General features: G+C 43.2%; 7 protein-coding genes across 15 annotated transcripts in view; 4 read left to right on the top strand and 3 right to left on the bottom strand.

The window, feature by feature from the left end:
* The window catches only part of SERPINA1 (serpin family A member 1), an 11,711-nt gene extending 8,076 nt beyond the window's left edge, over window positions 1–3,635 (top strand). For both annotated transcript variants that reach the window (XM_005896206.3, XM_005896205.3), the window contains exons 2-5: window positions 1–290; window positions 1,148–1,418; window positions 2,412–2,559; window positions 3,374–3,635. The exon at window positions 1–290 is cut by the window's left edge and continues 354 nt beyond it. In XM_005896206.3, the coding sequence (XP_005896268.2) occupies window positions 1–290; window positions 1,148–1,418; window positions 2,412–2,559; window positions 3,374–3,565 (901 nt within the window). In that variant the 3' untranslated portion in view covers window positions 3,566–3,635. The remainder of the gene's footprint in view (window positions 291–1,147; window positions 1,419–2,411; window positions 2,560–3,373) is intronic.
* Window positions 3,636–52,186: 48,551 nt separating this feature from the next.
* On the top strand, window positions 52,187–64,795 carry SERPINA6 (serpin family A member 6). Its single transcript, XM_005896204.3, has 4 exons — window positions 52,187–52,796; window positions 57,859–58,129; window positions 62,885–63,032; window positions 64,610–64,795. The coding sequence occupies exons 1-4, from the start codon at window positions 52,187–52,189 to the stop codon at window positions 64,793–64,795; spliced, it is 1,215 nt and encodes a 404-aa protein (XP_005896266.2).
* A 10,596-nt stretch (window positions 64,796–75,391) lies between these two features.
* SERPINA10 (serpin family A member 10) lies at window positions 75,392–89,221 on the top strand. The gene is made up of 5 exons (XM_005896203.3): window positions 75,392–75,454; window positions 78,408–79,186; window positions 81,008–81,281; window positions 83,506–83,656; window positions 85,496–89,221. Exons 2-5 carry the CDS (start codon window positions 78,445–78,447, stop codon window positions 85,685–85,687), a joined length of 1,359 nt encoding a protein of 452 aa, XP_005896265.1. The 5' UTR covers window positions 75,392–75,454; window positions 78,408–78,444; the 3' UTR covers window positions 85,688–89,221.
* Window positions 89,222–89,307: 86 nt separating this feature from the next.
* PPP4R4 (protein phosphatase 4 regulatory subunit 4) lies at window positions 89,308–193,231 on the bottom strand. Of its 6 annotated transcripts, none has more exons than XM_070357889.1 (25): window positions 192,934–193,231; window positions 191,353–191,426; window positions 153,328–153,430; window positions 139,719–139,866; window positions 139,154–139,227; window positions 137,314–137,420; window positions 136,067–136,174; window positions 135,058–135,179; window positions 132,306–132,428; window positions 131,014–131,183; window positions 130,051–130,170; window positions 127,214–127,291; window positions 126,285–126,368; window positions 125,511–125,693; window positions 119,740–119,845; window positions 118,123–118,270; window positions 112,764–112,908; window positions 108,661–108,702; window positions 108,486–108,560; window positions 102,254–102,323; window positions 101,595–101,690; window positions 101,201–101,297; window positions 100,021–100,091; window positions 93,401–93,548; window positions 89,308–90,415 (listed from the first exon to the last, which is right to left on the bottom strand). In XM_070357889.1, exons 1-25 carry the CDS (start codon window positions 193,057–193,059, stop codon window positions 90,391–90,393), a joined length of 2,643 nt encoding a protein of 880 aa, XP_070213990.1. In that variant the 5' UTR covers window positions 193,060–193,231; the 3' UTR covers window positions 89,308–90,390. The 6 variants fall into 6 exon arrangements, with proteins under 6 accessions (XP_070213990.1, XP_070213991.1, XP_070213992.1 ...); XM_070357890.1 differs by having other exon boundaries at window positions 101,595–101,678; XM_070357891.1 differs by lacking the exon at window positions 108,486–108,560.
* A 48,871-nt stretch (window positions 193,232–242,102) lies between these two features.
* On the top strand, window positions 242,103–244,287 carry LOC102282919 (interferon alpha-inducible protein 27-like protein 2). The gene is made up of 4 exons (XM_070358474.1): window positions 242,103–242,199; window positions 242,335–242,364; window positions 243,127–243,288; window positions 244,067–244,287. Exons 1-4 carry the CDS (start codon window positions 242,193–242,195, stop codon window positions 244,267–244,269), a joined length of 402 nt encoding a protein of 133 aa, XP_070214575.1. The 5' UTR covers window positions 242,103–242,192; the 3' UTR covers window positions 244,270–244,287.
* A 9,678-nt stretch (window positions 244,288–253,965) lies between these two features.
* Window positions 253,966–260,253, bottom strand: LOC102279357 (interferon alpha-inducible protein 27, mitochondrial). The gene is made up of 6 exons (XM_005896201.3): window positions 260,096–260,253; window positions 259,101–259,250; window positions 257,506–257,634; window positions 255,656–255,685; window positions 254,702–254,863; window positions 253,966–254,216 (listed from the first exon to the last, which is right to left on the bottom strand). The coding sequence occupies exons 2-6, from the start codon at window positions 259,222–259,224 to the stop codon at window positions 254,134–254,136; spliced, it is 528 nt and encodes a 175-aa protein (XP_005896263.2). The 5' UTR covers window positions 259,225–259,250; window positions 260,096–260,253; the 3' UTR covers window positions 253,966–254,133.
* Window positions 260,254–268,664: 8,411 nt separating this feature from the next.
* Window positions 268,665–280,016, bottom strand: LOC102279077 (interferon alpha-inducible protein 27-like protein 2A). 3 transcript variants are annotated; one of them, XM_070358472.1, is made up of 6 exons: window positions 279,907–280,016; window positions 279,156–279,281; window positions 278,652–278,789; window positions 270,654–270,683; window positions 269,444–269,605; window positions 268,665–268,908 (listed from the first exon to the last, which is right to left on the bottom strand). In XM_070358472.1, the coding sequence occupies exons 2-6, from the start codon at window positions 279,226–279,228 to the stop codon at window positions 268,799–268,801; spliced, it is 513 nt and encodes a 170-aa protein (XP_070214573.1). In that variant the 5' UTR covers window positions 279,229–279,281; window positions 279,907–280,016; the 3' UTR covers window positions 268,665–268,798. The 3 variants fall into 3 exon arrangements, with proteins under 3 accessions (XP_070214573.1, XP_005896262.2, XP_070214574.1); XM_005896200.3 differs by having other exon boundaries at window positions 279,156–279,277; window positions 279,907–280,015; XM_070358473.1 differs by having other exon boundaries at window positions 279,156–279,407; window positions 279,907–279,974.
* Between the last annotated feature and the right edge of the window lie 8,342 nt (window positions 280,017–288,358).

Here is a 288,358-nt window from a genome sequence, read left to right as displayed (position 1 = left end):
CTTTCAGCATCTTCTCCACACCCTGAACCAGCCAAACCACCAGCTGCAACTGACCACTGGCAATGGTCTGTTCATCAATGAGAGTGCAAAGCTAGTGGATACGTTTTTGGAGGATGTCAAGAACCTGTATCACTCTGAAGCCTTCTCCATCAACTTCAGGGATGCTGAGGAGGCCAAGAAGAAGATCAACGATTATGTAGAGAAGGGAAGCCATGGAAAAATTGTGGATTTGGTAAAGGTTCTTGACCCAAACACAGTTTTTGCTCTGGTGAATTACATTTCCTTTAAAGGTAAGGTTGTGTAACCAGTCTGAGCTTTTTCACACAGAAATACCCCCAAAATATTCTCAAACACTCAGTTCTTAACTTTCCTGGCAGCACAGAATGGGATATAGCCGTGCATCTCTGCATGTGTTATTCAATTTTCCACACATGACCACTAAAACTTCCTGTAATCAAATAGGGTTAGGGAATTATGGATTAAACAAAGTACCTTCATCTCTGCAGGACTTTTCAGAGCCCTAAATGTCCTAACATGCATGGCAAATTCCTACGTTGGAGAGGTGTATGATATGCAGTGCCTCCCAAAATAGAGTCAGAAAAACAAATCCCGAACCACACTTCTGACAACTGCAGTGCAGAGAAAGTAGTGACACCTTTGGAGTCAGGAAGACCAAGATTTAAATTCTTCCTCTACCACATGAGACTCCACGAAATTGAAATTCTGGATCCTATACCAGCCTTGCATTATTCTCCCCCAAAGTCTTTTCTGTAGACTGCTGGTTCACTTTAGACCCATTTTACAGATGGTAAAACTGAGGTTTGGGGCTTCCCAGGTGGCTCAGGGGTAAAGAATCCACCTGCCAATGCAGAAGCACAGGAGATGCGGGTTTGATCCCTGGGTCAGGAAGCTCCCTTGAAGTAGGAAATGGCAAACCCCTCTAGTATTCTTGCCTGGGAAATCCCATGGACAGAGGAGCCTGGTGAGCTACAGTCCATGGGGTCGCAAAGCGTCGGACACAAGCACACACGCAAACCTGAGGCTCAGAGAGAAGTACCTCACCAGGAGGCTCAGGGCTCCTTTATTTCCCCACTGTTACTAAACCTTCTCCCACCCTTGGCTGATGTCCGCTATCTCTTCTCTCCAGGAAAATGGGAGAAGCCCTTCGAGATGAAGCACACCACAGAGAGGGACTTCCATGTGGACGAGCAAACCACTGTGAAGGTGCCCATGATGAACCGCCTGGGCATGTTTGACCTCCACTACTGCGACAAGCTCGCCAGCTGGGTGCTGCTGTTGGACTACGTGGGCAACGTCACCGCCTGCTTCATCCTGCCTGACCTGGGGAAACTGCAGCAGCTGGAGGACAAGCTCAACAACGAACTCCTCGCCAAGTTCCTGGAAAAGAAATATGCAAGGTGATCTCCCAGACAGACCGACCCGGGAGCTGCCACATCTGGTTCAGTCAGAGGGTGGGGGGATAGACCCACCGACCACGGCCATGACCGCTGTGTGTCTGCTTCCAACAGAGGCCAGAATGCATGCACGTGGTACCAGGCAGACTCCATGGGAGGGCTGGTGCCCAGGGGTGAGGAGTGAAAGTCCTGTCCTTGAGGACGTCCTCCCCAGCCTGGACACTGCCCGTTCCTGGTGCACAGGGAAAGCAATGTCAAATTCATGTTGTTGGCAAACCCAGAAAGAAGAGGATGGACTTTTTGGCAAAGGTGGCATTTGAATGTAGATTACAGGATAGAGTGTGGATTACAGGCTAAAAAGTCCACGGCAGGATGGGGGCGGGGGAGGGGAGGATAATGCTTGGAGCATTATCCAAGATAATGCTGAAAAAGCCAACGCCCAGAGCAGGAAACTCCAGCACCTGTTTGAGGCTGGTTCTGATTCCTCTGTCATTAGATGAGTGTGGTTCGACCAGGTCCCCATCATGCACTCCATATCAGTACCTGTCTCTGTGTTTGTAAATATGCCCAGGCCCGGATGAGCAATTTTATCATGTATAACATAAAACAAAGATGAAAATACAGAAAAGTACTCCTCACGCCCTCAACAGATGTCACTCAGGACCTACCACCACACCCCACAGTCCCCTGGGATCCTGGCCCTGGGGGAGTCCCAGTCTAGCGGGTGTGATGAAACCCTACAGGGAAGTAGTGAGTACAGTCCTTCCAGAAGACACCCCAGATCTCCAGGAGGCCTTCTCAGAGGAGGTGGCCCTTGAGAGGCTCTGCAGGACAAGAGGATGGCCCTGATTCTAATATCCTCTGACCCTGGGCATAGAGGAACTAAAAGTGGAATAAACCAAAGTGTGAGAGCAGGGGGAGAGGGCACCAACTGGAAAGAACAACCAGAAAAGGAAGCTCTTTCAACTCTGTGACTTTTTTTTTTTTTCACGACAGTTCTGCCAATTTACATTTGCCCAAACTGTCCATTTCTGAAACGTACGATCTGAAAACTGTCCTGGGCGATGTGGGCATCACCGAGGTCTTCAGCGATAGGGCTGACCTCTCAGGGATCACCAAGGAACAGCCTCTGAAGGTGTCCAAGGTGAGTGTGTCCCTGACGTCTGTAGGTCAGAATGCATGCGGGGCCACAGCTCTGGGGCGAGGCTGAGGAAGGGGCAGAGGGACGCAGGCACGCCAGCAGACCAAGGCCCCTGAGGAATGCCATCGCTCCACAACGACGGCAGTGTGGTCAGCTGACAGAGGGGAGGAGGTGGCCTCACGTGCTTGGAAGTTGTGGCACTTACTCTCCGTCTCATCCTTGTCCAGGGACTTCCCTTTTTTGGGCCCCTATAACCCCCTACTTACAGAGAGAGACTTAGGCTCGGGGATTGCCAAGACCTTTTGGCCCCTGCATCTGAGACTCCGGGAACTACTGGCGAATCACCGAGTCAGTGGTTTCAACCAAAGATGCCGTTTATTCAGGGGAATTACAGGTGCCCAAGAAAACAACTGCGGTTCAGTGTTTGTGAACAGAGTACTTGGGTGGGGACAAGGCACATGAAAGCACCCCTCAAAGTCCTGCTCCCCAAGGAGCTTAGTATCTGGTTCCACAAATAAGAGGGGAGCCAAGGAAACAGAAGGCAGGAAAATCTCTCCCTGAGGTGATGGGTTGTTTCCCAGGAAGGCTGGGGAGGAAGAGGCTGGGGTACCCTCGTGGATCAGACAGAGGCCTTGCGAGCATCCCTCGTGTGTCCCCTGCAGGGCCAGGTAGACAGCGATGGGGAAAGACAGGAGGCGAGGAGAGAGGCCAGAGGGTGCCCCACCCTGGGCGAGGCACTCCTCCCTGCCTGGCTCCCAGGCCTGGGTGGGGGCCTGTCTCCACTCCCATGTGACCTCGTTGCTCTCCCGCCTTCCAGGCGCTCCACAAGGCTGCACTGACCATCGATGAGAAAGGGACAGAAGCTGTCGGGTCCACGTTTCTGGAAGCCATCCCCATGTCCCTTCCCCCAGACGTCGAGTTCAACAGACCCTTCCTCTGCATCCTCTACGACAGAAACACCAAATCTCCCCTCTTCGTGGGAAAGGTGGTGAATCCCACCCAAGCCTAACTGCCTCTCGGAGTTCAGCCTTCCCCTCCCAGGCCAGGTCCCCCCACTCCCTCCATGGCATTAAAGGATGACTGACCTAGCCCGAGCTTGCATGTGGCGTGTCAACCCTTCGTCCTCTTGCATCTGAGTCTTTCTTTGCATCCCCAGGATGTGTGTGGAATCTGGGCCATGGCCCTCCTTCATGTGTCCACTGCATTAAGATGCCTTAGCATTTACGCTGCCCAACCCCGTGCTCGGCCAGGCTGAAAGGTCGGCTGAATCCCACAGCTTCCTGCCTCTCCCCCAGTCACTACGGAAAAGCTCCAGGCTTTCCGGTCTCCTCTGGGGTCCCCAGGGGGAAACCCCACAGGCTCAGAATCCAGCCCATGGCCCCCACCTCCATCCAGCATCCACCGGGTCCTCCTGCTCAGCCTCATCCCCACTGGTCTCACTGTGGCCCCCACTTAGAGCTCCTCAGCTGCAGGCTGCCACTGCTTCCAGAGCCTTCAGCTCACACGGGGACACTGGGCTGCAGCGTCTCCAGCAGCAGAGATAGGAATCGGGTCCTCTCCTTGTCCCACATCGTCACCTGAGCCAGGCTTGGACACTGACCGCTCACAGGTCTCTCCTGCCAAAGGCTCTGGTTGGTGTTTGCAGGGGCCCTTTCCCATGAGGCTGGACTGGGAACACATATTTCTGTCCTTGTCACTCCATCTCTGCGCCAGGACCCTCAAACATGCCATTCCTAGAGGCAGGTCTCATCTCCCCGTGAAGAGAAGGTCCCAGTCTATATCACTTGTTCAAACTCCCCCAGGACGTCAGCCATCCCCCCGCAAGATCACTTACCCTATGCCCTCTTGTAATCCCTAATCACCTGGCCAAGTTGCCCTGGATGGCTCTGGAAAGTCCTGACAATGATTCCGAAGTCACAGGAGGGGAAATAGAGCAGATCATCGACCCCCAGTCCCCCTGCCCCTGCCCTCCCTTAGCTAAGCTGTGTCAGGGGCCGTATTTCCACCAGTCTTGCTCCTGTGTTCCTGCCCCGGAGCCCTTCCTGTGGTCTCTGGCTGGAAACCACAGCTCCCAGGCCACAGTTAAAGGATGTCTCAGGAGCAGACCCTTTCACTGAGGGCCACATGGCTCCTTCCCACCCCCCAAGGCCCTGCAAGAGGGCTGCTGCAGTCAGAAGGCCTGGCTGGACCCCAGCGTGAAGGAGCCAGCTCCCCAGACTCTCATGGGAATACACTTGTCCCGGAGAAGTACGGCCCCATCCTACACACATCCAGTGATCACCATCTAGCTTCTCATTGGGATGAGCGCACAACTAAAGAACAGGCTTGAGTCACATCAAATGTATACCATGCAAGTCAAAAGGGCCACATCTGTGCAGTTTCACAGAACTGAACATAATGGATGAAGATGAGACCATTTCCCAAATAAGCCTCACATCTCTTGAGTTTTCTCTGCCTAGAGACTTCCAACTTCCACAAATTCAATTAATGACATGACTATCACCCAGCACCCAGAATGAGGCCAAACCTGAGGGTCTAAAGAACTTGGATCAAGTCCAGACTCTGCCACTTCCCGACTGTGTGATTTTAGCAGTCATCAAACCTCTCTCAATATCCTCCTCAAATCATATTTTGAGGTGCTGTGAGGTTCACATCAGAGTACTAAAACAGCTTTTTAAAGGACAACAGAGGAGGGCGCTGGTGTAAGGGACAAGGTTTGCTGACTCTGAGCTCCTTCGCTAAGCCTGGCTCCCTGGGAGGAGCCGTGCACACACTTTCCTGCTGAATCCTCACGGCAGTCCTGTGATGCTGAGAGTGGAGTTGCTCTGCTCTTCTGTGCGGCTCTGTGTGCAGATGAAGAAACTGAGGCTCAGAGAGGCTCGTCATCTCTTTCAAGGTCATGGCAAGTGGCAAAGTCAGCTTTAGAGGCTCTCCCTATTCCTCCAAACCCCACCACATCATACCAGATGGACTACACAGGACCTGTTCAGTCACTCAGTCCTGCCTGACTCTGCAACCCCATGGACTGCAGCACACCAGGCTTCCCTGTCCTTCACTATCTCTTGGAGTTTGCTAAAACTCATGTCCATTGCGTTGGTGATGCCATTCAACCATCTCATCCTCTGTCATCCCCTTCTCCTGCCCTCAATCTTTCCCAGCATCAGGGTCTTTTCCAATGAGTCAGCTCTTCGCATCAGGTGGCCAAAGGATTGGAGTTTCAGCTTCAGCATCAGTCCTTTCAATGAACACCCAGGACTGATCTCCTTTAGGATGGACTTGTTGGATATCCTTTTAGTCCAAGGGACTCTCAAGAGTCTTCTCCAACACCACAGTTCAAAAGCATCAATTCTTCAGCGCTCAGCCTTCTTCATAGTCCAACTCTCACATCCATACATGACCACTGGAAAAACCGTAGCCTTGACTAGACGGACCTTTGTTGGCAAAGTAATGTCTCTGCATTTCAATATGCTCTCTGGGTTGGTCATAACTTTCCTTCCAAGGAGTAAGCGTCTTTTAATTTCATGGCTGCAATCACCGTCTGCAGTGATTTTGGAGCCCAGAAAAATAAAGTCTGCCACTGTTTCCACTGTTTCCCCATCTATTTGCCATGAAGGGATGGGACCAGATGCCATGATCTTAGTTTTCTGAATGTTGCGCTAAATTCCTCCTCAAACCATGAGGGGTGCTGGGGCCCACGGCACTTGCGTAGGAGGCCTCTGCAAGGAAAAGAGCTCCAGGATCTGCTGGAATTCTTCCCACCAAAGGTTAAAGAGCTCACAGCTTTGAGCAAGCAATGTGGCATGCTTCCCAACACTGATGTTCTGGGAGAGTACAGGCTACTTGGAGTTCCTGAGAGTCCAGGGAATTCACCTAAGATACAGTCATTTCACAAAAAAAGTGGCCCGTCATTACATAAGTCTGGACTCTGGTTGACAGAGACCCAGTTCAAACTAGCTTAAAACCCCAGAGCAGATTTCACTGGTGCATATGGGAACCAACAAGGTCCACTCCCTGGGGGCAGGGGAAGGGGCACCTCCACAGGGCCAAAGGTCAGGGCAACCTTGTCACAGGGGGGACAAAACTGTGCCACAAGCCAAGCAGGATAGTCGTACGCCTCAGCGTTGCCTATTCTTTAGAGCTTTTAGATGTAATCACCGCCTAGTCTGATCCTCAGAATTGGTCCTTGAAGGATGCAGCTGGGACTCCTTGTCCCCAAGGTATAGATGGGGAAATGTGATCCAGCATGTTGGAAGACCTGCCCAGCACAGGCTTGAAGGCAGGTCCCTCCCTCTTCAGCTGGGGCTGCCCTAATGCCGTCTGTTCCCCAGTGCATCTCAGACCTTAGGAAGAATTCCAACCTGCCGGTCTATGCAGGGTCCAGCTCACTGCCCTAGCACCAGCTAAAACACAGCTGCTGGGGGTTCTAGACTGCTCTGCACCCCCAGGCAGGGACTCAGCTCTGCCCTGAGATGGATGGGAGGGAAAGACACAAGCATGGGCTCAGACAGAGCCAACGTGGAAGGGACATTGACACCTCCCCATCAGTGGCAGGGGAAAAGAAAGTAAACCCATTATATTTTCATCATAAATACATGAGCCTTTAAGGTTAAGTGCTAGATCTGCCCCCTCTGATGGGGTCATCTGAGCCTCATTCATAAAATGAAGATGAAAACGATGCGTCTGCCTTCTCACACATGTGTGCTAGTCTAGAAATGGAGAATACTGATTACATGTTGATTTCCATTCCAGGAGATCTCCTGATCCTCTCCACAAGCCCATGGGGTGGGCATGAGCTCTATAAGAAAAAGCAAACCTTTTCTGGATATCTGTGCTCCCTGGGACAGGAGGAGACCCAGACCTCACCTTCAAAACATGCTGGTCTATGGCTGTGGATAATGGGTGATGAATGAGGTTGTGACATTATGATTAATACAAATAAATATGTGTATTTCATCTTCATGCCAGTTCTGGCACAGAGATCCTAAAACCCTTGGATTTTCCTAACTGATGAGCGCCAGAAAGGTGTTTTTTGTTATATTAATAAGGTGACATTTGGAAAAACCCCTAGGTCACCTAAGGATGGGGGTTGGGGCCATGGAAAACTAACCCCTAATCTCAGGGATGGGGAACAGGATTGGGGATCCAGTTCAAACAACAAAAGTCACACTGGGGCTCTGAAATAACCTAGAGGGGTGGGAATGGGCAGGAGGTGGGAGGGAGATTTAAGAGGGAGGGAACATGTGTACACTTATGGTTCAGTTCAGTTCAGTCACTCAGTTGTGCCCAATTCTTTGTGACCCCATGGACTGCAGCATGCCAGGCTTCCCTGTCCATCACCAACTCCCAGAGTTTGCTCAAACTCATGTCCTTCGAGTCGGTGATGCCATCTAACCATCTCATCCTTTGCCGTCCACTTCTCCTCCTGCCTTCAATCTTTCCCAACATCAAGGTCTTTTCCAATGAGTCAGTTCTTTGCATCAGGTGGCCAAAGACTGGAGTTTTAGCTTTAGCATCAGTCTTTCCAATGAGTATTCAGGACTGATTTCCTTTAGGATTGACTGGTTAGATCTCCTTGCAGTCCAAGTTACTCTCAGGAGTCTCCTCCAACACCAGAGTTCAAAAGCATCAGTTCTTCGGTGCTCAGCTTTCTTTATAGTCCAACTCTCACATCCATACATGACTACTGGAAAAACCATAGCTTTGACCAGACGGACCTTTGTTGGCAATGTCTCTGCTTTTTAATATGCTGTCTAGGTCGGTCATAGTTTTTCTTTCAAGGAGCAAGCACCTGTGGGTAATTCATGTTGACATATGACAGAAATCAAACCAATGTTGTAAAGCAATCACCAATCAATTAAACATAAATAAATATTCTTTAAAAAGTCAGTGAGACTGCCTTTTAATAGGCAAGGGTGTGTGCCAGCATGGGACAGTCTATGGGGTGAGTCCAGCTCAGCAAACCTCCTGGAGGAAGAGAGAATTTCCATTTCCTGCATGAGTAGCTCTCCATCAGCCCATCCTGAGCTGACACAGTGAGTGAAGCTGGCCCACCTTGACAGAGAAGGAAACTGAGGCACAGACAGGTTTGACTTCGATTTGCCAGGGTCAGCATTTGAAGGCAGGCAGTTGAGGCTTTGCAGTTCTGCCTAGCACGGTCGGTGGAGAGGGTGGATTGACATGGTTTTCTAGAGTCTTTTCCTGTGTAGGTTATTACAGAATATTGAGCTGAGTTCTCTGTGCTATACTGTAGGTTTTTGTTGATTATCTATTTTATGTATGTGTGCTGTGTTAAGTCTATTTGGTTGTATCTGACTCTTTGTGACCCTAGGGACTGTAGCCCACCAGGCTCCTCTGTCCATGGGATTCTCCAGGCAAGGATACTGGAGCGGGTTGTCCTTTCCTTCTTCAAACGAACTTCCTGACCCAGAGTCAAACCACCTGTGTCTTGTCTCCTGCATTGGCACACGGATTCTTTACCGCTGAGCCACCAGGGAACTCAGTGTCTTATATATAGGGGTGTGTACACATTGGGCCTCCCAGGCAGCTCACTGATAAAGAATCTGCCTGCCAAGCAGGAGACACAGGTTCAATCCCTGGATCGGGAAGATCCCCTAGAAGGAAATGGCAACCCACTCTAGTATTCTTGCCTGGGAAATCCCATGGACAGAAGAGCCTGGCAGGTTCCTGTCCATGGGGTCTCAAAAGAGTCGGACACAACTTAGTGACTGAAGGAGAGCAACAATAAGTGTCTATATGTGAATTCCAAATATCATTGTACACTTTAAACTTCTGTAATATTGTAAGTCATTTATATCTCAATAAAGTCGAGGTAGAGGAAGTAAATGTAATAAAATAGTTAAAGGCAAAAAATGTAGCCACAAACAACTTGATGAAAATATAGCTGAATATTTAACTGAAAAATAAAAAAGGGTCCCAGCACACAGGAGGCCCCTGTAATAACCAGGCTGGTGGGAAGCACTGTTTCAGGGTTACAGTTCTCCTTCTCCGGCACTCCCCAGGCTACTCCTGTAGCCTCAGTGGTCTTCACCCACGTGTCTCCCCTGCAGAAGGCGGGCACGAGGCCCCTTGGAAGGGCCCCCACTCCCATGCCACATTCTCTAAAACACTTCTCTGTCTCAGGAAATTTTCCTTTCTTCTTTTTTTGTTTGTTTGTTTTCATTTGTGTTCTGAGACAAATAACATTATTTTCCTTTTCTTTGTGTTTTTTTTTTTTTTTTTGAGAAGATTCTTCTTCCTTACCTTGTTCTTTTAAACTCCAGCCAGAGCCAGAGTTCTGGACCTCGCCTTGTAGATTTCACGCTCCCCTTTAACCCAGCTAGCTCACTGGAGAAAGGAGATGCCCTTTCATCCCCTTTCCCCCTGGATAGCCTGTCCCCCAGATTTTTCAGAGGACATCCCAAGGTCTCCCCCTCTGCTCCCCAGCCCCACCTCCTGCTCTGTGGACCCTGGCCTTGATCTCGCTCTTGGAACCCCTCCTCTGAAAGGTGGAGGTGTATTCATTAACTCCTCAGATAACCCTGCTAGCTTTTCTGTCACCTCCTCCCCTTTCTTATCTGGGTTCAAGGGCCTGTCTTCTATCTGCTTGCCCCTTGTTGATCCTAAAAGCTTTAGTTTGCAAAACCCACCACCCCCTACCCCCAGGAAGCTCAGGAAAGACTTCTCTCTGGGGGCTGGGGTTGCATGTGACTGTTTAGTTTGAGCAGCCTTGACACTCAGGGGCTGTTGTCAGTAAGTCTTAAAGGTCGTGGTCATCAGGCTCCTGGAAGCCCAAGGACCACAGAGGCATCTGAGCGCCTAAGGTGATAGATAAAGAGATTTTTGTATGGTCTCTCAAACCTGTTGCAACAGAACCTGGGATCCCTTGACAAGCCCCCCAATGGTGACTGCAGCCATGAAATTAAAAGATGCTTACTCCTTGGAAGAAAAGTTATAACCAACCTAGACAGCGTATTGAAAAGCAGAGACATTACTTTGTCAACAAAGGACTATCTAGTCAATGCTATGGTTTTTCCAGTGGTCATGTATGGATGTGAGAGTTGGACTATAAAGAAAGCTGAGCACTGAAGAATTGATGCTTTTGAACTGTGGTGTTGGAAAAGACTCTTGAGAATCCTTGGACTGCAAGGAGATCCAACCAGTCCATCCTAAAGGAAATCAGTCCTGAATATTCATTGGTAGGACTGATGCTGAAGCTGAAACTCCAATACTTTGGCTACCTGATGCGAAGAGCTGACTCATTTGAAAAGACTTTGATGCTGGGAAAAATTGAGGGCATGAGGAGAACGGGATGACAGAGGATGAGATGGTTGGATGACATCACCAACTCAATGGACATGGGTTTGGGTGGACTCCGGGAGTTGGTGATGGACAGAAGCCTGGCGTGCTGTGGTTCATGGGGTCACAAAGAGTTGGACACAACTGAGCGACTGAACTGAACTGAAGAAGAATGAACACCCCAAACTAACTGAGTCCATTAAACACTTTGGCCCCAGTGTGCAAATTCAGTTGGGAATCGCTTGGCCCAAGCCCATTCTGAAATGAGAAAAGTCTCTTCAACCAGGATGAAGGAGGCCTCCCAAGTGGGTCTCGTGCTCCAAGCCCTCCCTCCCTGCACAGAGCCCCCCACCTCCCCAGGGGCACTCTGACCCCAGGGGACCCTGGGCAATGCCTGGATGATTTTGATTGTCATACCTGGGGCTGGGGAGGGGTTACTGGAATCTAGTTTTATCCAGGGTGCTGCTAAACACCCAACAATGCACAGAACAGTGCTTCACAGAATAGAATTTTCCAACTCATAACTAGTACTGAGCTGGAGACCCCTAACTCCCTGTGGCCCCAGCCCTTAGAAGCAGCCAAGCTCCCCCTTCAGGAGGCAGTTATCAAATGAATGGCCCCTTATACACAGAGCTGCAGACCAGAAATATAGAGATCTGTCTGTCTCAGCTCTGTTTGACCAACTGTGTAACCCTGAGCATGTTAATGACCATTTCTGAACTTCACTTTTCACATCCTGTAAAATGAAGATAACAAAAACTTGAGACAAAATTAATGTCTATGAGTGCCACATGGTTGAGGATTCTCATGTGATCTATTTCAACAGCCTTCTCCTGGCCTAGAACATTTTAGAATCTGAGGACCATCAGCTCCATGCTCTAGGGGCTTATAAAGTGAGGGCTGTAAGAGTTGCAAGAAAAATGGGAGATGGAGGAAGTGTGTGGAGTTAGGGAGAATCTGGGCTGGAATCAGGGAAGACAGATTTCTCACCGCTCTTCTGTGTTCTGGCTGTGTGTCATTTGGCAAGATCCCTCCTACTCTTGAGAAGCAGCCTCCCTGTCCATTAAAAAACAGGGTTCAGTGGAAGTCCTCCTAGGTCTGCTCCAGATCCAATCATCCTTGAGCCTGATTTGGCCTGCTTCCTGAGTAATCATCCACTTCCTGAGTTCCAGTTTCCTCTTTGAAAACTAGGGACTGTAGCACTTACACTTTGGGGTCATTGTGGATGTTAACAGAGTCATCAAGTGTGTGGACCCGGACGACTGGAGGTGTGATTCTGATCCTGCTACTCATCTGGAACCTTGGACAAGTGACTTAACCTCTAGAAGCCCTGTCTCCTCATCTGTAAGACCAGGGTTGTCTCATGACCTGCAATACAGGGATGTTCCCAGAGCGTGGTGAGATGAGACAACGAAGGACTCAGGATGGACCTTGGTGTGTGGTAAGGGTTTCCCTGGTGGCTCCGACTGTAAAGAATCTGCCTGCCACTTAGGAGATCGGGGTTTGATCTCTGGGTGAGAAAGACCCCCTGGAGAAGGGAATGGCTACCCACTCCAGTATTCTTGCCTGGAGAATTCCATGGATGGGGAACCTGGTGGGCCACAGTCCATGGGGCCTCAGAGTAGGACACAACTGAGTGACCAACACACTACAAGGGCCATAGTCTCTGCTGTTGTTCTGAGTCCTTCAGTGATGCTGATGTAGGAGAGTGCTTGGCACACAGATGCTCAGTGAACTGTGGTTACTTTGACCTGGCACCAATCAGTGGCCAAGGGACTCATTGTATGGTCTGACCCAGGCAAGGTACCCTTGTCTGTCCTGACGGACAAAGACATTCTCTTTCCCGTGGGGCCTCTTCCTGCTGGCAGGTCTGTGTGGTCAGGTCCTTGGCACCATCTGTCAATTGAGCCCTAATACTTACAATGTCCCACACTTCTCCAAATTCACCTTCAACCTGTTCCATAAACTGGCCCTTCAGTCCAATGACATCATCTTCTCCCCAGTGAGCATCAGATAGTCTTTGCGATGTCTCCCTATGAACCAAAGATGATACTCACACACATATCCTGAATGGCATAGGCTCAAAGTTTAAGAAGGTACCTAAGGCTGAACTATGGATGGAGGTTCGTGACATTGTACAGGAGACAGGGATCAAGACCATCCCCATGGAAAAGAAATGCAAAAAAGCAAAATGGCTGCCTGAGGAGGATTTACAAATAGCTGTGAAAAGAAGAGAAGCAAAAAGCAAAGGAGAAAAGGAAAGATATAAGCACCTGAATGCAGAGTTCCAAAGAATAGCAAGGAGAAATAAGAAAGTCTTCCTCAGCAATCAATACAAATAAATAGAGGAAAACAACAGAATGGAAAAGACTAGACATCTCTTCAAGACAATTAGAGATATCAAGGGAACATTTCATGCAAAGATGGGCTCAATAAAGGACAGAAATGGTATGGACCTAACAGAAGCAGAAGATAGTAAGAAGAGGTGGCAAGAATACACAGAAGAACTGTACAAAAAAGAGCTTCATGACCCAGATAATCACAATGGTGTGATCATTCACCTAGGGCCAGACATCCTGAAATGTGAAGTCAAGTGGGCCTTAGAAAGCATCACTACCAACAAAGCTAGTGGAGTTGATGGAATTCCAGCTGAGCTACTTCAAATCCTGAAAAATGATGCTGTGAAAGTGCTCACTCAATATGCCAGCAAACTTGGAAAACTCAGCAGTGGCCACAGGACTGGAAAAGGTCAGTTTTCATTCCAATCCCAAAGAAAGGCAATGCCAAAGAATGCTCAAACTACCGCACAATTGCACTCATCACACACGCTAGTAAAGTAATGCTAAAATTCTCCAAGCCAGGCTTCAGCAGTACGTGAACCATGAACTTCCAGATGTTCAAGCTGGTTTTAGAAAAGGCAGAGGAACCAGAGATCAAATTGCCAACATCTGCTGGATCATGGAAAAAGCAAGAGAGTTCCAGGAAAACATCTATTTCTGCTTTATTGACTATGTCAAAGCCTTTGACTGTGCGGATCATGATAAACTGTGATCCTGAAAAGAGATCTGAAAGAAAATTCTGAAAGAGATGGGAATACCAGACCACCTGATCTGCCTCTTGAGAAATTTGTATGCAGGTCAGGAAGCAACAGTTAGAACTGGACATGGAACAACAGACTGGTTCCAAATAGGAAAAGGAGTATGTCAAGGCTGTATATTATCACCCTGCTTATTTAACTTATATGCAGTGTACATCATGAGAAACGCTGGACTGGAAGAAGCACAAGCTGGAATCAAGATTGCCAGGAGAAATATCAATAACCTCAGATATGCAGATGACACCATCCTTATGGCAGAAAGTGAAGAGGAACTTTAAGCCTCTTGGTGAAAGTGAAAGAGGAGAGTGAAAAAGTTGGCTTAAAGCTCAACATTCAGAAAACAAAGATCATGGCATCTGGTCCCATCACTTCATGGCAAATAGATGGGGCAACAGTGGAAACAGTGGCAGACTTTATTTTTTTGGGCTCCAAAATCACTGCAGATGGTGATTGCAGCCATGAAATTAAAAGACGCTTACTCCTTGGAAGGAAAGTTATGACCAACCTAGATAGTATATTAAAAGCAGAGACATTACTTTGCCAACAAAGGTCCGTCTAGTCAAGGCTATGGTTTTTCCAGTGGTCATGTATGGATGTGAAAGTTGGACTATGAAGAAAGCTGAGCACTGAAGAATTGATGCTTTTGAACTGTGGTGTTGGAGAAGACTCTTGAGAGTCCCTTGGACTAAAAGGAGATCCAACAAGTCCATCCTAAAGGAGATCAGTCCTGGGTGTTCTTTGGAAGAAGAAGAAATGCTGAAGCTGAAACTCCAGTACTTTGGCCACCTCATGTGAAGAGTTCACTCATTGGAAAAGACCCTGATGCTGGGAGGGATTGGGGGCAGGAGGAGAAGGGGATGACAGAGGATGAGATGGTTGGATGGCATCACCGACGCAATGGACATGAGTTTGAGTAGGCTCCGGAAGTTGGTGATGGACAGGGAGGCCTGGCATGCTGCAATTCATGGGGTTGCAAAGAGTCGGACACAACTGATTGACTGAACTGACTGAGGTAGGTGCCCAAGGAAACACCAACTGGGCTCCCAGGGAGCGCTAGTGATAAGGAACCCATGTGCCAGTGCAGTAGATGTAAGAGACGTGAGCTCGATCCCTGGTTTGGGAAGATCCCCTGGAGAAGGGCATGGCAACCCACTGCAGTATCCTTACCTCAAGATCCCATGGACAGAGGAGCCTGGAGGGCTATTGTCTGTAGGGTCACAAAGAGTCAGACACGACTGAAGTGACTTAACACATAAGGAAACAACTGCAGTTCAGTGACTGTGAACAGAGTGCCTGGGTGGGGATTAGGCGTGTGAAAGTCCCCATCAAAGTCCTGTTCCTCAAGGAGCTTAGAACCTGGTTCTACAAATAAGAGGGGAGCCAAGGAGATAGAGTGCAAAAAAAACTTCTCTCTCCCAAGGTGGTGGGCTGCTTCCCTGGGACGCTGAGGAGGCTGGTGAGGAAGAGGCAGGGTGCACTTGTGGGTCAGACAGAGGCCTTGGGAGCATGCCTTGTGTGTCCCCTGCAGGGAGGGGTAGCCAGGGATGGGGAAGGGCAGGACACATCATAAGAGAGGCATGAGTGTGGTGTTCAAGGACGGAGAAGGGACCAGTCCTTTGGACAGAGAAGGGTTCAGAAGAGGAGTGTGGGATGGTGTTGAGTAAGTAGGTGTGACCAGTTGATGGAGTCTTATAATCACCAGATGAAGATCTTGATTTTGATGTCCTTATTCACACACACACACACACACACACATATGTATATACCTCCCAGACACGTACACACATTTATTAAGCACTACACTGAGTGAACGTCCTCACAGGAAGTACCATAGTGGCCCTGGGTTGTACTACCCCATAGCGCTGAGTTTTCTGTTTAGAAAATTGAGGTTTCAAGAATAGCCTCCTCCTTGAAGTGACAGTGTTAGTTAGCAGGGGAAACTGGATTCGAACCCAGATTCTTGAGATGGAAAGTTGTGTTCATTCCACTACACCATGGTGATGCAGTGATGAGTCTTGTGGTTCTCTATTTAAAATACTCTGGAGAGAGCGCCTCCTTGAGTCCCAGGACAGCTCTTACCAAACCAAGCCTTGCTCCCAGGTCTGGGTGAGGGGTGGTGCAGCCTGTCTCTGCCTCAGACAATCCTCTGTCCCCTCTCTCCTCCAGGTTGTTCATAGGCCTCAAGACCATCAGTGAAAATGGGACAGAGCACCTCTCAAGAGGGAGTACCTGGTATGAGCAAGAAAAAGAAATAAAAGACTCCCAGATTAGAAAAAGAAGTAAAACTATCCGTGTTCAAAGACAACACAATCTTCTATGTTGCAAATTCTAAAGATTACACACACACTCACACACAAAGCTGTTAAAACTAATAAATGCATTCAGCAAAGTTTCAGGAGTCAAAATCAACAGGCAAAAGCCAGTTGCATTTCATACACTAAATTTCCAAAGGAAATTTCAAGAACAATTCCATGTATAATAGCATCAAAAAGAATAAAATACCAAGGAATAAATTTTCATCAAGGAGGCAAAAGACTTGTACGTTGAAAACTACAAAGCATTGCTGAAAAAATTAAAGAAGAACAAATAAATTGAAAGACATTTCATGTTCATGGATTGGAAAACTTAATATTGTTACAATGTCAATACCACCCATACCAATCTAGAGATTTATTCAATCCCTAATGAATCAATCCCAAAGACATCTTAGTAGAAATAGAAAAATCCATCCTAAAGTTCACATAGAGTCTCAAGGAACCCAAATATCTGAAACAATCATGAAAGAGAAGAGCAAGTTGTGGATTTCATATTTCCTAATCTCACAGCTACAGAAATCAAAGTAGTGTGATGCTGGCTTAAAAACAAACATACATGTCTCTTTTGAAGCAGTTCTAATGAGGTGGATGAAACTGGAGCCTATTATACAGAGTGAAGTAAGCCAGAAAGAAAAACACCAATACAGTATACTAACACATATACATGGAATTTAGAAAGATGGTAACAATAACCCTGTGTATGAGACAGCAAAAGAGACACTGATGTATAGAACAGTCTTATGGACTCTATGGGAGAGGGAAAGGGTGGGAAGATTTGGGAGAATGGCACTGAAACATGTAAAATATCATGTATGAAACAAGTCGCCAGTCCAGGTTCAATGCATGATACTGGATGCTTGGGGCTGGTGCACTGGGACGACCCAGAGGGATGGTATGGGGAGGGAGGAGGGAGGAGGGTTCAGGATGGGGAACACATGTATACCTGTGGCGGATTCATTTTGATATTTGGCAAAACTAATACAATTTTGTAAAGTTTAAAAATAAAAAAATAAAAATAAATAAAAAATAAAAACAAACATACAGACCAGTGAAATAGAATAGAGAGGCCAGGAAAAAACCCTCACATATATGGTAAAATGATATGAGACAAAGATTCTAAGACTATTCAATGGAAGAAAGACAGTTTTCAACAAATGGTGTTGGGAAAACCAGATAACCACATGTAAAACAATAAGTTGGATTCTTACATTATATCATATACAAAAAATAAATATAAATTGGATCAAAAACCTAAATGAAACTTGGAAGAAAACATAGAAGAATGTTTCAAGCATTGATTTAGCAATGATTTCTTGGATATGAAACCAAAAACACAGGCAACAAAAGTTAAAATAGATTAATTGTACTATATCAAAATTAAAAACATCTGTGCATCAAAGGACATAATTAACAAAATGAGAAGGCAACCTATAGAATGGAAGAAAATACATGCAAATCACATATCTAACCAGGAGTAAATATTTAGAAACATAAAAAACTCTTGCAACTCAGTAATAGCAAAAAACAACCCAACAAAAATACAATCCAATTAAAAATGTATCAAGAACCTAAGTAGACATTTTTCCAGGAATATATAAACGGCCAAGAAGTACATGAAAAGATGTTCAATGTCATTAATCATTAAGAGAATTACAAATCAAAACTACAGTGAGACATCACCCTACACCATTAGGATGATTAGTGTTTAAGAAAGAAGAAGAAAAGAAAAAGTGTTGGCCAGGATGTGCAGAAATTGGAACTCACATGCATTGTTGGGAAGAACGCAAAGTGGGGCAGCCGCTAAGGAAACAGGATGGCAATTCCTCAAAAGAACTAAAATTGAATAACAGTGTAATCCAAGAGCTTCCCTGGTGGCTCAGATAGTAAAAGAATTTGCCTGAAAATCAAGAGACCTGGGTTTGATCCCTGAGTTGGAAAGATCCTCCAGAGAAGGAAAGGGCTGCCCACTCCGGGACTCTTTTGGGGAGAGTCCAGTGGACAGAGGAGCCTGGCGGGCTATCATCCACGGGGTTGCAGAGCCGGACACAACTGAGGGACAAAGCATGCCAAACGTGTCATGATCCAAAACTTTCATTTCTGAATATATATCCAAAAGAACTGAAAGCAGGCTAAAGGAGATATTTGTATATTCATGTTCATAGCGGCATTATTCACAGTAGACAAAAGATGGAAGCAATCCAGATGTTCATCAACAGCTGCATAAACAAAATGTGGTCTACAAACACAATGGAATATTATTCAGCCTTTAAAAGGAAGAAGGTCCATGATACAACATGAATAAGCTAAGACATTATGCTAAGTGAAATAAACCAGTCACAAAAGAGAAAATACTATATGATTCCACTTACATGAGGTACCCAGAGTAACTGAATTTATAGAGGAGGAAGTCAGAACAGTGGTGCCAGGGGCTGTGGGAGAAGGAATGGGAGTTGGTGTTTAATGAGTATAAAGCTGGAGATCGGTTGCATGACCATGTGAACATTCTTAATTCTATTAAACTGAACACACGAAAAGTTGGGATTAACATATACACACTATTATATATAAAATAGATAACCAAGAAGGATTATAGCACCGTGTCCTATACAGCTCAGGAAACTCTGCTCAATACTCTGTAATAACCCATATGGGAAATAGAATCTCCAAAAAGAACAGATATATGTGTATTTATAACTGAATCACTTTACACTTGAAACTAACAGAACATTGTAAATCAACTATACTCCAGTATAATTTTTTTTTTAATTTTTTCATGGCAAAATAAATAAAATAAATGTTATTCTATAGTAAGTGGGCATAAGTGTTAGTAGCTCAGTCATGTCCAACTCTTAGCATACCATGGACTGTAGCTCGCCAGGCTTCTCAGTCTATGAAATTCTCCAGGCAAGAATACTGGAGTAGGTAGCCATTCCCTTCTCCAGGGGATCTTCCCAACCCAGGGATTGAACCCAGGTCTCCGGCACTGCAAGCAGGTTCTCTTACTATGGGAATAAACACCACTAATAAAAAGTAATAAACTTTTCTTTTGAATTGCATGAAAAAAACTGGTAAGACAGTAAATTTTATATATATTTTCCATAATTAAAAACAAAATAGCAGGTTATTTTTAAATGTAATAATAATAATAATTGTATAGTCAATACTTTCTAAAGAAGCCAGTGAAATTTCTGACATTTTGAGTTACAACTCATAATCCTATGATTTTAATGATAGTTTCCCATCAATTAGTTTAAAAATGGGCCTTCCCTGACGGCTCAGGTAGTAAAGAATCTGCCTGCAATGTGGGAAACCCAGGTTCAGTCTCTGGGTCAGGAAGATCCCCTGGAGAAGGGAAAGGCCACCCCCTCCAGTATTCTTGCCTGGAGGATTCCATAGGCAGAGGAGCCTGGTGCGCCACAAAGTTCACGGGGTCACAAAGAACTGGACACGACTGAGTGACTAACACACTCAGTCCAAAGATATATGTCAAAAATGCCATAAACAAAGTTAGAGAACAAACTGAGAAGTTATATACCAGATATGACAAAGAGAACTATTTTAATTGGCGGATTCATGCTGATATATGGCAAAACCAATACAATATTGTAAAGTTAAAAAAAAAGAATAAAAAAAGAAAAAAAATAAAGAACTCATTTAAATCTATGAGGAGACAGTAAGTAATCCAGTAGAATAATGGGCAAAGGATTTAAGCAGGCACACTACAAAAAAAATAAATACAAATGGCCAGTGAAAATATGAAAGAATTCTCAACCCATTCATTATTTTAAAAATACAAGTCAGAGTGTCACTTCTGACCAATCAGATTGGCATAAATATATGAGTTTATTTGCAGAAATTCTCACTGCTGATTTACATGTGAGGAAATAGATATTCAAACAGTAAGTTGGGGAATATAAATTTGTGCAACCTCTTGGAAGAAAATTTTGTAACATCTACTAAAGTTAAAAAAAACAAAACAAATTTTGACTCAGAAAGTCCACTACTAGGAATTGATCCCATAGAAATATATACAAACAGCAAATGTTTAAAAAAATTGTCTTCTTTTCAACTACAGCATTGTTAGAAGAACAAAAACTCTTCAATGTTCATAATAATAGGGAATTAATTATGTTAAATTAGATATCCCTAAAATAGAGTATCATGCAGATTTTTTAAAGTATAAGGCCCGTTCTGCATAGGCTGATGGGGAAAAGCTCATATATATAAATGTATACATATTTGCTTATATATATGAAAAATACAGAACAGTGTACACAGCACAATTTCTGAATGTAATTTCTGAATGAATGTAAACACACATTCATTTCTCTCGGTTACTTACTGAGCATCTACTAGGTGCCAGCACTGGCTGTGCAGCTATGAACAAGACAGACAAAGTCCCCATCCACAGGAGCTCAGTGCGGGATGCAGGAGATAATCTGGATAAATCAATACCATGTATAGAATAGGAGAAGGCAATGAGTTTGTCAACAAAAAAAGTAATTCAGAGACAGGGGATAGGGGGTGCTAGGGTGTGAAACACACTCGAACAGAGCGGTCAGGGAAGTCCTCACTGAGAATGTGGAATCTGAAACCCAAGGCAGGTGTGAGAAGAAGCTGGGTGGGCATCTAAGAAAAGAGTAGTCAGGCAGAGAACAGGAGGTGTGAAGACCCTGGGGCAGGAATGGGTCTGGCTTGTTCAAGGGAAGCAAGAAGGAGGCAGGTGCCTGTTGCAGTAGAGACAAGGAGAGGGAGAGAGAAGCAGAAGAGTCCAGAGGTGCGACTGCAGCACCTGGTTTCCCGAGGGCAGGGGCCTGGGGGAAGTTGTACATCATACATGTGTATGGACTGGCTTCTGTTCTGAGTGACCAGAAGCCCAAAAAGGGTATCCAGCAGAGGCTCGATATGATTTCTACTTTGACAGAATCACATAAAGACTTGGTCTTTATAGACAGCACCACACACTGCTGTCCAGAAACCCAGCCCACCAGCCTCCTCCCTGGACATTAACTGGAGGGCAGCTGAGGTGCAACTATCAAAGATGATAAACAGGATCAACAGCTGGGGAGGAGGTGGCCAGGCCCTGATTATGCAAGCTCGCATCACCTTGGGCCTGTTAATATTAACTCACTCTCCAGCCAGGGGAGCACCAAAAATCCCCGAAGTCACTGCCCTGATAAACGTTGTTTTGCTCAAGTTGTTGGCTAAATCTTCAATGATACTCACTTGGACTTAGATTATGATCTTGCTGAGTCCCTCACAAATGTGTAGCTTTCATCTCCTGAGACTATATGTTGGGGAACATTTCTCCCATGGGACAGAGCAATACCAGGTGGAGGACCAAATATGAGCAGAAACCCAGCAGCAGCGACATGAATGGTCAACCAACAGCCTTCAGGGCAATTGCAACTTTGAACTGTTTCAATAATTGAGCCATCCGAGCTCCTTCTTAGAAGAAAGGATTTCTTCCTAGTAGGCACTCCCTGTCTTTGGAGTCTGGATAGTTTTTTAATTCCTAGTCATTGCTCAATAAACTAAGCTTATGAGGAAGTAGCTTCAGTCAATCAGTCTTTCATTCAGTCATCTTGTACTAAGTGCCAACCACATGCCAGTCCTGGGCTACACATTTTGCTAGGGCTGAGTTCCATGTTAGTTTGGAGAATAATTCTGAACTACAAACTTATTTGTTAAAAAAGGCCAAGGGCCTTGTAGAGACTCTGCTTCCCTGCTGTTTCTTTCAGGGGATTTCTTTGGGGTCAATAAGGACAGTGGTACAGGTTGCACACTGCACAAGGGCACTGGCAGAGATAGTGTGGGGCCTGAAATCCACCCCAGCTACACTCCCCAAGTGGCGAACCCTGACAGGTGGTGTCATCCACCTGGTTAAAAGATGTTCTCTTTAATTTGCCCAAAGATGAATGCCCAAAAATAAATTCCAGAGAGCACGTGATAAAATGAGCATACTAAAATGTTAATGGGGAATCTAGACGGTAAAGCAGAGAAGGCAACGGCACCCCACTCCGGTACTCTTGCCTGGAAAATCCTATGGACGGAGGAGCCTGGTAGGCTGCAGTCCATGGGGTCGCAAGGAGTCGGACACGACTGCGCGACTTCACTTTCACTTTTCACTTTCACGCATTGGAGAAGGAAATGGCAATCCACTCCAGTGGTAAAGTGTCTACTGTAAAAATTTTTCCACTTTGCTCTATGTTTTAAAATTGTCACAGAGAGGGAGGTTTAATAGGGAGGGGACATGTGTATACCTATGGCTGATTCACCTTGATGTATGGAGAAAACCAACACAACATTGGAAAGCAATTACCCTTCAATTAAAAATGAATAAAACTGTCACAATAAAATGGAGGTTGGGGTTAGAACACAATTCCTCATGAGTTATGTACAAGAAAAAGAGATGCTATTATGGGTTGAATTGTGTCCCTTCCAAAATTTGTACACTGATTCTCAGCACTTCATTTGGAGATAGCCTTAATGTGCAACATAGATACATGCTTAGTTGCTCAGCCGTGTCTGACTCTTTGCGACTCCATGGACTGTAGCCTGCCAGGCTCCTCTGTCCGTGGGATTTTCAGGCAAGAGTACTGGAGCAGGTTGCCATTTTCCTCCTCCAGAGGATCTTCCAGACTCAGGGATTAAAACCAAGTCTCCTGTGTCTCCTGCATTGCAGGTGAATTCTTTACCCACTGAGCCATAGGGGAAGCCCAGAGTCCTTATAGAGGTCATAAACTTAAAATGAGGTCTAGGCTGGGCCTTAATCCAATATGAGATTGGATATAAGAAAGGGGAAATGTGGGCACAGAGATATGAACCAAGAGGGAAGATGATATGAAAACAAGACGACACTGAGTGAGCATGGTCAGTTATAACCCAAACACCAAGGAGAAAGGCCTGGAACAGACACTTCCCTCACAGCCCTCAGAAAGAATCAACCTTGTCAACTGCTCAATTTGAAATCAAGCTGGAGACTCCAGCTTCCAGAACTGTGGGAAAATAAATTTCAGTTGTTTAAGGCACCTAGCTGGTGGCACTCAGTTACAGCAGCCCTAATGCAGATGCTTTTCCCTATTCTGCACAGAGAGAGGCACCCTGAGGGCTGGCGGTGTCCAGTTCCACTTCCTTGAACTCCCGGAGTGTACACAAATGTAAGGAAGGTGTTTGACAGTGTTTTAGAAGAGAGACTCTCTACTGAAAAGTTTGAGAAGCTGGGAACTGACCACAGGCTAATGCTTGCCTAAGGAAGAAAAGTCATTGCCCATCAGGATTTAAAAGCCAGCTCATGTCCAACTATGGAATACAAGCAAAGAGCTTTTGCCACTCTTGACTTTTGAAACCCGGTGATATTCTACAAATAAAGACAGAAGACAAGATTGTTTAAAAATACACAGGAACCCAAGTAGCCAGGAACGGCAAAAGAGTGGTTGGAGTCTGGGTTCTGTTGCTGGCGCTAACTACTCACGAGCTGCGTCATCTTGGGTGAGTCATTTGAACTCAACCTTCTCATTCACAAATCCACTGGTTGCTGGGAGGATTAAGTATGGAGTGACATGTAAAGCTCTAAGCACACAGTAGGTGCTCAAGAAATGGGAGCAAAAATCCAGAGACAAGATAAGCCTCATGAGTGCTAATAAACAGGCTCAAAGGCTTGTTTGTTCAACAAACAAATAGTTGCAGGTGAAGGTCAGCAGGACCTGTGATCTCAAAATCAATACTCAGCTGGTGTCAGGTGTTTATTCCCTTCAGACACTGTGAAAATTGGCAATGATTTCTTAGTAATCCTAAGAAAGCATACAGTGAAGTACAAAGACATGCTCATGAGGCAAGACAAAGGATTCTAATTCTCACTTTGTCCCAGTGTGTGCACCCTTACTGAGTTCCTGTTATCTCTCCTAACCTCTGCTTCCTCATCTATAAAATGAGAACTTGGACTAGACTAAAAATGGCAAACATGTGGCCATACGCAATTCCTTCCAATCTCACATCCACAGCAGACATCACCAATCAACCATGACCTTATTCTCATCTCCATTCAGGCATGGCCTCAGAATCCACATGATGGATCTAAGATGGCAGCTTGGATGGAAACCATTTACTAGATGGTGCTATCCTAGATGATCTCTAAAATGCCTCACAGTTCCTATGTTTTCTGGGCCTGATTCCTCTCTCAGCTAAACATGACTTCATTTTGCATCCTTCAAGACTTTCATGGGGTAATTATTTGGGATATTTTACTATTTGGGGTCTTACATTTTTAGTTGTCCTACTGCACCATATCCTCTTCTCCCAGAACAGATGCTCAACATTTTCACTAGTGTCCTAAATTTTGGTAACTCCATTATTTTAAATAACCTGGCTTCCTCTGTTCATGCCCAAGACAGTCATGGATAATGATTTAAGGCACTCTTACACAGAAAGATGGAGTCTCAGACTTTTTTTTTTTTTTTTTTTTTTTTTTGGCCACGCCATCAAGGCTTGCAGGATCTCAGTTCCCCGACCAGGATCAAACCCAGGTCCACAGCAGTGAAAGTGCTGAGTCCTAACCACTGGACCACCACCAAGGAATTCTCTCAAATGCCATTTCAACTCAGTCTTCCCAGGCAGCCTTTACCAATAACTTGAAATTAATGTATCAGATAAAAACTTCTGGCCATTTCATCCCAATAAAGTGCATCCAAAGAAACTCTAGAACAAATTATGGAAGCAAGAAGAAACTAGCTGTGTGTGTGTCTATGGGTCTTTATAGAAATCAGTTTTAAACCAGTGCTAGATGAATAATTTCATTTCCAACACTGATTCTCCAAACTACTCTCTCACTTCTCCTCTGTAGCAACCTCAGAATGTGCCCATTCCCCAGAAGTCACGTGGTACAGTAGAATACAGATCTGGATGCCACAAAGCCTTGCATGCCAAACCTGCCTCAATCCCTACAAACTGTTTGCTTTTGAACAAGTTACTCAATCTTTTCTGGGCTCATCTGCGAGATAGGTCTAATGCCTTCTCATAAGGTCATTTTAGGAGATAGCACATGTCCTATCACCTGGAAGACAGTCAACAAATACATAAGATTAGCTGTTATCCTTGCATATATTACTACCATGATTATTACTACTTCTGTATTAATCTGTTGGTCCTTGGGCTTTTGCATAGAGAAATATATCTGAGGAAGTGCCAAAGGGGATTAAAAAAGGATAACAAACCGGAGGAATACTGGGTGATCACAATGGACCGTGAGTCTACTTGGGGCACTGCTCAGAGGTTGCTTAGCCCAAATTTTGCCCATCCTTCAGAACTCAGCTCAAGTCCACATCCTTACAAGAGCCCCACTGATGTTCAAACCTCTACTCTGCCTGGTATGTGTCAGTCACTCAGCTCTATCGGACTCTTTGAGACCCCATGCACTGTAGCCTACCAGGCTCCTCTGTCCATGGAGTTCTCCAGGCAAGAATACTGGAGTGGGTTGCTATTCTCTTCTCCAGGGATCTTCCCAACCCAGGCATTGAACCCAGGTCTCCGGCATTGCAAGCAGATTCTTTGCCATTCTTTACCAGAGCCATTAGGGAAGACCACTCTGTCAGGTGGAGGAAGCTTACTCGTTAACTCTAACTGAATTCTGTTCATTCATCATAAACTTTGCCAGCTCAGGATTATTTCAGTCAGTTCAGGGTTTCCACACTCCATTACCCATTCCTGAGGTAAGTATGTGGAAAATAGCACCCATGGCCTCAGAAGAAGTATGCTTCATGAAGGCAGTGATACAATTACTCTAAATCTGCCCTCAATGCCCATAAGCATATAGTAAGTGCTTCAGAGGTTTCCCTATGGCACAGACAGTAAAAAATCTTCCAGCAATGCAGGAGACCTGGGTTCAATCCCTGGGTCGGGAAGATCCCCTGGAGAAGGGAATGGCGACCCATGCCAGTATTCTTGCCTGGAGGATCTCATGGACAGAGGAGCCTGGTGGGCTACAGTCCATGGGGTCACAGAGAGTCGGATAGGACTGAGGGACTAAGCACTTACACACACACAAGTGTTTCAGAAGTGGATGAATGGTTGGGAAGATGAATGGATGGGAGGATGAATGGGTGAGAGAGTGGGAAAATACTTTCCCTGCTGAAAGGATATCTGTCCTTTCTCCTCAGCATAGTGAGGCCAACCTACTTAGTCAGGTCAGGTCAGCTGTTCCTCTCCTCTTGTTCCTAGTACACCGTACACTCTGTACCCAAATCATGCAGGCACAGTGGGCTGAGAGCTGGAACAGGGTACAACCTGGGGAGGCATGAAAAAAGTTACTCTTAAAAGGCCTAAATTATTAGAGGGTTATGCCAGAGTTCAGTTTAGTTCAGTTCAGTCACTCAGTCGTGTCCGACTCTTTGCGACCCCATGAATCGCAGCACGCCAGGCCTCCCTGTCCATCACCAACTCCCGGAATTCACTCAGACTCACGTCCATCGAGTCAGTGATGCCATCCAGCAATCTCATCCTCTGTCCTCCCCTTCTCCTCCTGCCCCCAATCCCTCCCAGCATCAGAGTCTTTTCCAATGAGTCAACCCTTCACATGAGGTGGCCAAAGTACTGGAGTTTCAGCTTTAGCGTCATTCCTTCCAAAGAAATCCCAGGGCCGATCTCCTTCAGAATGGACTGGTTGGATCTCCTTGCAGTCCAAGGGACTCTCAAGAGTCTTCTCCAACACCACACTTCAAAAGCATCAATTCTTCCATGTTTAGAAAGAGACACATTTGCCCTTAAATTAATTGTTGCTATTTGTGTCTGACTCTTTGCAACCCCATGGACTGCAGCATGCCAGGCTTCTCTGTCCTTCACCATCTTCCAGAGCTTGTTCAAATTAATAGTTCTTATTGAAATCCCATCTGGATTTTTTCAATTTGGTATATTGATTCGAAAATTCATCTGACATGGAATAAATCCACGAAAAAGTTGAGATTTTTGAAAAAGAAAAACAAATTGTCTTGCAAATGACTTGCCTTGCAAAAATATACATTTTAAAGTATTTCAAAATGTATTTTTAAAACTACTACAATTAAAACAGTATGGCACTGGCAGGAAAAAAGGCAAGTATATGCATGAGACCATATAAAATGTCTAGAAGAATCTATGATAAATTAATTTTATATATGACAATGGTATTTTTTCATATCCATGGGGACATTTTGGTTTAATTCATACAGCTGGTAAAGAATCTGCCTGCAATGCAGGAGACCCTGGATCAATTCCTGGGTTGGGAAGATCTGCTGGAGAAGGGATAGGCTGAATTTTTACTTTACATTGTAAATATTATATTTTAAATAGAACTTATTATTATTATAACTAAAATCTAAGCACACCTAGAAGATGTAGTTAGGCCTTTTCTTCTACACCTGTGTGTTTATTGAATATCTATTGCATTTTTCCCACCATGTTCCCACATCAAGCCTCACACAGTTCCAGAGTCAGAGTCTGCCTGACTCCAAAGCTGGAGCCTTACCCAGTGTTCCCTTTGAATTCCCCACTAAAGCTGCCCCGGGCAGTCAATGGAGGAGGAGAGCTGCAGGAAGTGTTTTGAGCGTCCTGTGTGGCTGGCTGGGCTGGTTGAGGGTATTCTGTATCAGTTCATCCAGAATGGATGAACCAAAGGACTTCTGACCGGGAAAATTAACCAACCCCAATGACCCTGTCGGCCTCCGCAGCCTCCCTGAAGGACCCCCACTTTGCCTTCAGCCTGTACTGGTAGATGATATCCACACTCCAGGGAGGAATACCATCTTCTCCCTGGTGAGTATCTCCATTCCCCTCACCCTTCCAGGTCTCCAGGCCAGGGCAGCAGTGCACACCCAGGGCCTGGAGGGTCTGGGATTCAGCCTGGCCCAAATCCCAGACAAAGCGTTCCATGGACACTACAGTCAATTCCTCTGCGCCCTCCTGCCACCCCCAGGGCATGCCAGCCAGACAACATGCTGTTTGGGGCCAAAGAAAGTATGAAGTATGAGTCACTCGATCATGTCCAATTATAGCCCACCAGGCTCCTCTGTCCATGAGAGTCTCCAGGCAAGAATACTAGAGTGGGAAGCCATTCCCTTCTCCAGGGGAATCTCCCTAACCCAGGGATTGAACCCGGGTCTCCCACATTACGGGCAGATTTTTTTACCCTCTGAGCCACCAGGGAAGCCTGTACAGGGAGGGAAGCAGCATACTCATACAGAAGTTTGTTGATAACGCCCAGAAATTGTACGACACTGAAGTCTTCCTCACCCACTTTGAGAAGGATCAGGTAGCCAGGGGGCAGATAGCTCCCTTCACTTCAAGACTGAGAAACTTGCCCTGGAGTTGAGCCCAGACACTATCGGTTATATTTTCTTTAACGGTAACTAATCCTTTAAGGATTGTTTAGGTCCCATTGCAGTTTATTAAAAAGGTGATCCACCTTTTGTCTAAGATGTGATCAGGTCATATCACACTCCCTACTGCCTCAGCAAGACTTCATTTATTGACTAACTCCTGTCTTCCATACCTCCAACCTTTCTTCTAGAACCTTCACCTGAACATTCAAACTCCAATTCCTTCTCCAGCCACAGTCCCAGCTCCCTCCTTCCTGCCACAACCAAACTTCTAGGACCTGCTACATAATTTGTAGGTCTCAGTGCAAATGAGTATGTGGGGCCCTTGTTCAGAAATCACATTTCAATGTGGTGACAGCCAAGCATTAAACCACATTCCGGACCTTTTAAGAGCCCAGGTGGCACCTCCTGGAAGCCAGCCCTGCCCACAGAAGACATCCCAAATTGCTGTCCATTCCACCAAACACAAGTCTTGCTTCTGGGCTCATGACCTAAATTGTTTAATCAAGCTACCTGCCCAAAAGAAGCCCCTTATTTAGCAGGGGAGCCTCTTCCTTGTGTCCTCCTAGCTTTGTGACATTTACCTGTTTTGTTAGCCTCTCCTCAACACCCTCCTATCTGGGCTCAGCGTGGCTTTCCTGATTCTCCTTCCACCCTACCTCCTTTGCACACATTGATCCCATTAAATATTTACATTCCATAGAGCTCCTCTCAGCACCCATCTTTTCTTATTCTTCATTCTCCCTCGGGTGAGCTTGGCCCCCTCAGTGACCTCCAAACCTCCTATGCGCTGAAGACTCTCAACTCCTTTTGTCCAGCCCCACTTCCCATGAGCTCCAGACCCATTTCCTTACCAGTCATCTGGTCACCTCTGTCCAAATGTCCAAGAAGGTCCTCATATTTAGCATATTCAAAAAAAGATGCATTTCTTCCCACTCTGTCCTCCACCCCCAAAGAAATTCCCCTCTTCCTGTTCCTTTCCTCTAAGTCTCAGTAAATTGTCCCTGATTCTATGCATTGCCCAAACCAGAAAGCTTGAGGTCAGTCACCTTGGTCCCTTGCAAGCAGTGCACAGATCATGGCTGACTGTGGATGAGACAGGAGCAGAAGAGGAGGACACCACAAGCCCGGTGCCTTTCCCAAATCCCATATGCACAAGTTTCATGCTGACAGGCTTTTCCTGCTGTTAGTTTTTTGAGGAAGGCAGCCACCACCTTCTCTGCATGGGGAAAATGATGATCCTATGCTAAAGTCAAAGTCAGGTTGGAAGAAAGTGTGCCTCCTCCTTCCTGCCATGCCTGCCAGGCTGTCAGATGCTCTGGGCTCTTGACGAAGAGGCTGCCAGGCTGTCAGATGCTCTGGGCTCTTGACGAAGAGGCTGCCAGGCTGTCAGATGCTCTGGGCTCTTGAAGAAAAAGGAAAGCCATGACTGAAGATATGAGCCAAAGTAGAGTGTCTTTGCACAAGATCACTCAGAGTTATTGGACCCATTTCACAGTTTAGCAAACCAAGACCCACAACAACTGTACAATTATAAATCAAACTCGTTGGCCCAGCATGAGCGTTCCTGGGAGGACCTCTTGACCCACCTCACTCTCATGACCTTCCACCAGCTTCATATCCTCTGTTGGTTTCTGGATTTTTCTTCTCTTTCCAGTTTCCTTGCCATCTGGACAAGGTGTGCTCAGCTCAATGAAGCAGCAGGTGACAACCTTGGGTGAGGGCATTTGGGTGCCCCTGGGAAGGCAGTCCCCTGGCAGGACTTGGGAAATCCGCACTGAGTGTGGCCTGGGAGTCTGTGTGTGTGACATAAAAGAGAGTGGGACTGTCCTGTCATCACTGCCTGTTGGCACCCAACAGGCCCAGGGGGTTACAAGGCACAGCCAGGTCTCAGGTCCCCTCCACAAGTGGCTGAGAAGGAAAGCCTCTCAGGGTCTCTTTGATAAGAAAACCTACACAATGTTCATTTGTGTCTGTGTTCGGAAGCATTGGCATGCCTCAGCCATGCCCCTGCAAAGGATGACCCAGCACCAACACTCCTGATGAGGGAATCTTCCTGTGAAAAAGACTTGCAGGGCAGGGACTGAGCTCTTCCCAAGTCTCCATCTGACTTTCAACCCTGTGCATTAAGTGAGCAAGCATCCACTGAGTACCAGATGTGTGCCCGCGTGGTCCCAAGGCAGAAAGGATACAGAGGAGGAGATAGTCCCATCCTCAAAGAGCTCTAGGTGGAGCCATGCACAGCACCTGTCATACTACAACTACTCCTGGTATGGGAGTAAATTTCACTACAAACAAGATACATGTTCTTACTGGGAGTGTGTCAGATGGAATTTTAAGCTGAATGGGCAAGGAGCCCAGTGCTGACAGAATGAATCACTGTGAAGGAGAAGGGTGTAGCCTGACATCAAATTGGTGCCAGGGAACAGCTGTAGGTTGATAAGAATCCATGGGAACTTTGTTCTCACAGTCATCCCATGCACACCATCATTGCAATCACCCCTTCACACACTCAAGTATTCCACCCTCTGAATCCCACAACCCCCAGGAATGCACCATCCATGGATCCTACTAGTTTTCACCTCCCTCTGTTCCCTCAGGTCCTTGTTTCCTCCTTGTCCAGCTTAAGTTCCATGATCAATCATACCCTGAGTTCCTTTGCCCTTGTCTGCCTCTATCATAGCTTCATGACAAAACCCTCTAATTCTAACCCTATTTCACAGCTACACTCAGACTTTTGGATGTAGCTAGAAGAAAACACAACCCATTGACGGATCTCGTTTTAAATTCATGATCACTGAACCTCAAGACAGCCCTTGATCCTTGGCAGCAATCAGTCTCTGTTCCAGCCCTTTCATGCTTCCTATCTTAAGTAAGTACGTCATACCTTCACATTACAGCAAACCTCTGACACCTCCTGCCCTGAATCACCCCGAGCAAGGGAACTTACTTCCTTTCGCTGGCAAAATGTAGGTAACCGTCTTCCTACAGAACTGCAGTTCTGCTCATGTGTCTATTCCCCCCCTGTTATAATGGAGCACCTGACCTAGCTGAAGCCACCCCTCCACCTACACCCTTGGTTATATTTTATCTCAGGCCCTCAAGGACATCAAACCAGTAACCCTGCCTCTATCATCTCCTCAATCACAAATCTTCACTATCTACTACACATTTTCTGCCAGGACGCAATTTCTTCCATGTTAATGTAGATGGATGAATGGGTGGATGGATGGATGATAGATAGGTAGAAAAATAAAGATAGATAAAAGAGAGAGATAAAGACAGAGTATCTCCTCCTCTAGCTGATACCATTGCTTGAAAAAATTATTCTCCTGTCTCCAAATTAGGATGATGAGCCATCCAGTTTGCCTGGGGATGAAAAATAAATTGGACTCCACTTACATAAAATGTTTATGCTTCAAAAGACGTTGTTAAAGAGTGAAAAGATAAGCCATAAGTTTCTTACAAAATTGAATGTGATCTTTTCATATGATTCAGCAATCATGCTCCTACATATTTCCCCAGCCAATATGAAAACTTTGTCCACACAAAAAACCCACATTTAAATATTTATAGCAACTTTATTCATAGCTGCCAAAACTGGAAGCAACCAAGGTGTCCTTCAATGGTGGTGATATAGTTATGAAATAGTGTCTAACTCTGCAACTCCATGGACTGTAGCCTGCCAGGCTCCTCTGTCCGTGGGATTATCATGGCAAGAATATTGGAGTGGGAAGCCATTTCCTTCTCCAAGGGGTCTCCCCAACCCAGGAATTGAACTCACGTCTCCTGCATTGCAGGCAGATTCTTTACTGCTGAGCCACCAGGACTTCTATATTAAAATATGACTCAACTATAAAAAAAAAAAAAAGTGAAATTCTACCATTGGCAACAACATAGACAGACTTAGAAGGCACTTCAGTTCAGTTCAGTTCAGTCGCTCAGTCGTATCCAACTGTTTTCGACCCCATGAATCGCAGCACGCCAGGCCTCCCTGTCCAGCACCAAATCCCGGAGTTCACTCAAACTCAAGTCTGCTGCTGCTAAGTCACTTCAGTCGTGTCTGACTCTGTGTGACCACATAGATGGCAGCCCACCAGGCTCCTCCGTCCCTGGGATTCTCCAGGCAAGAACACTGGAGTGGGTTGCCATTTCCTTCTCCAATGCATGAAAGTGAAAAGTGAAAGTGAAATCGCTCAGTCGTGTCCGACTCTTAGTGACCCCATGGACTGCAGCCCACCAGGCTCCTCCATCCATGGGATTTTCCAGGCAAGAGTACTCTAGGTGTGGTGAAATAAGTCAAACAGAGAAAGAGAAACACTGTATGCCGTAAGTAACGCTTGGAATCTAAAAAATTAAACAAATGAATGAATACAATAAAACAGAAACAGACACACAGGTACACTGGTTACCAGTGGCAAGCGGGAAGGAGAGGACTTGCAAGATAGGGGCATCGGATGAACAGCCACAAACTGCTCTGCAGCACAGAAAACAGGCAATGCCTTACAATAATTTAAGTGGAGTACAATTATAAAAGTATTGGATCACTATGCTGAATACCTGAAACTAATATAACCTTGTAAATCAGCTACACTTCAATTAAAAAAGTGGAAAAGAGAAGAAACATACGCCATTACTATTTATCTAAAGGACAAATAAAACAATGCTATGAAAACTTCATACACATAAATTTTAAAAGCTAGATTAAGTGAGAAAATTTTCTTCTCAAAAAATATTGCTTAAAGAAATAGAAAATGTTTATAGTTCTCTATAAGAGAAATTAAATCCATAAATAAAAAATTCCTTCCAAAGATAACTCCAAGCCCAAAGGATTTCTCTGGCACATTCTGCCAAGCATTCAAGGAAAAAAATAATAATAATAATGTCAAGCTTACACACTTTTCCAGATTTTAGAATAACAGACCATTCTTCCCAACCTGTTAAATGAGGCCCTCATGACACGGACACCCATACCTGGCAAGAGCAGTAGTAAAGAGGTGATAAAATAAAATTACTTTAAAGCAGAACAAGAACATGTTTAAAGATAAAATTCTCTCTGCCCATTTAAGCCACAACCCGCACCCCCTCCCTTTAGTGTGTATCTGTATTACATATTAACTGGATCCCCTCGAAAGACAGAGGAATGCTTACCCACCACAAAAAGGAAAAACATGTCACCAGCAAGGTAAATCCTTAGGAGATAAGGTTCCTTTCTCAATCCTGTAAGGGGTCACAATGACTCATTACTCGCCTTGGACTATGTAAAGGTCAGTATGTTACTTTGATGTACTTCGTCGCAAAAACTTGCACAACCGTGCCTTGACCTCTCTCAGGTGGAACAGTCCCGGGAGTTTTCTGAAAGGCTGTCTCTTGACTTATAATCCTCAGTTTGGCTCAAATAAAATCTTCCATTTCTTTCTTAGATTGGCTATTGATTAATTTTTCGTTGACAAAAGAAACTCACCAACCACCGTGTGTTAAACACATTACATTAATTGTTTTCACTCATCACCAGGAAAATGCTCTCAAGGTGGGCACGACCCTTCACCTCACTTAATGAACCAGAAAACTGAGGTTGGCGGAGAGTAGAGAATGCGCCTGAATCACACAGCCAGCAATCGGCTGGAGCGATACTGGAGACAAGCCTAACAGACACGAAGCCTTCTCTCTTAGGGTCTGGACTCTAATCTCCTGCCTCCTCTGTCTTCAGGGAAGCTGGGAAGCTAGGAAGGTGAGCCTCAGAGAAGTCAAGCGACTTCTCCAAGCTCACAGAACACTTCGGTGACAGAGCAAGAGGCAGGGCTGGGACTCAGCCCGGCTCCTCCTAGCGTCTCCTGAGGATACCTGCACAGCTTGCCTGTCCGACCCCACATTTCTCAAACTTTCTCAGACTACTGCCCACTGTGGATCTGGAGACGATGGCTGGACCAAGAGGGGCATGCACATCACCATCACACCCTGACCCAATGTGCCCATCAGCCCCCTGGGCCCAGAACGGCACTGCAGAACTGCTCGATATTAAGACAAGAGCACCTGTAACTTCTGTTTTGATGTGGGATGAGACAGGGAAGGAGTAAGGGAAGACAGAGGCAGTGGAACTTCAGTAAGGGCTTTAGCTAAGGTGTGTGGGCCCCGATTCTGATTCCTCTGCTTGTTGCTGTGACTTTAGGGAAGTCTTTTTGCAACAGAGGACAAACCTGACTCCATATTGGATCTATTCCGTAGCTCTAACAGCCCTGCTCTGTTGCCTGTGCTCAGCCATGCTGGCTCTGCACCTTCGGTAAAAGAAAGTTGCCTACAGCCTGATATATGCATGATAGTTCATGCTCAAGGCTCTGCTTACCAGGCTTGACCTTTAAAAGTACAATACTTTTACGGAAAATAAGATTTGTCTTGGAGGTTTACAGGAACATCATGAGAGAGGGAGGTGGACAGCCGCAAAAGCAAAGGAGCAGAAACAAAGAAGTATCACATTCCCTCTAGGAGCCTGACCAGAACCAAGAAGTTTGCCACAACAAGCCACATGGCCGATTTCTGACTCTGGGAGATGGTTCTTTAGGACCATCGTCTCATTCTGCTGGCTTTCCAAATAAAGTCACTATTCCTTGCCCCAGCATCTTGTCCATGGATTCCTTGGCCTGTGGTATGGCAAGCAGAAATGAACTTGGACCTGGTAACATTCGAGCTTCTCCCTGCCAGTTTCCCAGTTGCTAAATGAGACTAGCAACAACAGGCATACCTCGGAGGTATTGAGGGTTTGGTCCCAGACCACTGCAATAAGGCAAATATTGCAATAAAGCAAGTCACACATATAGTTTTTTTTGTTTCCCAGGGCATATAAAAATTGTTTATACTATACTGTGGTCTCTTAAGTATGCAATAACATTCTGTCTAAAAAGGCAATGAACATACCTTAATTTAAACATACTTTATTGCCAAAAGATATTAACCACCATCTGAGCCTTCAGCAAGTCAAAATCTTTTTGCAATAGCAATACCAAAGATCACTGGTCACAAATCACCATAACATATATAACAGTAAGACATTTCAAATACTGCAAGAATTACCAAAATGTGACCCAAAGACATGAAGTGAGCAAATACTGTTGGGAAAATGGCTCATACAGACTTGCAGGACACAGGGTTGCCACAAACCTTTCATTTGTAAAAAACACAATATCTGAGGGACTCCCTTGGTGGTCCGGTGGCTAAGACTTCACGCTCCCAAGGCAGGCAGCCTGGGTTCAATCCCTAGTCAGCAAACTAGATCCCACGTGCTGCAGCTAGGCCCAGGACAGCCCAATAAACAAGCAAATAACCACAGTATCTGCAAAGCGCGGTAAAGCAAAGTGCGATAAACAAGTATACCAGCAATCATTAGCATTCATATGGCACTTAGAATACATCGGGCACTGTTCTGTGCTCTTTCTACATATGCAATCTTCACAACAACCTAGAGTGATTCTAGGAGCTCCATTTCTCAGCTGAGGCACAGAGGGCTTAGTAACTTCCCTGATATCATACAGCTAAGGTCTAAAGTCAAACCCAGAGTCCCTGCTCTCGACTGCTATGTTACCCTAGATGATAGTAATACCTGCCTGGTTAAGTTCATGTGAGGGTCAAATAGGTCAGTACCCACAAAACACCAGAGCTGGTACCCAGCAGCAGCTCAATAAATACCAGTTACTACCCTCACTACGTACGTACCGGACTCAATGCCCAGTGCCTTACTTTAGGCTGTGATGTCAGGGCAGAGCAGGAAATGGCAGGGAAATGAGAAAGCAGATAAAAGGGGTGAGCCAGTCAATGCAGAACCTTATTAGCAAAGTAATGGTGCCTCTGGGCTGTGTTCCTACCTGTCCAGGAGAAGGGGGGTGGGGGTGTGGCGGGGATTAGATTCTTGCTTGGTCCGGGAATTGCCCAAAGGCTGAGCCTGCAGATAGGACAGGTGACCCGAGCAATGTAGGCTTACAGGAGAAGAAACCAGGAAGTCTTCTTGACCCACAATAGCGACAGGCCCTAGGACCAGTGAGGGTCAGCTCAGGTCCAGCCTCTGGGCATGTGATTTAACCCAACCTACCCACGCCACCCCCTTGCTGGCCACAAGTACAGATTGGCATCCTTTTTGCCAACACAGTTCATGATCCCTCGAATAAACAGCCGACCAGGGCTCAGCAAAGGCCATCGAAGGCTCCTCCCTGGCGAGTCTCATCACTGCAGGTCTCTGGCTTGATGTGACCATGTCTTTTTTTTCCTGGAGACCTGATTCCAGATAGCAGGTAGCCTCACAGCTGGAGAAGTTAGGAGGAAGCCTCCCTGTCAGAGCTTCTGTGATTGGCAGAGTTGGGAAAGAGGGACTCAGAGCAACACATCTAGGAGATGGTCGTTCTTAGAGGGCTTCAGCCAAAAGCTCCTCCCTGGATTTGGAGTGAATCCTGAAAAGCGGGTACATCTTTCAAGTGAGACCCAGGTGCAGCCACAACTAGCCCAGGGGGAACAACGGAAGCGGACCTCCTGGTAATCGGGGAACAGGTTGCACTCACCTCCAAGCCACTAGCCAGGGCCTGGTGGACATAGACCAGTGGTTCAGGGAACACACAGTAAACCGATGGACTTCTGACTCAACAATGCTTCTGAAAAAATCTTCTTCTACGTTTTAAAATTATTTTTCTATTATAAGGGGCAAAGAGATTGATAATTAAAGAGAAAGCCTTCTAATCAGGTACTGTCTAAGCACCATCCAGCACTTAGTGGATACCAGGGGAGATAAAATAACAGTTCTAGCAATGGGTCTCTTGACAGGCCTTACCTTGATCCCTCTGCCATGCTAGGTTTATGGTACCATCCAGTCCTCACAGCAACCCCATGTATGTATCCACATATAAGCATATACATGTATGGGTATGTATACATATATAGTTTTTAAAACTATAAGTTTTATATATCACGATCTTTTACCTTTAAACACTTCGATGTATATTCCTAAGAATTTGGGGTATTGTTTTTTCAGTAAAGCTATTAACTTCAGGAAATTTACCACTGGTACAATACTCTTCTCTCACATACAGTCATATTCCAGTTCTGTCCCTTTTTCCACTAATGTCCCTCAAAGTACATGTTTCCTGCAGTTAAGGACCTCAGCACCACATTAAGTCAAGGATAATGATTTATTGATCTTTCTGGAGTCACTCCAACCCTTTCAAGGAGCTTCTTGCTAAAGCCCTATAAGAATTGGAGACCACTTTCTCCTCAGAAATCCCACCACTGCAAACATCATGCCTCTTCAATCTCCTCCAAGAGGTAACATATCGTGTCTTCTTTGACCTTGACATGTTTAAAAAGCACACTTCCTGTCATCAGTAAATGGTGTCAGCGTGCATATGGAAAAAGATAAATTTGACCTTTTCTTCACACCATACTCAAAAATAAATAGATAAAGCGATAGAAGCTTCATAAGAAAATGTTTCACAACGTTGAAATGGACAATGATTTCTTAAGTAGGACATAAACTATCTGTGGAAAAATAAATAGAAGGATTGGACTTCGTTGCAAACTATGTTCATCAAAAGATTCGGTAAAAGAGAGTAAAAGGCCACAAACTTAGAGAAGCTATCTTGCAGTATATGATACATCTAACAGGCAGGTCTCCCAGTGACTAAGAAAAAGACAATCTGACAGAAACAATTTTACTAAAACAGGCATTTCTCAAAAGGTAAAATCATTGCCTATGAAGGAGAAACTGTGCTCTGTTTTGTTTTGACCCAGAAAGTCCTGGCTCTTTTATAGGAAACAAAAAAATATAAGCTTATCTATCTCCTCTCACATTTTACTGTAAATAGCAGGAAGAAACCGGAGCATACTTTCTCAACAGTCTGCCTGGGTATCTCATTAGCCACCAGTTCATTTGTTACATTCTCTGTCTTCATGTTTCCAGAGATGACAGTGTTACTTCACTTTCCCCCACCCTTCCTCCAGCTTCCCACAACCTGATCTTCACTTTCCTTTAAGCCCTCCCATCGAGGACCACCAGGCATCCACGAACAGTCTTCAGAAGGCCTTTCCAACTCCCATTTTCCAACTGATCCCAAAACCACTGCCATATATTCAGGTTTTTTGTTATGAAGCATTCCATTTCCAGGAACCAAAATCTGGGCTTGGTAATGTGGCCTCATAAACTATCCAAAAATGTAGTAGCTCAAAACAGCCATTTATTACACTCTTGGGTTCTGTGGACAGGAATTCAGACCAGGCACAGCAGGGATGGCTCGTCTCTGCTCCTTGATAGCTAGGATCTTAGCTGAAGGTTTTTGGTGTTTTTAGTAAAGGGAGACCATCATAAGGCCAAAAATAGAATGAGTATCTTTTGAACCCGTGGGAGAAAATTCAACCTTTTCAACGCAAAGAAGTAAAAGACACAAAAAGAAAAAGAATATATAGTAAATGAAAAATATGAGATGAAGTGGTATGTCAGTCCTAAAACAACCATAATTAAAATAAAATGTAATAGGTTAATTTCGCCAACTGAAAGACAAAGAGACTTTCACTGTCGGAAAATAAAAAATAAATCCAGCAAAACGTTGTGTATATGAGACGCTCTTAAAACAAGAAAGCATAGATAGCTTGTAAATGAAAAGGTGTAATATATCAAGCAAGAATGAACCAAAACAGTTGGGAAACCAATCTTACTAAATAAAATAGAATTTCAGACAAAAATGTGCCACATAAAGACAAGATAAAAGAAAAATGAACAATAGAGAGAAATGATATAATAATCAAAAGTTGCATACGTTTTAATGGTCTTAAAGTATATCAACCAACAACTGACAGAGAAGTAAATAAATGAACAGTTATGAGTGGAGATTTTAACATTTCCTATTAAGCTTAAAATACTGATATGACACAGATTTGAAAAACAGTAAATTCCTAGTTATATTTATATATTTATATTTATATACTTATAACTATTCCTAGTTATAAATTCTATAATTGGCTTAATAAAAAATCTTGAAAAGCCCAATAACTATTAATAAAACTGAAGTGCCCTCAAAACCTCCACTGAGTTGCCGGCCTCAGGGGAACATCTCCCCACTTCCCTGAAAGGTAGTAATAGCAGCACCAGGCCAGCAGAGGGCACAGTACCCTGATTCACAGTTCACAATGTTGTATTCTGCACACTATATCCAAGGATGGGCAATCATGTCCTTTGGGGGACTGATATGAACACTGAAAAAAAGTGAGTCTCTCTCCTTCTGATATCATATTACCAGTTAGAACCAAGTAACCTGCAGCTGCAGTGCCCACATTTTCCCCACCATAAAGAAACTAAAGCAGGAAAGAAGAAAGCGGAGCAAAAAAAGAATTTTTTAAAAAGAGAGAGAGAGAGAGATTAATTTAATGACCACCTTGGAACTCCTGGATCCAGCCAGGCCTGAAGCCCTCCCACTTCAGAATTATCCTTCAAGAGACCTGGTATAAATTCTTTCCTGCTTTAAAGCTGTTTGAGTTGGGTCTGTCATCTGCAGCCAAAAGAGAGCTGATGAATAAAAATGTAGGGAAGAGGGAAGGGAAGGTGCTAGGTTTCAGAGTTGCATGGTCTTGGATTTGAATCTCAAGAGCAGCTCCCTTAAGCTTCATGCGCCTCAGTTTCCTCGTCTAGAGAATAGTAATAATAATAGTATCGTTTCCCAGAGTCATGAGGATTAAATGAGATAATCCACGGGAAGCACTCCACTGCTTTTATTCCACATCTATCTTCCCCTCACACTATTGCCCCCCTGAAGGTAAGACCTTCTGGGCTGGACTCATTCCCAGATGAAGCTCAGCACCTGGTTCTTCACAGGTGTGAGCACCATCATGCTAATTAAGGACACCTGTGGCTTCTGCGCCCACTGCCACCCAGGCAACCACAAACCCTGACGTAACTCCAGCCGCATTTTGCTATTAAAAAATCAAACCTCAGGGAATTGAATGCAGAAGAAAGTTAATTTGCAGCATTGCTGTGTTTACTTAAATTTCCTGGAAAAGGCTCCCATTGGTTAATGACTGGGGGGAGGGGACCACCAAATGGTGAAGGCCACTGGCCCCCCTCTAACCATTAACCAGCTGGGAAGCTGACCAACAGGATTTAGCAGCAGCAGCCCCGCTGGCTTACTGTACACATGACATGATCCAGGACAGCAGGACCAAGCCAGCAGTTGCAGCCTGAGCCCACTGCTGACCGTGAGTAACAGCTGCCCGGCCTCCAGAACCAAGCCATGACTGCGTCTTGCTCACCTGAATTTTTTTTTTTTTTAAATGGGGCATGGAGCCTTAGGGCAACCAGCAGTGACAGGAGACAACCCTAGAGAGGGTTTTTCAGAGTCTGTGGGCCACCCACAGGGGTTTTGATTTTTCCTGGGCTCCTGTCTTGCAGGAGTTGACTCGGCTCTAAAAGCCATTCCCAGCTATCACACAATGCCCCTAAGGCCAGCCAGACAGCCATTAACGGCCTCTGAGATGGAGTCTGAGAGCTGGGATGGATCGGCACAATAGAGCGCCCCTGCCGGGGGACACAGGCAGGGGAGGACAGTGCCCAGGTGACCCAGCACAGACTGTACCCTACAGAGCTGCACACACCTCCTCCCTGGATGACCTGGGGCAAGGATCCTGCAGACAGAACGGAACTACCAGCATTACAGCACACAGTCTGAGGTTAAATGCACAGGGCCTGGGACTGTGCCTGACTTGTACAGAGCATCTAGAAAAATAGAGAACACAGTGGGTGTGTACTGCATGTGTATGACTTCAAAAATGAGGGACAAGGAAGACATACATGAAATGAAATCCATGGATGATATTGATATTCTGCATTTTTACGTTGCTGGGTTTTCACTCTAGAGAAAGGCAGAACACAAGCTATGTAGTCAGACCGCTAGGCTTGGGATTTCAGCCCTCACTCCCTGGGCCTCAGTTTCATCATCTGTACAATGGACCCAGGATGACCCAGGAAGTGAGGTCATTAAAGAAAGCACTGTTAACAGCTGTGACTGATATTCACAACAGTCTTGTGAGGTGGGTAGAGTTTTAATCCCCATCTTGGAGGATTAGTACAGGAGGGGATTAGCACAGGAGGGTATGAGGCATGAAATCTCAGAGACAGCAGGAAGAGAAGGGAAGAGAGAAGAATTTCTACTGGGGGCAAGCCCATCCCATTCCAGGCTGTGAACTGCATCAGGTCCTTGCCCAAGAAGGGGCCAAAGATGAGCATGGAGATGGCCAGGACTGAAGCAAAGATCTCACTAAAGTCTGACAGGGGCAGTGACAGAGAGAAGCACAGAGGAGGGCTTCCTGGAGGAGGTAAGGAAGTGATCCAGGCATGACAGGGAGGGGACAGGCCAACAGAGTGCAGAGAGTGGAGCCACATGGGGAAGGACTGGAACTGGCCCATCTTTGTCTCCAGTTCTCAGGCCAGAGCCAGGCTTTGCAAACATTGGAGAATGGAATGACCTCCCTGGCCTGACCCAGGCAGAAGGATGAAAGTCTGGTACGTGCTTGGAGGACACCCCAAGAGACACAGTGTTGCTATGACTGAGATTTCAACAGGCCAAATTTGGGGTTGGGGGTTGAGGCAGGACTCTCTGGGCAATGTGAGTGAGGATCAGCCCTGCCTGGGAGCAATGGGAGTCCCTGACAGCTTTTCTGCAGGAGGCTGGCCCATCTGCTTGATTCTGGAAACATGCCCTGGCTGCAGAGGAAAGAAAGGTTGGCAGGAGGTGAGCAAGAGGCATGGAGATCAGGTCGGGGAGGAGGGGCAACTGGGAGGGATGCCAAGTCCCAATTTTGGGCTGTGTCCTAGAACTGGAGAAGAAGACAGACCCCAGAAAGGTGGACAGTCAAATGGGCCAGGCCAGGGGTAGGTGTTGTTAGCAACTCTACTTTATATCAAGGAAACAGGCAGAGTTTGAACAGTGCACCCAGATCATCTGGGTCATAAGATAGTGCTGAGATCTCCATCTGACTTGGTCTGCCGTGAAACCTGGGAAAATGGAGATTGTCTGTAAGCCAGGAAACTGGGCAGGGACGGGGTGAGGCTCTTATCAAAGCCAAGAAGCCAGGAACAGGAATTGTATTTCCACCACGTGGAGGGAGGCAGGCAGGGGGCTTGAGAGGGGCTCAAAGAGAGGTTCTCGTGAAGTTCTGGGTTTGCAGTGGGCCAGGAAAGGGCCTCAGGGTGTGTTCCGGAGCAGACTACTGACTCCCACCTTCAGTGTGCATGCATTCTCCTGAGGGACTGGTTTCACTGTGGGTTCCCAGCCCCATCCCAGCATAGCTAGTCCTGCAGGTGGGGTGGTGCAGGGGGACCTGCTTCTCCTATAAGCATCCTTCCTTTATAGGAATACGGGGGCGTTCCATAAAGCACAGGGCTTGGGACCACTGGCCTTGCAGGCAGAGTGTCTGCTTACTGATTCTGACCTTGGCTATATTTTTTGGAATCATTTTATCAAACCTTTTTAATGGCTTATCATTAATTTTTTATTGTGGTAAGATATATAAAGATTGAGCCTTTCAACCAGGTTTAAGAGTGCAGTTCTCTGGTATCAGGTACATTCACATTGTTCTGTAACCATCACCACCATCCATTTGCAGGACTTTTTCATCATCACAAACTGAAACTCTACCCATTAAACCCTAACTCTCCATTTCCTCCCTCCCCACCCCCAGTGCTGATAACTACTAACCTTCCTTGGGTTTCTATGAACTTGACTGTTGTAGGGCTCTCATGTGGCTCAGTCAGTAAAGAATCTGCCTGCAATGCAGGAGACATACTGATCTCTGCCCCCTGGTTCCTAGCACCAAGTTCCTAAAACCCTTGTAATTCCCTAAGTGATAAGAATGCGAGAAGCATCTTTTGCTCGAGTATTTGGTCTTTGACCCTGCTTCCTGAGGCAGAGCTCCAAAATCCCTTGGCATTTCCTGGGTGACAGCAGTGTCCTTTGCTCTAATGAGGAGATCCTGGATAGCCTCAGGATGGGGGCTGGTCACCTGAAAGATCAAGTCATGACTGGAACTTGGAACTTTCAGCCCCATCCTGCAGGAAAGGGCGAGGGGTTAGAGATTAAGTTCATGATCAATTCCACCTATGTGATGAAGTCTCCATAAGCATGCCAAAGGTGTGGGGTTCAGAGAGCTTCTGAATGTACATGGCGAGAGGGTGGTGTATATACAAGCCACAGGGACAAGAGCCCCTGTGTTTAAGACCCCTCTAGACCTTGCCTTACTCTCTTTATCTGACTGTTCATCGTTATTATACCCTTTACTTTTTATTTATCTTAAATTTTTAGTGGAGTATAGTTGATTTACAATGGTGTGTTGATTTCTGCTGTATAGCAAAGTGAATCAGTTATACATACACAAGTATTCACTCTTTTTTTAGTTTCTTTTCCCATGTAGTTCACTATGAAGTATTGAGTAGAGTTTCCTATGCTATACAGTAGGCTCTTCTTAGTTATTTTATAATAGTAGTGTATGTATATTAATCCCAATCTCCCCATTTATCCCTTCTCCCTCACTTTTCCCCGGGTAACCATAAGTGTGTTTTCTGTATCTGTGATCCTATGTAAGCTCATTTGTAACTTTTTTTTTAGATTCCATATATAAGGAATACCATATGATATTTGTCTGTGTCTGATTTACTTCACTCAGTATGGCAGTCTGTTGGTCCATCCATGTTGAAGCAAATGGCCTTATTTCAGTCTTTTTATGGCTGAGTGATATCCCATTGTATATATGTACCACATCTTTATCCATTCCTCTCTCAAAGGACATGTCCTGACGACTGTAAATAGTGCTGCAGTGAATGTTGGGGTATGCATCTTTTTGAATTATGGTTTTCTCTGGATATATGGTCAGGAATGGGATTTCTGCATCATATGGGAGCTCTATTTGTAGTTTTTTAAGGAATCTCCATACTGTTCTCCATAGAGTCTGGACCAATTTACATTCCCACCAACACTGTAGGAGGGTTGCTTTTCTCCACACCCTCGCCAACATTTATTGTTTGTAGATTTCTTCATGATGGCCATTCTGATCTTGCATTCTAGGAATTAATCCCACTTTGACATAGTGTAAAATCCTTCTACTACGCTGCTGAATGCTGTTTGTTAACATTTTGTTGAGGGTTTTTGCATCAATGTTCATAAACAATTGTCTGTAGTTTCCTTTTCTTATAGTGTCTTTGTCTGCCTTTGGTATCAGGGCAATGAATGAGTTAAGAAACATTCCCTCCTCTTCAGTTATTTTGGAAAGTTTGAGGAGAATTTGTGCCAATTCTTCTTTAAGTATTTGGTAGAATTCAAAACTGAAGCTGTATAATCCAGGTTTTTCTTTGTTGGGAGGTTTTCAATTACTGATTCAATTTCCTGACTACTTAAAGGTCTATTCAGATTTTCTGTCTCTTTGTGGTTTAATTGTGGTATGTTTTGTGTTTCTATAAATTTTACATTTCATCTAGGTTATCCAATTTTTTGGTGTAGAACTTCTAATTTTTTCATAGTATTCTCATAATTTTTAAAAAATTTCTGTGCTATAGGTAGTAACAAACCATGTGCTCACCAGGACCTGTGGTGAGTGTCTGAGTGTCTCCTATGGAGGTATGGGTAAGCAGTGGACTGCTGCAGGGACAGGGGCTCTGGGTGCAGTAGACCTGGGTATGGCATAAACCCTCTTGGAGGAGGTCACCGTTAACCCCACCATAAAGCTGCCAAAACTTACATAGGACTGGGGAAACACACTCTTGGAGGGCACAAACAAAACCTTGTGCACACCAGGACCCAGGAGAAAGGAGCAATGATCCCACAAGAGACTGCCCCAGACTTGCCTGTGAATGTCCAGGAGTCTCTGGTGGAGGTGTGGGTCGGCAGTGGCCTGCTGCAGGGTAGGGGGCACTGAACGAAGCAGTGCCTGCATGGGAACTTTGGAAGGAGGTCTCCATTATCTTCATTACCGCCACCATAGTTTGGCCTCAGGTCAAATAACAGGGAGGGAACATAGCCCCACCCATCAACAGAAAATTGGATTAAAGATTTATTGAGCATGGCCCCACCCATCAGAACAAGACCCAGTTTCCCCTCCAGTCAGTCTCTCCCATCAGGAAGCTTCCATAAGCTTCTTATCCTTCTCCATCAGAGGGCAGACAGAATGAAAAACAGAATCACAGAAAACTAACCAATCTGCTCACATGGACCACAGCCTTGTCTAACTCAATGAAACTATGAGCCACGCCATGTAGGGCCACCCAAGACAGATAGGTCAAGGTGGAGAGTTCTGACAAAACGTGGTCCACTGGAGAAGGGAATGGCAAACCACATCAGTATTCTTGCTTTGAGAACCCCATGAATAGTATGAAAAGGCAAAAAGATAAGACACTGAAAGATGAACACCCCAGGTCAGTAGGTGCCCAATATGCTACTGGAGATCAGTGGAGAAATAACTCCAGAAAAAATGAAGAAATGGAGTCAAAGTAAAAACAACACCCAGTTGTGGGTGTGATGGGTGATGGGAATAAAGTCTGATGTTGTAAAGAGCAATACTGCATAGGAATCTGGAATGTTAAGTCCATGAGTCAAGGCAAATTGGAAGTGGTCAAACAGGAGATGGCAAGAGTGAATATCAACATTTTAGGAATCAGTGAACTAAAGTTGACTGGAATGGGTGAATTTAACTCAGATGACCATTATATCTACTATTATGGGCAAGAATTCCTTAGAAGAAATGGAGTAGCCATCATAGTCAACAAACGAGTCTGAAATGCAGTACTCGGATGCAATCTCAAAATGACAATGATCTTGGTTGGTTTCCAAGGCAAACCATTCAATATCACAGTCATCCAAGTCTATGCCCCGACCAGTAATGCTGAAGAAGCTGAAGTTGAATAGTTCTATGAAGACGTACAAGACCTTCTAGAACTAACAGCGAAAAAGATATCTTTTTCATTATAGGGAACTGGAATGCAAAAGTAGGAAGTCAAGAGATACCTGGAGTAACAGGCACATTTGACCTTGGAATAGAGAATGAAGCAGGGCAAAGGCTAATAAAGAGTTTTGCCAATAGAACGCACTGGTCATAGCAAACACCCTCTTCCAACAACACAAGAGAAGACTCTACACATGGACATCACCAGATGGTCAACACCGAAATCAGATTGATTATATTCTTTGCAGCCAAAGATGGAGAAGCTCTATACAGTGAGCAAATACAAGACCAGGAGATGACTGTGGTTCAGATCATGAACTCCTTATTGCCAAATTCAGACTTAAATTCAAGAAACTAGGGAAAACCACCAGACCATTCAGGTATCAGTTCAGTTCAGTTCAGTTCAGTCGCTCAGTCATGTCCAACTCTTTGCAACCCCATGGACTGCAGCACACCATGCCTCTGTGTCCATCATCAACTCCTGGAGCTTACTCAAACTCATGTATATTGAGCCATCCAACCATCTCATCCTCTGTCATCCCCTTCTCCAGCAGCCTTCAATCTTTCCCAGCATCAGGGTCTTTTTCAAATGAGTCAGTTTTTCAAATCAGATGGCCAAAATATTGGAGTTTCAGCTTCAGCATCAGTTCTTCCAATGAATATTCAGGACTGATTTCCTTTAGGATGGACTGGTTGGATCTCCTTGCTGTCCAAGGAACTCTCAAGAGTATTCTCCAACTCCATAGTTTAAAAGCATCAATTTTTCAGTGCTCAGCTTTCTTTATAGTCCAAGTCTCACATCCATACATGACTACTGGAAAAACCATACCTTTGAATAGACAGATCTTTGTTGGAAAAGTAATAGCTCTGCTTTTTAATATGCGTCTAGATTGGTCATAACTTTTCTCCCAAGGAGCAAGCATCTTTTAATTTCATGGCTGCAGTCACCATCGGCAGTAATGTTGGAGCCCAAAAAACTAAAGTCTGTCATTCTTTCCACTCTTTCCTCTTCTATTTTCCATGAAGTGATGGGACCAGATGCCATGATCTTAGTCTGAATTTTTAGTTTAAAGCCAACTTTTTCACTCTCCTCTTTCACTTTCATCAAGAGGATCTTTAGCTCTTCTCTGCTTTCTGCCATAAGTGGTGTCATCTACATATCTGTGGTTTTTTATATTTCTCCTGGCAATCTTGATTCCAGCTTGTGCTTCATCTAGTCCAGCACTTCTCATGATGTACTCTGCATATAAGTTAAATAAGCAGGGTGACAATATACAGCCTTGACATACTCCTTTCCCAATTTGAAACCAGTCTGTTGCTCCATGTCCAGTTCTAACTGTTGCTTCTTAACCTACATACAGATTTCTCAGGAGGCAGTTCAGGTGATCTGGTATTCCCATCTCATGAAGAATTTTCCACAGTTTGTTCTGATTCACACAGTCAAAGGCTTTAGCATAGTCAATAAAGGTATTATTATACAGTGAAAGTGACATAGCTTCAAGGGGTTAGATCTGATAGACAGAATGCCTGAAGAACTATGGATGGAGGTTCGTGATATTGTACAGGAGTCAGTGATCAAGACCATTCCCAAGAAAAAGAAATGCAAAAAAGGCAAAATGGTTGTCTGAGGAGGCCTTACAAATAGCTGTGAAAAGAAGAGAAGTGAAAGACAAAGGAGAAAAGGAAAGATATACTCATCTGGATGCAGAGTTCCAAAGAATAGCAAGGAGAGATAAGAAAGCCTTCCTCAGGGATCATTGCAAAGAATAGAGGAAAACAACAGAATGGGAAAGACTAGAGATCTCTTCAAGAAAATTAGAGATATCAAGGGAACATTTCATGCAAAGATGGGCACAATAAAAGACAGAAATGGTATGGGCCTAACAGAAGCAGAAGATATTAAGAAGAGGTGGCAAGAATACACAGAACTATACCAAAAAAATCTTCATGACCCAGATAACTATGATGGTATGATCATTCACTTAGAGCCAGACATCCTGGAATGTGAAGTCAATGTGAAGCCTTAGGCAGCATCACTATGAACAAAGCTAATGGAGGTGATGGAATTCCAGTTGAGTTATTTCAAATCATAAAAGATGATGCTGTAAAAGTGGTGCACTCAATATGCCAGCATATTTGGAAAACTCAGCAATGGCCACAGGACTGGAAAAAGTCAGTTTTCATTCCAATCCTGAAGAAAGGCAATGCCAAAGAACGCTCAAACTACTGCACAATTGCACTCATCTCACATGATAGCAAAGTAATGCTCAACATTTTCCAAGCCAGGCTTCAACAGTATGTGAACCATGAACTTCCAGATGTTCAGGCTGGATTTAGAAAAGGCAGAGGAACCAAAGATCAAATTGCCAACATCCATTGGATCATCAAAACAGCAAGAGAGTACCAGAAAAATATCTATTTCTGCTTTATTGACTATGCCAAAGCCTTTGACTGTGTGCATCACAACAAACTGTGGAAAATTCTTCAAGAGATGGGAATACCAGACCTCCTGACCTGCCTCCTGAGAAATCTGTATGCAGATCAAGAAGGAACAGTTAGAACTGGACATTCTTCAACAGACTGCTTCCAAATTGGGAAAGGGGTATGCCAAGGCTGTAAAGTGTCACCCTGCTTATTTAACTTATATGCAGAGTATGTCATGAGAAATGCCAGGCTGGATGAAGCACAAGCTGGAATCAAGATTGCCAAGAGAAATATCAAAAACCACAGATGTGTAGATGACACCACACATATGGTAGAAAGTGAAGAAGAACTAAAGAGCCTCTTGATGAAAGTGAAAGAGGAGAGTGAAAAAGTTGGCTTAAAACTCAACATGCAGAAGACTAAGATCATGGCATCTGGTCCCATTACTTCATGTCAAATAGATGGGGAAACAGTGGAAAGAGTGACAGACTTTAGTTTTTTGGGCTCCAACATTACTGCCGATGGTGACTGCAGCCATGAAATTAAAAGACGCTTGCTCCTTGGAAGAAAAGTTATGACCAACCTAGACAGAATATTAAAAAGCAGAGACATTACTTACCCAGCAAAGATCCATCTAGTCAAAGCTGTGTTTTTTCCAGTAGTCATGTATGGATGTGAGATTTGGACTATAAAGAAAGCTGAGCACTGATGAATTGCTGCTTTTGAACTGTGGAGTTAGAGAGTCCCTTGGACAGTAAGGAGATCCAACCAGTCCATCCTAAAGGAAATCAATCCTGAATTTTCACTGGAAGAACTGATGCTGAAGTTGGAACTCCCATACTTTGACCACCTGATGTGAAGATCTGACTCATTTGAAAAAGACCCTGATGCTGGGAGAGATTGAAGGCGGGAGGAGAAAGGGACAGAAGATGAGATGGTTGGATGGCATCACTGACTCAATAGACATGAGTTTGAATAAACTCCAGGAGTTGGTGATGGACAGGGAAGCCTGGCGTGCTGCAGTCCTTGGGGTTGCAAAGAGTCAGACATGAACTGAGCAACTGAACTGAACTGAACTGAACTGATAAGTAATACTGCCCCTACTTTCACTTCTGCTTTTGGTAATCTGAGTCTTCTCTCTCTTTGTCGAATTAGTCTAGCTAAAGGCTTATCAATTTTATTAATCCTTTTGAAGATTAGATTTTATTATAATTATATCCTAATATATGGTTATGCTATTCTATGCTAAGTTATTTCAGTCGTGTCCGACTCTGTGCGACCCCATAGATGGCAGCACACCAGGCTCCTCCGTCCCTGGGATTCTCCAGGCAAGAACACTGGAGTGGGTTGCCATTTCCTTCTCCAATGCATCAAAGTGAAAAGTGAAAGTGGTGAGGTGAAGTTGCTCAATCTCTGACTCTTAGTGACCCCATGCTTGCAGCCTAACAGGCTCCTCCATCCGTGGGATTTTCCAAGCAAGAGTACTGGAGTGGGGTGCCATTGCCTTCTCCGAATATATGGTTATAATACTACACAATATCATATTTTGGCTTCATTGATTTTCTCTAACTTCTATTTATTTATCTGTGCTCTAATTTTTATTGTTTCCTTTCTTCTGCTAGCTGTACTCCCTTTTGGTTCCTATTTACATGGATTATCTTTTTCCATTCTTTCATTTTCATATATGTGCCTTTGGATCTAAAGTGAATCTTTTGTAGTGAGCATATAGTTGTTTCTTTTTTTAAAATCCATTCTGTCAATCTCTGTCTTTTGACTGGAGAATTGTATCCATTTACATTAATTACTCATATGGAGGAACTACTCGGTCATTTTCCTATTTGTTTTCTATATGCCTTATAGTTTTTTTGTCCTTTATTTCCTGCATTACTAATATATTTTTGTGTGTTTAGTTGATTTTCTGAATTACATGGGAAGATTTATATTCCTTAATACAAAGGAAGGAGTTTAATTACCTTCCACTTCCCTCTGTGCATGTGCTGTGTGGTGCTCAGTCATGTCCAACTCCTTGTGACCCTATGGACTGTGTAGCCTGCCAGGTTCCTCTGTCCATGGGATCCTTCAGGCAAGAATACTGGTGTGAGTTGCCATGCCCTCCTTCAGGGGATCTTCCCAACCCAGAGATTGAACCCAGGTCTCCCACATTGCAGACAGATTCTTTACCATCCGAGCTACCAGGGAAGCCCAAGAATACTCGAATGGGTAGTGTATCCCTTCTCCAGCAGGTCTTCCTGACCCAGGAATCGAACTGGGGTCTTCTGCATTGCAGGCATATTCTTTACCAGCTGAGCTAGCAGGAAAGCTCATCTCTGTGCACACTCTATATCTTTTCAGGTTTTAATGGAAATTGCATTTAATATGGTAAAGTTATAACACTGTCATTTGACTTTATGCCAGATCATCTTCAATAACATACAAAACTGCTCTTATATAGTTCCATTCCCATATCTTTTCAGTTATATGTCACAAATTACATCTTTATTCATTGTGTGTCCAAAAAGATACATGAATAATTATATTTTATGTGTCACTCTTTTAAATCATATATAAAACATAAACAAGTGGAATTACAAGTCAAAATTATGCTAGTTTTTATACTAACTCATGTATTTACCTTTTGCAGAGATCTTTACTTCTTCTTACAGAATCTATTTACTTTCTATGGTTCTTTCATTTTAACCAGAAGTACACCCTCTAGCATTTCTCATAGGAGAGGTCTAGTGGTAAGCTACCTCAGCTTTTGTTTATCTGGAAATGTCTTAGTTTCTTCCTCACTTTTGAAGGACAGTTTTGACTGATAGAGTATTCTTGGTTGATAGTTTTTTCTTTCAGTACTTTGAATGTATTAACTGAGTGGGTAGTTAACCTTTCTAAGCATCTATTCTGCCCACCTAAAATCAAAATAATCCTTTATACTTTGTTGTTGTCACCTGAAGCCATATTTTGGGCACATGGTTTGGTATTTGAAAATCACAGCAGGTGCAATTCATACTTTCAGGAGAGGAAATCAAGGCCCAGAGTTCTGACTTGCCCCAGGCCACACAGCCAATGTAAAAGAAGAAATTGGAGCTTGAGTGGGGTCTTTGCTAGGGCTTCTGCCTACTGCTTACCATGCCCACTGCCTCGGAGGACCCACATCATCTAATGAGCATTTCTGATTTTGCAGGACCTGGCCATCCTGGACAATGCTACCCACCCTGTACACCTGTCTCCTCTGGCTGTCTACCAGTGGGCTCTGGACCGTCCAGGCTAAGGGCTCTGACACTGACATGAGCACAAGGAACCCTCACCGGGACTTGGCTCCAAACAATGTTGACTTTGCCTTTACCCTGTATAAGCACCTAGTGGCCTCAGCTCCCGGCAAGAATGTCTTCATCTCCCCTGTGAGCATCTCCACGGCCTTAGCTATGCTGTCCCTGGGCGCCAGAGGCTACACACGGGAGCAGCTTCTCCAAGGCCTGGGCTTCAACCTTACTGAGATGTCCGAAGCTGAGATCCACCGGGCCTTCCGGCATCTCCACCACCTCCTCAGGGAGTCAAACACCACCTTGGACATGACCATGGGCAATGCCTTGTTCCTTGACCACAGCCTGGAGCTTCTGGAGTCATTCTCAGCAGACACCAAGCACTACTACGAGCTGGAGGCCTTGACCACAGATTTTCAGGACTGGGCAGGAGCCAGCAGACAAATCAACGAGTATATCAAGAATAAGACACAAGGGAACATTGTGGACTTGTTCTCGGAGTCAGACAGCTCAGCCACACTCATCCTGGTCAACTACATCTTTTTTAAAGGTACCCCTCACCCATCCCATTCAGTTAAAGCCATCAAAGCCCAGAGTGTACTCTTAGGCAAAGTCTTTGATCTTATAAAGCACATGCATGTCTGAAGAGTCTCCATCTTCACCATGATCCTATTAGAAAAGTGAATTACATCACCCTCACCAAGGATCAAAATGACACTCAGAAGAACAGCTTGCCCATGCTCTTGCAGGTTGGTTTAAGGCCCACATGTAACCATGAACCCTCTGAGTGCCTCATGGTCTACAGATATTGGCCAACTTCTGACTGAGATTCAGGTACTTGGTCAGGGGCTGAAAATACAGTCTAGAACCAGACAGATAGCCCACACTCTCAGGAACTTCCAGACAGCCTATTAAACACTTCCCAAGCCAGCTGTGACCAAGACCCCTCTCAGTCAAACCGCAGCCCCTCCTCACCAACTTGGAGCAAAATTTTCCAAAGTGCGTATCCATAAAAATCACCATGGAGACCTGTTAAAATGACAGATCCTGGTGTCCATGCCAGATCTACTGGAGTAAAACTGCAGCAAGAATGTTCTAGAATTTGTATTTTTAACAAGGGCCCCTCCCCCAATCATTTTTATGAACAGGTAGCTTGGGGATATACTAAACTTTGGTAGCTTAAACAGCACAAATTTTAGGCTTGTTACTTGTGTGTGTGTTTTGAGAATTTCAACATCTGGTCTCTTAACAACTTTTAAGTTTATGTTAGTGTTAGTGTGCTAGTCACTCAGTCATGTACGACTCTTTGCGACCCCATGGACTGTAGCCTGTCGGGCACCTCTGCCCATGGGATTCTCCAGGCAAGAATACTGGAGTGGGTTGCCATTCCCTTCTCCAGGGGATCTTCCCGACTCAGGGATCAAACCTGGGTCTCCTGCATTGCAGGCAGATTCTTTACCAACTGAGCCACCAGGGAAGCCCCAAAAGTGTTATTAACTGTAGTCACCAAGCTGTACATTAGATTCCTGAAACTTACTCATTTTGTAACTGGAAGTTTGTACCTGTGACCATCTTCACCCATTTCTCCCCTCATTCTATTCCCTGTTTCTGTAAGTTCTGTGTTTTTAGAGTCCACATACAAGTGACAGCGTAATATTTAACTTTCTCTGTCTGATTTATTTCACTGAGTGTAATGCCTTCAAGATTCATCCATGCTGTCACAAATGGCAACGTTTCCTTCTTTGAAGGGCTGAATAATATTCCAGTCAGTGTGTGTGTGTGTGTGTGTGTGTGTGCGAATATAAATGTACTTTTCTTTATTCATTCATCAGTGGATACTTAAATTGTTTCCATATCTTGGCTATTGTGAATAATGCTTCAGTGAGCATGGGAGAGCAGGTATCTCCTCAATATAGTGGGTTCATTTCCTTCTGATAATTCCTAGAAATGGAGTTGCTGGATCATGTGGTAGTTCTAGTTTTAATTTTTTGAGGAACCTCCATAATGTTTTCCATAAGGGCTGCACCAATTTACATTCCCACCAACAAGGCACGAGGGTTCCCCACATCCTTTTCCCCATATCCTCACCAGCACTTGCTTTCTTTTTAATAATAGTCATCCTGACAGGTGTGATGCAATATCTCATTGTGATTTTGATTTGCATTTCCCTGGTGATTAGTGGTGTTAAGCACATTTCCTTGTACTTATTGGCCATTTACATTTTATCTTCTTTGGGGGAAAAATATCCATTCAAGTCCTCTACTCAGTTTTAAATTTGATTATTTGAGGCTTCTTTTGATATTGAGTTGGATGAGTTTCTCACTTTTTTTTTTTTTGGATATTACTCCCCTTATCTAATATATGTTTTGCAAATATTTAATTCCATTCCATAGGTTGCCTTTTTTCTTTGTTGACTATATCCTATGTAGAAGCTTTTTGGTTTGATGTGATCCCATTGGTTTATTTTTCTCTCTGTTGCTGTGCTTTTGCTATCTTACCCCCCCTCCAAAAAAAATCATAGCTAAGATTAACATCAAAAAGCTTCTTTTCCCCTAAATTTTCTTCTAGGAGTTTTATGGTTTCAGGTCTTCTGTTTAAGACTTTAACACATTTCAAGTTAGTTTTTGTGAATGATGTAAGATAGGCATTCAATTTCATTCTTTTGTACATGAATATCCTTTTCTCAGCTCCATTTATTGAAGGGATTATTTTTTCCCCCTGAGTATTCTTGGTTCCCTTGTCATATATTAGCTGACTATATATGTGAAGGGTTATTTTAGGCTTTCAGTTCTGTTCCATTGGTTGATGTGTCTGTTTTTATGCCTGTACCATACAGTTCTGATTGCTATAACTTTATAATATGGTTTGAAATCAGGAGGTGTGATGCTTCCAGCTTTCTCTTCTTTCTCAGTATGGTTTTGGCTATTCAGGATCCTTTGTGATCCCAATCAAAAGACAGTATTCTTTACACCTGCCCATGGGAGGACCAAGGAGTCTAGGAATGTTTGCCTGGAAATGTTCCTGGATGCTCCCGTGAATTCTCCAGGCCATGTCTCCCACTAGACTATGCACTCTCGTGCATGGCATCCTCAGCTCGTTGGGCACCCTAGTGTCTTTGCATGGTGCTTGGCACATGCAAGGAACTCAGCAGTGGTTGCATAGAAGTTCTGCAACACTGGTAGAGGGAGGACCCTCTTGAGCCTAAGGGAGACTGAGAGACGGCTGGCAGGACAGGGGCTGACAGGGTATCATTTGACACAGGGCTTTGCTCTCACAATTTCTAAGCATTCTCATGACCACAATGGGGCTGAGTTCATAGGAAATAATATTTCCTGGTAATAAAATCAGAAAGAGTTTGAACATCTGAAAGAAGAGCAGACATTGACAGGAGCGTGGGTTGCTTGATTATACACAGATGTTCTATGATAAAGCAAAGCTAATTAATAAGGCCCTGTTTAAGCTTCAAGATACTTTGAAATGTTTCCAGCAAGCCAGGATAATAATACAAATGAAGAATGGTGCAGCTCTCATCACTAAATTTAGGACATGGACGGTGTCCCTGGCGTGTTTCTTACTTAGTGAATTGTCTTAACAGCTCTTTTTCAGAGAACATTAGAAATATTGTTAAAAGATCTTCCAAGGATTCATCCTTGCTGTCTCCAATTTCCCTTCATAAATTCCTAAGAATTTTCAAGAAGAAAAATCCCTTAAAGTAGAAGTTAGATGGCATTCTAAATTTGGTTTTCTACCAAGCTGGATATACGATACACTTGCTTCTAGAAAAGAAATACTCGGTAAAAAGCACACAGCAAACTTTTAAGTATGGAAAACCTAGCACTAAAAAATATTTCATCCACAATTTTTTGGCTGTGAGTTGGAGCCATTGGCCACAAAACACACACCCCTTTAGTTCTGAGGAGTCCAGACTTCCTTTGTTTTGGTTTAGTCACTAAGTCATGTCTGACTCTTGCAACCCCATGGACTGTAGCCCGCCAGGCTACTCTGTCCATGGGATTTCCCAGGCAAGAATACTGGAGTGGTTTGCCATTTCTTTCTCCAGGGGATCTACTGGACCCAGGGATCAAACCCATGTCTCCTGCATTGGCAGGCAGATTCTTTACCACTGAATCATCAAGTAAGCCCAGAGGATGGCTTGAGAGCGCATAAACTATCTCGTGTGCTGTGAGACAGCCTCAGTCATGGAGATGGACCAGGCGCAGTCCCTGAGTCTCCAGGATCTGTATCCATTGCTCGTTACCCTGCATCCTCTGGCTTCTGCCTGTCATCTCCCTTAGAAGCCCTTCCAGGGTGCTGAGGCTGCCTCAGAACCAAGAGTTTTTGCCCATGGTCCAGAGATCCCACAGGTGGATGGATGGAGAATGTCTGCTTGGAGCTATGCTCTGGCCACCTTCAGGCAGCCTCAGTTGGCAAAAGTAACCTCACAAGGGTTTCTGGGTTGGAGGTCAAGGGAAGCCAGAACACTTGGGATCTTCTGGACTCAGGGTCCTCATTCATCTCCAGACCTGGGGAGACAGCCTAGAGCCAAGGAGGCCCTGGTGAGACTCAACCCATGTTTAAATATCCAAAAACCTGTCATCTCCAAGAGGACTTGGAGTTGCTTGGAATAAACTCAAGGGCTGAACAGGCTCAGCAGGCAGGTATTACCAACAGGCAGGCTTTGGCTTCCTCTAAGGAGCAACTCCGGTGGCTCAGATGTAAAGAATCCACCTTCAATGCGGGAGATTTGGGTTCAGTCCCTGGGTTGGGAAGATTCCCCTGGAGAAGGGAACAGTTATCCACTCCAGTACACTTGCCTGGAGAATTCCATAGACAGAAGAGCCTGGTGAGCTACAGTCCATAGGGTCGCAAAAAGTCGGACATGACTGAGTGACTTTCACAAGGAGCAACTTCCTTCCCACCAGTATTAACCAGTAATGGAAAGTCCCATCAATTACAGTAGTGAGTTCCCCATCACAAGAGGAACAAACAGATTGCATGATGCTGTTGTGGAATGTGGTGAAGGGAATATGAGTCCAGGTGGGGATGGGAGTCTGAGACCTTGAAGGACTCATCTCACCCTGATCCTGTCTCTAGGAAATGTGCTGTGGCCCTTGGGGCCACTCAGGAGGGGAGGAGGGGCCTGCAGGAAAGTGGGTACGACTGACTGGGTGACCAGGCTGCCTGCTGTGCTTCTGTGGCCAGGACATCAGGGGGTGAGGATGGAATGGTTGATCAGTTCCCCCAGCACTACTTCCAGAGCCCTCCAAGCCAAGATCCACTCGATCCAAAGTCTAGTGTACTGAATCCCACTCCCAAATCCCAGGACTGGCATTCTCTGTTTTCTCTCTCTCCTTCCATTTTTAGAAGTCAGTCTCAGAAAGCATACTAATCCTCAGTGTATCCCAAAGGAGGATGGAGCAGGCTTTACACCTCTGGGAGTTTCACATCCTAGCACAAAATTGCAGCAGCTCTGGTGAGGACCTTCCAGGTGGAGGAGGCCACTGAGTAATTTGTTTGGTGGTCAGCCCTGGTGCTCTGATGCCACCCAAGCTGTGCTTTCCTCCTGCTCTCACGGGCCTGTTTTCTCCCCTCCCCGTCCCTCCTGTCCCCAGGCATGTGGGCGCACTCCTTCGACCTGGAAAGCACCAGAGAAGAAAACTTCCATGTGAACGAGGCAACCACGGTGCAGGTGCCCATGATGTTCCAGTCGAACACCATCAAGTACCTGAACGACTCGGTGCTCCCCTGCCAGCTGGTACAGCTGGACTATACAGGCAATGAGACTGTCTTCTTCGTGCTCCCAGTCAAGGGGAAGATGGACTCGGTCATCACCGCGCTGAGCCGGGACACCATTCAGAGGTGGTCCAAGTCCCTAACCATGAGGTAAGCCCTTAGCCAACTGAGTTTCTGCAGTTCCCAGAAAGTGGGGTGAGTAGAAAAGGGACCCATCTAGCTATCCTTCTACCCCTACACTTGCCCTCCAGGGCTTATTGTTTCCCTGTGTGCTGGGTTCTCTGACCTAAAGTCACACTTGTTTATCCACCTGTTGATTGACACTGGGATGCTCTGGGGCATTCCACAAAGGGAGGTCCTTCTCAATCAGGAAGTTGATAGCTATCCCCTGTATTATCACATCTTTCATCTTTTTCTTAAACTGAGTTCACAAGCCCACACTGATCCATTCTGTTACCTTGCTTACCTGCCACCAAGCACTGCTAAAGATTCCTGAGAGACCATAAAAATACATAATGATATGTATACATTTTGATATTTGGCAAAACTAATACAATTATGTAAAGTTTAAAAATAAAATAAAATTAGGAAAAAAAAAATACATAATGAAACTACTGACCACGGTACCCGCCCTGGAACCAATGCAAAGCCTGAAAGTGAAAGTCCCTCAGTTGTGTCCAGTCCTTTGCGACCCCATGGACTGTCCATGGAATTCTCCAGGCCAGAATACTGCAGTAGGCAGCCTTTCTCTTCTGCAGGGGATCTTCCCAACCAGGGATTGAACCCAGGCCTCCCGCATTGCAGGTGGATTCTTTACCAGCTGAGCCACAAGGGAAGCCCAAGAATACTGGAGTGGGTAGCTATCCCTTCTTCAGCAGATCTTCCTGACCCAGGAATCGAACCAGGGTCTCCTGCATTGCAGGTGGATTCTTTACCAACTGAGCTATCAGGGAAACACACAAAGCCTATGAATGGTTAAATCACTTGAGGGATCTAATGCTTCTTCCATCAATCAACCAATCAGTAAACAAGTAAGAAAGTAAGGACATAAGTACATAATAAACTCATTTTTCCCAGGAACCCCTGAGCTAGAGGGAAATCAAAATTACAGTCAAGCTTGTGTCCAGCCCTGATCCTCACCTTGGAGGAGGGAGCAGATGTTCTCGAGAAGACGGTCTTCACTCTTGGGAGACGGGGGTTTTGTCTGTGCATGAACCAATCAACAGGAGAACTGGTGGGGGAGAGTATGCAGACTCAAGGGGGAGAGGGGCTGTAGGAGAAGGAGGCTACCCTTGGATCTAGAGTCTCTCGAGAAGGCTCGTGGGGCAGGCACCACATCATTCATTCATCCATCCATTCATTCAGTATCCATATGTGGAAGCAACTGCTATGTACGATGCGCTAGGCTAAGCAGAAGGGATGTACTCTAGAGAAGAAAGAAGATTCTAGTGGAATTATTAGTGGTACAGTGACGTAAGCTCTGTCAGGGCAAGAGAGGGAAGGAGAGGCATAACGTATAAAACTTGGGAGAGGGTAGGAAACTGGACTCTACCCCAGGAAACTGGGGAAGGGGCTGCAGAGCAGAAGGCTTTCACTTTGAACTGAGCCTTAAGCCTGAGTAGAAGTTCAGTCAGCATGAAGCACCCAGGATCGCGGGTGGAAGGGGTAACAGCACCAGCCAAGTCAGGGAGGCCAGGACCCGAGCACCATCAGCAGCAGAGGATAAGCCAAATCCCTCTCAGATGAACTTGGTAATCCAAGAATTTTGCAGGCAGAAAAATCTAGAAAGAAGCTCTTCTACTTTGTTATGGACATAGGCTTTGTGTTCCATGGTTTGGGGTTCTTTTTATTATAAATGATCCTCTTGGAGAGCTGCTGAGTGCTGGTGCTTCTGGAGAGGTTAATCCAGTTCCAGAGTGGACAGGAGGTCCTAGGGCATTCTCCTTCAGGAAAGAGAGCTATGGTCAGCTCTGTGTTCCAGAGAGATCCCCAGAGCCACATGGGGGCCATGGAAGGCATTCTTAGTGATCTTGGACCAACCATCCCTCCCTCCAGGGTGTGTGCATGTGAGCCCGTGTTTGGTCCATCCGTCCACCCATCCATCATGTGCTCAGTCGTGTCTGACTCTTTGCAACCCCCTGAATGCCAGGTTCCTCTGTCCATGGGATTTTCCAGCCAAGAATACTGGAGTGGCTTGCCATTTCCTCCTCCAGGGGATCGTCCCAACACAAGGATCAAACCCATGTCTTCTGCATTGCAAGTGGATTCTTTACTGCTTGAGCCATTGGGGAAACCCCATGTTTGGTCAATAGTAGGGACCCATTTGCCAGTTTTTCTGGTCAACCGTCCCATCCCTACCTCACCCTCACCCCTCGAAGGGACCCTGCAATTCAGGTACAGCCCCACCAGGTGGTGATAATGCTCTGATTCAAATTCTAAACCCTGATGTATTGAAAATGAGACAAAGGATACCCTTTCTCTTTACTCCAAAAATAATCTCTAAACTAAAATATTTAAAACAACATTCACCAGTAACATGTGCCATTTTCGTCTAGATTTTTAAAAAATAAACATTCAAGATAAAACTTTGCACCTTTAGACATCATATGTGATTGGGCATCTACTTTATCCCAATGATGTCACCCACAGCTCCTCACCTTCACACTCACGCGGTCACTTCTCACCACTCCCAGCATCACCGCCCCTTCCCCACCATGCTCTCCAACGGATCTGAGCTCAGCATCCTTCAGAGCCCAGCTGACACCCCACCTCCCACTGGAAGCCCCTGGGCCCTACTCACAAGGTGCTCTCTCGAGAGCCTTCCCCCGGTGTCCCCTTGCTCAGCTGTCACCTTCCTGCTGCCGGCAGGTCATGGGGACAGCTCTCGGGTAGGGCGATGGGGCTCCAAGGCAACAAGTCCTGAAGAATCATAGTCCTGCTGCTTCCCAGGGGTGTGACTTTGGAGAAATTCCTCAGTCTCTCTTTGAGATTCAGTCTCAATCTGGAAATTGACGATGTTGACTCCACTTTGTAAGGTTGCGCAGCTTAGGCGAGGTAAAGGAGGTCAGGAAGGTGAACCAGGAGCTGCCCGGTATGGGTCTGCCTCCCTTACCTTCTGTTGCCATTGCTCATCTAGATAAGTCCCACATCTCATTGGCCTTGGACTCCGCCTCAGTTCCCCAGGTTGGCAGCCTCCAGGCCTCCCCAGGGTGGCTTGTGCTCAGTGCAGAGCAGCTCTCCAGCCTTCCCTCCCGCAATGGACAGTGCGTGCCTTAGCACTGACTTCAGGGTTTCAGGCATCTTCTCTCCCCCATGTGGTGTAGATGAGGACAAGCTCAGAGAGGGATGGGACTTGGCTAAAGCCACACAGCATTAGCAGCACGGCTGGGGCCAGGACCGCTGCTCCCAGCTGCCTGTTCCCTCCACTCCTCCATTTCTCCCAGGGGATGCTTGAGGTTCCACAGGTCTTTTTTTTTTCTTTTTAAAATTAAAGTACAGTTGATACACAATATTGTGTTAGTTTCAGGTGTATAGCAAAGTGATTCAGTTATATATATCCTTTTATTGTTCTTTTCCATTATAGGTTATTATAAGATAATGAATACAGTTCCTGTGCTATACAGTAAATCCTTGTTGTTCATCTAATTTATATATGGCAGTGTGTATCTGTTAATCCCATACTCCTAATTTATCCCCCTACCCCTTCCCTTTTGGTAACAGTGTTTGTTTCCTAGGTCTGTGAGACTCTTTCTGCCTTATAAATAAATTCATTTGTATTATTTTTTAGATTCCACATATAAATGATATCGTATAGTATTTGCCTTTTGCTCTCTGACTTATTTCACTTGATGTTCACTTCACTTATTTCACTATGATGTTCTCTAGGTCCATCCATGTTGCTGAAAATGGCATTAATTCTTTCTTTTTCATGGCTGACTAATATTCCATTGTATATATACACCACACCTTCTTTATCCATTCATCTGTTGAAGGACACTTAGGGTGTGTTGTCTACTGTAAAGAGTGCTGCAATGAACATAGAGGTACAGCTATCCTTTCAAATTAAGAGTTTTCTCTGGATATATGCCCAGGGGTGGGATTGTTGGATCATATGATAAATTTTTAGTTTTTTAAGGCAACTCCATACTGTTTTCCATAGTGGCTGGACCAATTTATATTCCCACCAACACTGTAGGAAGGTTTCCTCTTCTCCATGCCCTCTCTAGCATTTATAAACTTATTATATATAGACTTTTTAAATGAAGGCCATTCTGACTAGTGTGTGGTGATGTCTCAGTGTGATTTTGATTTGCATATCTCTAATAATTAGCAATGTTGAGCATCTTTTCATGTGCTTATTAGCCATCTGTATGTCTTTTTTGGGAAAATGTCTATATAGGTCTTCTGCCCATTTTTTTGATTGAGTTATTTGGTTTTTTGATATTGAGTTGTATGAGCTGTTTGTATATTTTGGAAATTAAGCCCTTGTTGGTAGCACGATTTGCAAATATTGGCTCCCACTCCATAGGTTCATTTTGTTTATGGTTTCCATTGCTGTGCAAAAACTTCTGTTTTATTTGATCCTATTTTTTATTTTCACTTTTATTTCTCTTGTCCACAAGGACTTCTTTAGGGATTCTTTCCTTCAGGGTCCAGGAGTTTAGCTGGATTGAGTGGAATCAGCTCCAAGAAAGAGCTGAGAAGAAAGGACTTTGCAATTCAGAGGCCCAAAGAAGAAGCTGCTTGTGTGTTGCAGGGAGAGGCAGATGCTGCCGCCTGCCCTGTCCCCTCCCCTATCCCCAAAGAGCAGGTCCATCAGGGAGGCAGGGCCTCCCAGGGGAAAGGGGAGTCTGGCTGACCAGGCCCAGCCCAGGAAAGTCTAACCCCATCTGCTTACCCGAGCAGCCAGGTGGACCTGTACATCCCAAAGATCTCCATCTCTGGAGCCTACGACCTTGGGGGCATCATGGGGGACATGGGCATTGCAGACTTGCTCAGCAACCGGACACATTTCTCAGGCATCACCCAAGAGGCCCTGCCGAAGGTGTCAAAGGTAGGTGTCTTTACAGCCCCTCCTTCCCCCTCTACCAAAATTCACAGTACAAACAATAATAAGCAACACAGAGCCCATCCATGAACAGGTCACTAGAGCCCAGGCTGAGAGGTCTTCTCCAAGCCTCCAGTTTACAACAGGCTAAACGGAGGCTCAGCAAGAACGTGACCTCCCTAAGGTCACACAGGAAGCTGGAGACAAAGCAGTAGCACAGTCCAGTGTCCACCTGTTCTGCCAGGCCACACAGAGGGGCTCTGTGGAAGACAAAGTCATCACGGCAGGACTGCCAGCAAAAGGAAGGGTCTGCATGAGATCACACTGAATCGCCACCCTTCAGCTTTAGGTTCTGTCGCTCAGAAAATATTACTAAACATGTTCCATGTGCCCCCACCTGTGCTAGATACTAGGGATGCCTCAGACAAGGCCCTGCCCTCACAGGATCTTACCATCCTATGGATGACAAAAAAAAAAGAGAGGGGACAGGAGAGTGAGAGTAGCCCCTGCCCTCACGCTCACAGATCTTGACCACTGTGATGTCTGGCACATGGTGTGCGCTCAACATTGCCTGTGTGTGAAGGACTCAGTCAAACTGCTACCTCCTTACAAGGTGGCTGCAACCCCAGTTTCTCAGAGGAGGAATCTCTGGGAGAGTGAAGGTCACAGAGGCAGTAAATAGAATAACATATGACTCAAAACCTCACATTCCCAGGACACACTGCAGGGGTTCCTAGTCCAGCTCAGCTTCTCCCTAGCCATGTGGGGCTCGTTACAGAGTGTGCTGAGCCTCTGATTCCCAGCTGCTCCATCCAGGAGAGTCCTGTCCCTTCGTTGCTGTTGTTTACTTGCTAAGTTATGTCTGACCCCTTGCAGCCCCATGGAGCCCGCTAGGTTCCTCTGCCCACGGGATTCTCCAGGCAAGAATACTGGAGTGGGTTGCCATTTTCTTCTCCAGGGGCTCTTCCCCACCCAGGGATCAAACCTGCATCTCCTGCATTGGCAGGCAGATTCTTTACCACTGAGCCACCAGGGAAGCCATCCTATCCCATAGGTAGTGTTATTTAATCAGCCAGTTCTGATCTGTCCAAGGCTTTTAATACAAGCCACTCAAGAGTTTTACTGGCTTGAGAATATCTTCTAATTTTGATTATAACTAGGGATGTTTGAGAAGTCACAGATGACCCTTTCCCCTACAGAGTGGGTACAAACCTTTTGCACAAATCGAACCCTCGTATTTACTGGCAAAATGAAGAGGGAACGAGGTCTCCGTCCACCAGCCCAGGACCCAGTAAGGGACGCCCAATATGGATGCTGAACTCCAGTTTAAGCCCCAAGTCCTTTTATCTCCGTTGGTGGGCGCCACCTGCCGGTTTTCTAGGGAGGCAGCCTAGGTGTGACCTGGGTCCGGGAGGTGGACAGATTCCGGTGCTGGTCCGGGGCTGCCGCATAGATGAGCTATCACTAAGTGCCCGTCTCTGAGCCTCAGCTTCGCAGTCCAGAAAACTGAGGGTGGGAGGAGCTCAGAAAGCTCCGCCCACGCAGCAGGTGCTCATCCTCCACGCCGGGTCTGTTCCCACCAGGTGGTCCATAAGGCAGCACTGCAGGTCGATGAGAAGGGCTTGGAGGCAGATGCCCCGACCCGGGTCAGCCTGAGCGCAGCGCCCAGGCCGCTCACCCTCCGCTTCAACCGGCCCTTCATCATCATGATCTTCGACGACTTCACGTGGAGCAGCCTCTTCCTGGGCAAGGTTGTGAATCCGACCTAAGGGTGCACTCCCAGGAGCCAAGCTGCGTCTGACTCGGGCACCCAGACCCCACAGAAAGGGGTGGGAGGGCTCCCCCTAATCCTCCCCAGGTTCCCCTCTTGTAATAAATCACTGTCATTGCTACTGGTGACAAGCGTGGTTGAACGGGAAGAGGGGGACGACCGATACATTGAGTAATATCAATGTAATACTGTGCTGATGCAATTTTCTGGTTTTGATCCTTGTCCTACGGGTATGTGATATGTGGAAGCACCGTGAAAGGTCTATGGAAACATTACTATTTTTGTAAACTTTTGTCAGTTTGAAATTATTTCTAAGTAAAAACTTGAAAAAAGAAGGAATCATCCAAGTCAAAACACAACAGAAAGATGTATTTAAAGTGCTGGGGGTTGGGGGCGGGGATGTCATATCATTCAGAAAGCAAAAAAACAAAAAAATCCTTCAAAATTGAAGACAAAACAAAGGGATATTTCAGAGAAATAAGAGCTGAGGAAGCTTACCACCTTTACTAAAAAATTTTAAGTAGTTCTTTACAGAGAAATAAGATGCTTCTAGATGGAAAGTAGGATGGACACAAAAGAATGAAGAGCACTGGAAAGGGTACACATGTGGACAAAGAAAAAATATGTTTAAACACATTTAAAGTATCACTGAAGATGGTGACTGCAGCCATGAATTAAAAGATGCTTACTCCTTGGAAGGAAAGTTATGACCAACCTAGACAGCATACTCAAAAGCAGAGACATTACTTTGCCAACAAAGGTCTGTCTAGTCGAGGCTATTGTTTTTCCAGTGGTCATGGATGGATGTGAGAGTTGGACTGTGAAGAAGGCTGAGCGCCGAAGAATTGATGCTTTTGAACTGTGGTGTTGGAGAAGACTCTTGAGAGTCCCTTGGACTGCAAGGAGATCCAACCAGTCCATTCTGAAGATCAGCCCTGAGATTTCTTTGGAAGGAATGATGCTAAAGCTGAAACTCCAGTACTTTGGCCACCTCATGCAAAGAGTTGACTCATTGGAAAAGACTCTGATGCGGAGAGGGATTGGGGGCAGGAGGAGAAGGGGATGACAGAGGATGAGATGGCTGGATGGCATCACTGACTCAATGGACGTTGAGTCTGGGTGAACTCCGGGAGTTGGTGATAGACAGGGAGGCCTGGCGTGCTGCGATTCATGGGGTCGCAAAGAGTTGGACACGACTGAGCTACTGAACAACAACAGCATATGTCTTGAGAGAAAGGAACTGAGGGATACTTTAGTGATTCGGAAGGTAAAGAACCTGCCTGCAATACAGGAGACACTGGGTTTGTTCCCTGGGTCGGGAAGACCCCCTGGAAAGGGGAATGGTACCCACGCCAGTATTCTTGCCTGGAAAATTCCATGGACAGAGGACAATGGCAGGCTACAGTTCATGGGGTCACAAAGAGTTGGACACGACTGAGTGACTTTCCCTTTCTTTAAATATACATATTTTTATACTCCTTATTGCCAAATTCAGACTTAAATTGAAGAAAGTAGGGAAAACCACTAGACCATTCAGGTATGACCTAAATCAAATCCCTTATGATTATACAGTGGAAGTGAGAAATAGATTTAAGGGCCTAGATCTGATAGATAGAGTGCCTGATGAACTATGGAATGAGGTTCGTGACATTGTACAGGAGACAGGGATCAAGACCTCCCCATGGAAAAGAAATGCAAAAAAGCAAAATGGCTGTCTGGGGAGGCCTTACAAATAGCTGTGAAAAGAAGAGAAGCGAAAAGCAAAGGAGAAAAGGAAAGATATAAACATCTGAATGCAGAGCTTCAAAGAATAGCAAGGAGAGATAAGAAAGCCTTCTTCAGCGATCAATGCAAAGAAATAGAGGAAAACAACAGAATGGGAAAGACTAGAGATCTCTTCAAGAAAATTAGAGATACCAAAGGAACATTTCATGCAAAGATGGGCTCAATAAAGGACAGAAATTGTATGGACCTAACAGAAGCAGAAGATATTAAGAAGAGATGGCAAGAATACACAGAAGAACTGTACAAAAAAGATCTTCATGACCCAGATAATCATGATGGTGTGATCACTGACCTAGAGCCAGACATCCTGGAATGTGAAGTCAAGTGGGCCTTAGAAAGCATCACTACAAACAAAGCTAGTGGAGGTGATGGAATTCCAGTTGAGCTATTCCAAATCCTGAAAGATGATGCTGTGAAAGTGCTACACTCAATGTGCCAGCAAATTTGGAAAACTCAGCAGTGGCCACAGGACTGGAAAAGGTCAGTTTTCATTCCAGTCCCAAAGAAAGGCAATGCCAAAGAATGCTCAAACTACCGCACAATTGCACTCATCTCACACGCTAGTAAAGTAATGTTCAAAATTCTCCAAGCCAGGCTTCAGCAATATGTGAACCGTGAACTTCCTGATGTTCAAGCTGGTTTTAGAAAAGGCAGAGGAACCAGTGATCAAATTGCCAACATCCGCTGGATCATGGAAAAAGCAAGAGAGTTCCAGAAAAACGTCTATTTCTGCTTTATTGACTATGCCAAAGCCTTTGACTGTGTGGATCACAATAAACTGTGGAAAATTCTGAAAGAGATGGGAATACCAGACCACCTGATCTGCCTCTTGAGAAATTTGTATGCAGGTCAGGAAGCAACAGTTAGAACTGGACATGGAACAACAGATTGGTTCCAAATAGGAAAAGGAGTATGTCAGGGCTGCATACTGTCTCCCTGCTTCTTTAACTTATATGCAGAGTACATCATAAGAAACGCTGGACTGGAAGAAGCACAAGCTGGAATCAAGATTGCTGGGAGAAATATCAATAACCTCAGATATGCAGATGACACCACCCTTATGGCAGAAAGTGAAGAGGAACTAAAAAGCCTCTTGATGAAAGTGAAAGTGGAGAGTGAAAAAGTTGGCTTAAAGCTCAACATTCAGAAAATGAAGATCATGGCATCCGGTCCCATCACTTCATGGCAAATAGATGGGGAAACAGTGGAAACAGTGTCAGAATTTATTTTTCTGGGCTCCAAAATCACTGCAGATGGTGACTGCAGCCATGAAATTAAAAGATGCTTACTCCTTGGAAGGAAAGTTATGACCAACCTAGATAGCATATTCAAAAGCAGAGACATTCCTTTGCCAACAAAGGTCCGTCTAGTCAAGGCTATGGTTTTTCCTGTGGTCATGTATGGATGTGAGAGTTGGACTGTGAAGAAGGCTGAGCACCAAAGAATTGATGCTTTTGAACTGTGGTGTTGGAGAAGATTCTTGAGAGTCCCTTGGACTGCAAGGAGATCCAACCAGTCCATTCTGAAGGAGATCAGCCCTGGGATTTTTTTGGAAGGAATGATGCTAAAGCTGAAACTCCAGTACTTTGGCCACCTCATGCGAAAGTTGACTCATTGGAAAAGACTCTGATTCTGGGAGGGATTGGGGGCAGGAGGAGAAGGGGACGACAGAGGATGAGATGGCTGGATGGCATCACCAACTCAATGGACGTGAGTTTGAGTGAACTCCAGGAGTTGGTGATGAACAGGGAGGCCTGGCGTGCTGCAATTCATGGGGTCGCAAAGAGTTGGACACTACTGAGCGACTGATCTGATCTGATCTGATACCTTTCTAAATCAGTATCTTTTTTTATTGGAGTATAATTGCTTTACAATGTTGTGTTAGTTTCTGCTGAACAACCAAGTGAATCAACTATGTGAAATTCGCTCAGTCGTGCGACCCCCATGGACTACATGATCCTTGGAATTCTCCAGGCCACAGAATTGGTGTGGGTAACCTTTCCCTTCTCCAGGAGATCTTCCAAAACCAGGGATTGAACCCAGGTCTCCCTCATTACAGGCGGATTCTTTACCAGCTGAGCCACAAGCAGATCAACCATATGCATACATATATCCCCTTTCTCTTGAACCTCCCTCCCACCCCCACCGCCCCCCATCCCACCTCTGGGTCACCACAGAGCACCAAGCTGAGCTCCTTGTGCTGTTTAGCAGCTTCCCACTAGCTATCTGTTTTCACATGGTAGTACATATATGTCAGTCTACTCTCAATTCATCCCACTCCGCTTCCCCCAGCTCTGTGCTCACATGTCTGTTCTCTATGCCTGTCTCTCAATTCCTGCCCTGCAAATAGGTTTATCTATACTATTTTTGTAGATTCCATATATATGTGTAAAGTCAGCATTTTAATAAGAAAACACTAAATGCATTCCCACTAAGATCAAGAGTAAGACACGGCTACTCGTTATATTCATTACCATTTCACATTGGGGGTGTTAGACTATGCAATTAGACAAGAGGGAGCAGAGACATAGAATTGTAAACTCTTTCTATTTGCAGATGACATGTAATGTACTTGCATAACTGAAGCAAATCAATGATAAAACAAACTCAATAAAAGATTTCAGCAAGATACCAGAATACAGAGTTAACACACAAAAGCAATGCCTTCATATATACAAACAACAACCAATTAGAACACACAATGGAAGAGAAAATCCAAAAAAATCAAAAAGATATTGCACTTAGAAATAAACAAGAAATGTGCAGAACTGATACAGAGAAAATTAGAAAATATTCCTTAAAGATACAAAATTATAGTTCATATAGTTATAGTTCAGTCACTCAGTCGTGTCCGACTCTTTGCAACCCCATGAACTACAGCACGCCAGGCCTCCCTGTCCATCACCAACTCCCGGAGTGCACTCAAACTCACGTCCATCGAGTCAGTGATGCCATCCAGCCATCTCATCCTCTGTCATCCCCTTCTCCTCCTGCCCTCAATCCCTCCCAGCATCAGGGTCCTTTCCAATGAGTCAACCCTTCGCATGAGGTGGCCAAAGTACTGGAGTTTCAGCTTTAGCATCATTCCTTCCAAAGAACACCCAGGACTGATCTCCTTTAGAATGGACTGGTTGGATCTCCTTGCAGTCCAAGGGACTCTCAAGAGTCTTCTCCAACACCACAGTTCAAAAGCATCAATTCTTCGGCGCTCAGCTTTCTTCACAGTCCAACTCTCACATCCATCCATGACCACTGGAAAAACCATAGCCTTGACTAAACTGACCTTTGTTGGCAAAGGAATGTCTCTGCTTTTGAATATGCTATCTAGGTTGGTCATAACTTTCCTTCCAAGGAGTAAGCGTCTTTAAATTTCATGGCTGCAGTCACCATCTGCAGTGATTTTGGAGCCCAGAAAAATAAAGTCTGACACTGTTTCCACTGTTTCCCCATCTATTTGCCATGAAGTGATGGGACCAGATGCCATGATCTTCGTTTTCTGAATGTTGAGCTTTAAGCCAACTTTTTCACTCTTTCACTTTCATCAAGAGGCTTTTTAGTTCCTCTTCACTTTCTGCCATACGGGTGGTTCAGACTTCAACAAATGCAAAAATATTCCTTATTGAATAAGATGTTCAACCTCATCTAGATGTCAGTTTTCCCTAAGTTATCAACTTAATTGTATTCCAATACAAATACTAGCAAATGTTTTTTTCTGGAGATAGACAAAATGATGCCAAAGTCTGTACAGAAGAATAAACCTTCAAGAGTAGCCAGGAAAACACGGAAAAGAGAAAAGATGTGGGGGCAGGGGGTGGAGGATTGGGGACCAGCCCAATCAGATGTCAACTCAGACTGCACAGACACTGTAATTAAATCTCTGGTACTGGAATATGAATAGATAGGAAGACCAATGAAATAGGTTAGAAAGTCTATCAATACAAATACAAATGGAAATTCAATATTTGATAAAGACTTTTAAGTAAATAATATTGGGACAACTGAATAGCCATTTGGAAAGAATACAATTAGACTCATTCTTCACACATAAGAATAAACTAAGAATCAGAGACCTAAATGAAAAATAAGAAAGAACTATATAAGTACTAGAAGAGAACACAGGTAAATTTCTCTGTAATTTAGGTAGAGAAAAAGTCTTCCCTACCATGACTAAAAGTCTGTATTAAATTTTTTAAAGGACTGAGAAGTTTGACCATATAAAATATTTTTAATTGCTTGGTCAAAAATTCATAAACAAAGTCAACAGAAGTGAAAATCTGAGAGAAGATACTTGCAAGAAACGTCACTGATAAAGAGCTAATATCCCTAATAAGTGGTGCTTCAACATATGAAAATATGTTCAACCTCATTGATAAGAAAAATGCAAATTAAGACTACATTGAGATTACCATTTGGATGAAGACTACCATTTCCTATTCATCAGGTTGGCAAAAATGTGAGAGCTTTACAGGACACTCTACTGGTTGTACAGAAACAGTCATCTTCATATGTTCCTAGTGTGAATGCCAGTGGGTCCTTGTAAAAAAAAAGGATAAACTAAAAACTAATTAAATGGTTACCTGCAGGGGAGGGAGGAGGACAGAATGGAAGAGATTGGGGGGTAGGATATAGCACTTCTCTTCACCGACCTTTTTATATGGTTTAGACTTTTAGAATAATGTTAATATTCTGTATATTCAAAAATAAAATTAAATGAACAAATGAGGAAAGCCCTAAAACCACGTGAAAAGAAAACAAGTGAATTCAAACATACTTCAAACAGATAATATAACTGCGTTAAAGGGGAGAAGAAGAATCAGTCCAAGGAACTTTTCAACATAATAGTTGGGCAATATGCTTCATCACCTACTAGCATGCATGTATATGCATGTCTGTGCACACACACACTACCGTATGATGAACGGTTGGAGATGACAAGGTAATCCCAAGAACAAGAGGATTCTCTTCTGTAAATAGTATTGAATTCTCAAATCCAAAAAATTTAATACAGTCGCAATACCTGAAGCTACTATATATAAAGAGAAGAGAATGGTAAAACATGTGGGAAATGTTTTAAAATTAGTGAACCTGGGTTAAGGGTTTACAGCAGTTTTTTGTAACTATTCTTGCGATTTTAAAGTTTGAAATGATTTAAAGATAATCTTTTAAATTAAAACAAACAAATGAGTAATGAACCCCAGCACAAAAGCAAAAGGGAAAGGACGTGACCTCCCAGGCAGAAGGACCATCTCAGTGAAAACCTGTTGCCACACTAGGTGGCTGTACTGGTTAGCTGCCTTGGAACCCAGAGGTCTGGGTTCAAATTCAAGCTCTGTGTTCTTGAACAAGTTTACTGACCTCTCTGATCATCTGTTTCTTTATACTAAGGAAAACTTACTACCATGTCCTTCTGACTCAGATGTCCTTTGCCCTGAACCAAAGAGAAAGCCCATCTCAAGGAAAGAAAGCTAGGTTAGTTAACCTGTCATGCTAGGCAGATGCAAGTGCTATCCAGGCAAGCCTCTAGTTACCCAGAAGTTATCCCCACCTCGCTGATCACAGTAGCACACTTGCCTGGACCATCAGCTTTCTAGCACTGGGGACAGAGGATGAATCTGCCATCTTGTTAGATGTCACTGGAGCCGGGGGAGCCGGGGTGGAGGCAGCCTGGAGCGGGAGCAGGGAGACAGAAGGCCAGTGGGGAGGGAGAGAGAGGCCGCTTTGCAAACAGTGAACCATTTGCCCCACGCGTCTGCATGTCGCAAGGATTTCGGAAGCTTTTTGTTTTCTATCTCTGTACCCCACACTCGCCCAGGCTTTCCTCTTGATCTAATCCACACTGAGCGGACGAACTGCGATTCTCTGGTTCCTGAAGCCTGATTCTGCCAATACCTAGCTCTGGTTGTTTTTCAGACATTCAGCCCTTTGGGTCCTAGGACAGATTTGCTTTAGAAGCCCCTGGATCTCACCCTCCAGGGTGGCTCCCAGAAGCACTGTGCTGCCTGCCTACTGAGCTGTTCCAGGAAAGACTGTACTGTCTCCTCTGAGTTGATTCTGATCACCACACACCTTCCCATCAGATGTTTCCCAATCTCTCTCTGCAGAGGCTGGTGAATGAAATGCAGATGGGAAATCAGGTGGCCTGGCTGTATTCCGGCACCACCAAAGGCAGGAAGGGCCTTAATGAGTACAGGTGTGCATTTTCTGGGCTTCCCTGGTGTCTCTACCAGAGAGTAAAGAATCTACCTGCAATGCAGGAGACCCAGGCACGATCCCTGGGTGGAGAAGGGAATGGCTACCCACTCCAGTATTCTTGCCTGCAGAATCCTATAGATTGAGGAGCCTGGTGGGCTACAGTCCATGGGGGTCACAAAGAGTCAGACACCACTGAACGACTAACATTGACCTTTTTTTTCCCCTGGCATCTTCTCCTCTGTCAAGTCCAAATCCAGGGTCTGGGCTTACCATTGAGGTTCATTCTGGCTCTGAAATTATACCACAAATACCATTCATTAGCTCTTCCTACCAAGTAGCAAGCTCTTTACAGGCACTGCTTCATTTAAGCCTCACTGCAGTCCTAACAGCTCAGCCCTGGGAGTCCCATTACAGATCAGGAAACTGAGGCAAGAAGAGGTTAAGGAGCTTATTCAGGGCCACACAGCTGGTGAAAGAGCTCACAGTTACAGGGGCCAGTGTTGACCTTGACCTGCTGGGAGCGGTGCAGGACTCATCTTTGCTGAAGGTGGAGAACTTCCTGGCCACCCTTCCTAGGGGTCGGGACCCACCACCTTAGAAGCAATGCTGCCCACAGACTTCCTGGTTCCTGGGTGCTGCTGCGATATTCATGGGCCAGGCACAGTTTTGGCTGCTTTATGGAGAAGGAAAAGCAAGTTCACAAGTTAGGTTACATTCCTAAGGTCCGGCAGCCAGGAATTTGGAAGACTTGAGATTCAAGCCCAGGGAGTCTGACAGAGGCCTTTACACTCTTTCCAATACATTCTGCCACATTCCTTATAAAGATCAGTTTCTGAAATTCCCGCAGACGTTTTAAGAGACTCCCAAATGGTCAAGTGCTCCATGATGACTTTTATGGCACCTCTGAATCCCCTGTGATCGCTGTGCTCCACACCCTCCATGCTCACTAGCTCCTCCCAGGCCTTTGCCCCAAGCAGAAGCCAGCAGACCCTGCCTCCTGGTTGCCAGCCGCCCCTCAGCTGCAGAACTCCAGGGGCCGGAAGCAGAGGCTGGCTCCTGTGCTGAGCCTAGAACCCTGGCCCAGCCTCATCTGCCGGCACCCTTCACTTTGGCCTCTTCAGGCAGCCATTCTCAACAGAGCAGGTACTTCCCCAGAGGAACACTCCGGAAACTTGCTGGGGCACTTCTGATTTCCACAACCATTTGGAGCAGCGCTTCTGGGTTCCCGTGACTGCGGGCCGGACATACCAGATATACTGGAAACACACCCGCCTGTCCCCCACAGTGAAGTGGTGTCACGTGACTGCAACGTCCCGCTGCAAGTCCATGTGGGTGGAACACTTGAAAACCTACTTATAAATGATCTGAGCCCAGACTCTCACAGGGCCACAGGTATTTTAGCTCAACTGAAAACGCCATCCCCCCACCACCAATTTTTAATTCCCATGTAATTTTCTATGAAAGTAAATCAGAGGAAGATTTCTATTTCGTTTCTGGGGAACTGAATGTGACTCACCATTGCAGAAAGCCGCATCGCTGGTAGTGATCGTGACTTTGGTGGGGAAGGGCCAATGCAACAGGTGTGCAGCAGAGAGCACTCCCACCTGGTCCCGCATCTGACAGTACCACTGCCACTTCAAGTGTAGTCACGGCAGAGCATTTACATTCTTAAAGAAACGTTATCTTCTTATAGTTTCCTTTTCCCTCCATATTGTAAAGCATTATTATTATTTTTTAAATTTTGTGGGTTGATTCTCTTAACTACAAATTTCACTTGAGTAGTAAAGGGCACATAAAATATTTATATTATTAAAAAGAGTCTAACAGTCTGAGAGTTTTTGTCTTAAAGGGTCTACATCAGCCTTGACTTTCAGTGTTTGAGGATTTTAGTCTTAGAAGTCCGTCTGCCTGGGGAAGCAGAGAGTTGACCTTGAAATAGGCTTTTATGGCTGGTGGGGATTAAAGGGTCTGTCTCTCCCACTGGCAGGGCTTCCCCAGGTGGCACTGTGGTAAAGAATCTGCCTGCCAATGCAGGATATGGAACAGACGTGGGTTCAATCCCTGGGTGGGGAAGATACCTTGGAGAAGGAAATGGTAACCCATTCCAGTATTCTTGCCTGGAGAATGCCCAAGCATGAAAGAGCCTGGTGAGCTACAATCCATGGGGTTGCAAAGAGTTGGACATGACTTAGCAACTAAACAACGACAGCTCTCCCAGTGGACTGAAAAGTTTCCCTGGGAGGTGTTGGGAGCAGGTCTTACTCATTTCTGCCTTCCCTCCTCACACAGAGCCCAGCTTTGAGTTGGGGACCCAGGAGGCCTCTGTGGGATCCAGCCCTTCCTTCCTGCGAAGTGTTCAGTGCCTGCAGCAACTATGTCCCACGAGGACCTGGATGTCACTGGGGTGCTGCCTGGGTTGAGAAGCAGATGCTCTCATGGAGGAATTGCCCAAGAGTCAGGAGTGCAGGATTGCAGGGGATTATGGGAAGCCTCTCTCTCCATTGAGGCTTTCCCAGAAACGCCACCATCTCCAAGCAGGATGTTAATCAGTAACAGCCCCCCGAGGGGGATCACACTTTGGAATAGCAAATATTTACTGCAGGCTTTCGGCTGCAAGCCCTAACCTTCTGTCTTTGCCCTGAATGAAGGACCTTCCCAGGCATTGGGTGGCCACTCACTGGTAAGAACAGTGGACCAAAGGGAGGCTTCACAGTGTCTGCCTAATGAAGGATAGGGAGAGAAGACCTTCTGTCCTCTCTGGGTGGGTTCCCCGGCGGGGGGTAGCAACCTGGGCTGTGCTGAGCCCTCATTCCTGGACTGGATGGGGCGGGCAAGGAGGTGGGGGTGGTAAGAGGCTTGTCGTAGACACAGGAGGCTTCCTCCACAGAGAGGAGGCCAGTGGAAGAGGCTTTGAAGGCTTGAGATATCATGCCCACAACACTCCGTGCAAGCCCCACATAGCTCCCTGGCCTTCTTCCCAGAGACCTGTCTGCCCAAGCAAGTGAGTCCCTGCTGCTTCCAGATTTGGGAGTGGGTTTGCAGCTGCAGGTACATTCAAGGCTGAGAAGTGGTGAGTGAGTGGTTAATTTCTTACTAGTCAGGTTCTATTTAGAGTGCTGCATCTCTGTGTCATCCTTAAACCAAAAAAAAATTTCTTTTAATTTTATTTATTTTTGGCTGTGTTGGGTCTTCATTACTGCACGGACTTCTCTCCAGTTGTGGCAACCAGTTTGCAGTCCATGGACGTCTCATTGCCGTGGCTTCTCGTTGTGGAGTACGGGCTCCAGATGGGCAGGTTTCAGTGATTGTGGCTTATGGGCTTTGCTCCATGGCATACGGGATCTTCCCGGAGCAGGGATTGAACCCATGTCTCCTCCATTGGCAGGCGGATTCTTCACCACTGAGCCACATAGGAAGCCCTTAGAAAGTGAAAGTGTTAGTCACTCAGTCGTGTCCGACTCTTTGCAACCCCATGGACTGTAGCCCGCCAGGCTCCTCTATTCATGGGATTCTCCAGGCAAGAATACTGGAGTGAGTAGCCATTTTCTTCTCCAGGAGATCTTCCTGACCCAGGGATTGAACCTGGGTCTCCCACATTGCAGGCAGATTCTTTACCATCTGAGCCACCAGGGAAGCCCCTTAAACAAAATTAGTGGCAATTACAATGAAGTGAAGATGAATAGATTCAGGAATAGCAGAGGAATTGCAATTCGGGACAAACTGGCAAACCAGAGGCAATTCTCAAAGAGACAAAGACAGGCTGGCTTTTATTCGGTTCTGGGAGGAAGCTGGGGAGGGTTGCTTTGAACAAAAGCTCATTGGAGGAGAATGAGAGTTCAGAGTTATGGCAATTTCTTGTTGGAACCAAGTGGTGGGTAGTTTGCTGTTGCTAAGGTATGTGAAAATCTTCTTTCTTCCTGCTGATCATGAATACTGAGATGAGTGGGAATGTGTGAGAACCCACCCTGCCATCTCCTTCTTCAGGGGTATCTTCACAACCCAGGAATCAAACCAACATCTCCTACATTGGCAGGCAGATTCTTTACTACTAGCACCACCTGGAAACCATCACAGACAGAAGTTACTCTGAATTTAAGGGTATCGCTGTGGGATTAATTTACAAAGGGGTGCTAAAGCCTGTGATCTAATGAAGGCATGAACCTGGGTACATTTGGCACACTCCAGCAGGTCTTTACCTAGCACATTTATTGCTGGAGTTACCTTTAGAGTGCAGGCTTGCCACTTAGAATTGGGCAAAGCTTCCTAAACGCTCACAGAAAACAGAGGAGTATTTCGCTGAGTAAGGTCATGCCACTCAAGCTATGGAAAGGACGAGGCCCTGGATCCTATGACACTGTTTAGCAAAAGCCAAAAGCAATGTGCTAAGTCCCGGAGCCAGGGGTCATCTTGTAGCCGGCCCAGTGAGGACACAGGCCTCTGCGTCAACAAGAGGCCGGGGAACCTCACCCCGTCAGCACATTTTGCTTCAGGTGGCCTGGCTCAGAGTAAGGGTCTCTGCTGATGGAAACTCTGAGGCCTGTGGCCTCCCTTGCCCTGTGTGCCCTGTGCTGAGTGGTCCTGCGCCACCCAAGCCCTCCTGGGGCAGTGGCTTCAGGAGAGAGTGAGGGTGTATCTCAGTGACCTTCCCAGCCAGCCTCTGGTGGTGTCAGCACCAGGAGCCCCGTGTGCCCATGGGAGTTTACTCAGATGGAAACTACAGGTGATCGGGAGCTAGGCTCTGTGCCCAAGGATGAGAGGGAGGCCAGAGAGGGGGCAGTGGTGGGGAGTGTGGGGTTTGGAGACCCACTGCCCAAGCTGGAGTGGTCTTGGGCTCCGCTAGAACAGGCAGCCTTCGGGTGGGCGGGAGGACGCACTTCACAGGTGAGGGTTAGGTGAGATGGTCCAAGCGGAGCTTAGCCCGGGCAAGTGGTTTGAATTGGTTCATCATCTGTTCCTATCCTGGGGGCTCCAGAGAGAGTGAAGGCAGGAAGTCCTGAGAGGAGCTCTGTGACTGGGCCCCAGGGCTGGGCCAGTGCTGTAGGGAAGGCACAGCGGGGTCTATTGCAGAATCAGGCAAACTCAGCATTCATCCTTGCCCCATGGCCACCCAGACCCTCTAAGTCCCCAACCCAAGGCGTCCCCAGGTCCAAGTCCCCACAGCCCAGCTTGAACAAGCTGCCGTATTGCCCAGCGATCCAGGGCAAATAAAACAAGCAGACAGTAAAAGTTCTGGGAAGACCTTCCGACTCCTGGCGCTGCTGTGACCCACACCCAGTGAGGCCCAGGACCCACACCACATCCCCTCGCATCCCTTCCCCTTTTGGCTTTCTGCCATTCCCCTGGGAGGAACTGGGATGGGTGAGGACAGCTGGGGGAGACCAGGAGCTGCCCGAGGGCCTGATCCCTGATGGAAACTGGAGGAGATTTCTCTCCGTGAAATAAGACACCTCCCCTCCCACGGACTCAGGTGACAAATGTGACCCTACTTGCTCAGGGTCTCCCCAGCCCTGCCTCTGGGAGATAAGCCCCGACCCCCAGGAAAGAAGCAGGGTGACCGGAGGAGACGTACCAGGACCCAGGGAGGAGGTGGGCATCAGACATTAAGGACGATCTCTGCCTTCTTTTCTCCCAAGGAAGCCTTGCTGCTGACCGGGCCTCCACGCTGCCCTGATGTGGGCGGTGCTGAGCCTCCCGCTGGCCTGCCTCCTGGCCCAGGCATGGCTGGTGCCCGGTTCTACCCTTGCTTCCCACTCGCCAGAGGCCCAGGCGGGGTTGGAGACTCTGCTGACCCCCACGGCCCAAAACAAGACCAGCCAGACCAGCGAGAGACAGTGGGCTCCAGAGGAGGAGGAGGAGAGGGAGGAAGACTCCCCCTGGCTGTTGGCCGAGGGGCAGCAGCTCTCCAGGGAGGCCTCCAACTTGGGGTTCAGCCTGCTACGTAAGATCTCCCTGAAGCATGATGGCAACGTGGTCTTCTCCCCACTCGGCCTGGCCTGGGCCATGGCTGCCTTGACTCTGGGGGCCAGGGGGCACAGCAGAGCCCAGCTGGAGGATCTCCTCTTGCAGGCCTGGAACCAGACCTGGCCCGTGGTGAACCAGACCCGACCACCGCGCCTGCCTGCCCTCTTCAAGCAGCTACAAGAGAGCCTCTCCCATAATCCAGAGCTGGGCCTGGCCCAGGGGAGTTTCGCCTTCATCCACAAGGACTTTGACATCAGAGAGACCTTCCTCAATCTCTCCAAGAGGTATTTCGATATGGAGTGTGTGACTGTGGATTTTCACAACACTTCCCAGGCCAAAAGGCTCATAAATCATTACATGAACCAAGAGACGCAGGGGAAACTTCCCAAACTCTTTGATGAGATTAATCCTGACACCAAATTAATTCTTGTGGATTACATCTTGTTCAAAGGTACTTGGATAACATTCTGCTCTTCCAGAGCCATGGGTCTCTTCACCTGTCTCTTTCTTTCCTGCTGGGCCTGTGTCTGGTTGATGCCAAGGGATTTCCTAGGAACATGTTGTTCTCGGGTTTCACAAACAGATTGAAACATGCATTGAACAGGTAGGATGTACCGGGCACAGTGCCAGACGACGTGTCCATTTGATGCCCCTGCCCTGGGGCCCTCGCGTGCCTGCAGGGCTTACTGCTAGATTTCCAAGCATATCTATACAACTCTCCTCTGACATTCTGACCTGGGGAAACTTCTGGGTTTTTGTTTTGTTTTGTTTTTAAAGCAGATCATCTGAGATATTTAGGGTTGCATCTTTGCTCCTTCACCCTCTACTTCTGTGACCTGGGGCAAGTGACAAAATCCCTTGTCCTTGGATTCTCAGTATAGAAAATGCAGACTCTCCCACCTCCGATAGAGAAGTGAGGCTCAGAGAGGTTGGCTAGATCAAGGTCACACGGTAAACGGCAGAAGCTGAACTCAGATGAGGGGTTCACCCCAGGTCCTTTCCATCCTGCCTTTCTCGTGCAGCACTGGCTTTGCATGGCCACACTGTAGCAGGAAGGTGACACCAGGGGACTTGCAAAGTCTGGGAGGAGGACTTTCATCGAGCCAGGCCGGACAGATGTCTGTGTGTAGAGCTGTGTGCCTGCATGCTGGTGGCAGCCTCTGGGTTGTGTGGCTGCTTGTTGACAAGGCGCCCCTCCCCTCAGAGCCTCAGTGAGCACAGGATAGGTGGGAACGTCATCATTTCTGCCCCAGTGGCCTCTGTTTGCACATTGAGTGCACCAAAGGAGTGGTCAGAGAGCCCTTCCTGCAGACAGGGCTGTGGCCAGGCCCACAGTCTTCTCTAGGTTGGAGCTAACCAACCACAAGGAAGTGAATATAGACAGAAGTGGGTCCTTCGGGCATCATCTGGAATGAGTGACTTTTGTTCACCCTGTGTTTTGTCCTGAACAGTGAAGGAGCCACAGGTGGTTAGGAGACATCTCCTTGCTTCAGTGTGTGATTCCAGCAGGCCTTTGGGTAGATTCGTGTGTGCGTGTGTTTAATGGGCTTCCTTTGTGGCTCAGTTGGTAAAGAATCCACCAGCAATGCAGAAGACCTGGATTCAATCCTAGGTAGGGAAGATCCCCTGGAAAAGGGAAAGGCTACCCACTCCAGTATTCTGGCCTGGAGAATTCCACGGACTGTTTAGTCCGAGGGGTTGCAAAGAGTCGGACACGACTGAGCGACTTTCACCACTTTATTTTTGGCTGTGTTAGGTCTCTGTTTTGTCACGCTCCAGAGTTGTGGCACTCGGGCTTAGTTGCCCCACAGCATGTGGGATCTTCCTGTGTCCCCTGCACTGGACCAGGGATCAAACCTGTGTCCCCGCATTTTAAGGTGGATTCTGAACCACTGGACAATGAGGGAATTATCTGGATTCATTTTTTGCCAGTTTGGAAAGAAGCCTGGGAAAGACTGATCTTTGGGAAACTTATCCTGGCTGCCCGCATCCATGCATGCTAAGTCGCTTTACTCATGTCCAACTTTGTGCAACCACATGGGCTATAGGCCCCTGCCCTTCTGTCCATGGGGATTCTCCAGACAAAAATACAGGAGTGGGTTGCCATGCCTTCCTCCTGACTGCCTGAGCTGTGGTCAAAACAAATCCAGTAAGGATACCTGTCCTCGTTGGGCAGAAAGGGGGACAGAACCCTGGCCCTTTATTACTTTGGCAAGAATGATGCTTTAGGGGAGGATCATTTCTACAATGAGTTTCTTTCTTACCTGTTCAGGGAAATGGCTGATCCCTTTTGACCCTGCTCTTACTGAAATGGACACTTTCTACCTGGACAAGTACAAGGTGGTCAAGGTGCCCATGATGTACAGGTCAGGCAAGTTTGCCTCCACTTTTGATAAGAAGTTTCGTTGCCATGTCCTCAAGCTGCCCTACCGAGGAAATGCCTCCATGCTGGTGGTCCTCATGGAGAGGATAGGTGACCATCTCACCCTTGAAGACTACTTGACCACAGACCTGGTGGACACGTGGCTCAGGAACATGAAAACCAGGTACAGCTCTCCTGTCGCCCTGCTCCAGCTCAGCCTCTCCTTCCCCGTGGGCACTCCCAATTTCATTCTGTGCCTGTCCTGCTCCACGGTGGGCTCCCTGATGGCAGGGGCTGCATTTGTCCTGTTTTCCACTGTCAGCGTCTATCACAGTGCGTGGCTCCTTACTCACTCGGCCAGTCCTTATCAAGGCTCTCCCACTTGTCAGGCATTGTGATGCGTGCACGATGCTAGCCCTCCTCGTGGAGCTCACATTCTACTCAGGTGCCGGTGGGCACCAGGGAAGGCCAGGCCAAGAAGGTAGACGTAAGCCAACACTTAAGATGAAGGAGGGCTGTCAGGGTGACCTGGGAGAGAGAAGAGTTACAGGCACAAGTGTGAAAGTTCTGGGTTAGGAGTGTGCTTGGTGGGTTCAAGGCACAATGAGGTGGCCAGTGAGGCTGTAGCAGTTTGGAGATGAGGTCGCAGGGGAACCAGTAGCTGTCACCCACGACTGTACATTACAGGCCCTGGGAAAGACTTGGGCTTTTTCCAAAAGAGATGGGAAGCCACTGGAGTCAAGCTGAGGAGCAACATGATCTGCGCTTGTTGAGAAAAGACACTGGGGCCATGTGGGAAGAGCAAGGGGACCAGTCACGTGGTCAGTGTAAGCACCCAGATCAGGATGCTCGGCAGGTAGTGGCAGTGGAGGTAAGGAGGAGCAGTGGGTCCTGGATCTGTGAACCTGGAAGTCACAGGATTGGCCCACGGACTAGAATGTGGGTGAGAGAAAAACAGGGGAGTCACAGATGAAGTTTTTGGCCTTAGCAACTGGAAAGATTTGCCACATACTGAAAAGGGAGACTGTGAGACGAACATGCTGAAGGGTATGTGCAAAAGTTCAGTTGGAAAGAGCTGGATCAGAAATACCTATTAGACAGCCCGGGTGGGGATATAAAAAAGGCAACAGCTGGGTATCAAAAGTTGGATCTGGTGTGTGCAGGGCGAGGTCCAGGCTGGGGAGTCAGCAGCACAAAAATGGAAACATGAGACCAAATGTGATGACCTGGGGAAGGGGCTGAGCACAGAGAGCAGGGGTGGGAGCACAGGGCAGGCTTGCAAAAGCTTGTGGAATAAATTAATATACCCATCAGGGTACGAGGAAGTCAGCACCAGTAAGGAGGCCAAGGCTATGCCTCCTGAATCTGTCACTCTAGAATCTGACACAGAGGGAAATCCAGCTAAAGGTCCCAGTGTTCATTTTATCTTCATTCCTCTTCTTCAAATCCTTAGAGCCTAGCAAAAGACTTCAACGTAGTAAGCCCTCAACAAATGTTTAGGCGAATCAATTTATATATCAGTCTTCAAGACCTGTCATGTCTTCAGTTACACTCCAGTGTGAGCCCTGCCCAGCTCTACAAGAGAGGAAGAAAGAAGGGTTGAGGGGGCAAAAGGAAATGAATATTCACTGGGCCTCTACTCTATACCAGACATCGTTCTGGGTGCTTAACACATGTTATGTCATTGACTCCTCTGAAGAACACTGTGAAATCCATATTGGTATCCAGATGAAGACACTGGGACTTCTTTAAGACTCACTTAGTACCAGTCAGTAGTTCACATCCTTTTATTTTTGAGCCACAGAACCCATCTTTCTAAACAAGGGTAAGAACTCCAATGTACATCTTTATAGGTGGCATAGAAAAGACCTGAATGGGCTTTTTGGCCAACCCAATATAGCTAGATAGATATGCAGAGAGAGAGAGACAGATAAACATCAGAGTTTCTCTGGCTGAAAATAAATAGGGGGTTGAAAATTTCCTTTGCTCTCCTCCCCCTGTCCATTCCCAGACTCCCAAGTTTCTCCTGGAATCCTGGGAGTCTGCAGAATAGGGACTGAAAACAGCCATCCTCCAGGAGTCTGCAGGATTCATGGCAGGAGGTATTTGGTTGGGTTGTTTTTAAGACAGGGGGAAATGGATACAAAGTATGGCATCTTTCCCTAAAGAGAATGTGAGTCATTGACTGGGAAATAAAACTGGTTTCCTGAAGCAGAAGTAATACATATTTGATAAGTCAGAACTCTCTTCTCTGAGTCAGACCATTACAAAAGAGCAGAATGAGCTACACTCAACTGAAGGAGACTTGCTACTAGGAATAATCTTGGAGGAAGGTGAAGTGATGTTTTTAGTGTTCAGAATCTAAGGTTTTTGTCTACGGTTCACCATTATATGTACTTGTACCACAGAAAAATGGAAGTTTTCTTTCCAAAGTTCAAGTTAGACCAGAAGTATAAGATGCATGAGCTGCTTAAACAGATGGGAGTCCGAAAAATCTTCTTACCCTGGGCTGACCTAAGTGATCTCATGGTTACTGAAAGAAATCTGAAAGTTTCCAAGGTAAGTCAGGCTCTTTCAGGGGAGTCCAAGAGAACAAGTATTTCTCCATCCCACTGAATGTCGATAAAAGGCCAAGTTGTAGTAGAAAAGTGAAAGTCACTCAGTCCTGTCCAGCTGTTTGCGACCCCATGGAATATACAGTCCATGGAATTCTCCAGGCCAGAATACTGGAGTGAGTAGCCTTTCCCTTCTCCAGGGGATGTTCCCAACCCAGGGATGGAACCCAGGTCTCCTGCACTGTAGGCGGATTCTTCACCAGCTGAGCCACAAGGGAAGCCTTGTAGTAGAAAACTAGATTAAAATTCCCAAAGACTTGAAACAGCGCCCAAGCTGGATGTTTGAAGAACTGGAGCTACTTTATTAAAACATCTGTTTATGTAGCGCTCCCTCTCTTCTTTATCAGTGCTTAAGGAGAAATTTACCCCAAAATGGAACTGGTTCACAGGTTCACTTAGAATTCCATGAAACTGCACCACCTTAGGGTTTTATTCATTTATTTGGGTGGGTGGAGGGGCTGCACTCTGCAGCATGTGGGATCTTCGTTTCCTGACCATGAACTGAACCCATACTCCCTGCAGTGGAAGGGTCATCTTAACCACTTGACTGCCAGTGAAGTCCACTGCTTTGGAGAGGGAAGAAAACCCCAGAGGTTATCTGCCTAACTTCCTGCCTCTTGTGAAAACCCCCTCTGATATATGCCTACAAAACAATCTTCCAGTTTTGTTTTTTAATGTTTGCAGTGACAAGGAACTTATTTGAAAAACAGCTCAATCCACAAATGGCAAAAACTGTTTTTGAGTTTTATTCATATATATATTTTGACCTGTAATTCCCCCGACTTACATTCTTTGTCCCTAGTTCTGCCTCTATAGCATCCAACACATGCATTTCTGCTACAAACACATGAAAGACTGAAGAAACGTGTTTTGGTTTTAGAGCTTAAATTCTAAATTATTGATATTTTCCCTTTGTTTACTCCAGGAAGGGAATTTTCACTCCAGGAACTTAAGAGAATGTCTAGGTATTGTTTTCATTATCTTCTTTTAGAATAATTATACAGGTCCATTACTCACATCACATGTGGTTCTTGGACAAAAGGGCCTCACGAACAGGACAGGTGGCCTATATCCAGGCCACCTGAGTTCAGAAAGACTTCAGGGACCCAGAGGCTTGCTCAGGGGACACCTTAGAGTGGTGCCAGGTTCTAGGAAACCACTACAGAAGAATAACCACATTCCTTCCCCACCTCCCTCCCACCCCCTGCCTGCCAGAAAGAAGGTCAAAGTTCTCAGGGGTTCCAGACAGCTTGAAAACCTTCCAGGAGGAATATCAGCTCAGTTCAAAAATCAGTAACACAGAGACTTCCCTGATGGTCCACTGGTTTAGACTCCACACTCCCAATGCAGGGGGCCTGGGTTCAATCCCTGCTCAGGGAACTAGATTCCACATGCTGCAACTAAGGGTTTGCATGCCATAGCTAAGACCCGGTACAGCCAAATGAATAAATATTTTTAAAAATCAGTAGCACAAAGTGCATGCTCAGTATTTGTTGATTTGATCCACGTGTGTGTGAAATGGCCAGCCACAGAGTCCCCTGGTCCTTGGCCAGAATGAATTTCACAATCGGGTTCCTGGTATCTCCTGCGGCTGTTTGAGGTGCTTCTGCGGCAGTTGCTAGGGCAACCGCAGACCATTCCTCTCTGCAGATGAGCTCTATACCAGTACATCCCGAGAGCACAGCCCCGTGGGTAAGGACCATAACAAAAGTGTTCAGGGAGTCAGTGAATCCCCTTATCTCCATGAGCACACAAATGGTCTTCCACATATTTCCTTTCCTAGGTTTTACAAAGAGCCACGATTGAGGTGGATGAAGAAGGCACAGAGGCAATGGCAGGAACCCTGTTAGAAATCACTGCTTATTACATGCCTCCCATCATCAGAGTGAACCGGCCATTTCTCTTCATCATCTATGAAGAAACCTCCAGAACCGTGCTGTTTCTGGGTCGGGTGGTGGATCCGACCCTCCTGTGATTCCCAGCACGCGTGAGTCCTTGGAGCCACAGCGATGCTGGATCTGAGGTGTCTGAATCCACACGGGACATTGGCAGTGGTGTCCCCCTTGTTCCCAAGTGCTAATCGAGCCATTCTTAGATCTGCATGTGAAATTCAAGCTTATTTTAAGGAGATGTTTGTACGAGCTGGCTGGTATTTTAAGCCTGTTTCTAAGAGCCTATGTTATTAACTGAAACCATCTTGGTATCTGGACTCAGCAGAACTCTATTTCAAGATGAAGTCTTTGGGAAGGCAAGTACGCATTCTCCATGGGTCATGCGCTTCACTCCCTTTACTGCTCCCTGCTGCGAATTAGTGTTTTATTTTAACCTACTATAGAATAATTTCTTGGCAACTAAAATTAGAAAAAAATAGCTGTAGTCAGGCCTGACCACAGCATCTGCTGCCATGTGGCTTTGTCTACTCCATGAAGCCATTAACTGAGCTACAGATCTTCCAGTTCAACCTCTTAATTCTATTATACAAAGCCAAGAAACGGGAAAGTGGAGAAAGGGCCACAGTAAGGCTTTCATGGGGCTTCCCAGCTAGTGCTAGTGGTAAAGAACCCACCTGCCAATGCAAGAGTTACTAAGAGACTCGAGTTCGATCCCTGGGTTGGGAAGATCCCCTGAAGGAAGGCATGGCAACCCACTCCAGTATTCTTGCCTGGAGAATCCCCAGAGGAGCCTGGTGGGCCACAGTCCACAGGGTCACAAAGAGTCGAACACAACTCAGCGACTGAGCACACACGGATGCATGCAAGGCTTTCATGGGCCCCCGGCCCTTTCACCTTTGTGGATTCCTTCTTCCATTTTATACACACACACACACACACACACACACGTGTATATACATATATATATACACACACATATATGTGTGTATAATAAAAGTATTTTATGACTGTATTTGTATAAAGGTGAATATATTCTGGGTTATATCTGTCTTTATACTAATACAAAGCATGGGACTTAACTTAGAGCAAGAAATAAGACATCTTCATGGGTCCCTGAAGGCACTGTGGGCCTGATGTCCTATGCCTACAGCATCTAATGGAGAAATCATACACGGCATCTCGAGGAAGAAAAACCAGTGCATCAGTGGCAGAGTCAGGGCCCTGCCACTCCTGACTGCAGGCCCCGAGCCCATCCCACTCTTTCTTCTTTCTGTCTAAAGCATTTCATGGGGTGCAGTTCAACAGGCGGCGTGTGTTCACGTCTATTACCCGTTGTGATTAAATAGAATGTAAGCATGGACTTTGTCCCAAGGGTCAAAGAAAGATAACAAAACAGCTTCTGAGCCCGTCGTCTTCTGTTATAGAGATAAGAAAATATTTTAGGAGTAAATTCAGAGACTCAGGAGTAAAGTTAACTATTTTTGGAATGTCAACTAGGTTGACTAACCACCTAATTGGATTTTTATGTTTGCTAGCCAATTTAAATATACTTAAATTTGCTGTATTAGTTATTCCTCTTATTACAACTGACAGATTTATGTGAATAGTACCTAATGTGAATAGATAATAATAATAAGCCACAGTCTAGAGACTGACTCTTTATCCTTCTAAAACCTGGATATCAGTTCACTCCTGTATGCCCTCCACACGCACTGACTGACACCGGTGACCCAGGCAACTCTAGAGCCTAGAAAGAAACAAAAATAGAGGACTGACTTCAGTCGACATCTTTAAGCGACTTGTTACTATTCAATTAATGAGGTTCATTTGTAGAAAAATAGCAGAAAGAGAAATAAAAGAGGGCTCAGTCAAATTATTCGTGTTTTTTAGAAATGAAATCTAGAGAAGAAAGCCACAACACCCTCTGAAATAAACCGTGTTTAGAGAACACAATACCCTCTGAGATAAATATGGCCAAACCCGGTGATAAAAAGGTTCATTATTATCAAAGGATTCATAGAACATATACTCAAACTCTTGCCTTCTCTTCATATATTTGCACAAAACGATGATGACACGGGACAATGATATCTAACGCATTACTCTTTAAGGCAGAAAATGGCCCTATTCTCTATAAAGAAATTAGTATTTCCTCACATATGCTTAAGAAGCTCCAAGGATACTAGATTTTCTAAATATGTATGCATGGTGAAAAAATGCAGATCAAGGAGAAATGTAACTGATCTTACAAAAAAAATCAGTGTCAACCGAAGGGGAAAATTCTGAATATTGTAACAACACTTCACTATATTTAAGGGTCAGATTTTAAAAACTGTTCCTACACAGACACATACACACTCATACTCACTTCCTAACACACATGCCACAGCTGAGATCAGATTATTGAATTAACTGAATTCATTTTATCTTCATGGTATAAACCTAGTCAAGCTGAAGAGACTGTTCTATTTCAATTCAAATTATTTCACATATGCCGCTGACTGTAGGTAAAATGGACCCACTCTTCCAGAATAAGGCATCTTTATAAAGCCCAGGAAGTCAAGTAACAGAAATGATTTTTAACCGTGATGAGGTTATGGGAACAAAGCTCTATATGCTCTTCTCTATTAAGTAAAATCTTTTTAGCTCTATTTCTGCCAGTAAGATTGATTCTACAGGTCTGTTTTTTTGCTTATAATGCTGATTAGTGACGTTCTAGACCTATCCTTAAAACTGCAAGTTTCCATAATTAACAGAGATGTCTCTATTTCTCTGCAGCTACAGTTAGAGATGTGTCTTTGTCACACAACTGGTTTAAAGGAACTATTTAATAAGGTGTTAGACTGAGAACTTTTTACAAGAGTATCAATCATTTTTTCCAGTGGAAACTGAGGTACATATGGATATTCATAAATGTCACCAACTGGTTTTTTGCTCTATATATCTATCCTTGGAAGTATATTTTTAACAAATATTTCAACAATTTTAGAAATTATCATGTTCTCTTGGAAAAAAAGAAAACCTCTAAACATAACTTTGATTGACTGTCTTAATTGATAATTTAGTGCCTAAGATAAGACTGCAGCTGACTTCTGTAAATTTCTGAGCAAAATAAGCCTTAGTGACTTCTCTGTCAAATCACTTTCTTCTTCTCCTGCATGCATGCTGAAGAAAAGGTCTAAACTCTGCCAAACTTATTGAACAAATAAACTAAAATTCTGCATTTTATTTAAAGTAACAGAGTCAATGCTATGAACCAAAGTGCTAGAAAAACTGATGCTGCTCTGACATCCATTATGTACCCCCGATGCTCTCTCCTAGATCATAATGTACTCGGTTCCACATTAGTGATGTTAGTAGGAGACATCACTAACATGGTTAAGTGAAATCCACAAAGAATGTATGAACTAACCAGTATTATCAAGCTTCTCATACCTAATCAATGTTTAACTACTGACAAAATGAATGGTTGAACAATTCCATTTACCTGATGGTCCTTCAATGAAAGATATTAAGCATCACTAAAAATAGCCAAAAAAGAGGAGATAGGTAAGGAAAGGGGGAAAACAAACACCATGAAAGCCTCATACTGAGTAGCTGCCCCTGGGTGATTTTAGTTGATGTCTGTGCCCTTTTCTTGTTCATTACTTAAAAATAAACTGTCTTTAATTACAGAATAAAAACTTCAGAAAATATTTAAAACTGTTTTCACAAACACAGGTATCTCATTAACCTATGTTTTATTTTGAGTAAATTCATTATTCATTATTTCACATTATAAAAAGTAACCACACACGCATATGCATTCACAAATTAGATCTTTATCATACATCAATATATTTTTTTAAAAAAACAAATATTTTCAATATCAATATAATTATATGCTGATTGCATTTTGAAATAGAGAAGCTGACAATAGCTTCATACAGTATATCTCAAGAACTGACATTTTTAAAATCAAGAACTGTATAGGTTCCACAGGCAAATTTTGATGGAAATAATAGCATTAGTACAAATAAATGCTGTTGACATAGCTTAAGCATGATAGCTTGGAATAACAGCTGATTCAAACTAGATTCATCATTTCTAATTCAGTAAGGACAAATACAATCTAAAATGTAAACAAAGTATTTATAAAATAAATTCTTCTAGGTAACAAAGGAAATCATCAATCTATTATTTTTAAGGTAGTTGTAGCTAAAAGTTATCAGAAATCTTTGTAGAATTTTCATTGCCAAATTTTAATTTCGGAATGTCCAGGTACAACATCTTGTCACCACAATCGCAGGACTGATATAATTTAGGACAGCTGTTTGTACCCTGTTTCAGTGTGACTTTTCTATTGGGCTTGGAGATTCGTGAGAAAATGCAGTGACTTTTTTACTCCCACGTCCCTGTCCAAGTGATTATCTAGGCGGGGTGATTTCAGTTGATTTGGGCCTTTCGTACAATTTTTAAATGCTAAACTCTAGCACAGTTAAATAGATGGTTTCCTGCACAAGTAAATGCAGACTTATCTCTTTTGTAGCAGTAGTTAAAGCACATACCTAATGTTTTTTTTTTCCTTACACTTCACTATAACATTGGAATTCTGTAACCACATTATTGTTCAAGAAATATATATTATACCTCCTAGGGAATATAATTTCAAATATGGAACGTTTAACAACATCAGCTGCCATTATGTATCTCTCTTTTCCAGTCATCAGCCATTGCTTTAGCTTTTGTTCATCAATCACATTATCTCCAGTTGTCTTTGTTTTGCCTCCTTCTTCAAGGAGATGGCCTAAGGATTGGATTTTCTGGATTTTCTTTGTCAGAAAGGAAGAAAGAAAGAAAGAAGAGAAGGAAGAAAGGGGGTAGGGAGGAGAAGAAAAGAAGAAAAAAGAAAACAAAACATTAAAAAGTTTATCCATATAATACTTACAAAGAAACAGATATAATCTACTTTGAAAAAACCTAATATATGAGAACTGTGATTAAGTAGACAAGTGAATGACACATTAAAGTTTACTTGGAATAACCTTTAATTACTCAAATCTTATATGCATCTAACATAGCATTCAATTCAATTCATACTTTTCCTGTTTTTCATTTCTATAACCATAGCGGAAATTAACACAACCTAAAATTATCAATCATCTGGCCTTGTAAAACGTAACATACAATGTATTCCTAAACTTCCTTTAAGACACTGATGTTTTTAAATGGCAGATGTATCATCTTTATGACAATGGAAAGTTGGAGAATGTACTGCATAGAATTTTTTTAAGCAGCAAAACAGAGATAATTAATACTTTCTGAAATCACTTCACAGGCTTATTTTAAGCAAAAAGGATAGATTTTCATTTGGATATGCCATAGTCCTGAATGGTGGATAAGAGTCCACAGAAACATGACTAATATCTACAGATACCGATCACCTATTGCAGTTATGTGGCAGTATGCATTCATGAGAAAGTCTAAATTAGAACCACATAACATGGAGAGAGCTGTGGACTTGGAGATTCAGTTACACATTAACCAAGCAGCTGTGATACCAATACACCTCTTACTTCCGAATATTCAGAAAAAATACAAACTTCACGTGACTGTTTAGCAGTGTTTGTTTCTAGATTCATTTTTTTAAACAATTATATATGCAACTGATTATATAATTCTATATTATAAATATTGAGCAAATAAAATTTAGTCCATAAAAAGGAAAAGCATGCTCAACAATAAAAGAACACATAAAGAAGTAATCTGAAATATTGATCAGTTGCTCAGCTGTGTCCGACTCTTTGCGGCTGCATGGACTATAGCCCGCCAGATGCCTCTGTCTGTGAGAATTTTGAGGCAGAATACTGGAGTGGGTTGCTATTTCCTCCTCCAGGGGATCTTCCCGACCTAGGGATCGAATTTACCTGCCACTTGTGTCTTCTGCATTGGTAGGTAGATTCTTTACCACTGGTGCCAATAATGGAGAGCTGGTATAAGTAGATTAGATTGCAATGGTCTTTACTTTTAACAATAAATGACTATCGCATTTAGAAAGATGAGAAGAGAATGAATTTCATTCTGATATTATTAAATGTGTTCTTCAGTAGAAGAATTCCAGAGCAGTCTTTTGAGAGGAAGAGGGTCAAAAGTGATCAAGAGGAAGGATTTCAGGATGTCAAAAGGTTAGGTGCCTCAGAGGATGAACTGAGTCTGTCCTGTGCCCCTTCACAGAGGGGCACAGCGAGGACCAGAGTGCTGACATGAACTGCATGTCCAGCTCTGTGGTCTCCATAGATCATTACCCTGTCCTGCCTCTATCTCAAGACTTTAAATGGAGCTTCCACAGTACAGTCATTAGAGCAATAATTGTATGGCCAAGAGATTCTCTGTAGTAACACTACTAACCTGTACCATCAATATTATTTTTTCTATTTACTATCAATTTTTTTCTATTATGTAGTCTTCCCTTGAGCTCTATTCAATAAATACGCTAAGTTTTAAATGAATTTGGAATACATCTGTATTTGTATATACCGATGGCCAATTAGAAATTTAGAACAAATTATAATACAGTTCAGTTCCTAAATGAGACTCCAGTATGGAGTTTCTGATGTGCAAAAAGATGCACGATGGAAACTGTATTAGAAAATATTCATCAAAATATTTATGAATTACCCTGATAGCTCAGTTGGTAAAGAATCCGCCTGCAATGCAGACAGGAGACCCCAGTTGGATTCCTGGGTTGGGAAGATCCCCTGGAGAAGGGAAAGGCTACCCACTCCAGTATTCTGGCCTGGAGAATTCCATGAACTGTATAGTCCATGGGGTTGCAAAGAGTTGGATGTGACTGAGCGACTTTCATTTTCACTTCATTCATGAATTAAGTGAACTATGTTTAAAAGAAAATCTGAATCCTGTTTAAATTCTCTTCTAATCAGAAGAGTCAGGGGTCCCATACGGAAGAGGAAACCTGTAACTGTAGTTTGGGCATCTTGGATGAATTGCTTCTATGTGGATATGACCTCTACTTATGTTGATTTTTTTTCCCCACTACCCTCTTACATGTCTAACCTAAGAGAAACAAAGGTTTCATCAAATAAGATACAACTGGTGCATAAAAAGGAACCACGAAGGGGTTCCTTCTAACTTTAAGGAACAAATGTCAGTAGAAATCTCTATCTTATTGGACCCACAACTCTAGATTATATAGTGCAGTAGTATTTCTTAACTGGCGGCATTACACCCATCCTTCTGAGCACTGGGTGATTAAATACCATGACCTTAAGCTAGTCGTTTGTTTTTGTTGTTGTTTTAGTCTCTTAAGTCATATCTGACTCTTTGCAACCCCATAAACTGCAGCCAGCCAGACCCTCAGTCCATGGGATTTTCCAGGCAAGAATACTGGAGTGGGTTGCCATTTCCTTCTCCAGGAGAATCTTCCTGACGCAGGAATCGAACCCACATCTCCTGCACTGCAGGCAGATCTTTACTGCTGAGCCACCAGGGAAGCCCAAGCTAGTTGTTTAAAGGAATACAAATATTTTGCAGAAAAATACATAGATCTCAGCTATTAATGGGAGCCATTTAAAGTTTCTCATCAATTCCCTAAGGTTACAACGTCTTTGCCATATATAAATTATCTTCTACAAAATATGTAACATAACCAGAGGCATGTGATAAGAACCGTTTTAACTGATAGCATTTTCCCATTACAGACACTTCCTATTCTTTGGAAACTATTTAAGTGGGAAGGAAAGCACACTAAGAAAAAGAACAGAATCAAACACTTGGCAGTCCACCACTGGATTACTTACAAGGTAGCCTTCCGTGGTTGTGTATCTTTACTTCCACTGCTCTTGGGATCAACTGAGTTACCTGTCCCTCGGGAGGTGCTGGGCAGGGAAGTATTAGAAGAAAAGGAACTGGGAGCACTATTGGTGTTACGCATCCGGAATGAGTCATCTGAAAGAACACATGTACAGTCAGCCAGATGGAGTCCACTAGAGAGATGTGAACCTTCAAGAAGGTTCATGAGAGCTGACTTTTCCTCTTCTTTTAAAGCCAACTTTACTAAGGTATAAATTATATACAATAGACTGCACAAATTTAAGGTCCTGAAATTTGTATATACTATGAGGCCATCACCACAATCAAGAATGAACACAACCATCACATTTGCTCCTGCCTCATCATCCCTCTGCTCCCTCTCCAATGCCAGGCAACCACGAACCTGCCTGCTGCTGCTCACTACAGATTAGTCTGCATTTCATGAAATTTCATTTCAGTATACACTCTTTTTTTGTCTGACTTCTTTCATTCAGCACAATTATGTTGCAATTCATCCTCATTTTACATGTCAATACTTTATCCTTTTTATTGCTGACCAGTATTCCTATTGGGAAATGGCATCACACTCCAGTATTTTTGCCTGGAGAATCCCATGGACAGAGGAGCCTGGTGGGTTACAGTCGTTGGGTTGCAGAGTACGACATGACTGAGCGACTGAGAACATTCCTATTGCACGGACATGCCGAAATTTGTCTATCCAGTCTCCTATTGACAGACATCATGATTTCCACCCCCATTATAATCTAATACAAATAAAGCTGCTGTGAATGACAGTGTGCAAGTTTGTATGTGGACATGTGTTTTCTCTTTCGTTAAGTCTTGAATGGAACTGCTGAATAATGTAGTCAGTGTATATTTAATTTCCTAAGAAACTGCCAAATTGCTGTCTGAAGTGATTATACCACTTTGTGTTTCCAGCAGCAATATATGAGACTCCTGGAGGGTTACTCCACATTCTCACACACTTGATATTGTGAGCATTTTTAAACACTAGTGGATGTGATGTGGTATCTCCTTGTGTGTGTGTGGTTTTTTTCTCATTGCATCAACTTTCATTTCTCTAATGTTACTGATCTTAAGCATCTTTTTATTTACTTGTATATCTTCTCTTGTGAAATACCTGTTCAAATCTTTTTCCCATTTTAAAATCAGTTGCCTGATTTGTTTTAAAGATTGTTGTATATTCTAAAAACTAAAAATAGAGCTACCATATGATCTTGCAATCCACTCCTGGGCATATACCCGGAGAAAACCATAATATGAAAAGATAAATGCACCCCAGCATTCATTGCAACACTATTTGTAATAGCCAAGGCATTAGAAGCAAACTAAATGTCCATCAACAAATGAATGGATTAAGATGATTTGGTGGAATATGGAATATTACTCAACCATAAAAATAAAGTAATGCCATTAGCAGCATTTGAATGGACCTATGATAGTAAGTTGTCATACTATATGAAGTAAGCCAGGGAACAATAAATATAACACTTGTATGTGGAATCTAAAAAAAGAAAAAAGGTATAAATGAACTTATTTGCAAAACAGAAAGAGACTCACAGACATATAAAACATAAAGAGGATGGCAGGAGGGATAAATTAGGAGGTTGGGAATAGCTTACACACACTGCTATATATAAAACAGATAGCCAACAAGGATCTATTGAATGGCACAAGGCATGTGTACTCAGTCATGTCTGACTCTCTGTGACCCCATGGACTGTAGCCAGTCAGGCTCCTCTGTCCATGGAATTTTCCAGGCGAGAATACTGGAGTGGGTTGCCATTTCCTTCTCCAGGGAATCTTCTTGACCCAGGGATTGAACCTCCATCTCTTGAGCCTCCTGCATTGGCAGGCAGATTCTTTACCAGCTGAGCCACCGGAGAAGCCAGCACAAGGAACTATACTCAATATTTTGTAATAATCTATAAGGGAAGAGAATCTGAAGAATATATATATAACTGAATCACTGTGCTTGTACACCTGAAACTAACACTATTGTAAATCAACTATACTTCAACTTGAAAAAAAAAAACAACTTGTATATTCTAGATACAAGTCCTTTGTCAGGTATATGTAACACGAATATTTTCTCCTAATCTGTGTCCTGCCTTTTATTTTTTTAACACTCTATTTCAAAGTGTCAAACTTTTAAATTTTAATGAAGTACAGTAAGTTAATATTTTATGGGTCTGGAGAAATTTTTGTCAATTCTAAAAATCACAAAGACTTACTTCTATATTTTCTTCAGAAATGTCACATTTTTAACTTCTGTGTTTAAGTTTACAATACATTTTGAGTTAATTTTGTGTATAGTGTGAGATAAGAATTGAGGTTCAGTTTTTTTGGGTTTATTATGGATATTCAATTGTTTTAGCATCAAAAAATTTTAGTAAAAAAAAATCTTAAAACTCAGCCAACTATGTTTGTCAGTGTAGGTCATACAGTCTTGAGTACTGAAGCTTTAGGAGTAAATGATATCAGGTAATTTTTTTTTTCAAAATACTCAGTTCTGTGTATTTAAATACACAGTAACTTTCAAAAATATTTTTATCAAGATTGCATTGAATCTCTGGCTCAATTTAAAAACAATTGACATCATAACAATATTAAGTTTTCCAATCCATGAACAAGGTATGACTTCCATTTACTTATGTCTAATTTCTTCCAGCAATGTTAGTATCTAGCAAACATTTTGCTAAATTTGATCCCTGAGCATTTAATATTTTTGAGGTTATTTAAAATGTTATCTTCAATATACAATGGATTAAAGACAATCTCTTTAACAAGTGGTGCTGGGAAATCTGGTCAACCACTTGTAAAAGAATGAAACTAGAACACTTTCTAACACCATATACAAAAATAAACTCAAAATGGATTAAAGATCTCAATGTAAGACCAGAAACTATAAAACTCCTAGAGGAGAACATAGGCAACACACTCTCTGACATACATCACAGCAGGATCCTCTATGACCCACCTCCCAGAATATTGGAAATAAAAGCAAAAATAAACAAATGGGACCTAATTAAACTTAAAAGCTTCTGCACATCAAAGGAAACTATTAGCAAGGTGAAAAGACAGCCTTCAGAATGGGAGAAAATAACAGCAAATGAAGCAACCGACAAACAACTAATCTCAAAAATATACAAGCAATTCCTACAGCTCAACTCTAGGAAAATAAATGACCCAATCAAAAAATGGGCCAAAGATCTAAATAGACATTTCTCCAAAGAAGACATACAGATGGCTAACACACACATGAAAAGATGCTCAACATCACTCATTATCAGAGAAATGCAAATCAAAACCACTATGAGATACCATTTCACACCAGTCAGAATGGCTGCGATCCAAAAGTCTACAAATAATAAATGCTGGAGAGGGTGTGGAGAAAAGGGAACCCTCTTACACTGTTGGTGGGAATGCAAACTAGTACAGCCACTATGGAGAACAGTGTGAGATTCCTTAAAAACTGGAAATAGAACTGCCTTATGATCCAGCAATCCCACTGCTGGGCATACACACTGAGGAAACCAGAAGGGAAAGAGACACGTGTACCCCAATGTTCATCGCAGCACTGTTTATAATAGCCAGGACATGGAAACAACCTAGATGTCCATCAGCAGATGAATGGATAAGAAAGCTGTGGTACATATACACAATGGAGTATTACTCAGCCATTAAAAAGAATACATTTGAATCAGTTCTAATGAGGTGGATGAAACTGGAGCCTATTATACAGAGTGAAGTAAGCCAGAAGGACAAACACCAATACAGTATACTAACGCATATATATGGAATTTAGAAAGATGGTAACAATAACCCTGTATACGAGACAGCAAAAGAGACACTGATGTATAGAACAGGCTTATGGACTCTGTGGGAGAGGGAGAGGGTGGGAAGATTTGGGAGAATGGCATTGAAACATGTGAAATGTCATGTATGAAACGAGATGCCAGTCCAGGTTCAATGCATGATGCTGGATGCTTGGGGCTGGTGCACTGGGACGACCCAGAGGGATGGTATGGGGAGGGAGGAGGGTGGAGGGTTCAGGATGGGGAACACATGTATAATTTTTTTTTAATTAAATTGAATAAAAAAAAAAAAAATGTTATCTTCACACACATAACTTTTTAAAGTATTAGGTTTATAGAAAAATTGAGACGGGTATGAAGAATTCCCACCTACCCCCACAGTTCAGTCAGTTCAGTCACTCAGTCATGTCCAACTCTTTGCACCCCCATGGACTGCAGTATGCCAGGCTTCCCTGTCTATCACCAACTCCTGGAGCTTTCTCAGACTCATGTCCATCAAGTCAATGATGTCATCCAACCATCTCGTCCTCTGTTGTCCCCTTCTCCTCCCACCTTCAAATCTTTCCCAAAATCAGGGTCCTTTTTATTAATACCTTACATTTATATACTATACTTGGTACAATCAATGAACCAATGGTAACATGGTATTATTAACAAAAATCCACAGTGTGTTCAGATTTCCTCAGTATCACCCAATGTCTGTTTGTATCTAAGGATACCATTCAGGACACCACAATACACTTACTTGTCAGGTCTCCTTTGCTGGGACAGCTTCTTAGCCTTCCCTTGTTTTTGATGACCTTAACAGTTGTGAGGGGTACTGGTCAAATATTTTGTAGGCTGTGCCTCTACTGGAATCTGTCTGATGCTTTTCTCACAATTAGACTAAGGTTATAGGTTTGAGGTAGGATGACAGAGTTAAAGTAGTATTTTCATCACATCATATCAAGAGTGCACACTGACAAATCTTTTTTTCTGTTTTCTGTTTTTTTTATTTTATACTTCATGACAGATCACTAGATACGGGATTTTTTGAGGAAATATTTTTAAAAACTAGGATTCCTGATGAACTTGACCAAATTGCTCCCAAAAACTTCCACCGATTTTCATATCCACCTGCAATGGATACATTGCAACTTGTTTCCATGAATCCTTACTAGAATTTCCTTTACATTTCCTCCAGCCTGTGGTGCCTACAGAGCTTTGGAATGCTATAATTGATGACTGATGGGTACATGTTAAGTAAATAGTATTAATTTGAGTTTCCACACTGTGTCTTTGACATTTCCATTTTTTATTTAACACTACTCCCCAACCCCACACACACCCTCTCCACACTCCAGCCTGACAGGCTGCTGTTGGTCTCTAAAGACACAATAGTCAGCTTTTACTTCTAACAGGTTCTCTGAATGGGATGGTATTCCATACCCATCTCTGCCTGTCAAAATTCTAGAGCACCTTAAGGTTCATCTCAAATGACAATCATCCTCAAGCCCATCTTCGCTCCCAAAGTAAATACAATCTCTATGTAAACACCTAATATATTTGTTTAGAGATATTTTGCTCCCATTTTCTCATTATAGAGCAGATATGTAATTGTATAGTGATATTTTCCTCAGTCTGAAAGTCAATAAGTAACAGATAATAAGCACATTTTTCTAACCAAGAAACCTAGGAAATACTTCATTTAATTTATTTCCTCTCCCCAAAATAATACTGAAACTTTAAGACAATATTTTTCAAATATTTTAATAAATGATTTACCCTTATGAGAGATATGCTTTTTAGGCCATGGATGTTAAACTTTAGAATCTGCAGACCATACACAGACCTACCTCAATTTATTGCTCTTCATTTTTCAAAACAGATAATGCATTTTTTCTTGTTTTTTTGGTTTTTTTTTTACAAATTGAAAGGTTTGTGACAACACTGCATCCAGAAAGTCTACCAGAACCATTTTTCCAATAGTATTTGCTCACTTCTTGTCTTTGTGTCATATTTGGATAATTCTTGCAATATTTCCAACTGTTTCCTTGTTATTATATTTACGGTGGTGTCTGTGATCAGTAATGTTTGATGTTACTACTGAAATTGTCTTAGGGCACCATGAACCACATCCATATAAGATGGCATACCTAATTGATGAATGTTGTATGTGTTCTAATTGCTTTACTTTCTGGCCATTCCCTGATCGCTATCCCTCTACAGGCCTCCTTTTTCCCTGAAATACAACAATATTGTGTTGAATAAAAGCCACACCTACTTGTTATGTATTGTCTGTGGCTGCTTTTACTCTGCTATACTACAGTTGAGTAATTGTCATAGAAACCAGTTTGGCCAAGAGAATCCAAAATATTTACCATGTGGTCCTTTACAGAGAAGTTTGCTTATCCCTGGTATAAACTTTCAAGTATGTAATACTATAACTGTTTAGCTGCATATGATCCACAGTGAAGCCTTAGTGTTTTTAACTTCCTTAAAAATTAAAACTTTTAGTCTATGCCTGAGCAGGTCTTCAGACTGCAGTAAAACCTATCCTATCATTTTGTACTTTTCCTCTTTTAAAAGTATTGAACTCTGACTCTTGACACAGTGAAAACAAAATAGTATTGTCAAGCATTTTAATTGCTAGGGGAAAGTTTCTTTGCTATTTGATACAGACATAAATTTGGGGACACTGTATCTAGAAATAAAGAAATGAGTCATTTAAAGAAAACTGTATTTTATTAAATTTAATAATTATTTGAAGAGCTCAGATTTCTACTTACCAGTTAGTGAAATCATAGAAGTCTTTGATAAACCTGAGACAGAAGGTGTATATGCTGCTGTAGAACTTTTACTAGAAAAGAACATGATTTAGTTAAAAATACAAGAAAATGTATCTTTCAGCCTCAGCCACTGATCAGAAAATAACACTTGGTCTTTCCTAACTTTTCCTTAATGCTTTCCTCTACTTGTTATGAAACATGCTTACTACTTTTCTCATTTATTTTTTACATTCCACACCTCACAACAATTACTTTAAGTTAAAAGCATTTCCTTAAACTTCTGCTACATCAGAATAACAGTTTTTCTTTTGATACGCAGCCAAAACAGGTAATAGAGATAAAATTTTCCTAGGAATAATACATCTTTAGTTCTATTCTCTTTTGCCCATCTTGAGATCACCCTATTGGCTAGGAACTGTAAATAATTCTACCAATAATGTCCAAAAGCATAGCTGAAACACATCCAGATTAAGCTTTTTTTTTTTCAATTTTTTAATAAAAATGTTTAAAAAAACAAAAGAAAAAACATTTTTTCCATAACATAGTCTTTTTCTTGATAAAGAGTTTTGAAGACATTTACGGTTCCTTAAAATTACTTTGCTTGCTGACTGATTTGCAGCTGTTACATATTTACTATATGTATACTATATATAAGAGTCATGGTCATTTAATTTATACTGATTCTCCCCTAATCTTAACTGTTTATAATTTTGTCTACTGGGCCAAAAGGGAGACTAGATGTACAACCACAGTCAGGAGAACTCTGTTGTGACCATTTTACCACAGAAAGAGGCCAGCGGTTTCTTCATGGACAGAAACAACACAAACAGCAAATGGCTATCACATCTATTCAGTGAATGGGGCATGTCCACACCCATTTAGAAGCTGTGTGGCACATGTGATAGAGCACCACTCTCCTCATAAAACGATATACAGATTCCATGATGTGTTACACAGGATCGGGGAAGCAGTCTTCCTAGAATTCCAGGATAACTGTTCTTATGCAAATTGGTAAGACTATTATTTTCCTTAACATCAAATTTTTATAGATGGTAACTTATTGTTCACCTATGAAAAACCTCAAAATTAATTCCAATTTTATATAATAATGTAAACATCTCACATAAAGATGTGTTAAAATAAAAATTAAGTCAGAATGTGAAGAGCTGACAGATCATACCTAGTAGTACATTTGTCTAAGTTGCCATATTTTGCATGAAAAGCTTGATTATTAAAAGACTGGCTTCGAATCAATTTAGATTTCTTGATTTCTTTACCTAGAGTAACAAACAGAAGGCAAATGCAATTATTTAGTTCATCAGTTCATCCTCAGCTGCCCCAACCCCATTCCCTCTCCAGCTCCCACCACTGTGAGTACCACACTGAGCGGGTGGCTTCCCTGCCTTGGTTTGACCTGACTGGAGTATTTCTTACTTTACTGCCCATTAAGAAGCACCAAACAAAGTAAAAGAAAACTAGAGCTTTTCAAACAATATCTCATATCTCATAGAGTGACTTCCTTGTAATTATCATTTATAAAAGGAAAAAAGCAGACACAAAAACCAGTTTCTTACTTGTGGATGGGGTGGCAGAGGAGGATCCAGGAACAGAAATGGGGATGTTCTTGGGCAGACTTGTTGGTGTCTTAGAGTCTCTACCTAAAACAAACTCTGTTTTAAGTGTTACAAATTCCTCTGATTAATCTCCATACACACAAGACAACACAGAGACTATGAACCACTTTCTCTCACTAAGCAGCACTATTTCCCAAATCTTATTCTTTATATATTTAAATATTTCATTCTTAGTTACTCAGTGATCAATTTCACAATCTTATTGCTATTATCAAACTTCAAACTTTCCTTTGAAGGATCTGAACCTCTGCACTGATCCTCACCATTTATTTATTGGTGAGGATCTGTATCAGTTAGCATCCATTTATGAGAACAACTTTTGATAAACCAAAGAAAGTGATTTTCCACATAAAATTAAAACCTTAGCATAGGGAGGTTCAAGAGGGAGAGGACATATGTATACCTATAGCTGATTCATGTTGATATTTGGCAGAAACTAACAAAATTCTGTAAAGCAATTATCCTTCAATTAAAAAATAAACAAACAAGTACATATTTTAAAAATTAAAAAAAAAAACAACTCAGCATGGCCTTTCAGAATGCTGGGATATAACGTCAATTATGTACCTTGGTGGTGAGGATGTGGCAAAAGTACTTACGTTTCTTTTCAAAGGTTTTATCACTCATGGGCCTTCCATCATTTTGTTGCTTCTCTTTTTCTAATTGCTCCTATTAATAAAACAGCACCTTAGTATTAAAGGTAAGCATAAGTAGGTTTACTTTTTTAAGGTTTCTAAAATAACATTTATTTATTAAAAGTTAACATGTGCATAATAGGCAACCAAAAAAACACAAGAAGCAAAAAGCAAAGTCATTCACAGTCACAAGCAGTTTACCGTTCGACGTGTCCTCCCAGGTCTCATTTGTGTATTTTCATAACTAAGCATCCATTTTTATGTAATTAAGATCATACAGTTATGCATCATGTTGTTTCACACATCATGATTATTCACCATTTCAAAGTCCCAAAGCTATGAATATTTTAATAACCAAGAATACACTACACCAACCAACTCAATCTAGAAGGAAAAAAATGCAATCTTGCCTTTCTTGATGACAAAAATTTCAGAGAAGACAAAAGTGGCAACAGAACTCTAGATAAAGATACTGGCAGAGCTATGATTAAAATACTACATTCCCTTATGTCCAATTAAAAGTGAGACATAAAGCAACAGAGTACGCAAAGTATAATGCTTCTAGGAGGATTCATTATCCGATCTAAACTATTAAAGTATAGCAAGGAGGTATGCTTCCGTTGAATTAATTATTTAACAAGCATAAGTAGATTTAGAAAACTATTCTAATTAGAAATTACTCTAAGCTTTAGAGATATAAAAATACAGTTCACAAAAATACCTAACAGAAGTAATTTTTTTTCAAAATTGGTATCTAAAGAAGTCACAGTTCTTTCAGATTTTTTTTACATCTACGGAATTGTGCCCTTGGAGGGCTGTCAAGATAAAACAATGAATTTGGTATCACTGTTGCAATAAGCCTTTCAGATGGTAGAGAATCTGCCTGCAATGCAGGAGACCCAGGTTTCATCCCTGGGTCGGGAAGACCCCCTGGAGAAGGGAACAGCAAACCACTCCAGTACTCTTGCCTAGAGAATTCCATGGACAGAGCCGCCTGGGGTTTATAGTCCATGGGGTCATAAAGAGTTGGACACGACTGTGTCACAAACACTTTCACTTCACTTTCATTCACTAATTCTCATCAGCAAAATATTGGTACTATTGGCCCTTTCCATTTCTAACTGATAAGTGAAAAAACAACACCCTTCTTTTAAAAGCCTAAGAGAAAAAAAAATTTTGTAGATATTATTTAAATTTTGATTGAAGTATAATACACATAGAGAAAGTACACAAACTGTAAGTATACAGCTCAGTAAATTTTCCCAAAATGAACACACCCATATAATCAGCTCCCAGACCAAGAAACAAAATGTTACGAAGCTCAAAGTCTTCTTTATCCCAACAGAATAACCAAGATAACTCATATCAGTTCTGAACAAACATGACATGACCAACATGTACAGAACACTACAGTCAACAATGGAGAGTACACATTCTTTTCAAGAACAAGTGTAAAATGAAAAGAGAAAACAGACAAAAAATTCCACATAGACTTGGACTGCATAAAAAACTATTAAATAAAAATTATAAAACTGAAAATAAAACATGCAAAGCTGAAAAATATTGCTAAGTGAGCTTAAGAAGTAGTGCCATTTGTTTTATCTTTTCCTCTACTATGTAATCATATTAATCACAATTATCTTGAAGTCCTCGTTGGGTAACTCTAATAGTAGGATCATCTGTGAATCTTTTTCTAGTCTCTGATTTTTGTCTTGGGTTTAGGTTATTAAGTCCTAAAGTTATAAGTTATATAAGTTATTAATAACCAAGTTATATAACTTATTAATAACTTGTATAACTTATAATAAATTACAAGTCCTAAAATTTTTAGAGCCTGTTTACTCTTTGCAACGTCTACCACTGACTATCCTGAGCTCTAATCTTTGTTTTAGACTGCTGAATAACACAATCGCTTTTCAGAGGATTTCCACTTAAGTTTTTAATCTCACAGCACAATTTTTTGTAGAGAAATAGACAATATAATAAAATAAATGGGAATATTATAACTGAAAAACACAGTACTGGAAACTTTAAAACCACTGGATGGTCTCAATAGCCAAATGGAGAAGGCAGGAAAAGAATTGGTGACATTGAAGATGGATCAACAGAGATTATTCACTCTGAGAAGCAGAGTTTAAGGAGGAAAAAAGAGAAAGAATAAAGCCTTACGGACCTGTGGGATGATATCAAAAGATCTAACACGTGTATAATTATTGACCCAGAAATATAAGAGTGAGCAACAGGGGACAGAAGATATATTTAAACAACGGGTCAAACCTTCCCAAATTGGGGAAATGATACATGTTTACAGATTCATGAAGCTCAACAAATCCAAAACAGGATAAATATGAAGCAAATCATGCCTAAAAATATCAAAATCAAACTGCTAAAAAACAAAAAAATACCTTGGAAGTAGTCAGAGACAAACAACATTATACAAAGAACAATAATTCAAATGAGAGCAGATATTTTATCAGATACTAGAGAGACCAGAACAAAGACAGAAATAACTCTTTTAAGTACAGTATGAAAAAAGGCTTGCAAACTTAGTATTCAATAAAAATATCCCTCAAAGAGGAAGGCAAAAATAAGATGAATTTTGATAAAATTTATCAAAAATTTTAGATAAAGGAAAACTAAGATAATCTGTCTAAAAATACTTGCACTCCATTCTTCAGGCTGAAGGGGAAAAAAAACGAGAGGGAAACTTGGGTCTAAGCAATGGATGATGGTTCTATAATAACCTACAAGACCTTCTAGAACTAACACCAAAAAAAGATGTTCTTTTCATCACAGGGGACTGGAATGCAAAAGTAGGAAGTCAAGCGATACCTGGAGTAACAAGCAAGTTTGGCTTTGGAGTACAAAATGAAACAGGGCAAAGGCTAACAGAGCTTTGCCAAGAAAACGCACTGGTCATAGCAAACACACTCTTCCAACAACACAGGAGAAGACTCTACACATGGACATGCCCAGATGGTCAATACTGAAATTAGATTGATTATACTCATTAGAGCTGAAGATGGAGAAGTTCTATGCAGTCAGCAAAAATAAGACCAGGAGATGACTGTGGCTCAGATTATGAAATCCTTATTGCAAAATTCAGAGATTATTCACTCTGAGAAACAGGGAAAACCACTAGACCATTCAGGTATGACCTAAATCAAACCAAATCCCTTACAATTATACAGTGGAAGTGACAAATAAATTCAAGGGATTAGATCTGATGGGCAAAGTGCCTGAAGAATTATGGACGGAGGGTTGTAACATTGTACAGGAGGCAGTGATCAAGACCATCCTCAAGAAAAACAAAAGCAAAAAGGCAAAATGGTTGTCTGAGGAGACCTTACAAATAGCTGAGAAAAGAAGAGAAGCAAAAGGCAAAGGAGAAAAGGAAAGATATCCTCATTTGAATGTAGAGTTCCAAAGAACAGCAAGGAGAGATAAGAAAGCTTTCCTCAAGATGACAAAGAAAGATAAGAAAGCTTTCCTCAGGTAGAATGTCTGATTAAATCTAAAAACCAACTTCTAGAACAAATAAGAAAACAGCATGTCTGCAAAATACAAGGCTGATATACAAAAATCAACAGTATTCTTTTTTTTTTTAATTTTTATTATTATTTTTTTTACTTTACAATATTGTATTGGTTTTGCCATACATCAACATGCATCTGCCATGGGTGTACACGTGTTCCCCATCCTGAACCCCCCTCCCACCTCCCTCCCAATCAACAGTATTCTTAAGCTCCAGCAACAAAAAACTAGAAAGCAAAATTTAAACTTACAATTCCATCCACAATGCCAAGAAACATAATATACTAGAAATAAATCTAACAAAAGACTTCCTTGAACTCTATACTTGAGACTACCAAAACTACTGAGAAGAAAAGTAAAGACTAAATAAACCAATCATGAGAAGACTCATAAAGTTTAGATGGCAATTTTCCAAATTGATCTACAGATCAGTGATAATTAACACAATTCTAACTAAAATTTCAGGCTTTTTAGAAATTGACAAACTGATTCTAAACTTTGTATCAAAATGCAGAAGGCCTCAACTGGCCAAAGCAACTTAAAATAATAAGTTTGAGAACTGACCCTACCTGAGTTTAAGAATTACTACACAGTGTTCAAGGCAGTTTAGAATGCCCAGAAAGACAAACATAAAAATCAGTGGAATGAAATAGTGAGTCCCTAAGCAGAGACACACACACACATATACACACCTATGAACAACTGATTAAAAAAACAAAAAAGGTGCTAAAGCAATTCAATGGGGAAAAGCCAGCTTTCCACAAATGGTGCTAGAATAACTGCTTAGTCAGAAAAAATACACAAAAGTAACTTGGAATGATTCACAGACCTAAATGTAAAACCTAAAACTAAAATTCCTAGAAAAAAACAGGAAAAAGTCTTTATAATTTGGGGATAGACTAAGGGCTTCCTCTGGTGACTCAAAAGGTAAAAGCGTCTGCCTGCAATGCAGGAGACCTGGGTTCAATCCCTGGGTTGAAAAGATCCCCTGGAGAAGGAAATGGCAACCCACTCCAGTATTCTTGCCTGGAGAATCCCATGGATGGAGGAGCCTGATAGACTACAGTCCATGAGGTCGCAACGAGTTGGACATGACTGAATGACTTCACTTTCACTTTCAAAGGATTCTTGGGTACAAAAAAAGCATGAACTATGCTAAGAGAAAACACGGATATAAGTTGCACTTGATCAATATTAAAAATATCTCAGTCGTATCCAACTCTTTGCAACCCCATGGACTGTAGCCTGTCAGGCTCCTCCGTCCATGGGATTTTCCAGGCAAGAGTGCTGGAGTGGATTGCTATTTCCTTCTCCAGGGGATCTTCCCAACCCAGGAAACGAACCCAGGTCTCCCGCATTGCAGGCAGACACTTTACCGTCTGAGCCACCAGGGAAACCCCTTCAAAAGATACCATTAAGTAAATGAAAAAAGAAGCACAGACTCTAAGAAAATATTCATAAAATGTGTATCTGACAAAGGAATTGTATTCAGAGTTTATGAAGAACTCTTACAACTTGATAATAAAAAGAGAAACAACCCACTTTAAAATCTGAAAATAGACTTCATCAACTAAGATATAAGGATGGCCAATACACAAAGGCAAAGATGCTCAGCCTCATTAGGCATCAGGGATATACAATCTGAAATTGCAATGAAATACCATTACACCCTCACTCTAACAAGCATTACAGAGGATATGAGGTAACTGAAGTTCTCCACCACAGTCAGTGGGGGTGTAAAATGGTGCAGTTACTTTGCAAAACAGTCTCTGTTTTTAAGTTAAGCATACTTTAACATATGATCCGTGCATTCAACTCCTAGGTTATTTTCCCAAAGAAATCCAAGTATACATCCACTCAGAGACTTCTTCACTGATATTCCCAAGCTAGAAGTAACCCAAATGTCCATTAAGGAAGGGATATAACACATGGTAAGTGACTTTCCAGGTGGCGCTAGTGGTAAGGAACCTGCCTGCCAATGCAGGAGATGTAAGAGATGCGGGTTTGATCCCTGGGTCGGAAGATCACCTGGAGAAGGGAAAGGCAATCCACTTCAGTATTCTTGCCTGGAGAATCCCATGGACAGAAGAGCCTGGTGGGCTATAGATGGGGTCACCAAGAGTTGGACACAACTGAAGCGACTTAGCATGCATGCAAAAACATGGTGGTATATCCATAGTCTGGCTACTATTTAGAAATAAAAAGGAGTGATCTCTTCATATACACAACAACGTAGAAGAATCTCAAAAGAATTATGCTGATGGAGAGAAGCATGACCCACAAAGTACTAATAAATGATTCAGTTCATTAGTTGTAGATCACAAAGGGGCACAACAAAATTTTTGAGGGAACAGCAATGTTTGGTATTTTATATGCTGGTTTCATGGATATGTCCATGTCAAAATTCACCAAATTGTACACATTAAGCATTTGCAGTTAATCATAAGTCAATATACTTCAAGAAGGTATTTTTTAAAAGGCTTTCAAATGTAGTTTTTCTTCCAGTTCATGAAAGAACATATTTCAAAAGATTAGGACTCTTCTTTAGTTATTTATAGAGAAAGTAAAAGTAGCGTGATACTGAAATAATTTACTAAGTTTAATAACAGCACAGTTAATACTGGTCAGAAAGAAGTAGGTGTGTATGCATGTGAACACATACCATTTCCAAAAGAAGTAGTTCTTCTCTTTCTTTCTCTTGATCCAACAAATCTTTCTCATAAAACTTTTTCTGAAACTAAGTTTAAAGTTTAAAATGAAATTGTGAAACAGTAATGATGAGTCTCTGCCAATTTTTAAAGATTCCTTTCCACACAAGGTAAAGGGAGTATACTTACAGCATCCATGGACATTTCCATTCTGTCCAACTCTAACACGGTCTGCAAAGAAAATGTTTTAAAATAATTCAACAGCAATTAAATCGACTACTCATTTCTCAAAAAGATTCCTTTTCTAGACAGAGGTTCAAAGAAGAGATTTCTCCACTATGTGAAAGGCTAAATTAAAAAACCTTTAAAGTTCTTCTTAACTCTGTGCTGACTTTTAATCAGCCACTATACATTAATACCAGGATTTCCCTGGTGGGTCAGATGGTAAAGCGTCTGCCTACAATGTGGGAGACCCGGCTTGAATCCCTGGGTGGGGAAGATCCCCTGGAGAAGGAAATGGCAACCCACTCCACTACTCTTGCCTGGAAAATCCCATGGGTGGAGGAACCTGGTAGGCTACAGTCCATGGGGCTACAGAGTCGGACACAACTGAGCTACTTCACTTCACATATTAATACCAGGATCAATTTAAACTTTAAAAGTTTTTAACCTTAAGAAAAGCAGGTCTACAGGATTCTTTTAAATACTAAATACATGCAATTTAACTATTTTCTAATAACTCCCTGTGCCACTCTTTCCTGAATGTTCAGAAATATAATTTTTGAAATTAAAAAAATCTTTTGGCTAAATACATATGAAGCTGGCTACCATTTGGTTTAATATTCTTGGTTCCTTTCCACAGAAACTTTTGATCCTTATGACATTCTAATGAATAGAAAATACTTTGCTCTGAAAGCATTCTCTTAATTTATGTCTTTCAGAATACACTGTCTGAAATAAATTATTTCAATCAAACACTGGCCCATCTAATCCAGGGTTCTATCTCTGACAGAAGACAGTACTTCTTTATAGGAATAACTCTGATGGTCAAGATATAAGTACATTTATTCACATGCCCAAAGCTATCGATTGCAAACATAGTATTTATTTGGTTTTATTTTTATGCTGAAATTTATGAAAATGTTGCAATTCACACCATGAAATATCCCTTTTAAATGAAATGATTTTTCATCTTAAAAAAACTGACCAGACTAAGCTATTTCATTTTTATTGCAAGGCTTTGAATAGCTTCCTGAGGGGTTCCCACACCAATACGTCAGTCTGATAAACATTATAGTACAGAATTTTTAGGAGACAGAATGACTTCCTCATGTGCAATGTTCTTAAAATAACTGTAGTCCTGAATAATCCATTCAGTAATCTATTTAATTATAGCATTTTGCCCCAATTTAATGGGATCAGCTTGAGTTATCTCTTCAGTTTATAAATACTCTCAAAAAAGTAACTGGAACTTGCCTGGTGGGTAGGGGTTAAGAATCCCCCTCTGGATGCACGGGACACAAGTTCAGTCTCCGGTCAGGAAACTAAGATCCCACATGCTGCTGGGCGACTAAGCCCACACACCACAGGGGAGATCTTACACGGGCAACTAAGACCCGATGCAGCCAAATTAACTAATTATTTTAAAAAGTAACTGTCTCACGTTTACTATTTTGAAAGTTAACACCATTGCCTATACTTCTGTAATTAAATGGTAAAGACAGAAATATCTGGTAAAAACAAATGTATGTATATCTATGTTTTTAGATTTAGATGTATGTCCAGATTCTGAGTATCTCTGATTATTTCAGTTAATGAAAGGAGAATTTACATTTCAGTAAAATAAAATTATACTAATTAATACTAAGTTATCAAATCACTTTTTAAAAAAGCTTCTTATGCAACATCGCAAGGGTCTCTAGAAAAAAGAAAAGAAAATAAAAGGGTTCTCCTTCCCCTACCCCCCATCACTGACACCAAGTTGCTGATAACATTAATAAATTCATTTCTCTCACTACAAATAAAGGCTCAAAAACTATGTATCCTGAATTCCACATTCAGATTCATAGAAATAACAACTTGACTTAATCTCATAAAAACATTAGGTAAATGTTTGGCAAAAAAGGTTTTAAAGATTGTAAAGTATTTTCAAGTTTGACTTCACTAACCCAAATGTTTACTGTTTCAGTGTTAAACACTGCCAAACAATCCATATAAGATCACAGGCTTAAAAAAACCTAACAAAAAAGCCATAAAACACAATGTTACATAGTTGAAAAGGGGCAGTTCAGTTCAGTTGCTCAGTTGTGTCTGACTCTTTGTGACCCCATGAATAGCAGCACGCCAGGCCTCCCTGCCTATCACCAACTCCCGGAGTTCACCCAGACTCACGTCCATCGAGTCAGTGATACCATCCAGCCATCTCATCCTCTGTCGTCCCCTTCTCCTCCTGCCCCCAATCCCTCCCAGCATCAGGGTCTTTTCCAATGAGTCAACTCTTTGCATGAGGTGGCCAAAGTATCGGAGTTTCAGCTTTAGCATCAGTCCTTCCAAAGAACACCCAGAACTGATCTCCTTTAGAATGGACTGGTTGGATCTCCTTGCAGTCCAAGGGACTCTCAAGAGTCTTCTCCTACACCACAGTTCAAAAACATCAATTCTTCGGCGCTCAGCTTTCTTCACAGTCCAACTCTCACATCCATACATGACCACAGGAAAAACCATAGCCTTGACTAGACAGACCTTTGTTGGCAAAGTAATGTCTCTGCTTTTGAATATGCTATCTAGGTTGGACATAACTTTCCTTCCAAGGAGTAAGCGTCTTTAAATTTCATGGCTGCAGTCACCATCTGCAGTGATTTTGGAGCCCAAAAAAATAAAGTCTGACACTGTTTCCACTGTTTCCCCATCTATTTCCCATGAAGTGAAAAGGGGTAAGGGGTCTCCATTCCAGCCCTGAAGCTGCCACTTACTAATAAGATCTTAAGCTGATACCTAACATTTCTAGGTCCAGAGCTTCTGCAAAGTCAAACAGGTCACTGAAGGCCCTTCTAATCCTTTCATGGCTAAGTTCCTAGCTAGCTGGCTATGCCAGGTCTCAGCTGTGGGATGTGGGTAGTTCCCTGACAGGAAATGAACCCAGGCCCCCTGCATTGGGAGCGTGGATTCTTGGCCACTGGACCACCAGGGAAGTCCCAGGGCTAAGTTTCTATCAAAGGTGACTTTACCAACAAAGTCTTACCAATTATAATCACTTATAAATAGTCTGTGAGTGAAACATTCATTATTAGCTGAAAAGTATTTACAGAGTACCTAAAATGCAAGCTCTCTCTCATAGAGCTTATATTACCAATAATAAAAGCTTAATGTTTCAGCGCCCCCTGTGCTTAGTCACTCAGTCGTGTCCGACTCTTTCTGACCCCATGGACTACAGCCCACAAGGCTCCTCTGTCCATGGGGATTCTTCAGGCAAGAATATTGGAATGGGTTGACATGCCCTTCTCTAGGGGATCTTCCCAAGCTGGAGATCGAACCCAGGTCTCCCATAGTGCAGGTAGATTCTTTACCAGCTGAGCCACCAGGTAAATGCTTTCTAGAAGGAACTTCCCTCTTCAGTTAGAGCACACATCCACCAAATCCTTACTACTCTAGCAATGATTTAAATATTTTAACATACTACTGGTAGCCCATCAAGTTAAAATAGTGAAGCTATGATTCAGTTCAGTTCAGTTGCTCAGTAGTGTCCGACTCTCTGTGACCCCATGAATCGCAGAGTGCCAGGCCTCCCCGTCCATCACCAACTCCTGGAATTCACTCAAACTCACGTCCATCGAGTCAGTGATGCCATCCAGCCATCTCATCCTCTGTCGTCCCCTTCTCCTCCTGCCCCCAATCCCTCCCAGCATCAGAGTCTTTTCCAGTGAGTCAACTCTTCCCATGAGGTGGCCAAAGTACTGGATGCTTTAGCATCATTCCTTCCAAAGAAATCCCAGGGCTGATCTTCAGAATGGACTGGTTGGATCTCCTTGCAGTCCAAGGGACTCTCAAGAGTCTTCTCCAACACCACAGTTCAAAAGCATCAATTCTTCGGTGCTCAGCTTTCTTCACAGTCCAACTCTTGCATCCATACACGACCACTGGAAAAACCATAGCCTTGACTAGAAGGACCTTTGTTGGCAAAGTAATGTCTCTGCTTTTTAATATGCTATCTAGGTTGGTCACAGCTTTCCTTCCAAGGAGTAAGCCCATCTTAACCCAAGAAAGACAAATGCCATTGCAAGAGGGATACTTACTCTTTTTACAATAGCCAGAACATCTTTATCTTTTTCTTGACAGAGGAGTTTTCTCACACACATTTCCAACTGCTGAAGTAGATGCTTATCTGCAGGAATCTTCAGAGTAGATTTCACTTTGGGCAACAAGTAGCAAAGTTTCATTCTATAATAAATTAAAAAGCATTAACCTGTGAGTGAGTTTAATAACCTGGAATAATAGTCACAAGAATTTGAAAGAAAATTCAAGCTTTAGCTAGCTTGAGAGTTTATTATGCAGTAAATATCTATGGAGGGCACATGAGTCAAGCACTCATTACTTTGGGTGCTGAGACATTGCAGTGCATAAAATCAACACAATTCTCTGCTTCCTCACAGAGCTTTCATTCTAGTCCACAGGTAGGGAGAGAGGATAAACAAATGAATAAGCGTTAGTCGCTCAGTCGTGGCTGATTCTCTGCGACCCCACGGACTGTAGCCCGTCAGGCTCCTCTGCCCATGGGATTCTCCAGGCAAGAATTCTGGAGTGGGCTGTCATTTCCTTCTCTAACAAATGAGTAAAATGTCCATCAAACAGCGTAAGTGCTGCAGAAAACAATAAAGCAAGGAAAGAAGGTGAAGGAGTACCAGAGGAGGGGGGTTACAAGTTTCAAACATGTGGTCAGAGAGGGTTTCTGTGAAGCTTTCACTGAAAAAATGACATTTAAGCAAAGACTTAAAGTAAACTGGGGACTAACCCATGTGAATATCTAGAGAAGACTGTTATAGTAAGAGCGAATGCCCTATGAGGGGAGCTTGCCTTAGGAGTTGCCCCAAATTAACAAATTGGCCCAAGCTGGCTAGAGTGGTGAGAACAGAGCAAAAACAAATTTAGCTAGAGGCCTCAGTATGGAAATAGGAGGTCAGATCATCCAGGGCCTTGCAACTACAGATTGGAAACTGGTTTTATTTTGAGAGCAATGAGAAGCCATGGAGGGTTCTGCACATACAAGCAATAAATGCTGGAGAGGGTGTGGAGAAAAGGGAACCCTCTTACACTGTTGGTGGGAATGCAAACTAGTACAGCCACTATGGAGAACAGTGTGGAGATTCCTTAAAAAACTGGAAATAGAACTGCCTTATGATCCAGCAATCCCACTGCTGGGCATATGCACTGAGGAAACCAGAAGGGAAAGAGACACGTGTATCCCAATGTTCATCGCAGCACTGTTTATAATAGCCAGGACATGGAAGCAACCTAGATGTCCATCAGCAGATGAATGGATAAGAAAGCTATGGTACATATACACAATGGAGTATTACTCAGCCATTAAAAAGAATACATTTGAATCAGTTCTAATGAGGTGGATGAAACTGGAGCCTATTATACAGAGTGAAGTAAGCCAGAAAGAAAAACACCAATACAGTATACTAACGCATATATATGGAATTTAGAAAGATGGTAACAATAACCCTGTGTACGAGACAGCAAAAGAGACACTGATGTACAGAACAGCCTTATGGACTCTGTGGGAGAGGGAGAGGGTGGGAAGATTTGGGAGAATGGCATTGAAACATGTATAATATCATGTATGAAACGAGTCGCCAGTCCAGGTTCGATGCACGATACTGGATGCTTGGGGCTGGTGCACTGGGACGACCCAGAGGGATGGTATGGGGAGGGAGGAGGGAGGAGGGTTCAGGATGGGGAACACATGTATACCTGTGGTGGATTCATTTCGATATTTGGCAAAACCAATACAATATTGTAAAGTTTAAAAATAAAATAAAACTAAAAATAAATAAAGGAGCTTGTAATGAAAAAAAAAAAAAAGATTCAACTTAACATTTGGGAAGTATTATCTGGTTACTGTGTTGAGATTAGACTGTAGGTGGACAAGGACAGAAGGGATAGGATAGGGGAGGCTCTTTCAGTAATCCAGGCCAGAATCCAGTAATTCAGTAATCCAGTAAGATGATGGTGGCACCACCATCACTCTGGTTCTTGAACCAGAGAAGCAGCAGTGAGGCGGTGGGAAGTGGCTTGCATCTGAATATTTTATACAAGCAGGAGGATGTGCTGAGGGCCTGGAGGTGGAATGACAAAAAGGAGGTCAAGGCTCTGACCTGAGCAAGTGGCAAGACAAAATGGTTATTTACTGAGATGGAGAAGATGGCAGAAAGAGCAAGTGTGGATGAGGAAGGTGGGGCTTAACTGGATAGATTAACTCTGAGGAGCCTGTTAGGTAGTTGATGGAAATGCAGTGGGCAGTTGCCTTGATGAACCTTCTGTCCAGGGTGGATGCCCATGCTGGAGATGTGCTGTCAGGAATCTTCAGAGCATAGATGCTATGTCAACCAGGAGCCCGGAGAATTACCCAGGCAGCAAATGCAGTTTGAGAAGGAGAGATAAGAGGAGAGTTTCTATGGCACCCCCATGGTCCAGATGGGCTGATAAGGAACCAACAAGCAAACTGAAGAATTCCAGACAGGTAAGAGGAAATCCAGGAGAGTTAAAAAAACAAACAAAAAACCAACCTACCAACGGAACAAACAAACAACCTTCTAGGAAAAAGTGGTGCAGGAAATGTTCTATTTACTAAGCTAAAATTCTATTGCTTTGTCAGGGCTGTTGTCTAATTTGTGGCTGCTGTATTCATTCATTCATTTGTCTCAGCACTCTCCAGATACTATTTTTTTATTTCTATGCCAAAGCTTGAGACAACTAAGTCCCACTCCTGGAGTTCTCAGGATGCTTTCTCAGCTGAGCTTCAGTACAGGATTCCTCATATACAAGAAAATTTGCTTTTTATTTAACCAAAAAGGCAAAAGATGTTTCTTCCCCAGAATTTTCACCTCTGTACATAGCAATAATAGTCTCACACTTATTCAGGACTCACCACAGATACTGCTAAGCATGGTGGTGATGCTTTTTCTAGTTAAGAGGTCCCAATTACCCCAAAGAGAATTGTTTTCATTTCTGGCAGCTGAAGAGAAAGCTCCTCTGAATACCAATAGTCTTTTTCTAGCCTTGATATTGTCCAGACTCGATGAATTTAAATTTTCAACATTCACTTAAGGAAAAGCAGAAACAATCAGCAGTCCATGCACACTTCATTCTTTATAACCCAAGGCACATCTAGAAAACCTACATTCAACAGAAGCTACCCAAGCCTTAGCAATTATTTAACTCGATGAGAATCCTGGGCCCAGGAGATTAGGAAGATTTTGAAATTAAGGGCCACACTTTTCAGGTAAGCTAAACTCTGCATGTACACTATCTCAGGTATTTATTCCTCAGAACACCCCCATGAATTAAGTACCAAGGAAACTGATGCACAGAGAGGTTCTGTAATTTGCCTGGACGCGCAGCTGGTATAGAGGTCAGGAAGTGTGGCTCCAGCTGCTCTCCTTCTAACCTGCATGATCCTGCCTCTCTCGCCTGTGGCGGCCTCCATTCTATCCGGCCATCTCTACAGAGCTGGGCGAAGGCTTTGGCATCCAAGAGTACATGATGTAGCTGGACCCATTTTTTTTGGCTGGCAGCTGCCCAGGCAGGAGAGTCAAAACCAAGACACAGATGATCTCTTACTCAACAAAACCACCAAGACTCACAGAGCAATATTCATCTTCATTTGGTTTTTGAATTGACAGGTTGCTTTCTCTTAGAGTCAATGCTATGCTGCTAGTCACACTGACTTGAGTAGAGATGATTTCATTCCCTTTCAAATAATTTTTGGGAACTGTCTGATAAGGGATAATTCATCACGTTGGAATCTGCTTTTCTAGAATCACAACTTCAATTTGCAAAAGGTTTACAATGTGGTTGAATCCATTAACTATTTACCAAGAGATAAATTCTAAAGAACTGCCATCAGGGTCTTTCAATCTACTTAAAATCACTTTAATTTAAATCTCAAGTCAAGGAAACCTTAGCTCTTGTTTATACAGCACAGGAAAGATGCTGCTGCTGCTGCTGCTGCTAAGTCGCTTCAGTCGTGGCCGACTCTGTGCGACCCCATAGACAGTAGCCCACCAGGCTCCCCTGTCCCTGGGATTCTCCAGGCAAGAACACTGGAGTGGATTGCCATTTCCTTCTCCAATGCATGAAGGTGGAAAGTGAAAGTGAAGTCCCTCAGTCGTGTCCGACTGTAGCGACCCCATGGACTGCAGCCTACCAGGCTCCTCCATCCATGGGATTTTCCAGGCAAGATGCACAAAATACTAAAGCCAATGCTATTATGTTTTCTGTATTTTCTCTACAAAATAAAACCAATATCTAGATTTGTTCCTCCTAAATAATGCTCATAACATTCTCAGGCTGAACTCTTCAACATCTTTTGACAAATCTTGGTATATGTCTTTCTCAACAACTATGCTATTAGTCTATGCTTATTGCCTGGCCAATTCTTCCTGTTAAAAAGTGTTAAATGATTACCCGTTGCCTACAATGCACATCAGTTGTTTATAAAAGATGCACATATGTCACACAGCATGGAACGAGCATGAAGCGTGGCTGGCATGTGAATACTCAGCAGGGAGCTCTGCAGTCCTGTTCAGGAAGTCTTGACTCTGACTGTGTCTCCTACGGATGTGAGTTCCTCAAACGTGGAACACCGACATAGAGCACAAACACAGAAACCTCATGGCTGACAGTTTAAAATTCTCTTTAAATCAGTATGCAATGTACAAATAACTCAAACCCTGTGTGTGTATGTGTGTGTGTGTTTCATGCCACTGAATTGTACAAAATGGTTAAAATGGCATTATGCTATGTATGTTTTACCACTACTTTTTTTTAAAAAATTAATATGCTTATTTGGGGAGAAAAAAAAGCAAAATACAATTTATTCAGTTTTTTCAATTTCCAAGCAAGCCATTTTCAGTCCTGTTTCATTTAACTTCACAGTTAATTAATCAAATCCAATTACCATTTACTGGATTTCAAAACTGTGAGAGCGCTGAACGAAGGAGAAAGAAAAGAAAAAGACTTGGAAACAGCCCTGCTGAGTAAATGGGCTTATAAAAATGGACAGATCTCCAAGCCAACTTTGAACTATTTTTTTCTCTAGGCTTAAAAGATAGATAAGTTAATCATATCTACTCAATCTTCTCCTGGTATCAGTGTGTGTATCCACATGGCTGGAGAAGCCTGCCAGTCTGGCTGTGACTACAGCTGTCAACCCAATAAACTAAAGGCCTCAGACAGTGTTAAAAAATCACACTTTCAAGTCCTACTGAGGCTCAATTAAGACCACCAAGAATTTCAAAATGAGTACAAGTTCTTGATTATTTTCAAGACTAAGAAAACACTTTTGAATAGCTCAGTTTCTTATTCATGAATAAGATACATTAAAAAAAATACAATTTTTTCAAATATATTCTTGGATTAGTATCCTACCTTACATTTGCTACTGGATCATGTGTCAGTTCAATAGCAGGTAGAAAGAAATATTTACAGAAAAATGATTTGGAAAAGATCTCTATAATAAATTCACAGGTATCCAAAAATCGGAGTCTGTTCCAATAACTTTTTCCTTGGCCCAGTTCTAGAAACAACAACAAAAAAGTTTTGTGTTTTAATTTTTCCTACATAAAACGTCCCGTGACAAAAATCACAAAGCCCATGACAGTTTTTTTATACCCACAATTTGCTTAGCAAAAACAAGAGATAAGGGGAAAAAAATCATATTATATACCCCTGAATTAATGAAAGCATAAAAAACAGAAAGAAATTTATTAAATATTACATTTAATTCAATAAGCATTTATTAAATATTAAAGGAACATATTTACTATTTTTTGATTACCTGCTATGTACTAAGTACTGATACATATTATCTCATTAAATCCTGAAAGCCCAATGGGATGGGTATATATTTATTCCTACTAAAAGATAAGAGTACCAAGATTCATAGAGGTTAAAGGAACAGAGCTAGAATTCAAATGCAGGTCTGTATAACTTCAAAATCTTTTGACCAATGAAATTAACTGTTTTCTTCCTCTTGTCTTCTTAAAATGCTTTGAAATAAATCATATATAAACAAAATTATCACTGAAAATAATTCAGGTCAATATTTAAAGGATAATTTTTTTCTCCCTTATTACACACATATTCAAAAGCAAAATTCTTAATGTTTAAAACCAAATATAATCTCCATTCAAAATAAAACATTCTAAAGAGCAGGCCCTACCACTAAAAACTGAAAATTGAATTAAAATACAGTTAAAAAAAAAAAGAAAGATTAAAGTATATTGAGCAAAATTTTTCTTAAACAGAATTTTATGTGCTCTAATTTTTTTTTTAAAGTGGTGATCCATACTTAAAATGGTAAACTATAATAACCAGAAAATCCCATTACCTGTCTATGCTGGATAATAGTTTAATAAAAGCATTAAGGCACTATGGTCAAAGCAAGTACACAATAATTAACAAATTCACTAAGTATATATAGGTGTCTATCACTACTTCAAGAATTAATTCTTTAACAAAAGGTTTTGTCTTGATTTTAGCCCACAGCAAATTAAAATAAATTTGCATTTGTTAACTGACAATTTTTTAAGACATTATAAACCACTTCAGCTCACTAGATTCACATTTGAGTGTACTATCAAATCTATTCAAGAGGACAAAACCCACATTCTGTATTATTTAATATAAGAACACAAAACAAATTATTAGATTCATGGAAAACCTGCTTGTATCTTGTTTTCAAATTGTATTTATCAGAATAGAAACTGAGCTTTCAACAATAAGTATATGTATTTTAACTTCTCAAGTATAGAAATTCATGAAAGGTAGCCTAGAGTAGATGAATTTTTCATTCATCAAAGATCTGATCCTGTAAAAAAATTTCTAAAACAAACAAAAAGAAATTAGCCTATAAAGCTCAAATACAAATATTTAGCAATACTGGCCTAATTATTCGTAGCAATATGATAACATAAGTCAGATCTAACTAAGGCCAACCAGTTTATTTACTTTCTGTTCTCCAAATGAGAGAGAGTGATTACTTACGTTCAATTAATTTTTGAATCACTTCATGTCTCTGTTCCTGTTTACGATTATAACGTAGAAAAATGCATAGCGTTCGTGAAGCCGCCTTTTGGACAGGTAAGACATTCTTAGAGAAATAAGAAAGACAATTAAACAAGTCTAATGGTATATGCTGTAAATAATTTGACCCCACACATCAATTTTAAGTTATAGACTAAAAGTAAAAGCAGTGCTGTCTGCCTCTGAAATCAGTGTGGATGTGTCTTCATCATTTAATGTTATCAGTCAGGCAAATCAACTCAGCTATCACACTGCAAAGTTCAAGTAATCTGGCAGAGTCACTTCCAAATCACCCAGATTTGATTTATATTTGAGTCACATCTCCTTGGCACCTCATTTTAAGTGATATTCTCCCCAAATACACCTCAGCCACTTCTAGACCATGTTACTCATTTATTCAACAAACATTTGCTAGTACACACCCTATGTCAGGTACCTCACCAAAAATGTGCCACTTCTCAAATCCAGAGATCCTATGACCAGGTATACGTCAGATTCCTCTCACTTAGTTCTGCCTCCTCCACCTCAATACTATTCTTTAAGATCCCTGGTCCATGACACAGATGAAGTTTAGAATCCAAGGGACACCATGGCAATTATTCTTACTAGTGTTTTAAACTCTTTGAGCCTTTGGATTTGTGTCACACCAACTGGGCAGAACCTTAATTCTAAGTAAATCCAACCATCCATCTTTACTATGGCTTCAAACTATGCATTAGAGAAAAATCTCTCAACCAGGTATACTGTATCCAGTATGAATTCACATTCACTATCTTGACTTACATATATATATAACATTCAGTTCTTGAAGATTCAGACTATCATGATAGGGATGCTTGAAATTCAAGTAGAAAAAATATACATTGCTCAGAGAGTATTGCCTATTACCTCCTTTCACATTTTATACAAGCTATTTCCATTCTATCTAGTACCATTTTGTGCAGTTTTTTAATCTGTTGAAGGTAAAAAAGAATATTCACTATAAATTAGAACAGAAAATTTAAGAAATGTACATAAACAGAAATATCAGTGGAATTAAGGAAAATGAATGTTAGATAAATGAACTTAAATAAAAGGATGTTACTCTTTTCTTTCATTTTGTATATACTAATAGAATTCCAAATGCATAAACACTAATTGTTTGAAACAGAAATAATATAAAATATGTATATTTTATACCTCACAGTATAAGGTAATACCTTTGGGGCCAGAAATCAAAGACAAAGGTAATTATATTAAAACAAACAAAAGTCAGTTTAAAGAAACTGCGACCACTTGAGCATGTGAATAATGACTGAAATTGATTAAAACATTGTTCAATATAAAAGATGAGTCTAAATGAAAGGAAAAAATAAAAACAAAATTCATTCATCATCACTGGGTTAACTCTGAAAATTGATAGAGGGAAAGAAATAAGAATTAATCCTCTCTTTACATTAGGAAATATATTTTAGGATAAATTAAAAAAAGCATTTATCTGCAAATCAAGACCACTATGAGGTACCATTTCACACCAGTCAGAATGGCTGCGATCCAAAAGTCTACAAATAATAAATGCTGGAGAGGGTGTGGAGAAAAGGGAACCCTCTTACACTGTTGGTGGGAATGCAAACTAGTACAGCCACTATGGAGAACAGTGTGGAGATTCCTTAAAAAACTGGAAATAGAACTGCCTTATGATCCAGCAATCCCACTGCTGGGCATACACACTGAGGAAACCAGAAGGGAAAGAGACACGTGTACCCTAATGTTCATCGCAGCACTGTTTATAATAGCCAGGACATGGAAGCAACCTAGATGTCCATCAGCAGATGAATGGATAAGAAAGCTGTGCTACATATACACAATGGAGTATTACTCAGCCATTAAAAAGAATACATTTGAATCAGTTCTAATGAGGTGGATGAAACTGGAGCCTATTATACAGAGTGAAGTAAGCCAGAAAGAAAAACACCATAACAGTATACTAACGCATATATATGGAATTTAGAAAGATGGTAACAATAACCCTGTGTATGAGACAGCAAAAGAGACACTGATGTACAGAACAGCCTTATGGACTCTGTGGGAGAGGGAGAGGGTGGGAAGATTTGGGAGAATGGCATTGAAACATGTAAAATATCATGTATGAAACGAGATGCCAGTCCAGGTTCAATGCACGATACTGGATGCTTGGGGCTAGTGCACGGGGACGACCCAGAGGGATGGTATGGGGAGGGAGGAGGGAGGAGGGTTCAGGATGGGGAGCACATGTATACCTGTGATGGATTCATTTTGATATTTGGCAAAACTAATACAATTATGTAAAGTTTAAAAATAAAATAAAATTTAAAAAAAAAAAAGCATTTATCCTGAGAAGAATGCCCTCAACAATGTAGAAGAAAAGAGAATTTAAAAGCCACTCTTTTGTAAGTTCTAATGAAACAACTGATTCAGGCAAGGATCATCAATGGATACTAAACTGAAGGGTAAAAGGTTACTGGGAAACTGGGTATTCAGTGTTGAAGTGTCAGCTTCAGATTATGACAGATCACAAGGGAAAAAACACAATTTTGCAGTGAACTAACAGAGATGTCTCTGCCTGCACAAGCACTCCGAGCTCATTTACAAAGGGACAGGCATCCAGATGTGACACAACATAAAACACACAGCAGCACTGATAAAGAATTCTTGCCAAACACATTTTATCTAAGACTCAGCAAGCCCTTATCAAACCTCCAGCTTAAAACAAACATGGAGAAGAGATAAACAAGTAAATCCATGAAGACATTCTACAGGACAACTGACTAAGTCTCTTCCACAATTCAATGTCATGAAAAAGTGGGGGAAGGGCAAAGAGGGACTCTGTTCTGGATTAAAAGCAAACTAAGAAATGTAACCACCTGAGGCTATGTATAGATCTTACTTGGATCCTATATGGAATAAAACAACTATCACACCCATTTGGGGGATAACTGGTAAACTCTGATATGAATTTTAAATGATATTAAAGATAATTGTTCATTTTGTCAAATGTAATAATTGTAACATGATTATATAGGACAATGTCCTTTTCTAGAGATGAATACTGAAATGCTTAGAGATAAAATATGACATCTATAACTTAAACTTTTTAGCACAATGAAATGGAAAAGGCAAATATGGCAAAATGTTAATAACTGTTAAATCAAGGTGATGGGTACGTGAGAGTTCATTGTAGTATTTTCTCTGCCTTCATGTATCTTTAAATTTTTTTCATTATAGAAGTAGGAAAAAAAGTTACTTGATGTCATTCCTCTACTCCAAAACCTTCCAAAACCTTCCCCTGCATAAGAGAATATAATCTCCATTCTACATCATGGCTTTCGAGCACCTGTGTGCTGTGGGCCCAAAGACCCTTCCAGGCTCATCACTAACAACCGCCACACTGGCTTCCTTGCTGGCCCTCATAAAACCAAGCACACCCTGAATCACATCTTTGCATTTACCCTTCCCTTTGTCGGGATCACCTGTGCTTCAGACCTCCACATGGCCACTCCCTTACTTGGTCCAAGCCTCTTGATCAGAGAGGGCTTTTTCCTGACCCCTACATCCACAATACCCTCCATCACTTTCTTCCCCTCTACCCTGTGTTTTAGCTCTTCCTTGTACTTTTCATCCCTGGTGTCCAATGCACTGGGTTGGCCAAAATGTTCATTCGGGGTTTTTTTTTCCGTAACATCTTAAACAGAAACCTGAATGAACATTTTGCCAACCCAATATGTGTGTGTTGTCTGTCTCCAACAGAACTTAAAGTCCCATGAGAACAGATCCTTTATCTTTTCAGTCACTTAACAGTACACGGCACATTGTAAGTGCTCAATAAATTTTATTAAGTGAATGAATGAATGAATATTATGACCATTAGATATGGAACTAAAAATATAAACCTTTTTTTCCAGAAGACACTGAAATGAAATATAAATGTCTTTATTTGATCATGGAAAATGTGCTATAGTAAATCATATATCTTTTTTAAGTGTAGAATTACCTCCTTGCAAAAGAAAACAAAGCAAACCCCTCAAACTTGAAAGTATGTTGTTCACACTATGGTATAAATTATTTCTCTTTCCTGATATGAGAGGAAATATGGAATAATTTTGTATACTTATTATCCAACCAGTCCATTCTGAAGGAGATCAGCCCTGGGATTTCTTTGGAAGGAATGATGCTAAAGCTGAAACTCCAGGACTTTGGCCACCTCATGCGAAGAGCTGACTCATTGGAAAAGACTCTGATGCTGGGAGGGATTGGGGGCAGGAGGAGAAGGGGACGACAGAGGATGAGATAGCTGGATGGCATCACTGACTTGATGGACGTGAGTCTCAGTGAACTCCAGGAGTTGGTGATGGACAGGGAGGCCTGGCCTGCTGCGATTCATGGGGTCACAGAGAGTCGGACACTACTGAGCAACTGATCTGATCTGATCTGATCTGATTAGCTTTATAAACACAAAGATGACTACTTAGTAATCAGGTTGAGACAAACAGTTAAGATCAAGCTTCATAGGACTTATCACCTCCTGTTAATACATTTTATTTTACTATTTATCACTTCCCATACCATCACCTCTTTAGAACTCAAGGTCCATTAGAGCAGGAATCTGTCTTGTTCACACCCAGATCCCCAGCTCTCAGAACAGTGCGTGAAACACAGCAAACAGAAGCTGATTGCAGAATAAAGTCATCAATAAATTCTGCTTGACTTTGTGAAATTTTCTATGTGTTGCATTCATGCATTATCCTCTGATAAGAAGTTATTTTTGCCAGTATCACTTTTTAAGATGACTACACCTATAAAACAACCTTCAACCCCTAGGCTTTGCTTTGATACACAAAACAAACTTCAAGCAGAGGTGCTAGCATAAGATATACACCTACCATTTTTTAGTTAAGTTATAAAATGACATCAGTAATGTCATTTTTTCCCTCTTTTTAACCACTGAAGCTAAAACTGATTTTGGGTTTTTGAGATGGCTACTAGATTTCATTATCTCCCCCCCCCTTTTTTTTTTGAGAACAATGAGAATTCAAAGTACTCTTTAAAAAATAGTTTCTAACACATACACATTATGTGGAACTTTTGTATACTTGAAAAAAAAAAAAGGTAGTAGGATGCCATAGTCAACATATAATCAAACTGCAGGTTAAATGATCCTCTGGGAATTTTAAGGAAAAAAAGGCAGACAATTTACTCTATGGGGAAATTTGAGTACAAGCCTTTCTTTCCCCCTGCTTTTGACTCTAATTTTTAGGCTATCCACAGGAGGGCATCCATGTTTTTTCTATAAATTTTATCTGTTACAAGGTAAAAAAAAAAAGAAACCAAAAAAAGAAAAAGAAAGCAAACTAATATTAAAGGCGTTTAAGGAATACTCTTAGGTAAGGTGAGAGAGCACAGCTGAGGCAATGACACATGGAGGGTGCACATCAGAGCAGAAGTCGCTGTGCAGTTGAGACTCCTACCAGCCTCTCCCTGGAGCACTGTATCAAGCTTGAAGTGAGTGTGTTGACACTCTCCCCCATGCATCCCTCTCTTCAGCTGGGTAGCTGATCAAAAGGAGGACCCAGTGAGGAAGCAAAGGTAACAGCACCTCTCTAGGCAGAAGGGCGTGAACGGAGCTTGCCGTTCTATTTCAAGAATGTGGAGAATTTGGTTAATTCCAAAATGTGCTCCAGTTCAAGAAAAAATCAGATAAGAGGCATTGGGCTCACATTTGTCATCATGATTGTGAACATTCTTTGTAAGAAACGATAATAGATCTGATCACTTGATATGACTTGTGGCAGACAGGCGTATTTCTGGAGCAGCTTCTCATGAGTTCTCCACTTTAAGGACGCTGCAGCTCGCTGCTCAGCAGCTGTGAGAGCTGGAACCAAGTCAGGCAGAGATGATAACTGAAGAAGAAAACACATCAAGAGAATCAAAGATAATTAAATACATCAGCTGCAGCACTCAGCCAAATTATTCAGACTTACAATACACTGGGGAAGGGAAAACTCTTAATCATTTCCGAACTTAGGAGGCATTGCAGTTGTCACAGGGAGGTAACTATTCAGTAAAATCAAATACTTCTAAAAAATCTATAAGTAAAATTTATGATTCCTGGCAACAAAATTTTGAAAGAGACAGATTCATAGCTCTTCCAGTTAAAGTAAAATGTATTCTATTTCACCATCAGCAAACTTTGATATTCTAAATTCCTACCCTTTGTCTTCACTAGTTGCTATTCTTGCAATAACAATTAATGCTAATAAAAACTGAAAATATGAAAGTAAACCCCAAGGACAGTAAATAAAGATTGTGGTAAGAAAGGTAGAGGCAATTCGAGCTGTCATAACTCCAAAAGATTTTTACTGAGCCCTTCTAGGTGGCCAGCACTGTGTTAAGTGTTTTTCATACATTCTTTCATTGATTCCTCTCAACAACTCTGCAGAGTAAGGTCATCCATACAAGATCCAGAAGCTCTTTTGATCCATCGGATTCACCTTATTTTCTTGAACACTGCTCTCCCCACCAGTAGACATCAGTTCCAGAATCTCTGGAAGATGATCTATGAGAGCATCTAGTACCTGTTAACAGAGATACTGATTACCCTTCTTGTAATGGCTGTGTTTTTCTAATCTTAGATCAATTAACTTGCCAATTTCTACACAGAAATAGTGGGTAGTTACCAAAGAGCATTTTGGGGGTTTCTAGTTCTCCTGCTCTATCACCTTTCTGCTGCAAAGTCTTAGAAACATAATCAACTACCTTGGTCAAACTACTTTTGAAAAGAGTTTAGTATGTCTGCCTCTTGATATTATTCAAATAGTTTCGATGCAAGACAGCCTAACAACATCCTTAAAACTGCCTCCCAACTTTTGAAAAACAGTTTAGGGGGTCGGATGACACCCTCAGAGATGTCTCACGTTGAGGAGCTGAGCTTTGGCAAGCCAGCAGTTGTTTGAGTGAATAGGATACACTAGATAAAGCATCAAAATTAAGTGTTCCAGAGGCTCCACAATGCGAAGGGAAATAAAAAGATATAAAATGTGATTGATATAATATATGACCACAATTGTGTAAAACTTAAAAAACCTTTATATAGACAAAAACAAAAATGAAAACATATAAGAAAATATTAAATAGAAATAGTGATTAGAACTAAAAGTACTCTTTTGTCTGTCTACTTTTTGGCATTTCCAAAGTTTCCATAATATAACAAATACATATATTTTTTTTAAAACTTAATATTTTTAATAAAAGACCTTCCCAATCTCTAGTCTATGACACAGTCATTCATCACTTACAAGCTTCCAGGACTAGTCAGCTATTAGAATTCATGAATTCTCAAGAAGCAGGAAAATAAAAAAGGCATTGATATACTCAAACCTGATATAAAAGAAGTAAAAAACAAACAGTAAGAAGATATTACCTCCAATGATTCATCTTGCAACAATGTTATTAGTTCTTTATGTATTAAATATACTCCAGAATTCAGAAGTTTAGACACCTAAAATATAGCAATAAAGTCTCTCAGATTTGAGATTACTAGACATATAAAGGTTATAACAACAATTAAAAAAAAATAATCCCTGCAGATTTACTTCCAAAAGGAGACTTGGTTACAACATAAATATAAAATTAGATTTCTAGAAAAAATTACTTGCACACCTAATAAGCTTTTCAGTCTGCATCCTGACATGCTGGAGTGTATGAGGGTAGGGAAGTGCACAGGTGGGGGTGGGAGGTGTAGAATGGATTTATCCATCTTAAGTTTCCTATCACAAGCAGTAATGAGCCCATGAGTGCCTATAGTTCATATTTTAGTCTTAGAGCAGCCAACAGGGTCTTTCAAGAGAGCGAAGCCAGGGGAGCACTCATCCTGGTTTAGAGCTCCCAGAGGGCACAAGTTCTGCTGAAGGTCAGCAGTCACACAGGGACAGAGCAAACTCCTAAGCTAGCAAAACTTCAAAGACTTTTCCAATCAAAGACTTCAATCAGTAAGAGAGGAGTTGGGAGTTGTTGTTCAGTCGCTAAGTTGTGTCCACCTCTGCAACAGGCCAGGTTCCCCTGTCCTTCACTGTCTCCAGGAGTTTACTCAAACTCATGTCATCCAACCATCTCATCCTTTGTCACCCCCTTCTTCTGCCCTCAATCTTTCCCTGATGCTGGGAAAGCATAATCTTAAGTCTAAACTAATCCAGCTCCTTAACAAACCACTTTTTTCCCCCTCCAGACAAGCAATGGTGAAAATCTACAATGGTAGATTCACCAGGTTCCACTTTACCTTTAAGTATTTTTTAACATACTAGGTTTGAGTAAGCTTTAATTGAAAAGGGAGCTCCTGATAAAGAAGGTATTTCAAAAATCTTTGCTCTACAAGGTTGTTTTTGATTTGAAAGTATTTTGAAAATACTATTTTTCTCAAAAACCAGAATAAACCTGGACCATACTAATTATCAGAATCCAATAATAACACTGTCAGGAAAATTTAAATCCACCAGTAGATTTTCATTATTTAAAAGGACAAACCTACACTAAGCATTCATTTATGGAGTCAAGTATCATCTTAACCCACCACCATGGTATGATTGGGTGAATACAGAAACTAGCCCCCCAGAAAATAGCCAACCCAATGATTTCCAAACTCACTTCTATCAGTGAAATATTCTTGTATATATATTTCAACACGCCTATTTCTATGGTGCTAATACATTATGTCCACTATAAAACATAAATAAAAATAAAATAGTAAAGGCATGAGATAAAAATAAACTTAAGTAGAAACTCTCATATTGTATAAATACTGCTTTCTCAGACTCTAATCTCATGCAACCATCTCATGAACCGATCTAGACAAACACAAGTATGCAGGACAGCAACCAGGCATAAATGCCTTAATACACTTAAGAAATAAGTAGTTCACTCAGCCAGCTAGTGCCCTCTGCCATTTTTCCTCCTCCAAAAGCATATTCCTATATGTGTATTTACAAAGATGACTTAATTGTTCAACAATGAATTATTTTAATTAATTATACCATTTAAAGGGAATCTTTTTTGGACTTTGCACACAGAACATTCATTTAATTCACACCAGAAAAAAACCAGCAATGACTATCATTCAACAGTCAAGAGTCTAAACCAACATTTCTAATGCTGCTATGGATATCCTATATAGTTTTAGCTAATCTAACAATGCTTTGAACACAGTTCAAGGAAGGAGATACAATATTCTCACTGAGAATAAGAATATTACTATAAAGGAAATAAATATTTTATTAAGCCACTAAGATTTTTAAAATTTCTTTTTAAAAATTTTATCTTTTGGCTGCACCCCAAGGCATGTGAGATCTTAGTTCCCCAACTGGGAAATGAACCCATGCCCCCTGCATCGGCAGCATGGAGTCTTAACCACTGGATCATTAAGGAAGTCCCAAGCTACTCAGATATTTTTATATGACAGTCCTGAAGTCGACAAATTATACATGTTATACATGTTTATGGCAATGATGGCACACATGTACTTCCTACAATCACTCAAGAAACATGCCCTAAATTTCAGCCTCAAGGGTTAATAAGTTAATTACATTTATCATAAAATTTAAATTCACTTTTGTGGGACTTCCCTGGTGATCCAGGGGTTAAGACTCTACTTCCACTACAGGGGGCATGAGTTCATTCCCTGGTTGGGAAACTAAGTTTCCCACATGTCCCTCAGCAAGGTAAAAAAAAAAAAAAAAAAATTCACTTTTGCTCTGACACTATGAAGAGTTGTCATAACAGCTAAATATATAAGCTGTGCTCACAAAATATGAACCATGTATGGTAAAAGCCATAAATTTAAATAAATACTCTCTCAATTTTCCATTTGTTCTCAAGTTCTTGATTTTAGGTACAATGCTAAATATAAACATTATAAAGCATTACAAAACTGATTTTACTTCCAGATCTACAACAGCCATATTCATACCACAATGTCTGGCTTAAAGAGATAGTATAATTTAAGACAAGATATACTGAACGAATGGATTAATACATGATAAATGAATGTAACATGTAACATCTATTTGTAAATGAATTCTGTAAACACTCTAAACAGAATTATGAGAATTTTTCCAAATTTAGGATTAGAATATGAAAGAGATATGGAGCCAATATCTTTTAATAAATCTGAAAACAAAAGTGTACAAACAACACATCAGAAAATCATCTAGTACACATAAGTAAAAAACAACAAATGTAAAGTGGTTATCACTTTTCCAGACTTACTTCATAAAAGCAAATAGCAATAGTATATCTGACTGGTACTTCAGGGTCATGACAAAGGCAGAAGAATGTAGAATAGAGTTCCATGTGGAAGTTTTTGGGATCAACAAAAACAATCATGGCCTGGAGGTGGAAGATGAATTTCGAAGAGAAAAACATGCATCAATAACAATATCATAGTCATTTCACTTAAATTGAAATCATGTTCTCTGAATCATAATTTAGTTAGAAATCATATTTGGAAGATCCAAATACATGCAGATAAATCTAACATATATGCTGCTACTGCTGCTGCTAAGTCGCTTCAGTCGTGTCCGACTCTGTGCGACCCCATAGACGGCAGCCCACCAGGCTCCCCCGTCCCTGGGATTCTCCAGGCAAGAACACTGGAGTGGGTTGCCATTTCCTTCTCCAATGCATGAAAGCGAAAAATGAAAGTGAAGTCGCTTAGTCGTGTCCAACTCCTAGCGACCCCAGGGACTGCAGCCTACCAGGCTCCTCCGTCCATGGGATTTTCCAGGCAAGAGTACTAGAGTGGGGTGCCACTGCCTTCTCCCACAATAAACCATAATTGTGTAAAATAACCTAATTTGTACACTTTTCCTAAGTAAAGTATACATTAACCTCTCCTTATCTCACTTTTTTCCTCCTAAGCAACCTGACCAACACCCCAAATACAGGTGTCAGATTGCTAAAAAGTCTGGAGGAAAGCTATGAAAAAATCAGGAGGCATGCAGGTTTGTGGAAGAAACCAGCCAACCAGTTCAGAGAAATACTTTCACTGGCAGCTTTATGGTCCAAAATGTAGAGTGACATATATACATAGAGACAAATATAAATTGCACCAATATATACCAGACATAATGCTAACTAATAAGTATCAAATATGGCAATAATTTTCAATGTCATCTATTCACATATTTTATAATTAAAATGTGCAGCCACTACAAATGTATAATGTATTACCGGAAAGTTATAAGCACAGTTCTTCCGTACTGAAATATATTTCTTCTCCTGCTCTAAGATTTGGGGTGGTATCTGGTTTTCATTGTGTCCATTTTCCTGTTGCAAACCCAATGTACAAAGTTTCTTATAAAACTCCAAAAATCTCAAGTGTTGATCTGGAGTAAAAATTCCTAAAACACATGTAAAACCTTTGATCAACATTTTATTTGAAAACAAAAATTGAAGAGAGAAAAGCAAAGTGCAGTAAAAACATAATTAGAATCAGATATTTAAACAAATGGTTGGAAATCATAAGTAAAAGTAATAATGAGAAAAGAGTAACTACTGTGAAGAAATCTAATGGGTTTTTACCCTTTGTTAATTTTAATAATATTTTCATTTTAATTTTGATAGTATAAACTGTGTGATGCAGGAATTATACCTGCATTAATTTCTGCAGCATGTACCACAGTATATACCACTAATGAATAATTACAACAGTAATATAGCAGCCATTATTACTATTTATTTCCGGTAAATATTTTAAAGTTGCCTACAGAAAAGACATGCACATATGTCTGCAGAGAAGGAGCTTAAAAATGGGATCTGAGGGAATTCTCTGGTGGTCAAGTGGTTACGACTTGGCACTTTCACTGCCAGGGACCTGAGTCTGATCCTTGGTTGGGGAACTAAGATCCCAGGAGCTGTGTGGCATAGCAAAAAAAAAAGAGCCCGAAATATGAAAGACAGCAAAATAAACCTAAAATACTTTTGATCAATGACTGGTTCCATATTCATATACTATCTTAGAGAGCTAGTAACTCAACAAATATTGCAATACTTTTTTCAACAGTCTATTGAAAGCCACATAAAAATATTTTTTGCTATGCTAGATTGTTACAATTAATGCTTATATTATTTTAATAAGAGAGAACTGAGTAATACAGTTAAAATGCCAAGAGTTACAGGTATTATTCTACATTCTAATTTGAACTGCTTATGTGATATATTAATCATTCAAAAAAATTAATAAGGGTATACTTACTATGTACCAATAGTTAATATACCTAAACTTCTATGATCAAATGTCAACTAATATAAAAGATAAGATATTCAGAAACGTAAAGGGCTATGCCTACTTCACTCCTCCACTGTTCTTTCACACAGGTTCTATCAGTGAAAACGTCATTGGATGTTACACACTTATAGGGCAGGCTTTACAACTGAAGAGCTGTGGTTTAGGGGCTAACATATAAGGTAACAGAAAAAGGAAAAATTCTTTGCAATCTTGACATTCTTAGCACATATCATACCATATAATCCATGGCATAGTTTTCCTAAATGGAAAGATAAAGAAATAAGAATTGATTCATCTGCTTTGAAAGATTTTTCACAAAATGATTTCACTACGGGAAGTATAGTTTGACTTCTGTCATCTGAAAAACAAGAATAAAACAGAGTTTAGATCCAGTTGCCCACACTGCAAATGTGCAAATTACTGTATACACACAAAGTTCAGAAAGAAAAATTACTATGTTAGTCTCAGAGTAACAGAAAATATCTGACAGCAATGATGATGGAGGTATGATATAAAGAGGAAGTGAGAAGTGAGTGGAAATCATCAAGAACTTTAGTCAAGCTAAAGAGTTTGTGGGCTCCCCTTGTGGTTCAGTGGTAAAGAACCCTCCTGCCAATGCAGGAGTTGCGGGTTTGATCCCCGGGTGGGAAAGATCCCCTGGAGAAGGTAATGGCAGCCCACTCCAGTATCCTTGCTTAGTGTTAGCATTCTTATAGCCATGTAGACTATACCATGCTGCATTTTATCATTTTATTTTTGATGTATTTTAAAAGTTAGTTCATACTACATTCTGTATAATGAATGTCTTCACTTTTACTTCTTACGTGACTCTTTTTAAGAAACTTTTTTGAGTTTTTGCTTCTTTGATTCTTTGACTGTTTGCTTACTCATAAGTTTCTGATATTAACAATATTTCAGTTTTGATTTCAAATACTCCCTGAATTTCCCACAGTTCTCTTAAACTTTCAGAAAAGAATTACTACTTTATTAGGGTCAAACCAGTCAATCCTAAAGGAAATCAACCCTGAATATTCATTGGAAGGGCTGATGCTGAAGCTCCAATACTTTGGCCATCTTATGCAAACAGCTGACTCAATGGAAAAGACCCTGATGCTGGGAAAGATCAAAGGCAAGAGAAGAAGGTGGCACCAAAAGATGAGATGGTTAGATAGCATCGCCAACTCAAAGAATGAATTTGAACAAACTTCGGGAGATAGTGAAGGACAGAGGAGACTGGTATGCTGCCGTCCATGGCATCGCAAAGAGTTAGACATGACTTAGCGACTGAACAAACAACAAAATTAAGAGTGTGACAACACTAAGTAAAATTTTGTAACAGGATTATTGGTATTATTATTACCGCTATTATTATCATCACATTTTAGCACCATATCTATTGTTTTTACTAATAACATTCATCCAACATTTACTGAAATTTCTTAGAGAACAAACATTAACAGAAATAGAAAAGTGAATGATAAACGGTTTCTGAACTTATGAAATTCAGACCAGCAAAGAAATCAAGCCCCCAAAATATCATAAGACAATGTGATCATTATTTAAATAGTATAAGGCTGCTGCTAAGTCACTTCAGTCGTGTCTGACTCTGTGTGACCCCAGAGACAGCAACCCACCAGGCTCCCCCGTCCCTGGGATTCTCCAGGCAAGAACACTGGAGTGGGCTGCCATTTTGTCTGCAACTATTTTTGCAAATATTCTAGGTTTTGTAGTTTATCTGTCACAAGTACTCAACTCTGTCACTCTGGCACAAAATAGCTAGAGACAACATAGAAACAGATGAGCGTGGCTGCACTCCAATAAGCTCTATTTACAAAATGGGCAGGAGTGGGATTTGACCCACAGGCCATAGTTTGCCAACCCCTGGCATAAAGGGATTTAGAAGTCGTCAGCAAGGACACTGGATCTGAACTGGGCACTGAAGGAGAAGCAACTGGCTAGGAGGAAAATAGAAGGAAGAGTGAAAAAAGAGAACATGGAAAGCCTCGAGGTGCAAAGAATTTGATGTGCCAAGAAAATGGTGAGTGGGGTTAGAGCACCAGAGCCAAGAGAAGCAGGGAAGAACGGCAGGAAATACAGCCAGGAACACATGTTAAGACAGATCTGTGACAGCCGAGTGTGCGGCAGGAAAGGTCCCAGATCAGAGGTGATCTCTGGCTCTAGCTTGGATGCCTAGGGGCTCCCCATTATTAGGACATGGACAGTCGTTCATTCGCTTCTCAGGTACTGCTGTTTTTAGTCCTCTGGTGCACCACATGGCTTAAATTATTATTCTGTAACATCCACACAACATAGTTGTCCACATTGCAATAATTTTTAACAGATTCTCCTAACTCAGTTAAAACACTGTTAATCCTACAATTACACAATAGTGTTTTGCACCTGAGTACTGAACATCTGTCCTTTCAAATTACACCCTACCAAAATAGTCAATTGGAAGGATAAAACTAATGTCCAACATTCATTAAGAATCTAGTCACACACAAGAGCAACTAATCATCTCGCTGACTTGATCTGTGTAACACAAAGAAACACCTCCTTACCGATTCCCACCCAAATACCCCGCCCAGACTTCTCTTCTTGCGACCAGGAGATTTCTAGCATTAAAATATAAAATAGAGGAAACTAATATTGATATTGCTTCAGTCAAGATCTGTCTTACGATCAGTTAGTTGAGCAAGTTAAAAGCTAACCCACCAACACAAATTCTTATTAGCTCTCCACACTAGTCAGTTACATGCTGATGAGAGGAGAGAGAGAGGTAGGGAATATACACCACCACCAGGTGCCAGGAGGGGAAAAGTGGCAGCAGAGAAAGCACTCAAAGAGGAAGGACCACAGCAAGAGAGGGGAAGGGACGCCTCACTCTCATCAGGAAGACTTACTATACTGCAGCCAGCTTCCTCCTCTACTAGTGACACGGAACAGGAAAACACAATGCTTTCAGAAGCAAAGCTATGGAGACTCACCTGTATCAAATATGTTGAGCAGATTAACCAAAGTTTCAAAGGCTGCCAGCCGCACACTGCTGCCTTCATCCCTAGAAAGTTCTATTAATTCAGGGAGCACCACACTTTTGGTAAGTTCTGTCCTGCACAATAAGCAACAGAAGAAAACAAATCAAATCAATAAATTTTTGGTAAGAACTTGATTAAGGATCAGTTGCTGAGCTGCATGCTGCATAAAATAGGAAAAATCATGAGGATAGGGCTCCTGCTCTCTGGAAGCTTGCAGTCTGGCTAGAAAAGAATGACAGTTTAAATATAAGAAATATCCATGGTAATTGCATCATTACTTTTACAGCTTACAGTAGCTGCTCAATATATACTCACTAAGTGAATGTATTTCCATGACAACTAACATGGTTGAACAATGAGGCTGAATACATGTGTATTAACCACTTGTATTTCTTCTTTATGAAGCATAATATTCATTTTCTTTGCTCATTTGCTGTTTCATAAAAGTTCAATGGAAATAAGGCATCATTGTGGACCTACATGTATGATGCAAACATTTTCCCTCTTCATTAGTTCCTCTCAGCATACTGGATTATAGGTGAGGAATTTTTTCAGGAAGGAGATGCAAGGCGTGTACTGCCCAAACTAGTAGATTTATGAGACTATCATTCTCTTGTCTCACAGCCAGAAGTATACGGAATAGAAGTCGAAGGACAGCCCGATCCTATTACCTTTGTAGGAGTCCATATTTACCAGTTTAAATGCTGGTAATTACAATCTAACCCTGTCATGATGTCAAAAGGGGGTAAAATATAGGAACAAAAAGGTGAATGAAATAAGCAAGCTTCACTTTTATCTCTTAATACAAACACATCAGAAGGTACTTACTATGATCACTTTTAAAGATCATAAAAAGTTTAGTTCTTCAAACAAATGCCTGTTTTCATGGAATACAGAACAGGATACACATGTCTGACAATCCAGAAACAAAAATGTGACAAGAAATTGAAAGCATACTTACCCAATGCCCTGAGCTATATTTTCTAATTGCCGACACATGCAAGATCGAACTTCATATTCTACATCTTGACAGAGTGATTTTACCAAGGGAAGTATTTCTCTTTTAATGCTGAGAGAGAAAAGAAAGAATCATGCAAATAAGTATTTTAGAGTAATTAATATTTTCAAGAAATTATCCTTAAAATCTTAGCTTATTAACAACATACTTTATTTTTTTTTAAAGGGAAACAAAAATTAATTATTTGAGCTGTCCAGAGTTTAAATTCCACATGCAGTAGATTATACCACTTTAATATAGAGCTTTATAGTTTACAAACCAGTCAATCCTAAAGGAAATCAACTCTGAATATTCACTGGAAGGACTGATACTAAAGCTGAAGCTTCAGTACTTTGGCCACCTGATGCAAAGAGCAAAAGACCTTGATGCTAGGAAAGACTGAGAACAAGAGGAAAAGAGGGCAACAGAGGATGAGACGGTTGGATGGCATCATTGACTCAATGGATATGAGTTTGAGCAAACTCCAGAAACTGAAGGACAGGGAAGCCTGGCATGCTACAGTGCACGGGCTCGCAGAGTCAGACATGACTGAGTGACTGAACAATACCAGTTTACAATGTATATTTATATGTGTGATTACATTTGCATGTTAACAGCTACTTTAATGATGACAGAATCTTTTAAAAATAAGGGTTAATTTGGAATTGGCAGCTAAAACAAAAAGGCTATGGCCAAGTGGACTATCTGATTATAGCAGCTATCAACCAAAATATTCTTCAATTTTAAAGCTCACTCTTGCGTCATAATTACATAACATTCCATTCCTTCCACTTGGTATTTATCATCTATGCAGAAAGTAGCGAATAAATTATAAACAATCTCCATTAAACCTCAAAGTAAGATAAATTATTCAACATAATAATTCATAGCAATAATGGAAAAGAGCAGAAATCTATTTTTACATCATATTTATCAATTTTTAAAGATTAAAGATATCATGCTATCCTCAAAACTACACTAGGTACATGATGGAAATGACTAATACGGGAAATAAGAAAAAAGTTACCCTTACTGATTTTGAAAAGCCAAATCAAGAAGAAATGCATCTGAACAGTAGATTTCAGAGATTTCTATATTCTATAAATTTGAATCAGTTAAAGTGTATACAGTATGGAGTAGTACAAATATAATTATTAAACATATAGTCATTAAACATTTTAGTAGACAAAAAATTATGTACAAATACTCACGCAAGGGCATCAAATTTGTTGGTCAATTTTCCTAAAATTTTACAACTAACTAAACGAGACTGGACTGTTTGGGAAAGTTGTGCCTTGGAAACGAGTGGATTCAAAATCTAAAGAGAAAAGATTTAGAGAACAAATTTACAAAACTTTATATATTCCTGACATTAATGTCAGCTATTTTCTTCAAAGAACATTTTAATATCCTAAATATTTTTTACAGAACCTCAGTTACATTTTGAGGTCCATGGCTGTTTATCACCTGGATCACTACACTTTCTGGATTATTAAGAATGATGATAAATCATGCAATCAAAAATAATCAGGCACACAAAAAATTTAATTAAGGCTTATGGTGAATTCTCTAATGATCTGTATGTACATACAGGGGTGAAACATTCATTTTTCAAAAGAAAAAAGCAGTTAATTATTAGATACTGTGAAATTTGTTTTTGTTCCATATAGATTAATTTTTATATTTGTCCTCATGGGAAATAGATGGGGAAACAGTGGAAACAGTGTCAGACTTCATTTTTTTGGGCTCCAAAATCACTGCAGATGGTGACTGCAGCCGTGAAATTAAAAGACGCTTACTCCTTGGAAGGAAAGTTATGACCAACCTATATAGCATATTCAAAAGCAGAGACATTACTTTGCCAAAAAGGTCCGTCTAGTCAAGGCTATGGTTTTTCCTATGGTCATGTATGGATGCAAGAGTTGGACTGTGAAGAAGGCTGAGTGCCGAAGAATTGATGCTTTTGAACTGTGGTGTTGCAGAAGACTCTTGAGAGCCCCTTGGACTGCAAGGAGATCCAACCAGTCCATTCTGAAGGAGATCAGCCCTGGGATTTCTTTGGAAGGAATGATGCTAAAGCTGAAACTCCAGTACTTTGGCCACCTCATGCGAAGAGTTGACTCATTGGAAAAGACTCTGATGCTGGGAGGGATTGGGGGCAGGAGGAGAAGGGGACGACAGAGGATGAGATGGTTGGATGACATCACCGACTCGATGGACATGAGTCTGAGTGAACTCCAGGAGTTGGTGATGGACAGGGAGGCCTGGCGTGCTGCGATTCATGGGGTTGCCAAAAGTCGGACATGACTGAGAGACTGAACTGAACTGAACTGAACTGAAACAAAACATTGTAACTTCAGGGACTTCCCTGGTGTCCCAGTGGTTAAGACTCTGTGCTTCTAATGCAGGGGGCCAGAGTCAGGGAATTAGATCCCACATGCCACAACCAAAACCCAGCAAAGCCAAATAAATATATAAACTTAAATGCTATTGCTGATGAAAGTCCAGGCAAACATGCATTTTCTCATATTACTAGTCGAAAGTATTAAGAATATTAATGCCTTCTAACCTAATAATTCCATTTTTGGGGAAGTTACAGTTAAGGAAATTGTCTGAAAAACAGGAAAAGCTCTACGGAAATGTTCACTATTGCCTTACTTGGATAATAAAACACTGAAAACAGGCTTAAGTATTTCATAAGTAAGTAAAATATTTGTAGCTACTACCAAATGAGTGATATGAGAAAATAATAAAGAAAATAATGCTACATGAAAAACATATATAAATTCAATATGATCACTAACATGTCAAACAGCACCATATACAGGGAAAAAATTCTGAAATGAAAATACATCGGAATGCTAAAAGAAGCAAAGTACAGAATCATGATTTTTCTTCCTTCTATATTCTCTACTACTCAAGTTTTCTATAATGAATATGCGCTGCTTTCAGAGCAGGAAATAACTCTATTCTTTTTGAAATACCATTTTTATCAAGAAACAAAAACCTTAGAGTAACTTAAATATTAAAATTTATATATAGAAGTTTTACCTCATGCCTTAGGGTATCTTTGGGCAATACTTCTATCACAGACAGAAGAGTCTCCAGCCATGCGTTGCTGACACCTGAATGACAAAGACAAAACATAAGTTAACTATCTCACAAATTCAGTTTCAACTTAGCCATTAATATTTACAACAAACTTTAATTATAAAATAGCAATAATTAAATTATCTTTATTGCTACCATAAGAAGTTTCTCTGCTTTTCTGTCTTAGCCAATATCTGGAAAACACTGATATTTTAAAAAATAATATCAAGGGGTTATCTTCAACCCAAAGTGTACTTTTTTCTTATACTATAATTAAATGTAAGTGTTGTATAAGAAGAAAATCTAAGAAGAAAGCATAAACTATGGGTCTTCAGGCTTCAAATGGCAATGAATTTTGTGGATTGTTCCAAAATGAGCCATCATGAATTTTAGTCACACCACTGACCAACTCTTAGGGAGAACAGCCTCACTCAATTGCGGTCATCAGACTACCATGACTCAAAGATCACAGCCACATATGAGCGACAATTAGTACACGTAGGATGAAGCATGCCAGGCCCCTGACCTGCGTCCCTGTGCTCCAGGTGCAGTAGGATGACTTGGAGGAAGGAGTGGGCATAGGTATGAACGGACACCGATTCGTCCTGCAGGATGGTCAAAAACGACACTGCAGCCGTTAACTGCATTTCCACCCCTGCAACATGCAGGGCTTCCTGTATAATCAGAAAGAGTTTGCTATTACAGAGATGAGAGATCAGAAGTTATAATTTTTTTTAAATCCAAGGTCATAGAAACCAAACAGTCATATTCTACAAAATAACTATATATGACCTTTAAGGATAGGTACTTCTTCTTAATACTTTATTTAAGAAAACTACATTAATCTGCTCCTGATTGTTTAACTCATTAGACCACATAAAGTTTTAAATGTCTTAGATAATTTATAGCACTCCATTGTTTTACTGCATAAAAATCATAAAAAGTACATACACCTTTAGATAATAGAATTGGCATTTTAACAGATCTCAGTTTCTGTTTTCCTATTTGTATTATACAGTTTGCCACCCCACCGAAAACAATAATGCCAAAACTTAGACAACTGCATGTGTTTTTATTACTTGTATTTCTGCTTCAAAAAATAAATATTATGCATTTTACTATAAAAAAGGAATACACTTATGATTGTGAAAATGTATTTTCCCCTTTAAACAAGTGACAAGAACACAAATTACTATGAAATAAACTGTTTTAAAAAGAATTTTGCTTAATATAAGAATGTTTTAAAAATTATATTTGGCAAAACTAATACAATTATGTAAAGTTTAAAAATAAAATAAAAATTTAAAAAAATTAGTTATATCCATAACCATCTCCATTCACCTTTTAAAGTCAAAGTCTACATTAGAATAGTTTAACAAATCAAAGAGTAAAACAAAAGAAAACCTATCTTTCATATAAACCTCACCAAGGTCTCACCTGTATTTCTCTAGAAGACTATGTAGATGTGCATAACATAAATATAGCCAAAAGCATTACTTTGTTTAATCAATTACGGTAACTACTGGAATTTCCCCTGTATGCCTATTTTTATAACTAATAAACTTGGTAGAACAAGATGTGGAACTTGCATCCATAAAACAAAGTTTCATATCTGCGATGTTAGGAAAATTAGTCTTTCTGCATTATTTCCTAATATATAAAACATAGATATGGCTTCATCTTCTTAAAGATTTGATTTAAATCATTTACATAGAAGTTTTATGACTTACCAACTTGTGCAAACTGAGCATTTACATAATGACCACTGTATATCCAACTGTCTCCTCTACAGCACCCTTGGATATCTGGTAAGAGTCTCATCACCTGAACCCATCTCTCCCCAAAACCTGTTCCTTCTCCTATCTTCTCCAACTCAGTAAACAATACAGGATAACTTTGTCCTTCCAACTTTCAACCCTAAAACTCTGGAGTCATCCTTAACTCCTCTCAGTTGCTTACTTCCCATAATCAAATGAGCAGTCAATCCTGCCCCAAATCTGACCATCAATCACCTTTATCACTACCAGGCTGGTCCAAGCCACCATCATCTCCAGCCTGAATTACTTCAATAACCTGCTCATCAGCATCTGATTCTATCACTGCCTCTCTATTATCCATTCTTTACAGCAGCCAGAGAGATTCTTCTAAAGTCAGATCATGTCACTTATCCACTCAAAACTTGCCAGTGGTTTTCCAACTCACTCAGAGGAAAAGTCAAAACCCTTTCAATGATTTACAAAGATCTGCCTCCCAATTGTCTCTTTTCCCAGATTTCCACACAGTCGGCTCTCTGAACTCCCTCAAGCCTCTACTCTCATCACCTTTTCAGTGAGCCATTCCCTGATGATCCTATTTTAAACTGAAAGCCACTCCTCCACCCCAGCCCTCACCATGACCCAACTGGGTTGATCATCACCATTATCCAACATACAACACAGTCATTTGTTTACAGTCTATCTCCCACATCTAGAACACAAGCATCATGACTACTGAATTTTTTTGTCTGATTTTGTCTGATTCACTACTGTATCCCCAACTCCTACGGCACACAGCAGGCATTCAGTGAGTAATTGCTGGATGACTGAATATCTCTTACCCTTTCACCTAAACTTCCTGCTTTTGTGGCTCTCTCCCTTCACACTTTGTCCACATCTCCTAAAAGTTGGCTTCAAGAGATTTTGAAGTGAGTCCTAAAGATTAGGGATTGGGAGAATTAGATATAAGGCAAAGCAAAAATGGATCATATAGAAATGCATTCTCAATTCTCTATCTTGTCAGTATGGAGATGTTCCTGCCATTTTCCCTACCCCAATGTCTCTGTAACCGTGATTTAGACCATGTACCCAGAGTCCTTAATTCAGCATGGTGGGACCACTGCCAGGCATCAGACTAGGAGATAACACATGTCATTCTACAACACTGAAAGACACAGAGCTGTCAAGCATCTTGCTCAAGGCCAGCATGCTTGTCATCGGCAACTCTAAGACTTAAGCTTTGTTGGCCTAATGCCAAAGCCAAGGATTGAATTCTTTCTCACAGACTCTGCATTCCTCGTCACCATTTACTAAGGCATGGCTTACATCAACCCTGAGTCTGTAGGTGGTAGTGTCAGAGACTTGGCAGATGCCTACATGATGGGGTTCATTCCCAGAAAACTGATCACATATTAGGGTGGCTGATTTCTGTTGCATTTTGTTTTAAACTTTTGTACCACACACACATATGTCATTTCACAAGCTTTTTTCAATTATGTATCTTAAGAGTTCCAGGCTGAAAAGAAAAAGAGAAGCAATGATAAGGTGTAAAGCAGAGCAGCAACTGGTCTCTGAAATAACCCTCCCACATCCCCCTCTCATACTGTTTCCCAAAAAAGCCATTTGCTCCAAACTAAGAATTCTGGATTTGGAAAACACTTCTAGAAGATTTGATGTGGCCAGGATACATCACTTACAGGTTTCAGAAGGCACAGCTTTTATTTAGAAACAGAAAGCACTTTGCAAAGAAATATTTAAATAAATTGTGAGGGCCACAGTGTGCATTCCAGTTCACATGAGTCTGCTGTTTTAAGTTCCAAGAGATGTGATTCTGCCCCTCTTAAAGTCATTAAGGTCCTGGGTTTTGGACGTGTGCGAACTTTATGCAAAGGAGGAACAGGAGGAGTTCTCCAACTTCACATCTTCTTACTGTATTACTTAGTCTTGACTCCCGCAGCAACATATGCCCCAACTATTTTGCATTTAATTTTCGAAAAATCCTCAAGTCTTATCAGGATTTGGGTTTTTCTCTTGTTGTGCTGACTTCAACATCTGGGACTGTCCACTGTTAAGAAACCAGCACAGACTAAGAGACTTCATCAATGCTAAAATTCAATTGATTTCTAAACATATTTTTCTGAAACATAATACAATAAGAACGTGATACTTACCAGTTCCTGTTTCTCCTCCACAGAGTCACACCCTCAGGACAAACATAGTGAGATCCATACTCTCTGGGTAAATAAGTGTGCATCCTCATGGACCTTGGAAGACACTGAAAAGTAAATTCCTCTATTGCTTAAGTGCATGCCTTAATGCCGGTTACTGTTCCTCTTACATACTATCGTGTGGCTGGCATTCCAACTCAAATTCCTCAAAAATGAAATAAGACATTTTATAAATGAGTGAATGGTACACTTTCAAATTTAAAAAAACAAGTCCCACTCAAGGAAGGAAAATGTACTAGACACTTCTGTGTTTCAATTCAGTCTTTAGTTAGCATGAATGCTGCAAGAAAGCATTTTGTAGACAACGTAATACAGTCCCTGCAGAGAAGGAAACTGCTGCTTCCAATAACCCCACATCATACGCATCCAGAAGACCTTTCTCTTTACCGTCACAACACAGAGAAGCATAAGTAAATCACTGGCTTATTCCAAAAGAGCAAATATTTTGAGTCCACATATTTGGAAACTAAACTTTTAAAATAAATAAATGTATCTACTGTAAAGACTGCTGTTAAAGGTAAAGGAATCCTAAAGTTACAAAGTATCTTTGTATATTTTTAGAGATAACATCACTGATTATTTTGAAATTAAATAATAGGGAGTTAAGTATGAAAATACTAACCTGGGGCAGATATTAAAATACTAACCTAGTATTTATATTTTATATTAAAATATTAACCTATGACATATAAAATATCTGGGGTTCTGAGAGCCACAGTATGGGAATTTTAGTACCTAACAGTAATAGTGAACAACTCTTTTTACTATATAATTATACTATTTATAAAAGACTTTAGAACTGATTTAAATATGAATAATTGGAACGCCAACCATGAAATATCTTTAACAATTTAACTACAGTATCTCATTCACTCCCTGATCACTCACTGCCATGTTCCACACTTACATGAAGGATGGGGAGAACTAGTTGAGAGTATCAAAAATCAAATTCTGAGAGGGGAAAATAAAGAGGAGGCAGCAGACAGGAATAAAAAGGGTGTGTTTTACCCTCTTTTAATCTGTTTCAGTGATCAGCAAGGTTCATGAGGAGGTACACATAAAAATATCAGAAGATCTCTTTCCAAAAAAGGAAATAGCTGTACCAATAGAAACTATCACTAGATGACTGCAAGCATGCAATGAAGTATCCAGCCATGCATAATCACCAGGACATCCAAAAAGATCAGTGCATTTCAAGACCACGGTTCTGAAACGGAACTTTGAGCTGGAACAACTCTGTCATTTTTCACACATAATAAATCAGACTCATCAGAAATTTCATGATTTACACTTGAACTGTAAATAAAAATTTAAAACACTGCAAAAAAAGGATGTGCCCATTTCAAAGAAATAACTAATGGACACAAGAGCTATAAATAACCATTTCAAATGTTCCACTTTATTAAACATTTTTTTGAAAAAAGAAATTATAAACGGTTTACAGGGGGAGATGGCACTGGAAAGTGTGACACATTTCTATAAGCAAGTAATGCCTTCTTTTCTCTCTAGTCAGTCACTTTCCCCTTCTATCCTAATCTCTAAGCCAATGAAAGTCTAATTTTGATAGTATAATTTTAATTTCAGTCACAGCTATTTATTAAGCTGCTGTTGCTATTTAGTTGCTCAGTGGTGTTTGACTCTTTGAGACCCCATGGATGGCAGCCCACCAGGCTCCTCTGTCCATGGGATTTCCCAGGCAAGAATACTGGAGTGAGATGCCATTTCCTTTTCCAGGGGATCTTCCCAACCCAGGGATTGAACCTGCATTTCCCGCTAAGCAGGAGGATTCTTTACCACTGAGCCACCAGGAAACTCCTATTTATTAAGTACCAACATCACACAAAGTATTCTGAGAAACTGGAGAAAAGTCAAAGACATGTTTTCCTACCTTTGAGGGACTGCTATTGATGATATACATTCCAATATTGAAACATATCCATTTAGTTACAGCCAAGGAGCTGAAGACATAGCACAGGGCAGGGCTAGCAATGCATCTGGTCATCCTGTAAGTACGCACTCTCATTCGATTCTTTCTGCTGAAATTCCCTATATGTCCACGCACATCACTGTGAGGAAGTGGGTGGTTCCCTGTTCTCCAGTAAGAATCAACAAACAGTCACATCTGCATCACCAAAGGAGGTTCTCTCCAGCCTCCTGACCTGCCCAAGGGGGCGTGTGGCAAAGAGCCCACCAGTGAGTGCCAAGTTCCCTTGTGTCTGGAGCTCTGAGCTACTCCAAACGGATAGCAATCTTTAAAAACGTTTTAACAGTTTAGCTGATTTTTCCTAACGATTTTATCTGGTGCCCACTTCTTCCTCTGAAACTCTTGTCGAAAGTCAGCATCCTTGTGTCCCATTGCTCTTCAGAGAGCTCTTCTGAATAGACTTCACTTGTTTCTTTGTGACCACTTCTGATGGGCTTGAGAAAAGTTACGATCATGTGAATTTTGTGAACACAAGCCATCATTGTTAGAACAGGAATGATGCTTTCCTGCACATACCTAAGTAGAAGTGGATGGGACTATTTTGTTTCTGACTCCTGAATATGCCTTACTCTCTTACAAGCTTAACCGTACATTTAAAAGAATGCTTGTGAGACCTCATCTAGAGTGTCAAGATGTTCTGATATGGGAACATTTTCTAGGCTATCTACCTCAACACACTACCAAAAGGCTAGTAAATCCATACAGTTTTAAATCAAACAAAGACCTTTATTACGGTACAATATGTGAATATCTTCTTAGTTTTATAATTTTGCAAGGATTGTAGATCAACATATCCATAAATTATCCTTTGTGTCATCCAAATGCCTAAAGTCAGAAACCATATTCAAGTAGTAATGGTGGTCCCATTATCACAGAAAAGAAAGATTTTCTAATTAAGAGATTCAGAAGTTCCAGCTCATTTTTACTGTAGGCAGGATAAAAATAACAAATGATTGAATGACTAAGAAATTTAAGTGAGAACACTGGTCTCCACTAGAATTTATCATACTGAAAGGCAGTATTTTTAGATCTATTAAGAATACTAGCTTGTGTAATTTTTATATATGTCCGGAAAACAGCTATATTTACAGTCAATGTTTTCATTGAATTTACTATCATCAAAGAATTAATGATGTTACTCTATTTTGTCTTTATGGATATACATAAAAAGATATAACACAGATATTATTTTCAGAATGCATTGTGGTCAGTGTACTTTTATTTTTGAGCTATAAACCAGAGAAGAGTCATTTTATACCATCTGTCTATGCTCTCTAAATCCTTTGGTTAATGCTACTTTTTTTTTTTTCTTAGTGAACTGGAAGAATAAGTTACACAATTTTATGCTTCCTTTCCTGTAAAAACTACTCATAAGATCAATTCTGGCCCTGATAAATTTTCTCCATCAATCTGACATTACAGGAATAACTTCACTTTCTTCTTCACCTTACTTCACATCAGAGTGTCCTTAAATGCTTAGCCTGTCAGTAGAGACCTGCTCTACTGTGGGCTTTTTATGACCTGCAGGGAGTCTGGAACATCATGTTCTGCTTATTATGTAGAACTGTGTTGCCTTTACAAAACCCTTTTTTTTTCAAGAACTTAACTTTTAACTTTTCTCAGAAAACATCTCGGGCAGTGAGGAAGACAGGTACTTTTATTTTTGAAGTACAAACCAAAGGAAAAGGCAATTTGTATCATCTCTGTGCTCTTTAACTCTTTTAGTTAAGACTATTTCTTTTTTCCTTGGTGTATTGTAAGAATAAATTATATAATTGCATGCTTAAACAAAATATTATAGTCGAACAGAATTTTTTCAGCCTAGATTTTCTCAACTGTCAAACAAGAATAAATATATGGCATGGAATTGTTAAGAAGTTTAAGAGGATGTATCTAAACTGCTGAGCACAAGGCCTGGCCCACGGGGAGGGTTCTTCACTTTACTATCTTTGTTGGATCCACATCTCTGTACCACTTGAAACAGAACTTAAAGAGTAGGTAAAACTTTCAGTAACAAACATATTTATTTACATAGTAAAGGTTGTCTATAAAAAATTTTTAATAAAATTTTTTAAATCTACTTTTATTCAGTAGATATAAAATACTCAAATAATCACATTGGGAGAAACTTATGAGAAAAGTAGAAGTGATAAATCTTTTCAGAATCAAAAGATGGGGGCACCACATATTCTGATCTTATATAATCAAGTTTCATGTGATTAAGTCTACTTTATCTCTTCCCTAATATGTATCTTTCTCCCACTCCTCCCCGCAAAAAAGGTCTCCCTAGAAACGTAAGTCAGCACCGTATCACTCCACTGATAGACTGTTTATACTTCTCATCCAAGAATGCCATTAGTGGTTCAGGCCAATGTGTCATTGATCTTTCAGGTAGACACTTACTGTCTCAGAATATTAAGCTCAATCAATGCTCGTTTTAAAATTATTTTTGAGTGCCTATTTTTGCCAAGTACTTTTCTACATTCTGGGGACAAAGTGATAAATCAGACTGACAAGACTTCTGTCCTGATGGAAGAAACAGAAAAGAATGGTAGGTGGGGTAGAAAGCTAGTCAGGGTCATTTTAGAGAACTGAAGGAGTTTTATTCTACCTGAAATGAGAAGTTACTTGTATTACTTTCCTCTATGTGCATGCTCAATTGCTCAGTTGTGTCCAACTCCTTGCAACCCCATGGACTATAGGCTGCCAGGCTCCTCTGTCCATGGGATTGTCCAGGCAAGAATACTGGGCTGCCGTTTCCTACTCCAAGGAACTGTCCCGACCCAGGGATCAATTCCACATCTTCTGCATCTCCTACAATTGGCAGGTGGATTCTTCACCACGGAGCCACTTTCCTGTGGTTGGTATGATAAATTAGCAAAAACTGAAAGGCTTAGAACAACAGAAATGTATTCTCTCACCGTTCTGGAGGCCATTAGTCCTAATCAGTATCACTCAGTCAAAATCAAATTGTTGGCAAGGCCACACTCCCTGCTAGGCAGGATCAGGTACTTGCCTCTTCCAGCTTCTAGTAGTCGTTGGCCTTCTTTGGCTGGTGGCCACATCACTGCAGTCCCTGCCTCTGTCTTCATGCTGCTTCCTCCTCCAGGTTTGGGTCAAACCTCCCTCTGCATTCCTCTTCTAAGGATGCATGTGCTGGCATTTAGGGCCCACCCTGATAATCCAGGATAATCTCCTTCAGTCAAGATCCTTACCCACATCTATAAAAGCTCTTTTTCTAAAGAAAGTGACATGTATAGTTCCGGGATATGGTAGGAACTGTTCTGCCTACCACACCACTTCAGTAGTTTTCATTCAAGAAGAAAAGATATGATTGATCTCTCTGAAAGATCTTTAAAAGATCTCTCTGAAGAAAAAAATTAACTATGTGAGATGATGGATGTATTAATTCATTTGATAGGGGTGAGTATTTCACAATGTATAATATATATTAAATCATCGCATTGTATACTTTGAATATACACAGTTTTCTTTGTCAAAGTTTATTTGTTCCTAAATAAATAAATAAATATATTAATTTGTTCCTAAATAAATAAATAAATGAAAGATCCCTCTGGCCGAATGGGCTCCAGACAGCAAAAGGAGCAACAGGTCCAGTGAAGAGGCTACTACAGTAATCAGAGGAGAGATGACTAAGGCTTAGGAACTAAAATGACATATTACTTATTTATTGACATCATGATTAGCTAATGAGACAGTGGTATAGCAGTTAAGAGGAAGAACCTGGGTGTCAGACTCCTTATTCAAACCTCATCACACCACTTGCTAGTTTTGTGACTTTGGGAAAGTTAACTGACCTAAGTTGTGACCCATATAGAACTGCCATGGGCATTCAAAGAGATAAAAAATCAACAAAGAGCTGTAAAATGTTTGACAGAGTGCTTCACCCATCTTAAGACCTCAACAAATGCTAGCTATTTCTATCTGTTCCTGACATTGCACATCTTCTAATAGATGGTTTTATGCCATATCTTTTGGTTCCCAAAGTAAGTGAAAAAACAATAACAGGATCCAATAACTCAACAAGCAGAGACTTTTTTTTGTGCTTGATTTATAAAGAAGGCACTGATATCACATGGTTAATGATATCACTATTTTAAATTTTATAAAGGACCACAGTATTTTAGAAATGTATGCTGGTGAAACAAATTCTTTCACTTTTAGACAACCAAAAGTTCAGATCAAATCTTAATATCCAATATTAATTCAATGTAATATGTCATAGGAAGAATTCAAACTTAATCAACAAAGACCACAGAAAAAGCCTTCCTTTTTCAAAAGATATCCTAGGATTAAAAACAGATACAGTAATTACAGTAGACCCTGAACAACATGGTTTAGGGGTGCCAATCCTCCACTTAGTGGGAAATCCAAATAAAACTTTACAGTGGACCCTCCCTGTTTCCCAGATTTGGTAACCACATATTCAACTGAAACCTGATGATGAAGGACTGCGGTACATATTTACTGAAAAAGTTCAAGTAAAGATGGGCCCAAGCAGTTCAAACCCATGCTGTTGAAAGGTCAACTGTACATTCAGACACGTCTCATATCTAGAATTAGAGAATCTGAATAGAGGTCAAAATGTTTCCTTTCTGGACTCTTACTTAAATTAACCTTGAGATGAGTGATCTAATTGCACTATCATTCATCGTCCACTTTGGATAGAATTTAGAAAGCAAATTGTAGAATACTACGATGAGTTCAGTTCTAATCCTGCCTCTCTTTCTGCCATTTTATTTTTAACCTCAAATTCCTTCGTCTCTAAAACAGTGAAAACAGCAACCTGTTTTAAAAGCCATTTTTAAGTTAATACATTATTATAAAGATGAAATGCATATGCTATACAACAAAACAAAAACAGAATTTAAAATATTTTGTTTGGTGAAATTTTATAATATATAAGGCCAGAAAAATCTGCATCACTTCATCTGATGTTCTTCAAGGTAAAGATAAGGTACAGTGTGAGTTCTAAAAAGCTGCTTATACTACTGCTATAAATGTGAAAAGAATCTGGAGAACGATTAACTTCTTACACAAAATATTTATTATTCATGTCTTTAAATTCTAGAAAAGTGAATCAATCATAGAAGATTAGCATTAGTAAGTATTCAAATTATTTTTCCCTGTTGATGTAATAAACTATCAACCAAGACACTCAAAACCAGCAGAAACAATCCAGAAATCTGGAAGTCATTCCTCCATTTCCCACATCGGGTCCGTCATTAAGTTCATTCTATCTCAATAAATACATCTCAGATATATCCACCATTCTCTGTCATCCTAATTTGCTCTCCTGCTCCAAGCCAGCTTCACATACTACAAGGACTAGAGCTGCAACTTCCTCCCACTCCAATCTACTCTCCACACAATTAGCAAAATGATCACTGCAAAATGTTAACGGGATAAATCCTTCTCAAAGTCCTGCCCAGCTTCAAGTCTTCAAGGCCTTCCACTGTTCGAAGAAAGAATGACTCATGCACGCTCTGTCACTGACCATCTCTCTAACCTCTTCAAGTCACAACCTACCCTTACCCACTGGACTCCACCACACTTACGACCTCTTTGAACTCCCCCAACTCCTTCTGCTCTCTCTGCCTGGACCACTTGTTCTCATCTCCTCAAATGGCTGTTTCTCCTATCCCATCCCTTCAGCATTCAATTCCTCAGAGATGCTTCTTTGACCTCCCAATGCTGTTAGTGCCCTCACACTCCCAACTCCCCCACCTCCCCCTCCCCAACTTTACTCTGTTTTTCATGCTCACCCACTTGTTTAATGTCTATTTCCCACCCCCCTAAAAAAATTCTTTGAGGGTAAGTTCTTGTTTTGTTCACCTCTGTCTTCTCAGAGCTTAGAACAGTGGGAGGTACTCAGTAAATATTTATGAAGCCATTATTACTAAATGCTCACTTTGAGACACAAGATTGCTTTTTTATAAAATTAGCTAAGAGAGTATGGCCATGCAAAAGTGAATAAAGCAGCTCTGTGTGATTTTTGTCATACTTGTATCACCTGGAAGTCACCACTCACAGAAGCAAGGCAGAATTAAAGAAGGTGTTATGTGTACCAATAAATCTTAATATTGAACATTATGATTTTAAATGATTTGCTCATAAACATAGGTTTTATTATTTGAGGTGCAGTTGCTTAAATGTTCAGCTGCCTACATTTTACATTAAACCCTCTATTAAAGTCAGTATTATTGCCCCCATTAAAAAGTCTTTCCCATTTGCTTAATTCATCAGCATTTTTACATAAAGTCAGAACCACACATTAAATAATCCCCTATGCTTGTTCTTTCATTGTTTTCCATAGTTTCTATGTCTTCCTGATACAGAATCTAATCAGGGACTGTTTTCTACATTTTATAGTAAAGGGTAAGATAGATGAGCATCCTAAATAAATGGCTGCTTGTTGATTAAAGAAATAAATGAAATCATTCAGCAATAAAGATTTTCTTAGTATAATATAATCATTAGTTTATATTTTCCTTATATGCATTTATTTAGTTAATCTTCTGTATTATGAATTAAACTTAATATTTCTTTAAAAGGCTACTAAAATCTTGTCCTCTATAACTCAGTTACATAGTTTCAGCAGAAACATTTGATTCTTTGTATAAATACTCTCTATGTAATATTCTGTATATATTTCCATGAAATTAAAACTTTTTTTAGACATTAATATTTAATTAACTTTAGTGTGAACTCTTCGGCAAACACTTTTTTTCAAAATAATTCAGAGACCTCTAAAGCTCACCACTGTCTGTCCTTCACCTTTCATTCTTGCTTTATGAAACTTACAACTTGCAGCATGTTCTCTTGGCCCAGATTCAGCCTGCTCAATGCAGAGTGTACAGTGTGCTCAATATTTTGAGCTATAAATCTAATTTGCTTATGCATAATAACTCCTTGGTCAAGAGGATCTACACCTGTTCCCTTCTACAAGTGTTTAACTGGTATTCCCAGGTGACATACTAACAAGCTTAGGTCAGTTAATATCACTTCAGTTGAATGAGAAATTAAACCTAGATTGTATAGACTTAATTCCACTGAAATTACAGAATGAGCTGAGAAAAACAGACATGAAAAAGCTTCCTTTGCTTTTGAATCACATACACTACTAAAAAAAAGCAATTTCTCCATTCACCTCTATAATGTGTTAATATATATATATATATATATATATATATATATATATATATATACAAAGTACATCCATACTGTCTGCATAGAAATCTGGGCATCTTATAAAAATAACATGTTATATCCCTGATCTTCATCACTGGAAGCATGCTGTATATGCCTAAAAATAAAACCCAAGGGCACATAATAATAATATTTTAAACACATATAAATTAATTAAAAAAAATTTTCTTTAAGTTAATCCAAACAGAAAGCCAAAGCAAAGTCTATAAAACTCACTATTCGCAAACAGAACCCCCAGTACTATGTAACCTCCTTGACCTCATTAGCAGGTAAGCTCCCTGAGGACCCAAAAGGCATCATCTGTTGTGTTCATTCAAGTTCTATTACAGAACACTTTGCATATGGTACAAATAAATAATAAATAGTATGCATCAGATATTTAATATTATATATTAATAATCAATATTAAATAAAGAAAAGAAAGTTCTAGTAGATCAAACATTTTATTAGTAGCAGGAAAACTAATCTGAAGGAATTTAGAAAGGAATTAAATATAAAACTAAAACTGCAGTGGCCATAATCCAATCTTTATTTGATGATTCTTGAGCAGTCACCAAAAGGTGATTATTAAGACTATCAGTTAAATCGTATTATCAATGTTCTAGAAATACTATTAATAATATGTTTGTCAACAGAATACCAAAAAAGATTGCTATGATTTTATAAGACTAAAATTTTTTTAAGCTACTGAAAACATAATGTTTCTACTGAGAAAATGATTACAGAAAACTTTGTAGTTTAAGATCTAGATTTCTCCATTTCCATCAGCTAAGTTCTCTAAATATTTTCAAAATAATTCAAAATATTTATAATACTTCCTCCACTCAGTGGTTAGGTACAAAAGATCAGCCATCCAAAGCTCTGAAATTTTCTCCTGGCAATGACAACGTACTACTGGGAAAACATGATGAATTCAAATCTTATTTCACAGCAACTTACTCTAACTTTTGGCAAGACTCTCCGAAGTGTCTCAGCAGGGTTCTGTCGCATCAGAAATGGAAGATTCGCAATCACGCTTGTTCCCTGGATATCCTGACCAGCACTTACAAAGAAAACACAAATTTAAGATTTGTAACTATAAATTTGTGATTATAATTTACATTGTAAAAAGCATGGATTAACTTGAAAACAACTGCTTTTAATAATGAACACCAAACTTCTGACAATTTTAAACTTTAAATGCATCAATTAGATATAAAAATTAAGCCAGAGATGAAATTTCATTAGGTAAATCTTACAACAAATACATGGAGATATTAATTATGTTTATGCTAAAACATGATTATCTACACGTCTTACTGAAAAAATATTGAGACCATTATTACTTACTTTAAAATTTGACCTCATTTTCCCCTATGACCTGCCAGTTTGCTATACTTTATAAAAATAGATTTGGTAAATTTCACTATAGTAAAATACTAATAATCATAACAACAGCAGGGACAGCAACAAAATTAGCTATAGCAGAATCATACAACTTTCTTCTAGTACAATGAAACTATCTGTTGCACTCCACTGATTCCGAGTTGCCAGAAACTTAATAATATATATACTCTATATTTTTAAAAGTCAGTAGGGTGTATTTATACGGTACCTTTTTGATACAGCATTCATTAGGTCACTAAAATGTTACCAAAACAATCTGTAATACTCTAGCCGCCTAAATACTTCAAATTCTTCTCAAGAACCATTTTCATGCAAAAACTTACTTGTTTTTAAAACATAAGCTAAGCAACATAAGTTGTGCAAGTAACTTGAAACATAGCTATAACAGATGTCATTAAATATGGTGTCACCTCAGAAAGAAATTCCACCTATCCTTAACTGATACTAATTTGAATGTTAATTACTGATGCCATAATATTTAAGTAAAAATGATTTTAGTTAACTCTCCAAATGGGATTATTTGTTAGTACACGTATATAAGGCCTTAACAAGGGGACTTCCCTAGTGGTCCAAAGGTTAAGACTCCGTGCTTCAACCGCAGAGGTCATGAGCTCAGCCTCTGGTTGGGGAACTAAGATCTCATATACCAAGTGGCACAGCTGAAAAAAAGACCTTAATATGGCTTTTTTAAAGAGTGTTTTCAAGTATTATTTTATTTGCTTCAGTGCTTTGTAAATCCTGCTAATAAGCAGCATATTCTGACTAAATGAAGCTGCCCTGCTGTGAAAAAAAAGTCTTTTCCCTGCTGCAGTATCTCTGTTTAGTCTCTCAGTCATGTCTGACTCTTTGCGACCCCAGAGACTGTAGCCTGCCAGGCTCCTCTGTCCATAGGATTTTTCAGGCAAGAATACTGGAGTGGGTTGCCATTTCCTCCTCCAGGAGATCTTCCCAATCTAGGGATCAAACACGCATCTCCAGCGTCTCAAGCGTTGCGGGCAGATGCTTTTCCACTGAGCCACTGTTACAGTAATGGTAGCCTGCAAAATATAGGTCAGTACAATCTTTCCACTATTCTCATCACTCTCTAAGTGAATACTTTAAGAGACAAAATTCAAGAAGGAAAGAGAAGGGAAGGAAAACGGAGAGCCATGCCAAGGTGAGGAGAAGATCAAAAATGGGAAAATAAAATTGCATATAAAAGTACTACTTGCAGCTGGTTGAATGGTACATATGTGTGTGTGCTCAGTCACTCAGTCGTGTCGGACTCTTTGCAACCCCATGAACCGCAACAGGCCAGGCCTCCCTGTCCATCACCAACTCCTGGAGTCCAATGAGTAAGCGTCTTTGATTTCATGGCTGCAATCACCATCTGCAGTGATTTTGGAGCCCCCAAAAGTAAAGCCTGACACTGTTTCCACTGTTTCCCCATCTATTTCCCATGAAGTGATGGGACCAGATGCCATGATCTTAGTTTTCTGAATGTTGAGCTTTAAGCCAACTTTTTCACTCTCTTCTTTCACTTTCATCAAGAGGCTCTTTAGTTCTTCTTCACTTTCTGCTATAAGGGTGGTGTCATCTGCATATCCGAGGTTATTGATATTTCTCCTGGCAATCTTGATTCCAACTTGTGCTTCTTCTAGCCCAGCTTTTCTCATGATGTATTCTGCATATAAGTTAAATAAGCAGGGTGACAATATACAGCCTTGAACTGGTAGGCGAATTGTTTACCACTGAGCCACCTGGGAAGACCAGGTTGAAGAGTGCCCTCCCCCATAAAATATATCTACTCCATAATCCTGGAAACTGTGAATGTTATCTTAATTTGAAAAGGGATCTTGAGATAAAGAGCTGGTCATGGATTATCCAGTAGACTATAAACCAAATAACAAGTGTCCTTAAAAGAGACATTCAAAGAAGATAGAATAAGAGGCAATCTGGCCACAAAGCAGAGACTGGAGTGATACTGCCACAAGCCAGAGAGTGCTGACAACCACCAGAAGCTGGAATAGACAAGCAACAGATTCTTCCCCAGAGCCCCTCTGACACCTTGATTTTGACTCTGTGGCTACTGATTTCAGATTCAGTTGCTATTTTTAGCAACTACTAGTTGCTAATGAAGAGACTTAGCAGTAGCAGCAGCAGCAGTTGCTAAAAAAGTACTTGCTACCTTTAGCATCCAGAACTGTGAGAGAGTACATTTCTGTTGTTTTAAGCCATCCAGTTTGTGATGATTTACTACAACACCATGAGAAACAAACAGACCACTAAAGAACTAAGAGAGGAGAGAAATACCTGAAAAAGGAATGTTTCATCTGACAATGCCTGGGCCAAAGTAGAAGTTTAGCAAAAATCTCTTAAAAGGATGGATGAATGGATAACTCATGGCATGAACTGATGTCACGAATATTTAATATGAACATTCAGTAAATTTTATTTACTTACTTTGCAGTTAGGAAAATATATGATCACTAATACCTCATAGATAGGAAGGCAAAATATTTCATGGAAATTAAAGCAGGAAAAAAATTAAATGGTAGATTTAAGACCCTAAATAAATAGTTACATTAAAGGTAAATGATCTAACTATACCAATTAAAAGACAGGGATTGGCAGAGTGGATTAAAGGACCCGACTCAACTAAACGCAGCCATAAGAAACTAATTTCAAATATAACAATATCAGCAAGTTGAAAGTAAAGGACAGAAAATGATGTAACACAGAAATATAAACCAAAGTAAAGCAGTGGTGGCCAAATTAAGATCAGATAAAGTCAACACCCTTGTAAAGAAAATCACCAGAGGTAGACAGGGACATTGATGATAAAATGATAAAAGAGGAAATCTACCAAGAAGACATAGCAGTTCTAAATGTGTATACATCAAATATAATTGCAAAATAATTTGAAACAAAAACTACAGTACTGAAAAGAGAAGTTGTCTAGACAAATACACAGCTAGATGGAGACTTTCATACTCCTCTCCCAACAACTGATAGAACTAAACAGAAAGTCATCAAGGACATAGAAATCAACAACAACCAACAAGATCTAATTAACTTTTATAGAACACTCTCCATCCAACAACAGTAGAATACACATTCTTTTCAAGTGCTCAAAGAACATACACCATGAAAAACCACATCCTGGGCCATAAAACAGTCCTTTTAAAAACTGAACTCATACAAGGAGTTCTCTCTGACCACAATGGAATCAAACTAGAAATCAATAATAAAAAGATAACAGAAAGCTCTCTGAATTCTTGAAAATGAAACAACACACTTCTACATAACTGTGTCAAAGAGGACAATTTTTCAAAATACACTGAATTGAGTGAAAATGAAATACAAAATATAAAATTATTATATTTATAATAATAAACTTATACATTTATGAAAGGAAAGAGGAAAAGAGGCAAAAATCTCAAATTAGTACTCTAATTTTTCATCTTGAGAACAAAACAGTCACAATGCAAGCAAAGGAATAAAAACAGAAAACAACAGAAAAAATAAATGAAACAAAGACTTGGTTCTTTTAAAGGATCAATAACACTGATTAACTTTTAGCAAGACTGACAAAGTAAAAATGAGAGAAGACACAAATTACCAATGTCACAATTAAAACAGAAGATATTGCCATAGTCCCCGTACATATCAAAAAGGATAATATGAGAATGCTATAAGTGATTCTACACACATAAAACTGAAAACTTAGACAAAATAGACCAATTCCTCAAAAAACTCAAACTGCCACAACTTATCCAATACAAAAAAACATTATTTGAATAGTTCTACAACTATTAAGGAAATTTAATTCATATTTTAAAACTCCTGGAAAAAATCTCAAGGTTCAGATTGTTTCACTAGAGAATTCTACCAAACATTTAACAAAGAGTTAATACCATTCTACACATTCTCTTCCAGAAAACAGAAGGGGAAAGAACACTTTCTGAAAGCACTTTAAGAAGCTCTTACTATACTGATAACAAAACCTAGAAAGATTAAAATACCCGCACAGAGAGAACAATATCCCTCATGAATATAGATGCAAAAATCCTTAACAGAATATTAAAAAATAAAACATAGTAATACATTAAAAGAAGAATTATACACCATGATCAAATGGGATTTACTGCAAGAATGCAAGGCTAGTTCAACATTCAAAATCAGTGTAATCCATCATATTAACATCATATTAACATATTAAAGGAGAAAAATATCAAAAGTATCAATGCAGAGGGAATATTTGACAAAATTCAACACATGAACACTGAAATTACAAACAAAATACCATTTACAATCCCTCAAAAATGAAACACTAACAAAATTACAGGACTCATACGCTGAAAACACAATGTTAAAAAAATCAAAGCAGACCTCAGTAATTAGAAAAACAATCTATGTTCATAGATTGAGAAATTCAGCATAATAAAGATGTCAATTCTCCCAAATTGGTGTATAGGGTTAATGCAGTTACCATCAAAATCTCAACAAGATTTTTGGGCTGTAAACAATATTTTTCTAAAATGTATATGGAAAGGCAACAAAACTAGAATAGCTAAAACAATTTTGAAAAAGAATAATGTGGGAAGAGTCTGTCTATTCAATTTTAAGACTTGTTATATTGCTACGGTAACCAAGACGGCATGGTATTGGCAGGGGAATAGATACATAAATCAATGAAACAGAAGAGAAAACCCAGAAACAACCTCCACATATATACACACTCCACAAACATGCACAGCTGATTTTTGACAGAGGTACAAAGGCAATTCAGTGAGGGAAAGAAAGACAGCCTTTTCAACTAATCATGCTAGAGCAGCAAGAGGACACTCATAAGGCAGAAAACAAAACAAAAAACCCCAAACCTCCAATAAAAATAAAACCAAATGCCTTGACCTAAGTCTCACAGTAAAATGAATCTATAAAATGTAAAACTATAAGAACTTTTTAAAAACACAGGAGAAAATCCTCTAAATCTAGGATTAGGCAAAGAGCTCTTAAATTTGACATCGAAAGCAAGATCTATAAAAGGAAAAATTGACAAATTGGACTTTATTGCAACTAAAAACTTCTGCACTGTGAAAGACTTTGTTAAGAGTTAAAAGACACGCCATAGAGGAGGAGAAATATTTGTAAACTACATGCCTGACAAAAGAATATCTACAATATAAAAAGAACTCTCAAACTCAACAGTTAAAAAAAAAAAAAAAGCACACAATCCAGTTAGACAATGGGCAAAAAGAATGAAGAAACTTTTTAATGAAGATGATATACAGACTGTAAATAAGCACATGAAAAACTTCAATACTGTTAACTATAAGGTAAAGTAAACCCACAATGAAGTATCACTACACTAAATCACTCATTCATTGATGGTGGAAACACAAACTGGTACAGCCACTCTAGAAAAAAATTGGCAGGTTCTTAGAAAATGAAACATGCAACCAGCAACTGTACTCTTCAGCATTTATCCCAAAGAAACAAAAACTTAGGCTCACACAAAAACCTGTGGATGAATGTTTTGAGTGGCTCCATTTGAACCAAAAAAAAATGTCAACAACTTATATATCCTTAAATGAGTGAGTGGTTAAACACACTGTAGTCCATCCATACCTATACAATGCTACCCAGAAATAAAAAGGAACAAAAGATACTGACAGATGCAACAACCTGATGAATCTCCGGAGAATTATGCAAATGAAACACTAGTCAACCCCAGAAGGTTACATACTGTATAATTCCATTTATATAACATTCTTGAAACAGCAAAATTATACAAATGGAGAAAAGATTAGGTGATTCCCAGAGTTTGGGGCGCGGGCAGGAGGAAAAAGATGTGACTACTACAGTGTAACATGCAGGATTCTGGGTGGTGGAAAGCCTACCTGTCTTGATTGTATTGATGTCAATATCCTGGTTGTGTACCACACTACAGTTTTTCAAATATTAACACAGAAGTGTTGGGCAGCACCCCATAGGCCAACAAACCTTGAGGTTGCCCAGCACAGACAGAATAAACAGCACAGAGCCACGGACAGAGACATCAGCAATTTACTGGATAGGGGATCTTTCACGGCTGAAACAAAGGGTCCTGGAGCAATACTCCACCATTTATAGCAGATGGCAGGCAGGGCATGGTAGCAATCTTTGCTTTTTCCCCAGAAAGGCTACCACTAAGAGGGGGAACTGACATCAGGCTGGCTCCTCAGTTACCAGGGAAAACAGCATCTGGGGCACTTCCCTCACAGCCCCTCAGTTAACCACCACCACAAGGGCAGATGTCTCCCTTGAATAAAACTAGGGTGTGGAGCCATTCTGGCTTAAGGATTAGCACAGTCACTGGCTGCAGCAGGCGGAAGCACAGTCGCGAGGCAGGGTGCAGGTGAAGCAGGGACTGGTCGGGCAAGGCATGCACAAAGAACAAGGGAACAGCCATGTGGGTGAAGCAGACCTGGCTGATTCTATTATTTCTTACAACAGTCTCTGAATCTATAATTATCTCAAAATAAAAAGCAAATTTTTTAAAGATCAATGTGACAATGTTTTTTTAAAAACACATATGAATACCTCAACAGATGTAGAAATCTGACAAATCCAACATTGATTCGTGATTTAAAACTATCATGGGTGGGATGAATTGGGAGATTGGGATTGCCATATATACACTACCATGTATAAAACAGATATCTAACTAGAACCTACTGTATAACACAGGGAACTCAATGATCTGTGGTGACCCAAACAGGAAATCTAAAAAAGAGTGGATATATATGAATGTATAAGTGATTCACTTTGTTTACAGCAGAAATTAACACAACACTGTAAAGCAACTATACTACAATTAAGAAAAAAAACGACCAATAAATTAGAAATAGAAGGGAACTTCTTTAACCGGATAAAGGGCATCAGTGAAAAACTTACGGCTAACATCATACTTAATAACCATGTAAGAATGAACGTTTTCTCACTAATCATGAACAAGGTAAGAACGTTCAAATTTACTGCTTCTAAAATTCAACATTGGGTTAAAGGTTTGAGTCAGTGCAATAGGCAATAAAAAGAAACAAAAATTTTTGGTAGAATTCAGCTGTGAAGCCGTCTGGATCTGGGCTTTTGTTTGCTGGAAGATTTCTGACTACAGTTTCAATTTCCATGCTTGTGATGGGTCTGTAAGATATTCTATTTCTTCCTGGTTCAGTTTTGGAAAGTTGTACTTTTCTAAGAATTTGTCCATTTCTTCCACGTTGTCCATTTTATTGGCATATAATTGCTGATAGTAGTGTCTTATGACCCTTTGTATTTCTGTGTTGTCTGTTGTGATCTCTCCATTTTCATTTCTAATTTTATTGATTTGATTTTTCTCCCTTTGTTTCTTGATGAGTCTGGCTAATGGTTTGTCAATTTTATTTATCCTTTCAAAGAACTAGCCTTTGGCTTTGTTGATTTTTGCTATGGTCTCTTTTCTTTTCTTTTGCATTTATTTCTGCCCTAATTTTTAAGATTTCTTTCCTTCTACTAACCCTGGGGTTCTTCATTTCTTCCTTTTCTAGTTGCTTTATGAAGACACAGATGTGTAGAACAGTTTTTTGGACTCTGTGGGAGAGGGAGAGGGTGGGATGATTTGGGAGAATGGCATTGCAACATGTATATTATATAAGAAACGAATCACCAGTCCAGGTCCGATGCAGGATACAGGATGCTTGGGGCTGGTGCACTGGGATGACCCAGAGGGATGGTATGGGGAGGGAGGTGGGAGGAGGGTTCAGGATCGGGAACACGTGTACACCCATGGCAGATTCATGTTGATGTATGGCAAAACCAATACAATAATGTAATTAGCCTCCAATTAAAATAAATTAATTTAAATTTAAAAAAAAGAAACAAAAAGCTTACAGATTGGAAAGGAAGAGGTGAAACTATAATGTACAAAATAGCTGCTGCTGCTGCTAAGTCGCGTCAGTCGTGTCCGACTCTGTGCGACCCCATACACGGCAGCCCACCAGGCTCTCCCATCCCTGGGATTCTCCAGGCAAGAACACTGGAGTGGGTTGCCAATGAGTCTAGCGGTGTGGCAGGATACAAGGTCAATATACAAGTCAACTATATTTCCATATACTAGAAAAGAAAAATCATAAACAGTAGGAGGAATTGGGGGATTGGGATGACACACATACACTATTGATCAGTTCAGTTCAGAGGCTCAGTCCAACTCTTTAAACCCCATGGACTACAGCACGTCAGGCTTCCCTGTGCATCATCAACCCCAGGAGCTTACCACGTCCATCAAGTCGGTGATACCATCCAACCATCTCATCCTCTGTCATCCCCTTCTCCTCTTGCCTTCAGTCTTTCCCAGCACCCGGGTCTTTTCCAGTGAGTCAGTTCTTAGCATCAGGTGGCCAAAGTACTGGAGTTTCAGTGTCAGCATCAGTCCTTCCAATGAATATTCAGGATTGATTTCCTTTAGGATTGACTGGTTGGATCTCCTTGCTGTCCAAGGGACTCTCAAGAGTATTCTCCAACACCCAGTTCAAAAGCATCAATTCTTTGGCACTCAGCTTTCTTTATAGTCTGCTCTCACACCCATACGTGACTACAGGAAAAACCATAGCTTTGACTAGGCGGACATTTGTTGGCAAAGTAACGTCTCTGCTTTTTAATGTGCTGTCTAGGTGGGTCATAACTTTCCTTCCAAGGAGCAAGCATCTTTTAATTTCATGGCTGCAGTCACCATCTGCAAAGATTGGGAGCCCAAGAAAATAAAGTCTCTCACTGTTTCCATTGCTTCCTCATCTATTTGCCATGAAGTGATGGGATCGGATGCCATGATCTTCATTTTTTGAATGCTGAGTTTTAAGCCAGCTTTTTCACTCTCCTCTTTCACTTTCTTCAAAAGGCTCTTCAGTTCTTCTTCGTTTTCTGCCATAAGGGTGGTGTCATCTGCATATCTGAGGTTACTGATATTTCTAATCCATGCAATCTTGATTCCAGCCCATGATATACTCTACATATAAGTTAAATGATATACTCTACATATAAGTTAAATAAGCAGGGTGACAATATACAGCCTTGACGTACTCCTATGCCAATTTGGAACCAGTCTGTAGTTCCATGTCCAGTTCTAACTGTTGCTTCTTGACCTGCATACAGATTTCTCAGCAGGCAGGAAAGATGGTCTGGTATTCCCATCTCTTGAAGAATTTTCCACAGTTCATTGTGATTCACACAGTCAAAGGCTTTAGCATAGTCAATACAGCAGAAGTAGATGTTTTTCTGGAACTCTCTTGCTTTTTGTATGATCCAATAGATGCTGGCAATTTGATCTCTGGTTCCTCTGCCTTTTCTAAATCCAGCTCAAACATCTGAAAGTTCATGGTTCACATACTGTTGAATCCTGGCGTGGAGAACTTTGAGCATTACTTTACTAGCATGTGAGCTGGGTACAATCGTGTGGTAGTTTGAACATTCTTTGGCATTGCCTTTCTTTGGGACTGGAATGAAAACTGACCTTTTCCAGTCCTGTGGCCATTGCTGAGTTTTCCAAATTTGCTGGAAATACATAAATTACTTTTTTTAAAAAAAATAAAATTTTTTAATTAAAAAATTTTTTAAAGACTTGAGAGAAAGTCATATATTGGGTTCAGTCTGGTTTTTCCATAATAGCATATGGAATACCCAAACGAACTTTTTGGCCAACTCAACATATAAATTAAAAAAAAGAGAGAGAGATCCAACATACTTTTAATAGGAGTCCCTAAAGAAGCAAAGCAAGGAAACGATCAAAAAAAAAAAACAAAATTACTTGAAAAGAAGATTCAAAAGAGCACACCGTATACCTGAGAAAATCAAACCAGCATAACCAACATTGAAAGGTGTTACAGAACTTAAAAAAAATCCTTTGGGCTTCCAAGAAAATGAGCATGGTACTTAGTAATAGAAAGAACATACAGATTGTCATTCAACCTTGACAGCTATAAGATATTAGAAAAGCACATAATAACCTATAGGTGACACTGCTTACTATAAACAGAACATGAAAAAATATAAAAAGTACACTTAAATTATAATTATCATAATCTCTATCAAACATGTATGGATCTATGCTACGATCAGGATTTCCAGACAGATCGGTGGTAAAGTATCTGTCTGCCAATGCAGGAGATACCCGTTTGACTCCTGGGTGGGGAAGATCCCCTGGAGGAGGAAATGGCAACGCACTCCAGTATTCTTGCTGGGAAATCCCATGGACAGAGGGGCCGGGCAAGCTACAGTCCATGGGGTGGCAAGGAGGCGGACATGACTAAGCATGCACGCATGCTACCATCACCGAATGGAAGGAACCCAGAAATAATCAGCATAAGTTTGTCAACAATATAATATTCAGTTTATTGCTATGTGGTATGGGATATGTAATTTTAAAATAAATGCTGATCAATGCTAGACTTTTGCTTGTTTTTTACAAAATAAGCTTCCTACACTTCAAAGCCTACAACTTCCAACTGAAAGGCACAGGGAACAATCCTCCTGGCTACAACATGAGCTCCTCTTTTCTGTCCTAACCATGTTATTCTTTGGGGCATGTTCCTTTTCTAGGATACCTACTCAGAAACAAGAGGACACAATCCCACTCACTCTGAAAACCACTCCTCTAAAACTGAAAAGAACTGGGTCAATCATCTAAGCTGTACACTAGTGGCTAAAAAGGAAAGATAGGGAGAGGAAAAAAAGACCTAGTGAAATAAATAAATTTAGGACAGCTGTCTTTTAAATTAATGCTACTAATTATTTTATTCCCATTGAGGGAATGCACCTATTTCAGAGAGCCTTTTATAGTAATATGTTAAACCAATGAAAAATAAGTCAATCCACTCAAGCATTTTTTGGTAAAATAGAAGGCTTCTCAGTCTCCACTGTCATCCCAGTCCTGCCACCGTCATGGGCAGCTTCATTCAGCTGAATGCGGAACAGCTAGTTTTGACCCCCCTAACACAATGAGATCTGGCTCAAATTTTACATTCCCCGATGCTTAGCACAGTATGTAGCACACAGTAAGGGCTCCAAAAATACCCGTTGATTTAAAGTGAATTTGTCTCCACATCAGCAACCATTGTCAAAGGCTGGATCACATTACCCAGAAATGCTCCATCTCTAGAATCTCAAATTCCATGATCTCCTTTGCTGCCCATAACCTCTTATCTGTTTTTCTATTACTAAATCCATCTTTTACCCTCATCACATTTCTAATCCCTTCACTTCCTACTTATTCTCCAGTTTCTAATATTCCTCCTAGTGTCACTTTCTTCCTTGGCAGCCTGATGCTCCCTTTTACTTCAATTACACTCTCACCAGTAAACTTACTTCTTCAATTCTTCTCCTAATTACAACAATAAAAATAGTATCTATGCTAGGCATTATGCTAATAAACACCTTACTTGAGATGTATTATTAGAAGTATGAGGGCTTCCCTCATAGCTCAGCTGGTAAAGAATCCGCCTGCAATGCAGGAAACTCCAGTTCAATTCCTGGGTTGGGAAGATCCACTGGTGAAGGGATAGGCTACCCACTCCAGTATTCTTGGGCTTCCCTGGTGGTTCAGCTGGTAAAGAATCCACCTGCAATGCGGGAGACCTGGGTTTGATCCCTGGGTTGGGACGATGCCCTGGAGAAAGGAACGGCTACCCACTCTAACTCTAGTATTCTGGCCTGGAGAATTCCATGGACTGTATAGTCCATGGGGTCACAAAGAGTTGGACGTGACTGAGCAACTTTCACTTTCCCTTTCACTAGCTCCATTCCAGAGATGAGGAAATCAGGGCTTAGAATGATGAAAGTACTTGCCCAACATTACCCAGACTGTACAACTCCAAAAGCAATGCACTGATCATCACACACACTGCCTCTCTTCCAATCTGTGCACTCAGTTAATACCAAACTCATCCATCTGTTTTTTTCTATCCCACTCCTGTTCACAAGCTATGTAGCACTAAAAGATAAAACTGCATAATAATGGTATTTTTTATTAAAAAAAAAAAAGCCAGTCCTCAATGATGTGAGAGGCGAACAAAATGATAACCAATTTGTGGGAGATCAAGAAAAGGACCAGAAATTCTTAGTATATCATATTTGCCTAAAGCACTTTCAGAAACATTATCTTGGGTCTCCAAAAATGAGGCTTGTCTGTGCTAGTTCATGAAACCCATGTCCTTGCCCACAAAGAATAATCTGCGTGTTACAACAGATCTAGATACTGACAATGTTGTCTTTTTCTCTTCTTATTCCTTGTTTCAACCTTGTGACAGGTCAAAATCTAAAGAAGAAGACAGACTCACATGCTAAAAATTCTAATCGTACAGCAAGAATGAGCTAGACAACCTGCACTGTTTACCGAATCCTAAACCAATGGGAAAACGAAGAGAGGGAGCGAGCAGATGCTATCCAAAGGTGACCACATAACACAGTCTCTACTGGAGAAATTAACCTAAGAACTGTAACTCTGCTAACTGTTTGACTATGTGTAGGATCCTAAATGATTTGTAGGTACAGAGCCTGCTATCTAGACTAGGATCACTGCAGTTCTCATTTCAAAACCCCAAATACAACATATAAGCAGCTACTACTGTGTTTGGATTTGTAACAGTGAAACAGATGTCACCCAGGCCATGCTTTGAGTTCTCAAAGTAAACTAAACTGGACATAGTTGATATTCATTTCTTTACCCAAAATAATTAAAGCTTGTTTCAATGAAAAGAACAAAATTTTAAACATGATTAGCTTAGAGAATTAAACTTCCAAGAAAGACAAAACTTCTTTTGAAGACAAAGATGACTCAAGAATCTAAAGCAGAAGATACCAAGTATCAATCCACAACATCAAGAATTTTTCAAATGTGGTGTATTTTCGTGTTGTACTATAAAACTGAATCCTTAATAATGTCACATCTTCAAAACATCAGGTTAAAAAGCTTGCAAAGTTAGAGAACCATTCAACTCTGTTTACAGTCATCATGTTTAGAATCACCGAGAAACGAATTATATTTTTAATAGCACCAGAGGAAGGCAAAAGAAAACTAACATTTGAAGGCCTATGTGTCAGGCAAGATGCTTTATATATACTATCATGCTATTCTTGATAATATTTATGCAATGTATTTATTTATTACTTTTTTATTGGAGTAAAACTGCTTTACAATGTTGTAGTAGTCTGCTGTATAACATGTGAATCAGCTTCAGTTCAGTTCAGTCGCTCAGTCGTGTCCGACTCTTTGTGACCCCATGAATCGCAGCACGCCAGGCCTCCTTGTCCATCACCAACTCCCGGAGTTCACCCAGACTCACGTCCATCGAGTCAGTGATGCCATCCAGCCATCTCGTCCTCTGTCATCCCCTTCTCCTCCTGCCCCCAATCCCTCCCAGCATCAGAGTCTTTTCCAATGAGTCAACTCTTCGCATAAGGTGGCCAAAGTACTGGAATTTCAGCTTTAGCATTATTCCTTCCAAAGAAATCCCAGGGCTGATGTCCTTCAGAATGGACTGGTTGGATCTCCTTGCAGTCCAAGGGACTCTCAAGAGTCTTCTCCAACACCACAGTTCAAAAGCATCAATTCTTCAGCGCTCAGCTTTCCTCACAGTTCAACTCTCACATCCATACATGACCACTAGAAAAACCATAGCCTTGACTAGACGGACCTTTGTTGGAAAGTAATGTCTCTGCTTTTGAATATGCTATCTAGGTTGGTCATAACTTTCCTTCCAAGGAGGAAGTGTCTTTTAATTTCATGGCTGCAGTCACCATCTGCAGTGATTTTGGAGCACAGAAAAATAAAGCCTGACACTGTTTCCACTGTTTCCCCATCTATTTGCCATGAAGTGATGGGACCGGATGCCATGATCTCCGTTTTCTGAATGTTGAGCTTTAAGCCCACTTTTTCACTCTCCACTTTCACTTTCATCAAGAGGCTTTTTAGTTCCTCTTCACTTTCTGCCATAAGGGTGGTGTCATCTGCGTATCTGAGGTTATTGATATTTCTCCCGGCAATCTTGATTTCAGCTTGTGTTTCTTCCAGTCCAGCATTTCTCATGATGTACTCTGCATATAAGACCATTCAGGTATGACCTAAATCAAATCCCTTATGATTATACACTGGAAGTGAGAAATAGATTTAAGGGACTAGATCTGATAGATAGAGTGCCTGATGAACTATGGACAGAGGTTCGTGACATTGTACAGGAGACAGGGATCAAGACTATCCCCATGGAAAAGAAATGTAAAAAAGCAAAATGGCGGTCTGGGGAGGCCTTACAAATAGCTGAATCAGCTACACGTATACATATATTCCCTCCCTCTCAAGCCTCCCTCCCGCCCTCCATCCCACCCTTAGAGGTCATCACAGAGCACTGAGTTGAGCTCCCAGTGCTATACAGCAGCTTCCCACTCACTATTTTACACATGGTACTGTACATACGTCAAGGCCACTCTCAACCTGTCCTACCCTCTCCTTTCCCCACTATGTCCACAAGTCCATTCTCTCCGTCAGCATCTCTGTTCTTGCCCTGCAAACAGGTTCATCCATACCATTTTTTCTAGCTTCCATATATATGCCTTAATATACAATATTTGTTTTCCTCTTTCTGACTGACTTAACTCTGTATGTCAGATTCTAGGTTAATAAACTTCACTACGAATCACCCAATGTCATTCTTTTTCATGACTGAGTAACATTCCTTTGTATATTAAATATATGTACCACATCTTCTATACTCCTTCACCTGTCAGTGGACATCCAGGTTGCTTTCATCTCCTGGCTATTGTAAATAATACTGCAATGACTATTGGGGTGCATGTGTCTTTTTGAATTATGATTTTCTCGGGGGTATATGCCCAGCAGTGGATTTCTGGGTCATATAGTAGATTTTTAGTTTTTTAAGGAACCTGCATACTGTTTTCTATAGTATTTATAACAATTTACATTCCCACCAACAGTGCAAGAAGGTTTCCTTTTTATTGAAAGTTGAGGAAACCAAGTCCCAAGGGAAAAAAATAATGTGACTTCCCCAAAGTCATCCTACTAAAGATTAGAGAAAGACTTCCACCATACTCTCGAGCTATTACACCACTTATAATCATCGTTGCATCCAGTATAAGTGGTTGGACTGGCAGCCTAAAAATGTCTTCAAGTTGGTAATTTTGCAAGAGAAAAATATGCACACAAACTATTTAGTGATATTAATCACTAAAAAATCACTAAAGAGCCTCTTGATGAAGGTGAAGGAGGAGAGTAAAAGAGCCGGCTTAAGACTAGATATTAAAAAAAACTAAGATCATAATCCGGCCCTGTTACTGCATAGCAAACAGAAGGGGGAAAGGTGGAGGTAGTGACAGATTTCCTCTTCTTGGGCTCCAAATCACTGAGGATGGTGACTGCAGCCATGAAATCAAAAGACAATTGCTTCTTGGCAGGAAAGTGATGACAAACCTAGACAGTGTGTTGAAAAGCAGAGACATTACTCTGCCGACAAACGCTGGTATAGTCAAGGCTAAGGTCTTCCCACTGGTCACATATGGTTGTAAGAGTTGGACCATAAAGAAGGCAGAATGCCAGAGAATTGATGCCTTAGAACTGTGGTGCTAGAGAAGCCTCCTGAAAGTTCCTTGGACAGCAAGGAAATCAAACCAGTCAATCTTACGGAAGATAAGCCCCAAATATTCACTGGAAGGACTGACGCTGAAGCTCCAGTATTCTGGTCATCTGATGCAAACAGACAACTCAGTGGAAAAGTCCCAGATGCTGGGAAAGATTGAGGGCAGAAGGAGAAGACAGCATCAGAGGATGAGGTGGCTGGATGGCATCACTGATGCTATGAACATTTGTTGTTCAGTCTCTCAGTTATGTCCAACTCTTTGTGACTCCGTGGACTGCAGCACACCAGGCTTCCCTGTCCTTCACCATCTCCCAGAGCTTGCTCAAACTCATGCCCACTGAGTCAGTGATGCCATCCAACCGTCTCGTCCTCTATAGACCCCTTCTCTTCCTGCCTTCAATCTTTCCCAGCATCTGGGTCTTTTCTAATGAGTTAGCTTTTCTCATCAGGTGGCCATAATATTGGAGCTTCAGTATCAGTCCTTCTAATGAATATTCAGGATTGATTTCCTTTAGGATGGACTGGTTTGATCTCCTTGCAGTCCAATGAACATGAACTTGGGCAAACTCATGGTTTTTTGTTTTTTGTTTTTGTTTTTTTGGCAAGAGAAAAATGTGCACACAAATTATTTAGCAATATTCACATTATAATAAATTCTTTTACTGATAATTTCCACTATCCATCTTTTACTATCCCAAAGCCATGTCAAAATAGTAAGCAGAAAGTATCACACATTGTGAAAAGGAGACAATCTTCTGACTACAGCAGTACCACAACTTATAAAGAGAACATTTCATTTTAAATGGCTCTTCAATTTCACATATGAAAACCTGAGCTCATGACTCCCCTCCCTCTTTTTAACCACAGAGGTATAAACTGCCCTCTGCTTCTCCGTGGATATGTCTTAGAATTACTCTAACCTTTCCTCTCTCCCTCACAGCCCACATCAAGTCTCACAACAGTATACAAGATGAGCATTTTCCTCACTTGTTCTAGGGTAGAATGAACTTATCAAGGAGCAAACATATCTGCTGCATTAATAAATTTTTTCTTATTTTGTTTATGTATTCTTTATTCAGGGTTTTTTTCCATATTATATTTCAGTATTAACAGGATAATACTGCATGTTAACTTTGATATGTTTTTAATTTGATATACATAGAAGGACAATGATTGTTAAAATTTAGTTGCAATTATATATATATACTAATTCCCACACACAAACACATATATGTATATACTAGGTCACAATTTTTAAATGTATTCCTTACTTGTGAATCATGGTAAAAAAGATTTTTTTGAAAATCACTGTTCTACAGTGTTCTGCAAAGAGTAAAAGGGAAGATTACCAACATCTGCCCTAAATATTGAGCTATAACAGGAATATTGAAAGGTATGTAAAACATGAGTTCAAGAATAACTTTACAAACTTGGAAGATTCCTGGAAACATTGTAATATCTCCCTTTATTCTTCTTAATGTCCCCATTAACAGATGGTAGTAAAAAATCCATTTTAAAATACTTTTAAAAAATATAGAGATATATGACAGAGCAATGGAAAGGGACTAGCTAAGAGAACTGGGTTTATGTATCAGCCAATCCAAGAAGCTAAGAACCCAGGAGAAAAACAGAATAGTAACTGACGGCTATTTTTAAAGACAGAGAAACAGAGAAAATAAGGCCAAATCTCTGGCACCTGCAGAAAGAAAGGATGATAAATAGCTATCCTAGGGAGGGGAGGAGACCTGATTACTTAACCTACAGAAGATGGGTGGGCTGATATGTTCAATAATTCAGTGTTTATTCAAGAGCTGCTGGGGACCAGGCACTCGTTCTGGAGTCTCCAGCACAATTTAATGATTCTTTACATCTAGCCAGAGAAAGTACCAGACAACAAATACGGAACTGCGTGCTTATCACATATTGGACTCCGAGGTGAGCCCTGGCAGGAACATGGTGATAGACAGACAGACACAAACCCTGCCCTGTTAGAGCTTCATAGTCAAAGAACAGGTTAAAAAAAAAAAATCAATGAAGTCATGCTAAGTATGCAAAGACCCATTAAGGAACAGTCCACAGTACTATCAAGAACACTTTTGGTATGGAGGTCAAGGAGGCCTTCCCTGAAAAGTCAAGCCCTGAAAGATGAGCACGAATCAGCGACAAATGAGAGAGTGGAAGGAACAGTGTGTTCCAAGGTCCCAGGCTGATGGGATTTATTCAATGATTTCATAAAGGCTTACTGATCTCTCAGTATTTTACAGTCACTGTGCTCTGGAAATAGAAAACAATAAAAACAAAGCACTCTGATTCTGTGTATCTGAATTAGAGTGGCAAGGAAGGAACGCCTTCTTGCAGAAATAAAATCAATAGGACTTAATACAAAACTAATGACTGAGAGAAAAAGGAAGAGTATAAGATTATTCCCAGGTCTCCCTCCAGCACAATTTAAAAGGATGGTCAGGCTCCAGTGACAAGTACAGGCATATTTAGATAAAAAGTAAAGAATTCTGTTTTGGGCACATTGAGTCTGAAAAGCCAGCAAGGCATTCTGGTAGAGACGTGGTGGTGGTGGCAGCACCTGGCAGACATACTGGCCCAAAGGCAGGAAGAAAAGCCCAAGCTACAGCCACCGGTTTGGAAATTCTGTCAGAGAGATACTAAGTCTGGAAGAGGAGAATATGACACTTCTAGATTTAGTATATGGAGAAAGCAATGGCACCCCACTCCAGTACTCTTCCCTGGAAAATCCCATGGATGGAGGAGCCTGGTAGGCTGCAGTCCATGGGGTCGCTAAGAGTCAGACACGACTGAGCGACTTCACTTTCACTTTTCACTTTCATGCATTGGAGAAGGAAATGGCAACCCACTCCAGTGTTCTTGCCTGGAGAATCCCAGGGACGGCGGAGCCTGGTGGGCTGCCGTCTATGGAGTCGCACAGAGTCGGACACGACTGAAGCGACTCAGCAGCAGCAGATTTAGTATAAGGAGAGTCCCTAACATAATATACATAGACCCTGTCTGCTCCTCTGACTGATGCTACTGTAAATTGGGCACCACATCAGGAGAAATACAAACAAATCATTGTAAAATGTAAAAGCTCGTTGGTCAACCCAAAATCAATCTGTAAAAGTTGCGTGAAATAGTGAATCCTTTTCCATGACGTTAACAACAGGATATGATGGAATGGTGCTGAAGAGGGCCTATACATATTAATTCAATCCCTCACACTGCGACAATGAATAAACCAGCATCCACAGAGACTATGGAAGTAGTTCAAGGCTTGTTGTTGTTCAGTCACCAAGTCATGTCTGACTCGGTGACCCCACGGACTGCAGCATGCCAGGCTCCCCTGTCCACTGAGTCAGTGATGCTATCTATCCATCTCATCCTCTGCTGCCCGCTTTTCCTCTTGCCCTCAATCTTTCCCAGCATCAGGATCTTTTCCAATGAATAGTCTCTTTTCATCAGGTAGCCAATGTATTAGAGCTTCAGCTTCAGCATCAGTTCTTCCAATGAATATTCAGGGTTGATTTCCTTTAGGATTGACTGGTTTGATCTCCTTGCTGTCCAAGGGACTCTCAAGAGCCTTCGCCAGCACCACAGGGTTAGCCAGCTAGTTAGTGTTCAAGGTTAACGAGCTAGTCATTGCCACAGTCAGGATACTACCTCTACAAAGCAAGAATCTAATTTAAATAAAACAACGAAACTAAAGTCGCTCATGAGTTCCTTAATAACAACTTAATTTCACACATATATTTTCTTCTTTTGAAGGAGCAGAGAAATGTACTAACCACGTGCTGCTGCTGCCGCCACTTCAGTTGTGTCCAACTCTGTGCGACCCCAGAGATGGCAGCCCACCAGGCTTCCCCATCCCTGGGATTCTCCAGGCAAGAACACTGGAGTGGGTTGCCATTTCCTTCTCCAGTGCATGAAAGTGAAAAGTGAAAGTGAAGTTGCTCAGCTGTGTCCGACTCTTTACGACCCCATGGACTGCAGCCTTCCAGGCTCCTCCATCCATGGGATTCTCCAGGCAAGAGTACGAGAGTGGGTTGCCATTGCCTTCTCCGATTAACCACGTGAGGAAAGCTGATAACTAGGGTGAGCACGGAGTTAAGTTTACAGTCACGGAGCAAGAAAGAGTCTCAGCAGCATGACTAGTTCAGCTCCCTCACTTCACTGACAGAATTCAGAGGAGTTAAATGATGCTCCTAAGGTCACACAGCTGGTTAGTACTGTGCTCTGTTTCTTAGCAACAGGGATTAAAAGAAAAACTCAAGTTGCTGTACATAGCTTTCACTGCCAAATAAAAAGAAACATAAAATTAATTAGTCTAGAGACTAATAAACATTGCTGTTGAATCGCTAAGTCATGTCCAACTCTTTTGAGACCCCACAAACTACAGCCCGCCAGGCTCCTCTCTCTACAGGATATTTTCAGGCAAGAATACTGGAGTGGGTTGCCCTTTCCTTCTCCAGGGGATCTTCCCAACCCAGAGATGGAACCCATGTCTCTTACATTGGCAGGCAAGTTCTTTATCACAGTGCCACCTAGGAAGCCTGATTTTATATATATGTATGTGCTATGCTGAGTCATTTCAGTCGTGTCCAACTCTTTGTGATCCTATGGACTGTAGCCTCCCAGGCTCCTCCATCCATGGGGATTCTCCAGCCAAGAATAGTGGAGTGGGTTGCCAAGCCCTCCTCCAGGAGAATCTTCCCAACCCAGGGATCAAACCCAGGTCTCCCACACTGCAGGCAGAATCTCTACCATCTGAGCCACCAGGTAAGCCCATATTTACATATAGAGCTAACCAATAAAACATATGTCATTCTAGAACATGAAGAAATATTTTTCTTGAAGAGCAAAAAAAAAAAAAAAAAGGAAGCCACATCTACTTACCCACCTGTATACCAAAAGAAATGAGTAAAATGCTGGGATTTTTGACCCTCCAACAAGTTTCTGCTAATCCAATATTTGAAAATCATTTTGACTAAACAAATGTTTTCTCACTAATGTGTCTATCAGTAAACTACAATAAGCCGCGTGAATGTTCCTATTTAGTAAATGAAATATTTAATCAGCTTAAATAGCAGAGATGAGGAACAGGGATATTCCTACGTTTTTAAACCTGCGACAGTAAGTATTGATGCTGGTGCCACTTATCTTAGATAAGTAGGCAACCCAAATCAGGAAAGATCTGATGGAAATGATAGAGCTAGCGATGCAGATATTTGAGAAAACATTAAAGCAGAAGGAACAGCAAGTGCAAAAGCACTGAGGTAATGTGCACTTGGTATATTTAATGAACAGCAAGGATGGCTGGAGTACACAGCAAGTAAAGAAGAGAATAGTAGGAAGTGAAGTCAGAGCTGTAATGGGGAAAAAGCAGAGGTCAGAGAAGTCAGGCCAAGTACATGCTCAAACCATAATGGAACTAAATTAGAAATCACTAACAAAATAAGTATGCAGAAAATCTCCAAACATTTGGAAATGAAATAATGCACTTCTAAATGACTCATGAGTTTCATGAGTCAAAGAAGAAATCTTGAGATAAATTAAAATTTTTTTCAACTAAATGATAATGAAGATACAACATATCAAAATTTGTAGGATGCAGCTAAAGGGAAATTTACAGCATTAAAAATGTACACATTAGAGTAGAAGAACATTCTAAAAATCAATTACCTGAGTTTCCCCTTAAGAAACTAGAGAAAGAAGAGAAAATTAACTGCAAAACAAGGAGAATGAAGGAAATAATAAACATTAGAATAAAATCAAAGAAACTGAAAACAGGAAAATATTAATAATAATAATGATGAAACCAAAAGCTGGTTCTTTGAAAAGATCCACAAAAAAAAAAAAAAAACCTGGTAAACCCCTAGCCATGTTAAACAAGAAAAAAAGCAAGAAGACACAAATTAGCAAGATCAAGAATAAAAGATAGGTAGGACATCACTACTGGGCCCACAAACATTAAAAGGGAATATTAGCATAGCATAATTTGATGCCCATAAATTCAATAATGCAGATAAAACAGAGTTAAGTATCCAAAACTATCAAAACTCACTCAAGAAGAAATAAATGAGCTCAATAGCACTATATCTATTAAATAAATAGAATTTTTAGTTTAAAATCTTTCAAAAATAAAATTCCAGGCCCAGATGGTTTAATGGGTGAATTCTACCTAACATTTAAGGAAGAAATAATACCAATTCTAGATAATCTCTTCCAGAAAAATAGAAAACCACCTCCCAAGTGATTTCATCAGCATTCCTCTAAAACCAAAAACTAGGCAAAGATATAAGAAAAGTGCAAACCAGTTTTCTCTCATTAAAATAGATGTTAAAATCCTCAAAAACATTGTAGCACATAGAACCCAGAAACACAAAAAGAAAAATTCATCAAGTAGATTTCATCCCAAGAATGCAAGGCTGGTTAATCATTTGAAAGCTGATCAGTGTAATTCACCATATTAAAGGACTCAAAAAGAAAAGTCATGTATATTATCAATAGATTCAGAAAAAAAATTCAACAAGATTTAATACCCATTCATGATAAAAACTCTCAGCAAATTAGGAAGGAATAGAAAAAACTTCCTTAACTTAATGATAATCTATTAGAGGCTTTCCAGGTTGCTCAGTGGTAAAGAATCTTTCTGCCAAGCAGGAGATGCAGGAGATGTGGGTTCAATCCCTGGGTCAGGAAGATCCCTTGGAAGAGCAAATGGCAACCCACTCCAGTATTTCTGCCTAAAAAGTCCCATGGAAAGAGGAGCCTGGTAGGCTGCAGTCTATAGTATCACGAAGAGTCAGACACGACAGGGCACACAGGTATTAAGAGACTTACAGCCAACATCTTACCCAACGATGAGAGACTGAATGTTTTCACCCTAAGATCAGGAGCAAGGCTGAAAGCTCCTCTCTCACCACTGAAACAGTGGAGGAATCTGGCAGATACAATTTTAACCCAAGTGATCAGGATTAACATCACCAGTGATAAGTCATACTGATGTCAAGTACCTCTGAAATGACAGGATGAGACAGGCATGTCTATGCCTCTATGACACTCTTTCTAAAAGTCTATAACTCCAATCTAACAATGAGAAAAACATCAAACACAAGTTGAAGGGCATTCTACAAAATACCTGACTAGTACTCTTTAAAACTATAGATCGCGAAAAGCAAGGAAAAGACTAAGAATATGTAACAGCCAAGAGAAGACTAAGGAGCTATGACTAAATGCAATATCATGGGCTGGATCCTGAAACAGGAAAAAAGGACATTAGTGAAAAAATTGGTGAAATTCAAACAATGTCTAGCACTTAGTAAACAGTATTGTACCAACATTAATTTCTCAGTTTTGACAAATATATGTAAAGATGTTAGTTTTAGGGAAAACTGGTAATAGGCATACAGTAATTATTTTTGTAACTTCTCTGGAAATCTAAAATAATTCCAAAATTTAAAAACCTTTTTTTAAAAAAGTAAAAGGGTAGAAAAAGATATACTGTGTAAACACTAACCAAAAGAAAGCTGGAAAGAGTATATTAATATCAGATAAAGTAGACTTAAAACAAGGAATATTTCTAGGGATAAAGACAAACATTACATAGCTATGAGAGACTACTTCAATGAAAAACATAACAACCTTAACAGTATATACACTAATTACAAAAATCAAAATACACGAACTACTGGTAAAAGTGATATATGTGAAAGAAGGAGTAGACAGATCTGTTAGAGACTTCAATATTCTACTTTTTTAGATAGTAGAACAAATAGAAAATATTCTTAGAGATATAGAAGATCTGAAAAATATCGACCAACTTGACCAACTGACATTGATAGACTATTACACCCAACAACAGGAGAATACATATTCATACACCTGAATAATTACCAAGACTGGCCCATGCTCTGGTCAAAAAACAAACCTCAGTATATTTAAAAGAAATGACATCAAAGTGCTGTCTGTGACCATTACAGAATTAGACTAGAAACAGGAAGATATCTGGAAAAATCCCACAAACAACTGGAAAACTATGCGAGATATGCATACATACCAACCACAGGTGTAAATCATCTCTCTCCATCCCCACTATCATCAGAGCTACATGGGGAGATGCCTTCTCCTCCACATTCCCATGCTGGACTTTTGCGAGTCCTTTTCCCCTTCAAGAATGTCCATTACGCAAGGAAATATAGTTCGTATGTTTATTACGAAAAGTTATTTCCAAGCAAATGCAGCTTGGAAGCTTGTTTCCAAGAGAATTTTCATGACTATTCTAAACTCATCAGACTCCTCAGCCTGATTTTTCACCTGAATATGTAAATATTTTTATGCTAGCCATATAACTTTCAATCTGCCCCAAACATATTCAAACCAAATCTACAGAACTCTTTAAAGAAAATATTGCTGTACTCCGACAGCTTTTGGTAAAAAAATAAAAATAAAAACAAAACAGTATTTTCAGATTCATTATAACACTACTACATCTACTCCTTAACGAAACATAGGCACTTTCCTGAATTATGAATATCTTCTTCAAAAATGACCTTTTAAAAAGAGCTCTGAAACTGTTCACCTATCCAAGGTGAAGATCCCTTAGATAGATGTCCATTAGCACCGCCTAGTGGAGCAAATAACCGAGGTTCAACATCTTTTCTTTATCTTCTTAGAACTGAAGACACCTGCTAAAGCAAGATGGACCCTTTTGCGGAAACTCAGAGAGACAGTGAAGGACAGGGAAGCCTAGCATGATGCAGTTCATGGGGTGGCAAAGAGCTGGACACGACCTAGCAATTGAACAACAACAACTCATCATATCACCTGGAGTAAAGAGGAAACAGTGCTTAAAGAACTTAAGTGACTTGAATGTGACTGCAGAGACACCAGGTCCCCTGATTCTGGCCCTTTTTCTACTACATGCTATAGCTACGTGGGAGGAAAAATATTAACCGCAACACTTACCTTATACCACAAACAAAATTGAAGTGGAAATGAATCATAAATCTAAAATCAAGAGCTAAAACCACAAAATTTCTGAAAGAAAGCATAGGAAAAAATTTAATGACCCAGATTTGGCAAAGATTTCCTAAATATAACACAAAAAACACTAACTATAATGAAAAAAAATCACTAAATTAGACCTCAACAAAATTAGACCATAGCAAAGCAAAGAAACTTTGCTCTCTAAAAGATAGGTACACTTAGAAAAATTAAAAAGGAAGCCACAGACTGGCAGAAAATATTTGCAAAGCACATACCCAACTAAAGGGAGTTCCTAAGTGGCACTGGTGGTAAAGAATCCACCTACCAATGCAGGAAACTAAGATACACAAGTTCGATCCCTGGGTCGGGAAGATCCCCTGGAGAAGGGCATGACAACCCACTCCAGTGTTCTGGCCTGGAGACTCTCATGGACAGAGGAGCCTGGTGGGCTATGGTCCATAGGGTCGCAAAGATTTGGACATGACTGAAGCAAATTGGCATGCACTCATATCCAACAAATAGGCAAAAGATTTAAATATACCTTTACCAAACAAGATATATGTGTCTGACTCACAAATACATGTAAAGATGCTCAATGTCCACTGATCATTTGGGAAATCCAAATTATAAATACAATGACTACCACTACTCTAGAGCACTGGTAATACCACCAGAATGCCTAAAACCAAAAAGAGACTGCTCATACCAAGTATCAGTAAGTATACATATTGAGCAGTCCAAACTCTCATACAATGCTGGTGGAAATGTAAAAGTGTACAATCACTTGGAAACAGTTCAGCAGTTTAAGAATACACTGTACCTACTATATACCCAGCCATTCCACTCTCCAGCTGTTCACCAGAGGAAAGAAAGCACATGGCCACCCAAAGATCCGTAAATGAATGTTTACAGCCACTTAGTCTGTAATACCCCCAAACTAGAAATGATCCAAATCTCCATCGACTGGTGAATGCATAAACAAAATGGACTATATCTTTAAAATGGAATTATCAATAATAAAAAGGAATGAACCATTGATACATGCAACATCATGAATGAACTTGAAAATTATGTTGAGTAAAAAGAAGCCAGATGAAAAAGTAGCTACTATATGATTGATTTCTATAAAATTCTATAAATTGAAAACATATCTGTAGTGTCAGAAGGCAGATCAGTGGTTGCCTGGAGCGGGGGAAAGAATGAGAAGGAAGGGAAAGAACATTACAAAGGAACACAAAACTACACAGAGGAGTGACGGCTGTGTTCATTATCTTAATGGTGATGATGCTTTTATGGGGGTAGATATATATGAAGTGAAAGTCACTCAGTCATGTTCAACTCTTTGCGACTCCATGGACTATACAGTCCATAGAATTCTCCAGGCCAGAATACTGCAGTGGGTAGCCTTTTCTTCAGAGGATCTTCCCAACCCAGGGACTGAACCCAGGTCTCCCGCATTGCAGGCAGATTCTTTACCAGCTGAGCCACAAGGGAAGCCCATATATATATATATATATATATATATACACACACACATGTGTGTGTATATAAATGCATCAAACTGTATGGTTGAAGTATGTGCCAGTTATTTGACATCAATTATACCTCAAAAGAACTGAATGAAAAAATATATACTCATCCAATAACCAGCATTCCATTCTCAAGCATTAGCCAAGAGATAGGAAAACATATGCCTATGTTCTAGAACAGGAGAATTTGCCACTGAAGTATACTGACAAAAAGCAGATCATCTGTTGCCCAGGCTCAGGGTGGAGGATTAACTGCAAAGGGGCACCATCTGGGAGACAAGATTTTATAACTACATGAATTCTCTGGATAGGAATTTTCCTATACATCCAAAGTAAAGGATGTTCTGAACTGCCAGCAGTTTATTTAAAAGACCAAGAACAATTATTCTTTACTGAACAAGACTCTACACCAAGCATTCTGCCCTCCACATACATTCCCAAATCTTCTTAACAATCCTACAATGTAGGTTTTATTATTCCCAGTTTAGATTAGGAGGCTTGAGCCCAAATAAGAAACTTAGCCTAGGTTTCTCAATAGATAAATGAGCAAGTCTCGGCCTCGGAGAATAAATCTGGTATGTCTTAATATAAAGTATTTCTGACACTACATACTGCCTTCTCAATGCCCAACATACTTATTAACTAGAGATGACTTCTATTCTACTAAAATTTAAGAAAAGTGTGTTTGCTTCCTTATACAAGTATCAATACTTCCTTGAACACAAGTATTTGCTGGTACAATGCCACTCATTCCCCAGGAGATGCCTAATACAAAGCAAGTACTCAATAAATATTTTGTGTGTCTTAAGCTAAATTAATTTTTAAAAAAAAGCTAAGATTAGGGCATCTGGTCCTATCACTTCATGGCAAACAGGGGAAAACTGGAAGCAGTGAGAGATTTTATTTTCTTAGGCTCCAAAAATCACTGCAGATGGTGAGGGCAGCCATGAAATTAAAATTTCTATCCATACTCTGATGATATATCTTGTATTTTAATTTGAATTCCCAGTTTGCTGTTGTGCTGTCTCTTTGAATGAAATACAAATCTTTTGAGAGTGTCATGGGGAAAAAAAAGACACTTGTTCCCTGGAAGAAAAGCTATGACAAACCTAAACAGCACATTAAAAAGCAGAGACATCACTTTGCCGACAAAGTTTCGTATGGTCAAAGCTACGGTTTTTCCAAAGTCATGTACAGATGTGAGACGTGGACCATAAAGAAGGCTGAGCATTGAAGAATTGATGCTGTCAAACTGTGGCGCCAGAGAACATTCTTTAGAGTCCCTAGGATAGCCAGGAGATCAAACCAGTTAGTCCTAAAAGAAATCAACCCTGAATATCATTGGAAGGACTGATGTTGAAGCTGAAACCAATAATTTGGCCAACTGATGCGAAAAGCCAACTCATTGGAAAAGACCTTGATACTGGGAAAGACTGAAGGCAAAAGGAAAAGGAGAGGCAGAGGATGAGATGGCTAGAAAGGATCATCAACTCAACGGACATGAATTTGAGTAAACTCAGGGAGATGGTGGTAGACAGGGGAGCTTGGCGTGCTGCAGTTGTCCATGGGGTCACAAAGAGTTGGAAACAACTTAACTGAACAACAACAACAACCTAAATTCATAAAATTTATTCTAAAGTAATTGCTAGTTGCATTTTAAATCTTCTCCATTATTAGCATCTCTGATTTGGAGGGGAAATTACACTATAAGACACATCTGCATACAAGAATATAATAGATTTTGCTATTATTTCTGACATCATTACTACATACCAACATTATAAAGTCAAAAAGGTGGTGACTGTGAAGAACTAAGAATGAACACTTTCTCCCTGCCTCTCACACCTGGTGGCCAACAATGGCCAGCAAAAGATATTGCAAAAAGCAAAATATCTATGTTGAAAGAGGTATAAATTTAAAGATCACGGAAACACTCACGCGTGCATGCTCAGCTGCTTCAGTCGTGTCCGACTCTTTGTGATCCTATGGACTGTAGCCCGCCAGGCTTCTCCATCCACGGGATTCTCCAGGCAAGAATACTGGAGTGGGTTGCCATGCCCTCCCCCAGGGGATCTTACCGACCCAGGGATCGAACCTGGGCCTCCTGCATTGCACTCCTCATTACCATTGAGCCACTGGGGAAGCCCTTAATTCCCTTCATGTGACCCTAATTCTAAGAGTTATGATTTTTACCACTTAGTTGAGTCAATACTTTAAATAATAATGTAACTACTAAGAAACCACTATACAACAAGATTGGGAGTAAAGCAATAAAACCCCAAATTTTTACTGGGAACTAATTAGATAAGTTTGGGGACAAAATTCAGTCTCCTTGTGCCTCACTTAGCTACATCTCAAGTGTCAGTATGAACTAATTGTTCATGAAAATAAATATATACACACACAAACATATATATACATTTATAACATCCACACATCTATATGCCATAATATAGGTACATTGCAGTTACAGAACTTAACCTGCATTTTATTTGAATCTTCATACAAGCATTTGTTTTAGCATTACTTTATAGTATATTTTCTCATAGAAACCTATAGGTATTTTATTTATTTATATTTATTTTTTCATATTTATTTATATGGCTGTGATGGGTCTTACAGCACGTGGGATCTTTGGTCTTCATTGTGGCATCTGAACTCTTTAGTTGAGGCATGTGGGATTTAGCTCCCTGACCAGGGATTGAACCCAGGCCCCCTGCATTGGGAGCACAGAGGCTCAGCTACTGGGCCACCAGGGAAGTCCCACATGTAGGTATTTAAATAAAGGATCAAAAACAGCTATGTTAACAAGATGAAAACTGCTCAAATCTCTCACAATTGCATCCTGTTATTAAGCTCTAGGTCTTCCCAATGACATTATACGGGTCACCTTTACATTGATGAAAATAGTTTACTCTTTATTTTTAAGCTTTTCTTGCAGATCCCATGAAAGCATTCTGCTTTCCACTGATGTCACAGACAGCCTTCAGAAGCTCCAGTAAATAGGAAAAAAAGAAACAGATGCCTCCCATCGTTGTTCTCATAGCAAAAGATAAGCAAAAGGAGATGGGAAATAATCTCCAAACCCCTTAGATTCAGAGACCTAGTACTTTTCCAAAACAGGGAGTTCAGGGTTTGCCAAGCACTTAAGTAATGAGGCCTCAGCGATGATGCAAGACATACAGCTGGAATCCATTATGTACGCCTCTGAATATGTGAAACAGTAATCCTGCTTATCCTAGGATGCGAAAATGAAGATGCCTCCAATTTCCATGCACAAAGGCAAGAAATCTGTGCATCACTTTCACACTGGATAACTTGGATGATTTTTTAAAAATAGGACCCTTGGAATCATTAAAAAGCACAGCGACGAGAGGTGGCACCCTTGAAAGAAGACCTTCTAATAACCAAGAGTCTCCTAGCCAAGCCATCTAGCACAATTAAAAACTAAGTGTAAAAATTCATGGAAACTCTCTTACATGGAAAGAAAAAGTTGTATGACATAAGTAAATCAGATACAGAATAACAGATAATTATATGGGCTATTACATAGGTAGTTCATTATTGATATACTAGAAATTTCTGTACTACAAAGTTTGTCACTTTTGTTTCCTAAAAAACATAGGGTGAGACCACTCATGCACTGCTGGAAGCAGTATAAACTGTGCAAGCACTTGGGAAGATGGTTTAGCAGTATCTTCTAAGCGGGACATATGCATATGCTGTGACCAGGAGTTCTACGTCTGTGAACATAACTAAAAGAAATGCATGTGTAAAAAAAATAAAATAAAAAAAAAAGAAAGAAATGCATGTGTATATTCACCAAAAGACTTGTACAGAATGTCTGTAGCAGCATTATTCATAACAGCCAAAATCTGAAAACAAATTTCCACCAAGAGTATATATGGTATGTTCATATAATAGAATATCACACAGCCATGAGGATGAACAATCTATTCCTCCATGCAACAGTATGAACAAATCTCTTTTCTAAAAGGTTGAGTAAGAGTAGCTAAACAAAAAACTGTATATTCCATGGTTCTTACTATATTGAGCCCAAACTCAGGCAAACTAATCTATGCTATTAGATGTTAGGATAGTCGACACCCTTTGCAGGGAATGGGGGAAACTGGGAAGGGTACAAGACAGGCTGCTAGGCTAACACAACTAGACAACAGGTTACATCCTGTTTCTTAATCTGGATGCCGGCTATAGGGGTGTTTTTTAACTTGTGAAAGCATAACAAGCTGTGTATTTTATGATGTGAGCTCATTTCTGCATATCCTCCAAAAGTTTGTTTTAAAAAACAAACTATATGTTTATGACAGTACTTCTTTAACTGAGATTCTTAATCCATTATTTTCTGTTTTTTAGAACAGAGCGGTTAAAGAAGAATAGACCAGACCATAGACCAAACTCAATACAGAGACAAGAGAGGAATATTATGAGTATCCAAGGATAAAGCAAGGCCATCACAGCGCATGCTCTGAAAAGGGATCGTATATCTCTCAACAAGGTGTTAGAAGACTCTCAGCTAAGCAACACTCTCCACTTCCCTGGCAAAGGCAAGCTGAGAGCTTAGAGCTAATAGACAGCTCTGTGAAATACCCACACGCTTCTGTTCTAGCCAGGTGAGCTGTAACCAAGAGTCAGCTGTGTTTGTTCTCAGACCAGTTTATCCCAATTTATTTGATACTGAAATTACATAATTTAATTAAATATTACATAAACATATGAATGCAAAGAGTCGTTTCTATGACAACTAAATTGAAAGTTTTAGAAAAACTCAAAGATAAGTTGCCAAAGAAAACTGTTATTGAATTAGGAAGAACAAGACAACTTGCAAAAGATGAGCAAAAAAGATCATAAAAATCTAAAACAGGCTTTCAGACTGCTTCAAAAGCATCTTTAAATTCTCAACTTTAAAGAGACCTGACCTTGACACTGTAAATGTATTATGGAAGTATTTATGCAAGAAAAAGGATTATGAACTGTGTTAAGCACACCCTGACTCAAAAGGCAATGGATCTACAACAAAACTCTGGCAAACAAATGTATTTTTTACACTAAAATGAAATACTGAAAGTATGTATCAATTTTATGATTCCCCACATTAACCAACTCCAGGAATTACCAACTATTCATCTCAATTGTGAGGTATTAAAAGTTGTGATGTGTCTCTTATGTACAACAGTGGAGAAAACTGGGTAAGCAATCCTGGCTACTCAAGACCCACCTCCTCCACCCTCATCACACACACACACACACACACACACACTTTCTCTCTGTCTCTTTCACACACCCCATAAGCACCCCACCTCACCAAAACAGTACTAAATGGCAAAAGGCATCAAAAATGAAAAGAAATCAAGACAATAGTAAAGGCAAAAGAAGTGTGATGGTATAGAAGCTCTTGGAAATACGAGCATACAAAGGCAGTTTTCACACATTTCCCATTTGCCTAGCAAACGGGATAAGTACTTTTTAAAGATAAAACAACAAAAAGCAAGCCAGTAGCAAAGCTAATTACTGGAGTTCTTTCTTCCTCATGGTCTCATTGCTGCCTTGTGCTAGTCTTGAGTGCAAGAGTTCCCAGGATGTGATTAGCAACAGCCACAGTTTACAGGATTTTATTTTCAGATTTGGCAGAATTCTCAGTCTGTGCTTTCACTAGGGGGAGAACTTACTATTTTCTTAATTAAAAGGCGGGCAGTGGGGGGAAAAGGGGGGAGCGCAGAAGGGAAAAAGCTCCTAATTAAAGATGTACTTTATTTGACTATCCCTAAAAGGCAAAGTGCAAAATTTTTTAAAATTCACAGTGCAAAGTGACAGATGGTTTTAAAGTGACTGTAAAAGAAAGCAACATAAAAGTTAGTTTAGATACATTAACAAAGCACATTTAATGCATAATACAAATAGCAAATATTGCTTAAACAGGCTGATCTTGTCATCAGTTTAAAACAATTATAATATGTAAAGATTCTAGTAAATACTATTAGCAAAGGGGACTTCCTTGGTGGCTCAGTGGTAAAGAGGCAAACCCGCCAATGCAGAGGACACGGGTTCGATCCCTGGTCCAAGAAGATCCCACATGCTGTGGAGCAACTAAGCCTGTGTGCCACTACTGAGCCCACACTCTAGAGCCTGTAAGCCAGAGCCACTGAGCCTGCATGCTGTAACTACCGAAGCCTGTGAGCCTAGAGCCCGTGCTCTGCAACAAGAGGAGCCACTGCAGTGAGAAGCCCCTGCACCACAACAAGCAGTGGGTCCCATCAACTAGAGACAGCCCATGAGCAGCAACAAAGACCCAATGCAACCAAAACTAAATAATAATTAATTATTAAAAATACCATGTATCTAAAATACTATTAGCAAAGGAAGCTAATAGATTATCACAAACCTGTTGATATACTTTACTTGCCTGTTACTTTATCTGATTATTAGAAGGTAAAATTAATACTGCTATCCTCTTTTAAAAATCTGAAATGTACATTGAGCAGGTAAGTAGTAAGGAATTAGGAACATGGCACAGGAAACAGAAGGAAACTCATATTAACTGGGTTCCCATTTGGTGTCTGGGGCTCCAATTACCATTTTCCACTTAACAGATGAAAAAAACTAGGACTTAACAACCATAAATCACTTGCCCATGGTCACACGGGCAGTAAATGGTAGAATAGTATATACCCTAAATCTGAATCTATGGCCCACAAAACAAAAAAATCAAAAGTTGCTGAATTCACCAGGCATTTTTTGGTCATCTTAACATAAGTAAATCAGATCAGATCAGATAGTCACTCAGTCGTGTCCAACTCTTTGCAACCCCATGAATCGCAGCACGCCAGGCCTCCCTGTCCATCACCAACTCCCAGAGTTCACCCAGACTCACGTCCATCGAGTCAGTGATGCCATCCAGCCATCTCATCTTCTGTCGTCCCCTTCTCCTCTTGCCCCCAATCCCTCCCAGCATCAGAGTCTCTTCCAATGAGTCAACTCTTCGCATGAGGTGGCCAAAGTACTGGAGTTTCAGCTTTAGCATCATTCCTTCCAAAGAAATCCCAGGGCTGATCTCCTTCAGAATGGACTGGTTGGATCTCCTTGCAGTCCAAGGGACTCTCAAGAGTCTTCTGCAACACTACAGTTCAAAAGCATCATTTCTTCAGCGCTCAGCCTTCTTCACAGTCCAACTCTCACATCCATACATGACCACAGGAAAAACCATAGTCTTGACTAGATGAAACTTTGTTGGCAAAGTAATGTCTCTGCTTTTGAATATGCTATCTAGGTTGGTCATAACTTTCCTTCCAAGGAGTAAGCATCTTTTAATTTCATGGCTGCAGTCACCATCTGTAGTGATTTTGGAGCCCAGAAAAATAAAGTCTGACACTGTTTCCACTGTTTCCCCATGTATTTCCTATGAAGTGATGGGACCGGATGCATAAGTAAATAAATACACCTTATTCCATTAAGAGGTATATATTTATATCACAGCAAAGAATAAGAAAGAACCAAAACAGCAACAACAATAAAACACAGCTTGCCCTCCAAGAGCTTAGTCTATTGAAGAATATGTATGCACACTTTTACGTTAAGGAATACCAAGATATGCAGCCACTAACTGATACAGGAGCTCAGAGAAGCCTGAGATCCATGTGGTTTCAGCAGACAGGAAAGGTCTTATGGAAGATTCAAGACTACAGCTGGATCCTGGCAATGGAAGATGCTGGAGAGGTGTCAATAAAATGAAAGGTATTCCAGGGAAGGGGAAGAGCAGTGAAGGATGAACGTGATGTATCTGAGTAACAGTGAAAAGAGCAACAGGACTGCTTCAAGAAGGAAAGACTGAGTGGAAACAACTCACGTGTCCATCAACTGATGAATGAACAAACAAAACGTGATGTACCCCTATGGTGGAATACTGCCCAGCAATAAAAAGAAAAAAAGCACTGACACACGCTACAACAAGGAAAAACCTTGGGAAGAAAGTCAGAAAAGGCCACATACTGTATAATTTCATTTACATAAAATGCCCAGAAAAGACAAATCCATAGAGAAAGTAGACTTCTGGTTCCCAAAGGCTGGGAAGACCGGGCAAAAGTACCAACACAACAGGGAAGTGACTGTTAATAGGTAGAGGGTTTATCTTGCATATGATGAAAATGTTCTAAAATTGTGGTAAAGAACCCACAACTGTGTGAAAACACAAAACCATTCAACTAAAAATGGCATATGAACTACATCTCAATCAAGCTTTTAGAAAGAAAAGCTGAAGCCCTAATGGGACATCTCATTGCACAGCTAAGATGGAGTCACTTATGCCAAATTAAGGATCTGAAATTTATCTGGCAGGAAATTAGATATGTGAGTAAAGGTTTACCTAATGAAAACAGAGTATACAAACTTAGGACCCTTCTCTAACAAATCCATCCACCTGCTTTAAGTACACTTCTAAAACATATGCCAAACTCACAAAGGGAGAGAACTAGAAGATGTTGTGATATGATTTTGACTAAGCCACAAGCTGTGACTATTAGGAAAGCTGTTTTGCTTCACAGCTAAACGCCACAGACGGGTACAGCAGCATCCCATTTATGCAAAACCACAAAATCATCTGTGTCAAATCTTCAAATAGTGTAATGTTCTAAACTTAATTATGAAAACAACATTAATAATTGATCTGTCATATTTTAGGGTAAGATAATGAACAGTGTAATCTGGTTTTCATTGGACAGTAGTCCAATATAATGCCTTTTTAGACACTACATTCAGTTTAAATGCTATCAGAACCCCCACTAATATAAAGCATTTCCTACTGATATTTACACATTTGAATCTGAATTCTAAGGTAGCATAATCTCCAAAATAGATGTAATATACAAAAATAAGACAACTAAAAAAACAAATCTGACATTCAAAAGCAAGGAGGAAAATTCTGGGTAGAGAATATCTAAAACAGAGGAAAAGGTAATGTACTCAAAAATAAACCTGAAAATCATAGGAAAAAAAAGAACTCAGTATTAGATTTTATAGCATTGGGAAATACAAATAGGAGAAAAAGGAATACATTACATTTAAAATAGAAGGCTCAATACGTGAGACAAGAGGCTTTAACAGCTTTAACAGAGGCAAAGTTTGGAACACGTCCATAAGACAATCCCACACCCTTCCCCTGAATCCCAGGGAAGAAAGAACCTTTCAGGCAGGCCTCGTGTTCTCTCTTCAGAAGCTGTCCTAAAGGTGAAACCCCACTTTCCCCTAGGAGGGGGTGAGATGGCAGGAATACAAAAAAAGAACTTGGCTGGAGGACCCATGCACAACCAAACTAGTGTTTGCCTTTGGAGTCACCTTGCAAACCTCCTTCAAGGTAGATGAACCACAAGAAACTAAAGGAGGTATCAGATTTCTTTCCAAACTCTCTTGCCTAAGAAGGAGAGGCCCCATCTGTCTCTGTAAGGGCTTTGTAAGTTCTAGAATTGGGTGAAACTCACGTCCTGTGTCCGAGAACCACTGACAATTTAGACGACCTGGTTCGCTAACAATAAAAGCAAAACAGAAAATAAGCTATCCTCAAAAAGAAGCCTTGTCACAGATACCTAGAATGAGGTATCCGCTGTCGCAAGTAAGTAGAGCAAGACTCTCTATTTCCTAATTGTAAGCCAGCGTTTATCTGGAGAGGATTCAGTAGGAGTAAGTAGGCAGTGACTTCACATCATCAACTGCTGTATGCTAAAAGAAGCTTACCCAATTTTCACCAGTTGTCTGCCTACTCCAAACAAGAGAATTGTGGGAAAAGGCAGATGCTTACAACTTCTGTTCACAATATTGGATATGTTCATCATTAAGGAATAAAGTACTTCAAATATTATACAATTATCAATGACTCTATGAAACATCAAAAACACATACTGCTAATTCATACATAAATAAAATCATTTTATTTTGCAATAAATAGGTAGATAACACCAGAAACTAATGCAACACTGTAAATCAACTACACTCCAATAAGTGGCTTCCCAGGTGGCGCTAGTGGTAAAGAACCTGCCTGCCAATGCAGATGTTGGTTTGATCCCTGGGTCAGGAAGATCCTCTGGAGGAGGGCACGGCATAGTATTCTGGGGTGAAGAATCAGAGAATCAGACAGAGGAGCCTGGCGGGCTACAGGGTCGCAAAGAGTTGGACACGACTGAAGCAAAAGCAGCAGCAGCATACTCCAATACAAAAATGTTTTTAAATAATAAAATAAATAGAAATGATGAGAGCAGGCTACTATAAATCACCAAAAGAGGAACGGAAACAACATCGACATAAAGCCTAAGATCCGGTAACATTTTAAAGTAACAGAATTATTGAAGAGAATGGTCTAAATTATAAGCATGCTAAAATTCTGACTTAAATAAGAACAGAAGCCAAGATGTCAGAATAAGAAAATGGAAGTCAAGGAGAGGGTTGCTTTTTTTTTTAAAGGGGGAAAAAAAAAAAAAAACATTCAAAGAATACCATGGGACTAGAAACATGATCTATAAAACAAGAAAAGAACAAGAAACTTGCCAGCACCTGAAACTGGCAAAGCAGACCTGAGCTAAGGAAACAAGGATAGCAAATATTCCAAGGAGGTCAATAGTACCAGTTTTCAAAATCTGATTCCAGAAAACAAAAGCGAAAACTAAGTTGCCAAAAGGGGAAAAAGAAATGTGCAAGAAAAATGTTAAAACAATGTACACAAAATACCTTAGGAAAATTTCTATTTCTGAAGTATTTTTATATATTCATTAAATGCTCACATTAGCTTTTAAACTTAAATCCACAGCACAATTTTTAAAATAGCTGAAAGAAATCTTATAAATATTTGTCATAACCATTTGGCGTAAGCAATTCTGTAGAGCTTATGAGATGAACCTTAAGTGAGAGTAGACTCAAATTTTAAAATCTCTTAGGCAAAATTATAAAGCGCACATAGCAAAAGCAATATAAACAGGTTATCCTGAGGAAAAAAACTGAACTACCATATTGGCAGATTTTTTTTTCTGTAAATACCATATAAAGTTCAAACTCTACAATTAACTTAAAATTAATCACTGGATATTCTTAACTGTCATCTAAATTTACCAGCTCTTATGTGAACACAACCAAAGCTGCAAGATTTTTTTTTTTTTAAGATTTAACTCAAACCATGAGTTGTTCTGTTCCTCCTTCAAGCAATATTCTATAAGCTAGGTACCTTAGTTGATTTCAGTTCTGAAATTCATAGGTCCACATCTAAATCTAATTTATGACATAATTAAGTGCTGTGCATGCAAAGCACTCTGTTCAAGTGGTTAAGTAAATCTGAACATAACAGTAACATGACATTTCAGAAATCATTTGTGGATGCTGCCACAGGAAAAGAGAAGGAATTATCACAAAAAGACTTTACGAAATACCTGAGCAGATAAACAGCCCTTTCAATATCACTGAGGTCTTCATCAACTGTCAATCTTTCTATTTCTTCTGGTGTCTGTCAAGTGTAAAATACAAATTATGCACACAAACATCAGCTCAAGTCTTGCCTCCAGGGACCCTATATGAGTACAGACTAATGAAAAAGTTTCGCAATTAAGCATTATCCTCAAAAACGAATTAAGGGGTCTGCCACCCTCAAATCAGATATCTCTAATGGTCGGGTTTAGGTGGTGGAGTTTGGGGGGCTCTGGGGCTTTTTTTTTTCTTTTGTTTACTCTTCTAGCTTCTAGACTGAAGCCTGAGAAACACTCTGTGGCTTCAGAACCTTGCTGAAATCAATTGTGTGTGCATATGTAAAATATGTACGTAGTTTTCATCTCGAATATCTAAGAGTGTTTTGCCAACATTTCCATCCCAGGAAATGCTTAAAAGGGGTCGGGGGTGGGGGTAGGGATGAAGACTGCAGCCAGCGGAGGGAGAATGAGAAAGACGAAATCTGGATTGGGGGAGGGAAGGGAATAAACTCTGGGGCTGGAAGGAAATCAAAGATATTGCGGCAGGTGGGAGTGAAAAGAGCTAAAGGAGCAATTGCGGGGGGCGGTGGTCGGTCAACCAGGTTTGGCAGCAGTAAGGGTTGGAGCCTGGGAAGCAAGATGACTCTGCGGGGTGGGGGAGCTAGTGGCAGGTTGTGGGGGCGGGTGCCTAGTGAAGGCTGACTCTCCTAAGGGGATTGGGGAGCAGGGTCCCTGCTAAGAGTCTTGGAGGGGCTGGAAGGAAGGGACACGTGGTGACTCAAGATCGGGACAAAGGGTCGAGAGGGCTTTAAAGACCGAGAGCAGGACGACTCCAAGATGGGTATTGGTGGGTTGGGAGGTGAAGTGGGGGCCCTGGGCTTGCTCGGATGAGGACGGAGGTGGGGGGGCGGGGGACGGAATGGGATCTGAGGTATCTCTGGAAAAGGTAGCGGGGAGAGTCGGGGCCGTGTTAACTGAAGACTGAGACTAGGTCCACAACCCCGGGCAGCAGCAGCAGCACCAGGGAGCCGAAGCGGGGGGAGGGGGAGCCCCAAGGAGAGGACGCGGGAGGCAGCGGGCTGCGGCTGCGAGGGGCAGCTCCCGCAGGGCCCAGGGGGAGGGGGCCGCAACGGAGGGGCCCCGGGCCGTGAGAGAGGGACGGCGCGGGAGAGGACGCCGGGCTGGCCCGAGTCCAAGGGGCTCGGCGGGCCGTTCCTGAGGTGGCCGGGTTGGGGAAAGGGCCCGGGGCGGGCCGGGCCGGAACGGGCAACTGGAAAAGCCAGAGCGTCTGAGGGGTCGCGGGCTGGCCCCGGGCGCCCGTACCTCAGGGCTGGGGGTCCAGGCTGGGAGAAGCCGAGCCACGTCGAAGAAGGGGGCCCGCGAGGGGTCGGGTTAGGGTAACACGGCCCTCGGGGACTGAGGGGGGCGGGGGCGGGCAGCAGGACTCTGAGAGGGTCCCGGGCCGCCTCGTGAAGCGAACGGGCGGGGGTCGGGACAGGGGCCAGCCGCCGGGCGCCCTACGGGCAGTTCCTCCTCCCCGGGGCGCACCTTGAGGCTCCGGCGGACCGGCCTCTCGATGATGGTGAGCTCCTGCAGGTCCTCCATGTAGCCGAACAGGCTGTTCTGACTGAAATCCATCGCGGCGGCGGCGGCGGCGGGCGACGGCGGATGCATGGACCGCCGGGCCCCCTCGCCGCCCGGGCCGGAGCGGTCCCGGGATGCCGGACGCTCACAGCCCCGCGGCCGCCCACCAGCAACACTTTCTCCCGCTCTCCGCCGCCGGAGCCGGGCTGGAGGCTAGCGGGCGGCGGGAGAAGGAGCGCGGCCGCCGAGGGGGCGGGGCGGCCAAGGCGAGGGGGCGGGGCGAAGCGCGCGGGCGTGCTGTGGGGGCGGGGCCGTGCCGGGGTAGGTGCCCGCCTCGGCCCCACCCCCTCCCGGGCGCCCGCTGCCGGCGGGCGGGACGCAACTGCCGCGCCGCGTCCCCTCGCCGCCCTCCTCGCCCCTTCGCCCCGCCCCGTCAGAGTGCGCGCCTAGCAGTAGCGCATGCGCAGAGCCTCCTACCTACTGCAGCTGGTGGAGGCGGTTTGGGGTCGGTAGACTCCGGGCGAAGATGAGCCGATAAGCGAGGGAAACAAAGGGGAAGGTGGGTTGGGATCTTGGTTAACTTGCCGTAATTGTGGTGCGGTTATTCGTGGGACAGCCCACCCCAGCGCACGAGCTGGGTAACTCTGCTCTGTCCTTGAGGGAGAGGTGTGTACCCAAAATAAGCAAATAGAACTTGGGGTGTGCTAGGTTGTGGGGGACGGGTGATCTGGAAATACAGTCCGGGAGGGGTTAACGTAGGGAGGGCAGCCGTCAGAAAAAGGACTCCCGAAGACACTTAAAACTGAATTTAAAACAGGATTTTTTCAAGAGAAATAAGAGTAAGCGGGTTTCGGGTTGAAGCCTGGGCGTCTATATGGTTGTAGGAAGTGCAGAGTAGAGCTTGGAGTGCAGGGAAACGGGTGCTTGACAAGGTAGAGAGGTAGATCCTTAATGGAGAAGAGCCCAGGTCTGGGCAGCAACGTTGAGTTGCTTGCATTTGGATTCTGTTACGAGTAGGAAGCGATGGAAGAAGTTGGGGCAATTTTGGGGGACCTCAGAGACAAGAGTTTTGTTGATCATACTCTTCAGCGCCCGAGAGTCAGCAGGACCTATCTCTTATTATTTCCCACTCATTCCCTCTCCACGGTCCTGTTTCACTACCCGCCTCCTGTATGCATTCTCTCTCGTTTGATGTGTCCAAGTACATGTATGTATCCTCGAAAGACAGTGCTTTTGGTTTAAGTACCTATTTCTAATATACATGAATGCTGTTGTGATAGGAACTCATTCTGTACGTTTTTCCCTCAACAAAATGTCTAAGCTATCGATGGGGCATATCATATCAGGAGTTCCTTAACTGTCCTTTAAAAATATTTGAATTGGGGGTCTAGCACATGTTACTTATCAGTTCAGTAAGCAGTTAGGTTGCCAGAAGTACCTTGTTATCACAGAAATGCTGGAGTGGGTATTACATGTGTCTCTTATGGACCTTGAGAGGGAAAAAATGGAGCTGCTTGCTCATAGGATCTACACTGCTTGGTTTCAGTCTGCCCTGGTACTCTTTAGGATGGCTTTGCACTCCACCAATGAAGACAGGAAGGTTCTTGTCTCTCCACTTTGTACATTAACTTTTGGTATTACGTCCCAATTTATATTAATCTGGCATTGGTAAGGGTTTCCCTGGTGGCTCAGATGGCAAAGAATCTGCCTGCAATGCAGGAAGCCCAGGCGCTCCATCCTTGGGTCGGAAAGATCCCCTGGAGAAGAAAATGGCAACCCATTCCAGTATTTTTGCCTGGAGAATTCTCTGGACAGAGGCTGTAGCCTCTGTAGTCCATGGGGTTGCAAAGAGTCCTACAGAGTAGTACCATATTTTAATTTTCTTGATTTGTTGTTTAGTCGCCAAGTGGTGTTGGACTCTTTTGAGACACCATGGACTATAGCCCGTCAAGCTCCTCTGTCCATGGGATTTCCCAGGTAAGAATACTGGAATGGGTTGCCATTTCCTTCTCCAAGAGATCTTCGGGACCTGGGGATCAAACCCACATCTCCTACTTGGCAGGCGGATTCTTTACCACTGAGCCACTAGGGAAGCCCAGTTTTCACAATTAGTGATAACTATTTTTGCATATATTTAAGAGTTATAGAGATGTTTTTCCTTCCGTGAACTACCTTCTTACATTTTTTGCCTATTTTTCTGCTAGATTTCCTATTGTTTTTCTGAATGAATTTTTGAAGTTTCTTCAGTTCAGTTCAGTTGCTCAGTCGTATCCAACTCTTTGCAACCCCATGGCAGCACACCAGGCTTCCCTGTCTATCACCAACTCCCAGAGCTTGCTAAAACTCATGTCCATCGAGTTGGTGATGCCACCCAACCATCTCATCCACTGTCATCCCCTTCTCCTCCTGCCTTAAATTTTTCCCAACATCAGGGTCTTTTCCAAGGAGTCAGTGCTTCGCTTCAGGTGGCCAAAGTATTGGTGCTTCAGCTTTAGCATCAGTCCTTCCAATGAATATTCAGGACTGATTTCCTTTAGGATTGACAAGTTTGATCTGCTTGAAGTCCAAGGGACTCACAAGAGTCTTCAACACCACAGTTCAAAAGCATCAATTCTTTGGTGCTTAGCTTTCTTTATAGTCCAACTCTCACATCCATACATGACTACTGGAAAAACCATAGCTTTGACTAGACAGACCTTTGTTGTCAAAGTAATGTCTCTGCTTTTTAATATGCTGTCTAGGTTGGTCATAGCCTTTCTTCCAAGGAGCAAGTGTCTTAATTTCATGGCTGCAGTCACCATCTGCAGTGATTTGGGAACCCAAGAAAATAAAATCTATCACTGCTTCCGTTGTTTCCCCATCTATTTGCCATGAAATGATGGGACCAGATAGCATGATCTTAGATTTCTGAATGTTGAGTTTTAAGCCAGCTTTTTCACTCTCTTCTTTCACTTTAATCAAGAGGCTCTTCATTTCCTGCCATAAGGGTGGTGTCATCTGCCTATTTGAGGTTATTGATATTTCTCCCGGCAATCTTGATTCCAGCTTGTGCTTCATCCACCTAGGCATTTCACGTGATGTACTGTGCATATAAGTTAAATAAGCAGGGTGACAATATACAGCCTTGACGTACTCCTTTCCCAATTTGGAACCAGTCCATTGTTCCATCCCGGGTTCTAACTGTTGCTTCCTGACCTGCATACAGGTTTCTCAGGAGGCAGGTAAGTTTCTTATATATTACGAATATTAACCCCTTGTCAGCCTTGGACATTACCAGTATCTCCCAGTCTTTCTTGCATCCTTTTAGCTTGGTATTTGCTCCCTTACAGTGTAGGGGAAGTGCCTATTTTGATGTACTCAGATGCATGCCATTTCAGCTTTGTGAAAACCTTTTTGGGATCTTGTTTGAGGATCTTCTCCTACTCGTGGTTGCAAAATATTCTCCTACATTTTCCCCTCTTTTGCTTCACATTTGTACATAACACATGTCTTAATTCATCTGGAGTTCACCTCCTGTGTACTGCAAATAGGAATTCAGTATTACTTTGTGCACATGCTAAGCCAGTTTTCCCAGCAGTTCCCACCAAACAAGCTATCTTTTCCCTACCAAGACGTGATGGCATCTGTGATGTAAGCCAAGTCCCCTTAGACATCTGTCTCTGTCTCTAGTCTCTCTTTGCTCTTCTATTGACGCAGCTCAGCTCTTATACCAATGCTGCACTGATTTTATTGCTGTGACTTTGTTATTAATATATATCCTAATATCCAATAGAGTGAATCCTCCCACTCTTTGCCCTTGTTTTTTTTTTTTTTTTTAGATATTGCCTTGAAGGTCAAAGCAAAAACCGGTCAGGAGTTACCTCAAAGCTGCAAGTCAGGTATCCTGATCCCTACTCCACTAGGGAGAATTCAAGGGAAAATGAAAAGGGGTGGATCTTGATGGAATCAGGATGGAGAAAAAGCAAAGACACGATGAAGGTGGTTTTCCTTAGCTAATATCTTGAAGCCTCCATCTTCTATGAGTTTTCTGAAATTCTCCTTTTCCTCTTGATTTGTAGCTGCTATTAAACAATGCTTGTAAGCTTTACCCTGTTTCAGTTAAGAAGTTTTATGTTATCTCCTATTTGAATTTTGTAACAGCATCCTCTGAGACTTGCTGCTGCTGCTGCTAAGGCACTTCAGTCATGTCCGACTGTGTGCGACCCCATAGACGGCAGCCCACCAGGCTCCCCCGTCCCTGAAATTCTCCAGGCAAGAACACTGGAGTGGGTTGCCATTGCCTTCTCCAGTGCATGAAAGTGAAAAGTGAAAGTGAAGTCGCTCAGTCGTGTCTGACTCTTAGCGACCCCATGGACTGCAGCCTACCAGGCACCTCCATCCATAGGATTTTCCAGGTCAGAGTACCGGAGCAGGTTGCCATTGCCTTCTCCTCTGAGACTTGAGGCCATTCTTTTTTTTTTTTTTAATCTGTATTGATATTTTACAATTTTATTTTTTTAATTTATTTTATTTTATTTTTTAACTTTACAATATTGTATTGGTTTTGCCATACATCAACATGAATCCGCCACAGGTATACACGTGTTCCCCATCCTAAACTCTCCTCTCTCCTCCCTCCCCGTACCATCCCTCTGGGTCATCCCAGTGCACCAGACCCAAGCATCCAGTGTCATGCATCGAACCTGGACTGGCGACTCGTTGCCATTCTTAATGAACAATTGAATACACCGACACAGCTTTCATGGACAGGAGGTTGGTGAAGTGAAAATATTCAGGCTGAAGAGTTGTGCCTGCTGTAGTTACCACCGTGTGGTGGAAATAGCCCACCTTGCCAGGAAACCTGAGTCCCAGTCCCGAATCTGTCAGTGACATGCAGTGGAATGACTCTTGGAACCGTCTTTTCCTTATCTGACCTGCTTTGTTACAGCTTGTCTCAGTGTTTCCTCAGAGTAGCCGTGAGAGGTACAGAAGAGATGCACTACTTTTCCAATTTTATAAAGAAACTGAGGCTCAGAGAAGTTCTGTGACTTAGGATTGAGCAGCTAAGGGGAGCTAGGTTTACTTATTAGTTCTGTCCCTTGAACAACACCATGGTGGTTGGGTGCATGGATTTTGGATCCCAGCTGCCTGAGTTCGAGTCCTGGCTCTGCCACTTCCAGCTGTGGGCAAGGTACTTAATCACTTTGTCCCTCACTTTACTCATCTGTAAGACAGAAATAATGAAACTGAAAGTTGCTCAGTCGTATCCGACTCTTTGAGACCCCATGGACTCTACAGTCCATGGAATTCTCCAGGCTAGAATACTGGAGTGGGTAGCCTTTCCCTTCTCCAGGGGATCTTCCCAACCCAGGGATTGAACCTAGCTCTCCTACATTGCAGGTGGATTCTTTACCAGCTGAGCCACCAGGGAAGCCAAAGACAGAAATAATAGTACTGGCCCTTAGCACAAAGTCATGTGCGAATTAAATGAGGTAATATGCATACAGTCCTTAGAGAAATTCCTGGCATGCAGCAAGCATTCAGCATCTGCTATTATTATTGTTTTTACCACCAGATCAGTGTTCCTCTGTTCCCAAGTTCAGAAAAGATTAAATACATTGTGCTGAATCAATTATTGTGGGAGGCAGAATGAAGCTGTCCCAAAGATGTCCATGTCCTAATCCTCTAATGTGTGACTGTGTTACCTTACACAACAAAAGGGACTTTAAATATGTGACCATTGTTGTTGTTTAGCTGCTAAATCGTGCACAACTCTGCGACCCCATGGACTGTAGCCAGCCAGGCTCCTCCATGAGATTTCCCAGGCAAGAATACTGGAGTGGGTTGCCATTTCCTTCTCCAGGGTATCTTCCTGACCCAGGGATCGAAGCCATGTTTCCTGCTTGGCAGGCAGATTCTTTTTTTTTTTACTACTGACCCACCTGGAAAACCCAAAAAATGTCACTAGTTTAAAGATTTTGAGGTGATCCAGGTAGGCCCAGTGTAATCATAAAGAGTGCTTACAAGTGAAAGAGAGAGGCAGGAGGGTCAGTGTCAGAGTGATGGGAGGCAAGAGAAACTTGACTGGCCGTTGCTTTGAAGGTGGAAGAGAGCACAAGTGGATAGCTGGGAAAAAACAAAAACAAGCTTCTAGATTCTCCAGGTGGAAATGCCATGCAGCCCCCACAGACACCTTGAATTTAACCCAGTGAAACCCAGTTCTAATCTCCAGAACTGTGAGATAATAAATTTGTGTTTTTCAAGCTACTAGATTGGTGGTAATTTGTTACAGCAGCAGTAGGAAACTAATGTAATTATAATATGATAATGAGAAAACTATTTAGATTTCTAATTGAGACCATAGGCAAAATCATTTTCAGGTGAGTAAAAAACCAAGGACAAATCTTTCAAACTTTTGGAAGAAAATATAGAAGAATAGTTTTATGACATCAGGGAGAGTTTTCTTATACAAAAAAAAAAAAAACACACAATATAAAAGATTGATAAAGGTAGCTACTTTGAAATTTAGAACTCGTTTCATCATAATGCACAAGAAAACCTGCAGACCAGGAAAGCATATTTACAATAAAATAGCCATGGAAAAATTGCTGTCTAGAATTAAGAACTCCAAAAAAGTCAGTAAGAAGACAGCTAAGTGGAAACACCGGCAAAATATACAAGCAACCGTTTTGCAAAAGAAAACTCACTAATAAACCTATGGAAAGAAGCCCAGCCTCATTAGTAATCAGGGGAAGGTAAATGTAGACACCCACCGAACAGGCACAAATTTTAAAGTCTGATGGCATCAGGTGTCTGAAGGATGTAGAACGGAGGGCACTCTTGCACACTGTTGGTGGAAATGAAACTTGTGGTAAGCACTTTGGAAGCCACAGCATTGACTTATAAAGTGGAATTTACTTCTTCAAGGTATGTACTGTGTACCCTAGAGGAATTCTTTGCACACTTGCACAGAGCCATGTACAAGAAAGTTCACAGCAGTACAAATTGCAATTGCAAAAACCTGGTAACAGTTCACATACCCATTAACAAGAGGATAAATTAATGGTATTACACTCAATCAGTGGAAAACTGTGATGATAAAAATGAACCCCAACTATGTAATTCTACAAAAATAAACCTCACCAAGGTGGTGAACAACATGTAAATTGCCAAAGACTACATACAGTGTTATACTACTTATATAACATTCAAAAGCAATACTATATGTAATAACTGCACGCATGATAAGTCGCTTAAGTCGTGTCTGACTCTCTGTGATCTGACGAACTATAGCCATCCAGGCTCTTCTATCCACAGTTTTCTCCAGGCAGGAATACTGGAGTGGGTTGCCATGCCCTCCTCTAGGGGATCTTCCTGACTTTGGAGTCGAACTCGCGTCTCATTTCTCCTGCATTGGCAAGTGGGTTCTTTACCATTAGCACCATGGGAAACCCCATGTGGTTAAAATGTTGATAAGGAAAAGAAGATGATGGATAAAAAAACGGAGCCTTTTGTTAATCTCTGGGACTGAGATGTGATCGGGGAGGAGCACATAGATGTTAGTGATGTGTTTGTTTTCTGTTTCAATTTTTCAGCCACGCCAAAATCAGCATGTGGGATCTTAGTTCCCAGACCAGGGATGGAGCTCACCCTGCAGTGGAAGTGCAGTCTTAACCACTAAACCCCCAGGGAAGTCCAAAGTGATGTGTTATTTTTTAAACTGGGTAGTGATATGTGAGTGTTTTATTGTTAGGCTTGAAATATACATACGTACTCCATATCATGTTTTATGCATGAAGTATTTTAGAAATTTTTAGATCTGGGAGGTGATGTGGTTTCCAGTCATAGTGTAGCCACTGCATTCATCCAACCATTCATTCAAAAAATATTTCAAGATTCTACTTTCTATGTTATATTAAGCATTAATCATAGTTATATTATAGGCACTGTTCTAGGCCTAGGGATTCATAGTAAGCTAGGTACAGGTCCTACCATTAAGGAGTACATACCCTAGGGATAGCAATAGAAATTGATCCAATAATTGATACAATTAAATAGATAACTACAAACTATAATAATTGCTATGGAAAAAATGCAGGGAGCAGACTGATGGAGGAGGATCACCTCAACTATTTTTGCATAAGTCAGAAATAAACTTCTATTGTGTTAAGCCACTGAGAATTCATGTTTTCTGTTACTGCAGCATAGCCCATCTGTCCTAATGAATAAAAGATTCTAGGGGCACCAGAGTGACAATAGAGAGACCAGGTAGGAGATGATAAGAGCTTGAACTAAAGTCATGATGATAGAGATGAAGCAATGTGAACAGATGCAAGAGAGGTTTTGGAGGTAGCTGGGGATGGATTAGAGGTGGAGGGGTGGGGGTGAGGGAGACAGAGGCATTAAGGATGATTTCCAAGTTCTGGGCTTGTGCAGCTGGCTGCATGGAGCTATCACCCACCCTGTGCTCATTCCGTGATTTCTTTAATGTGTGAGTAGATGGCAACTGCTGACAACGGTCGCAGAGGTCAACCTATAGCCCCAAGAGGACTTTTCCCAAGTCAGCACCTGCCCCATGGAACAGCTCCCTTCTCGCCAGCTTGGGTCTGGGTGAACTAGGTCAGGTTCCTACTAGGCTATACCTGTTAGAATCTGCCCAGTACCTGGCACAACAATTAACAGATAGCAAGGCTTCTGTTAATGTTTGTTGACAAAGTGGTAAGGGAAAGATGGAAGAGGCAAGGAGAATAGGGCAGGGAGCACTAAATTGACACTGTTGTTTAGTCACTAAGTTGCATCCAACTCTTTGTCACCCCATGAACTGCAGCACTCCGGCTTAGCAGAAGATCTGCCACCCTGGGCCAAGTCACCTGGATTAATGGAGCTTTTGCTGCTTCTTTTTCTTTTCTGCCATGCCATGTGGCTTGCAGGATTTTATTAACAATTCCCGACCTGGGATTGAACCCAGGTCACAGCAGTGAAACCTCCCAAGTCCTAAGCACTGGCCCTCCAGAGAATCCCTGCTCTTCTTTTGAAGTCACTCCCAACATAGTCAGAATGATACTATGCTCTAAACCAGGGCTTCTCAACCTTGTTACTATGGGATTCTTGGTAATTCTTTAAGTGACAGTTCGCTCAGTCGTGTCCAACTCTTTACAATCCCATGGACTATAACCCACCAGGCTTCTCTGTCCATGGAATTCTGCAGGCAAGAATACCGAAGTGGATTGCCATTCCCTTCTCCAGGGGATCTTCCTGACCCAGGGATTGAACCTGGGTCTCCGCATTGCAGGCAAATTCTTTATCATCTGAGCCACAGGGAAGCCCTCTACTTGGAGCAAAATGCTATCGTGTGCGTTAGCAGCCTCCCTGGCCTCTACCCACTAGATGCCAGCATCTGATCCTAACCCTCTCCTCACACCTTCTCAGTTATGACCCTGGAAATATCTTCAGACACTTGTCAGATTTGGACACAAAACCCTCTTCTTCCCAACTGAGAACCACCGCTCTAAACTCCACAGCAACTCCCCACCTCCTGCAGAGAACGCCCTCCCACATCCCGTCCCATCTCTGATCTCCCATCCGCCCGTTTTCTCCATCACCCACTCTGCTTTTTTGCATGCACTGGTGTCCATGTTGTCCTGTGGGCACTCGAGGTGTGAGGCCCGTCAGAGCCCCGAAACCTGGGATGCTCTTCCATCGGAATTTCAGAAGATTTCCCCCCACACCATTGCATCTTTCAGGGTTTTTCTCAAATGTCCCCTTCTCAAGGAAACCAGCTCAGAACACCTTTTATGAAAGTGTTTTGGTTTGTTAGGGCCACCACAACAAAATACCGCAGACTGGGTGACTTAAACAACAGAAGTGTACCGTCTGTCCATCTAGAGGCTGGAAGTCAAGATCAAGGTGTCGGCAGGTTTGGTTTCTCCTGAGGCTACAGGTGGCGGTGTCTTCACGGGGTCTTTTCCCTGTGTGTAGGCATCTTTGGTGTCTCTTTATGTCTCCACATTTTCTCTCCTTATAAGGACACCAGGCGTGTTGGGTCTGGAGGAGGAAATGGCCACCCACTCCAGTATTCTTGCCGGGATAATCCCATGGACGGAGGAGCCTGGCGGGCTACAGTCCATTGGGTTGCAAAGAGTTGGACACAGCTGAGCGACTGAACACACATATTGGGCTAGAACCTACTCCAATGGCCTCATTTTAACTCCATTACCTCTTTAATGCAGTCGCGTTCTGAGGTACTAGGGGTCAGGACTTAACACGTGAATTTTGGAGGACACAGTCCAGCCCATAATACCCAACCATCACCCCTACCAGCACTCATCAGTCTAACATTCTGAGTATTTTGCTTATTCATCTCTTTTACAGTCCTTTCCCCTCTAACCCTCCACTCACACACTGTCTTCCATAAAGGGAGGGGCCTTGTCCATGTGATTCACCACTGCATCCCCAGTGCCTAGAATTGTCCCTGGAACATGGTAGGTGCTTATTAATTAGTTGTTCAAGTGATAAATAGGCAGAGCTTCTCCATTAACTAGTTGTGAACTTGGGGAAATCACTGAACTTCTCTAGCTCTCAGCTCCCTCTGTCAAGTGAGGAAATTAGGCTAGATAACATAAAATGAGAATTCTGCCCTATTTGAATCTTAGCACACTCTTCCCTGGGCGGTGCAGCCCTAGGGCAGCCCCAGTGAGGGGAGTGAAGTGAGATGGGGCACAAACGGAAACAGATAGAGGCACTGTGCTGCCCAGCCGGCCACCAGTTCACAAAGAGACACAGCCAGGTAGGTGCTCAGTCACAGAGGACCTTCTCCAGACAGGCTGTGCAGACACCTGGTCTGGGAACCGCTGTGAGAATCATTTTCCCCTGTCATCTACCTTCTATGGGTCACAGGTGGCTCCTTGAGGAGTCAAGTCCCTGGCACTCTAATGGTTTTACCTGGTTCCTTCAGCAGCTTCTGGGGGCACCAGGCCCCAGGCCCTCTGGAGGAAGGTCTCAATCCTATGAAGGCCTCAACCTCTGAAGCTGCAGGGAACCAAGAAAGTAGGGTAATCGGGACAGCCATCTCTGATCCTTAGGGTCGAAGTGGCTCAGGGCCTAGGAGACAGCCGAGATGCAAAATCTCAGATGGCCTAAGATGTGTCCAAGCAGGAAGATAAGGGAAGGAACAGTGAGGAGGGCGACAGCTGGGGTGTCTGCCACCCAGGTCAGGACAGAGCTGGTAGGAAGCATTGATGGGCTGCAGCCACTGAGGAAGGAGGTCAGACAGAGACGTGCAGCCTAGCAGGCAGGGCATTAGGTGGGCTAGATGGAATTGATCCTTTTGAAGTCCTGAAGGGGACTCTGTGGCCCCATGAGCAGCCCAGCCTCATGAAGTATTCTGGCCCGTCCTTGAACAGGCAGTTAGCATCATCACTTGCAGGGGCAGGCTCCAGGTGGCTGTTATGGGGAAGTGGGGGTGGGAGGGGGTCCCATTTCCTCGACATGGAGCCTTGGGGTTGGGCAGGCAGGGAACTGTTTCATTAGCAACAGGATTTGGGTGCTCAGTTTACCTTCCCCCAACCCCAGTCCTCCTCACTATTAACTGCCTCCGCCCCTCGCCCGGCCTGATCGTCACTTTGCCAACTCTTCCCAAACTCCAGCCGCCCCCTCAGCTGTCTCTGGAGGGTGAGAGGGTGCTCAGTGCCACAGCGCTCCTCCTCCGGGAGGGGGTGTTTTTTTCTTATGTGTGGGCTGGGTGTGTTGGGCTGTGCTCCAACTCAAGGGCAGGCTCCTCCCTCCAGAGGTGGTCATCCCCGCCAGAAGTGCAGTCACACATTTGTCTCCTGGGAGGCGGTGGGCGAGGGAAGCAGAACACAGCATGTGAGCATGCGGAGGGGTGTCTGCAGATCCGGGATCGGGTGATGGGCCCTGAGAGCAGGGAGCTGACACTGCTGACTGTCTGGAGAGGCAGCAGGAGGCTGATTATAGGGCTGGGTCTCTCGGCCCTGGATGTGGGTGCAAGAGCCTGCGGACACACTTAACTGTCAAGGTGGGGGTGATGGTTACCCTGGTGACTGGGCTAGGAAGTGGGTTGGCCTTGCAGGCAGTAATGCTGGAAAGAAAATATAGTAAGTACTGGTTAGGGCTTCTCTCTTCTTTTTCTTGATAGGAGCACCAGTTAGATGGAGCCTTATTATCCTAAACGAAGGACAACTTTCAGTGGTCAGCCCACCGTATTCTCTGTTGGTTTCCTGTGAACACCCCACTTCACACCTTTAAGTCCTGATGGCTCAGCAGTAAAGAATTGGCCTGCAATGCAGGAGACACAGGAGACACGGGTTTGATCCCTGGGTCAAGAAGATCCCCTGGAGGGGAGGGCATAGCAATCCACTCCAGTATTCTTGCCTGAAGAATTCCGTGGATAGAGGAGTCTGGCCGGCTATAGTCCATAGGGTCACAAAGAGTCAGACATGACTGAAGCGACTGAGAACAAGCATGTAAGCTAGTATAGAAGATCTTGATCCTAGTCCCAAATCACCCTGGGACCTGGGGAAAGTCACTTCCTCTCTCTAGGTACCACTCAGATCTCCAAGACCCCTAAGATCCCTTCATATTCTAATTCCTCGGCCCAACCCCCCAGATATTCTGATTCAGCAGGTCTGGAACTGGGCCCAGGACTCTGCATTTTAGCCCTTCCCCCTCCACTCCCCCAGGTTCATTGTTGTACCTGCAGTTCAGAACTACTGAAGCTGGGTGCTAAGAGCTCAGGCATGGGAATCAGACAGTCCCAGATTTGAATCTCACCTCTGCTGCCTACCGTTTATCTACAGCCCATCTGAGCCTCAGTTTTCTCACCTCTATAATGGGGGAAAGAGAACTGCCAGAGTGTTGTGATGAGAATCAGCTGAGATGAGGCTGCAGGCATTCCTGGCACGTGATGAGGGTCCCATAAGTGTTACGCTAAATTTTACTTGCTATTCTGTGTGAATCTGTAGTGTCTCTACTATCCTCTCCCCTTCCCAGCAGCTCCCTTCCATCTGCTCTTCTTCTCCAGCCAAATCCCACATCCAGGAAAATGGTCTCGGCAGTAAGCAAGGAAGAGTCAGGCTAGAGGAGGAGGAGACAGTACACTCACAGCTGGGGCCCTCACACCCTGTTCCATCTGTTTAATTTGTTGCCATGACAACTCATAGCTTACCAGCCTCTGTGGGGTAGAACAACTTCCTCAGACGCTCTGGATGTGAATGGTCATTTTCCCCAGGCACCAGCAGCTGGGAGACCTCTATGGCCACCCCCATCCTATCCACCACATTTTCATTTCAGGATAAACTGAGGGCTTCTCCAGGGCAAGGACTTAGCTGAATTTTGCTTCAAGGCTCAGGCACCTAACACAGTTACCTGGCATTTGCTTTTATTCACTTGCTAAGTCAGCAAGGAGATCAAACCAGTCCATCCTAAAGGAAATCAGTCCTGAATCTTCATTGGAAGCACAGATGCTGAAGCTGAAGCTCCAATACTTTGGTCACTTGATGCAAAGAACTGACTCTTTGGAAAAGACCCTGATGCTGGGAAAGATTGAGGCAGGAGGAGAAGGGGACAACAACAAAGAGTTGGACACAACTGTGCGATTGAACTGAACTGAGTTGCTAAGTCGTGTCCAACTTTTTGCAACCCCATGGACTGCAGCATGCCAGGCTTCCCTGTCCTTCACTGTCTCCCGGAGTTTGCTCAAACTCATGTCAATCAAGTCAGTGATGCTATCCGACCATCTCATCCCGGCATAGAGCTCAAGAAATGCTGGCTGAATGAATACATAAATGTCATGTAAACCTGATTCTCTTTGAGTTTCTTTATCAGCAGTGATCTTCATTTAGGAAAGTTAAAAATGAAGTTAGGAGTCCAGGTGTCTGTCAGTTGATTTCCTCCCCGCCTACCCATTGGGAGTCCAGGTGTCTGTCAGTTGATTTCCTCCCCGCCTACCCATTGGGAAAAATGCATTCCAACCTCTTTGAATGGCATTTATTCACCTTGGCTGCATCTACACATGAATACATAGGAAAGCCTGAGGCCTCCAGGGCCCCTGAAGTATTGTAGTAATGTTGCCTCAACAAATTGTTCATCTAAGCTTTTCTGAGCCACAATGGTTATTAATATATCAAAGTCTGTACACCAAGAACATTCATCTTTCCTTTGCAGGGACTTGCTTCTCCCAACCATGAATTTTTCATACCCCCTTTCCCTCCCCTTGCCCAGTTAAAAATAAATCTAATATTGTCAGTCCATCAACTTTCATCCTAGCAGCCTGTACATTTCAGATAATATATCCTCCTGTCTGGAGACAGACCCATAGATGAATGAGTCTTTGACTTTTAGACACAGTGGTGTCAGGTGTATCTGAACCTTTTTTTAAGACACGTGCATAAGGAGAAATAGAATAGTGCACTTACTTTTCTTTTAAAAATTAATTAAAAACAAAAATTAACTGAAAGCAAAACAAAATCGGTTCCCATCTTCCTCTCTCTTGAGGACAGCCTCTCTCAAGCAAAAGACAGAATTGGTAAAACAAATCCACTCGGTGTTGCAGCTGATTAACAAATTTCATAAGAAAAAGAGATTAAGACTCTTGGCTCAGAAAGTTTTTTCAACATCACAAAGATTAATTTTCTATTATGTCCGCCATTAATAGACAATTGTGAGGTAATAGAAAATACATACACGGGTTTCCGCTCCTGGTTCCTGGCACAGAACTCCTAAAACCCTTGCTAATTTCCTAAGTGATAAAAACACTAGGAGCATCTCTTGCTCTGTTGAGGACACTGCAGATAGGCTGCTGGATGAAGGCTGGGCACCAGTATGAGCAAGCATTGGTTAGAAGCTTGGAATTTTCAGTCTCACCCCTTGTCCTCCAGAGCGGGAGGAAGGTGAGTTAGTAATTGATCATGCCTCTATGAGGAAGCCTCCTTAAAGTCCTAATGCTAAGGGGCTTGGAGAACTTCCAGATGGATGATCAGGAGGAGGTGATGGGAGAGTGGTCCAGGAGAGAGCATAGAAGCCGCTCGCCCTCATCTGTTCCATCTGGCAGTTCATCTGTATCCTTTATCATATCCTTTTACAATAAACCAGTAAATGAAGTAAACTGTCTGTGTTCTGTGAGCCACTATAGCAAATTAATCGAGTCTGAAGAGGGGGTCATGAGAACCTCTGATTTATAACTGATGGGTCAGAAGCCCTGGTGACAACCTAGACTTGTTTTTTCCCCCATATTTTTTTAAAACATCTGGTCCCACTCTGCAGCATATGGGACCTTAGTTCCCTGACCAGGGATTGAACCCACGCCCCCTGCATTGGAAGACGGTCTTAACCACCAGACACTGGGGAAGTTCATGACAACCTGGACTTGTGATTAGTGTCTGAAGTAATGGGAGGCAGTCTTTTGGGGCTGAGTCCTTAATCTGTAGGATCTGATGCTACCTTGAGGTAGATCGCATCAGAACTGAGTTAAATTGTAGGACACACAGCTAGAGTCAAGGAGAATCATTTGGTGGGTGTGAGAGAATTCCCCCACACACGTTGTCACTGGATCGTAGAATAATGCCAACAATTGAGCTTTGGTTAATGAAGCCTGTGCTTAAGAAGTAACATTTGTACATTCATTAAACCAAAAATTTGAGTACTTAGCATGGCTTCCCCTGTGGCTCAGCAGTAAAGAATCTGCCTGCAATGCAGACGCCACAGGAGACGCAGGTTCAATCCTGGGGGCAGGAAGATTCATCTGGAGGAGGGCATGGCAACCCACTCCAGTATCCTTACCCAGCGAATCCCACAGACAGAGGAGACTGGCAGGCTACAGTCCATACGGTTGCAAAGAGTCAGACACAACTGAAGCAACTTGGCATGCATGCATATATCTGGTGCTGCTGCTACTGCTGCTAAGTCACTTCAGTCGTGTCCAACTCTGTGTGACCCCATAGACGGCAGCCCACCAGGCTCCTCCGTCCATGGGATTTTCGAGGCAAGAGTACTGGAGTGGGGTGCCATTGCCTTCTCTGATATATCTGCTAGACAGGGCCATCTTCATGGGCCTGCAGCCTGGACAGTCGCACAGAGAGGGCCTGGTGCTCAGAAGAGCCTCCAGCTTGAGGTTTCATGGTCTCATGTCACCATCTTGAAATTCTTAACTTTTTCTTTGAACTTGTGTTTGGTAAGTGAGGTCTGATGGGACACTGGTGCGTGTTAGTAGCAGAGGAACTAAGCACAGTGTGTGGACAGAGGCAAGCTTCCCTTATCCCTTTGTTTCTGAGGTTGGGTTCTGCATTTGTTTGCCAGCACAATATTTTGTTTTGTAATTTGGGTTTCAAAGCTGTGAATGGAAGAAGTGCCACACAGCTGCTTATAGTCCCATTGTCCCCTTTTAGTGTTAAAAGATGCTTTCTCCTTGGAAGAAAAGCTAGGACCAACCTAGAAAGCATATTAGAAAGCAGAGACATTACTTTGCCAACAAAGGTCTGTCTAGTCAAAGCTATGGTTTTTCCTGTGGTCATGTATGGATGTGAATGTTGGACCATAAAGAAGGCTGAGCACTGAAAACTGATGCTTTTGAACTGTAGGGTTGGAGAAGACTCTTGAGAGTCCCTTGGACTGCAAGGAGATCCAACCAGTCCATCCTAAAGGAAATCAGTCCTGAATATTCATTGAAAGGACTGATTCTGAAGCTGAAGCTCCAATACTTCACCTGATGCAAAGAACTGACTCATTAGAAAAGACCTTGATGCTGGGAAAGATTGAAGACAGGAAGAGAAGGGGATGACAGATGATGAGAGGGTTGGATGGCATCACCAGCTCAATGAACATGAGTTTGAGCAAGCTCCGGGAGGTGGTAAAATGACAGGGAAACCTGGTGTGCTGCAGTCCATGGGGTCACAAAGAGACACGACTGAGCAACAACCCCTTTTAGTGTAAATCTGGCCACATCACATATTTGTTATTTGTCTGTGTTTTTATTTCATGTTTTAATTTTATTTTATTATTTTTAAAATCTTTTTAATTTTTACGTTGGCCATGTGGCACGGCATGCAGGCTCTTAGTTCCCTGATCAAAGATCAACCTGGGCCCCCTGTAGGGGAAGCGCAGTCCTACCCACTGGACCGCCAAGGAATTCCCGCTTGTCTGTGTTGTTTTTTTTTTTTTCTCCTCCTCACCCCCCCCCTCCCCACCCTTGTCTGTGTTTTTAACCTTGAATTTATTCAGCAGTTCCTTCAACAAGCAGAGTTGAAAGCTGACTTGGGTTCCTGTTCCGCATGCCAAACTCTATTGGAAAAGGAAAGGACTCCTTTATTCAAACCCCATGCAAAAAGCATATTTGATCTAATAGAAGTATTTATAAAGCCTCACTCTACTCACCTAACACCATGCTTGGAGTGAAGCAGGAGCAAAAGGGTTGAAAATGAGATGCGGCTCCCACCTATTTGAGCTTATGACCTAAGAGGAGAAATAGGATATGCAAACTGTTAACAAGGGCAGCATATATGTGTTTTAATACAAAAAATGATTTTAGCTACTCAAGAGCTATTTCTTAGGCAAAGCAGGAGTGTGGGAATGGTGGTGAGGAGAAAGTGTGTGATCTAACTCACATATGCATGCTCAGTTGCCCAGTTGTGTCTCTTCATGACCCCATTAACCCACAGCCCACCAGGCTCCTTTGTCCATGGAATTCTCCAGGCAAGAATACTGGAGTGGGATGCCATTTCCTCATCCAGGGATCTTCCCAACCCAAGGATCGAACACGCGTCTACTGCATTGGCAGACAGATCCTTTACCCCTGAGCCACCTGAAAAGCCCATATACTACTCACACTTTCCCCTTAAAAGGACAAATAGGAGAAGAAATAATGCCTAAGGTGGGTGCTTCCTGTTCAGGAGATTGCCTCAATAAATCTTTAGCCATCAGAGGTCTTCCCTGAATCATCTGGGGGCAGAAATGAAAGACAAGCCCACTGAGGGACAGAGGAGAGAGGAGATACCAAAAATCCATTACTCAGTCATGTCCAACTCTTTGCAACCCCATGGACTGTAAGCCTGCCAGGCTCCTCTGTCCATTTATTGAGGAGATACAAAAACCTCAGGCATAGTAGTGGAAAGATTTTGAAAGACAGTAATGTCTAATATTCAGTATTAAGTAGTTGGCATTGGTGACTTGTAAAGGTCCTTCCTTTGCCTGAAAATCTTTGATAAAATCTGCCCCACAGATGAGGGTACTGGGTCCCATGAATGAGTCTCCTTCATTCATTTTTATATCTCCCAGTGTGTCTGGCACTTGGCAAGAAATTGATGAGTATGTATTATAAGAGAAAAAAAAAAGTTTAATGAATAGACACAAATGAGAGCATGACTGATGATCTACTAGCTTCTCCAGATGTCACATCCGAGTACAAGTTGGAGATACAGAATGTGCTATAAGGTGCTTCCAGAGGGTGCGTGGTGGGTGGGGGAGGTGAAGCAGAGCCTTTGTTCACGGAAATTTGGAGACCAAGCTATAAATAGGTGCTGTGGCCCAAAAGACTCAAAGCACCTTAAAAGTAAGCCTGTATCTGAAGGGCCCACATTCAGGGTGAAACAGAATGAGCTGGGATCAAATGCACAGAATTGCTCAGCAAGACAGCGTGAGGCTCTTTAACACTGTGTGCTGTCAGTATTTGCCTTGGCAAACAGAGCCCCAGGCAGTCGGCTGGCACCTGTTTCGCCCCAACACCTGCTAAGGCTCATTCCTGACTCGCGCCAGCTCACTGTTTCATAAGACGGGGCAGTACCGTCTCTCTTCCTGTGTCACCACAATAGTCACTGAGAACAATAATTTGAACAAGGAGAATTTATAATTCTCCGGTAACATGCAAAATACTGTGGTTTACGGCCAAATAATCCCCTGACTGTTGGGTAATGGAAACTATTATGTTCTGCTTCAGTTTGCATGGCAAGCGTCAACCTTGGCTGTGTATGGAATTAGAACCACTCACTCACTCATTTACTCTTCAGCCCATACTATTAATAACCAGAATGCCAGTGACGGAGCAGGCAGTGTGCACCATGGAGTCGAGAGTCTGGCTTTATTTCCTCCCAGGGAATCGTGATCCAGGAGGAAGCCTTGTAAAACAATGACCCTTTGATGCTGGGCTTCAGGGGAGTAATAAAATACCTCACAGACACCACTGTCCTTAGGGTTCCATCTCAAAGGCCACCATCTTTGAGTGGTCACAGTACAGTAATTCACGTCTCAAACCCCAGAACCCACAGACATGACATAGTGGGCTAATCTGGGTCTGAAGCCTAGTCCTGCCCCTCACTAGCTAAGTGACATGGGACATGTGTCTTCTCCTTCCTGAATCTCTATTACAGGAGGTGAAGTGGAAATAAGGCATGTCCTTAAGATCACTCCAGCAATAGGACATGGGAGGGATTGATGGATTTAGAAGCTAAAGTGGGGACTTTCCTGGTGGCCCAGTGACTGAGACTCGTGTGCTCCCAATGCAGGGTTTCATCCCTGGTCAGGGAACTAGATCCCACCTGCCTCAACTGGAAAAAAAAAAAAAAGATTCCACGTGCCACAACTAAGATCCAATGCAGCCAAATAAATAAATTTTTTTTTCAAAAAAAAAAAGAAAGAAAGAAAAATAAGTAAGGTGGATCTTTAGAATGGATATTCTATGCCATTTCAGGCAAATTGTTATAACTCAAAGCACAGCACTCATTAAATGGCAAATATAAACAGATAAGATTCATTCCTCTTACAATTAGCTCAATTTCAAGAATACTATAGCCTTTCATGGGGTCGCAAAGAGTCAGACACGACTGAGCGACTGAACTGAACTGAACTGAACTGACTGATAGCCTTTCAGGTTCTTTGTCAGGCGACTGCACTGCAGTAGAGTCTCAAGAAAAAATCGATCCACGAACAAAATGTCCATTTACCTGCAACAGTCACTACAGTTCTGACTGCACATGCACCCAGACACAAACAAGACCTACTTAACACAGTTTCTGGTTTGTTGCTAAGAAACCACACCGCCTGATATGCATGTGACCACTCTGGTCTTGTGTCAGCTCATTATGCCCACATAATTAGAGTGAACTCAGCATTGGAGAATGGAACGTGGGGTTGTGTTTTTCATCACCTATACAGTTAGTCTATTATTGTCCAGAGGCCTAAAGAATATTTTCCAGAACCAGGTGAAAGAACAGAGAAGTCAAGGAAGACTTGAGATCTTGTGAAGGGAAGGAGGAAGGAAATATGCTTCTTCACCTGACAATCCACAAAGGCCTACCAGCTGAGTGGTACCCTTTCATTATCTATCTTTTTTCCTGTTTTGAGTGCTGTGCTGTCACAGTGGACAAGCATGGATGCCCAGGCCTGGATGCCATGGTGCAAGTGAACCAGAAGAGTGAGGAGCAGTATTTCCACAGTGATGACCCAGGTGAGCTATCAGGGCAGCCCGCAGTGATGATCGGCATCCCCCTAAGCCACTCCCCGCGTAGGAGAACATGGCTGCATCTTCTCCCTTGGGAGTGAGAGAGTCAGTGTAGCCCTGCCCCCACCAGCCTGTCCCAGATGGCTGAGCATCCTTCAGCCTGTAGGTGGCTGCAGTTTCCCAGAATTCCACAGTCACACCAGAGCCCAGAAGCACATGACATGGTTTCTTTCTGAGCTTCTGGAGGATGGTCCATAAATCACTTCTCTCAGGAAAGCAGTCTCAAGATAATTCAAAATTATTCTTCCAGTCCCTTGGCTGGCTTTCAATTTCCTTACCCCATTTTACTGCACAGTCAATTTTTTAAGATCCAAGCGATGACGCATGGGAGACAGATAATTTAGCAAACAACTTTTCAGTGTGGTGAGCAATGTGACCAAGGTAAACACACGAGGCTGCAGACCTCAAATAAGGGACCTGTTCCTCAATGGGACAGGTGTGTGTATCAGAGATGGGGCCCCTGAACAGGTGACACCTAAGAACCCACAACTGTGGCTTCTTGACCTCAGCCATTTTTGCATCTATCTTGTGCCTAGCACAGAGCCTCACATTTGGCGGGTATGCCATAACCATGGACTTGTACTGTAAGTTACTTAGACATCTCAGATGACCACTGGCCATCTCAGCCGTTAGTCACGTCTTTCTCTAGCTTGCTCATTCCTTGTGCCCTAGGGTAATTTCACTTATGTTTGTGTAACTTTGATTGGAAGTTTTATAAAAAATGAACTCAAAGCCAGCTTCCAGGCTCTTACCATGTCTTAGAAGAGGATCTCTTCCTCTAAGGCTCTAAGCAGAGCCTGGCAGACCAGGCCCATGCTAACCATCAAAGCCTGAGGCTCCTCAGAGCAGACCCTCCTATTCAGCACCTGCTGAGGGTCCAGGCAAGTCAGGGGCAGATGGCAGGGCTGGCACTACGGTCTCCGTTGTCCAACAACAGGGCTCTTCACACTGCTGTGTGGGCATGTGCGTGTGCTAAGTCACTCTGTCGTGTCTGACTCTTTGCGACGCTATGGACTGTAGCTCGCCAGGCTTCTCTGTGCATGGGATTCTCCAGGCAAGAATACTGGAGTAGGTTTCCATGCCCTCTTCCAGGGGATCTTCCTGATGCAGGGATCAAACGAGCATCTTTTATGGCTCTTGCATTGGCAGGTGGGTTCTTTACCACTAGCGCCACCTGTGTGGGCATACATATGCTCATGGGTTTTGGTTGGGGGCAGTAGTTTTTCAGAAAAGTAATACAAGTATCAGTTAAACTCATTTTCAGAAAGTGGGAAAAAAACAAAACAAAACACATCTAGCTCATATGTTAGCTACATTTTGAATGACAGCCTTTTTAAAAACATACCCAATTCTAGAGGGAAAACTTAGACAAGGACTGTGCTTAAAGGCCACGTGTCATTACTATTATTCTTACTAACTTCTGTTGCTGTATTACATGCATTATTCCAAGTCCTGTCCGTGGAGGGAAACTGTGTGCCTTGGATTTTAATCTTCCCTAATCACTGCTTTCATGGTGTCACTTTTCTCTTCAAGAACTTGAACTGATGCCCAAGTCCCACTGAAGCCAGTCCAAAGTCTCAGCCCCCATATTCTCTATTGAGAAGTCCTTCCACACTTCAGCCCCTGCTCTCACCAGGCCGACTGCCTCTGCTTGTGCTGGAAACCACCCTCCCTCCTGCCTTCCTACACTTATTTATACTGTTCCCCCACCATGAAGACTCTCTGCCTTTTCTCCAGTAATGGTAATCCACCTTGCCCTTCAAAGGTCAGTTTATGCCTGCTTTCTTTCTAGAATGATCCCAGATAATTAAAAAAAAAACAACAAAACAAAACATTTCTTTATTTGACTGTCTGGAGTCTTCGTTGCGGCACGGGGGATCTTTTGTTACCACACACAGACTCTCTAGGTGTGGCTTGCAGAATCTTAGTTCCCTGTTGTTGTTGCTGTTGAGTCTTCCTGTTGGGTCTGGCTCCTTGGGACCCCATAGACAGCAGCACACCAGGCCTCCCTGTCCCTCACCATCTCCTGGAGTCTGCCCAAGTTCATGTTCATTGCATCAGGGATGCTGTCCAGCCCTCTCATCCTCTGATGCCCTCTCCTCCTTAGTTCCCTGACTAGGGATCAAATCCACGTCCCCTCCATTGCAAGGCAGATTCTTAATCACTGGACCACGAGGGAAGTCCCAAACCCAGATATTCTCAGCTCTCCTCCCCTCCCCAATCTGGATACTCCCCTCATTTATGCACACGGTTCTGTCAGTTTTCTACACGTCCATGTGTTTTGTGTTTCTGTTTCAGAGATAGATGGCAACATAGTCAAATTAGAAGCTCGTTGGATTTGAAATTGAACCTCAGCTGTGTCACCTATTAGCTGTGTGGCCTTGGGCAACTTACTAACCTTCTCTGGGCCTAGTTTCTCCATCTGTTAAAAAAGGATAATAATGACTACTTTGCAAGATTGTGATGATTTTTAGGGGAAATGGGCATAAACGCACCTGTCACATAGGAAGCTTCATAATGATGGCTACTGTTGGCATCAGTGATCTTCAAGGCCTCCTTCTTCTGGCCTGGCCTTCTCGGAGGGTGTGGTTAAAGAGAGCTGGATGACTGTGGTGGGGCAGAAAGGCAGTGACTTCTTCCTGATGCCAGTCTTGCCTGAACATGCAAACTATCCTACCTACTCCTCCCCTCCCTCCCACCACACACAAAATGCCACTCCCCATTGCTGGCCGTGGGATAAACTGTGCGTTTTGATCCAGGAGTGTTTGCTCCTCTTTTGTGCCTTGATCTGGATATTTCAACATAAATATGTCCTCTTCAAGCCGCTCTGCCCTGTGAGACAAGATCTAATCCATCTCCTCCCTCATCTCTTCGATCAAAAGTTGCCAGGAATGCCCCTGGAGCCTCATCTTGCTTTATGTGTCTTTGGCTCATTGCCCTGCAGGATCAAATGAGTTAATCTATGAGAAGCCTTTTAAATAGTTCCTGGTGCAAAGGGAGCTCTAAGGAAGTCTTGGCAATTCTTACTATTACGCCGGTCCTCATCACCGACTCTGCTGGATACAGTCAACCCTTCTGTCCATGAGCCTCTCCAGACTCAGGCTCTGTCCATGGAGGCTGATGCCCAAGGATGCAGGACTTGGACCCTTGACTCTAGCTTCCCTAGGGCTCAGCTAATGAGGAACCCTGAGGAGGAGGAGAGGGAAGGGAGGGGAGTGTTGTCAGGGAATTGTTTTGGCCCCGCCTGGTAGCAGCTCCTCTCCAACTTCCCCCCACCAAGTCCTCTGATGTTACTAATCCCAAAGTACTGCGTGTTTCCTTTATTAAATTCTTCTGAAAGTACCCAAATTAACTAGTCATTTGTTTCTTGACAGTCCCCTGTTTGAGACCCTGGTGGCTCAGACGGTAAAGAATCTGCCTACAACATGGGAGACCTGGGTTCGATCCCTGGGTGGGGAAGATCCCCTGGAGGAGGGCATGGCAACGCACTCCAGTATTCTTGTCTGGAGAATTCCATGGACAGAGGAGCCTGGTGGGCTACGGTCCATGGAGTTGCAAAGAGTCAGACACGACTGAGAGACTAAGCATACTTTCTATATCTTGTACACCTTACAGTTGGTCAGGATCCCTGAGGCTCTTCTGAACTTTGTTTTAAAAGATAATTTGAAGAAAAGAAATATGTATATATACACAAAGATCATTATGAGGATAAGCTTAAGAATTGACACTCATTTTAAAGACTTAACCTTGAGATTCCCTGAAAGTATGTCAGGAACCCATGGGATTTGGAGTTTCCTAGAGAACGTTGTGCTTTTGAGGGTGGCTGAGGACATGCCAAGAAGATGCTCAGTGAAGACCATGGCTGGGGCACAGGTCCCCTTGGCAGAGTCCTTGGGAATGGGTATCTTCTGTCCCCTCCTCAGTGCCACAGTGCCCATCAGGGAACAGAGGCGGCACCCTGGCCAGCTGCACTGGCAGAGGAAGCCGTGACCAACACCAGGGTCACTCTGGACAGTGGAGCCGGGGTGTGCCGGAGGGAGCCCCACGGGAGGCAGTCAGCCCGCCCTAGACCTCGACAAAGGCAATGCCAGGCCAGACTCGATTTATTTTTTAATAAATAAAGAAACAAAGGCTTCCTTGATAGCTCAGCTGGTAAAGAATCTGCCTGACGTGCAGGAGACCCTGGTTCGATTGCTGGGTCAGGAAGATCTGCTGGAGAAGGGATAGGCTACCCACTCCAGTACTCTTGGGCTTCCCTGGTGGCTCAGCTGGTAAAGAATCCGTGTGCAATGTGGGAGACCTGGGTTCTATCCCTGGGTTAGGAAGATCCCCTGGAGAAGGGAAAGGCTGCCCACTCCAACATTTTGGCATGGAGAATTCTATGGACTATACAGTCAATGGGGTCGCAAAGAGTCGGACACGACTGAGTGACTTTCACTTTCAAAGAAACAAAACATTTGTTGAACCTCATTGTTATGCTGTTGTTTAGTCGTATTCGACTCTTTTGCGATCCCATGGACTGCAGCCTGTCAGGCTCCTCTGTCCATGAGATTTTCCAGGCAAGAATACTGGAGTGGGTTGCCATTTCCTCCTCCAGGAGATCTTTCCAACCCAGGGACTGAATCCTCATCTCCTGCATTGGCAGGCAGATTCTTTACCACTGAGCCACCTGGGAAGCCCTGTTATAAGAGAGACTAATTGTCACCCCTCCTATCTTGTAGGAGAGGCTTGTGACCAGGGCCACCCAGAAGAAAGACCTTAATTCCTAGAATCCTTTCAGATGGGTGTGAGCAGAATTTCCACGTTCTGCCCTTAAGGAAAGTGGCATGATGATAGGAGGTTGTTCTCACTCAGCTCTACTCTGTGCAGCCTCGGGGACTTTGGCCTAAGATATTGCCTTCATCTGCAGGATCTGAGTCGGCTCCCCACTTATGTCTGCCTTCCAGTGGTTGCCAGGGGCTCGGGATGGGATATGAAGGTCTCTGGAAAAAGATAGCAGATGAGAATTTATTGGGGTGATGGATCTGTAGTTCATTATGGTGGGGGTTACATGAACCTATACATGTGTCAAAATTCATAGAACTATACACTAAAATGGGGGAAAAGTCAATTTTACCACATAACCTAAAGAATAAAATTAATGCACACATGTACATATGTATATGTGTATGGTGGTTTAGTTGTTAAGTCATGTCCAACTCTTTCGGATACCATGGACTAGCCCACCAGGCTCCTCTGTCCATGGGATTTCCCAGGTAGGAATATTAAAGTGGGTTGCTATTTCCTTCTCTAGGGGATCTTCCTGATTCAGGGATCAAATCCTGGTCTCCTGCATTGCAGATGGATTCTCTACTGACTGAGCCACCAGGGAAGCCCCTATACATGTGTGTATATACACACATCTAGTGTTTCATTGTGTGCCTGAAAAAGCGTTCAAGAACAGGTCCACTCAATCTGTGATCCGTAGACCAGTCACCCACAATTACTATTAGGATCCATGGTGAGTAGGACCTCATGCTACAGGATAATTCAGCTACTTTGCTAAGTACATGTTTTAGGCTATTGCTGAGTTTTCTTTTTCGCAAGAAGACTTTCCCGGTAGAGTTAATAGCGTGTTGATTTAAGTTATGGTGCAAACTCCTTTTGTAGAAGCTGGTGGGCCCTTCGAACGGCTGCTAAGTCGCTCCAGTCGTGTCCAACTCTGTGTGACCCCAGAGACGGCAGCCCACCAGGCTCCCTCATCCCTGGGATTCTCCAGGCAAGAATGCTGGAGTGGGTTGCCATTTCCTTCTCCAATGCATGAAAGTGAAAAGTGAAAGTGAAGTCACTTAGTCGCGTCTGACTCTTAGCCACCCCATGGACTGCAGCCTACCAGGCTCCTCCATCCATGGGATTTTCCAGGCAAGAGTACTGGAGTAGGTTGCCATTGCCTTCTCTGTTTTGAACAGCATGGCTGTGGAAATTGTAGCTATAATAATATCCATGTTATTTACATAAGAATGTTATAACAATGGTCACTGAAGGCAGAGACCACGACATTGACCTCTGTTGATTAGCACCAGGCATGGGACCTGGCTGGCAGACAGTAACGTCAAATCAGGTTTGTTGGAGGAGATGAGGACTCATGCTAACAGTTCATCCACTCATTTGATTGACAAACTGAGGGGCCAACAAATAAAGAGCTAATGCAAGGCATATTGAAATGCCTCCTGAATTGTGGCCCAAGAAAAGAGTCCTGCACAAGGATTAAAAGAGGTGACGACCTGTTGGAATGTGTCTCTCCCTGATGCCCAAGATTTCGCCTCTTTTTCATGTACACCCCCAGAACGAGTCCTTCTCTCCCAGTCTCTAAAGTCTGCTGCCCTGCTGTTTTAATAATTTATTTTTAAAATAATTTATTTATTTTATATTTGGTTGCACTGGGTCTTCGTTGTGGTGCATGGGCTTCTCGTTGCAGTGGCTTCTCTTGTTGCAGGGCATGGGCTCTAGGCACGTGGGCTTCAGTAGCTGTGGTGTGCCCGCTTAGTTACTCCATGGCATGTGGAATCTTCCTGGACCAGGGATTGAACCCACTCACTCCATTGATGAACTGAGTCTTCCCCTGCATTAGCAGGTTGATTCTTATCCACAGTCTGACCAGGGCTTCCCAGGTGGTGCTAGTGGTAAAGAACCTGCCTGCCAATGCAGGAGACAGAAGAGACATGGATTCGATCCCTGGATTGGGAAGGTCCCCTGGAGAGGGACATGGCAGCCCATTCCAGTATTCTTGCCTGGAGAATCCCATGGACAGAGCAGCCTGGTGGGCTAAGGTCCATGGGGTTGCAAAGAGTCAGAAATGACTAAAGCCACTTAGCATGTACCGCCAGGGAAGTCCTGTCACCTGTTTTAATCCAGAGCCCCCTGTCCTGCTTAAGAAAAGTCGCACAAGAGGATTCCCTGATGGTCCAATGGTTAGGACTCTGCACTTCCACTGCAGGGGGCCTAGGTTTATCCCTGGTTGGGGAATTCAGATTCTGTAAGCCTTGTGGTGCAGCCAAAAAAATATAAAAGTCACAGAAGATCTGGTCCACGAAAAGGCAAAGAGGTGAAACAGGAAAAGACTTGAGACTTAAATTGAGAAGCCCTGACCCTGGCCCCCCGGAACTGTCCACAACAAGCAGAGTGACCCAGGCAGGCGCCCCATCTATGGGCTTCTGTCTCCCCAGCTGACCAGTGGACGGGCTGGGCTCTCAGAGTCTCTTACCTTCACCCCTCCAAGCACAACATTCACAGAGTCACTGGGCCTGAAGTCATCACTCATCGAATGGACCCTTTTTGTCCTTCTTTTCCACCCAAGATCTGCATCTCTGGGTATGTTGGTCCCTTGCTAAAGGCCAGCAAGCTTTACCATGGAGGAAAGCATTGTTCCCTCCTGACGCAGGTCCAGAAGTTGAATGCCTGGCCCCAGCCTCCTGACCCTTCTTGAATTCTCTGAGTGCCCTTGGCACAGTTCACGGCACCCCAGCAAAGAAGTCCACCGTCTCTGCCATCACGGACCTTCTGGCGGATTGCAGCAGCCTCTATTATTTCAATGTATAATTTATATGTCCCATTTCCATTGCCAAGGACAGCCCACAAAGCACACTTGATCCCACACAGGAAACTGGGATCTCTGCCCTCTGAGATATGTGTGTTCTCCACCCACGACCACATACAACTTTTCTGAAGTCTTTCACTTTACTGGGGCACCTCACTAGGCCAGGAACAGTGAGACCTGGGAGTAATAGAACAATAACCACAATTTCAAGGCTGAGCTTAGAGGCGGGGGCATGGGTGACATCAAACACATATGATGCGTTTGTAGCAGCCTCAGGGCTGTACCCAGCAGGCTGGGATTCACAGCTTCACACACGTCTTAGTAGCCAAGCAGCGTGGCCAACCTGGCATACGTTTTTTTAATCAGAAGCCTGGGTTTCAATTTTGATGCTGCCGGCTACCCAGGAGGCCTCAGAAACGTCATGCCAAGTCTCTGGACATGAGCCTCCTCATCTTTAAAATATAAATGCACTAGCTCCTGCCCTCCCAGCCCTGCCAGGTTGCAGCAAGAATCAAGAGGAATAATACCTGGTTTGCTTTTTTGGAGATAGTGAAAAACATGCAAACCTAGACAAATAGGTAAGGTTTTTAAAACTTCTGTAGCAAAACTGCTAAATTTTTGATATAGTAACCACATATGTTGCCGTTTAAAACAAGGGAGATGTTATGTAAATTGCTTAGTTGTCTCTGCCAACGCATACGTATCAACTTGCTTAAATAAAAAGATCTTCTGTGCTTTAAAAAAAAAAAAAGGAGAGAGGAATAATACACATAGACGTTCTTCAAAGTAAAGCACTGTACTCTGGACTTCCCTGGCGGTTCAGACTGTAAAGAATTTGCCTGCAGTGCAGGAGACCCGGGTTTGATCCATGGGTCAGGAAGATCCCCTGGAGGAGGGCACAGTAACCCCCTCCAATATTCTTGCCTGGAAAATCCCATGGACAGAGGAGCTTGGCAGACTGCGGTCCATGGGGTCAAAGAATCAGACATGACTGAGCAACTGAGCTCTCTGGCTACTCAAAGTGCGGTCCATGGTCCGGCAGCATCAGCACCACATGGGAGCTTGTTAGAAATGCAGGTTCCCAGCTCCCTCTCCAGGCTTCCCTTGTGGCTCAGCTGGTAAAGAATCTGCCTGCAATGCAAGAGACCTGGGTTCGATCCCTGGGTTGGGAAGATCCTCTGGAGAAGGGAATGGCTATCCACTCCAGTATTGTGGCCTGGAGAATTCCATGGACTGTATAGTCCATGGGGTTGCAAAGAGTCAGACACAACTGAGCGACTTTCACTTTCACAGGTCCCTCTCCAGGCCTGCTGAATTGGAATCTTTTACCCACTCCCCCCGACTAGGTGATCTTTGTGAGAAGCTCTGTAATAAGCAAATCTAAGTGTGGTGGGAGGGCAGGGACGTGCAGGGTGGAGGCTCCTACCTCTCTAAGTTCAACTTCCGTTCTCCCACTGCCTGCCTTAGTGGCCTTGGGAAAGCTTTTAGAGGCTTGTTTCTTCAACTAGAAAATAGTATCTTATTACTTTCTCTTTCCTGGTGGGGTGAAAAGAAAGGAAGGGGTGGCCAGATATAGCCAGATATAGGCAGATGAGGAATGGAGAAATAGAGAAGATAAAATGATGGAGAAGAGCAGGAAACAGGCCAGTGCTTCCTCCTGCCTGCCCTGTGTCCCCTCCACCCTTCTCTTCCCCAGTCTCCAAAGCCTGTTGACCAAAGGCAGCTGAAGAGTGAGTGGCTCCTGCTCTGTTGGCAGAGAGCCCCAAGTGACAACCAATGCAGATGGAAAGAGAAGGCGTGGAACTGGGGGCTCGGAGGGTCCCTGGTTCTTCCAGGAGAGCTGGCAGGTTGTCCGCCTCTTCCCAGACCACAGAGCATCCCAGGGATGGTACCTGGGGAGCCAAAACCGAGGTCAACAAGGGAATGGGAAGAACCACAGAGCAGCCTCATCCTCTGGGTTGCAGGTTGTCTTGGAGACCTTGCCTGCACATGTAATGAGCGACATTACACTGGATTTTCTATTAAGCAAGCTTCTTGTATAACCTGAAGGTGAGGGGACTTGACCTGTGTTTCATAATTTTCCAGTGATGCTGGGAAATGGACTGCATCACACTCTACAAAATTCCATTCAAGTAATTACCCAGGGAGAGGTATTATAATTGCACAGATGGAAGTGCTCTATTCCGTGGGTTCAAAAAGACCGGCTTTACGGGGCTGTTGTGAGCATTAAATGAGATAACGTGTCGACTGCTCTTGGTGTACAGCTTTTGATTAATCTTTTCCCTTCAATCTTGCAGATGAATTGAAAGCTTTGGTCTGACCCAGAGGTCTCGTCCTTGGCCTCAGCCCTGGCAGCTGCATTCTAATGAATCTGCTAATCGACGTTTCTAGTTCACGGTGATGGAGCCCCTAGCCCTGATCCTAAAAGCCCCGACTCATGGCTGATGGATTATGTTTTTTTTCTGAAAAAGCTCTTCTATTTTTTTTTTCTCAAGTACCACAGGCAGCCTGGCCCTCTGTACTTTCTGCAGCTAAAAATGATCTCCTGAGGAAATCAAGTTAAAGAAATCCTTGCAGACAATAGTTTTAAATGCTCCTGGGTGCACATTTAAAACCCAGAGAATTTACAAGCCAACGTGTGGGATAAATAGTACAGACTGAGCACTGACCACGTGTGACAGATAGATTTAGTGGCCCCAGTTCTTCACCCCTCCCTGTATCCACACCCCTACCATGGCCTCATTTTGGGCAGGGTAATTCTATACTCCCGGATTTGTGGCTTGATTGTGTGACTTGCTCTGGCCAATGGAACGGAAGAGAAATGACAGCATGCGGATTCCAAGCCGAGGCCTTAAGCAGCTTCGTAGGCTTCTGCCGTCACCATAAAAAGACCTTCCCCTAGCTGCTTCCCCATCAAGCTGGACGCCAGAATGAACCCGCTTGGGTCAGAGCTACCCCAACTGCCCAAAGACCATCAGGGAAAGTCAAAGCTGCTGCAATTGCCACAGCTTGAAGCAGTTATCTCGTCAACCCCAGCCTAGAAAAACAGAACTGCCCCAGCCTTTGTGCAGAGCCAAAGGGGGGTTGGGAAATGATTGTTGTTTTAAGCCACTGTGTTTGGGGATGGTTTATTATGTGGCATTCTTGTGACCATAGCAAGCCTATACACCATGTGATGAAGCTGGGAAAATAAAGCGGGAGGAAAAGAAATACAGAGGGATAAAAGGAGAGCAGGAAAGAGGGGGAAGCTGAGAGTTCCTTACACTGTTTTAGCTCATTCTGAGGATGGACCTGGCCTCCTGGGTGTCCTCAACTCCAAGCGCACGTAGTGATAATGCAGTCTGGTGCCACAGCACCCGGTTGTACTAGATGTTCATAATCCTGGAAAACTAAGACCAAGCCCGGAAGAAGTGGAGTTCACAGGAGGGCAGGGAAGCAACTGTAGAGCTAGGAACACCCAAGACTTAGGACCAACAAGGCCCGTATCTGCATTCAAGATGAGAGGAAGATGGGGAATCAGAAGTTACACCTTGTTGAGACTCGAGCACAACTTTGGAAGGCAGGACGGGGCTGGTCAGAGGGTTAGTCTTGGGTTGAGGGAGGCGAGGGAGACCTAGAGTGAGCTTGTTTCCTGTGTTGGAGATGGGGGTGGGCAAGGACAAGCAGGTGCCTGGTTTTAGGAGGCAGGAACCTGAGGGTTGGAAGGAGTCTAATGGGTAGACAGGGTGTATTAATCAGGGTTCTCCAGAGTACCGGAACCAGCTGGATAGATAGGCAAATATTAGATACAGATATGATGGTGGTGGTTTAGTCACTAAGTTGTATCTAACTCTCTGTGATCCCATGGACTGCAGCACACCAGACTTCTCTGTCCATGGGATTTCCCAGGCAAGAATACTGGAGCAGGTTGCCATTTGCTTCTCCAGAGGATCTTCAACACAGGGATTGAACCTGCATCTCCTCCTCCATTGGCAGACATATTTTCCACCACTGAGCCACCTGGGAAGCCCAGTATGAATATAGTAGTCCCAATTATTCTATGGGATATACTTATACTACACAGTTTCTAGCTGTTTATCTGTCATGATCTTAGTTTTTTGAATGTTGAGTCTTAAGCCAGCCTTTTCACTCTCCTCTTTCACTTTCTTCAAGAGGCTCTTTAGTTCCTCTTTGCTTTCAGCCATAGTCTTATCTTGTTCAGTTGCTCAGTCATGTCTGACTCTTTGCGACTCCATGGACTGTAGCACACCAAGCCTCCCTGCTCTTCACCATCTCCTGGAGCTTGCTCAAACTCATGTCCATTGAGTTGGTGATGTCATCCAGCCATTTCGTCCTCTGTCATCCCCTTCTCCTCCTGCCTTCAATCTTACCCAGCATCAAGGTCTTTTCAAATGAGTCAGTTCTTCACATCAGGTGGCCAAAGTACTGGAACTTCAGTTTCAGCTACAGTCCTTCCAATGAAGATTCAGCAAGAATGGACTGGTTTGATCTCTTTGCCATCCAATGGATTCTCAAGAGTCTTCTCCAACACTATGGTTCAAAAGCAACAATTCTTCGGTGCTCAGCCTTCTTTGTGGTCCAACTCTCACATCCATACATGACTCTGGAAAAACCATAGCTTTGACTAGATGGACCTTTGTTGGCAAAGTAATGTCTCTGTTTTTCAATATGCTGTCTAAGTTTGTCATAGCTTTTCTTCCAAGGAGGTGGTGTCATCTGCATATCTGAGGTTGTTGATTTTCTCCCAGCAATCTTGATTTCTACTTGTGCTTCATCCAGTCCGGCATTTCACTTGATGTACTCTTCATAGAAGTTAAACAAGCAGGGTGACAATATACAACCTTGACGCATTCCTTTCCTGATTTGGAACCAGTCTGTTGTTCCATGTCTGGTTCTAACTGTTGCTTCTTGACCTGCATACAGATTTCTCAGGAGGCAGGTAAGGTGGTCTGGTATTCCCATCTCTTTCAGAATTTTCCACAGTTTGTTGTGATCCACACCGTCAAAGGCTTTGGTATAGTCAATGAAGCAGAAGTAGATGTTTTTCTGGAATTCTCTTGCTTTTTCTATGATCCAATGGATGTTGACAATTTGACCTGTTGTTCCTCTTTCTTTTCTAAATCCAGCTTGAACATCTGGAAGTTCTCGGTTCACATACTGAGCTGAGGGGAGAGTTCCCCTAAAACATATCCCACAGAAGAGTCCCTTCATACATGAGCATATGTAAAGTGTCTCATCCTGATATCATCTCATGCCTGTCAAAATGGCTGTTACTAAAAAGACAAGAGGGACTTCCCTGGTGGTCCAGTGGTTAGGACTCTGTGCTCCCAGTGCAGGGGCACGGGTCCAGTCCCTGGTTGGATAACTGGTATCCTGCATGCATGTGGCATGGCCAAAAAACAAACAAACAAAATGACAAGAAATAACAAGTTTGGGCAATGATGTAGAGAAAAGGGATCCCATATGCACTGTTGATGAGAATATAAATTGGGGTAGTCATTCTGGAAAAGTGTGAAAATTCCTCAAAAATCCAGAGTAGAACCATATGATCCAGCTATCTCACTTCTGGGTATTTATCCAAATACAAAAACTTTAATTTGAAGTCATACATGCACGCCTATGTTCACTGCAGCATTATTTGCAATAGCAAAGACATGGAAGTAACCTAAGTGTCCATTGAGGGATGGACAGTTGAAGAAGATATGTGTGTTCATGTGTGTGTTCAGTCACTCAGTCATGTCCAACTCTTGTGACCCCACTGGACTGTACCCCACCAGGCTGCTCTGTCCATAGGATTTCCCAGGCAAGAATACTGGAGTGGGTTGCCCCTTTCTCCTCCAGAGGATCTTCCTGATCAAAACTGTGTCTCCTGCATCTCCTACATTGGCAGGCAGGTTCTTTACCACTAGATCCACCTGGGAAGCCAAGAAGACATGGTATGTATATATAGAATAGAATACCATCAGGTATAAAAAGATGAAATCTTGCCATTTGCAACAATATGGATGGATCTTGAGGGTATTATGCTAAGTGAAATAAGTCAAACTGAGAAAGAGTAAATACCATACGATTGGACTCATGTGAACGATAAAAAACCAACCAAGTGAACAAACCAAATCAAACAAAAACAGATACATATGTCCAGAGACCAGATAGTGGTTCTCAGAAGGGAGGGAGAGGAGGGTGATCGACTGTATAGTGATGGATGGAAACTGACTTTTGGTGGTGAGCACACTGTAAAACATACAGAAGTAGAAACACAATATTGTTCACATGAAACATATATAATGTTAAAAACCAGTGTCACTTTGTAAAATAAAGTGAAAAAGTGTCTCACCCTAAGGAGTGGCCTCTGTTTTATTTTGTACAATAGAGCACTGTGGGACTCCTTCAGTTAAAGCTGGTTCCGGATGTGTATAAAGATCACCTGGCAGAACTGGTAGAAAGGAGTTTCATAATTTTTTTCCAGAGAGCACGGTCTCACTGTGCAAGTGCTGGACATCAAGTAACAAGACTTTTAAAGCATCATGGTAAGTTGTTACGTGGACTCCCGTGATAGCTCAGTTGGTAAAGAATCCGCCTGCAATGCAGGAGACCCCGGTTCGATTCCTGGGTCAGGAAGATCCTCTGGAGAAGGGATAGGCTACCGACGCCAGTATTCTTGGGCTCCCCTTGTGGTTCAGCTGGTAAACAATCCGCCTGCAATACGGGAGACCTGGGTTTGATCCCTGGGTTGGAAAGAACCCCTGGAGAAGGGAAAGGCTACCCACTTCAGTATTCTGGCCTGGAGAATTCCATGGACTGTATAGTCCATAGGGTCACAAAGAGTAGGAAGAATTGATCTGACTTTAAAAAAAATTATGAAACTCCTTCCTAAACAACTGAGCGATTGAACTGAAGTTGTTAAGTAGTGAGATTACAAACACTTGAAGAATGGTTCCAATGTTATGCAAACAAAGACTTGTGTCTTGGGATTAACTTTCTAGCAACAGCATCTTTAATAGATTGAAAAAGTGGGAAAAGAGGGCATCACTGAATAGTCAGATCACCTGCCTGGTTTTGCACCTGCTCCTCAGGGACAGGCTCCTGACAGAGGCTTCTGTTAACGTCTCTTTGAGGATAAACAATGTTTGACATGTAGGAAATGTAAATAAATATTTACTGAGTGAATAAATAAACCCCACCTTAATACAGAAATCAATGAAAAGAAATAGAGGAAAGCAATAGAATGGGAAAGACTAGAGATCTCTTCAAGAAAATTAAGGGAACTTTTCATGCAAAGATGGACTTAATAAAGGACAGAAATGGTATGGACCTGACAGAAGCAGAAGATATTAAGAAGAGGTGGCAAGAATACACAGAAGAACTATACAAAAAAGATCTTTACAACCCAGATACTCATGATGGTGTGATCACTCAGCTAGAGCCAGACATCCTGGAATGTGAAGTCAAGTGGGCCTTAAAAAGCATCACTATGAACAAAGCTAGTGGAGGTGATGGAATTCCAGTTGAGCTATTTCAAATCCTAAAAGATGATGGTGTGAAAGTGCTGCACTCAATAAGTCAGCAAATTTGGAAAACTCAGCAGTGGCCACAGGACTGGAAAAAGTCAGTTTTCATTCCAATCCCAAAGAAAGGCAATGTCAAAGAATGCTCAAACTACTGCACAATTGCACTCATCTCACACGCTAGTAAAGTAATGCTCAAAATTATCCAAGCCAGGCTTTGGCAATACATGAACCGTGAACTTCCAGATGTTCACGCTGGTTTTAGAAAAGGCAGAGGAAGCAGAGATCAAATTGCCAACATCCGCTGGATCATGGAAAAAGCAAGAGAGTTCCAGAAAAACATCTGTTTCTGCTTTATTGACTATGCCAAAGCCTTTGACTGTGTGGATCACAATAAACTGTGGAAAATTCTGAAAGAGATGGGAATACCAGAACACCTGACCTGCCTCTTGAGAAACCTGTATGCAGGTCAGGAAGCAACAGTTACAACTGGACATAGAACAACAGACTGGTTCCAAATAGGAAAAGGAGTATGTCAAAGCTGTATATTGTCACCCTGATTATTTAACTTATATGCAGAGTACATCATGAGAAATGCTGGGCTAGAGGAAATACAAGCTGGAATCAAGACTTCTTGGAGAAATATCAATAACCTCAGATATGCAGATGACACCACCCTTATGGCAGAAAGTGAAGAACAAAAGAGCCTCTTGATGAAAGTGAAAGAGGAGAGTGAAAAAGTTGGCTTAAAGCTCAACATTCAGAAAACGAAGATCATGGCATCCAGTCCCATCACTTCATGGCAAATAGATGGGGAAACAGTGGAAACAGTGTCAGACTTTATTTTGGGGGGCTCCAAAATCACTGCAGATGGTGACTGCAGCCATGAAATTAAAAGACACTTATTCCTTGGAAGGAAAGTTATGACCAACCTAGACAGCATATTGAAAAGCAGAGACATTACTTTGCCAACAAAGGTCCATCTAGTCAAGGCTATGGTTTTTCCAGTGGTCATGTATGGATGTGAGAGTTGGACTATAAAGAAATCTGAGCACAGAAGAACTGACGCTTTTGAATTGTGGTGTTGGAGAACTCTTGAGAGTCCCTTGGACTGCAAGGAGATCCAACCAGTCCATTCTAAAGGAGATCGGCCCTGGGATTTCTTTGGAAGGACTGATGCTAAAGCTGAAACTCCAATACTTTGGCCACCTGATGTGAAGAGCTGACTGATTTGAAAAGACCCTGATGCTGGGAAAGACTGAGGGCAGGAGGAGAAGGGGACGACAGAGGATGAGATGGTTGGATGGCATCACTGACTCAATGGACATGAGTTTGGGTAAACTCCAGGAGTTGGTGATGGACAGGGAGGCCTGGCATGCTGCAGTTCATGGAGTTGCAAAGAGTCAGACACAACTGAGCGACTGAACTGAACTGAACTGAACCTTGATACGACTCCATTAACTTCACTTTGAGGCAATGAGAGTTTGTCCCATAGACCAACGAGCACTCTGACTCATTCTCTAGGATGGCAAGAAACAGACCAAGGCAACTCTAAAATAAGCTAGTCCCCTCCCATGCAAAAGAGATGGAGGTGGGTCATTCCAGGGGCAACACAGACCTGGCTCCAACTGAGCATCAAGGGGCAAAACTAACACTGGGGGAGGAAAGCCCTTCTCCAGAGGCCTGGGGCCCAGGTTTGGTGACCTGCAGGCCAGATCTGCCCAAGGCTGGGATGACCAGGATGTGGCTGTTGTTTTGGAGGCTGATGCTGGCTCAATGGAAGACTCTCCGGAGACTTTACTTGTCTTCAAAATTCAGATGATCTGGCCTTCTTGGACCCCCATCCCATAGGGCAGCAGCTCAAATCTGACCCTCCCTTGGATAGGACGGCAGCTCTCTGGGCAGCCCCGTCCGCTCCAGCCTCTGTTGTCATTTATCATGGCACTTGGACTGCAGTTTTTCTTATATTTAAACACTGTTTCAGGCTTCCTTCGTGGCTCAGCAGTAGAGAATCCACCTGCTAATGCAGGAGACATGGGTTCGATCCCTGGTCTGGAAAGATTCCACATGCCTTGGAGCAACTAAGCCCGTGTGGCCCAACTACTGAGCCCGAGCTCTAGAGGCTGGGAACTTCAACTTGTGCATCCCAGAGCCCATGTCCCCAGTGGGAGAAGCCACCTCACTGAGACGCTCATGCACCGAAATGAAGAGTAGCCCCCATCTCTCTGCAACCAGAGAAAAGCCCTCACGGCAACAAAGAACCGGCACGGCCAAAAATGAATAAATAAATAAAATTATATTAAAAAAGACATTGCTTCTCAGTACAGATGCCTATCAAAAATGGGACAAAGAAAGAACCACTGGGAAGACCCTGTGTGTCCATGAAATAAGAGAAAGGATTTTTACTGTGAATTTGAGAAAGATTCCCAATTGTTTAAAACACAAAGACCAGGGGGGTCCCTGATCTGTCTCGCTCACTGCAGGCCTCCCCTCCCCCTTGCCCCACAGTTTTGTCTATTGAGAGAGATCTGGGCCGGGTGATGGGTCCCTTCTCCCAAGCAGGAGGAGACGAGGCCCAGCCCACCTTTCAGTTCCCAGTCTTTTGGGAGAAGAGAGATGGAAATTCTTCCAAGAGAATAAATCAAATAGACAAAGACCTGAGGATGTCAAGAAGCCAGAACCCAAGCCCAGCCTCTCTAAGCCCCCATTCTTCCTACAAATGCATCCCAATTGCTGCCAAGGACCCAGACCTGCACCCTCCAGGGAGTGTTCGCCACCTGCCCTGGGATGCTTTAGCAGTTTCATCATTGTGAATGGATCTTCCCAGACTCTGAAATGAACACCAATGTTTGATTACACATAACCTTTAAAAAGTGTGCTAGAATCACGCGCTCAGTTGCTAAGTCATGTCCGACTCTTTGCTACCCCATGGAGTGTAGCCTGCCAGGCTCCTCGGTCCATGGGATTTCCCAGCCAAGAATACTGGAGTGGGGTGCCACTTTCTCCTCCAGGGGATCTTCCCAATCCAGGGATTGAACCCTACCTAGTTTTCCATACTTTAGCCCCTCTGATTGTTTCCTGTCTAACTCAGAGCAAGAATCAAAGTCCTTTCAAATGCCCACAAGGCACTGGGGTACCTCCACACACATAGACACACAGCCTCCCCCACCGCACGCTCCCTCCACAGCTCTGACCTCATCTCCATCCTCACTCACTCCTCTCGTCATACTTGCTTCCCTGCTGCTCTTCAAACACCTCCTACCTCAGGACCTTTGCACTTGCTGTTCTCTCTGTGAGAGAGATGAGAGCACATTTTTCTTTTTGTTTATGTTTTTCCCCCAAGTTCTATAGCAATACTTGATACATACAAATGGTCAATCGTTATTTGCTAAATGATTGAACAAATGGGAGAATGATTGAATAGCAGTAGAGGCCAGCACCTAGAGGGATGTGGTAGGACTTCAGACAGCTTAAGATCTAGGGAAGCATAAATAAGAAGGTCTAGGAGCATCTTAGAGCCTGAAAGCTGGATACAGCCAGACATCTGCCGCTGCTGCTGCTAAGTCACTTCAGTCGTGTCCAACTCTGTGCAACCCCAGAGACGGCAGCCCAACAGGCTCTGCCATCCCTGGGATTCTCCAGGCAAGATCACTGGAGTGGGTTGCCATTTCCCTCTCCAACGTATGAAAGTGAAAAGTGAAAATGAAATCGCTGTCATGTCCGACTCTTAGCGACCCCGTGGACTGCAGTCTACCAGGCTCCTCTGTCCATGAGATTTTCCAGGCAAGAGCACTGGAGTGGGGTGCCATTGCCTTCTCCCAGCCAGACATCAGTGGGGCCTAAAGTTGCGAACACAGAGGGGCCTCTCTACATCCTCACTCTGGCTTCTTTCTGTACATTTGCCCTGTTACTCCTTATCAATGGATCAGCTTTCTCTCCTGCTCAGTCCTCATGGAGATGGCAGAGAAGAACCAAGGAAGCAGCTACCCTAAAACTCTCATGTCCTTTATTATACACCTACTTACTCAGTTAGTGTCTCTGTGTCACTTTCTTTGCAAATTTCCAGGGTAAGATCCCTGGTTGGTCCAGATTTGCCAAGAGCCCAGCCCTGATCCGATCACTGTGGTCTGGGAAGGGAGGTCATGTTCGCGAACATGCATACCAGGAGCCCACCCTGTGAATGGGAAAGAAACAACATTTAATGCTGTAAGTGACAGTCGGGGAGACGTCCAAAAAAAGAAGGCGCTGGAAAACCTCTTCTATAAAGAGATCTCTCCTTGCCGAATACAAAAGTTTGCTCCAAGAGAGGGAACTAGCCTTGCAGCTTTTCCAGTTTATGATCCATGATTAAGTTTGATCCAGCCCACGAAATGAATCTCCATCTCAAGTTGGATGCTGTATGTGTGGTATCCAGCTCACTTGCAACTGTGCTTCGGTTTAAGGTGCTGCCACAAGAGGGCGCACAAAGCAGGGAATCTAATTCTCCCCAAGGCTGGTCCTCAGAACTCCACGGCAGCAGACCCGAACGGGTTAGCTGTAGATAGTCAGTCTGCAAAGCTGGCAGAGACTCGGAATTCTTGGCCTGGTGCCCAGCGATGCCACGTCTCCTGAAGCATGACACATCTCAGGCAAATTTAGTCCCTTTATTATGACTTGGAGGATTGGCTCAACCCCAATAGAATTTCCAGAAGAGCTGTGGCAGGAGGCCTTAGCTGGAGACAGCCCTAAGGACTACATATTGTCATTTAGTTGCTCAGTCGTGTCAGACTCTTTGTGACCCCGTGGACTGTAGCCCACCAGGCTCAGCTGTCTAACTAATTCTCCAGGCAAGAATACTGGAGTGGGTTGCCATTTCCTTCTCCAAAGGAACGTTCCGAACCAGGGATTGAACTCACATCTCCAGCACTGTCAGGCAGATTTTTTTTTTTTTTTTTTTTTACTGCTGAGCCACCAGGGAAGCCAAGGACTACATACCAGGCAAAGTGGCAAAGCTCTGAACCTGAAAGCATCAACAGAGGTTAGTGATAGGAGACAGAGGGCTTTAATTTTTTCCACTTTGCATATCTAATAATGTTTAAAAGTTCAATGAACAAGGACTGCTCGTATAATTCACTTGTTACTGTACATCTTGGATTCTTTTCACACGGGGCTATTCTGAATAAAGTTGTTTTGGCCTCTCTGTACAAGTCCAGAAGTGTGATGTATATCTTCATTTCTCTTGAGCAAAAACCTGGGAGAGGCATTAGTGGATCACATTGAATCTATAGGTCAATTTGTGGAGCATCGACAGCTTAACATCCAGCCTTCCAACCCATGCTATGGTTTGCCTTTCCATTTTTCAGGTTCCCTTGCATTCCTCTCAGCAATGTTTTCTAGTCTCACTGTACACATCATGCATATGTTTTGATAATATATTCCTAAGTATTGTACGGTTTTGATGATATTGCAGGTGTCATTTGGAAGATGCTTTGATGCTGTGTCACTTTTAGTTTAGTTGGTAGTATTTATAAATACAATTGATTTTTGCAATATTTTAAGTTGCTTCTAGCAGTTTTTTGCGGATTCCTTAGGACTCACTACATAAACAATCATGTTGTACATGAAAAAGGTTTTTACTTTTTCCTTTCCAGTCTTCATGCCTTACTTCCTCCTCCCCCTCCCCACTTTCTTCACTCCACAGGTTAGGATGTCCAGGGAAATACCAAACAGAGGTGGTGAGAGTGGGCATCCTGCCTCCTCCCAACAGAAATGGGAATGCACTCAATATAGCAGGATTAAGAATGATGTTTGTTGTTGATTTTTTTTCCATAGAAAACAAGATTGCCAAAGTTTCTTTTTATTTCTAAATTGTTTAGAATTTTTAATCAAAGCATCTACTAGATAAGAATATGATTATTTTTTCCTCTATTTCTGTACATGTGGGAAGTTACTTAACTCATTTTCAAATATTGGGCTAGGCTTATTTGCCAGGATAAACTTCACTACTTCATGACATTGTCTCTTTTATATATTGGTAGATTTAATTTGCTAATATTTTGTTCAAGTTACTTGCATCCAAATTTTTAAGGGATATTGCTCTATAGTTTTCTTTTTCTGCAATGCTTTTGTTAAATGTTGATAATAAGGCTATATTGACGTCACAGAGTGAGTTATGGAAAATTTCTCTTTTCCATTTTCTGAAAAAGTTTGTATAAACTTGGTAGCTTTTCTCCCTTTAAATATCTGATAGACTTCATCACTGAAGCTATCTGGGCTTGGAATTTTTTCTGGGAATAATTTAAATTACATATTAAGTTAATTCAGTATAGAGAATCTTTCCCCCTATCCCTGAAGCTCAAATGGTAAAGCATCTGCCTGCAATGCAAGAGACCAGGGTTTGATCCCTGGGTCAGGAAAATCCTCTGGAGAAGCAAATGACAAGCCACTCCAGTATTCTTGCCTGGAGAATCCCATGGACAGAGGAGCCTGTCAGGCTACAGTCTTTGGGGTTGCAAAGAGTCAGACACAACTGAGCGACTAATACGTGAGCGTGCGTGCACACACACACACACAGAGTCTTTCAGGTTTTCTATCTCTTCTTGGGTCAGTTTGTTATTTCTCAAGGAATGCATCCATTTATTTATATTATCACGTGTACAGACATAAAGTTGGTTATAGTTCCTTCTTATCCTTTCACTGTGATAACTATCCTTTCATTCTTTATGATGGTAGTTTTTGTTTTCTCTCATTGTTTTCTTGATCAAGGAAAACTGGATATATTTTTTTCTAATGTTTTACTATAAAAAGGTTGAGTTTGTGCGTTTTTTCCCTATTGTGTGCTTTCTGTTTCATTAGTTTCTGTTATATGTCTTTCCTTCTACTTACTTTGGGTTTAATTTGCTCCTCTTAATTTGGAAACTTAGCTAATTTATTTTAAATCTTTTTTCTAATATGAACATTTAAAACTGTACAAAAAATATTTCTAGGTACTAATTAATTGTGTCCCACAAATTTTAGTGTTTTATCTAATCAACTAAAAATATTTTCTAATTTCACTTGTGACTTTTTAATCTGTCCTATGGATTACTTACAATTATGCTGTTCTTTTCCATATATTTGAGAAATTTCTAAATATCTTATTGTTGCTACTGCTGCTGCTGCTAAGTGGCTTCAGTCATGTCCGACTCTGTGCGACCTCATAGACAGCAGCCCGCTAGGCTCCCCCGTCCCTGGGATTCTCCGGGCAAGAATACTGGAGTGGGTTGCCATTTCCTTCTCCAATACATGAAAGTGAAAAGCAAAAGGGAAGTTGCTCAGTCGTGCCCGACTCTTAGTGACCCCATGGACTGCAGCCTACAGGCTCCTCTGTCCTAATTTAACACTTTTGTGGTCAGATAATGTGCTCTGTGCACAGTCTTTGGAAATTTATTGATTTGCTTTATGGCCCAGCACATGGTCTATCTTATACAATTTTGAACTTTAAGTTTTCCTTATAAAATTGGTTTTAAATATAATATTTTTCATCTTTATAATCACAAGATGAAACCTCTTGCCAAAGTATACCATCAAAATTGGGATCATAACTCAAATGGCACATATACCACATTCTTATGCATAAGTTAAATGTTCAATATGCACAAATTATTCTTAAGAGAATGCCTAAAATATTAATATCATTGGTTTTATTAATTTTATTTCATTTTTAAATAGTTATAAGCATTCCAGGTTTTTTAACTGTCTTAAATGTTAGTTTTTAACTGGGATGGTACTGCCACCTAGGGGACATCCTGGGAAATTGTTGGCATGTTTTTTGTGTGTAGCTAGATGCCTGGAGCGGAGAAGGCAACGGCACCCCACTCCAGTACTCCTGCCTGGAAAATCCCCTGGACGGAGGAGCCTGGTGGGCTGCGGTCCGTGGGGTCGATAGAGTCGGACACGACTGAGCGACTTCACTTTCACTTTTCACTTTCATGCATTGGAGAAGGAAATGGCAACCCACTCCAGTGTTCTTGCCTGGAGAATCCCAGGGATGGATAAGCCTGGTGGGCTGCTGTCTAGGGGGTCGCACAGAGTCGGACACGACTGAAGCGACTTAGCTGCAGCAGCAGCAGATGGCGTTACTGGAGAAGGCGATGGCATCCCACTCCAGTACTCTTGCCTGGAAAATCCCATGGACGGAGGAGCCTGGTAGGCTGCAGTCCACGGGGTCGCTAAGAGTCAGACACGACTAAGCGACTTCCCTTTCACTTTTCACTTTCATGCATTGGAGAAGGAAATGGCAACCCACTCCAGTGTTTTTGCCTGGAGAATCCCAGGGATGGGGGAGCCTGGTGGGCTGCCTTCTATAGGGTCACACAGAGTCGGACACGACTGAAATGCCTTAGCAACAAGATGGCATTACCTATGAATTCCATTTCAAGACAATAGAGATCATTACAAAGTATTTTTAAATGTTTACCAAAGATACATAGCGCTGGATTAATGCTTCTTTTTGAAAATCATTCATTTACTTTTTGTTTTGGTTGCACTGCATCCTCACTGCCCTCTCGACTTTCTCTAGTGCAGCAAGTGCGGGCTGCCCTTCATTACATTGTGGAGGCTTCTTCTGGGGGCTTCTCTAGTTGCAGAGCACAGGCTTTAGGTGCACGGGTTTCAGTACTTGCAGCTCATGGGCTCAGTAGCTGTGGCTCAAGGGTTCTAGAGGGTGGGCTCGGTAACTGTGGTGCGCAGGCTTAGTTGTTCCGTGGCATGCGGCATCTCCCTAGACCAAGGATCGAACTTGTGTCTTCTGCATTGGTGGGTGGATTCTTATCCTCTGTACCACCAGAGAAGTCCTCTCACCTGTTTTCATCCAGAGCCCCTTGTCCTGCTTAAGAAAAGTCACACAAAAGGATTCCCTGGTGGTCCAGTGGTTTGGACTATGCACTTCCACTGCAAAGGGCATGAGTTCAATCTTGGTCTGGGAATTCAGATTCTGTAAGCCTTGTGATGCAGACAAAAAAAAAAGTCACACAAGATCTGGCCTATGAAAAGGCAAAGAGGTGAAGCAGAGGGAAATTTTTGAGACCAAAATTGAGACGCCATTACCCTGGCCCCCCGGCACTGTCCACAACAAGCAGAGTGACCCAGGCAGGCGTCCCCATCTATGGGCTTCTGTCTCCCCAGCTGACCAGTGGATGGGCTGGGCTCCCAGACTCTCTTACCTTCACCCCCTCCAACCACAACATTCACTGGGGCTGAAGTCATCACTCATCAGTTGGACCCTTTTTATCCTTCTTTTTTTGCTCAAGATCTGCATCTCTGGGTATGTTGGTCCTTTGCTAAAGGCCAGCAAGCTTTGACCATAGAGAAAAGCATGGTTCATCCCCCTGACAGCAAATCCAGAAGTTGAATGCCTGGCTCCAACTTTGCCTCCCTTTGTGAGTTTTCTGGGTGCCCTCAGCACAGTTGGTAAGAAGGGTCCTTCTTAAGCAAGAATTGCCTGGGATCCAAAATGGTTTCATGGTTACCAGGAAAGACCTTGAGACCATAAGGTGGCAGCTGGCACTAGCAGATACTATTTTGAGAATGGCTGGTAGGGTCCTTCAGATTGATATACTTCAGACAATTTAAGTTCTCAGTGATGCAGGAATGTGACTGAAACCGCATCCACAATCACATACACATGACCTTGCTATCTAGTGAAGGAATCTTGTCTTGTGTTGATGTCACGGGAAGGGGGAAAGCATCTATCCTTATCTCCAAAATGGACATTCTAAACAACCTGGGAATTGCATTCTTTTGTGGTACTTGAAGCAGATGCACCACAGATATTTGACAGGTCATAAGACAAGTCATTCTAGCTATCATAATGTTGCAGCCAAATCACATATAAGCCAAATGACTTCCCCACACCACAATATGTGAAAATGTCTACCATCAACACCAACAGTTGTAAGTTGATAGCATGTACTTTTGACACGCTGTGATGAGAATGGCAATTTACCTCTGTGATCTTCCTCCATGAGACTTTTATCTAATCATGGGGGGAATTTCAGACAAAATCCAGTGAGGGAACATTCTCCAAAATACCTGAACAGTACTGCTCAACATTAAGGTCAACAAAAGCAAGGAAAGCATGAGAAACTGTCACAGCAAAGAAATACCTAAGTAGACATGAAGACTAAATGTCATGTGATATTCTGGACTGGATCCTGGAACAGAAGGATGTTAGGTTAAAAATAAGAAAATCTGAATAAAATATGATTTTGATAATAACATGCCAACATTGGTTCATTCCTTGTAACAAGTGTATCCTACTAATATAAGACATTAATAATAGGGAAAACTGGGTGCAGGATATATATGAACTCTCTGTACTATCTTTGCAATTTTTTCTTTGAAAATAAAGTTTATTTTAAAATATGTAGTCCTTATAGTGGTAAAGAACCCGCCTGCCAGTGTGGAGAAGTAAGAGACGAGAGTGTGATCCCTTGGTAGGGAAGATCCCCTGGAGGAGGGCACAGCAACCCACTCCAGTATTCTTGCCTGGAGAATCCCATGGACAGAGGAACCTTGCAGGTCACAGTCCTTAGGGTCGCAAAGAGTCAGACACAATTGAATTGACTTAGCACGCACACAGGCATACAAAAACAACAACAAAATTTTACCCAGGAATATGGAAAAAGAATAAGTAGAAAGACTTATCGTTTTACTGGATAAAAAAATTGCTTTTGTAAAAATATTTCTCCCTGAATATTTATTTTAAGAATTAGCTCAATTTCCATCAAAATAGCAAAAAAAAAATTTTCTGAAATTGAAAAAGATATTTGTAAATTTCATCTGAAGAACTAATCAGTAGGAAGAATCAGAAGTGTTTTAAACCTAAATGAAAATGGTCACAGACATGAAATCAAATATTAAGTGTATAAACATTAAAATGGTGTTACATTGTTGCTAGAAGAGATTCTCATTAGGACAGAATAGAATATTCCAAAACAGATACACTGGTTTATACACAAGTATATGTATTTTGAGTATAAGGTTAGAACTTCAAATCAAAGAGGAAATGGAAGATGATTTAATAAATGATGTTGGAGTTTAATAAATGGTGTTTATATCTGAGCTCATTGGCTAAGACATACAAAGATATGTAAAACACCCTATATGTACAAACTAAATTCCAGATGGATTAAAAAGTGAAGCCACAAAAGAACCGCCACCCCCACTCCTTCAAAATACAGGTGATGATGTATCTGAAACCTAGCAGGAACAGCTATTTTTTTAGACGTACAAAAATAATAATAATAAATTAAAGTATTGGCATATTAGCATAAATATTAAAAACTTTTCTGTGTTAAAAAAGTCCCCCTACCCCCTTGAAGAAAAAGACAATGATGAAATGGAAACAAAATTTTGCAACATCTATAAGAAAGAATTAAGATAGCTAAATATAAATAAATTCCTATATCTGTAAGGAAAAAATGTAACACATCCATGGAAGAAACACCCGAGAATACCAGACCTTATTCACAAATAAGATTGCATAAGCCTAAGTAACATAGAGGTAGTTTAGCCTGGGGTTTCCCTGATGGTTTAATGGTTAAGAATTATCCTTCCAATGCAGGGGACACAGGTTTGATCCCTGATCCTGGAAGATCCCATATGCCACAGGGCAACTAAGCCCATGGGCCACAGTGACTGAGCCCAAATGCCCTAGAGCCTGTGCTCTGCAACGGGAGAGGCCCTTGCAATGAGAAGTCTGTCCCCTGCAACTAGAGAAAGCCCTCAAGCAGCAAGGAAGACCAGAGCAGCCAAAAACAAACTAATTAATTAATTAAAAAAAATAATTTAGCCTGATTAGCAGTAAAAAAGAAATTTAAATTAAAATGTTGTCATTTTTTTCATCTTTCATCAGAAAGTGTTTTTTTTTTTTGTTTTGTTTTAATGACAAAGCTAATTGTTGGTTAGGAGTAGAGAAAAATAGATCCCCTCCTATACTTTTAGAGGGAGTATAAACTGAAGCAACACTTTTGGAATATAACCTAACAAGAAACTATCAAGTGCCACAAGAAATGTATAGTTTCTGACCCAGCAATTCCTCCTCCAGGACTATATTATCAGACAATACTTGAGCACCATGACATAAGCACTTCAAGCCAGGATAAGCTATAGAGCAAAAATTTAAATCCTTAAAGGTGGTGTGGGGCAGGGCCGATGCTTCGAACTATAGCTTACCCCCAGGACAGAATGTCTGATGACAAGTGAAAAATCACATTGAATTCTGAAAAAAAGCCAAATGCGTAGGGACAGAAAACACATCAGAAGTGGCCAGGGGCTGGGGTCAGGGAGAAGTTGATTACAAATAACCATGAGAGAACTGGGGGCTAGGGGGATTGGTGATGAAAACGTTCTGTATCTGAGCTGGTGGTTGCACAACTGTAAAGGTTTGTCCAAACTCATAAAAATACACACTCAAAAGTTGAGTCTGGGGGTTTCCCCGGCACTCTCGTGGTTAAGATTCCACCCTTTCACTGCAGGAGTCTCAGGCTCCATCCTTGGTCAGGGATTTTAATCCTGGCATGTCCCATGTAACACACTGCCCCCCGCCCCTCATTGAGTTTTACTCCGTGTAAATTACACCTCAATAAAAATAACTTAAAAAAAAATCCGGTTGAAGAATATCAAACAACTTGTGCTTAGTCCCTCAGTCGTGTCTTTTTGTGACCCCACGGGCAGTAGCCCGCCAGGCTCCTCTGTCCATGGGGATTTTCCAGGCAAGGAGACTGGAGTGGGTTGCTATGCCCTCCTCCAGGGGATCTTCGCAACCCAGGGATGGAACTTGGGTCTCCCACATTGCAGGCGGATTGTTTACCCTCTGAACTACCAGGGAAGCCCATGAACACTGGAGTGGGTAGCCTATCCCTTCTGCAGGGGATCTTCCCCATCCAGGAATCGAATCGGGGTCTCCTGCATTGCAGGCGGATTCTTTACTAGCTGAGCTACCAAGGAAGCCCATTAAACAGCTTGGGGAAATATAAACGGTAGATTAAATAAGTAATTTGCAAAGTAGCACGCAAGTGTGATTGGAACTTGGAAGTGAGGTTACACGTTCTGAGAGTGATGGAGAGGGGGTGGTCTCGGCGAGACAGACTGGAAGGAAATGCACTAAGATCACCCAGTATCTCCCTCTGGAAGTGAATTAAATTTTCTCCCTGCGTTCTGTATTGTGTGTGTGTGTGTGTGTGTGTGTGTGTGTGTGTGTGTGTTTTGCCGCGAACAACTCTTCTGTCATCAGGGGGCAAAATGTTACACTTGGAACCCCGGTCCACTTGCAGCGTCTTTTGGGTGTTTTAAGGTTCTTTTCCTTTTGGTGGAGCCACCAAACAAGAGAGAAACCCATTCGAGCTGGGGGCGGGGGGGGCAACCACCGGTGGGTAGAAGAGAGCCGGAGGAGAGGGGCTGGTGAAGAGAAGGACCAGTGGGGTGAAGGTGGGAGCGGGCGAATAAGACCCCGGCGTAGGGATGGGAAGCTGGTGGGGGCGGGCGAACAGGCGAGCAGAAAATACTTTCCTGCGTCTAATTGGGGCAGAGATGCTGCGAGGGGCCAGCCGCGTCCCCATTGGTTCTTCGGACAATCACAGCACCTCCTGGAGCTTAGTCACTTCCTGAGCTCAGCTGCTGCGAAGAGGGCGTCACCATGATAAGTGAGTTTCTCCTTCCCATCAGGGGACGTCCTGGGCAGGGGGCGGCCCTCCCAGACCCCCACCCACCAAGGGCCAGAGGACTCGCTTCTTTCCCTCAATACTTCAACCAACTCTCTCTCTCTCCTCTCTCTCAAGAACGAGCGGCGGCCGCTGCGATCGGAGGAGGTGACTTCCCTGCGTCCCTGCATCCCTGCATCACCAGGCCTTCACCTGGCCCGGCCCGGGGATGGATGGGAGGCCTCAGAGAGCCCCCCCGCCCCCCCGCCCCCTCCACTCCCGGAGCCCCTGGGGTGACTCTTAGGGACCGAGAGCGGTATTCCCTAGGAAGACGACCCCGCGATTCCCCCACGTAGCTGCTCCTCTAGTCCTTATATGTAAAAAGCATGTAGAGAAGATTTCATTTGAAAGGGTATTTGCTGCTAAAAACAGAAGTGGTTTATTGGTTTATTTCACCCCTACACTGATAGACGACTGAGCGACTTCACTTTCGCTTTTCACTTTCATGCATTGGAGAAGGAAATGGCAACCCACTCCAGTGTTCTTGCCTGAGAATCCCAGGGACGGGGGAGCCTGGTGGGCTGCCGTCTACAGGGTCGCACAGAGTTGGACACAACTGAAGTGACTTCGCAGTAGCAGTACACTGATACACACGCACACAGACCTGAAGCCCAGGGAGGGGTAGTGACTTCCCGGTTGTCACACAGCAAGTTAAAGACTCAAATAGGTGCCTCCCCTAAACTACTGTCCCTAGCTGGCTCCACAACTCCCCTCCCACACGTTTTTCTTTACCTTCGGACCCTTCTCCAAGCGGCTGTCTCGCATCTGCTCCCAGCAGACAGTCCCCAGAAACTGTCAAGGATCCCTAAAGGGGGGTCCACTCCCCTGAGCCCATGTCCCCGACTCCTCAAAGCTCCTCTCTCCCTGCAGCCCTGGCCGTGGCGGCAGTGCCCGCGGTGCTGGGCGCTGTGGGCTTCACGGGGGCTGGAATCGCCGCCTCCTCCTTAGCGGCCAAGATGATGTCAGCGGCCGCCGTGGCCAATGGGGGCGGAGTTGCCGCCGGCAGCCTGGTGGCCACTCTCCAGTCCGTGGGTAAGGGTCCGGGCCGGATGCGGGGCGGGGGGAACAGAGGGGGCGGGGAGGGTCCGACCAGCACAAGAGTCTGCCCGAGGCTAAGCCTGCGGGAGGGCCGGTCCCTCCCCTCCAGTTTCGTGGTCCTCAATGTCCCTGGTTCTCCGTCTCTCCCTCACTGTTCTCCCTGAGTCCTGGGTGAGCCTTGCAGGCAGGAGTGGAGTGGAGGGGTGAGGGGGTCTTGGGAAAGAGAAGAAGGGAGGGATCCCAGGGTTTGTGATAGCTGGGCTCTAGGTCTTTGTTTTTGTTGTTTAATCGCTAAGTCATGACCGGCTCTTTGTGACCCCATGGACTGTAGCCCACCAGGCTCCTCTGTCCTTGGAATTTCTCAGGCAAGAATGCCAGAGTGGGTTGCCATCTCCTTCTCCAGTGGATCTTCCCAACCCAGGAATCAAACCCGCGTCTCCTGCATTGGCAGTTTCTTTACCACAGAGCCACCAGGGAAGCGTGGGCTCTGGGTCTAGCCCTGCCCAAATCTGACACCTGAGTGGCCTTGGCAGGTCCCTTCCCCTCTCTGAGCCTCAGTGGGACCTGTCGCTTTTGGGGTCTGTGGCTGACTCTCCCATGAATTCACCCCCTTCTCTCTCTCAGCCACCTCTAGCTCCCTCTGCCCAAAGCAGAGCCCTGGGGGATTCAGGACCTAGAGAAGGCATCCACGTGGGATCTCTGGGCCTCAGGCCTTCTGAGGGGGTCCCAGCCATTGCACCCTTCCTGACCTCACCCTCTTTCTGTCCCACAGGGGCAGCTGGACTCTCCACATCATCCAACATCCTCCTGGGCTCCGTTGGATCAGCTTTTGGGGCTTTGCTTGGAGGAGCCAAAAGGGCATCTCCTTCCCCTCCTCCAGGTGGATCCAGACCTGAAGGGGAGCAGCCAGGAGAAAACGTACCCCAAGTCGAGCCTCCAAAACCTCCACTCGAGCCAGAGAAGCATGAGAAATAAAGATCATCTGCAGATGTACCTCTCTGTCTTCGCTCCTTACAGCCCCTGGGCGGGGGGCGGTGGAGGGGAGTGTGAGTTGTGAACTGGAAGTTTCGATTTTTCCCCATTCTCCTAACCTGATGGGCTTCCCAGGTGACTCAGTGGTAAAGAATCCACCTGCCAATGCGGGAGACATGAGTGCAATCCCTGGGGTCAGGAAGATCCCCTGGAAAAAAGGATGTAGCAACCCACTCCTGCGTTCTTGCCTGGGAAATCCCGTGGACAGAGGAGCCTGGTGGGCTACAGTCCATAGGGTTACAGAGTCGGACATGACTTAGCGACTGAACCACCACACTCCCAACCTGTCTTCTGGTGGGGGGCAGAAGGGGGTGGGCAGCTGATCAAGCACAGTATCACTTGCTAGGAGGCTCTCGTTGGTCCCCATCTTACAGAGCATGGGCTGTATAACCCAGGGCCATTCGTGGGCCATCGGTGGGTCTCAGTCTACCACTCACTTAATGATGCTTGAGTGCTTAGTTGCTCAGTTGTATCCAATTCTTTGCAACCGCCTGGACTAAAGCCCATCAGGCCTCTCTGTCCGTAGGGTTTCCCAAGCAAGAATACAGGGGTGGGCTGCTATTTTCTCCTCCAGGGGATCTTCCCCACCCAGGGATCAAACCCACGTCTCCATTGGCTCCTGAATTGGTAGGTGGATTCTTTACCACTGAGCCATTTAGGAGGTCACACTCAATAGTGGGGTTGACAGAGATTCCTAGGTAGGCAGAGATGAGGGGTATCCAGGATGCATATAGAGCCACTGACCCCAGATCCCTCTGCCCTTCCTCATTAATGGACACTGGACATCCAGAGTTGATCAGGGCACTGGCCTTTCTCAGAATGCTGTGGGGAGGCTGACCAGCAGACCACCAGGACAAGGAGAGTGCCGTGTGCCAAGTGTTACAGTGGGTACCTCGAGTGGAAGAGATGTGGTCAGGAGTGGTCCCTATGCTTTGTGTCTGGAAAATTGAAGGGGAACTGGCGTTTACCAGTTCCTCCCCTGGCGACAAGAGTTCTTGGTCTCCCCTGAGACTCTGTTCCCACCCAGAGTGAGCTCTCCCTTCCAGAGAGGCCTCATTCTCTGGAGTCTCTTTAAAGGAGGAGATAATCAGTTCTAAAACTGCTGCTCCTGACCCTATGAAGAAGGAGGGGATGCTTAGGACACAGGAAGCTGGAGAGAGTGTTACTCCCCCCAACAATAAGAAAAAGCCAGAAAACTTACAAAAGCATAACTTTCCTTGAACCCCTGAAAGAGCTGAAGAGGGGCCCACCAGATGGGCCTGAATTCTCAGGGAGGTCAGGTTCCTCCAAGGAGAGCCCTGGAGACCACCCTGGGCAGACCACAGGAGGGAGCTGAGGCCGGTGCAGGGGGGTGCAAGTTCAGCTGAAAGCCTTAACTGATGACTCAAGGGCAAGGATAGGCCTGTGTAAGTGCAGCGGGTCCTGGGGAGCTACAGTCACAAGGATGGATGCTTCAGGCCAGCCTGAAGGTTCTTCTCCCAGCGACACACTGGGTGCTTCCAAGAAAGACTGGAGGCAGGAGGACACCCAAGGAAAACATCCCTCATTGAGGCAAGACTGGCAGAGGGGAGCTGCAGCCCCACCCCCTAGGAACAAAAGCCTTATTCTGCAAGGGCAAGGAGAGTAAACTGTAGTCCGCAGAGCACAGGTGAAGATCACTGTAGACGGGAAAGAAAAAGAGAGAGAAAAAAAAAAACCTTTCCCCCTTAAATTGGGGTGCTAAACTTTCTGGACTGGGATAGTAAGGCTCCGCCCACCACTGGGGCAGCAGGGGAGGGGAACGGTAATCAGAAAACAGCGCCCCCAAGTCCAGGTCCACAGCGCCTGCAAAGACTGAGACCCGCTGGGGCCACAGAGAACCCCTTGGCCCTGGCCGCCAGGCGGGAAGGCCAGGGAACCCAGATGTGAAGTTGCTGGGTCACAGACGGCAGCCATAGGAACAAGAACTCCAAACCCCCAGCTGAACTCCTGATCAGATCGACCTCTTGCGCGGCAGTGCATGCGTGCTCAGTCATGCCAGACTCTGTGCGGGGGGCGCAGGGGTCGAATCTTCGTCTTCTGCATTGGCAGGTGGATTCTTTATCACTGAGCCACCTGGGAAGCCCCCTCCTCGCCCCTCCCTCTCCTCCTCCCTGTCACCTCGTGCAGGGCCCGGAATAAATCCTGGCTCACCACTCTCTCCACTTCGCTAGAGCAACAGATCCTGTGGGAGCTTTGTCCAGGTCTCCCCAGCACTGGCTCCCAGGGCCTGCCCGCTGCTCCCCACTGCCAGGCCCTGCCCCTGGGGGCTACAAGACAGGCTGGAGGTGTCAGGTGTTTCCCCCCCACCCAGAATAGCCCCCAGCCAGGGACGGGTTTTAGTTTTGGGAGATAACTCCCCACCTCCAGAGGTCACATACCAGCACATACCAGCTAAACAGATCTTCAAGAGTTAAACAATCTTGGTTATTCTTTAGCTGTTACTGTTAATGCTAACAAGTACTTGTAGCTAGACTTGCCCTTCACAAAGCTAAACAAAGCTAATTACTCTCTGACTTCAAATAAGTTGTATTCTGCCCCTGGCATTCTTCTCTCCCTACACTCTCTTGCAGCATTCTGCATTTCAAGGGGGGAAAAAAAAGGTCAGGAGACAATATGTTTAGGGACACCAGACCCAATTCCTCAATTGCCTAAATGCTGTGGCCATTTCGAAACCTTGCAAAAGGAGAAAGAATGATGATAGTAAACCTCTCCCTATTTCCAGAGAGGGCGTGCACAGTTCTTGAGGCTCTAGCCAACTGTGTTTCCCTTTAGCGCTTCAAAAATAAATAAATAAATAAAGCTGCTCTTTTCTTTTCCCTCCAAACTCTATCTCCATATTTCCTTTCCTCATCGGCAGACAGGGAGCCAAGATCTGGGAAACGCTACCCTGCACAAAGCCACGGGTCAAGGCCCTTGAGGGCAATCACGCAAACCAGCGGACAGTCCCTAATTCTGTAGCTTGTCAGGGAAAGCCTGGCACAACTTCAGTTTCCCTTTCCTTTTCAGTTTCCTTTTCTGCTAGAAAATTCCTATTTCCAAAATCACTCAAGAGAGTCTGGCGGAGGCTGGCTGGACAAGGCTTGTAATTGTTTAAGTGTACCCCTCCCCACCCTCAGGTCTCTTCATCACTTTGAAATTATTTGAGTTATTATGAAAGCTATTTTATCTCCCTGAACACAAGCTGATTGCTTGAGCAGGCAGCAGGGACAAAGCTGATGGGCAGCGAGCCAGGTAAAGGCTCCAGATCTCCTGGAGATAATGCACCAAGAAAATGTGAGTTATGGAAAGAAGCCCGTCTTCAATAGCAGCCGGAGTCAGGGACTTGGGTTCATGTCTTACAGGTTCTTTCAACATCGTCTATAAAAACAGGGGCGGCAGTGTGACCTTTCTCGGAATAGTGTGTGGATTTTCTGTGATGCGTCACGCGCAGTGTCTTAACCAGAGTAAATACATTTTTACTGTTGTTTGCTGCTGCTCTTGTCCCAGTGCTTTTAGAATTGCTCTGGGGGTAAGAGACACCGAGTTTGGTCTCTGAGTCAGAAGATCCCCTGGAGGAGGAAATGCCAACCCACTCCAGTATTCTTGCCTGCAGAATCCCGTGATCAGAGGAGCCTGATGGGTTGCAGTCCATAGGGTCTCAAAGAGTCAGAGACGACTTAGCATGCATGCATGAACATGGGGGTGCTTAGGGTGCCCCAGAGGTGTCTCGGACATTGCTGGGGGGACTCAGGAGGACAGAGGGTGGGGCTCCAAAGAAACAGAAGCCCTTTCCTCCCTCCCCCAATGCAGATCCTATGGTTGTCTTGGCACTTCAGTCCGTATCCTGCCTGGGCCCGCTACCCTCCCCCCACCTCCCTTTTCCACAGTCTCAGACCAGCCATGGGGCCCCTTTGGTTCCTCGAGTCTCTCGGGGGATGGGTGAGCCAGTGGTGAGGCTGTGGTTCTGTCAGAGGATGAGGATGAGTGCCCCAGGGCTGGGGGGAAAGAGGAGAGAGGGCCAGAGACGCCAGGGTTGGGGGAGGGACTTACATCCGCTTCCCTTCCATATCAGATTTCCCAGGTGTCTCAGCAGTAAAGAGTCTGTCTGAATGCAAGAGACATAAGAGACACGGGTTTGATCCCTGAGTTGGGAAGATCCCCTGGAGGAGGGCATGGCAACCCACTCCAGTATTCTTGCCTGGAGAATCCCATGGGCAGAGAAGCCTGTCGGGCTACAGTCCATAGGGGTTCAAAGAGTTGGATGACTGAGCACAAACCCTTTCATGTTTGAGCCTTCACAGATGTCGCATCATTGCAATAACAATAGAAAAGAAGTTTCTTTCCTCTCCTGAGAACAAGGGAAGTAAGGAGAACAGGGAGCAGGCTAGAGGAGAAACGTAAACAGGCCTGAAAGAGTTAATCAGCCCCACTTTTAATAGTTACTAATCTGTAGTGTCTGACTCAATCTGTCCTTCAGAAAGCTAACCTATCACCCCGGTACTATGTAAACCCGGGGTCCCCAAATCTCTGGGGTCTAATGCTTGATGATCTGAGGTGGAGCTGATGTAACAATAATAGAAATAAAGTACACAATAAATGTAATGCACTTTAATCATCTCCAAACCATCACCCACCCCATTGGCCCATGGAAAACTTGTCTTCCATGTAAACCATCCCTGGTGCCATAAAGGCTGGGGACAGCTGATGTAAGTTATATCCTGCACTTGGTATTTGCTTTCTTTGCACTCTCTTATCTGATCTGATAGCAAATCACCCCTTATAGCTGTTTGTATTTCAGAAAGAAGGTCACAGGTCAATAACCCAGAGATAAATGGATCCAATTACTGGGCTGCCTGACACCAGCTGTGACTGTTTTGAAATAATTCAAGAAGAACAATGCAAGACATTCATTACTTTGAGCCAATCGTTTACCCTAAAACCACAAGACCCAGGCTACATCAGTTCAGTTCAGTTCAGTCACTCAGTCGTGTCCAAGTCTTTGCAACCCCATGGACTGCAGCACGCCAGGCCTCGCTGTCCATCACCAACTCCCAGAGTTTATTCACACTCATGTCCATTGAGTCAGTGATGCCATTCAACCAACCATCTCATCCTCTGTGGTCCCCTTCTCCTGCCTTCAATCTTTCCCAGCATCAGGATCTTTTCCAGGGAGTCAGTTCTTCACATCAGTTGGCCAAAGTATTGGAGTTTCAGCTTCAGCCATCAGTCCTTCCAATGAATATTCAAGGTTCATTTCCTTTAGGATGGACTAGTTTGATCTCCTTGCAGTCCAAGGGACTCTCAAGAGTTTTCTCCAACACCACAGTTCAAAAGCATCAACTCTTCAGTGCTCAGCTTTCTTTATACATAACTTCTTTAAATTTAAACTCTACATAGGAGGAGGGCACAGCTCTTGAGGCGACAGCCTGCTGTGTTCTCCCATTGCCTGGTAGAGGAATAAAGCCATCTTTCGATTTCCTCCAAACTCTATCTCCGTATTTCTTTTTTTTAAAATTGAGATATAGCTGATTAGCAATGTGATAGTTTCAGGTGAACAGTGAAAGGTCTCAGCCATACATACACATGTATCCGTTCTCCCGCAAACTCCCCTGCTATCCAGGCTGCCATATAACCTTGAGCAGAGTTCCATGTGCTATACAGTAAGTCCTTGTTGGCTATCCATTTTAAATATAGCAGTGTGTATGCGTCCATCCCAAACTCCCTAACTATCCCTTTCCCTCAACCTTTCCTGCTGGCAACCATGTTTGTTCTCTGTGAGTCTGTTTTGTACATAAATTCATTTGTGTATTTTCTTTTCAGTTTGCACATATAAGGGATGTCACGTGATCTCTCTCCTTCTCCGTCTGATTTCACTCAGTGTGACAATCTCTAGGTCCATTGATGTTGCTGCAAATGACATCATTTCATAATTTTTAATGGCTGAGTGTATGTGTACATCTTCTTTATCCATTCCTCTGTCAGTGGACACTTAGGTTGCTTCCATGTCTTGACTTTTAAACAGTGCTGCAATGAACATTGAGGTGCATGTATCCTTTAGGATCATGTTTTTCTGTCTCTTCAGCATCAGCGGACAAGGAGTCAGGAATTTGGCAACACCATGGCAGGCTTTGCCACAGGAGTGGCTCTCGTCAACTTGGAGACTGCACGAGGTCTGGATGAACCTTTCAACAGGCATCTCCTTCCAGATGTCAGAACATGAGCAATTTCTTTTCTTGGGCTGGTCTGATTCCCAATCCTCCCTCCGTTTTGGATTTTGTAGGCTAGCTACAGCATTCTCAGTTCCTGTCAATGAGGAAGATGGAGGGTCTCAACCCATGTAAGGAGACTCTCATTCTCAGTTTGAAGCTCCGGGTGCCTCCTGGCCCAGGGACCTCACCTCACCAAAATGAAACTTCCAGGAGTCTGCCAGAGGGGACTAGCTGGGGGCCTGCCTGCTTCCTAAATAGACTTTCAGCCAGCCCTCTTGCTGCCAGTCCACCTTATTGCCAACCTGCAGTAGCACACACCACTCTGATGTCCAAGGTTCTGGAGTCCTAAGGGCATAGTTGCCTCTTTTTCCCTTTATCCACTGACACCCTAAGATTCAACTTTGTTGGGACTGCCAAGTGGAGCCCCAGGTCTGTGTGATTTCTGCCTCCTAAATTATGTTACTGTCATCTTCTCTCCCAGCCTGTTTTTTGATATGGGTTTAAGCCTATCTTTAGTCCTTTCCTGTTGTTTTAGTGGGATTTTGAGAAGGAACAGGTAAAAGTAACTTTCTTTATTGGGTTGATTTCTCTATTACTTGCGATCAAAAGATTCCCCCGTGTTCATGAGAGTATACGTTTGCTTATTGTAAAAGAAGCCCTCTTGACCTAAACATGAGCGGTTTCTTTCTCTGTTACTCAGTCACATAAGAGCCGGAATGGTGGTTCAGCTCAGGGAGGCCCAGACTCCTGCAGTCTTGTTGCTCTGCCTTCCTCAAAATGCTGCTGTCATCTGCAAGGTGGAGGATGGTCATCCCCCCTGACGACAGCAGAGCCCATGGGAAGAGGCCAAGGGGCAAGGCAAAGCCCCCCACTCCCCTTAAGGGCATGCCCAGAAAGTTGCATACATTTCCACTCACTTCCCACTGGCCAGACCCAGTGCTGTGAGCGCTTCACTGCAAGAGGACTGAGAATGCAGTCCTTGGCTGGGAATCATGTACCAACCAAAGATCAGGGCTCTGATTTTTGCCAGCAGGAAAGAGTAGTCCTCTGCCATGTTGATGAAGACAGGAAGCCATCCTAGCTAGACTCCCACAGTGGGAATTTGCCCTGCCTCCTCATGCCCTACTGGAACTGTACAACTCAGACGGGACTCAAACCCAGCCAAAACCCAAGTTGGGACTTGAATCCACTGTCTTTTAATCAAGATCACACACCTGGTCTCAGGACTTAAGGAAGCTCGGGTTCCTTATATTTCAGCACAGAAGGAATTCGGCAAGAGGCAAAGTAATAGGTAACAATGGATTTATTTAGAGAGAGACATATTCAATAGACAGACTATGGGCTCTCTCAGAAGGCAAGAAGCTGTGAAATATGGGGTGGTCAATTTTTTAAAAAAATTTTACTTATTTATGACTGTGCTGGGTCTTCACTGCTGTTTGGGGGCTTTCTCTAGTTGCTGTGAGCAGGGGCTACTCTGCTTGTTGGGAACTGAGATCCTGGCAGGCTGCTGATGGCTCCAAGGAGAGGGTGTTCAGCGGGTGTCGGGCCTGTGATAGGGTCACAGTCATATTGAAAACCCTTCAGCATTTCTCCAAAACCCTCCGGGTAGAATTCAAGCTCCCCTTCCCCAATATGCCTACTATGGTCTGAATGTTTGTACCCCTCTGAGAAATGGAGCATTTCCTGCCATATCAATAAACAAGGATGTCACAGTCGTCAGTGATTCCAGCCCTCCAGGGCAGCTAGGAAGGAGAAGGATACCTGCTCCGTCTGGCCTCATTCAGGCTGCAGCCCGTCCCTACAGTGAGCACTGAGGAACTTGAGATGTGAAAAACAGAGGAGACTGGCCCCAGATAGCTGAGATGCATATGAAACAGATGATTTCAGTGAGCCCAGACGCTTGCATCTTCCCATAACATTGAAAAGCCCCATGCACAGAAAAGCACTAAATTTCTTAACTTGAGATATCTCGTTTCCTTTAATTCACAACAATACTTCTGATGTTCAGACTACCTCCCCTCTGTTACAAGCTTCTATGTAACCTGATTCCTCCCCTCACCTTCTCGGGGCAGTTCTCTCAGAGTTACTTGAGATGCTGTCTCCTGGGCTTGAAGTCCTAAAATTGCCACCAAATAAAACCCAACTCTCAACTTTTAGGTTCTGACTTTTTAAAGCTGACAATGTCTTTATAAAAGAGGCCATAGAGTGCTCTTCTGCCCCTGCCATCATGTGAGGATCCAGAGAAAACTCAGTCACCTAGGAACCGATATCTGCTGTAGCCTAGATCTCTGATTTCCCAGCCTCTAGTACTATGAGAAATAAATTTCCATTGTTTATAAGCTGCCCATTTGATAGTGTTTTTGTTACAGCAGCCTGAACGGACTAAGACAGTACTGTTCTGTGCTTCCTTCTGGGCATGCCCAGAGCCCTGGGCTGGCCCGTGGTGTCATCAGAGGCCAGCATCAGTGGACCAATGCCTGGTGGTCCATCCACCCAGCCACTAGGAGTGCTGCCTTGGGAAGGCCAAATTCCCTAGCACCAAGCCCAGTGCCTCTCCAACAGCACATGCTCAAAGATTTCGTGGCAAGGAGGACTGAATCAACCCCTAAGTGAATTTTCTGATGTTTTGGAATGGAACCCATCCTGCTGATAAGGAGTTTCTAAAAGGCCTTATACTGGGGTGAGAAGGGTAGTTAGGGACCAAGGCCCTGAAGCGGAAAGATCAGTGCGGTGTGCTAAGTCACTTCAGTCGTAAATGGCTCTTTGTAACCCTATGGACTGTAGCCTGCCAGGCTTCTCTGTCCATGGGATTTCCCAGCAAGAATACAGGAGTGGGTTGCCATTTCCTCCTTCAGGGGAATCTTCCCAAGCCAGGGATTGAACCCGCATCTCTTATGTCTCCTGCATTGCCAGGCGGGTTCTTTACCACTAGCACCACTAGCTGGGAAGTCAGGCCCCTCTGACAAACTAGGTTTCTTTTCTAGCTGTTGGGAGAGAAGAAAAGCCAAAACACCGGACTTTGTCTTCGGAAGGAAGCGGTGACATCCTGAGGTCCTTGCTTTCTGAGCCTGAGGCAGGCCACTTAGGAAACAGCTATGGGTAGGGTGCCTGCAAATGAAGCTCCAAAGAGGGAGCGCCCTTGCATTCCATTCCTGACTTTGCACAGGCACTGTGCCTAACACCCACCCTAGCTGAGACCTTGGAGTTTATTTAAATGAGCTCCCCAAATAGAGAAGGGTCAATGCAGACCCAGAGTGGAGGTGACCCCTTGGGGTCACACACAGCCCTAAGCCAGGCAGGGGGAACCTCCAGTCTTCACATTTAGACTCAGTCCAACTCTGGGCACCCCAACACCATGTCACTCTAAGAGTGGTGAGCCTTCCACCCAAATGACTTCAGGCCAACAAGAAGGAAGGGACCCAGAGGCGTGGCACAACTCATTTTGTTTTGTTTCCACAACTCGTTTTTATTTCTCATTTTCCTCTGGGGGTGCAGCGTTTGGCACTTGTCACCCCAGGACTGGGTCCCTCACTGCATCAGGCTGGTGGGCAGGACCCCACCTGGTCCTCTTCTCTGCCTAGGGAGCGACAGGGGACTGTTACAGGCCCAAAAGTTTGGACACGAGGGTGGACCCAGCGATGCCCACCAGCAGTTTGGATGACAGGCAGAGTCCACTTGCTCCTGGGGGAGAAGCAGAGGGTGAGTAGAGTGGGGTGGGCAGGCTCAGGGGCGTCAGGCCCAGAGATCCCACCCTGAACCCTCCTCTTTTTCCCCAGCCCCTAAGGATCTCTGTTTGCGGGAGTGCTGCTGCAGGCAGGTACTCAAAGGCATGAACTCCGGTGATGAAGTCAAGAGCTGGGAGCTGCCTCCCACTCCAGGGAAGAAAGCTGAACCCCAGGTGGGACAGAGATGCTCCAGCTAACCCAGAAAATCTGCTTTGGGCGGAGTCAGCCTGATCCCAGAACAGCTGCAGGCCAGAGCATCTTCCCTCCTTCCTATATCTGCTTCAGAGAAACCCAGAGAGAGAGAGGGACCACGGAGGCAATACTAAGGGACAGGCAGACTGGGGCTTACTGGGGCTGAGGTCAGGGCCAGAGGCACTGAGGCTCCGAGGCTCCTGTCCTTCTCCCTCAGCTCTAGGAGCAAGCCATGCGGGGGACACTTACCCATGGACTGGAGCGTGGCCACCAGGCTGCCGGCGGCAACTCCACCCCCATTGGCGATGGCAGATATTGACATAATCTTGGCCGCCAAGGAGGAGGCAGTGATTCCTGCACTGGTGAAGCCCACCGCGCTAAGCACCATGGGCACAGCCGCCACGGTGGAAGCTGAACAGGGAGAGGAGCTAGGATGAGGGGGTGATGGATATCCCCCTCCAAACATACACATGACATCAAGCCTGGGGGGCTTTGGGAGGTCTGGAGAAGGTTAAGTCTGAGCTTGGGAGAGACTCCAGGAGGTGTGGTCAGCAGTCAGGAGTCCAGGGAAGCCCCAGCTGATGGGGAAAGCAGAGGGAAGGGCTGTGGGGTCGCCGGGAGCACGGTGCTGGCTCTCAGCAGGACCTTCCTCGGGAAAGGGCTTAGTTTCTGCCTTAGTAAGATGCCGGAACTGGGGAGGGGGAGGGGGACATTTGCAAGCTTCCTGTCTTTGCTGAGGAAATCTTTAAGCAAATTTTACCGAGGGCCCAGCATAAAGCAAGGAACACATTCTGAGCCCCACTTGAGTCCCAACTCTGGGCCTCCACGGCATAGCTGCAGAGCCCTTGGAAGCCAGAGCCATTGGGCTTCTCAGTGCATCTCGTGTGTCCAAACTGTGCACATGTGTCATCCTGCGTAGTCCTCACGGTAACCCTGAAAGAGCAGGCTTGGCATGTCTTTCACGAGGAAAGCTGAGCGCAGAGGATTTCAAAGCCACATCCAAGGTCACACGGTAAAGGGTCTGCAAGAAACCTGGGCCCCGGGGGCTGCCTCCACACGAGTTTCCATGGAAACTCCTCATTCTCATTCCAGGGCCTCCTCCCCTACCATGGACAGGAGGCCTGGGGCAGGCTGGGGCAGGTACAAGGCCAGTACCAGGGCCTGGGGACAGACAAGGGCAAGCCTGGCCTGGCAGAGACTCACCTCCGCCCACCACAGCTGCAGCAGCCTTGGCTGGAAACCAAAAGAACATTCTGTGAATTGACCTACACTGGCCACCACCCCTCCACTCCCTGAGCCCACAGTCCACCTACTCGGAGGGGGCTGCCCCAGCCTGGGAGACACAGGAAGGAAGGAACCTGCCTGCTTCACCCAGAGAAGTGGGATTTCCTAAGAAGCGGCTCTCTGGGCCCTGATGTTAGTTCATCTGAAAGAGGGTCAGTATTTTATGAATGTGGAGTGAAAATGTTAGTCACTCAGTTGTGTCCGACTCTTTGCAACCCCATGGACTGTAGCCTGCCAGGCTCCTCTGTCCATGGAAATCTCCAGGCAAGAATACCAAAGTGGGTAGCCATTCCCTTCTCTATGGAATTTTCTGACCCAGGGATTGAACCCAGTTCTCCTGCACTGCAAGCAGATTCTTTACCAACTAAGCCACCAGGGAAGTCCTTGAGTGTGGAAGTCAGAGGTATTATATGACCTTCTCCAATCATCCAGAGAAAGCTCTTCAGACAGCAGTAAATCCTCACATAGAGAGACATGTTTCAGTTTGCAGGACTTAACTGAAATCTGGGCAAACACTGTTGAATGCTTGAGTGCTACTTGAGAACAGTGCTGGAACGCCTTGAATGTTCCTGATTCTTCAAGGCCACACCTGTTGCCTCCTCCTCTGGAAGGCTGCCCCAGACTGTCCCAATCAGAACCATCCTTGCTTTCCTGTGGCTGGAGCCATTCACAGCACGGGACCATGGTTCCCTGAAACAGAGTTCCTGGAACTCCCTGGCAGAGGTCCTAGCCTGTGGCAGCCATAGAAGCCAAGACTGCAATCTTTGGGGCCAGTGGGGACCAGGAGTTCTAAAAACAGCAAGGTGTGCAGGAGTGAGCTCAGCCAACCTCCCAAGAAGAGAGCTTTGGGGTGGCAGTTAAGCAAGTAAAGAAGGTATGAAAATCAAACCCTAAGTGACCAGTAGAGCTTCCCTGGTGGCTCAGTGGTAAGGCATCTGCCTGCCAATGCAGGAGATGTGGGTTTGGTCCCTGGGTTGGGCAGATACTTTGGAGAAGGAAATGGCAACCCACTTCCATATTCTTGCCTGGAAAATCCCATGGACAGAGGAGCTTGGTGGGCCCCAGGCCATGGGGTTGCAAAAGAGTCGGACATGACTGAGCGATTAAACAACAACAAAGTGACCAGTGAGCCACCTGGCTGGGGTATGGAACTGGAGACTCAAGGATCGAGAGCCCATTAGAGTGTTTGAAGCTCAGTGTTACTGTTAGGGAGGAGAGAGGACGACAAGCGTGGCGTGCCTGGGCCCCGAAGCACAGACAGTCCAGAGGAGAGGGTGCTGTGTCTCTTATGGCCTGTCTGCTGGGCTCACCCAGTGGATACCCTCGGGGAGAGGGGCCTGGCCCTTCTGGGCTTTTCAGAACCTCCTCTGCCCCGAGGCTTCCTCCCAGGCCTAGGCCCCTACATTTCTATTCTATTTCCTGTCCCAAGCTCGGATGCAGCCATCCACCCCACCTCCCAGCCCAGGGCCCTTGGACAATGGTTCCTTCATTTGTAAATAAGAGGCCATATCATCATCCTCTGGGGTTGTTATGAGAATTAAATGAATTGCCAAATGCCAAGTGCTAACCTTAGAATATCACAGCATTTGATAAAAAGTAGTAGTTTTGATTATTTCATCTTATGAATTGCTTCTCATACGCTGAGGAGTCCTCTTATTTCTGATCAAAAGGAAGGATTACCAGCTGTGGCCAAGGTCCTAACTTTCTTGTCCCACTCCCGTGCTGAGTGGGAGTCCAAGGAGGGGTATGTATCACTCAGGGCTAGTTACCTCCTACTGGCAAAGTGCTCAGGGCCGCAGCGGGGGATCCGAGCAGGAAGGAGCCTTTCAGCGTCCCCACCAAGGATCCCAGGGTAGACGTGGCCCCCGCCAGGGCAGTGCTGGATGGCAGAGTGAGCCCTGAGAAAGAACAGAGGGTGAATGCACAGGAGTCAGAGGTCAGAGGTCAGGCCGCCCTGTCCCACTGCCACTTCCATCTTGTACTATTTGCATTGGCAGAGGGGGAGCGATCCCGGGGGTCCACCCCAGGGCACAGAAAGGTGGGTGATGGTGGGTGCGCATGGGAGCACTTCGTGTAGCAGCTGGAAGCAAGGGGCACAGGCTCACCTATCGACCTGATGGGCTCAAAAGCAAAGTTCTCGGGGTGGGGTTGGGGGGATAGCGATAAAATGAGATATTCCACACACTCTTCTATGCGTAAATTAAAAAGCGTGCAAACAAAAAGCAACACCTATTTTGCAAAAATGTAGATGAAAAACACTGGAAATAGAACTGCCATACAACCCAGCAATCCCACTGCTGGGCATACACACCGAGGAAACCAGAATTGAAAGAGACACGTGTACCCCAATGTTCATCGCAGCACTGTTTATAATAGCCAGGACATGGAAGCAACCTAGATGTCCATCAGCAGATGAATGGATAAGAAAGCTGTGGTACATATACACAATGGAGTATTACTCAGCCATTAAAAAGAATACATTTGAATCAGTTCTAATGAGGTGGATGAAACTGGAGCCTATTATACAGAGTGAAGTAAGCCAGAAAGAAAAACACCAATACAGTATACTAACGCATATATATGGAATTTAGAAAGATGGTAACGACAACCCTGTATGTGAGACAGCAAAAGAGACACAGGTGTATAGAACAGTCTTTTGGACTCTGTGGGAGAGGGAGAGGGGAGATGATTTGGGAGAATGGCATTAAAACATGTATAATATCATATAAAAAATAATTTAAACTATTTAGAAACACTATGGTATAAGTTAGATGAAAGAGCAAAAATAAATAAATAAAATTAAAAAAAAGAAAAGCAGACGCACGTTCAACATATTAGAAAGGTTGACTTGGGGAGGGGGAATTGCAGACAAAAGGCAAGATAAAAAGCGAGACTAATAAAACCAAAGATGGGGCTTGCAAGAAGGAAATGGACCTGAATTGAAGAATTCTGTTCAAATCAATGCTCTGGATTTGAAACCTAGCAGGACAAACTTACAAAAAGCTGGCTGGTCACTGAGGTAAAACATAAAGGAGTTAAATTCTAGGGGTGTATCCCTGGGGAAATGAGAGCCTGAGAATGGGTCCCAGCCACAGGGTCCCTTAGTCTAGATGGGAGAGGCAAGGGATCCAGATCGCTGGTACCACCACCCCACCTCCCCCATGTCCCGCATGTTAGAGTCCTGCCTCCCTCTGGCCCTTCTCAGAGAGAAAGCCAGGGCAGATGCCCAAGGGGAAGGACAGGGGAGGGAGACGGGCTGAGGGTGATGCCACTCTCCCCACCCCAGGCTCCTAGAGCAGGACCCTGTGTGCTCCCTGGCGACCCGACACCCGGCCCCCTACCAGTCCCTAGCAGGAACACTCACCCAGGGAAGGAAGTCCTGCCAAGACGCTGCTGGAGGCCGCCCCGCCCACTTTGGCCAGGCTCCCTGCAGACAGTATCTTGGAAGCCAGGTTAGAGGCTAAGAGGACAGCCTTGGTGAATTCCATGGCACCAAAACTGACCAGCACCAAACCTGCCGAAAGAGTGGAACCTGGATGGGGGATAGTGACACCAGAACTGGGGACATGCCCACTGCCCTGGAAAATCTCAAGGGGCTCCAGCGGGGAGAGAGGCTGCTCTGAGCTTGTGGAGAATGCGGGCTTGGGAAGGGCCCAAAGATATGGTGTTGGGGTGACAGAGTGAGGGGAAGGCAGATGGGGGAGGTGGAAGGAGATTTTACTTCCTGAGGTGGTCTGCTTCCCTCCTCCCAAAACTCACGTTTCTAGAACGCCCTTAAACCTCCATGGAGCCATTTAAAAGGTGCCAGAATTAGGAAATCAGAAACAATCACGTTTTTAAGGCATATGCCACAGGTCAAGTTGGTCAAGCTCTTGTTCTCATGCCCTCTCCTTACTAACTCAACGAGAAGAAGGAAATTATCATCCCCATTTTATGATGAGAAAACCCTGGCACAGAGAGGGTAAGTGACTCATCCAAGGTCACACAGCTTTGCTTGGCAAAGTACATGGGAACTGATACAGGTCTCGGGGCTTCCAAAGCATGGGCTTGGAGTGGCACTGATTTGCTTCCTCCTATTGCTTGTCTCTTCGCCTGCCCATCTCACCCCCACCCAGCCTCAAGCCTTGAGGGTCACTCCGGCACGGATGAGGCTCACTGCTCCCAGAGTCCAAGAGCCCAGGGACAGGTAGAGGTTTAAGTCCCTTCCCTCTGGAGACCCAGCTTCTCTGACTGCAGCCGCCCAGATGAGATTCCCCAGTGGATCCACAGGGGTCTCCCCTACAGTCACCAGGCCCACCAGCTCCCTGAGGGTGGGGGCCGCAGGAAGGAGCAGCCCCTGCCCACCCCTCCCTGCCTTACCCAGCAGAGCAGACTTTCTGAAGACGTGGACCAGAACCAGGACCTGGACCTGATCTCGAGCTTGGCTGAGTTCAGGGAAGATCTGAAGCAGGACGTTTACAGCAGCTTTGGAGATAACAGAGGAAGAGCTCCCACGGGATGCAGGCAGCCAATGAGATAGCTTTCATTTTCTCAGGAAAACGAAAGTCACAACTGATTTTCTCTTGTCTTGATAAGCCCACAGAACCCTTTGGATGCTTCCTGGACACCCCTCCCCCATGTCCTGTGCTTTAGCTCTTCTCCGAAGTTCCGAGATAATAGTAGCTGATGCTAATTTCCTGAATTTTTCAAACGCTAAAACCACCACCTAAAACCACCACTGAATGGAAGAAATTAACTACTGGATGATCCTGCGCTCGTAGCCCCCAGACTTACTGGTGCCTAAGGGTTGATCCCCATCAGTGAATCAGAGAATTGTGTAGGAGCTGATCAAATACCCTGGCCACCTCTCCCTCACCTGGCCTTTAAAAATACTTCACTGAACCGTTCAGGGAGTTTAAGTTTTGGGGGCACAAGCCACTCGCTCTCCTTGCACTGCCCTGCCACATACCTTTCTCTGCTTCAAACTCCAAAGTTTGGGTTTGTTTGGCCTCCCTGTTGGCCTGGGGCCCATGAACTTGTGTTTGAGAACACCTTCCGCAAAGGACCAACTGTTTACTACACAGATCAACTTTCTAACCACTTCCTGCTCCCCAGATCTTGCCAAATGCCATTTAATTTCTCTGCTGCCTTTACTACAAATTGTTAAAAGAGTTGTAGACAATTGGTCTCCTCTTTTTCACCTTACTCTTTAAATATATAATATGAAATATTACAGAACATGAAATACTTTCAGGCGTCCAAAAAGCTATAGATAATAAAAAACAAACACTTCTTCACCCACCCTTGAGCTCAGGACTTCATAATGTTACAGATACAATCTACGTGACCTGAGAATCCCTTCTCATGTTCCTACTTTGTCTGCCTTCTCACAGGTAGTCACCCTTGAGAATTTAGGGTTGATTAGTCCTAGGCAAGGGACTTCCCAGGTGGCACTAGTGGTAAAGAATCCGACTGCCAATGCAAGAGATGCAAGAGACACAGGTTTCATTCCTGGGTTAGGAAGATCCCCTGGAGGAGGAAATGGCAACCTGCTCTAGTATTCTTGGCTGGAAGATTCCACGGACAGAAGAGCCTGAGGGGCTACAGTCCATGGGGTCAAAGAGTCGGACACTAAGCGCACACACACGGATTGCCGGGCATGGATTTATATTTTTAACACATATGAATATTAAATGCGTAATTTTCTTGGAATTGATTGAATGTTCATTGTTGTTTCAATTGGGGTTCAAAGACAGGGAACGTGTCAATCACATGCCAAGAACCTTGACCACGTAACCTCTGTTGGAACACTATGCTAAGAAATGAGAAAACTAGTTTTCAAAGAAGTAGAATAATGAGTTAGGGAGTTGAGATTGGAGAGGAAAGGGAGAAGGAGAAAGAGAGAACTAGAGAGGCTTGGTGGCCAGTGCTTTCCTCCAAGTCCCAAGGGTGACAGGAGGGTGAGTGGTTCTCCCGGCTGGACCTCAGTGGGACCCCCTTGGAAAGCTTGACGAGACTCCCGTGAAATTTGAGGGAAGCAATGACACGTGTCTCACTTGGGTCTCCAAAGGCTAAAGGCAGGAAACTGGTGGGCAGACCTTCCTGAGAAAGGACGGGGACTACTCTGAAGGTGGGTGGGTGGGTGTGGGGAGCTGCCCCTTTAGAGCTCCTTACAATTTCCCGTGGACCAAATGTAGAACCAGGCAGGCAGAGCTGGAAAAGAACTATCGCCAGCACTGCCCAGAGGTGGAGGGGAGCCCAGGACGGGTGCATGGCTGGAGGGCGGTGGTGGAGAACAGAGGCAGAGGTATCCGGCCCAGGGAAGCTTCCCCTTGTCAAGGACCTTGTGGGTAAGCGCACCCAGCTGGCAGCAGGGTCCAAGAGCCTACAAACAGCTGGGAGTTTGAATGTCTCCCACCAGGGTGTCAAAGACAGATTGACACAGCATCAGCAGAGTGCTCCTACAAACGGACACTTCTGGGCCAGACTCTCATTCTGGCCCAAGTACTGTGCATTCAGGTATTAAGCATTTTCATCTTCACAACCACCCCGTGAAGAGATACTACTATCCACATTTCACAGATGAGCTGATGAGTCTTGGCTGACTCTGCATGGAGCCCTCTCATTTTGTTCTTTACCTGAATTCTCTGGACCCTTTTTCTTTCCCTGCCTCCTGCCCCTGCTGCATCCATTTCTTCCTGGGTCTCCACACCTAAGTGAGCACCCTCTTGGCTGAGTCAAAGACGGCTCATGCCCCATCGCCTCTCCAAGCCTCTCTGTGACCCTCAGGAACATGCAGCCTTCCTCATACAGCCGAACTCCAACAGCCCAGTCTCTCCTCCACTGCCCACTCATTGTGGATGACCAGCCCTGGATGGACCCAACAATCACAGGTCTCAAAAGTTCTTACACTGCCTATCCCAGGGGCTCCAAGAACAGGACCAAAAAAAGCTCAGGCATGCTCCAGGCCCCCATCAAAGCTCCACAAGAACGATGTCTCTTCTCGTTAAGCCATGTGTCACAGCACTCAGCACGAGTGGGCACTCAGCCCACATTGGTTGAAGGACTTCCTTTTAAAGCATCTTTTCCAATGAATCCCAAGCCCTCCCTTAGACAGACTGGATATAGGTACTAAGGGTTGATAGTCACAGAATTGTTAGCCCAAAGGGGCAGGGCCAGCAGCTCTCTCGGAAATGGGAGTCCATGTCTCCCACTGTTTGCAACTTTAAAGTTTCTGTTGAGATTCTTCCGAAGTAGGAAACTTTTTCTTTTTAAAGATCCAGCTACACAAGTATTAGTAAAATAGATAGAAGGCTAAATATGATATGGTATATGATTATCATGGAATGCCAAGCCGTAGCTAAAAATTACAGGAAAGACCTGTAGAACAGGAGAAGACCAGCTGCACAACCATATGTGTGAGTCAAAACAAAACTCTATCAATGAGAAGACATAAAGAGGATTACATTAAATGTTTTCTCTGAAGTTATCTATCTCTATAGTTCTATCTCTCGTCCTTCTACTTATCTATCTACCAGGGAATGAACCCGCTCCCTCTGCAGGGGAAGCAGGGAGAATTAACCCCTGGCCACCAGGGAAGTCCCAGAAGTCACTTTAAAAGGGCATTAAAAGTACTTATCAATTGCAGCAGCACTTATTTCTGGAAATGGGAGTCAGGAACAGCGATAATTCGAGAGGATGGTTGTCAGATCCAAATCAATTTCAGCCTAGTCTGGAGTCATTTAGATTGTTAAGAGCAGAATGTGTTTATCAATGATTAATATTTCTCAGGTGTGAATTTATTATTAGAAGGACTATATAATTAGGTGAATTTTTACTAGGTAATTTTTAATAGACCTTATTTCCTAGAGCAGTTTTAGGTTCTGAACAAAACTGAGGTTCATAACAGAGGTTTCTCCTATATCCCTTGCCCCCGGCCACATGCACAGCCTCCCCCATTATCAAAATGCTGCAACTTTGATAATTCATTTGCAGTAAAATGTCAATTTTCATTAGCAAGCAATGCAACCCCATTTTGTAAAATTTAAAGTAAAAAGACAAGGGGGTGGTAGAGGCATTGGGACGCTGAGACTGACACATATACACTATTGATGTTACAGGGAAGAATAAAATCTTGTATCTGTTGTATCTGTTTCTTTAACTTTTGCTTCCCATTGTTTCTGTTCACTGACAGGATAGTGTCCACACTTAATGTCCTGCCTCGGGGAACCCTGCTCTTCTGCCTAAACATAAAACCTAAGTGCCTTTGGTCAGGAAGACAACATGACCCTGTCCACCTGTGAATGAATAGCTGCAAGAAAGAAGAAAGTTATATGTGCCCTCCCCAAAACTGATCATTCCAGGAGATATTTGCAAGATTAATGGCCTTTTTATTTTACATCCTCACCTTGCCCCCCTCCTCTATGTTCTGTAAAAGAAACTGGCATCCAGACCCATCTGATGATTATTTTGAGACATTAGTCTGCCATTTTCTCGGTCTGCTAGCTTTCAGAATAAAATTATATTCCTTGCCTCAACACCTTGTCTCCAATTTATTGGCCTGTCCTGGGTGAGCAAAGCAAGCTTGGACTCATTAACACTGATACTATGTACAAAATAGATAACTAATGAAAACCGACTGTATAGCACAGAGAACTCTACTTAATGCTCTGTGGTGACCTAAATGGGAGGGAAGTCCGAAAGGAAGGAGATATATGTATATGTATGCCTGATTCATTTTGCTGTACAGTAGAAACTATCACCGACTCAATGAACATGAATTTGGGCAAGCTCCTGGAGTCGGTGATGGACAGGGAAGCCTGGCGTGCTGCAGTCCATGGGGTTGCAAAGAGTTGGACATGACTGAGCCACTGAACTGAGAAACTAACACAACATTATAAAACAACTGCACTCCAATAAAGACTGATTAAAAATAAACATAAAATAAAAAGACAAAATTCTGCTGATGGCCTGCCTTCCAATCCATAACGCTCTTTCCTATTCACTGAAGAGGTAGGGAGTATTTAAAAAGGCAGAGACAGACACACAAGCCTGATTAGGAGGCTGCTCCAGTTTTCCCACAAGGACCGGCCCTTTAACAGAGGACAAACCACATCCTGTCCATAGGGCACAGTCACTGTCTTTGGCCACACAACTGTCCTGTGTCCCTGTTCTCTTTGAAACAGGAACTTACTTCTCTTTCAGGTACTGGAGTCCCTGCCCCGACCCTGGGCTTGTCAGAGGCCTGAGTGCTCCTGTCAGCCTCCAAATGTGAGCCCAGAATGAATGAAACCAATCATCATATCCCATCCTTTGGGCTAAAGTAACCAGTTTAGGAATAAATAGATGACTCCATTTAGGATATTTACAGGAACATTTACCAGAGATATTTGGGAAAGAAGTTTCCTTGCTTATCAACAGAAGTTCATGAAAAAATACCTTTTAGGGGGAAGACCAGAATTTAGAAGCAGATAACCTCCAGAGCGTGCAAACAGGCCTCTACTAAACCAGGAGTGTGGCAGCCAAAGGATGGAGCTGATACCTCAGAAAGTAGATGTAACCCAGCAGGACTCTATGGGGTCTCCCTGGGACAGACCTCACCCCCATAGCCTCTACTGTAGCTCCTCTCTGAGTGCTTCCCTGGTGGCTCAGTGGCGAATAATCCACCTCCCAATGCAGAAGATGCTGGTTCGATCTTTGAGTCGAGAAGATCCCCTGAAGAAGGAAGTGGCAACCCCCTCCAGTATTCTTCCCTGGGAAATCCCATGGACAGAGGAGATTGGTGGGCTACAGTTCACGTCCAAAGAATTGGACGTGATTAATGACCAAACAACAACAGAAGTTCCTCTCTGAAGTACACAATAGTATCTCATGCATATTTCCTGAGGTTTTCAGCTGCTAAAGTCCACCACCAAATGGAAGAGATTAATTACTCAGTGACCATGAGCATGTAGCCCATAGACCTGCTGGCACCTAAGGACTGATAATGTTAACTGCCCTATTGCCTCACCATAAACCAATCAGAGAACTGTACAAGAGCTAATCAGGGATGCTCAGGGATGCCTTCCCTCACCTGGCTTTTAAAACTGCTTTGCTGAAACCCTATGGGGAGTTTGGTTTTTCTGGGCACAAGCCCTGCCTCGGGGAACCCTGCTCTTCCGCCTAAACGTAAAACCTAAGTGCCTTTGGTCTCAAAAAATGGGGTTTTTCTGGGCACAAGCCACCCATTACCCTTGCATGGCCCTGCCATAATCCCCAAACTCCATTTTGGTTTGTTTAAGCTTATTGTGCCTTGGGCACACAATGTTTCATTGGGTAACACAAACAGGAGGGATAGGAAAAAACAGCCCCTTGGATTCAGTGTTGAGCTGCTAATTTACACTTTGCCTGAAGACAAATGACCTTTTTATTGTTCAGTTCAGCAAGCCAGCAAATTCTCTTGAACTCTGAGCCAGTTATAACCAAGATTCTATTACTTATAACTACATAAGCCTTAAGTAAAGCAACACCTACTCCAAGCAGTCTTCCCAGATAACTACAATTACAATTAATGTCTGCCTTCTCTGTCCTCCATGTCATAAAGCTCGAATCTCTCAATGGATTACACACATTGTTTCATGTTATCGGTTAGTTATTGGTGGGTAACAAATGCCTCCCCCCCACTCCAAAATATTTATTTAGCTCGTGATTCATTGGGTCAATAGTTTTCAGTTCAGTCGCTCAGTCGTGTCTGACTCTTTGCAACCCCATGAACAGCAGCATGCCAGGCCTCCCTGTCCATCACCAACTCCTGGAGTCCACCCAAACCCATGTCCATCGAGTCAGTGATGCCATCCAACCATCTCATCCTCTGTCGTCCCCTTCTCCTCCTGCCTTCAATCTTTCCCAGCATCAGGGTCTTTTCAAATGAGTCAGCTCTTCACAGCAGGTGGCCAAAGTATTGGAGTTTCAGCTTCAACATCAGTCCTTCCAATGAACGCCCAGGACTGATCTCCTTTAGGATGGGCTGGTTTGATCTCCTTGTAGTCCAAGGGACTCTCGAGAGTCTTTTCCAACACCACAGTTCAAAAGCATCAATTCAGTAGTTTAGGCATGTGGTTTTCCTGGTCTCAGCTGAGCTCCCTCCTACACCTGCAGTCAGCAGTGGGCTGGCTTTGTGAATCTTAGCTGGGCTCACTCCTGAACCTTGTCTGGGAAAAAAGAACTGACTCCTCCATTAGGTCTCTGTGTTAGTTTTCCTCCAGAAGGCCAGCTCGGCTTCAGGGAGGGATAATAAATTCCAGCTCTCAGTGAGATGAACTGTACAGGTACGTTGAAAGGGCACTGGGACGTGGTCATTTCTGTCCTTGACCACAGGTCTCTTAATGGCATTATATCTGTGCTTTCCTCAAACTGCCCACCAACACTGCACCTGTTTGGAGTCTAAGCTCATATTACTTGCCACATGACGGGTCAATAAATTGAGAGACAGGTTGTTGGGGCAATGAAAAGAGACTTTATTCAGAAAACCAACAGACTGAGAAAATGGCAGTCAAATGTCCCAAAAAATCATCTTCCCAGAGTTAGAATTCAGGCTTCTTTTATTCTAAAAGGGGAGGGGATGTGGCTGATTGTTCAATCTCCTTGGTGCCTTTATTCTTGGTACTATTCCCATAGGTCTGGTCACAATGTTCCTATAAACCTCCAACTAAACAAACGTTATGCTCTGTTCTGCAGCTTTTTAAAGAAGTGTTCTATCATTAAGAGCCAGAGCCTTGAGAATGGGCTGTCCTGTGTATTTCAGGCTACAGGAAACATTCTTTTACAAAGGTGCAAGCCAGTATGACTAAGCACAGGCAACAGAGAACAAAAGTTAGAGCTAAAGGAATAGACCCAGTGTGGAGTCAGCTTTGTTCAATGTTACACACACTGGGCTGAGAGGGAACCCGCCCATCTACTGCAGCCATAGGAGACTGGGATGGAGCCCTTGAAGCCAGCTGGAAGCTGCAGGAGTGAGCTGAGGCAGCATCGTAAGGAGACAGTCAGGTGGAGAAGGAGCAGGAGGGAAGGCAGATGTGAAGGCCAGAGTGGGGACCTGGGCTGGAGTACTGGAGCCAACAGGTTGGGATCCGAGACTCACGTTTAAGTAGAAGCAGGTCTTTCAGAACCTGGTGTGGGTTATCCACATGGGCTGGCAAGTTGCAGGTGCCAAGTTAACACACACGGAGCCTGGCACTGGATCCAGGGCGAGGCACCCAGTGGGTCTTAGGAAGTGAGTGTTCTGCACTGACCAGCCTCTTGGGAGCCCCATGGTGGGGAGACCTGTCCGTCCTTGCAGGTTCTGGGCGGTCTCACTTGGGGCCAGTGAACTGAGCTCTAGACAACAGAGACACAGCTCTCAAGAAATGCAGATTTCAGGATGGGGAACACATGTATACCTGTGGCAGATTCATTTTGATGTTTGGCAAAACTAATACAATTATGTAAAGTTTAAAAATAAAATAAAATTTACAATTAAAAAAAAAAAAGAAATGCAGATTCTCTTCCCACCTTAAGCATTCCAAAGGCCACCAGGCCAGACAGACAGTGTTACTGATGAGTCATGAAACAGCCAGACCCAGAGTCTTGGGTGGGGAGGAGAGGGAATGAATACTGCCTGAGGATAAAGGGCTTGGTAACTGAGGGTCAGTGCCTCAAACTGACCCCAGGGCCAAGCCGTTGGCTCCTCTGGCTGAGGTCTTTGAAGACACGTGGTCCAAGTTCCCATCTGAAAAGCAACAAACTGAGGCTCAAAGAAGAGACACAGTCTTCGCAGGGTCAAAACTGAGTGGCAGGACTGGGAAAAGACTTGGCTTCCTGTTCTGGATTGGTGCTCATTCTTACAGAGTTCCTGCCCTACACCCAACACCTACAGGGCTCTGCAGGTGCCCCGCACCTGCCTGGTGAACAAGAACACAGCACAGACACTTACTGAAGGTCACTGCATCTCAACTTTATTTCTTATGATTCTTTGAAGAATTTGGGGAGGCAGGGGACTTGTGATTTGGGAGACTGACATCCTGATGCCCTGGAGGGTCATTTCCAGAATGGGAGCTCATTTCTGCTTCAGTACTGGGTCCTCCTGGAGGAGCTGTAGGAATCCCACAGCAAGGCCCCCAAAAGTGCCCCAGCAGATCCCAGGAGGATGTTGGATGGTGTGGAAAGTCCAGTTGCCCCTAGGGGAGAGGAGAAGTTTAGAGCACAAGAGGACAGGCAGACCCAGCAGTCCCTGGCAAGACTGTGGGTGTCAGAGACCCCAGGACTGACTGGAGGCCCTAGACACCAACATCCCACCCCTGTTTCCTCCTCTACTTCTGAGACCCCAGGATATCTGCTCAGGGAGGGGCGGCTGCACATGGCTGCCCAAAGAGGAGACATGAACGCCAATGATCAGTCCATCAGTGACAGGACAGACTCTGAGAAATGACAGGCTGTCCCTCCCCTTCACAGCACCAGGCTGGGATCGGGGAGGAGTGGGCACCTAACCAGGTTTTTTAGGGTTGATGAGGAATGCAGGCCTCCTGAGCGACACACCCCTCGTCCCACCACCCCACACCCAACCAGAAGAGGGAACAGTGACGGGGATACAAAGGATAAGTGGGACACTGAGGACCACGAAGCTGGAAGAAGCCTGTCTGCTTCTTTAGCATCTGGATCAATCTTGTGCTGATTTGTTACCCCTCCCCCGCCTCCTCCCCGGGAGACACTTACCCTTGGACTGGAGATTGGAGACTAGGCTCCCAGAGGGAACTCCGCCCCCATTGGCTCTTGCAGTTGATGACATCATCTTGGCCGCTAAGGAGGAGTGGGAGATTCCTTTTCTGGTGAAGCCCACGGTGTCCAGCAACTCAGGCACAGCCCTCACGGCCATGACTGTAAGGGCAGAGACACTTCAGGGCTAGCTGTGAGGGACAGGCTCGCCAGACCTCCCTGACACCTTCCTGGGGGATTGAGGTGAGGGGTCCTCTTCACTCTCCTCAGACCACAGGGCCAGAGGCAAGGGAAGGCTGTAGGTGTGGACACAACTGGGTGGACACCCACCCCGACACCCCGTCCTCCTCCAAGAACCTGGAACCCAGGCCTGCTCCTGACTCTGCTTGCCTGTGACCCTGGAAGAGTCAGCAGTCCTCCCTGGGCTTTAGTTCGCCCTTTATGAAATAAAGTTGAAACAAGGAGGGGTCTTCAAATGCCCCCTTTTGGTGGGAACTGGTGTCTTTCTTGCAAGCACAGGCCCAGAGTATGAGGACAGAACTGCTCTTCTGAAAAGCTGCCGGGTGGAAGCTTCTGTCCTCTGCCCTGAGGCCACCGGTGAGCATCCCCCCAGGGTCTCTACATCTCCAGACAGTGCAGGCATAGGACCTTCTGCAGCCAGGAACCTTCTGTGTCTGTACCGTCCACATGGCGGACACATGTGGCCACTGAGCACTTGAGACTGTGGCTGGTATGACAGAAATGTTTCATTTTCTTTAATTTTGGCCACCGTGTGGGAGGACCCTGGCCAGAGGCCCAGCAGGAAACCGCTAGGCTTGCTGGATGACTAGAGGGTCGTAGGCAGAGCAGTTCTGAGTAATCCACACAACTCAGCTCACACACTCCTGACAGCCATTTGGAAGGGCCCCTGGCACTGCTTTCTGGGGAGGAATCATGGGTTCAGACAGATCTACCAACTTGCCTGGATCCCAGTCTGCACTTGGGAGAAGCTGAGATTGGAAGTGGTTGTTATGAATGAGTTTCCTTCAGTTCCTTCTCAGCTAGGTTCTTGTTACCTCAAGAATTCAACCTCTGTTCCCTGTCCACCCCACCCCTACCCACCCAGGTCTTGGGGCTGAAGGCAATCTTGGACTTGGTCAAGGAAGGTTGCTCCCAGGAGCCCAGGGACAGGGGCAGATGGGTCCTTGAGCTTCTTCCCAAGGAGACTTACCTCCTCCAATCACAGCAGCTGCAGTCATGCCTGGAGACAGAAAGAACCCCTGTGAGTGCCCAGCAATGGACTTCCACTGAGTCTCTGCTGCTGTCCCAGTGTGAAGGGTTCCTGGAGTTGGGATCACAGGAGACAGAAGCCCTGTGTGGCTCTCTCTGCTTTTACAGAGAAGTCTGATTTTCCAGAAATCAGAGGAGGATGGACAAGAGTCCAGAGCTCTGTGATGCTCCAGATGGGGAGAGGAATCTGCCTTGAAAAGGTTTCATGCTGCTCTTTGAACTTAACACATTTTGGTATCATTAAAAAAAAAAAAATCAAGAAAAGCATGCTACTTTTTTGCAATGGAATATATTTGACTGTTCTGTCTGTTCATCTTCCAGACACCCTGTGCCCATCCCAGCCTACAGCTGGAGTGGAAGCCCCCCATCCTCTAGGGCTCAGCCTACTTGTGACTTTCTGCAGGAAGCACCCCTTATTCCCCCATTAGAAGGCACCATGCTTCCTCTGCATGTCCTGCCTTGAGGCTGGAGCCCCTGCCTACACTGGACAGAGCACGCCTGGACCAGACTGAGTTGCTCAGAGCTCTTGGGTCTGGCAGGGACTAGGGATTTTGGACACCTGGGACAGTTCCAGAGATTTCAGGATCTGCAAGAGTGAGCTCAGATAGCTCTCCATGAAAAAGAGTCTAGGTCCCAGGCAAGGGAAAGAAGTTGGAAAAGCAGTCTCCATCCCCCTGTCATTTCTGGAAGGTTGTAGCTCGTGGCTCACCAACATCTCTCTCCATCAGGACCCCTGACCTGTCTTGAGGGTTTCCATTTCTGCACAGACGATGTTTTCAACGAACTGATCTTACAGTTCTCACCTCCTCACTTTCAAGAATCTTGGATCCTATGCCACATACACCCAAGGTCATACCCTAGGCCAGGGGTTCCCAACCCCGATACTGGTCCCTGGCCTGTTAGGAACCCAGTCGCACAACAGGGGCTGAGTGGCAGGTGAGCCACCGAAGCTTCATCTGCATTTACAGCCGCTCCCCCTCGCTCGTATTAACGCTTGAGCTCCACCTCCTGTCAGATCAGCGGCAGCATTAGATTCTCGTAGGAGCTTGAACCCTACCGTGAACTGTGCTTGTGATAGATTGATGTCGCCCACTCCTTATGAGAGTCTAATGCCTGATGCTCTGAGTTGCAGCTGAGATGGTGATGGTCGGACTGGGGAGCAGCTGCAAATACAGATGATCACTAACAGAAAGGTTTGACTGCACAGGGACCATAATAAATGAATACCTTGCAGACTCATATCAAAACCCTACTAGTGAGTGGCAAGTGACAAGCTGTATCTGGTGGCAGGCTTTCAGTCAGAATCCGACACTTATTTTAGTCCCCACATGTCCCACTCACTATTTTCTTTACCACTTCCATCCTTGCCTCTTTCCTGCACTGTGCACTTGTTTTAGTCACAGTTTTGGTAAGCCCACAAGCTAACCCTTGACAAAATAAGTAAAAAAAAAAAAATTTTTAAGCAAATGTCGCTGAAGGGTTTCTTTGAAAATGGAGAAAGACCCAATGATGAGACTGTAGAAGACTCTAAGATGGCCAACGAAGAGAAAGCTACATTCAAAAGAAAATACCAAGACTGCTAAAGTACAAGTTCATTGCAGCAGGTGATTCACGTTCTCCAATCCTGCTTTGTGTAACACGTGGGACCAGCTACCCAATGAAGCTTTGAAACCTTTAAAACTGCTTTGCCGCATGGAGACCAAGCACCCTGCATTAAAAGACAAGCCTTTGTGGTTTTTCAAAATTTAAAAAGAAAATGTGAACATGAAGAACGGAAGCAATTATCAAAGGCCTTCACTTTATCAAATGTATCTGCACTGAGAGCATCATTCTTAGTGGTTAACTGCATTGCTAAATCTAAGAAACTGTTTACTATTGGTGAAGAATTGATCCTGCCTGCTGCTAACGTCATTTGTCATGAACTTTTAGGAGATGCTGAAGTTCAAAAGCTGGCATGTGTTCCTCTTTAGGAGAGGCTGAAGTTCAAAAGCTGGCATGTGAAACAGCAGACATGTTGAGGCCAATTGTTAGAAAGGATTAATGAGTCACCGTGGTATGATATCGGAGAAGGCAATGGCACTCCACTCCAGTACTCTTGCCTGGAGAATCCCATGGGCGGAGGAGCCTGGTGGGCTGCAGTGCATGGGGTCGCTACGAGTCGGACACGACTGAGCAACTTCACTTTCACTCTTCACTTTCCTGCATTGGAGAAGGACATGGCAACCCACTCCAGTGTTCTTGCCTGGAGAATCCCAGGGACGGAGGAGCCTGGTGGGCTGCCGTCTATGGGGTCGCAGAGAGTCCGACACGACTGAAGCAACTTAGCAGCAGCAGCAGCAGCAGTGGTATGCAATCCAGGTTGGTGAATCTACCGATGTTGACCACAAGGCAACTTTACTTGTTTTTGTGCGATATATTCTTCAGGAGGATGTGCACGGGGATGTTTTACGTACCCTTTTCTTGCCAAGCAAAACCACAGCTTCAAAACTATTCAAGTCTCTGAATGACTACATATCAGGAAACCTGAACTGGTCATTTTGCATTGCTATATGCACGGTCGGAGTGCGTGCCATGACTGGATGGAATTCTGGTTTTCACTATATTGATCAAAGTGGTCACCTCTGAATGTGAGTCTACACACTGTCATCCACAGAGAAATGCTCACCCGCTGAAAAATGTCACCTGAACTTAACGTTTTGCAGGAAGTGATGAAAATTATCAACCACATTAAAGTACATGCCCTTAACTCATGTCTGTTCATGCAGCTCTGTGAGGAAATGGATGCAGAGCACAAATGTCTTCTCTTACACACAGAAATGAGACAGCTTTCTAAAAGTAGATCACTGGCCAGCAGTTTTGAGTTGTGAGAGCTGCTCCAGGGATTTCTTTTAGAAAAGCAGTCACCACTGGCAGCATATTTCAGTGACACAGAAGGTGTCGAAAAACATCCTTACTTGTGTGACGTATTCAACTTGCTCAGTGAACTCAGTCTGACACTTCAGGGGAGAATGTCAACTGTTCAAGTCACCAGGTCAAGTGGCTGCATTTAGAGCCAAACTGGAATTATGCAGGCAATGAATGAACACTGGGAATTTTGACGTGTTTCAAATATTAGCAGAGATTTGGAAAGAGACTCGGTCAGGGTCGTCTTTCTCCCAACTGGTGCATGATCCACTTATTTCAGCTTTCAAAAGAGTTTGACCATTACTTCTCAACCACAGAAGACCCCTGAACTGGGAAGGAATGGATCCCTGACCCATTTGTAAATAATCCAGGAAAACTGACTTTGTGCCTGCTAGAAGAGGATCAACTGCTTGAGATCACAAATAACAGTGGCCTTGGAAGTATGTTTGCTGCTGCTGCTGCTGCTAAGTCACGTCAGTCATGTCTGACTCTGTGCGACCCCATAGAAGGTGGCCCAACAGGCTCCTCTGTCCCTGGGATTCTCCAGGCAAGAACACTGGAGTGGGTTGCCATTTCCTTATTCAATGCATGAAAGTGAAAAGTGAAAGTGAAGTTGTTCAGTTGTGCCCGACTCTTAGCGACCCCATGGACTGTAGCCTACCAGGCTCCTCCGTCCATGGGATTCTCCAGGCAAGAGTACTGGAGTGGGGTGCCATTGCCTTCTCCGAAAGTATGTTTGAGATGATTTCAAATCTCCATATGTTCTAGATTAAAATCAAGGCAGAATAGCTTGAGATTGCCACAAAAGCACTGAAAAGCCTGCTTCTGTTTCCGACAGCCTATCTTTGTGAAGCAGGGTTTTCTGCAGTAACAGTAACCCAAAGGAGATGACGGGTAGACTGGACATAAGTCAGACACTTCAGGTATTATTGTCCCCTGTCACCCTCAGATGGGACCATCTAGCTGCAGGAAAACATGCTCAGGGCTCCCACTGATTCTGCATTATGGTGAGTTGTACAATGATTTCATTATATATCTCAATCCAATAATAATATGAATAAAGTGCATGATAAATACAATGTGCTTGAATCATCCCCAAACCATCCTCCCTCTCCGTGCCTGTATCTTCCCTGAAACTGGTCCTGGCGCCAAAAAGGTTGGGGACTAGGGCCCTAGCCCAAGCTCACCACTATGGGAACAACTACCCATTCGAGTGTTCGAGTTAAATCTCACTTAATGAAACTTAAAACTCAGTTCCTGAATTGCATGGACCACTGCTCAAGTGCTCAATAGTTGCATCTGGCTAGTGTGATCTACCATACTGGATCACGCAGGGAACACGCTTACCATCACAGAGGGCACTACCAGAGAGTGCTGCCCTAGACCCATCACCAGTGAAAAATCCCTCTCTCTATGATCAATGACCAGCGCTCCCGTGGACACTCTCACCTCCTCCTCTTACAGATTCTGACTCTAACACAGCCTTCAACATTTCAGCAAACGCAATGAGATTTTCAATCTCTGTCCAGGCACACCTTGGCGATACTGTCGATCAGGTTACAGATCACCAAAGTAAAGGGAATATAGTGAACTTTTTGGTTTTCAGTGCATATAAAAGTTATGTCTATATACAAGTTATATTTATGCATAACTAGACTATACCCTAGTCTGCTAAGGGTGTGACAGCCTTATGTCTAAAAAGACAATGTGCATACCTTAAAAATACTTCATTGCTAAAAATGTGAACCTCCACCTGCCAACTCTTAAGTTGTTACAAATCTTCAACTTACAAAGCGCGTGCCTGTGTTAGTTTCCTGAGGCTGCAGTAAGGAATTACCAGGAACTGTGCTAATTCTCTCATGTTTTCTCCCAGTCAGAGATCCAAGATCAAGGTGTAAAGAGAGTCAGGCTTTTTCTGAAGGCTCTAGGGGAGGATCCTTCCTTATCTCTCTAGCATCATTGTCTAGCTGTTGGTGACAAACTCTGACTTGTGGCCGCATCTCTCCAATCTGTTTCTGGCTCTACCACTGCCATCCTAGTTACCATCACCTCTTGTAGTCCCAGAACAGGGAAGGGGACAATACAGAGGATGTTGGCCACTGGGTACAGGGAAGAAGAATGAAGGTGTTAAATCCCCTCTTTGCCCCCTGTGGCCCGTAAGTTAAAGTCCACCTGTTCCATGAGCATGAGGGGGTCCCTGCATGATCAGGCTTCTGCTTAGATACTAGGGAATGAATAGAAGCCACCTTCCTGCCTCCTGATGTTCAATCTTTTGCTGGCCAAATCCAGGCACATTTTTAAGGACTCTGCCATCCAACACATCTTCCAGAACCTGCTCTGAGCACACGTTCCCAGTCTTCCTCGGCCACCTTCACCTATAGACTCCTAAGTGTGAATTAGTTGTGCTCCTGCTGCCACAAAATTTCCCACAAGGCAATATGATTCTCTGGAATCTCTGCTGGAATTTGAGTTCTTTCAGGTCAAGGGCCAAGCTGCATTCACTGCTGCTTTCTCCTGTGCCAGGCACAGGCTTGGGATCAAGGAGGCACCGAAGGAGGAGTTCAGAGAAAGAAGTACTAATCCAAAGTGCACCTTTGGGCATCCTAAGTCATGCTATGGTCTGAATGTTTGTGTCCCCAAAAAATGATATATTGGAACCTAATGCCCAATATGATGATGTTAGGAGGTGGCCCTATGGGAGCTGATTAAGACTTGCAGGCAGAGCCCTCCTGATTGAGATCAATTTCCTTATAAAAGAGATCCAAGAGAGTTCCTCTTTTCCTCCCAACATGGGAGGTTAATGCGAAAAGATGGTTGTTCTAGGATGTGAGCTGTCATCACACACAGAGTGCACTGCTGCCTAGATCATGATTTCCCAGCCTCCAGAACTGTGGAAAATAAGTTTCTGGTTTTTTAAGCCATCGGATTTACCGCATTTAGTTATAGCAGCCCTAATTCACTAAGATAGAGCACAATCAACAGAGTGAAAAGGCAACCAACAGAATGGTAGAAAATATTGGCAAAGCATGTATCTGTTTAGAGGTTCATATTCAGGACATAGTATAAAGAATTCCTCCAACAACAGAAAACTTGATTTAAAATCATTTGATTTAAAAATGGGCAAATGTGCAGCGCAACTGGAGAAAGCCCACATGCAGCAATGAAGGCGCAGTGCAGATAAAAAAAAATAAAGAAAATACGGGCAAAGAATCAGAATAGACATTTCCCTAAAGATATACAAATGGCCAACAAGAATAGAAAAATATACTTAATATCAGTAAGCATTAGGAAATTCAAATCAAAACTGCAACGAGATATCACACCACACCCATCAGGAAAGCCACTATATAAAAATAACAAAAATGGAAAATAACAAATGTTGGTGAGGATGTGGAGAAACTGGAACATTTGTGCACTGTTGGTAGGAATATAAAATGGTGCAACAAACATGGAAAACAGTGTGACAGTTTCTGAAAAAATTAAGAATAGAAAATCATATAACCTAGCAATCCCATTTCTGGATATAGATCCAAAGAAATTGAAAACAGGGTCTTAAAGAGATATTTGCATCCTACGTTCATAGCAGCAGTGATCACAGTTGCCAAGAGGAAGCAAACTAAGTGTCGATGAATGGATGAATGGATCATTACCAAGTAGTATAGATGCCCGAGAGGATATCATTCAACTTTAAATAGGAACTTCTGACATATGAGGAACCTGGGGAACCTTATGCTAACTAAAATAGACCTGTCAGAAAATAACAGATGCTGTATGATTCCAGTCACATGGAAATTAGATTAGATTAGTTGAGCAAAGAGACAGAAGGAGCTGTGGTTGCCAGGAAGTGGCAGGAGGAAAACAATAGTTAATGTCTAATTGAGTTTCAGTATGAGGAGATGAAAAGAGTTCTGCAGATGGGAGGCACAGTAACACGAATATGGTTACCACTGTTCAAGAGCCGACTCACTGGAAATGACCCTGACACTGTGAAAGATTGAGGGCAGGAGGAGAAGAGGGTGACAGAGGATGAGATGGTTGGCTGGCATTACCAACTCAATGAACATGAGTTTGAGCAAACTCTGGGAGATAGTGAAGGACAGTGAAGCCTGGCGTGCTGCAGTCCATGGGACTGCAGAGTCAGACACGACTTAGTGACCGAACAACAAAAAACAACAATTCAGTGTATGCTAACAAATGGTCATGTTTGTTAGTCACTCAGTCCAGTCCACTCTTTCTGATTGCATGAATTGTAACCCTGCCCATGGAGTTCTCCAGGCAGGAATACTGGAGCGGGCAGCCGCTCCCTTCTTCAGGGGATCTTCCCAACCCATGGATCGAATCGAGGTCTCCCGCATTGCAGACAGATTCTTTAACATATAAGCCACCAGGGAAGCCCAGTTGTTTTGGTAAATTTCATGCTATGTGTATTCTGAAAGGACTTTAAAAAACTCTGTGACTTTTGCTGCCGTGGCCCTAGGATGGCCCCACATTAGAGGTAAATCTGCTCTTGGAGGGTGTGTTCTGGGAGGACATTAGTGACCTGGCCCTGGGGCATCAAGGGAGGAGCACAAATAGAGAAATGAAACTTACCTGCCTTGGGTGCTGGGGGGCAAAAGGAAATCATGGGCAGTGACCTTTAACTGGCAAAGAGCCATGCCCGAGCCTGTGCCACGTGGCTGTCAGGCATCTAACCTGAGCAGCACCTCTTCCCCACCTAATTGGAAGTGACCTGGTTCTGAGAGACCCCTAAGAGTGACCCCTATGCTTAAAAACAAACCTATAAAGGCCCAGAGAGGGCAAGTGACTGGCTCTGGGTCACTCAGCAAGTCAGAGGCAGAGCTAAACCCTGAAGTGCGGTCCCTCTGACTCTACAGCATCATTTATTTCATCTCCTGTGTACAGTGTGGCTTTTTTCTGACAGTGTGTCAGAGAGATTCCATCAGGAAGACTGTCCTTACACTGACAACTTAGCAGGTAGAGCTGAGCAGTGGGTGTGGGGCGAGGATCCATGGATTGGTGCTCAGAGATAGCTTACCTGCATAATGGTAGAAATTGGGTGGGTCTCTGGGGTCAGAGCCAAAGTCATCTGGTCCCTGATGTGGCCCCTGTGGTGGCTTCCCAGGAGAAGAGCCATAGGAGGCCTGGTTGGTTGATTGGGAAGGTTCTTCTTCCTCTGGAAGAAAGAAATAATGGGGGAGCACACAGCGGGGCAGGCAGCTGGGGAACAGACCCCACACAGCCCCCTCCACCCTTTCCTGAAGACCCCAGAATCTCTGATGTAGGGAGGGGACCTCAGAGGAAGCTGAGCTGAGAGGTGTCAAGGGTGCTTGGAGGTGAACCAGGGAGAAGCCCAGCACCAGTGGAGAGCTGGAGGTCCTGACTGCACAGAGCAGGAGACTGAAGCCCAGGGGAAAGAGCCTTGATGGGCCCAGAGCCCCTGGTGGCAGCACCAGGCCAGAACCCAGACCCCCGCTGCTCACGTCCAGGAACCCCAAGCTCTGGGCCACCCTCCCTCTGGAGATTTCCCAAGGGCACTCACCTTCCAACAGCAATTCTGGCAGGAGGGGGCCCAAGGCATCGCCTTCCCCGCTCTCTATGGCTCTAGCTGACATCCTGGAGGCAGTGTGGGAGCACTGGTTCTGGATGCAAGGACACCACTGTCTTTCTGAGAAACAGAGTGTGAAGTAAAAACTGCTCTGCCTGATTTCAGGCTTTGCTGATAGCTCAGTTGGTAAAGAATCGGCCTGCAGTGCAGGAGACCTGGGTTCGATTCCTGGGTTAGGAAGATCCCCTGGAGAAGAGAAAGGCTAGCCACTCCAGCATGCCGGCCTGGAGAATTCCATGGACTGTATAGTCCTTGGGGTCACAAAGAGTTGGACATGACTGAGCGACTTTCAGGAGGGCATCTGTCTTCCGTTCCAGCCCTGCCCTCTGTCCCACTGCAGCCTGTGGACCAGTTCCAGCCCACCCCCTTAATCTGCTCAGACCACAGTTTTGAAGTTAATAATGACTTTGCTTGGCTCCCTGATCTCCAGAATCCTGGCCACCTCTAACACCCCATCTCTGTCCCCTGCTCACTGCCCAGCTGGTCTAAGTTCCAGGGCTTCATAGTAACCTGGGTCAAGACAAGACCAGAGGTTCCCAACACCCCATGGCAAAGGTGGGATCAAGCCCCCTCCACACATTCAGTTCTGGTCGCAGGGTCAGCAGTCCTGATAGAAGTGGAGAGGGAGGCTGAGAGTGGAGTCCCTTTGCTCCCTCCCCTCCCCACCTCCCAGGCCCCCGCTTACCTTGCTTAATATTATTGGGAATCAAAGAGTAGTGTGTGAAGCCCGGCCCAAAGTGAGGCTGTTGAGAACTCCAGCAGGCTAAATAGTCCCTCCCTGGATTACCTCTGACCTCAAGAGTCCAAGAGGGAAGTGAGTCACCCTCATCCCCGGCTTGGTGCCACGTAGACCTCACATTTGCATGTTAACGGGAGGATGAGGGGCTGAGCTTCTCTCCCAGATTCCCCTTCCTGGATACGTGAGGAATCCCTAGTCCACCTTTTTATAAAACTTACCTGCAATTCTTGTGAACTATATTTTCCCTTCCCTCCACCATTTGTAGGTTTATGGTACAAAATATTTTTCCTTGGCTGACAAATGGCACAGAGCCCTAATCTCATATCTGTAATAACTGAGGAGGCAGAGCAGGTTGATGGTCAAAGCATCATTTCTAACCAGTGCCTGGGGAGGAATCCTTAGTTGCGACTAAGGGAGTGAAATACCCTTGATGTGCCTTACTTAAGTGACACACTGGCATTCACAGAATTGGTGGTATTATTACATTTACTTCTTTTTGTCCCTTGATGTATGGAAGTGTTAGTTGCTCCATCATGTCTGACTCTCTGTGATCCCGCCAGGCTCCTCTGTCCATGAAAGTCTCCAAGAGTACTGGAGTGGGTTCCCTATTTCCAGGGGATCTACCTGACACAGGAATTGAACCGGTGTCTCCTGCATTGCAGGCAGATTATTTACCAGCTGAGCTACCAGGGAAGCCCCCTAAGACATATATATATATATATGTTCCTTTTATTATATGACATATGTAAATATTATATATTTTATATGTGTATATATTTTACTTATTTTACATTATCTGCTAAAAGGAAATGAAAGCTGAACGCCAAAGAATTGATGCTTTTGAACTGTGGTGTTGGAGAAGACTCTTGAGAGTCCCTTGGACTGCAAGGAGATCCAACCAGTCCATTCTGAAGGAGATCAGCCCTTGGATTTCTTTGGAAGGAATGATGCTAAAGCTGAAACTCCAGTACTTTGGCCACCTCATGCGAAGAGTTGACTCACTGGAAAAGACTCTGATGATGGAGGGATTGGGGGCAGGAGGAGAAGGGGACGACAGAGGATGAGATGGTTGGATGGCATCACTGACTCGATGGACGTGAGTCTGAGTGAACTCTGGGAGTTGGTGATGGACAGGGAGGCCTGGCATGCTGCGATTCATGGGGTCACAAAGAGTAGGACAGAACTGAGTGACTGAACTGAACTGAACTGAAGAAAGAATAGCAAATTAGTTGTTTTACCCTTAATTTTGTTTCACTATTTTTGTTATGCAAAGCAGGACCCAATGCAGGTCCAGCTGCTTCCAAAGTGAGGTCTTGGAATGGCTCTTATTTGCTCCCTCCTAACGCTTGTCTCTTCCCTGCCCATCTCATGCCTACCCCGCCTAGAGACTTGAGGGTCACCTGATGCAAACCAGGCTTGTTGCCCCAGAGTCCTAGTGCCCAGCAACAGGTGGGTGATTAAGAACTGATGAGACTCAGTTCTTCTCATCCAGTGGTGAATGTTTTGGAGTTTCAGCATCAGTCCTTCCAATGAATATTCAGGACTGATTTCCTTGAGGATTGACTGGTTTGGTCTCCTTGCGATCCAAGGGACTCTCAAAAGTCATCTCCAACACCCAGTTCCAAAGCATCAATTCTTCAGTGCTTAGCTTTTTTTATAGCCCAACTCTCACATCCATCAGAGAAGGCAATGGCACCCCACTCCAGTACTCTTGCCTGGAAAATCCCATGGATGGAGGAGCCTGGTAGGCTGCAGTCCATGGGGTCGAGAAGAGTCAGACACGACTGAGCGACTTCACTTTCACTTTTCCCTTTCATGCATTGGAGAAGGAAGTGGCAACCCACTCCAGTGTTCTTGCCTGGAGAATCCCAGGGACAGGGGAGCCTGATGGGCTGCCGTCTATGGGGTCACACATGACTGAAGTGACTTAGCAGCAGCAGCAGCTCACATCCGTACATGACTATTGAAAAACCTTAGTTTGACTAGATGGACCATTGTCAGCAAAGTAATGTCTCTGCTTTTTCATATGCTGTCTAGGTTGGTCATAGCTTTTTTTCCAAGGAGCAAGCGTCTTTGAATTTCATGGCTGCAGTCACCATCTGCAATGATTTTGGAGCCTCAGAAAATAAAGTCTGTTACTGTTTCCATTGGTTCCCCACCTATTTGCCAAGAAGAGATGGGACAAGATGCCATGACCTTAGATTTTTGAATGTTGAGTCCTAAGCCAGCTTTTTCACTCTCCTCTTTCATTTTCATCAAGAGGCTCTTTAGTTCCTCCTCAATTTCTCCCATAAGGGTGGTGTGAACTGCATATCTGAGGTTACTGGTATTTCTCCCAACAATCTTGATTTCAGCTTGTGTTTCATCTAGGCTGGCATTTCACACAGGGTACTCAGCATATGAGTTAAATAAGCAAGGTGACATCCAGAAGCGCTACAGATACATTGAAAGGGCATGGAGAATATGGTCATCCTGGTAATCGAGGTGGTATGGTAAATGACCCTTAATGACATCATCTGTGTGTGTGCCTTCCACCCCCATCCCCCACCACCACGAAGTCTACACCTGTTACAGAATCTAAGCTCATATTGCTTGCCACATGACAGGGCAAGAAATTGAGAGAAAAATTGTTTGGGCAATGAATAGAGACTTTATTCAAAATGCCAGGAGACTGAGAAGATGGTAGACCAGTGTTCCCAAGAACTCTCTTCGCAGGGCTGCAATTCAGTCTTCTCTGATAATGAAAGAATGGTGTAGCTGGTTACTGGAACCTTCTTGATGCCCTTCTTCTTGCAGCTATCCAGGTAGGTCTGGTCACAAGGTTCCGATGTTGTTGTTTGCTTGCTCAGGTGTGTCCGACTCTTTGTGACTCCATGGACTGTAGCCCGGCAGATTCCTCTGTCCGTGGCATTTCCCAGGTAGAAACATCCAGTTACACAAATGTTATTCTCTGTCCTGTATCTTTGTAAATTTATTTTTTAATTGAACGATAATTGCTTTACAGAATTTTGTTGTTTTCTGTCAAATCTCAGCATGAATCAGCCATAGGTATACATATATCCTCTCCCTTTGAACCTCCCTCCCATCTCCTGCCCCATCCCACTCCTCTAGGTTGATACTGAGCCCCTGATTCAGTTTCCTGAGCCATACAGCAAATTCCCGTTGCCTGTCTACTTTACATATGGTAATGTAAGTTTCCATGTTACTCTTTCCATACATCTCACCCTCTCTGCCCCTTCCCCATGTCCGTAAGTCTATTCTCTATGTTTCTTTCTCCACTGCTGCCCTGTAAATAAATTCTTCAGTACCATTTTTCTAGATTCCATATATATGCATTAGAACACGATATTTATCTTCCTCTTTCTGACTTACTTCACTCTGTATAATAGGTCTTAGGTTCATCCAGTTCATTAGAACTGACACAAATGCATTCCTTTTTATGGCTGAGTAATATTCCATTGTGTATATGTACCACACTGTCTTTCTCCATTCATCTGTCAATGGACATCTAGGTTGCTTCCATGTTCTAGCTATTGTAAATAGCGCGGCAATGAACAATGGGATACATGTGTCTTTTTCAATTTTGGTTTCCTCAGGGTATATGCCTAGGAGTGGGATTGCTGGGTCACATGGTGCTTTCATTCCTAGCTTTTTAAGGCATCTCCATACCGTCTTCCATAGCGGCTGTTCTATGGTTGCATTGTACATACGGCTGTACTATGGTTACGTTGCCACCAACGCTGCAGGAGCGTTCCCTTTTCTCCACATCGTTTCCAGCATTTACTGCTTTTAGGCTCTTTGATGATGGCCATGCTGACTGGTGCGAGGTGACATCTCACTGTAGTTGTGATTCATATTTCTCTAATAACGAGCGATCCTGAGCATCCTTTCCTGAGTTTGTTAGCCATCGGTGTGTCTTCTTTGGAGAAATGTCTGTTTAGGTCTTTTTCCCACTTTGACTGGGTTGTTTGTTTCTCTGGCACTGAGTTGTATGAGCTGCTTGTATCTTTTGGAAATTAATCCTTTGTCAGTTGTTTCATTTCCTATTATTTCCTCCCATTCTGAGGGTTGTCTTTTCACCTCCCATCTAGTTTCCTCTGCTGTGCAAAAGCTTTGAAGTGTAATCAGCTCCCAGTTGTCTACCTTTGTTTTTATTTCTATAACCTTGGGAAACTTATGCTAATTGAAATAAATCAGTCAGGAAGAGAAAAATACATCATGATGCCATTTACTTGGAAATTAGTTTAATTTGGTCAGATTCATAGAGGCAGAAAGGACTGTGGCTGCCAGGAGCTGGGTGCAGGAGGAAAAGGGTAGTTAAAGACTAATGCTTATAGAAGTTCAGGTTGTGGGGTGGGGAAAGGAGGTCTGGAGATCGGGTGCACAAAATGTGAATACAGTAAACACCGTTTGATGCACACTGACAAAGGTCATGTTGGTATTTAAGGCTATGTGCATTCTGCCATGATTCATTTTTAAAGCATGTGCCTTTGGTGCCCTGGCCCTGGGCTGGCCCTGTCTTAGAGGTGACACTGCCCTCAGAGGGTGTGTCTTTGGAGGACATTATTGACCAGGCCCCGTGGTATCAAGGGAGGAGCACAAATGGAGAAATGAAACTTACCTGCCTTGGGTGCTGGGGGCAACAGGGCAGGCGTGGCAAGAAGCCGTGCCAGCCGGCTGACCAGGAGCCAGAGCAGCCTCTGGGTCCTACCTAATTGGAGATGACCTGGATCTGGGAAACCCTTAAGAGTGACCTCATCCTACCCCTGTGAGGTCAGAGGTGGCTCCTCTCTCTGCTCTCTATGGTTTTAGCCATCATCCTGGCAGCAGTGTGGAAACAGGATGCACAGCCAAGGACACCTCTATCTTTCTCACAGACAGAGTTAGAAGATCAGAAGTGCTCTCCTGATTTATGAAGGACTAGGGGGCGGGCACCTCTCTACTGCCCCAGCCCTGCTCTCTGTGCTATGACAGTCTGTGGGCTACTTCCACCCGCCCTGCTAATGTGCTCAGAAAACAGTTTTGAAGTTAGTGATGACTTTGCTTGACTCCCTGACCTTCAGAATCCTGTCTACCTCTTAACACCCCATCTCTGTCCGATGCTCACTGCCCACCCAGTCGAAGTCTTAGGGTTCAGAGCACCCAGGTTTGGGACAAAACCCGAGGCTCCCAAAGTCACATGGTAAAGGTGGGCTCGAGCCCCCTCCCCACACTAACCTCTGGTCACAGTGACCACAGCCCTGGGTGCTGTGGGTGGAGTCCTGTGCTCCCTCCTCTCCCGCACTGCCCAGGTCCCTGTTGATCCTGGTTGGTAAGTGTCTGGGAAGGAAGAGCAGTGTGGCAAGTTCTGCACGGAATGAGTCTGGGGCCTCTAAGCGGCTGAATAGTCCCACCATGGATGAGATCTAACCCCGAGAGTCCAAGGAGGAAGTGAGTCAGTCTCTTTCCAGCTGTGGTTTCTCCCCTACTTGGCTAGTGGGACGATGAGGGCCATGGGCTGGTCTTGGGCAGGAGCATGACTTTCCCTCTCAGAATCCTCTTCTTGCATATGTTTGAAATCCACAGTCCTCCATTTTATAAAACTCACCGGGCTTCCCTGCTGGTCCAGCATTGAAGAGTGCAACTTCCAGGACAGCAGACACAATTTGATCCCTGCTCCTGGAAGATCCCACATGCCATGGATCTACTAAGCCCGAGCACCCCGACTATTGAGCCCTCGCGCCTACATCCGTGCTCTGCTAAAGAGAAGGCACTGCCATGAGAATCCTGCCCACGACTCTTGCTGCTCTGAAGAGTAGCCCCTGTTTCTGCAACTAGAGAAAGCACGTGCAAAGCAACAAAGACCCAGCACAGCCAAAAGTAACTAAATAAATAAAATGCTAAATAAACATTCACCTGCAATTCTCAGGAACTTTATTTTCCCTGTTCCCCATGATTGGCAAGTTTACAGTCGAAACATTTTTCCCTTGGTTGACATATGGCACAGAGCCCTAATCTCATATCTGTAATAACCGAGGAGGCAGTGCAGGTTGGCAGTTAAGAGCAGGATTTCTGACCAGTGCCTGGGTTGGAATCCTTACCTGTGACCTTCGGGGAGTGATTTACCCTTGGTGTGCCTTAGTTTGGTGGCACACAGGCACGTACATATTAGGTGCTATGACTACATTTGCTTCTTTCTGTCCCTTAGCCCCAGTGGAATAAGTCTCATGAAAAGTGTACATTTGTCAGTCTCCTTCTCCTGGGGCTGGAGCTCAGTAAATATGATTTGAATGACAGAATGAATATGGACAAGAAAGGGGAAAGTGACAGTGAGTGTGAAGTTGGGCTGGGGTGGGAGGACAAGGGGCAGGAAATGAAAGAAAGGGCAGAATCAGGGGTGGAAGAGGGCACTGCTTGGGACAGGTGACTGTCCTGGGAATGGGGGCCTTGTCCCTCCTTCCAGAGGAGGACAGGAGGGGCCAGAGGCAGGGCGCTGTCTGTCCCCCACCCCCACCCCTGCTTAAGCTTTAGGACAACAGCTCCAAACATTTCAGCAAATCCTGCTGCAGTTTCCCTGAGACACTGCAAGATGCTGTCCATGGGGCTAAGAGCGGAGAGTTTGCAGGAGTCGGAGAAGGCAATGGCACCCCACTCCAGTACTCTTGCCTGGAAAATCCCATGGACGGAGGAATCTGGTGGGGTGCAGTCCATGGGGTCGCTAAGAGTCGGATACGACTGAGCGACTTCACTTTCACTTTTCACTTTCATGCATTGGAGAAGGAAATGGCAATCCACCCAGTGTTCTTGCCTGGAGACTCCTGGGGACGGGGGAGCCTGGTGGGCTGCCGTCCATGGCGTCGCACAGAGTCGGACACGACTGAAGCGACTCAGCAGCAGCAGCACCTTGTTGTCACTTGGTATTGGCTCCACTTTCCTGGAAAATTCAGGGCATGAGAGACACCTGCCACCTACAGAAGCAGGCAGATTCGTTTCTCTGAATTTCCTGTCACTGGATGGTAGCTAGAGGAAATTAAACTAGACGAAATTAAAAGATGCTTACTCCTTGGAAGGAAAGTTATGACCAACCTAGACAGCATATTAAAAAGCAGAGACATTATTTTGTCAACAAAGGTCCGTCTAGTCAAGGCTATGGTTTTTCCAGTGGTCATGTATGGATGTAAGAGTTGGACTGTAAAGAAAGCTGAGCACCGAAGAACTGATGCTTTTGAACTGTGGTGTTGGAGAAGACTCTTGAGAGTCCCTTGGGCTGCAAGATCCAACCAGTCCATCCTAAAGGAGATCAGTTCTGGGTGTTCATTGGAAGGACTGGTGTTGAAGTGGAGACTCCAATATTTTGGCCACCTGATGCAAAGAGCTGACTCATTGGAAAAGACCCTGATGTTGGGAAAGACTGAGGGCAGGAGAAGAAGGAGACGACAGAGGATGAGATAGTTAGATGGCATCACCAACTCAATGGACATAAGTTTGGTACACTCCGGGAGTTGGTGATGGACAGGGAGGCCTGGCGTGCTGTGGTTCATGGGGTCGCAAAGAGTCGAACACGACTGAGTGACTGAACTGAACCGAGATGGTAGCTAGAAAGACACCTCATGGAACAGAAAAGACTGGTGCCTTCAGAGTACATGTGACATTACAAACTCGTGAACACGGGTAAGAGAGAAGTGATCTACTGAGGGGAAAGGAAAACAAAACCTTTGCATTATTAGAATTCCCAAAGAGAGTGCTTACGGAATACTATTTTAAAGTCTTTAACAAGGAAGTCAGGGCACTTCCCTGGTGGTTCAGTGGTTAAGAATCTGCCCTGCAGTGGAAAGGACACAGGTTTGACCCCTGGTCAGGGAATTAAAATCCCACATGTCAAGGAGCAACTAAGCCCAAGTGCCAGAACTACCGAGCTCTCGGGCCTCAACTAGAGAGTCTGTGTGCACCAGTAAATGTCCACCCGGAACAACAAAGACCTGAGCAGCACAGCTAAGACCCAACGCTGCCAAATAAATAAATAAATATTAAAAAAAAAAAAAAAAAAACTCAGCCTTGGGAGTTCCTGGAGATCCAGAGGTTAGGACACTGTCCTTCCACTGTAGGGGACACAGGTTCCATTCCTTATCTGGGAGAAAAGATTCAGCATGCTGAGATGTGGCCAAAAAAAAAAAAAAAAGTCAGCCTAGAAAAGGTGATTCTTAAAGAGAGAATTGTTTACTACCAATGAATGTTTGAGAAGACATTCAATCTTGCTGAGAGTAAAAATAATTTTTAAAAAAAGTAGCTCTGTGTGTGTGTGTGTGTGTTCCATGAATCATTCAGTTAGAATTTGGCTGCAGATATCAGGACTCACTCCAGCTAACTGAAGCAGAATGTGTTTTTACACAAGGAGTTCCATGCCTATAAAAGCACCCCA

The sequence above is a fragment of the Bos mutus genome, chromosome 21 (assembly GCF_027580195.1).
Source record: "Bos mutus isolate GX-2022 chromosome 21, NWIPB_WYAK_1.1, whole genome shotgun sequence".
Taxonomy (NCBI): domain Eukaryota; kingdom Metazoa; phylum Chordata; class Mammalia; order Artiodactyla; family Bovidae; genus Bos; species Bos mutus.
The sequence above is the reverse complement of the archived record's forward strand: the minus strand, read 5'-3'. Positions and strand labels throughout refer to the sequence as shown.

Coding starts and splice junctions, on each gene's coding strand:
- PPP4R4 (XM_070357889.1), bottom strand. CDS start 193,059: ATGCATCCGCCGTCGCCCGCCGCCGCCGCCGCCGCGATGGATTTCAGT. Junction 125,694..126,284: donor GCAGTGTTCAAGAAAATAAG/GTGAATCCGATG, acceptor TTTCTTCTTCAG/TTATCATCTCTGCCTGACTT. Junction 118,271..119,739: donor GATTCAAAAATTAATTGAAC/GTAAGTAATCAC, acceptor TGTTGTTTCTAG/AACTGGGCCAAGGAAAAAGT.
- SERPINA10 (XM_005896203.3), top strand. CDS start 78,445: ATGTGGGCGGTGCTGAGCCTCCCGCTGGCCTGCCTCCTGGCCCAGGCA. Junction 81,282..83,505: donor CTCAGGAACATGAAAACCAG/GTACAGCTCTCC, acceptor CTTGTACCACAG/AAAAATGGAAGTTTTCTTTC. Junction 83,657..85,495: donor GAAATCTGAAAGTTTCCAAG/GTAAGTCAGGCT, acceptor TTCCTTTCCTAG/GTTTTACAAAGAGCCACGAT.
- LOC102279077 (XM_070358472.1), bottom strand. CDS start 279,228: ATGTCAGCTAGAGCCATAGAGAGCGGGGAAGGCGATGCCTTGGGCCCC. Junction 270,684..278,651: donor CAATTTCTACCATTATGCAG/GTAAGCTATCTC, acceptor TTCTGTCTCCAG/GCATGACTGCAGCTGCTGTG. Junction 268,909..269,443: donor CTCCAATCTCCAGTCCAAGG/GTAAGTGTCTCC, acceptor CCTCTCCCCTAG/GGGCAACTGGACTTTCCACA.
- LOC102282919 (XM_070358474.1), top strand. Junction 242,365..243,126: donor GGCCGCTGCGATCGGAGGAG/GTGACTTCCCTG, acceptor CTCTCCCTGCAG/CCCTGGCCGTGGCGGCAGTG. Junction 243,289..244,066: donor GGCCACTCTCCAGTCCGTGG/GTAAGGGTCCGG, acceptor TCTGTCCCACAG/GGGCAGCTGGACTCTCCACA.
- SERPINA6 (XM_005896204.3), top strand. CDS start 52,187: ATGCTACCCACCCTGTACACCTGTCTCCTCTGGCTGTCTACCAGTGGG. Junction 52,797..57,858: donor CAACTACATCTTTTTTAAAG/GTACCCCTCACC, acceptor TCCTGTCCCCAG/GCATGTGGGCGCACTCCTTC. Junction 63,033..64,609: donor CCCTGCCGAAGGTGTCAAAG/GTAGGTGTCTTT, acceptor TGTTCCCACCAG/GTGGTCCATAAGGCAGCACT.
- LOC102279357 (XM_005896201.3), bottom strand. CDS start 259,224: ATGGAATTCACCAAGGCTGTCCTCTTAGCCTCTAACCTGGCTTCCAAG. Junction 257,635..259,100: donor GGCAGGACTTCCTTCCCTGG/GTGAGTGTTCCT, acceptor GTTCTTTCTCAG/GGCTCACTCTGCCATCCAGC. Junction 255,686..257,505: donor GAGCACTTTGCCAGTAGGAG/GTAACTAGCCCT, acceptor TTTGGTTTCCAG/CCAAGGCTGCTGCAGCTGTG.